The following is a 251,507-nucleotide window of genomic DNA, read 5'->3' on the forward strand; positions in this document are numbered from 1 at the left end:
TGTCAGCTTTTCATGGCTTTACCTTACTTATAAAAATAGTTGGAGGCCAGCATAATGGGTAAACTTGTACCTGTGATGCTGGCATTGCATACAGATGGTAGTGCGAGTCCCAGCTGCTCCATTTCCAAGCCAGCCTTCTGATAATGAGCTCAGGAAAGCAGTGGAAGATAGCACAAGTACTTGGGCTCCTGCCATTTAGGTGGGGAGATGTGGAAGAAGCTCCAGGCTTCTGACTATGTTGCAGCCGTTTGGGGAATGAACCAGTGGATGAGAAATCTCTGTTTTACTCTCCCTGTCTCTTTGTAATTCTGCTTTTCAGATATAAATTTATTTATTTATTTATTGCAGGAATTAATGGTTATTTAAATTCATTGGTTTCTGTTTTTTGTAGAGGCATTGTTTGCTTAATTTATAAAATTTATAATTTTTTAGCTTTTTGTCAGTTCTCATGTTAATACAATATTAATAGAGAAAGAACAGATTTAATAGTTTTTAGATACAACTCCAAGGATATACTTCCTTCCTCTCCTCTTTCCCTGCAACCTTCCTGTTACTATTCACTTTGAATGATCAAAACTGGAAGCATGGAATAGTGACATTTACATATTTTTATTTCCAAAATCATTAATACTAGGGTTTTCATTGCAGAACGATTTCAGTTTTGAGAAATAAATATTGAAATGCTTTCTTTTTAAAAATATTGATTTGCAGAAGAGAAGCTGGCTGTTCGCAATATGTATTTTTAGTTAACATCAGTGCCTAAAATTACTGTTACTGTTAAAATTTACAGAACATTTTGCTCTGACAGAACTGATTTTGGCATAAAAAATGTTGACAGGATCTCATGTATTTTTGACCACAGGATACTCTTCGCCTGTTTCCGGCCTTGGTTCACCATCAGCACAGACCTTTCTATGTTCCGGCCATCCCTTTGTCTCCTGTTATGTGCTTTTAAACACATCTTTACTTTGATAGTGATTTTATGTATAGTCTATTTATGAGGACATAAAAGGTAAGCTCACTGAGAAGCACTCAAAGACTCACAGAAATTATGCCCTGTTTTCAAAGTAAAAAAATTACAAAATGAAAGGCAAAAGCCAAGTAGCAAAATAATTTGTATAAAGAAGTAAAAACAAACAAAAAAAACCCCATAATCGGTTACCTAATTTTCTTGGTCTAATGATAGGAAATATGCTAGTTCTTAGAAAAAATGTTTTCTGGATTATTTATTTATTAATTTGTTTATTTATTTATTATGAAGTAATAGTTACCCAGGATTTAAAATCAGAAATGCAAATTTAAATTTTTATAAAATTTCCTTTAGATATTTATTTTTGTTAGAAAGAGACATTTACAAAGAAGAAGAGACATAAGAGCTTTTATCCAATGGTTTATTCCCCAGATCAGCTGAGCTGATCTGAAGCCAGGAGCCACGAGCTCTTCTGGGTGCAGAGTTTCAAGGATTTGGGACATCTTCTGCTGTGTTCCCAGGCCACAGGCAGAGAGCTGGTTGGGAAGTGGAGCAACTGGACATGAAACAGCACCCTATATAGGATGCAGATATCCCAAACAGCACCTTAACTGCTATGCCAAACTCTTGTCCCTGTAATGAACTCTTAATCCATTCCCCTGGTTATTATCAACCTACTGTTAATTGCATAGCCCAGGTACTTCAGTTACAGGTAGATCAGTGCAAATACCCGGTCTCCTTAGAATTTTTAGTTCCTTCCCACTGCAAATTCATTGTTGTTGTTTTTGTTGGAAAGGCAAATCAGATTTTACAGAGGAGAGATTTTTCCATCCATTGGTTCTCTCTCCAAATGACTGCAATGGAAGGGAAGTGGGGCTGCTGAGATTAGAATTGTTGTCCATATGGGATCCTAGCGCAAGAATAGTGAGAACTTTAGCCACTAGGCTTCTGCACCATGCCCAATATTTATTTTTTGTGTTTAACAGGATAGACGGAGAAAGATGTTCCAGTCACTGGTTCACTCCCCAAATGGCTGCAACAGCCGTTCAGCTGAGCTGGGACCAGGATCCAGTAGCCTCTTCCGGGTCTCTCATGTGAGTGCAGGGGCTGAAAGATTTGGGCCATCTTCCACTGCTTTCCCATAGGCAGGGAACTGGAGCAGAACTGGAACAGCTGGGACATGAACTTGTACCTATAACTGATGCCATTGTGGCAGGTGAAGGATTAGCATCTTTATGGCAGTGTGACAGCCACCAACATCATATTTTTTTTTTAAAGATTTATTCATTTTTTATTACAGTCAGATATACACAGAGGAGGAGAGACAGAGAGGAAGATCTTCCATCCGATGTTTCACTCCCCAAGTGAGCCGCAACGGGCCGATGCTGTGCCGATCCGATGTCAGGAACCTGGAACCTCTTCCGGGTCTCCCACGCGGGTGCAGGGTCCCAATGCATTGGGCTGTCCTCGACTGCTTTCCCAGGCCACAAGCAGGAAGCTGGATGGGAAGTGGAGCTGCTGGGATTAGAACCGGTGCCCATATGGGATCCCGGGGCTTTCAAGGCGAGGACTTTAGCCGCTAGGCCACACCGCCGGGCCCCACCAACATCATATTTTAAAACCTTGTTTTTAAATTGTGGGATATATTTCCTTTCCTTGAATCTAAAATGAGCATAATTACTACTTCTAATAGAGTACTTTAGAAGTAATACTTGATTTATTAAATTAATCTTAAAATCAGTGTTCCAGAGCAGACATTTAGCCTAACTGCTCAGATTCCCTTTCATCCCTTAGAGGTGTGTCCAGGTTTGAGTTCTTAGTCTGAACTTAATTTCAGTTTTTTGCTAAAAAGCACCCTGGAAACTAGCAGATGACAACTGAAGTACCGAGTCTCTGCCACTTATGTGATAGAGCTGGACTGAGCTCCAGGCTTTCACGGGCTGTAGGGTAGGGCCTGGGCCTAGGGCAATCAGTCAGCAAGATGGAAGTGTGCTCTTGTTCTCGCTCATTCTCCCTCTCCCCTCTGTCCCTTTCTCCCTCGCTGCCCTCCCCAATTCTCATCTGGCCCTCCTCTCTCTGCCTGTCAGATAAATGAATTTAAATCCTTTGTACCTACTCACTGTAACACTCACTCTTGAAGTTTTAAAATGCAGTGTGAGGGGCCCGGCGGCGTGGCCTAGCAGCTAAAGTCCTCACCTTGAAAGCCCCGGGATCCCATATGGGTGCTAGTTCTAATCCCAGCAGCTCCACTTCCCATCCAGCTCCCTGCTTGTGGCCTGGGAAAGCAGTCAAGGACGGCCCAAAGCTTTGCGACACTGCACCTGCGTGGGAGACCCGGAAGAGGTTCCTGGTTCCCGGCTTCGGATGGGCGCACATCGGCCCATTGCGGCTCACTTGGGGAGTGAAACATCGGATGGAAGATCTTCCTCTCTGTCTCTCCTCCTCTCTTTATATCCGGCTTTTCAATAATAATAAAATCTTTAAAAAAAATGCAATGTGAGAAGGGCACAATGTTATTATGTGTAAGCATTACAGTCAACAGCCAACATCAACTACCAGTTTGGGAACACAATCAAATTAACATATTGAAAAGTATTTGTATGTTAGTTGTTTTTCTACTCAGTTTTCAACATAAATGAAGTTTTCAAGTCTTCTCAGGTATCTATACCATTTGTACTCTCTATCCCCAGTCTCCTAAGACCCGCAAGTAACACGGAACTAGCTAAGACGAGTCGGTCTATAAAACTATGAAATGTAGTACAATGGTGTTTGTTCTAACCAATAACTTTTGCTATGGTTTGTTTTGCCCCAATAGGTAACGGGCATAGTCATCTGATAGCCTCTCTGGGTAAGCTGCCAGATCTTCTCAGGTTGTGTCTTCAGGTACTGCCTTAGAATTTCAGACCTTTCTGCCCTGTTTCATCGAGCTTCTTTTGCGTCTTTATTCCTTGTGATATTCTCTTCCTGTATCCTAGTGCTATTATTGCCTAACTGATTCCAGCTTTCAGTCTCTTTTCCAGTCTGTCCTGCACTCATCTAAAGGAATGTTTCCATGTTTTCTTAAAACATAATTTTTCTTTTCAGTCCAATATTTCTGCCAGTTCTTAGGACAAATAGTTATAATTTCATCTCCCAGTGCAACCTGGGTCTAATCTTCAACTCTTGCCTGGAGACATTATACTTAGAGCAGTCTTGACATTATTGGCATATATTTCCAGAATACAAAATTCCAGAATTGAACGGACAATTTAAAAATATTTGAAAAATCTGCTTAAAAATAGCAAGTAGAATAAAAAAAGAAAAATATGCTTTATTCAAGTTTATTTTTGTATACATAGTTTGACATTGTGCCTTTTGTAAGTAATTTCAAGGCGGTGTGCTATTTTTTAGGTATATAGAGATTCATCAAATGTTAGTCTTCACCTTGCAGAGTTCCTAGAAACCAGATGTGCTATACTGGTGCCAGCTATGTCATTTATAGATTATTCTGTCATAAGGCAGCAAGCCACTTCATATGCCCAAATCATTTCCTTTTTGGAAAAGATGCACTGTGTCAGCATGGTTACTCTGTGTGGTAATTGATAATGTCTGTGCCACATGGCTGCTGTCTACTCATGTCCGACACAGCCATTCTACCACCTATGATTACCATATGTTACAGCACTCCAGGTTAATGGAATCGTTTCCATCTTCCCTTCTCACAAATGTCACTGTGGCTCAGTTCCATGAGTTCAGCTAAGAACAAAGTATCCTGTACTGTTTAAGCATAGAAAACACATCTATGAAAAATTTTCAGTTAGTTTCATATTTTAATCCTAACCCTATTTTTTTAAAGTTTTTTTTTTTAACAAATGTTCCAGAGTGAGGAATGCTAACTAGAATATGATAAGACCAGTATCATTCTGAATTCTTGTGCATATTTGTTGTAGGTGAATATATAAAGGTAATTAGAATTGGACGATGGTAAAGATAATTTTTTCACTTTAAAACACTTGTTTTTCTTAAGAAAAACTAGTAGCAAAATGTTGAAGTGATTTTTTAAAAAGATTTTATTTACTTTTATTGGAAAGTCAGATCTACAGAGAGGAGAGACAGAGAGGAAGTTCTTCCATCTGATGAGTCACTCCCCAAGCGGCTGCAATGGCTGGAACTGAGCCTACCTGAAGCCAGGAACCAGGAACTTCTTCTGGGTCTCCCATACGGATACAGGGTCCCAAGGCTTTGGGCCATCCTTGACTGCTTTCCCAGGCCACAAGCAGGGAGCTGGATGGGAAGTGGAGCAGCTGGGACATGAACTGGTGCCCATATGGGATCCCGGCATATACAAGGCAAGGATCTTAGCCACTAGCACTGGGCCCTGAATCGCTTTTTTTTGTTTGTTTTTTAATAGTTGACTTTAGAAGAACCATTCATGAGAGAAGGAAGATCCCACATGTTAGCCATTTATAGTACCATCATTAAATCACTATCAACCCCTGTTTTCTTTCTCTTTCATGAGAATGTCATAAAAAATCATTTTAGTCCCTCAAAAACTATGCTGGATAACAATAAAGTAATATTTTTGTTAGCAAGTGGAGGTGATTTTAAAATTATTGTTCTGGGGCCTAACATGATAGCCTAGTGGCTAAATCCTTACCTTGCATCCATGGGATACCATACGGGTACCAGTTCGTATGCCAGCCCCATTGTTCTAGGTGTAGTGGGTATAGAAGAAGAAAAGTTCCTATTTAAAGCAATTTTTACAACTGTCAGTTATTGTCTTGCTCCCTACTAGTTAAATTGACAATACAACCTAATATTTTTAAAAATGTTATTATTTGAGAGTAGAGAGGGACAGTCCCTACTCCATTCTTCAGGTTTACTTGCCATTGCATCAGCCAATTGTGACTCCCGTGTGAGTGGCAAGATGTCAGCTCACTGCTGCCTCCTAGTTCTGCATTAGTAGAGAGCTTCACTCAGGAGCTAGAGCCAGGAATTGAACCCAGGTACTGCAGTGTTGGATGTGGCATCCTAGTCAGCAGCTTAACTGCCTTCCCCTCAAATTAATATTTTATTTGTTTTTTTAAGATTTACTTATTTTTATTACAAAGTCAGATATACAGAGAGGAGGAAAGACAGAGAGGAAGATCTTCCATCCGATGATTCACTCCCCAAGTGACCGCAACAGCCAGTGCTGTGCCGATCTGGAGCCAGGAGCCAGGAACTTCCTCCAGGTCTCCCACGCAGGAGCAGGATCCCAAGGCTTTGGGCAGTCCTCAACTGCTTTATGAGGCCACAAGCAGGGAGCTGAATGGGAAGTGGAGCTGCTGGGATTAGAACCGGCGCCCATATGGGATCCTGGTGCGTTCAAGGCGAGGACTTTAGCCGCTAGGCCACTGCGCCAGGCCTCTCAAAAATTAGTATTTTAGAAGTTATGATTGAGCCTGGTGCAATGGCTCAGCAGCAAAATCCTTGCTTTGCAAGCGGCAGGATCCCATATAATGCCAGTTCGTGTCCTAGCTGCTCCATTTCCCATCCAGCTCCCTGCTTGTGGCCTGGGAAAGCAGTCAAGGACAGCTCAAAGCCTTGGGACCCATGTGGGAGACCCGGAAGAAGCTCCTGGCTTCAGATCAGTTCAGCTCTGGCCATTGTGGCCATTTGGGGAATGAACCAGTGGATGGAAGATCTTTCTGTCTCTCCTCTGTAAAGCTACCTTTCCAATAAATTAAAAAAATAAATATTTAAAAAGCTATAAGTATTTTTTCCTCTCATTAAATTTTTAATATATGAACGAGAAACATATTTTTAAGTTTATTTATTTGAAATTCAGAACAATAGTATGGGAGGGAGAAGAGATCAGTGTTTCACCTGCTGCCTCACTCTGCAAATGACTGCCTCAGCCGGGGGACAGGCCACACTGTGGGCAGGATCCCGAAACCCCATGGCAGTCTCCTACATGGGTGGCCAGGCACTTGCTGATGGGCATCTGGCTTATTTCTAGGTTTGAGCTGTTAAGAATTAAAGTTCCCAAGCATCTGGTGTTATGGCTTCACTGGCAAATCCTCCACCTGCCAGCACTAGCATCCCACATGGGTGCTGATTTATGTCCCAGCTGCTCCACTTTTGATCCAGCTCCCGCCAATGCACCTGGGAAGCACCAGAGGACAGCTCAAGTCCATGGGCCCTTGCTACCCACATGGGAGACCCACATGAAGCTCCTGACTCTTGATTTTAGTCTAGCCTGGCCCTGATCTGATTTTCAAATAATTTAAAAAAGAAAAAGAAACAAAGAAAGAGGAAAAAAAGGAAAGAAGGAAACAAGGAAAAGAAAGTTTAACTTGCTGTACCATAGCTAGTTCCAGAAAAAACTTTGAGAAAAAAAAAATCTCAAAAACACTACTTTTGATATACATGATTTTCTTAGCTTAAAAATTTAAAATAACTAGTAACAGAAGGGATCAGGGAATTTTAGGAGGAAAAGAACTGAGAAGGAAAACAAAGTAATGGAAAATAAAACCCCTTTTGCCCCCCAAAAATAAAGACTTCTGAAAATGGCAAAATCCTTTCACACAGTTGCTCTGCAATCCCAGTGCTGCCAGCAGCCACCTTCTAGCAAAGCTACCTTGTCAAAATGGATGCAAAAGGATTAATATCGATTTTCATGAAGAAATATCTTTACTAGTATAAGCAAACACACCTCCCATTTATAGTAAAATAGAGGTGTGGGCTTTCTCTTTTACTCTTAGAAGTAATGTTTCCCCAACATATATCACTTCCCTTTGATATGTGAGTTGAGTCATAAATTAATGTGACAAATAAATGTCATCTAAAGGGAGGCACCCACATTACAGAGTAGGAAGGTGTAGCTTGATATGAATTGTTACAGTTGACAGCTCTGTGTGCTTGAACTAAATGTCAGCATGTCAAACTCTGAGATAGTAATAGTTGGAATGTTAAACTGTGGACATTCAAGTTTGTAGCCTAAGAAGTTTTGTCAGTCTTTTCTACACATTCTGAAATGGAAATGAACAGGTGAATTAAAAACAAAGACAAATGAGTTTAAAGGCTTTTTTTGGCATCTCATAGAGATGTTACTTTATACTGGTGATGTTTTCAACAAAACACCTATAAATACATTTAACATGTTGGGAAACAGACTTATTAGGTCTTTCTATTTACCTCTGAGGGAAAGTTATAGGGAACATTTCTCATTATATACTTTGTATCATGTATTATTTAATCTCAAGCCAGGACAGGGCATGAAACTATCTTACAGGATGCCATAATGTACATTAGTGAGGTCAACCCATTTAATCTTAAAATAACATTGTCAGTTCAGGGATTTAGCATACAGTATTGTATGAAAACACTGGCAGGGAGACTTCCTCTTCTGCCAGTAATAATTGGTAATGGTATTTCAGACCTTAAATCCTACTAAAACATAGACACAATAAATGGAGAACTTGGGGTGGATAGTTTATAAGAACATGTTTTTCAAAGTAGAGAAAGAATCACTAGGTGCTTGCTGAATTATATGTTGCCATGGACATGGCAGGATGCAATAATGGCGCTATCAGTTATACAGCTGTATAAAAACACAGTCTCTCTCTCCCATCCCCCTTAGGCATGAAAATAATAGGTTTGTGTGTAGTTTGGTAAGAAAATTAGAATCATTTAGTTGTTTCAGTTTCAATCTAAGAATACAGAGAGGGTTGGGGAGTGGGGAAGAATAGCAAACAAACTGGAAAAAATATACATTATGTAATAAAGTATAAAATACATTCCATAGAAATTAGATGGGTATCTTGATATGCTGGAAAACTAATGAGTGAAATCCACCAAAATGGATGAGTCCAGTGAAAACACTTGTATTAAGTACGTATATTGTTTGTATGTTTTGTGTGACCTTGAGCCCAGTTATCAGGTCTTTACATTTCAGTTTCCTCACCCATATAATAAAATCAGTAATGGTTATGTCCTCCATCTCAAGGGCTATGGTAAGAATTAAAAGTATGAAAACAGCTTGTGAACTACAAAATCCTACACAAATAAAGTGTCATATAGACTGAAATTTTCCAAGACTGGAGAGTTAAAGGAAAAATCTAAAAGAGCCTAATAATTTGGGTTTTAATTCCATCACATGTCTTGAAGTCTCAAGATGTGGAAGTAAAAGAGTGTTTTGTTTTTAAAAATAAAAACATTTATTTTATTTGAAAGGCCCAGTTGCAGAGAAGGAAACAGGCTGGGCTGGACTGAAGTAAGAACTTCTTCCTGGGACCATCCTCTGTTACTTTTCCAGGATCGTCAGTTGGGACCTGGATGGGAAGTGAAAGAGTCAGGACTTGAACCAGCACGCACGTGGGATTCAAGCTAGCTTCACTGGGCACAGTAAAACATTACCTTAATTTTGTTTATTTGAGAAAGGAGGATAACATTTCTTTACAAATTCTATTGAGAACGTACCCAAAGGAACCTACAGGTGCAGGGCGTCTGAGGCTTCCTCCCTGGAACGACTCCTTCAATGAGTCTCACCAACAGAAGAGAGGACATACGGAAACTGAGGTGAATGCAGTCCGAGTGGGAACCAGCAGCTGGAGTTGGAGATGCCTCAGTCCATTCTTAACCACGTGAGGCCCAAGTATCCATCCAGGAAACCTGTTCGGGAGTCGGACACCAGGCGAGTCCGGTTGTCCTTTCGACTCTGCGGACTTGACGGGAGGGACCCTGGAATTCTTCATTAGAACACGGTTGCTATGGCGACAGTCTCCAGGCAGCGTGGGCTGAGCTCTGGGTAGGGATAGAGGGTGGGCCGCCGCTGGACCCTGCGCGCGCGCCCGCCACCAACTTTCCCTCCAGACCCGCGAGGGGCGGCGCGCTCCGCCCCCGCCCCCGGGCCGCGCACGTCGGCGTTCGGCGGCGCGCACGCCTGCGGGAGCCCTCTCCAGGCAACCTAGTGCTGATCGCTCGTGCCGGTGCGGCCGTTAACCGCCCTAGCGGGAGCCCGAGCCGCCGAAGCAGCCCCCCCTCCCCTGACCGGGCTTCCCCCCACCCCCTTCCCGCTCGGCGCTGGGGCATGAGCAGCGATGGCTGGCTGTATCCCTGAGGAGAAAACTTACCGGCGCTTCCTGGAGCTATTCCTGGGCGAGTTTCGCGGACCGTGCGGCGGTGGCGAGCCGGAGCCGGAACCCGAACCCGAGTCGGAGCCCGAGCCTGAACTGGTCGCTGCCGAGGCGGCCGAAGCTTCGGTCGAGGAACAAGGAGAAGAGGCTGCCACGGTAGCCGCGACGGAGGATGGGGAACCGGAGCCAGACCCGGAGCCCCAGGAGGAGGTAGTGGAGGAAGAGGCGGTGGCGGCCGCCGAGGGAGACGAAGAGGAGGAGGAGGAGGAGGTGGCCGCAGCCCCGGGGCACTCGGCCGTGCGGCCGCCGCCGCAGCCCCAGCTGCCGCCGCTGCCCCCGCTCCCGCGGCAGCTGTCCGAGCGCATCACCCGCGAGGAGGTGGAGGGCGAGAGCCTGGACCTGTGCCTGCAGCAGCTCTACAAATAGTTAAGTAGCGGGGCTCGGCTGGGGGTGGGCCCGCTGTCCTCGACGCGCCGGCCTCGGACGAGGCTCCCTCTGTCCCCCACCCCCACTCGGAGCTGCTCCTCACCCCCGCAGCCGCTCGCCTGCCGCCGCCGAAAGCATCCCGGCGCTCGGGCTCGGCCGGTGGGCTGCGGGCTGCCCACGCCCGCCTCGGCCCCCGCGCCGCCTGCCGCCTAGGAACGGCTCCCGGGCCCTTCTCTCTCTCACACATACACACACCCTTTCTGCTTCGGAAGGTCCTTGGTCCTGAGTTCCCTCCTCGCCTCTTCTCCTGGAGGTTTCCTCCCACCCTAGGTCGGTCTGTTTGCGGGCTAGGCTCCTTGTTGTTTGGCGGCCGAGGGACGCGACTCGAGTCTGGGCTGAGCCACCAGGTGCCTCCTGCGTAAGCGCCGCTCGGGCACAGAAATCCCGGCCCCGCGGCAGCAGCAGGAGTCGGTATTCCGTTAGGCGCTCGGTGTGGAAAGTAAAGAGCTCTGTGCATGCTCAAAACACGGGAACCCAGTCAGAGTCAGTCTCTCTCTCTCTCTCTCTCTCTCTCTCTCTCTCTCTCTCACACACACACACACACACACACACTCGTTACCGACGGCGGTGGGAAGAGATTGATGGAGAGGGGAAAGATTAAGCAAAAAGTCACAATTCAGCCCTCGAGTGAAAGAGCCGTAATACACCAAAGTGGGAAAAAAGCTAGTTTGATAAAATTGCAATCAGGTGCAGTATTTTCAGTCCATTAAGTTACAAGGTGTGTGTGTGTGGGGGGAAGCAGATGGCTTAGCTACACAGATGAGAGTCTAAAATAGAAAGGTCAAGGCTTTGCCTTTCATCCCAGTTCTGGTGTTTATACACTTGAAATAGAGGCGTTTTACGATCGGCCTTTCTTTCCAAACGGAATTGTGCTGAACCAGTTATCAGTAGAGGGGAATACTGACAAGGCTCTTCAAAACAGCAGCAGATCCGGGAGTCTTTTGCCATATAACTCATACTTTAAAGAAAGGTGTTAACTCTGCCCATCCTAAAAGTTTACTGCTGCAAAATTTCACCTCAATTAAGTTCAAACTCACTTCTTGGATTTTCTCAAAAGCCTCGGTGAGAGAAGGGCCTGCGTCGTCTTCATCCATCGCAACAGACACTCGATCAAACTGCTTTCCTGTCCAAACAGTAGCTTATCAATAAGGAAAAAGCATTTAACAAGTCACCTGTAGAAATCTGGGTTGATGTTTCACTTTATCAGCAATCTAAAATTTAATTTTAAAATACTGTTCAGTGACCAAAGTAATAATGATTTTTCGGGGAGGGGTGGGATGTAAAAAAAAAAAAATAGCGTGTAATACCACTATCCCGAGATAAAACAGCATTAACATTTTAGAGCATTTCTTTCTAGTCTTTGTAAATTATCTTGAAAGATGCTATTTTTTAACACTGTTTAAGGTTACTGAAAGCTCTATGCTTAAAGTGTTTACCCAAGTGAGGGAATTTACTTCAGCATTAAGACTGATTCTATTTTGGCAACAAATTTTTACCTTTGTAAGTGCAGTTGCAAAATGAAACAATGTAACCATTAGGGAATGGCCCCCCACAAAAAAAAATCATCAGTATAACCCCGAACATATGTCATTCAGGAAGTTTTTCACTTTTAATGAAATCTATATTAAAATTATATGTTTTCACATGGATGGGAGGCAAAATCAATTTTAATACATACAGAAATTAGAAAAAAAGATTCAGTTACTAAAATGGCCACCTAATTGAGAAATTTGAACTTGAAACAAAACTAGCAAAATTATGGTTGAAAACTATAGTTTTACCTTAATTGGAATTCATCATTTAGGCTATTTTGTGCAGAAACTATTAATATCTTTTTTATTGTGGTATGAAGTAGCTGGCTTATTTATGTAACCTATCTTTATGGTCTTTGTTTTGTTTTTGTTTAAAATTTATTTTATTGGAAAGATTTACAAAGAGAAGGAAATACAGAGAGAAAAATTTTGTCTGCTGGTTCACTCCCCAAGTGGCTGCAGTGGCCACAGCTGAGCCAGTCTGTAGCCAGGAGCTGAGACCTTCCTTAGGATCACCAACTTGGTTGCAGGGTCCCAAGACTTTGGGAGTCCTTGATTGCTTTCCCAGGCCACAAGCAGAGAGCTGGATGGGAAAAGGAGCAGCTGGGACATAAACTGGCTCCTGAATAGGATCCCAGTGCATGCAGGGTGAGGATTTAGCCGCTAGGCTATTGTGCGGGGCCCTGTCTTTATGGTCTTAACACAAAAATCACTACTGTGTTTAGTTTCCATTTTATGTATTAAGGAAAAGCATAGGATTTAGATGTAAGAATTAATACTGGAAGATTCTAGGGATAGATTTTTCCGTCAAGCACTTCGTTTTATATATGAGAAAACTATGAATCCAGATTCAGAAGTGATGACTATGTACAAATAATCCCAGCACTTTCCAGTGTACTTGTTAAACCTCAAAACTCTCTACATACTTGAAATACTGATTTCTCCAATTTCCTAGGAAATAATTTTAAGTAATTCTGATCACAAATATGTTGCAGTTGCTTATATGGGGAAAGTGAAAAAAATTTATCCAAAAAATACTCTTGATAATTCTTTTTTATTTTTATTTTTTAACATTTATTTTATTATTTTATGATACAGTTTCGTAGGCTCTGGGATTTCCATTTCCCCTCCACAAACCTCTTCATCTCCTCTGAGTTCCCCTGTATTATTACAGTAGTATAGTCCTTCATAAACAAAAGTCTATCATTCTGTTATTTAAGTGTATCCTGACATTGTAGGTAGGACAGTAGTAGAGTCCAGTACCTATTTTGAAGATGTATTTATCAGTTTTATTGGGAGTCCATCTTTGATTATTTTCTTAATAAAAAGAAATATATACTGTAAGTGGAGGAAGTAACATGGGGCAAAAGAAAACAAATGCCATTCAGTGTTAAGCATACTTTTTTAGGTTTTTCTCCTTCCTCTCAGGTTGCCGTTTCTTTGTGACCTTTTTAAACATATATATTTATTTGAAAGGCAGAGCAGTAGAGGGAAAGGGATAAACAAAGACAGAGATGCTCCATCCACTGCTTTGCCCTACCCCCTGACAAATGGCCTCAATACTCAGGACTGGGCATGGCTGAATTTTTTTTTAAAGATTTATTATTTTTATTGGAAAGGCGGATATATAGAGAGGAGGAGAGACAGAGAGGAAGACCTTCCATCTGATGTTTCACTCCCCAGTGAGTGCAACGGCCGGTGCTTCGCCGATCCGAAGCCAGGAACCAGGAACCTCCTCTAGGTCTCCCACAAGGGTGCAGGAACCCAAGGCATTGGGCCGTCCTCAACTGCTTTCCCAGGCCACATGCAGGGAGCTGGATGGGAAGCAGGGCTGCTGGGATTAGAACCGGCGCCCATATGGGATCCTAGCGCGTTCAGGGCGAGGACTTTAGCCGCTAGGCCATGCTGCCTGGCCCGTGGCTGAATTTTGAAGCCAGACATTCTGTCCTATTATCCTGTATGTATGGAAAGGCTGCGGTGACTTGGCTGTTACCAGCTGCCTTCCGGGCACATTAGCAGGAAGCTGGATTGGAAGTAAAGCAGCTGTAATTCAAACCAGCACCTTGGTAAGGGATGTAGTCATCACCACAGGGACTAACCCCTGTCCTGTAACACTGGCCCACTCTGTGAAATTTTATATTCTGCGCATCCCCACATTTTGGTGTTCTGTCCTGGACATCCTTCTTGGATCTGGTTGACTTATTTGTTGCTAGTCAGTATCAATCTCTCATGTAACTTTGGGTTATTGTACTTATGGTAATCGTTTCTAACTTTTACCTCCATCCTTGCTCTGTTAAAGGAGCAGCTTTACGTGGATGTCTAAAAACCTCCTCAGATTAAACTGTCCAAATTGAATTCTACCCTCCTCTTACCCATGCTCCTGATACTGATTTTTAGTAAGCTCTTCTTGACTTCTCCTTTTACCCTTTACATTCAGTCAACAGGTTTTATAATACTGCCTTGTAAATATCTCATAAATGTGTTATCCTTCATTCTCAGTGTCATTATTATCTCTTACCAGTCTTAGCCTTCCACAAAGATATTCAGTATATTTTCCCCAGTGTAGCCAAAATGATTTCCTCTAGAAAATTGTCTAATTATCACCCTACTTAATTACCTTTATCTTTCACTTGACAGGTTTGGATTGAGTGTCTGGCTCCTGATTTGGGCTCCAACTGGGTCCTGGCCTATGTGGGTGTCATTCAGGTGTTTGAGAAGGGAACCAACAGATGAGAACGTGTTGTCGTCTCTCAAATAAGTAAATGAAGGAAAGACATTTAGGGCAAGTGTTGGCAAGTTGGAAAGAAAAAGGGGGAGGGGAAGAGTTACAAAGGCACTGGGGTCAGTGTGTTACAAAGGCACTGGGGTCAGTGCTGCAGTGCACCATTTTGAGTCACTGTGGCATTAGCATCCCATGCAGTACTTGTGTTCTGGCTGCTCTACTTTTGATCCACATCCCTGCTAATGCACCTGGAAAGCAGCAGAAGATAGCTGAAGTACTTAGGCTGTTACCAGCCATGGGAGATTAAGATGAAGTTCCCAGCTTCAGTTTAACAGCTCAGCACTGTTCATTGCAGCCATTTGGGACGTGAAACATGAGATAACAAATCTCTTTCAAAATCCTGCCTTTCCAATAAATAATTTAAAAATTTTTAAAGATTTATTTATTTTTGTTGCAAAGTCAGATATACAGAGAGAAGGAGAGAGAGGAAGATCTTTCGTCCATTGATTCATTCTCCAAGTGACTGCAATGGCCAGTGCTGTGTTGAATCGAAGCCAGGAGCAAGGAACTTTCTCTGGGTCACGTGGGTGCAGGATCCCAAGGCTTTGGACCATCCTTGACTGCTTTCCCAGGGCACAAGCAGGGAGGTGGATGGGAAGCAGGACTGCCGGGAATAGAACTGGTGCCCATATGGGATTCCAGCATGTGCCAGGCGAGGACTTTAGCCTCTAGGCCACTGTGGCAGGCCCAATAATTAAATCTTAAAAAAAAAAAAAAAGAATAAGAAAGCAAGTGTACAGAATCCATGAGAGTGAAAAAATCATGATAAATTCTGGAAGCTAAGTCATAAGCACTGTGATTGCAGCATAATAATTGACAAAGGTGAAACCAGTAATGCAGTTAGGGGTAGGATTAGGTAGGGTTGCTCTGAGGGCCTTATCAAGCCTGTTGAATTTTTTTAAGGTTTATTTTTATTGAAAAGGTAAATTTAGAGAGAGATGGAGAGACAGAGGATCTTCTGTCTTCTGATTCACTTCCCAAATGGCCACAGTAGCCAGAGTTGCAGTGATCTGAAGCTAGATGCCAGGAACTAGGAGCCTATTCTGGGTCTCCTACTTGGGTGCAGGTCCCAAGGCCTTGGGCCATCCTCCACTGCTTTCCCAAGCCACAGGGAGGGAGTTGGCTGGAAATTGGAGCAACTGGGACTAGAATTGGCACCCATATGGTATGCTGGTACTTGAATGTGGAGGATTAGCTTGCTGAGCCACAGCATTATCCTCCAGCCCTGTTGAATTGTACTGTAACCACAATCTGAAGACACTGCAGCATGATCTATTTAACAATTTTAAAAGAGCATTCTGATGACAATATGGAAAAATGTTTGAAGGTGAAGAACTATGGAAGTAGAAATACCAGTTGAAGTGCACCGTTTAAAGCTAATGTTAGCTTGGAAAAGGTTGGTAGAAATGGAAATAAACAGAGCAGGTGTTGTACAGCAGATAGCAGGATGGCTTGAGATGCCTGCATCCTTCTCTGTTCTCTGAAAGAAAGGAGGAGAGAAAGAAGATATTATTGCATCTTCCTCACTCCAAGCTTGGCTTTATTATAAGTTTGTTTATGTGTGTATGTTTTTTAACATTTTCAACTAGCTATAGAAGTGTTTGTGACTCTTGTTACTAATTAACATTCCACAACTTTCTAAATAAATATTTTTCATGAATTTTTTCAAAGATTTATTTATTTTTATAGGAAAAGTGGATGTACAGAGAGGAGAGATAGAGAGGAAGATCTTGCGTCCGATGATTAACCCCCCCAAGCGGCCGCAACAGCTGGAGCAGAGCCAATCTGGAGCCAGGAGCCAGGAGCCAGGAACCTCCCCAGGGTCTCCCACAAGGGTGCAGGGTCCCAAGGCTTTGGGCCGTCCTCAACTGCTTTCCCAGGCCACAAGCAGGGAGCTGGATGGGAAGTGGAGCCACCGGGATTAGAACCAGCGCCCATATGGGATCCCGGCATGTGCAAGGCGAGGACCTTACCACTACGCCATCATGCTGGGCCCACATTTTTCATGAATTTAAAAGAATAAGTATATTTACTATGCCTTGTTAAAAATTTTTTTTTTTTAAAGATTTATTCATTTTATTACAGCCAGATATACACAGAGGAGGAGAGACAGAGAGGAAGATCTTCCGTCCGATGATTCACTCCCCAAGTGAGCCGCAACGGGCCGATGCGCGCCGATCCGATGCCGGGAACCTGGAACCTCTTCCAGGTCTCCCACGCGGGTGCAGTGTCCCAAAGCATTGGGCCGTCCTCAACTGCTTTCCCAGGCCACAAGCAGGGAGCTGGATGGGAAGTGGAGCTGCCGGGATTAGAACCGGCGCCCATATGGGATCCCGGGGCTTTCAAGGCGAGGACTTTAGCCGCTAGACCACGCCGCCGGGCCCGCCTTGTTAAAAATTAAAAATATTCTTATGCAAAATCTTTGAGAATAATGTGAACAGTATGTAGAAAGTAATGTGCTATTTAAAATATTGAATTTTCTTGATTCCTGTTGATATTTTATCTAAGACTTTACATTATGATGCATAGCGCTTAGTTTGCCAACAAACAGCATAACACTAATCTACTAGTTAGAAATATTAAAGATTTTGTTCCATGGAGACTTAAAACATTGCTTTAGGAACATTATACTCACAGTTTTTCTACTTTGTGAATCTAGATACAAGACTAAAATGGATATTAATAATACTGTTTTTTGAGATTCATGTTGTATTACAGCTAACATTCAATTTTGCCTTAAAAAGCAATGAAAAATACAATGCCCTTAAGTTGATACCACATCATATATTTTTTAAATGTTTTGAGGTATGTGAGGCAGATATATGGTGTGTGCTTCTTAGGCTAAAACTCTAGAGGGCAAGAATTATATTGTTAACATGTTGTTTATTGGATCTTATATGTTACATAAATATGAGGAATGGCAGTCATTAATCCAGCTGCCACTGATTTTACAATAAGAATAACCTCTGATTTTTTGGATTTCATTTCGAGCAACTGAAAATGTTTCCTTCCATTCTTCCTTCCTTCGTTCCTTCATTTCTATGAAGGTTGGTTTACTTACTTGAAAGGCAGAGTGACAAAGGTCAGGGAGGTTAAAGAGTTCTGAAGGTTCGCTCCCCAAAAGTTCGCAGTGACTGGGGCTGGGTTTGGCTGAACCCAGCAGCCAGAAGCTCTGGGTTGTCTCCCATGTGTGGATGGCAGGACCCAACCATTTGACCATCTGCAACTTTGGTGCCTCGATGGGGCGTGATGGCTCTAAAGAGCACTCCAGTATGGGATGCCAGCTTTGCAAATAGCAGCTGACCACTGAATGTTTCTTAGTTCAGATATTCTTGCTTTAAAGGAGTTATAGCTGCATCTGTTACTTGAAAAGTGACTTGCTAGTCATAATCTATGTGTGTACCATCAAAGAAATACAAATGATTTCAACTTTTCAAGATTGGAAAGATAATCATGTATCTAGAAGCAATTATCAGTGTTTTAAAAACAAAATAAATAAATAAAGTAAATATTAAAAGAAAAACTTGTAAGGTGGCTGGGAACTCGCATTTACTTTTAACATATTGGTTACTCATTACTATGTCAATTAATTCCATAATGATGTAAATTTTTGCTGATGGTATGTTGGAGCTTTCAATTGACTGGGATGATACTCTGCTGGCTCTGTCTTCAGACCAGAGAGGGTATACCTAAGAAGCCGTTGAACTTGACTGGACAATAAGATGCTGGACTCTATGTTTGGTATACGCTTGCAATGGGGGAATCTCAACTGAACTTGAGCTGTGGTTATGCAACAAGGTGGAGGAATCCACCATGGTGGGAGGGTTTGGGGAGGGGTGGGGAGAACCCAAGTACCTATGTAACTGTGTCACATAATACAATGTAATTAATGAAGTAAAAATAATAAATAATTAAAAAAAAACTTGTTCTCAGAGCTAGATATTCACGTTAGAAATTAAAATTTGGGGCCTGGTGTGGTAGCGGTAGCTAAAGTCCTCACCTTACATGCACCAGAATCTCATGTGGGAGTCCGTTCATGTCCTGACTGCTCCACTTCCCATCTAGCTCTCTGCTTGTGGCCTGGGAAAGCAGTTGAGGACAGCCCAAAGCCTGGGGATCCTGCACCCACATGGGAGACCCAGAGAGGGCTCCTGGCTTCTGATTGACTCAGCTCCAGCCATTGTAGCCACTTGGGGAGTGAAACAGCAGATGAAAGATCTTTTTTTTTTTTAAGATTTATTTTATTTTTATTGCAAAGTCAAATATACAGAGAGGAGGAGAGACAGAGAGGAAGATCTTCCATCCGATGATTCACTCCCCAAGTGACCATAACGGCCAGTGCTGCACCAATCCAAAGCCAGGAGCCAGGAACTTTCTCCAGGTCTTCCACGCAGGTCCAGGGTCCCCAGGCTTTGGGCCATCCTCAACTGCTTTCCCAGGCTACAAGGAGGGAGCTGGATGGGAAGTGGAGCTGTAGAGATTAGAACCAGCGTCCATTTGGGATCCTGGCGCGTTCAAGGCAAGGACTTTAGCTGTTAGGCCATCACACTGAGCCCAGATCTTTCTGTCTCTCCTCCTCTCTGTAAATTTGCCTTTCTAATAGAATAAAAAAAATCTTTTTTTGTAAAAAAGAATGTTAAAAAATAAATTAAAAATTAATTATTAAAAATAAATTAAAATATGTAATTTTGTTCAAATATAATTCTAAGTAAAATTATCCTCAACTATCAAGCCAGGTTTAATGCAGGTCTGTGAAAATATATTGAAGATTAAAATGTCCTGAAGATCAAATACAAAAGAAAAGCATTTCTTTATAAAAATATTGTATAATAGCTAAACATTAAAAAACCTTTACAACCTTAATGTTGTAAAGTTATTCAGGCCAATTAAACAGCACAATGGAAAAGTCTATTAAATATTATTTTAAGTGAGTAGCATTTTTTATATTCTTACTCAGGTTAGAATTATCAAACAAAGTTGAATTTCTTTTCATTTCCTCAAGGACTATAGAAGATTTTAATTAAGCTTTTTGTAACTTTTCTAAGTGGTGGTGAGGTAAAGATGACCTGATGTGTGGTCTGCTAATCTTTTTTTTCTTTTTATTTAAAGATTTTATTATCATTGGAAAGCCGGATATACATAGAGGAGGAGAGACAGGGAGGAAGATCTTCCATCCAATGTTTCACTCCCCAAGTGAGCCGCAACGGCCAGTGCTATGCCAATCTGAAGCCGGGAACCAGGAACCTCTTCCGGGTCTCCCACATGGGTGCAGGGTCCCAAAGCTTTGGGCCGTCCTCAACTGCTTTCCCAGGCCACAAGCAGGGAGCTGGATGGGAAGTGGAGCTGCCGGGATTAGAACCGGTGCCCATATGGGATCCCGAGGCTTTCAAGGCGAGGACTTTAGCTGCTAGGCCACGCCGCCGGGCCGGTCTGCTAATCTTTAAGGTAAATACATATACCATGAAAGCATTACTAAATTCCTTTGGCAGTCATGACCAGCTATGCTCTGCTCAGAATAGCGAATCATTTGTACCTTTTAATGTATAATTAATAGTAAATCATAAAGATTACAAACAACATTTTTTTACTGGCATTAATGAAATTTATTTTCATTAATTTCATTAATTTATTTTCATTAATATTTTCATGAATGAATTTTGTTTTCCACCTCATTACAGAAAGGATTTTGAGTAGCACATTAATTTGCTACAATGAAGATATTACTTGTCTATCAAAAATATTGATGCCTTGCCATGTGCCTAGGACTACAAAATGCTGCTCACAGAGATGTAAACATATTACTTTCCTCAGGATGTATGTGATTTTAGAAGATATGTCAGACGCCTTAATGAGCAAGTACAGTATAGTGAAAGTCTGATGAAAGTTATTAACTTTGGTACCTTATATTGCTGTCATTCTCTAACGTTCAAATGAGGAAATTCATTCTTGAAGACATTAAGTAACTTGTCCAAGATCACACATGTGCCTGAGCCTGAAGCTTGTCTGGCTGCCTTATGTGCTAAGAGGAGTTCAGGCGCCCTGAAGCAGGTGATGTGGAGCTGCTGAAGTGGAAGTGCCTGCAGAGACTATTAGATTCTGGAGTGGGTTGCTTAAATTGATTTTAGAAGACTAAAATAGGATTTAGCTAAGAGAAAGAGAGAATTCAAAGCATCCCAAAAGGGAGATTACCGTATGCGAAGTCATGAAGATGAGACAGTATAGCCCTTTTGGGACTTGTCTGGTAAACTTGCATTTCTCTTACAGAAGGATAAACTGCAAGGGAGCTGGGAGAAATGACCCAAGAGTCATTCACGCATTCATTATTCAGTTAATACTGGGCATTGTGGACCTTGTCTTTACTGCATTTCTGGGAAAGTACTGGAATTTTTAAGACTGGAAGTCATACAAATGCCACATAATCAGGAAAAATAAAAGCTTTATGCTCTTAATTCTGCTCTTTAATTTGTTTTATTTTAGAAGAGTGGCTTCTAAATTTTGAAATGTGTTTTCTGTTTTTTGAGCATTTCTGTCCCCATGTTACCTAATGCCAGGCAGTGGGGAGTTCAGAAATGAAGACTCCCTGGAGTGTTTCCATTTCATCTATGTTTAGATCCTATTTAATTCCTTAAGATTTGTGAAAGAGTATATTTCTTTGTATCAACCTCAGTATCCACTGTGTGACCTTATAATTTCATAGAATAAATGTACTAACACAGATCCTTTCAAGAACATATCTGAAAAAAACAGAAGCACACTAATTTGCTGGGTAGATATACAGGACAAATCAAGAGTTTGACAAAATTTCGGGATGCGGGTGGTGAGCATTTGTTCTAGTGGTTAAAATGCCATTTTGTGCTTCCACATCCAATGTCAGTGTCTGGTGTGACTCTCTGCTCCTCTGCTTTTAATCCAACTTCAAATTAATGTGCACCCTGAGGGGGGCAGAGAATGGTGGCTCTAGTCCTGTAGTGTTTGCCACCTACACATGAGGGAGACTGGGACTAGATTCCCAGCACCTGCTGTAGTGTGGCCCAGCCCTGGGGCAGGCTTTTGTGTGCTCTGAGGACAAAAAAAAATTCTTTTATCTATACACCTTTGTGCATGTCTTATAATAAATTATTATCTTTCTTAAAACAGAATTCATGTTTGATCCATATCACTATGCCTCATACAAATAAGGAAGTAAGTTCATACATATTTAATGAACTAAAGTATCTCATGTATATTGTGAACTGAACTATTAGAGCAATATTTGATATTGGATAGGAATTGCCTTTATTAGAATAATCAGTGTTTTGTTAAAAATGCAAATTTGCTAGATTCCTGCCTGTATCTGTCTATTGAATCAGAATTCCATGAGTTCTGATAATCCAGTTTAAATAAAAACTCTAGGTAGGATTGGGCATTTAGTGTAGTCATTTAGATGCCTTGTCCTGCTCCTGGGTAGCCAGGGCTGATACTCAGCTCCAGACTCTAGCTTCCTATTAATGCAAACCCTGGGTGGCAGAAGTCAGTAACACAGGTAACTGAGTCCCTGCCATTCACATGGGAAACCTGGACTGAAATTGCATTTCTGACTTCAGATTGCCCAGTGATCCTCCACTGTTTTTCAAGCCTATTAGCAGGAAGCTGGATCAGAAGGGGAGCAACCAGGCTTGAGCCATAGTTCCTATGTGGATTGCTAACATTGCAGGTAGCAACTAAACTTCCTGTGCTATCATCACTGGCCTTGAATGTATGATTTTTTTTTTAAACATTTTAACTTTCCTATACTTATCACAAGTATGAAACTTACCTAAAGCCTGCTTCAACACTAGATACTTTCAACACTAGATATATTAGATTTGAAAGTCTAATGTGCAAAAATGAAAAATTGAATGTATGGGTTTATCTTTTTTTCCTTTCAAAGATTTATTTATTTGAAAGGCTGTATTAAAGAGAGAGAACTTTTATCTGTTGTTTTATTCCCCAAATTGCTACAACAGCCAGACCTGGGTGGGATGAAACCAGGAACCAGGAACTGTGTCCAGGCTTGGACCACCTTCTGCTTTCTCAGGTGCATTAGCAGACAGCTGGGTTGGAATGTTGGATGCTGGTATTTGATGTGGCAGCTTAACTTCTTGTGCCCCAACACTGGCCCCTTGATTAATGGTTTTTATTTGTTCTGTGAATTGTTTTTATTCTTTTTTGACTTTTATAATTTTATGTTTATTACTGAATTGAAGGACATCTTAATCATTGATATTAGCCTCTTTTAATGGTGCAGATGCCTTCTCCCAGTCTGTAAGTTTTCTTTTAAAAACTTTACTATGGGCCCGGTGGCGTGGCCTAGCGGCTAAAGTCCTCGCCTTGAACGCCCCGGGATCCCATATGGGCACCGGTTCTAATCCCGGCAGCTCCACTTCCCATCCAGCTCCCTGCTTGTGGCCTGGGAAGGCAGTCGAGGACAGCCCAATGCATTGGGACCCTGCACCCGCGTGGGAGACCTGGAAGAGGTTCCTGGTTCCCGGCTTCGGATCGGCGCGCACCGACCCGTTGCGGCTCACTTGGGGAGTGAATCATCGGAGGGAAGATCTTCCTCTCTGTCTCTCCTCTCTGTATATCTGCTTTGTAATAAAATGACTAAATCTTTAAAAAAAAAAAAAAAACTTTACTATGGGGCCCAGCACGATAGCCTAGCAGATGAAGTCCTCCCCTTGAATGCCCTGGGATCCCATATGGGCGCCAGTTCTAATCCCTACAGCTCCACTTCCCATCCAGCTCCCTGCTTGTGGCCTGGGAAAGCAGTTGAGGATGGCCCAAAGCCTGAGGACCCTACACCTGCGTGGGAGACCTGGAAGAGGATCTGAGCTCCTGGCTTTGGATTGGTGCAGCACCGGCCATTATGGTCACTTGGGGAATGAATCATTGGACGGAAGATCTTCCTCTCTGTCTCTCCTCTCTGTATATCTGACTTTGCAATAAAAATAAAATAAATCGTTAAAAATATAAACTTTTTGGGCTTGGCGGTGTGGCCTAGTGGCTAAGGTCCTTGCCTTGATCCCGTATGGCTGCTGGTTCTAATCCCGGCAGCTCCACTTCCTCTCTGTCTCTCCTCCTCTCAGTATATCTGACTTTGTAATAAAAATAAAATAAATCTTTAAAAAATATATATATAAACCATTCTATGGAATCCTTTTTTTTTTTTTAAAGATTTTTTATTATTATTGGAAAGCCGGATATACAGAGAGGAGGAGAGACAGAGAGGAAGATCTTCCGTCCGATGATTCACTCCCCAAGTGAGCCACAACAGGGCGGTGCTGTGCCGATCTGAAGCCAGGAACCAGGAACCTCTTTCAGGTCTCCCACGCGGGTGCAGGGTCCCAAAGCTTTGGGCCGTCTTCAACTGCTTTCCCAGGCCACAAGCAGGGAGCTGGATGGGAAGTGGAGCTGCCAGGATTAGAACCGGCGCCCATATGGGATCCCGGGGCTTTCCAGGTGAGGACTTTAGCTGCTAGGCCACACCGCCGGGGGAATCCTTTTTTTTTTTTTAAGATTTTTTTTTATTACTTTTTTAAATTGGAAAGTCAGATATACAGATAGGAGGAGAGACAGAGAGGAAGATCTTCCATCCGCTGAATCACTCTCAAAGTAGCCACAATGGCTGGAGCTGAGCCCATCTGAAGCCAGGAGCTCAGAGCCTCTTTCAGGTCTCCCATGTGGATTCAGGGTCCCCAGACTTTGGGCCATCCTCGACTGCTTTTCCCAGGCCACGAGCAGAGAGCTGGATGGGAAGCAGGGCCAATGGGATGCAAACCTGCACCCATATGGGATGCTGGCGTATGCAAGGTAAAGACTTAATTAAGCCAGTAGGCCACCACGCTGGGCCCTGGAATCTTTTACTACCAGGAAGTTTACATTTTATACTTGTTTATCTTGGATAATGTTTTTCTTTGTGGCTTCTGGGGTTTCTGTCATTATGAAAGGATTTTACTGGTTTTCCCCACGTATTGTCTTCTTTTTTTCTCTAAATGTTTATATCTTTTTATGTTTCTTCTTTGGGAATTATATTTTACATTGGATACTAATAACATTTAGCTGCTTAAATTGTTCTGCTAATCATTATACTGATAATTAAATAGCTCTCGTTAAAAAGCTTGAGAATGGGACTCTGATTTTTTTCATGCCACTTGATTGAAAGCTGGGACTCTGACGGCAAATATCATACAGCTACTGCATTAATATAAGATTTATTTTTTTTTTCATTTTAATATTTACATAGTTGAGAGGGATGCACATTCTCATTTGAGCCTCTGATTGGGGGGAGGGTCAGGCACAGAAGAAGATGGGTGGGACAAATGCTCTAGTTTTTTTTCTCCTGTATTGACCCAGGAAGAAAGGGAGGGGAACATGCCTTTCTGTCAAATTACATAAGTACCCAGAGTTCGGGCATGGTCATTTGATGACACCTTAGAAACCCTAATGTGGGGAACAGTGTTGTGAGGGCGTTATTGAAGTGGGTTTTGATAGTTCTGAGTTGTCGGTTTTGTTGCTCCAGGGTCTGTTGGTTGACAGAGTTCATCTTAGTGCATCCTCAGACCCAGGAACATGTTTCAGAGCTTGACCAAGAGAGTTGTCCTACCTATTCTGCTTTCTATCCTCTGAAGAGGCAGTTGAAGTCCCGTGCTGGCTTAGATGAGCTGGTTGTTATGTCCCCTGTGTGTGTCTGGATAATGCTGTCCATTACACAGGCATCAGCAACCGAAGAGACCCAGTCCCAACACAAGCACTTGAAGATAGGACCACATATCCTGTGACTTTTTTCCCCCTCTGAGGTCAGGGTCTGAGTCCAGCAGTCTAGTTGTGGAGTCCCTTCCAGAAACCTTGCCTAGGGTGACCTCATATTTGACTTTTGTGTGCACCAGCCAGTGCAGGGTCAGGTGTGGTCTGTCACCTGCACCAGCCAGTGCATAATATCAGTGGATGGAGCTGCCTGTCCCTATCCCAATATCTCATGCAAACTGGTGGGTCCTATGGCCTAACCCAGACATTCTGCCACAGGCCCCTTCCTCATGTACGCCAGTGGAATTTGTGGCCTAGTTGTGGTGAATCCCCAGTAACAGCCAGCTGTAACTGCGTCCAGCTCTGGTTTTTGTGTGTGCCAGCCTCTGCTGCAGCCTAGACAAGCCCAGCCACATCCTGCCTGGCTCTTGTGCACTCCCATGGGTTCTGTGTCTTAGCTCAGCCTGCTCTGTCCCCAGACCCAGCCCTCATGTATGCTGACAGGTGCCACTGCCTTGTCCAGGCTGGCCTGCCCCAGCTCTGGTCTCATGCTCAGCAGTGGCAGATAGAACCTAGCAGGGGAGTGCCCACTGTTCCCCTGCCAGGCATACTCCCAGTCCTGGATCTTGCACCTGCCAGGGGTACCTGCTTAATATGACCTGCACTCAGTCCTAGCACTTGCCAGCTGGTGCCACCTGGGACAATTCTACCTGGAACAATCTGCACTCAGACCCAGCTCTCACGCTCACCTGTGGAAACAGTGGTCTAGCTGGGGAGTCCCAAAGGCTCTCCTACCATGCCTGCCCCAAGCCCCAGATCTCATGCATGCCAGTGTGTACTGTGGCCCAGTCTGAGATGACCCGTCCCTAGTCCAACTCATGCCAACAGGTGCAGAAGCCCAGCTCAGCCTGGCCCACTCTCTGCCCCAGCTCTTATGTGAACTGTTGGTGTGCAGTCCAACCCAGCTTAGCCTGCACCCCTTCCTGGCTCTCATTCATGCCGGTGTATGCCGTGGACTGACCCTGCTTGGCCCATCCCATACCTGACCCACATGTATGCCAACAGGTGCTGCAGCCCAGCCTGGTCTGACCTGCTCTCAGCTTTGGCTGTCGTGCTCACTCTCAGGAGCCATAACCTAGCAGCAAAGTTCTTCAAGTTCTTCCCAGCCCATTCATAGCAACGTATCACATGTGCCATCAGGTGCTGCTGCCTAGATTGACATGGCTGGTCCCCAGTCCTGGCACTAACCAGCAGGTACTATGACCTAGCCTGATGGCCTGTACCCATTCTAACTTTAACCAGTGGGTGTTACAGCCTAGCCTGACCTGTCCTACATCTTTCCTGGCCCTCACACTCACCAGTAGGAGTGTAGCCTAGCTGGTGAGTCCTCAAAATTTCCCTACCAGGCCTGCTTCTAGTCCTGGATCTTGTGTGTATCAGCTGGCACCTCCATCCAGCCTGGCATTACCTGCCCACAGTGCCAGTTCTTGATGGTAGGTGTTGCAACCTAGCCCAGCCAGGCATGGTCCACACACTGTACTGGCTCTTGTGTGTGCCAGCAGGTGCTGCATCCTAGCTCAGGCCAGCCTGTCCCCTGACCTGGCTACACAAATGCTGAGGAGTATTGCAGCCTTGCCTAGCCTAGCCTACCCCCAGCCCCAGCTCTTCTGCTCCCCAGTGGAAGCTATGGCCTAATAGGGGAGTTCCCCAAGTTGCCCTACCAGGCCCAGGATCTCATGTATGCTGGCATGTGCTGGAACCCTGCGTAGCATGGTCTGCCCTCAGTCCTGGCCCAGCCCAGCTCCTGCATGTGTCAGGTGAGTCCCTGTCAGGTGAGATCTGTGGTCTGGCCTGGCTCAGCCTGTCACCACTCACAGCTCTGAGAAAATGGCAGTAGCTACAGTCCCACAGAGGCGAGCCCACAATTTTGCTACAGAATCTGCCCCCCAAATTTGGTTTTCTCATGTTCTGGAGGTGCTGCAACCCAGCTTTATGTGTCCCATCCCCTGATTTGACATTCATGGGTAGCTGCTGTAGCCTAGCCCAGCCAGGCATACTCTCAGCCCCAGCTTTTGTGTACCCTAGTGGGTAATAATATTCAGCCCAGCCCAGGTCTCCCACATGGGCAGGTGCCTTGGCCTGACCCAGGCATGTCCTCCAGTTTCCCCCTGTAAATCACTCTGTCTAGCTCCCTTACCTATCTGCAAGTGTAGTGGCCCGGTCTGTGGAAGACCTCAGAAGTCCCTTTTCTCCTGTCAAACATTCCCTCAGATGCTCCCACTCCAACATCTGGATCCCACTCCAGATCCCATTCCCTGAACAATCTGCATACCCCTCTCTACTGCCTAGGTGCTGGGGTGGTGTGTCCCGGCCTGTCATTCCCTGAATTCCCCACATACCTTTCCAAAAATAATAAATAATTAATAAATAAACAAGCAACTATGCTGGCACACAGGAATAGTTAATACAAATTTGACATTAATCAGGCCCAGAATACCTGCCAGCTAGTAGTTGCTTTTCTCCCAGCTGTATAACACTTGCTTAGGTACAAGGCAACCTAAGCAGTTGCCTACGGTTGCGGAGGTGCTTGTGTCTTAAAGTGTCTACGTTCAAGTTGTGGTTCCACTTCTGATCTTGGTCTCCTGTAATGTGCACGCTGGGTTGCAGCACATGGTAGCCCAAATGAGTGTGTCCCTGCCAACCGTCTGGTTTTAGTTCCTGGGCTAAGCCAGGCCTAGCTGAGACCATTCCAGGATTTTAGGGAATGAACTAGAGGATGGAAGATCTCTCCATGTCTCTCCATCTTTTTTTACCTTCAGAATAAATTTTAAAGAGTAATTAAATGAAAATTTAAAAATATAAATTTAGTGTATCTAAATATGCCTTTTGGATTGGGAAAAAAGGTTGAAAGAGGAATGATGAAGGATGAGAAACCTAATGACAGCATTCATGATAAATGGAATTTTACTGTTGATAAATGTAGTAGAAATCAGCTGTGTGATTTGCCTGGTAATACTTGACTATTGCAGTTTTCTAAACCTTTCTAAGGAAGTTTGATCAGGGTACACCTGGCTTGAGTTTAGGTTTGGGTACTATGTTTGAGGAAATATGTCTACATGACAGAGGTATCATCAGTTTTTTGGTCATGTGGGAAAAGAGACTTCATTTGAGTGATAAAGCAGCTCTTCCATCCAAAAGAACAAAGAATTGCCCATGATTAGAGCTTTTTTTTAAGAATTAAGGGGGGTGGACAGCTCTGTGGTGGGTAAAGCCACTGCCTATGTCCCATGCAGGCACCAGTCCAAACCCCGGCTGCTCCATTTCTGATCCAACACGCTGCTGATGCGCTCGGGAAAGCAGCAGAAGATGGCCCAACTACTTGGGCCCCTGCACCCACGTGAAAGATTTACAAGAAACTCCTGGCTCCTGATTTTGCATTGACCCCACTCTGGCTGTTTTAGCCATTTGGGGAGTAATCCAGCTGATAGAATATCTCTGTCTCTCTCCCCACCTCTCAGTAATTCTTTCAAATACATAGATTTTTAAAAAAGATTTATTTATTTTTATTGCAAAGCCAGATGTACAGAGAGGAGAAGAGGCAGAGAGGAAAATCTTCTGTCCGATGATTCACTCCCCAAGTGAGCACAACGGCCGGTGCTGTGCCAATCCGAAGCCGGGAACCAGGAACCTCTTCCGGGTCTCCCACACGGGTGCAGGGTCTCAAAGCTTTGGGCCATCCTTGACTGCTGCTTTCCCAGGTCACAAGCAGGGAGCTGGATGGAAAGTGGAGCTGCCGGGATTAGAACTGGCGCCCATATGGGATCCCAGCACGTTCCAGGGGAGGACTTTAGCTGCGAGGCCACGCCACCCGGGTCCATAGATTTTTTTAATTAAGGAATTAGCAAGCTACTTTGAGAAACAGCAGTTTGTGTGGGTGGTGTTTGATCAGGATTAGTTTACTACTTGGTTGAGGATGTTATAGAGAGGATTCAAGTGGTAAGGTCTGAAGTATATTGTATCTTTTGCTATGCTTATTGGCTATTTGTGTATCTTTGGAGAAATGTATAAAATCATTTGCCTGTTTAAAAAATGTTTTAATTCATTTTCTTTTTTAATAATTATTTTTTAAAGATCTGTTTATTTGTATTGCAAAGTCAGATATACAGAAAGGAGGAGAGACAGGAAGCTCTTCCATCCGATGATTCACTCGCCAAGTGACCTCAACGGCTGGTGCTGTGCTGATCTGAAACCAGGAGCCAGCAACTTCCTCCAGGTCTCCCAGCCGGGTGTAGGGTCCCAAGGCTTTGTCCTCGACTGCTTTCCCAGGCCACAGGAGGGAGCTGGATGGGAAGCAGAGCCACTGGAACACGAATCGGCTCCCATATGGGATCCTGGCACATTCAAAGCGAGAACTTTAACCGCTAAGCCACCGTGCCAGGCCCTAATTAAATTTCTTTATTTGAATGGCAGGGGACAGAGGGAGTGGAGTTTCTCTGCTGTGCTGTTTTACTTTTTGAATGTCCTTGTCAGCCAGGGCTGAACCGAGTGAAAGCCAGGAGCTTGGAACTGAATCCAAGTCTCCTCTGTGGGTAACAAGGACCCATTTACTTGGGCCATCATCTGCTATATCATAGGGAAAGAATAAACAAGAAGCTGGAATTGGGAGTAGACGAGGTCCAAGTTCCCTAATACAGGATGTGGGATGTTATGTCAGATTCCTTCCTTAGCTGGTCTCGGCCGTAGAGGGAAGAGGACGAAGAGAACGTCGTTGTTCGGGAAGCATCGCAACAAGATGCACACGCTGTGCCACTGCTGCAGCTCCAAGGCCTACCACCTGCTGAAGTCCACCCGCGGCAAGTGCGGCTACCCTGCCAAGCACAAGAGGAAGTATAACTGGAATGCCAAGGCTAATACCATGGGCACCGGCCAGATGAGGCACCTCAAAATCGTGTACCGCAGGTCCGGACATGGATTCTGTGAAGCTACAACTCCTAAACCCAAGAGGGCTGATGTTGTCGCATCCAGTTCATCTTAAGAATTTCAACAATTAGGCAATAAATATTTTGGTTTTAAAAAAATACCTTCCTTACTCTGCATATTTTGAATTGTATTATTTGCCTTTTATTATCGAGTTGTAAGAGCTTTTTATATGTTTTCTCACGTTTTGAAGCCTTTGCTTCTTTTTTTAAGGATTTATTTTTTTTTTATTGGAAAGTCACATTTTAGAGAGAGAAGGAGATAAAGATCTTCCATCTGCTGTTTCACTGGCCAAGTGGCCACAACAGCTGGAGCTGAACCAATCCAAAGCCAGGAGCCAGGAGCTTCCTCTGGATCTCCCACACAGATTCAGGGTCCCAAGGCTTTGGGCTGTCCTTGACTGCTTTCCCAGGCCACAAGCAGGGAGCTGGATGGGAAATGAAGCAGCCAGGACCAGTGCTTACATGGGATCCTGGCACATGTAAGGCGAGAATTTAGCCACTAGGCTACTGTGCCAGGTCCCACACTTTTTTGATGGTGTCATTTGCAACACAGACATTTTAAATTTTGCTATGGCTGTAGTCCTATTAATACACATTTCTTCTTTTGACAATTGTTTTTAGTGTTGTCTAACTCAAGGTAGTAAAGACTCACTTCTGTGTTTTATCTAAGAGCTTTGTAGCTGTTTAATCTAGGATTAAAAGATCCTAGATCCTATGATTCATTTTGAGGTAATTTGGGGGGCAGGGATATGTCTAGTTTCATTCATTTGCAAATTATATCCAGTTTTGCTAGTACCTTACATTGACAGGATTGTTCTACCTTGGGCCCGGTGCGGTAGCCTAGTGGCTGAAGCCCTCGCCTTGTATGAGCAGGGATCCCATATAGGCGCCAGTTTGTGTCCTGGTGGCTCCACTTCCCATCCAGCTGCCTGGTTGTAGCCTGGGAAAGCAGTCGAGGGTGGCCCAAAGTCTTGGGATCCTGCACCCACGTGGGAGACCTGGAGGAAGCCCTTGGCTCCTGGCTTCGGATTGGCGCAGCTCCAGCCATTGCAGTCATTTGGGAAGTGAATCATTGGACAGAAGATCTTCCTCTCTGTTTCTCTTCCTTTGTGTATATCTGACTTTGTAATAAAAAAAGGTAAATAAATCTAAAAAAAAAAAAAAGGAAGAATGGGATTAAGGTAAGAGAGCAGTACATACTTTTGTAACCTATTATGCAACTTTATTATTTTCTGTATTTCTTGCTTGTCTCTTTTAGACATTTTACAGTTAAATAATTATGTACTAATCATGTGTTACAAACCAGTTTCATTTAACACGTGATAGACACATTTTGCTTTGCTATACAGATTTGCATACTGTTTTTGTTGTTGCCTGATGTTGCATACATAATTTCAAAAATCAGCCCCTTATTTTAAATATTTAAGATTCAGTAAGCAATATTAATTCATAATATTTGTGCATAAATTCTTAGCCTTCAGTTGGATAATTTTCTAAGATGAATTCCTAAACAATTTCTTCCATGTTTATATTGCTAGGCAATCAGAGACCAGTTATATTATTTAGATTTTGAGACTTTGGGGGACCAGTTTAATTAACAATGGCAGTTAACATTGACTTTTGGCTGTGGGATAGGCAATGTGCCAAGTAGTTTGTGTACATAATTATATTTAATTATCGCACAAAATCTGTTAGAGAAAGGATTCCGGTTTCAGCACTGTCTGGTGACGTGTCCAGAGTCATGTAACTGGTAAATGGCAGAGATGGTATATGAGATGCCAGTGACGGAATGACAGCTTAACCAGCTATGCTCAACATCTTCCCTTTAGTAAAGTGATAATTATCTTTTTACTTTAGTTAATAACAAAGTTAAACTATACCTGATATCTGTAATGGATATTTGACATTATGTATGTTACAGTATCATTTGTTGGTAAGTGTAGAATTCTGTCATTACAAAGCTTCAGTATCTGCTCTGATCATACCAATAAGCAGAATGTTTTTTAAAAAAAGTTTAAGAGGCAAAGAAAGGGCCTGGCGGCGTGGCCTAGCAGCTTAAGTCCTCGCCTTGCAAATGGGGGAATCAGGAGTAATCCTAACAACCTCTTAACAGGAGGTCATGCGTATAGAGCAGGGAGGGTCCCCAGAGTGGAGCAGGCGGACAGAAGGCTTTTATCCCAAACCTGAAGACTCCTAGATCCTCACCGAGGACTATCAGTATGAGCACCGAGGACTACATCCCTACTGCCAAGGAGACCACGGGGAGATGGAGTGCCTTCGAAGACCAAGAACTCTCCAATTGGATCTACCACAAGGGATGGAAGAAGCCCAAATCCTGCCTTGCAGGATCCAAGGTCATCGGAACAACAACCAGGATCCCTGTGCGGTTCGCAGAAACAGAACAGTAAACTTCCTTCAGGACTAGGGAGAGGAGCTTTGTCTGGTCCTTGTCTGCTTCCAATTTTGGGTCCCCACCCCCTCTCGTAATAACCATCAGGAGCGTTCCAGAAACCCCTCAAAACAAACAAACAAACAAAACTAGAATAGATAGAGAACAACAAGGAAAGCTTAGAAACAGACAGGAAACGGTCAGCGGGGATGCACTTACAACTCACTGGGTGGAACACAAAGATTAGTTACTCCTCACTGGGGTATGGAAGATTTCTCTGCACACCCCTCCTAAACATGCTCACCTAAACTGTTGACATATATCCTGTTAGAATTATAGAGTTAGACCACCTGAAAAACAGCCAGGTTCAGCGAAAACATGCTTCAATGCTATAAACTGCTAAATACTAAAATTAAAATAGGCATGAGACAGCTGAATAGCAATCTAAGCCATTTTAAGGTGTATAGAACACGGTTGAATATAAACCAAAATTGAAATGTCTATGAAGAAGTCACAGATTGTGGTTGAGAACCTGCATTTTCCTATTAACATATTGGTTAATCAATACCATGTCAATTAATGCCACAATGTTGTAAATGGTTGGAAATATTATGTTGGGGCTTTTAATTGATTGGGATGATACTCTGCCTGCTCTACCTTCAGACCAGAGATGGTGTCACCAAGAAACCATTGAACTTACCAAGACAATAAGATGCTGGACTTTATGCTTGGTAAATACCTCCAATGAAAGAATGTCAACTGAATTTGAACTATGGAAATGCAACAAGGTGGAGCAATCCGCTGTGGGGGGAGGGTGTGGAGAGGGGTGGGGGGGAATCCCAGTGCATAAAAAATGTATCACATAATGCAATGTAATTAATTAAAAATGAAATGCAATAAAAATATGTTTAAAAAAAAAATAAGTCCTCGCCTTCAACACCCTGGGATCCCATATGGGCACCGGTTCTAATCCCAGCAGCTCCACTTCCCATCCAGCTCGCTGCTTGTGGCCTGGGAAAGCAGTCGAGGACGGCCCAAAGCTTTGGGACCCTGCACCCGTGTGGGAGACCCGGAAGAGGTTCCTGGTTCCTGGCATCGGACTGGCGCGCACCGGCCGTTGCGGCTCACTTGGGGAGTGAAACATCGGATGGAAGATCTTCCTCTCTGTCTCTCCTCCTCTCTGTATATCTGACTTTGTAATAAAATAAATAAATCTTTAAAAAAAAAAAAAAGAGGCAAAGAAAAAGGAAGAGTTCCCATCTGTTGGTTGACTCCCCAAATAACCTAATGGCTAGGGCTGGTCTGAGACTTGGAGGGAGCCAGGAGCAGGCACCTGGGAGTGACACTCCAGGTCTTCTGCCTGGGTCATTGGACGCAGGTGCCAGCCCCACTTCTTTCTATGATCTGAATAGGCAGGAAGCTGGATGCAGAAGCTAGACCTCAGAATCAAACCCAGGAACTCCAATATGCGATGCAGGGATCTTAACTATTAAGGTGTAAATACCTGCTCTAATAAATAAACTGACTATATCATATTTTAAAAATAATGTTTTCATTCTCATTATATAGTGTCTTAAATCATCACAGAAGCACCATCTTTTTGGTTCGTAAAAAAAGTGATATTTTTCAACATTATTATTGAGTTTAGGGTTTTAGCTGATCCAAAGCCAGGGGCCAGGAGCTTCTTCTGGGTCTCCCACTTAGTACAGGGTACCAAGGCTTTGAAGCCATCCTCCACTGCATTCCCAGGCAACAAACAGGGAGCTGGATGGGAAGTGGAGCATCTGGGACACGAACCGACACCCAAATGGGTGCTTCTATTCTTGGTGCTTGCAAGGCAGATGAACCAGTTGAGTCATTGTGCTAGGCCCATTTCTTCTTTCTTTCTTCCTTTTTTAAAAAAATGTGCTCTATGTTGATAAAGCAGATGTGAAGATAATTACTAGTAGTGGCTTTTCTTCTACAGAAGCAACTAAAATGTATTTGTTTAATATATATCACAAGAACTCAAAGAATTAATTTTAAAGAACAAATAAAAATAACACCCCAGCTAATGCAACAAGCAGTACAGAACTATATCAAGGAATGGGCAGGCATTCTAAGAAAAAAACTAAGACAGGGCCCGGTGGCATGGCCTAGCAGCTAAAGTCCTCGGCTTGAACGCCCCGGGATCTCATATAGGTACCGGTTCTAATCCCGGCAGCTCCACTTCCCATCCAGCTCCCTGCTTGTGGCCTGGGAAAGCAGTCGAGGACGGCCCAGTGCATTAGGACCCTGCACCCGCGTGGGAGACCCTGAAGAGGTTCCAGGTTCCTGCCTTCGTATCGGCGCAGCACCGGCCGTTGGGCTCACTTGGGGAGTGAATCATCAGATGGAAGATCTTTCTCCTTCTCTCCTCCTCTCTGTATATCTGCCTTTCCAATAAAATAAATAAATCTTTAAAAAAAAAAAACTAGACAATGACACAAGGAGAGGCTTCTGATAAGTGGGGTTTTCAGAGCTCAGCAGCATGTATGCTCAAAGGGCTGCTGGATGTTGGTAGAAGGCTCTAGATGTAGTGTGGGATGGTCCTGATGTCATAGGAGCCAGACCACCTTGGGTGCTTTGTGCAGCACAGTTTAGACCAGGCTGAAAAGCGTAGGCTCTGTGCTATGAGAAAGACATACACAGGTAGGGGCTTGGCAGTGTGGCCTAGTGGCTAAGGTCCTCGCCTTGATCCCATATGGCCGCTGGTTCTGATCCCGGCAGCTCCACTTCCTCTCTATCTCTCCTCCTCTCAGTATATCTGACTTTGTAATAAAAATAAAATAAATCTTTAAAAAAAAAATTAATGGCCTTTAAAAAAAAAAAAAGACATACACAGGTAGAAGTATGTTAATGGGGGAGATGTAGAGGGAACCTTTTCCATTGAAAGAGAGCAGTCTTTCCTCCGTGTGTGAGAGAGAGAGGAACCTCTTGTCACATGCTGGGGGAAGGGAGAGGATAAGAGCAGAATACGTGGTCCATATGGGTTCCGGGCCTGGCGCCGTGGCCTAGCATCTAAAATCCTTGCCTTGAACGCACTGGGATCCCATATGGGCACTGGTTCTAATCCCAGTGGCCCGAAGATCTTCCTCTCTGTCTCTCCTCCTCTCTGTATATCTGAATTTGCAATAAAATAAATAAGTCTTTTACAAAAAGAAGTACATGGGTTCCTGCAACCCATTATTTTAGGAATGTGTGCTGCCTGAGGCTCAGGCCTTGTCAACTACAGACCTTGTTAATACAGTATTATTTCCTGCAGCTTTCAAGCCCAGACACCTGCTGCTGGTCCATCTCTATCCTCCTCTGGCTGCCAGTGACCCTCCCTGCTGACCTCCGAAACTGGGTGCTCATGTTGGGTGGTTGTAGAGAGCGAGAAACTTCACTGTAAGTGTATTAAGAGAATAACACTGGAGAAGTGCAGGGAGAGTTTACACCTCAGGTCTTCTGCTGCTCCAGGAATGTTCCCTACCTTTTTGAAAAAGTTTTCAGGTTCAGGGAAGGCAGAAATTCCTTCGTTGCTAGACAACATGCAGGTGATTACTCCTGTAGCCTCTTGCCTGTGAGGTGGCACCCACACTGGGCGTAGTGCCTCTACCAGCATGACTATCGTGCTGGTAGCCGCTGGATGGCAATTTTGAGGGCCATTTGAACAGGACTTGGCAACAAAACAGGAACTCAACTACACATGATATTCTTAATGACTCAAGCGATCCTTTTAATTTATATGTGAATGCATGAGTGAAACGATAAATTGTACATTCCCAAAGGAAGAATTTTTATATATTTTTGTCAGGTTAAGTGCAACTGACTTTAAAAATGAGAATTGACAGGACTTACTATATATCAAATAACATATTTTACTTTATTAAACTCCTTTAATAACCCTCTGAACATAAAAGACATTGTAGTTTTGCAGATAAGCAAGCAGGCATGTTGAATTGTAATAATTAGTTTAAGGTTGCAGAGCTTGTGACAACACAATTGAGATTCGTGTTCTGCCTTCAAGTACATGTTACAATGTATTATTTTGCTGAGAAAATTAGTATGAATAGAAATTTCAACTATGTGGAAAAGGATTATAAATGGAAAAAGTTGTTGATACTATAGTGATCAAGTTGAAAGAGTAATATTGTATCGCTTTTCCACCTATCACAAGTCAAAAAATGTGATGGGGAAAAGGTTAATGTGTGAGTTTTCAGCTTTCTGTTCTTCCTCTGAGTGATAATGCTAGTTCTACTTTGGCTAATTCAGTTTCTTTCCATTCTTTTCCCTCCAAGAAGAGCTCAGCATTTGTCAGACTAGGTGTTTGGAGATTTTAATATAAAAGTAAGAATCAGGGATAAGGTAGAAGGAATATTAACGTGGAACTGATACTGTGGTATGGTGTGTTAAGTCATTGAAGTGTAGCTTTGAGCTCTATTCTGCTTCAGCTAAGCTTCATGCTCATGCACCTGAGGAGATGGCAGAAGGTGGCCTCACTGTCTGGGTGCTGCCACCCAGGTGGGAGACCCAGATGGGAGTTCTAACTGCTGACTTTCGTCACTGGCACAGCCCTGGAAGTTGTGGCTGTTTGGGGAATGAAGCAGCAGATGGAATCAATCAGCCTGCATGTCCATTTCCCCCTTACCTTTTATATAAATAATTTTTTGAAGGGAAGAAACATGAACGTCGTCACTGCAGAATAATCTAATCTACTGCCTTGCCAGGCACAATACAAGGGGTTGGATTTGAAGTGGAACAACTGGGATTTCACCAGGGCTCACATGATGGCCTCATCCATTGAGTCATAATGCTAGCCCCCATTTGTTACTTTGTGTATGAGAGACATTAAGATTAGCCGGAAGGTTCAGGCATCATAGCTTCCTCATTCAGTCCTCACCCTGTGCTTTGCCCTACCCCCCAATCCCTGGACTTTCATTGGTGTTCTTTGCCTGGTTTCATTAGTGGTTTAAAATAGTAACTGTGTACTTCCATCATTCCTTTTTCATCTAATAGTTAAGCTATTGTATGAAGAATTTTCACCCATTCGTTGTTTTTCCAATGAAGTATTTTCTATCATAGTTATTCTTTTTTATTACAGATTTTAACATAACTGAATAGTAATCAGAAAATGTGAGTTGTATGACATAGATTTTTTAAAAAATCTGTTGAATCATGCTTTATAAAAACCTAATGTATTCATTTTGGAAAGAAATTCATGTACTTTTCAATAGTGTATTCTGTTGTTGGGTATGGGTTATAAATATGGCCATAAAATAAGATTAATTTCATTTAATGATTTAAAAATTTCCTTAATGGGTTTTGATCTGACCTATAAATCAATGAAAAAGAGTAGTTCATTTTGCCATTATGTGGTAGTTCATTCATTTATTCATGGAATTAATATTTTCTTTAAAGTTCCATTATTGAGGTTGGTGTTGTGGTACAGCTTGTTAAGTTTCTGCTTGCGACATGACATCTCGTATCAGATTGCTGATTGGAATCCTAACTCTTCCACTTCCCATGTAGCTTTATACCTGGGAATGTGATGAAGAATGGCTCGAGAGATCCATTGGGAAATCCATGTAGAGTGTCTGGTTCATGACCTTGATCTGGCCCAGACCTGGCTGTGGCAGCCCTTTGGGGAAGGAACCTGAAGATAGAAAGTCTTTTTCTTTCTTGCTGTGCCTTTCAAATGAATAAGAAAAATTTTTAAGATTTGTTTGTTTTTGTTGGAAAGTAGGATATACAGAGAAGAAGAGGGACTCAGAGGAAAGATCTTCATTTGTTGTTTCACTCCCCAGGTTGCCACAACGATCAGAACTGAGCTGACTAAAGCCAGGAGTTAGAAATTTCATCCAGATGTCACATGTTGGTGCAGGGTTCCAAGGCTTTGGGCCATCCTAGACTGCTTTCCCAGGCCACAAGCAGGGAGCTGGTTGAGAAATAGAGCAGCCAGGACATGAACAGACGTCCACATGGGATCCCAATGCATGCAAGGCAAGGATTTTGCCACTAGACCATTCCAGTGGGCCTGAATACTGAATAAGTAATTCCTTTTTGTGTGTGTGTGTAAGATTTATTTATTTTCATTGCAAAGTCAGATATATATAGAGGGAGAGAGACAGAGAGAAAAATCTTCCATCTGATGATTCACTGCCCAGGTGACCACAATGGCTAGTGCTGTGCTGATCCGAAGCCAGGAGCTCTTCCGGGTCTCCCGTGTGGGTGCAAGATCCCAAGGCTTTGGGCCGTCCTCAACTGCTCTCCCAGACCACAAGCAGGGAGCTGGATGGGAAGTAGAGCTGCCGGGATTAGAACTGGCTCCCATATGGGATCCTGGCACATTCAAGGTGAGGACTTTAGCCACTAGGCCACCGCACTGGGCCCATTAATAAGTAACTGTTAAATAAAGCTCTGTATTAAATATACACAGTTTAGTATTACATCTTTCTGGTGAATTAAATCTTGTTATATCCTCATTGTATAAAAGTTTATCTTATTTGATAGTATTTCTAACCAGTTCCTTTTGGTTAATTTTGTTTGGAACAACTTTACCTATCCTTTCATTTTCGATATATATACTTACATTTTAGTTATATCTTTTGAGAATATTATATGTATGTGTGTGGGGGAATAGATACATATATATGAAAGTAAAACAATATGTCTGTATATCTAGACTGACAGTCATTTTCTTGGAGATTTATTTTTATTTGAAAGGCAGATTTACAGAAAGGAGGAGAGACAGAATAATCTTCCATCTGCTGGTTCATTTCCCAAATGTCCACAATGCCTGGAGCTGAGCCAATCAAAAGCCAAGAGTCAGGAGGTTCTTCCAGGTCTTTCACATGGGTGCAGGGTCTCAAGGATATGAGCCATCCTTTACTGCTTTCCCATGTTATTAGTAGAGAGCAGGATGAGAAGTAGAACAGCAGGGACATGAACCAGTGCCCATAGGAATGACAGCTTTTATAGGCAGAGGATTAACCTGTTGATCCACCACACCAGCCCCAAGGCTGACAGTCTTTTAAAGTGTAGTTCTTAGTCCAATTAGATTTAGTGTTGAAGCTGATAAGGCAAGTATGTCTACAACTTTAGCCTTTAGCCTTTTTTTTTTTAACCTTTATAAGGTTTTTTTTTTTTTGCCACTTTTTGTTTGTTGTCATTCTTGTATAAAATCTTTTATTTATTTATTTATATTGAAAAGGCAGCTATATAGAGAGAAGAAGATTTGGAGAGAAATATCTTCCATGTGCTGATTCACTCCCCAAGTGGCCGCAACGGCCAGAGCTGAGCTGATCTCAAGCCAGGAGTCAGGAGATTCTTCTGGGTCTCCCACATGGGTGCGGGTCCCAAGGCTTTGGGCTGTCCTGACTGCTTTCCCAGGCCACAAGCAGGGAGCTAGAAGGGACGTGCATCAGCCATTCCATATGGGATGCCATCATCATATATGGTTTCTTTACCTACTGCGCCACAGTGCTGCACCCCAGCCCCCCAAAAACATTTCTATGATGGCCGTTTATAAGATTGTATCATTTTAGACTCTTCTGAAAACCTCACACCTTGAAATTTTTCTTACTATCACAGGAAAATTACACAAATTGTGAAGAAAAGCCCAATATAAGTTGACGTAATGAGATTTCTATATTATAGAAGGATCCCAAAATGTGTTTTAATCATTTCCCTTTTGATATATTCAGATTATTCCTTATACCAATGAAAGCAGCTATAGAAGACTGTACTGTAATGAGCTAATTCTGTAATTCTTGCCAAGATGGGAAGGGTTGTTCATTGTGAACAAATTCTCCTGCCAACAGCTAAGTTGGAACATTGTGTTTGTAAGAGGATTAGAACAGTTTGGTTTAAAGGTTAAATGGAAGAATAGATTATATTGATAAGACTAAGGAAATATTAACCTTTTAAAGAAATATGGATTAATTCACAAATGAAATACTTATTTATTATTTTTAAAAAAGATTTATTGGGCCCGGCGGCGTGGCCTAGCGGGTAAAGTCCTCGCCTTGAAAGCCCCGGGATCCCATATGGGCGCCGGTTCTAATCCCGGCAGCTCCACTTCCTATCCAGCTCCCTGCTTGTGGCCTGGGAAAGCAGTTGAGGACGGCCCAATGCATTGGGACACTGCACCCGCTTGGGAGACCCGGAAGAGGTTCCAGGTCCCGGCATCGGATCGGTGCGTACCGGCCCGTTGCGGCTCACTTGGGGAGTGAAACATCGGATGGAAGATCTTCCTCTCTGTCTCTCCTCCTCTCTGTATATCCGGCTTTCCAATAATAATAATAAAAAAAAATCTTTATAAAAAAAAAGATTTATTTATTTTTATTACAAAGTCAGATATACAGAGAGGAGGAGAGACAGAGAGGAAGATCTTCCATCCAATGATTCACTCCCCAAATAACCGCAATGACCAGTGCTGTGCCAATCTGAAGCCAGGAGCCAGGAGCTTTTTCTGGTTCTCCCACACGGGTGCAGGGTCCCAAGGCTTTGGGCCCTCCTCGACTGCCTTCCCAGACCACAAGCAGGGAGCTGGATGGGAAGTGGAGCTGCCGGGATTAGAACTGGCGCCCATATGGGATGCTGGCGCATTCAAGGCGAGGACTTTAGCTGCTAGGCCACCGCGCTGGTCCCCACAATTGAAATATTTAATATACTGAAGATTATAGAAATTAAAATTTCTGCCTCGATTTTCATTTAGAAGAAATTCTAGTTTTTTCTTGCCATTTTGACAACTGGATGGATGTATTGGAGGCAACCTAGCTCTGTGTAATACGTAACAGATTGGAACACAGAGCAAGAGTAGGCTGCACAGTGTCATGGAATCCAGTCCAGTGGTATTCACGATATCTAAGGAATTTTGGAATGCAGTGTGATGGAAGACAGAGGCTGAAGTGTGGATATAAGCATGGATAAAAAACAATTTTCTATCTAATATAAAATGTGCTGGGTATAGGACTAGAGTGTTGGATAATAATCAAATGTTAAAGTTTAAATTGCATGCCGTAGAGGGACACAGAAAAGAACCATGAATATTGGTTAGTGAACCAGCAAAGATGTCATTAGAAATATGGCTTTTAAGTTGATTCTGAAGAAGAAAGTAGTGTTTTAATAAAAGAAAGATGATAGGAATAGCAGTGCAGAGATCTCATTTAAAAGTTTATTTATGTTGGGCCCGGCGGCGTGGCCTAGCAGCTAAAGTCCTCACCCTGAACGCCCCGGGATCCCATATGGGCGCCGGTTCTAATCCCGGCAGCTCCACTTCCCATCCAGTTCCCTGCTTGTGGTCTGGGAGAGCAGTTGAGGACGGCCCAAGGCCTTGGGTTCCTGCACCCGCGTGGGAGACCTGGAAGAGGTTCCAGGTTCCTGGCTTCGTATCGGCGCAGCACCAGCCATTGCGCTCACTTGGGGAGTGAATCATCGGATGGAAGATCTTCCTCTCTGTCTCTCCTCCTCTATGTATATCTGCCTTTCCAATAACAATAAGTAAATCTTTAAAAAAAAAGTTTATGTTATTTGAGAGACATAGCAACAAATAGAGAGTTGTATTCGCTGGTTCACTCTGCAGATGTTTGCAGTGGGTGGGACTTGACTAAGCATCTTGAGCTCAGTCTAGGTCTCCCAAGCAGGTGACAGAGACCTAACTACTTGATGCTTCTCTGCCTGCATTAACAGAAAGTTAGAATCAGGAATTGGACCTTGAATCCTGGCACTCTGATTGATAATCACTGTCAAATGCCCACTCCTGAATGCCCACTCATTTTGAGGGCCTGGTAAATGTAAAAGTATAAGTGACTAACACAGAAGTTTTCTGGAAGGGTAAAGAAGGATAAAAGGTTAAAGCCTGGGGATGCTAAATACTTGTTCTGTAATAATTTCATGTGCATATTTGAAACCTATAAACAACAGCGAAGTAAGAAACCCTAAATTTTTAAAAGTAAGTTACAGGGCCAGTACTGTGATGTAGTGAGTCAAGCCTGCTTACTGGCATTCCATATGGGTGGCAGTTTGAGTGCTCACCACTCCACTCCTGGTCCAGCTGTCTGTTAGTGTGCTTGGAAAAGCAGTGGAAAATGGTCAAGGTGTTTAAGTCCTTGCCAGGTACATGGAAGACCCGGAAGAAACTCCTGGCTCCTGCCTGGTCCTGCCCAGATGTTGCTGCCATTTGAGGAGAAAACCAATGGTGGAAGATGTCTCTCTCCCTGACTCTGCCTTTCAAATAAATAAATAAATGCAAACAAACAAAAGATCATGTTATAATAAAGATGCATTTGTCTGAAAGGCACAGTTTCTGAGGGGAAAAGAGAGAAAGATTTTCCATCCTCTGGGTCACTCCCAAATGGCTGTAATAGCCAGAGATGACCAGGCTGAAGACAATGGCTTCGTCCAGTTCTCCCAAGTATTAGGGGCCCAAGTACTACTATGTTAAAATACATAAAACGCCACATTGTTAGATTATAATGTTGAACTTCCATGTGTAATTCTGTTATCCCAAACTAAATGGTAAAATATAGGGGCAATGTTGTGGCTCAGAAGTTAAACTGCCCCTGAGGTGTCTACTCTGTTTTGGAGTGCCAAGGATTAAGTCAATGGCCAGAGCTGAGTAAATTCGAAGCCAGGAACCAAGAGCTTTTTCTGGGTCTCCCATGTGGTGCAGGGTCCCAAGTTTGGGCCATCCTCTGCTGCCTTCCCAGGCCACAAGCAGGGAGTTAGAGAAGGGAAGTGTAGCAGCCAGGGCATGAACCAGTGCACATATGGGATGCAGGTGGATACAAGGCTAGGATTTAGCTACCAGGCTATCATGCTAGGCCCGTTTGAACAATATTTTACTATTTCATTTTAAGAATCTTGCGCATGTGTTAACATTTTGGGGCTTTAACACTTCTAGACCTTTTTAGATTTTTCTGTTTTTTATCTCTGTACATGTAAAATATCCAATGCTGATTACTTCATCATACATTCATTGAGAATCTAGAAAAATTCTTGCATTCTAGTAAGGGAAACATTCTATAAATATATTGTGCTGCTTTTCACATTATTTAACTTAGAATTTCCAAGCATTCTGAAACTTTTATAATAAAGTGGATTTTTGTTTATCTCCCAGAAAATCCTTGGGTTTCTTAAGAAAAATTATCTAGTTTTTAATTTAAATTTTTTTATAATTTATTAATTTAAAATACAGGGCCACCGAGAGGGAAGGAAATCCAGAGAGGAAGATCTTGCTTCTCGTGGCTCACCTCACAAATGGCTGTGTCAGCTTAGGGTGCTAGGCTGAGCCAGGTCGAAACCAGAACTAAGAACTAAGAACTCCATCCTTGTCTCCCATGTGAGTAAGAAGCAGGGGCCCAACCACTGGGCCACTTTTTGCTGTCTACCCAGGCCCAAGCTGGGTAAATCTGTTAGCAAACTGGATCAGAAAAGGAGCAATCAGGAGTTCAGCTAGCATTTTGATATGGGATGCTGGGTCCCAAGCAGCAACTGTGCAGCTATGCCACAATGCAAGCCTCTAGCAGGATCTCCTCTGAATCTCCCATGATGATTCAGGGTCCCAAGGCTTTGGGCCAATCTCTGCTGCCTTCCCAGGCCACAGGCAGGGAGCTGGATGGGAAGTGGAGCAACTGGGACATGAACTGTCCATATGGGATGCTGTCATATGCAAGACAAGAACTTTAGCCATGAGGCTACCACGCTGGGGTCCAAAATAGTCTTTTTAATCCACACTGTATGTGCTGCTATATTTTAGTCACCTGGGAGCCACAGTTATCTGTTCAATTGTGGTTCTATGAGAGTGCTTGTGGGTTACTTAACAATGGCCCCAAAGTGCAAGAGTAAGGATGCCCACATTGCAGATATGCCAAAGCAAAGCTAAATGTTTCCTTTAAGTGAAAAGCTGAAACCTCTTGATTGAGTAGGAAAAAAAATCATATGCTTAGGTTCATAAATTTATTGTATTATCATTTGAGAGAGCACATTCACATAACTTTCATTATGTGTTGTGATCATTCTTTCATTTGTTTAAATTCTTATCTGATTTATAAATTAAATATTATCATAAATACATATGCATAAATGGGAAAAAACAATATAATTAAGGTTAGATTTGCTGTCTGTGGTTTCACATATTTAGTTGGGGTCATGGTGCACTGAAGGTTATGTATCCCCTTGTGAATGAGTGGTAACTGTTATAGTACTGCTTCATGGAACTCCTGGGAGGATTTAGGAAGACAGTAATGGAGGCCTGGCACAATGGCTCAGTTGGCTAATCCTTCCCTGCAAATGCTGAGATCCCATTGGTTCAGTCCTACTGCTCCATTTCCCATCCAACTCTACTCGACTACTTTCCCAGACCACAAGCAGGGAGCTGCTGGGATTAGAACTAGCGCCCATATGGGATCCCGGCGCATTCAGGGCGAGGACTTTAGCCACTAGGCCACGCCTCAGGCCCTAAAAAATATTTTTAAAGAAGAAAACAATAGATGTGATAGTCTAAGTCAAATTCAGGACTCACTAATATTCAATAAGATTTTTTTTCAAATTACTTAGAATCCAATTATGGAAGACACTGTAAAAGTCCTCAAGGAGCTTGCTTAATAGAGGATAAATAGGAAACATGTACATAAGTGACTTTAAAACATTGACAGGGGCCCGGCACGGTAGCCTACCAGCTCCTCACCTTGCATATGCCGGGATCCCATATGGCGCCAGTTTTAATTCTGGTGGCCCTGCTTCCCATCCAGCTCCCTGCCTGTGGCCTGGAAAAGCAGTTGAGGATGGCCCAAAGCCTTGGAACCCTGCACCCACATGGGAGACCCGGAAGAAGCTCCTGGCTCCTGGCTTCGGATTGGCACAGCACTGGCCGTTGCAGTCACTTTGGGGAGTGAATCATTGGATGGAACATCTTCCTCTCTGTCTCTGCTCCTCTCTGTATATCTGCCTTTCCAATAAAAATAAATAAGTCTTAAAAAAACACTGACAGACTATATGACTAAGTTAAGATGAATCGTGATTGAGTACATATCAGTTATTGTTATCTCATTGTAAAGTCCAAATTGTGTTAGAAGCTCAACAGAATTATTATCTGTGTACTGTTGTCTCATGTTGTAAACAAACACATTTTTAAAAATAAATGTATTCAAACTGTATTGTGAGTAAAGGACATTTGTGGGGTGAGTCATAATTAAGGGTTAGTAGCAATAATCTTGCTAATTTTAGATGAGTAGATTACCATGCTTTATGAACAACAGATATGAAGATGAGGGTAGGCTTTGTGACATGATGGCTTCAGTTCTACTGCTTGGGATGCGTGCATCTTACATTGGAGTGCCTGGGATCAAATCCTGCCACTGCTTCTGAGCTAGCTTCCTTCTAATGTGTTACACTGGGAGGCAGTAAATGATGACCCAAGTGATTGAGTTAAAAAAATCTAATATAAGCCCACAGTACTGTGACTGTAGTGTGATTATAGTTAATGTGTTGCATATTTAAAAAATAGATAAACATAAAGATTTCAGATACCTCCAGCTAGACTTTGAATGTTTTTTGCTTTTATTTTTTTGCAAGATTTATTTATTTAGGATAATTACAAAGGGAGAGGGAGAGATCATGCATCTACTGGTAACTGTGGCCAGGTTTGCAGACCCAAGACAAGGGCCAAGAGTTTTGGCCCAGTCTCCCATGTAGGCATCAGAGGCCTACACATTTGGGTTCTCCTCCACTACACTCCCAGATCACTAATCAAGAGCTAAATCAGAAGTGGAGCAGCTGGGACATGAACCAGCACCCATGTAGGATGCTGGTGTTGCAGTTAGCAGCTTTACTTGCCACACCACAATGCTAGTCCTGGTAAGCTTTCCATTTTATAATTAAATGGAAAGCAAAAGGTAATTCACTCAAAACAAAAATGTTTCATCTCAACATGAAGATTTTTACACTTAAAAAATCTTAAAAAAAAAGGTTTATCTGCTTGATAGGCAGATTACAGAAAGAGAAAGAGTTGTTTTCCATTTATTGTTTCACTCTCCAAATGGCCACAAAGCCAGGGCTGGGCCAGGCCATAGCCAAGTGTTTTAGCTGAGTCTCCCTATGGGTGGCAGGGGCCCAGACACTTGGGCCATTTTGTACTCGTTTTGCACACCAGTAGCAGAGAGCTAGATTGGAAGTGGAGCATCTGGGACTGGAACTGGCACCTTTTGGAATACTGACATCACAGGTGGTAGCTTTACTACAACACTGGCCTCTTATTAACGCCATTCTGTAATTAAAGTCAAGAAGGGTATGAGAATTGTATGAAAACTCTCCTTCCCAAATTTCTCCCCTACGTATAGTCTGAAATGACACCATTCAACAGTTATACATCATTTAGTATGGTCTAATTTTTAGCTTTTCTAATAGCTAACTGAAAATGTGTCAAGTTAATGAGATTTTGAAAGAAAATCAAGGAAGAACTAAGACCATTTTAAAACATAAGTTGTTGATGAAGATAAAGCTTTAAGTGGGAGTTGAGGTGACAGCTTCAGGGAAGGAATCTGGCAGGAAGATGAAACAGCTCAGATGGAGATGGGGATTACCAAAAAGAAAAAGAAAAATGAAGGATGGGCAAGAAATAGCACAGAAAGGTAGAAAGCGAGGGTCTTCCCCAAACTCCCCCCAAGAAAGAGGACACTGAAGCTTATTACTGAACAACATAAATGAGTATCTGGGCAGGAGAAATTATTATAAAATATGAAGAGCAGTTGTGGATTGTTTGCAGTTATTAAGTATGATTTTTTTTCCTTTGGAAAGTCCTGAATGTGTTTCTCTCTGTCTCTCCAAAGAAAGAGTGAATAGGAACCTGTTTCTGATTCTGTTATATTTAGCTATGTTGTGTTTAAAACAGCCTCTAAATTGTTCCTGTATTGTTCGATGTTAGGAAGAATGTCAAAGTTGGAACCAGTTTCTGTTGCCCTTCTGTTCTGGTTTTACACTAGGATTGAAAGTTTCCTAAAAATAGAATATGTTCACATTCCTAAAGGTGTAGCCCATTGGCATTTGCAGACTTGTTCTTTGATTAAGATAATTCATGCTTTAAACACTGGTGGTTGTGAAGAGAAAATGATAATTTTGATTTAGGAAATTTTTTTTCTGGAATAAAATGTGCCTCTTTTCCTGTGGGAAAATTCTGAATACAGCAAAGGTAAGTTTAATGCTTCGCTTGATCATTCAAGTCATGATAGTCAGGACTACCACACTGACAGTCCTTGCTGTTGAATATATTTTAATTGATTTTGTTGTTGTTCAGGGTCTGTGACAACTGAAGACTGCCAAAGTCACTTGTCCTGCTCTTTCCTCCTTGTCCCCAAATAGTAAAGCAGTGCAATGTCATTGAAAAGAGAGCTGACTTTAGATTGTTGCTGTATTTCTCAGTTGACCTGGACAGATCCTTCCAAGCCTGGGAATAATATCTATTTACACCAATGAGGAGTATTAGGATACAGAGCAGAAAATACATTGCATCTAAATGCTTTATATATATTTTAAAAAATATAAAATAAGCCCTTAGTCTACTACAGAGGAATTATATCCAGTTTAGGATAAGCTGATAGGGGATATTCCTATCATGCAAGCACGTCTGATAAATTTTCTTTTTTTTTTTTTTTTTAAGATTTATTTATTTTATTACAAAGTCAGATATACAGAGAGGAGAGACAGAGAGGAAGATCTTCCGTCCAATGATTCACTCCCCAAGTGAGCCGCAACGGCCGATGCGCGCCGATCCGATGCCGGGAACCAGGAACCTCTTCCGGGTCTCCCACGTGGGTGCAGGGTCCCAAAGCTTTGGGCCGTCCTCAACTGCTTTCCCAGGCCACAAGCAGGGAGCTGGATGGGAAGTGGGCTGCCGGGATTAGAACCGGTACCCATATGGGATCCCGGGGCGTTCAATGCGAGGACTTTAGCCGCTAGGCCACACCGCTGGGCCCCACGTCTGATAAATTTTCAAAGGAGTGGAATGAATGGGCAAGAGAGGAATTGTGAAAGCAGTGGGAAAACAGTCGTGTGGATGCTTGCAGGAAAGGGACTTACTTGAAATTCTAGGCAGAGGAGTGGTGTCTCTCAAAGATTTGGGTGAAAGGGTGAAGATCTCATTTAAGGATTGAATATGCTTTAGCAAAATGTTAAAAAATTTTGTTAATTCTTTGAAGTTTGGAAATAAAATCACTGATTACTATCTAGATGATTTGCTTAGTGATTTGGGTGTTTTTGTTTTGGTTTGTTTTTGGCCATTGATTTTTGTGTGTTCTTCAGCTACTATAAAATATCTGTAAAACTAAGTACTACGAGGGCCCGGTGGTGTGGCCTAGCGGCTAAAAGTCCTCGCCTTGAAAGCCCCGGGATCCCATATGGGCGCCGGTTCTAATCCCGGCAGCTCCACTTCCCATCCAGCTCTCTGCTTGTGGCCTGGGAAAGCAGTTGAGGACGGCCCAATGCATTGGGACACTGCACCCGCGTGGGAGACCTGGAAGAGGTTCCAGGTTCCCAGCTTCGGATCGGCGCGCATCGGCCCATTGCGGCTCACTTAATCATCGGACGGAAGATCTTCCTCTCTGTCTCTCCTCCTCTCTGTATATCTGGCTGTAATAAAATGAATAAATCATTAAAAAAAAAAACTAAGTACTAAGATTAGAGTGGGTGTTTGTAAGTTAAGCTGATACTTGTGATGACAGTGAAGTCCTAACTGTTCATCCATTCTAGCTTGCTCCATGCTGATGTGTCCCGAAAGCAGTGGACCATGGCCCAGGTACTCACCCCTGTTGGTCATCAGGAGACTGATGGAGTTCTGGGTCTTGGTTTGGCTCTTGGAGCCAACTCATGAGTGAATCAGCAAATGAAAGCGCTCGCGCTCTCTCTCTCTCTCTTTCTCTCTCTCTCTCTCTCTCTCACACACACACACACACACACACACACACACACACCAGCAGCAACACATACACTTTCATCAAATCAAATCTTCAAGTACTTCAGTTGCTGCCATTCACATCAAAAACCCTGATGTGCTTCACTTTGCTGGTGTCAGCAGGATGGGAGTTTTTCTCTGTCCAACTCCCTCTCACTTTCCTGTACCTTCCTCCTCCTCCCATTACTCTGCCTTTCAAATTAAGTAAATCTCTTTTTTAAAAAAAGATTTGTTTATTTGACTTGAAAGAGAGGAAGAGACCAAGAGTTCTTCTGTCCTGTCCTCTGGTTTATTCCCCAAATGACCATGCCATCACAACTGGGCTGGTCTGAAGCTGGGATCCAGGACTTATTCCAGGTCTCCCACATGGATGCACGGGCCAAATGCCTTGGCTAACTTCCCCTGTTTCCTAGGCTATTAGCAGGGAGCCACATCAGAAGTGGAGCAGCCAGATCTAGAACTGGTGCCCATGTGGGATATTGGCACCACAGGTAGAGCATTAGGATGCTATGCCACAAAACCAGTCCTCCAAGTAAATCTTCTATCCACAGGTTCACTCCCCAAGTGGTGCAGCAGCCAGGGCTGAGCCAGTCTGAAGCCAGGAGCCAGGAGCTTCTTCCAGGTCTCCCATGTGGGTGCAGGGTCCCAAGGCTTTGGGACCTGGACTGCTTTTCCAGGCTACAGGTAGGGAGATGGATGGGGGTTAGAGCTCCCGGGATTAGAACCGGCGCCCATATGGGATTCTGGTGCATGCAAGGTGAGGACTTTAGCTACTAGGCTGTCACTGGGCCCAGTAAATCTTTTTAAGGATTATGTTAGATAAGACAAAGAATGAGATTTATGTTTAAGTATAAATTGTGTTTATTTAAATATTTATTTATTTAAAAAATTGTTTATTATCATTTTTATTGGAAAGTCAGATATACAGAGAGGAAGATCTTCTGTCCATTGATTCACTCCCAAGTGGCAACAATGGCCGGAGCTGAGCCAGTTCAAAGCCAGGATCCAGGAACTTATTTCCGTCTCCCACATGGATGTAGGGTTCCAAGGCTTTATGCCACCCTCGACTGCTTTCCCAGGCTATAAGCAGGGAGCTAGATGGGAAATGGGGCCACCAGGATCAGAACCTGCTCCCATATGATATCCCAGTGCGTGCAAGATGAGGACTTTAGCCAGTAGGCTACCATATCGGGGCCCAGATTTATTTATTTTAAAGACAGAACTAAAGATAGGGAGAAACATAGATATCTTTCATCTCCTGGTTCACTCCCTAAATGGCAACAGCTGCTGCCAGAGTTGTGCTGGTTTGAACCGAGGAGCTCTTCAGATCTTCCACATGACTGCAGAAGCCCAAGCTGCTTTTCCAGGAACACTAACAGGGAGCTGGATCATAAGTAAAGTGGCCTGTTCTCAGAGACCCAAATGGGATGTCAGCCTCCATTGGCAATGGCTTTTATATGCTTTGCCAGAGCCCCAGCCCCGAGATTCAGGTTTTGTCGAAGTTAGTAGACTGTTCTCTAATGTAAAATGTATAGGATATTATATATGCTGTTCAAATGTCAATTACAGTTGGGGAATTGTTTGAAAGGTAAATACAAAGAAGATCATCAAAGACAGAAAATGTAACAATTTTCAGTCAAATCTATTTGTAGATCATTTCAAGCATAGTAGCCTTAATTTGAATGAGCTATTGAACCAGCACTTTTTGAGACCACGCACATGGGCAGAGTTCCTGTTTGAGAAATTGCTAATCAATTGCTCCATGCTACAGAATAACCCTTTTGTTAGAATCTCTTGTATGCAAGAATTCTTCAGTAAATCAGACTTTTCTCCAGTCTGTTAGTAGTTATTTTATTGAAATCAAAGCAGTCATTTGAAAAGGGTAAATATTCAGTTAGAAAATATTCTTTTTCTTAATGAATTTAGATTGCTTTAGCTTCTGGTGTTGTTTTATATAAATGCTAGTGTTTGTTTCTTTGTATATTGTATTATCTTGGGTAACTGTGCAGACGAGTTAATTTAAAATATCTAAAATATTTCAATTCAGAAAGAGTTGATAATGAGAAAGCTTTGTATTGACAATGCTATTTCTTCAGGAGCGAACACAATGAAAAGGCAGTATTTTTCATTCTTTGCTTTATATAGTTTATATTATGTTTTTATAATTAAGATGCAAATATAGAAATTATAGTTTAGTCTTAATGATCCTTGACACTTTTATCAAGTTTATTCAGAGAAAATGAAAACTGCTATAGATTCTTTAGAAATTTAACTGGACAGATCCAGCTGTTTCATTTATAAATAGCTACAGACATCTACAGCAATAAAGGGTTTACCAGGGTTGTTATGGCAACCAAAACTCAGCAGAACCTCAATAATAAGCTATGTTGAAGGAAGAGAGTATGTTACTTGTACATTTAATCCCATTATACAATAAAATGTCTTACTGTCCATAATTTAGATTGCAAGAAAGAAATTAGTTACAACTTATCAGAGTAACTTTCCTTAATGTACAAAGATTCTTTTACTACATTATTTTCTGTTTTCTTTTTTTAAAAAGATTTATTTATTTTTATTACAAAGTCAGATATACAGAGAGGAGGAGAGACAGGAAGATCTTCCATCTGCTGATTCACTCCCCAAGTGGCTGCTACGTCCGGTGCTGACTGGTCTAATGCCAGGAGCCCAGAGCTGCTTCTGGGTCTCCCACGTGAGTGCAGGGTCCCAAGTCTTTGAGCCGTCCTCGACTGCTTTTCCAAGACCTCAAGCAGGGAGCCGGATGGGAAGCGGGGCTGCTGGGGTTAGAACTGGTGCCCATCTGGGATCCCGGTGCGTGCAAGGTGAGGACTTTAACTACTAGGTTACCATGCTGGGCCCTGTATTCCACATATACATATATACATACATATATATGTATATGTATATGTATATTTAAGTAGGTTTTCTTACAGTAGTAATGGATTATGCCAATCCATTTAAGTGTCATTTTGGGGGCTGCTGTGTGTTATAGCAGTTTAAGCTGCTGCGTGCTTGGGATGCATGCCCACAACCCATATTGAAGGGCCTGGGTTTCAGTCCTACCTCAACTTTTGACCCAACTTTGTTGTACTTGGGTCCCTGCCACTCGTGTGGTGTACCTGGATTGGTTTGATTTTGCCAAGCCCTGAAAGGGAACCAGCAGCAGCTGGAGGATCCCTCTTTTTCTCCCTCCCTCTCTTTCCTTTCCTTCCTTCCGTCTCTCTCCTTCTTTCCTCTCCCTCTTTCTCTGTCACTCTGCGTTTCCCCCCTGCCTTTCAATAAATAAAAATACATATTCTTTTAAAATATCCTTTGTAATGAGTGACATGCTTGTTTAAATCTGCTGGCTAGTGTTCAAGGCACCATTTTTAAAGGTTTTTTTTGTTTGTTTGTTTTTCTGAAAGGCAGGGTTACAGAGAAAGGAGAGACAGAGTGGTTGCAGTGGCCAGAGCTGGGCCAGACTGGAGCCAGAAGCTTCTTGTAGGTCTCCCATGTGAGTGCAGGGCCAAAGTATTTGGGCCATCTTCCATTGCTTTCCCAGGTCAGTGGTCGGAAACTGGATTGGAAGTGGAGCAGCCAGGGCTTAGCAAGTATTATGCCCATATGAGATACTAGCACTGCAGGGGGAAGCTTAACTTGCTATGCACATTTTTTAGTCCATGGAAAAATCTGCAGGGGCTTGAAGGCTGTGACCCTATATTGTCACTTTATCCATCTGAAACTTGCCAGTTATAATCTTTTAAGTATCAAATAAATATCTAATAGATATCTTTAGATATTGTTACATAGTAGGTCTAGGAGTGGGATACTATAATGTAGATTTTTAAATTTCATTTAAAAACTAACACAAAATTAAAAAGAATTTTGTAATCAATAGTAAACTTTTAAAAAATTTATTTTTTATGATGTTTATGTAGTTGATCAGGGTGGGAAGGATCGAGTGTTAGGGGAAAGTGGGTGTGATAACTGTTTCCAAATTTTCTTTCTTCTTCCAGTTTCTGGGGGAAAGGAGGAGATAAGGTGGGGAACCATACCCAATCTCCACCCCAGTACTCAGGGATGGAGAATGACCACAGGGTCCCAATGTGGCTCACACTCCAAGGGTTCTGCCCAGTAGTTCTGAAATGCTGATCCAAGGATGAGGAAACTCTTCCAATGTGCATTGGCTGACATAGTCCACCTTACAGTCTCCATTCACCCAGATTTTTACTGTTATCATTTGGCTGTGGTAGTTGTACGTTTTGTTCTGTTCTCCTTCCTCTGCTGTGGTACCAGATGTCTGCTGCAGGCCCCAATGGATTACCTTATCCTGCAAATGCATCAGGACCTGCTGTCCACTGCTCCATCTTTTCCACTGAGGAGAACCAGTTCTCATAACTGGACCCAAGGGCCCCGGCCAGGCAAACTGAGCCCCACCAGACCCCCCGCCCCCAGGGCTCGCGGACATGACACCCATTGTGAACAGGCGGGCCCAAGGACCAGAGCCAGGTGACCTGGGCATCACTGGACCCTTGCCCCTGGGGCTCACAAACCTAGCACCCACTGCGCAGGCAGACCCAAGGACCCGGGCCAGAGACCCTGGCCCTGCCAGAACCATTGCCCCTGGGTCTCATGGACCTGGCACACCACCAGAATTATTTCAAAAATAATTTTGAAGTCAATAATAATTTTTTAAAAATATTTTATTATTATTATTGGAAAGCCGGATATACAGAGAGGAGGAGAGACAGAGAGGAAGATCTTCCATCCGATGATTCACTCCCCAAGTGAGCTGCAACGGGCCGGCGCGTGCCGATCCGATGCCAGGAACCTCTTCCGGGTCTCCCACGTGGGTGCAGGGTCCCAAATCATTGGGCCGTCCTCGACTGCTTTCCCAGGCCACAAGCAGGGAGCTGGATAGGAAGTGGAGCTGCCAGGATTAGAACCGGCGCCCATAGGGGATCCCGGGGCGTTCAAGGCGAGGACTTTAGCCGCTAGGCCACGCTGCCGGGCCCAATAATATATTTTTTAAAATGAAATAGTATACCATAATATTGCATCTTAATTATAGCTTCATAAAAAGATTAGTTTTTACCCTTCTCTTCTCTGTCTTCTCTAAGTCTTGGAGGCAACTTTTTAAAAAGATTTTTTTATTTTTATTGGAAAGTCAGATATATAGAGAGGAGGAAAGACAGAGAGAGAAATAGCTTCTGTCCAATGATTCACTCCCCAAGTGACCGCAATGGCTGGTGCTGCGCCGATCCAAAGCCAGGTCTCCCACGCGGGAGCAGGGTCCCAAGGCTTTGGGCCGTCCTCGACTGCTTTCCCAGGCCACAAGCAGGGAGCTGGATGGGAAGTGGGGCTGCTGGGATTAGAACTGGCACCCACAGGGGATTCCAACGCATTCAAGGTGAGGACTTTACCCGCTAGGCCATGGCGCCGGGCTCCAAGGCAACTATTTTTAATGCTTTAAATTGTTTCTGTTTGGATATATCTTTATTTCCAAAAAAATATTTCTAACTTTTTCGATTATAAACTGTTCCCTACTCTGGAAGATTTAACAGTTTCATTCAGCTCCTGCTATCACTTGGTCTCTCCCAACATATTCCTAATATAATCACACCATTATTGGCTACGGTAATGTCTGTATTATTTGAATTATGTGAATATTTTTTCACAGCTGAGCCACTATATACTGTGATTACATTTTATTATACAGCTGTTTTTCTTGTAGCTAATAATAACTTACTTTCCAACTGCTTAGTGTTCTGTGGATTTATTATTTCTTTTCTAAACTGCAATGAGACTATAAAACATATTCTCAGTATAGTTAAAAATATTAATCCTTAGGATTTGGTTTCTTTTCTCTATCACAGCTTCTGGCCTGGAACCTTGTGACCACCCGTTCCTGTCTGGACTTCACATTCACTAATTCTTCTGTCACGTGGCCTTTCTGAAGCTCTCCCATCATTGTCTGAGCTGCTTTATTAGAACTTAAGTTTTTCAGTTCTTGTATGTTTCTCTTTTTTTGGTTTCTGCCTTCCTTTAGAAAAGAGATTTAAAAAGTTTAATGTTACAGACATATAAGAACGTATGTATTTATAGGTACTGTGTGATGGTTCATTACATGTATGTACTGTGTAATACCCAACAAAGGTAAATGTGTTTTTTCTTTGAAGCACTGAACATTTCATTATAGTAAAAGAATCTAAAAGCTATTTTCTAGTTTTTTTTAAAGATTTATTATTTTATTACAAAGTCAGATATACAGAGAGGAGGAGAGACAGATAGGAGGATCTTCCATCCAATGATTCACTCCCCAAGTGAGCTGCAATGGCCGGTGTGCGCCAATCCGATGCAGGGAACCTGGAACCTCTTCCGGGTCTCCCACGCGGGTGCAGGGTCCCAAATCTTTGGGCCGTCCTCGACTGCTTTCCCAAGCCACAAGCAGGGAGCTGGATGGGAAGTGGAGCTGCCGGGATTAGAACCGGCGCCCATATGGGATCCCGGGGCTTTCAAGGCGAGGACTTTAGCCGCTAGGCCACGCTGCCGGGCCCAAGGTTTTTTAAAATAAGTATTTTAATTTACTTTTATTTGAAAAGCAGATTTACAGACAGATCTCCCAAACGTTGGTTTGCTCCCCAATTGGTGACAAGATCAGAACTGAGCTGGTTTGAAGCTAGGACCCTGGAGCTTCTTCCAGGTCTCATACTTGGGTGCAGTGGTCCAAGGACCTGGGTCTTTTTTTTTTTTTCTTTTTTTTTGCTGCTTTCCTAGGTCGTAACCAGGGAGCTGGATGAGGAGTGAAGTAGCCAGGATAAGAACTGGAGTCTCTATGAGATTCTGGTGTTGCAGACTGAGACTTAACCTACCGTGCCAAAGCACCAGCCTCCTTTCCTTTTCAAAAATAGAGAAATATACAGTATATTAGCTATACTTGTCTGATTTTGCGATAGGACCAGATTTTCCTATTTCTGTTTAACTATACTTATCAATCAGTATTTCCCTAGGATTCCCTCTCCACTTTCCTCCTCAGTTTTTTTTTTTTTGAAGATTTATTTTTTATTGCAAAGTCAGATACACACAGAGAAGGAGAGATAGAGAGGAAGATCCTCCGTCCGCTGATTCACTCCTCACGTGATCTCATTGGCCAGAGCTGAGCTGATCTGAAGCCAGGAGCCCAGAGCCTCTTCCAGGTCTCCCACGTGGATACAGGGTCCCAAGGCTTTGGACCATCCTCAGTTGCTTTCCCAGGCCACAAGCAGGGAGCTGGATGGGAAGTGGAGCAACCAGGACATAAACTGGCCAGCTATATGGGATGCCGCACTTGGAGGTGAGGATCAACCTTTTGGCCCAATGCACTGGCCCCCACTATTATAATTTTAAATTCTGTGAGATCACCTAGCTTTTCAACTCTACAATTAAGTGAGATCATGTAATGTTTGTCTTGTTCTCAGCTTGTTTCATTTAACACAGTACCTCCAGTTTTATTCATGTTGCAAACAAAGAGATTTCATTATTTTTATGGCCAAACAGTATTCCATTGCATATATGTAACATATTTTCTATTTTTCCCATTTCTTTTATTATTTTTTTTTTATTTTTAAAGTTCATTTGTGAAGTGAGGAGATCACAGGTTCACATGGGGCATGTTCAGTGGTGGAGAGGAGGACGTATTTCTGCCATCACATTCAGTGTCCAAGGGAAGAGAGTGCTCACCCCCCTGTTACTGGTCTTGATGGTTTAGGGAAGGGGGTTTTCTTCTTGATACCACCCCAGATCCCTAGTGAGGAGAAGCATACCGTGGGGGAGGGGTTATGGACCAACAGATAGGCAGGTGGAATTTACAAAGAGCAGGGGGAGTGTGGCTTCCAGTGTATAACCCTAAGCCGACTACCTACTTATCCGTTTCAGAGATTTCCAGCTCTTACTCAAAGGCTTGCTGAAGGGTACAGGTTGATCGCCTCATCTGTTGTCACTTGGTAATGATTAGGGGGGCTTTCCTATCCCAGGTTTGGAACTCTGTCTCATTTAATGGATCCCTCTCAAAAGTCAGAGAACTGGGCCCGGCAGCGTGGCCTAGCAGCTAAAGTCCTCGCCTTGAAAGCCCCGGGATCCCATATGGGCGCTGGTTCTAATCCCGGCAGCTCCACTTCCCATCCAGCTCCCTGCTTGTGGCCTGGGAAAGCAGCCCAATGCATTGGGATCCTGCTCCCGCGTGGGAGACCCGGAAGAGGTTCCAGGTTCCCTGCTTCGGATCGGCGCTCCGGCCCATTGCAGCTCACTTGGGGAGTGAATCATCAGACGGAAGATCTTCCTCTCTGTCTCTCCTCCTCTGTGTATATCCTGTAATAAAATGAATAAATCTTAAAAAAAAAGTCAGAGAACTTCCATTTAGTGCCAATGATTATGTCCCCTCATCTTCATTACTTTCTTAGATGTTGTTGGCTTCTCTACACAGGAATCAGCAGCATAGGTAGTCTAACCAGGCAGTCTGTCCATTGAGGCCAGACAACACACTCCTAGGTTCTGGTCCCTGAGATCAGAGATCCTGACATGTCTGAGGCCCTGAGATGAAAGGACATGCTGCTTGCCAATGCCAGAAGCCTCTGGTGGGTCTTGCCCTGGTATGGGGTGCCATAGCCTGGCCCAGAGAGACCCACTGGCTCCTGAGCTCTCAGTCCGGCCTGCCCCCAAGCCCCAGCTGACGTGTGCACACTGGTTGGTGCTGTGGCCTGGAATGAGGAGGCCCATGGCACTGACTCTCTTGGTCCCCCTACCTGGCCCATCCCCAGCCCCAGTTCTTATGTCCACTGGTGGGTGCAGCAGACTGGCCCGGGGAGGTTTTCTAGGCTCTCTGCCTGACCCACACTCCTTTCTCTTTGTCCTCTTTGTCTTTCTTCCTTCTTTCCTTCCTTTTTTTTTTTTTTTTTTTTTGGAGATTTACTTGAAAGGCCAAGTTACAGAAATATCTTCTACTTGTTGCTTTTCTTCCTAAATAGTTGTAACAACCAGCTCTGGGCTGTTCTGAAGTCAGGAGCTGGGAGCTTCTTTTGGCTTTCCCCTGTGTGTTCAGGGACCCAAGAATGTGGGCCATCCTCCTGTGTGAGTTCAGTGACCCAACTACTTTAACTGTATTCCCATGCACATGAGCCAGGAGCTGGGTTGAAAGTGAGGCACCTAGGGCTCGAACTAGTGCCTGTAGGGGATGCTAGTGTTGGAGGTTGCAATTTTACCTGCTGTGCCGCAGTGTTGGTCCCATATGTATCACATTTTTTTTTCTCTGTTCATTGGTGGTTGAACACTTAAGTTGCTTGGGTATTGTGAATAGTGCTGTAATAAATGTGGGAGTACAGATGTCTCCTTGATGGATGGATTTCATTTCCCTTGAATATATACCAAGGAATGGAATTGCTGGATCAAATGGTGGATCTATTTTTAGTTTTTTGAGGAGCTTCCATTCTGTTCTCCTGCACTAATTTACATTCCCATCATGAGTTGTTTGAGTTCTTTGTATGATCTGAATATTAACCCCTTGTCATATATATAGCTTGAAAATATCTCCCCCCTCCCAGCTACAGGAAACTGCCTAGGTTGCCTTGAGTCTAGGCAAGTGTTACATCGCTGGGAGAAAAGTAGCCAAAGCTGGTGGGCATTCTAGGCCTGCTTAATGCCAAATCTGTGTTAACTATACCAGTGTGCCAGCCTAGTTGCCTAATCAGTTCTGTTTTTCTGTTTTTCAAGATATGTCAGGAAAGCTGGGTTCACTGGCCTGGGACATGACACACTGGCTCTCAAGCGGGGGCGCTATTGATTGCCTGGGGTAGGGAGTCTGGGAAAGTTTGGGGGTAGGAACAGTTGAGGGCACATTTGACAGGCAAGGAATGACTTATGGGGCTTCCGTGGACCTGGCCACTGCACTTACAGGTAGGCAAGGTACTGAGATGGACTGGTTTAGAGGCAGGGAAACCCAGAGGGTATGTCTGGGTCAGGCCAAGGTAGCACCCACGTGGGAGACCTGAGTTGGGCTAAATAGCATTGCCCCTACCTGCTGGCACACTCAAAAGCTGGGACTAGAGGGCATGACCGACTGGGCTAGGCCACAGTACATGCCCTTGAGTATCAGAGCAGGGGGTTAGCCATGTAACATTGGGCCACAGCACCCACTGGAATGCATGAAAACTGAGTCTGGGGGCAGATTCTGTATGGGACTGTGGGCTTGCCTTCATGGACTGCAGTACCGCCAGGTTGTGTAGAGAGCTAGGGATGGTGACGGACCAAGCCAGGCTAGACCATGGAACTCATCTGTCAGGAACCCACGTGACATTTGCAGGAGCCAGGCCTGAGAGCAGTCAGGGCTGGGCCAGGCTTTAACACCCACTTGCACATGCAGAGGCCAGATCTGAGGGCAGACCATGCCCAGCAGGACCTTAGCACCCTCCAGCACCTGTGATATCCTAGGCCTGGTAGAGAAACTTGGGAAATCCCCCTGTTAGGCCTCAGCTGTCTCTGGGGAGCACAGTAGATGAGGCTGGGGGGAAGACTAGGTCAGGCAAGGCTACAGTACTACTCGGCATCTGTATGGGCAGGACTGGGGGCAGGCTGGGCTGGGCCAGGCCGTAGCAACTGGTGGCAGGCATAAGAACCAGGATAGAATATGGACTGCACCTGCCTGGTCTAAGCTGCAACACCTGCCAGTGAGAGCTGAAACTGGATGGGTCATGCCAAGTTGAATTGAAGTACCCACCAGCACATGAAAGATCCAAAACTGGGAGCAAGCCTGGTAGGAGAACTCTATAGACACATTGGCTAGGTTGCAGCTCCCACTGGTGAGTGTGAGAGCCGGGGCTATGGGTGGACTGGGCAGGGCTAGGTTGAAGCATCCATTAGTGCTGATAAGAGCTACAGTGGGTGTGAGACACACTGGGCTAGGCTGTGGCACCTACAGGTTCATGAGAGCTGTATCTGGGAGTGTGCCAGGCTGGGCTATGCTGTAGCACCCACTGGTGAGAGCCTGGTTGGGGAACTTAAAAGGACTCCCTTTCTGGGCAACTACTTCCATGAGAGATGGGATTGGGAGCAGGCCAGGCTGGGTGAGCTAGGCTGCCATACCTGCTGTCATGAACCAGAATTGGTGTGGACTAACCAAGCTGGACCACACACCCATTGTCAAGTGCCAGGGCTGAGTGCAAGTTGTGTCAGGCTGGCCTACAGTACCCCCTGGCATGCACAAGATCTGGAGCTGGCAGTGGGCTTGGTGGGGAAATTATGGGTGTAATTCTGCTAGGCTGCAGCATCTACTGGTGAGCACAAGAGCCAGGGCTGGTGGTAGACTGAGCTGAGTAAGGTGGCAGCACCCATCAGCATGCATGTGGACTGGGTCTGAAAACAAGGGCTGAATTAAGCCACAGTTCCCATAGATGTTCAAGAGAGCTGGATGGGATGTGAGACTGACTAGGCTAGACTACAGCACATGCTAGCACAGGTGAAAACTGTTGCTGGGGATCACCCCCACTAGGCTGCAGCCCCCTACTGGTGTGCTTGAAGACTGGGCCTGTGATGGGCTGGACTGGACTAGGCTGAAGCACCCATCAGTTGGCTTGAGATGTGGGGTTGGGGGTGGAACTGACAAGGTAAGTGCACCCACCAGTATGTGCACTGGCTGGTGCAGATGATGGACTGAACCTAATGCTGTACTGGCTGATGCACTCAAGAGTCAAGTCTGAGGTTACCTCAAGAAAGGTTTCCTGGGAGACTCCCAAACTAGGACAGTGAGCTCAAACTCTGGCCTCAGGAAAAAGCTCTTGATGTGTGGTCTGAACTTGGAGTGCATGTGCTGATGCCTGTGCAGTGAACAGCTTGCCCAGATGCACACAGGGGACATGATGGGTAATGGGCTCAGAGAGGACACTGAGTGCCCTGTTGGAGGATGGAAAGCAGAACAGGCTGGATCACTCTCCTGGCCAACTATTGCAATATGTTCCTGGCCTGTGGATGCACTAAGGTGGACTTGGTCTGCCAGTAGATCTTAGATTTTCTCACCCCTGGTGCAACTAAGCCAATGACATCTCAGAACTATCAGAACCAGCCTCAGAACACTCTTCCCCACATTGGGTTCTCCAAGGCATCATCAGACTACCATCCCCATCCCCAGGTGCTGATGTAGTTTGACAGCAAGGAGTGAGCCAGCCCCTCCTGTTCGCTCCCTGCAGACACAGGAGAAAAAGAAGGAACATTTGTCCTACCCACCTTCTTCCATACCTGACCCTCCCCACACTGGTCAGAGGCCCACAGGGGTGTACATTCCTCTCAACTATATAAACAATGTTTTAATTTAATTTAATTTTAAAAAGAAAATATTTCTCCCATTCTGTAGAGTGATGTTTGTTCTGATTGTTTCCTTTGTTGTACAAAAACTATGTGGATGGAATCCCACTTACCTGTTTTTACTTCTGTTTCCTGTGTTTTTGGGGTCTGATACAGAAAAGCTTGACCATTACAGTGTTATGAAATGCTTTCCAAGGTTTCCTTCTGATAATCTCATAATTTCAGGTCTCAAATTTAGGTCTTGAATTCATTTTGAGTTGATTTTGTACACAGTGAAATAAGGGTTTAGTTTTATTCTATGAATATGTTTTATTTAGTTTTATTATGTTTAATTTAGTTTTATTCTATGAATATTCAATATATTCTATTGAATATGACTATTCAATTTTCTCAACATCATTTATGAAAAACTTTATTTAGTTAATGTATTTTAATAGCAGTTACAGGAACAGCATAGGAAAAAACAAAGTACAAAAACAAAAACAAAGTACGTTGATATAGGACAACTCAGAAAAGTATAGTGAAAGGATGGAATCTACTGTGTGATAAAAATGCTACAATCACCATTTAGTTGCAGTCAATAAGAAATTTACTTGAATTCACAGAATACAAATGCTGGCATTGTCCACGATGTTTTAGCAGTTTACTTACTTTGTTATAAAATTGAACTGCTGAAACTTGTTCACTGAAACATTTGGATTTGCATTAATGCTTTATATCCCCACGTTTCTAATAACACTGACACACAAATGAGAATGGGAAAACTACCAGTACCTGATTTCTGTCCCCTGTTTTCCACTTGCAATCATATACTTCCGACCCTATGAGACAAAAACAGTAATAATAATATTCAGAATAACAGGGAAAAGAGAAAAAATATTTTTTTGAGAATGAAATGTTTCCCATCATAGTGGGTTCTTAGCATATTTTCCACGTATGCAGCACACTGGCTGGTTGTCTTTAGGACAAATTATGACATGTTTGGCACGAATGGCCCACAAGTTTTTGTCTTCCAAAAGGCCACCCAGATGCTAACTTGCCTCATGCAAAGCTCTAATAGCTGTGCTCTGAAAGCACAGATTTGTTCTGTAGTCCTGAGCAGTTTGTCTCACTGGATGCTGGCAGGGCACTATACAAATAATAAAGCTCAGTGAACTTAGGGTAAGTTCTTTGCACCTGCCTGTGACGATGATATTTCATCATCCTTCCAGTAGAGGGCGCACTCTCATTAGCAGCTTCTGTTGCCAGGTACTATCAGGGTGTATTAAACTAGTGGATTTCGGTTGGTATGCTTTGGTTTTGTGGAGTCATGGTATAAAGAATATCTATTTCCTTTCTTTGGCTGGAACTCGGTGAGCAAAACGAGGTGTTGGCATTAGTAGTGGACTGCAAACACCCAGTGTATGTGTATTTTTCTTTCTTTTTCCTTTCCTTTTCCTCTCCTCTGCTTCTTTCCTTCTCTTTCTTATTGTTTTACTTATTTGAAAGGCAAAGCTACAGAGAGAGAGAAGGAAATTTCAGAGAGATCTATGCCCAAATGGCTGCAATGGCTAAGACTGTTCCAGGCTGAAGCCAGGACCATGAACCGGTGCTATATGAAATCCTGGGGCATGCAAAGTGAAGACTTTAGCCACTAGGCTACCGCACTGGACCCTAATAGAAATTTTTTAAATAACTGATTTAACCTTAGTATCGGTCAGTTTCTTCTCTTTCCTCATGGTTCATTCTTTATAAGATATATATCTGACAATTTGTGCATTTCTCTAGGTTTTCAAACTCATAATAACCTTTGACAGTCTTTTCTCTCTCCCTCCCTCCTTCCTTGTCCTTGTAAAATGTCCTACTTTTAGGCAAACAAAGGGCAGTATAGAGAGCTCTCTGCATTGTCTGTAGCTCAACAATTGTTTTCATTTTGGAAGAGGTATTTCAGGGGTTTTTGTGTGTGTGTGTGTGTTGTGTGGGTTTTTAAAATTAATTATTTTGCATTATGTGACAGTTTCATAGGCTCTGGGAATTCCCCCACCCCTCCCCCTCCCCTCCCCCCTGGTGGATTCCTCCACCTTGATGCAGTATTACAGTTCAAATTCAATCAAGATTCTTTCCTTGCAAACATATACCAAGCATAGACCAGCTACTTATTGTCCAGATGGGTTGAACAGTTTCTTGGGGAGACCATATCTGGTCCGAAGTTAGAGCTGGTAGAATATCATCACAGTCAATTAACAGTCCCAATATAACATCAACAGCAATTTGCAATATTATGGAATTGACATGGTTTTGAGTAACCAGTATGTTAAAAAAATAAATAAAAAATAAAATATAAAAAAAGCAAGTCCTAACCAAAACCTATGATTAGCTCATTGACATTTCAATTTTAGTTTATATACAGGACCGGCTGCTATATACCTTAAAATGGCTATAAGGTACCATTCAGCTGTCTCGTGTCTATTTCATTTTAGTATTTAGTCATTTGTTGTGTTGAAGTATAATTTTGCTGATCTTGGCAGATTTTAGGATAATCTAGACTGGCTTGTAACTCTAACAAGACATTTGTCGACATTTAAGGTGCAGAACATTTTTTGTTTTGTTTTTGATTTTTGCAGGAATTGAGTGCTGGTAGTGTGGAGAACAGTTGATCAGAGAGGAGACCCCTCAGACAAGCTGCAACTCATATGAATTAGGAAGAACTCCCGAAATTAAGTGAGCTTTAGCAGCTGACCCAATTTTTCCATTTGCTTGTTTATTTTCTTTATTGTTATTTTTATTTCAACTTTTCAGTTACAAATATTTCTTCCAACTTCAAAGAAAATCTAAATCTGCTTTTGGCATTTAATGTTGGTGTTTCTTGCTAAGATTTAAGAACTCCCAAGAAGAATCAGAAACTGGTCCTCAGTTAAAAAATAATTACCCCAAAGGACTTAATACACATGATAGTAGGCATCAGTAGTGTTTTTTAATTACATGATTTTTTTCACACAGTTGTACATTAAATATTGAGCAAACACTTGTCAGTCACAGTAAGGATTGGGAAGCTGACTTCTAATAAAGAATTATGTGATTCACTAACAAAACAAGGCTCAGGCATAATTAAGATTAAATACAATATGTTGGTTCCAGATCCTGTGTAATGGCTCAGTGGCTAAATCCTTGCCTTGCATGCTCTTGGATCCCATATGGGCATTGGTTCATATCCCTGCTACTCCACTTCCCATCCAGCTCCCTGTTTGTGGCTTAGGAAAGCAGCACAAGATGGCCCAAAGCCTTGGGGCCCTGCACCCATGTGGGAGACCTAGCTTTGAATCAGCTCAGCTCTGGCCATCATGGTCAATTGAGGAGTGAACCAGTGGATGGAAGATTTTTCTGTCTCTCCTTCTTTCTGTAAATCTGCCTTTCCAGTAAAAATAAATAAATCCTAAACAACATGACAACAACAACAAATCAATCTCTCATATATATGTTCCCAGGTGTTAAAGGGGTTGCTCATCAATATGAGCATTATCCTATGGGCCTGGCGTGATAGGCTAGTGGCGAAAGTCTTCACCTTGCATGCCCTAGGATCTCGTATGGGCATCAGTCTGTGTCCCAGATGCTCCACTTCCAATTCAGCTCTCTGCTTGTGGCCTGGGAAAGCAGTAGAGGATGGGCCAAAGCCTGGGGACCCTGCATCCATGTGGGAAACCCGGAAGAATTTCCTGGCTCCTGACTTCAGATTGGCCACTTGGTGAGTGAATCACTAAACATGCAAGATCTTTCTGTATCATCTCTCTATATATCACCATTTCTAATTAAAACAACAACAACAAAAAAAAGGAGGGGTGGGGAGATGTCATTGTGGCACAGTGAGTTAAGCTGCTACTTGCAATGCCAACGTTCTCAGAGGGCTGGTTTGTGTCCTGGCTGCTCTGCTTCTTAGCAGGCTTCCTGCCAGAACTCCTGGGAATATAGTAGATGGCCCAAATGCTTAGCCTCTGCCCCACCATTAAAGAGGTGGGAGTCCCTGATTCCTTGCAGTGTGGCAGCCACTGGGGGAGTGAACCAGCAGATGGAAGTCAACTATCTATTTCCTTCTCTATCTCTGGCCTTTCAAAATCTCTCTCTTTTTGATAAAGATTTATTTATTTTTGTTGGAAAGGCAAATTTACAGAGATACGGAGATAGAGAAAGATCTCCTGTGGCCAGAGCTGAGCCGACTGAAGCCAGGAGCCAGGAGTATCTTCTGGGTCTCCCACGCAGGTGCGGGGTCCCAAGGCTTTGAGCCGTCCTTGACTGCTTTCCCAGGCCACATGCAGGGAGCTGGATGGGAAGCAGAGCTACCGAAATTAAAACCAGCGCCTATGTGGGATCCCAACATGTGCAAGGCAAGGACTTTAGCCACTAGGCTTCCATGCCAAGCCCTCTCTTTTTTTTTTTTTTTTTTTTTAAGGCATTACTTGGGTACCTGCCTAAAGGTCTATCTTTGAGTTTTCAGGCTCCTGTCCAGCTTCCTGCTAATAACATACTTTGAGAGGCCTTGAAGCAAGCAGTACTTGGATCTTTTGCCATCTGCAGTGGAATTCTGGGCTCCTGATTCAGCCCCAGCTAATATAGGCATTTTGGAAGTGAACCAGAGGATGTAAGATTGACCTCTCTGTAACTATGCCTTTGAAATAAAATAAACAAGTTGTACTCTGTTTCCAAAACAACAGAAGCTAACCAAATATTAAAATGCATTCTTAATTTATTTTTAATATATTTTTTATTAATTATTAATTATTTTGCATTATGTGACAGTTTCATAGGCTCTGGGGTTCCCCCCCACCTCTCCCCATGCCCCTCCCCCACAGTGGACCCCCCCACCCCGTTGCAGCTTTACAGTTCAAATTCAATCAAGATTCTTCCCTTGCAAACAGATGCTAAGCACATAGTCCGGCTGCTCATTGTCCAGATGGAATGTATAGCTTCTTGGGTAGACTATTTAGCTGCGATCGACCCCAAGTGATTTTAATATTTCTCTAGATATGAATCACTACCAGTCTCGCCACTCCCATTTTGATGAGGTCGTTGTAGAGTTCACTGGTTGACACTGTCCATCATAGAGTCTTCATTCGCCCGGTTTTCGCTGCCAACGTATATCTGAGATGGTTGATTGACCCATTCTGTCCTCTGTTTTTTCTTGGCTCATTCTTAATTTATAATGAATCTGTTAAATGCATTTGTAAAACAGATTTAAACCCTTTTAGATAATGTTCAAGACAGTTTCCTTTTAAAAAAGAAGTTTTTTTTTTTATTTCTTTAAAAGGAAGAAATATGCTGATTGACTCCTCAAATGCCCATAACAGCTGGGGGAGTTTTGCACATGGATACAGGAACTCAGTACTCAGGCCATCACCTAAGTGCCTCCTGGCTGTGTGTTAGCAGGTAGCTGGGATTAGCGGCAGAGCTGGAACTTGAACATAGATATCTAATCATGGGATGTTGGCATCCCAATAATTGAGGCAAATTCCCATCCCCAAAAGCGTGTCTGTAGATGGACCTTCCTGCTGTTCATCAATGAAAGTCTCTTATCTTTTCCTCTTATTTTCATTCTGTTCTTTGTGAAATGTTCTTACAGTTTCCCTTCTCAAGATTAATTTTTTATTTTTAACTTACATAAATTTTTATTTTTTTTAAGATTGTACTTATTTTTATTGCAAAGTCAGACATATAGAGAGGAGGAAAGACAGACAGGAAGATCTTCCATCCATTGATTCACTCCCCAAGTGACTGCAATGGCCAGTGCTGCACTAATCCAAAGCCAGGAGCCAGCAGCCTCCTCCAGGTCTCCCACGCGGGTGCAGGGTCCCAATGCATTGGGCTATCCTCAACTTTTTTCCCAGGCCACAAGCAGGGAGCTGGATGGGAAGTGGGGCTGCCAGGGCCCATACGGGATCCTGGAGCACTCAAGGTGAGGACTTGGCTGCTAGGCCACCATGCTGGACCCTTTTTAAGCACATTTTTAAAAGATTTATTTGTTTGAAAGGAAGAGAGGGAAAGAAACACCAAGAAAGGAGAGAAATATTCCGCTGGCTGGGATGCTACCCGCACGCCACAGTAGCAGGGTGCTCTCTTGCTTTCTCTTCGTCCCCCTCCCTCCCTCTTTCCATCCATCCATTGCTTGCTTCCGTCCTTCCTTCCTCTCTTTTTCTCTCTCTCCTCCTGCCCCTCTCTTCATCCTTCTCCTCTCTTTCCCTCTTCCTTTTTTCTTCTGTTTCTTCCTCTCTCCCTCCCTCACTTTTCTTTTTTTCCCCCCTCTCTCTCTCTTCCTCTTCCTCCCTCCCTTTCTCCGTGTCCCTATCTGTCTCTTTGCTCCCTCCTCATCAACTCTGACTTTCAAGTAAAAATAAAAATAAATCTGGAAAAAACTATACGGAAATACATATGGCCAATGGATGGCTAATTTAGGAAATTTTTGTTTATTAAAATGCAATGTGGCTTACCTGTTTTGCAATGTGGAATGGGACTAATATAGAAGTCGTAGATTGAAGATCTCTGATCTAGGTCCGCCCCCATAACTTTGTAAATGTAACTGAAGCTAATTCACTTAATCCATCTGTAAAACGGAAACAATCCTACCTTATTTTTGGCCCTACCTGCTATTCAGTTTGCATTCTCAGTAATTTGGAAAAAAATATTTTTAAGCAAAGTGTTAGCTGCTCCTTACAGGTTATTGTAAGGTTTAATTGGGCCCAGCATGGTGGCCTAGTGGTTCAAGTCCTCACTTTGAACGCGCTGGGATCCCATATGGGCACCGGTTCTAATCCCAGCAGCACCACTTCCCTTCCAGCTCCCTGCTTGTGGCCTGGGAAAGCAGTTGAGGACAGCCCAAAGCTTTGGGACCCTGCACTCCCGTGGGAGACCTGGAAGAAGTTCCTGGCTCCAGGCTACGGATCATCATATCATCGGCCGTTGCGCTCATTTGGGGAGTGAATCATCTGACGGAAGATCTTTCTCTCTGTCTCTGCTGCTCTCTGTATATCTGACTTTCCAATAAAAATAAAATCTTTAAAAAAAAGTAATACATTATATTAAAACAATAGTGCATAATAAATGTCCAACAATAATATCCAGTAAGGATAGATTTCTTTAATGCCTTGTTCCCCTAATTGTATTTATTCATTTATTTGAAAGATGTAATTATTTGAGAGAGGAAGGGACAAGAAGATCTGTATGTGGGTTCACTCCCCAAATGGCCACAATAGTTGGGGCCAGGCTGACATCAGGGGCCAGCAGCTTCATCTAGGTCTCCCTGTGGGTGTCTGGGTACTTTAGCCGTCTTCTGCTTTTACAGTCACATTACCAGGGAGCTGGAAACTATGCCCTCACCCTGTTTAAATAAACACTTAAACCTTATTCATTCTGTGTAAGTCTTCACATGTCACTAATGAAAAATCATTGTTGAAGCAAATTAGTTGTTAAAAATGCTATAAAGAAAATCCCCAGATTCAGATTTGCCTAAATACCTGCTGTGGTTTTTCCATTTCCATGATTTTTATACTTACTATATCCACTGCACAGGATTTGATAAGAACTAACCGAAATAATATATATGAAGACCCTTTGTAACCGAACATGCCATATGTATGTGAAATTACTATATACTGCTAGTAAGCTAGTTAACAGGTATTTCTTCATTAACTGTAAAAATTGTTTGAATTCATTGGAAATCAGAAGATAAACCTAATATGTTGAGTTTTTTTCTGATGAGGCCTAGAGTTCACTATTACAGTTGCTGTTGTTTGTTATCCATTTGTTTATGTTTGCTTTCTTACCTAGAGCATTCCAGCACTTTTTAAAATATAGCTTGGATTCTTCTGTTTCTTCCATTCCATTTACTGTGTGATAGTTTTTCCTAAGTCAGTGCCCAGATGTGTGGCTGTGTGTAAAGTTATAACTCAGTGTTGTAACCATAAGCCATCTTATGTCTCTGCAGTCACACTTGCTCAGTCTGATGCCACTGGTCTTGGTTTAACCTGAGCAGCGTAAGAATAATTTTTATGGTGAATTCAAAAGAGAAGCCATAACAGAAAAGCAGACTGATTCTGAGTCTGGCTGTAATGTCTGCTGTTATCTATTTCTTCTTCTCATTATGAAGCACATAGTTTATATTGTGCTTTTCTGTATTAGAAGTGTTTAGGTTTTTTTTCTCTCCCCCCACCCCTTTTTTTGGTGGATCCTCTCCAAGCTTTACAAAGTTAAACTTTGTTTGTTTGTTTGCCTTTGGTTGTCTATGACTAATAACAAACTAAATTATTGTGCCCTCAGTTTGAGGGTGTGTATGTGCTAAAGATACGTTTATTTGAAAATCAGAGCAACAGAGAAAAGGAGAGACAGAGTACTCTTTTGTCCACTTGTTTCTTCTTTCAATTAGCTTCAAAAGCCAGGGAAGTCTGTGCCAGGCAAAGCTAGTAGCCCACAACTCCATCCTGGTCTTCCATTGTGGGTGGCAGGGGCCCCAGTGCTTGTGTTGTTGTGTGCTGCCTTCCCAGCCACATAGGTGGCAAGCTGGATGCAAAGCAGAGCAGTCATGACCTGAACTGGTGCTGCAGCCTTGGACGGGGGCATTGCTTAGTGCCAGCTTAGCCATGCCTCAGGGAAGCACCCACTCCCACCCGCCTCCAGTTGGAGCTTTGCTTTACCGCTATGAATGAAAACATTTTCATAGGTATTTTCCATAGAATTCCTGAAAATAGTTTCCAGATCTTACTCAGTATCAAAAGCTGGACTGAAGAGCCTCATTTAGAGCCTGCTTTGTGCTTAGTTGCTGTACTTCACTCACTCCCTGGCCAGCAATCCTGTTTCTTTTCTGTTTTTCCTCCTCCTAGTTTATTTTCTGAATTTAACAGTAGGGAATCCATTTGCCTGCGCTCACAGCAGGTAGTAAGTACTAGGGAGTCACTGGGCTGGTTTCTTTGGATGGCTGAAAGAATCAGAGGGTAATTAAGTTTTTCTAAAGCTGCCAGCTGTATTGGAGGTTTGGTATAAATTTAAGGCTTATTTAAAAATAGTTCCTCAGAAATCAAACTATTTAACCAGTAGAATCCCTAAGGGCTTATTCCTTCGTTTGGTGGCGAGATTACTTAAACTACTGGAATGTGTGTGAAGAGGAAACCCTTTTTTCATAGAAGGCTGGATCTGATGTTCTATGTTCTCATTCTGGCATATTATTTTTACTTGGGAACCATTTAACTTCCAAAAATTTCCTGAAATAATTAACAAACAGGATACACCCTGAAATTGTTCTTATTCACTTGAACGTTAGTACGTTTTCTAGTCTGGATGGTTTCTAATTTCATATTGCTTCCTTGCTAAAACTTCCACCCCGTTAGCATTAGAGGTCAGTGTTGTGATGTAACAGGCCACTTGCTCTATTTTTAACTTAATTACTTCTTTAAAAACTCTACCTGTAATCAGAGTCACATTCTAGGTACTGCAATATAGGGCTTGAGCTTGTAAGTTTGGGGAGATATAATATAGCCGATAACACACAGTAATACTAATGCTAATTCAGCATTTGTGTTTATCATAATTTGGTGAGTGTAGCTAAAAGATTTATTCACCTTATTGTATATAAATTTTATTTAAATCTATAAACAAATATTGAATACTAGTTAACAGTATGCATATTGAAGTATTAGAAACATAACAGTAAGTGTAGGGTGGTTAATATGCATGAAAATTAAGATATATTCCTGGGTTAATCAATGGATAAATGGGTAGTAAAATATTAATGGCAGAATCTAAATGATGAGAATATGAATTTCAATGTACAATTGTTAAATTGTGCATTTGACATATTTATAATAAAGTACTAGTAAAGGGGGAGAAGCACCTGCTAGCATCAACAGTAATTCCTGATTTACTCCAGAAAGCAGCAGAGTGAACAGTAACAGCTGCAGCTTCAGTCCGTTGCTTATTGTTTCTAGCAACGAACGAGTATGAAACATTACAAGGCTGATGTTTTTCTTGACTTTTTTGTTTTATTTACATCATGGGGAATGATCTTAATTTCAACTCATTTAAAATCCATTAGGGTCAGAACTTTTATCTCTTCTAATTTACTGAGATTCTATCATGTGGGAATCAGATTTTGGGGAAGTCCCTTTGCAAGAATTTCTATATAACACGTACAGTAAAAGTAGGAAAGGGGCAGGTGTTGGTGTGCAGTGGGTTAACCACTGCCTGGAATCCCAGCATACCATATGAGCCTGCCATTGCCATCACTTGGGGAGTGAAGCAATGGATGGAAGATGGAGTCTCTCACTCCTTCCCTCCCTCTTTCTCTAACTCTGCTTTTCAAATAAATAAAATCTAAAAAGAATAAATAAAGTAAGAAAATACATCACAAGTTTTACTCCTAGGTAATTTATTTAAATTTTGGGATATGCAGTTGGTTTTTGCACATATGTTGCAGATGTGAAAGAAGGAATTTACAGTCTGCTTCAGACACTTTCCCTGGCATTAGCCTCCTTTAGACTCACTGACATGCATTAGAGGGCAGAATGGAAAATGGAAGATAATTATGCATACTCTAAAATCTTGGTTGATTTGACATTAACTTTCAGCTTAACTCGGTTGTTACAAATTTATACTCAAGCAGGGCCTATATATTTCATCCAAAATGTATGCAATGATGAAGATTTCAAGTTTTTTTTTTTTAATTATCTTAAAAATTCTGTATTTATTTGAAAGGCAGAGTTACATAGGGAGGTGGAGAGACAGAGCTCTTCCATCCACTGGTTTACTTCCCCAGTGGCCACAGTGTGACAGTAGCCATATGTGACACCAGTGTGGCAGGCAGCAACTAACCTGCCGTGCCACAATGCCAGTCCTGAGATTGCAGGTTGACAGAGAAGAATGTGAGAACCAGATGACCACTGCAAGATCATGGCACAAATTAAATAGTGTTGAGTCACAGTTGGGAATTACTGATTCTTCACATAACAGTTTTCCTTCTGAAATAACTTCTTTCCATAATTTATTGTGCCTCATAGTTGACTCATTTGATTCAGTTCCCTGAACATGTATCCCTTCAAGAAAATACCATTTTATTTTGCTATACTCAATATTTTATCTTGCTATACTCAATAATCAAGGTATGTTGATGCGTATGTCTCTATATGATAGGAGTAACTAATTATCATTGTCTCTGGGAAAAAGCAGTGAAATCCCTAGACTAAAAAATAATAATAGTAAGGGCATAAGGGTTCATTACAGCTTTTTTTTTTTAAATAGTAAAATGACAGTATTCATATATCTGAGAAATCACCAGAAAATAAACTGGGGAAAGAAACACATAATAACACCATTTTCAACAGGGAGGAAATATTTGTAAAATATCTACACAAAATTGTGCCAGGGCTAGCAAATGCAACAGAGGCCAGGTAAGATGAGGATGTGACGAGACTGAATACCTACAGCTGCGTTGCTCAGGGAACACTGTTACCAGAAAACCTAGGTGGGTTCTGTCCTCAACCTCATTAGAAAAAGCTGAGAATTGGCTGCAGACAGAGAAGTCTTATTTGTGAAGTGAAAGAGGAGGGAAGAGAAAAGCACCTCCCAGGAGAGAGCCAGGAGGTGGCTTGCTGCTTGAAAAGAGACGCCAGTTTTGAAGACCCTTCCTTGTCTGGGTGGGAACCTGCAGGTAAGGTTCCCCACTGGTGGTCTCTTAACCAATTAGGAAATCGCTGGGCGATTCTTGTGCCACCCACTTGAAGGTGTGGCCAAGATTTCAACAGGATTGGATGGTCTCAAAAGCTATAAAAGTGTACACAGTGAATAAATATACTGAAAAATGAAGTGAAAAATGTGGGAAAATTGGGGGAAAACGAGTGAAGTGAAATGAAAATTAATGCAAAAGCGAATCAATATTAATTATGAAGCAAGCATGGATAAAGATGAATAATTGTCAATAAAAAATAAAGCTTAAGAAAATATGTAGATATGTTTCAAAGAATTAATTCAGGAGCTTTGCACAATAGCTTAATGGTTAATCCTCGCGTTGCATCTGCCGGGGTCTCATATGGATGCCAGCTGCTCCACTTCCCATCCAGCTCTCTTCTTGTGGCCTAGTAAAGCAGTAGAGGATGGCCCAAAGTTTTTGGACCCTGCACCCACATGGGAGACCCGGAAGAAGCTCCTGGCTCCTGATCAGCTCAACTCAGGCCATCACAGCCAATTAGGGAGTGAACCAGCAGATGGAAGATCTTTGTCTCTTCTCCTCTCTATAAAAAATAAAAAATAAAATAAAAATTAATAAATAATAAAAATTTTTAAAATACTTAAAAAATCATTCAGAAAACAATGCGAGTTGACTGTATGGAGGACACATCTAAGAGAAAATATGAAACAGAAAAATTTTACATAGAGAATTTACATGCCTGATAATGCTTTTGTACTGCAAGCATTAAAAAAATTGCCCTAGAGACACAGAATAAACATCGGGGGCTGGGAAAGATTTGTATAAACCTCAGAACACTCAGAACGGTTCCATTGCAGGAGACAGTAGAGCAAAGTCCATGAAGTCCTCAAGGACAGAAGCTCTACCCAAGAATTTTCTAACCAGCCAAACAATCCTTCAGATAAAAAAGGTGACAGATGTTTTGCATATGTAGGAACTCAGAAAATGAATTTCTCTGATGCTTTCTCAGAAATTACTAAGAAGTAGCTAACCAACTGTATTAGTCAGCTTTTCATTGCTGAAACAGTGCCTGTGGATGGCCTCTTATAGACAAGTCTTTAGATGGATCTAGTCATAGAATGGGTGGTGGGTGTGCATGGGAGAGAAGAGATCACAGTTCAACATAGGGAACCAAAGAGAGCTGAGTGCGACCAGGCCCAGGCTTTTATCATTCTGGTTATGGAGGAAAGGGGATAAGAAAAATAGTAGTCACTGCCAAGTTCTTCTTTCTATGATCTTGTGGCAGTAGTGGTAGTTTGATCTATGATAAATTTTTAGCATCTGGATTGCTATATACAGAAAAGTTAAGATTCTGTTTATTTTTTATTTAATGTCAACCTGGTCAGTGTGGGCAAATGCTTGCTAGATTATACTGGCAGCACTAGTAGGGAGTCAGATTTCTGTTGTTGTGAATGTCTAACCAAGAATGGCAGGAGCTATTCATTTAGTAGGAAGCATTATTTAGATTTAGAAAAACTAATGAGAATCTGGCATGTGTGGGCATTACAATTAGTTGACTCCAGGTGGCATTCCTAGAGGTTGCTATAGAAAGAAAATTGCCTAAAGGGGAACAAAATCCAGCCCTGACTTTAACTCCATTTAGTTCACTAAGAATAAGAATATTAAGGCCCGGCGGCGTGGCCTAGCAGCTAAAGTCCTTGCCTTGAAAGCCCCAGGATCCCATATGGGCGCCGGTTCTAATCCCGGCAGCTCCACTTCCCATCCAGCTCCCTGCTTGTGGCCTGAGAAAGCAGTTGAGGACGGCCCAATGCATTGGGACCCTGCACCCGCGTGGGAGACCCGGAAGAGGTTCCAGGTTCCTGGCTTCAGATCGGCCGGTGCGCGCCTTTGGGGCTCAGTTGGGGAGTGAATCATTGGACGGAAGATCTTCCTCTCTGTCTCTTCTCCTCTGTGTGTATCTGGCTGTAATAAAATGAATAAATCTTTAAAAAAAGAAAAAAGAAAAAGAATATTAAGTCAGGTGGAGAATTTACATTCCTTGTTTTTGGTTTAATGTGTCTATTCTAAATTTAGAATACATGTGATTATGGAGTGAAGATCAGAGATTGCGCATTTAAGGGCTGTCGTGCTAGCCAGGGCACACCGAGTAGGCTGCAGCGTCATTGTACGTGGGCTGCCGAGATGAGGCTGTTGCAGACATGTCCCCCTCTAAGTTAGTCCACGGGAACGTCCCCCCTTCAGCCATTTTTGTTACCTTAGCAGGACTGTGTGAGATGGCTGAGGCACAGCTGTGGGTGCTGTGCAGCCGCCCACACGGCCCGCGTCAGGAAGGATGTTCTTTTAAACCTCTAATTTATCTAATAATGTATTTAGTGATTTGTGTAGGTTTGGCATTGTGATGAAAGTGCTTCCTAGCTTGGTTTATAACAAGAATTAAGTCTGTATCCTTAAAATATGTATTGTCTTAACATGCATGTGGCAGATACCAGCAAATCAAGTTTCAAAAAGATCTGAGTAAAATATTATCCTGTCCATCCAGCAGAACATATCTTCTCATGGTATTTGAAAATGAATGAAAATTAAATGTTTTCATGCTATAATAATCCATCTATGGTGGTTTCTGTTTTATAACAAGTTGCTAATATATAATGCTGAAATAGAGCCAGCTTTCATATTCTGTTCCAGTCTAGCTGCTTTCCTTTTCTCTAATGGAGAATATGAATCGATTGAACTGGTGTCAGCCTAGAGTGGAGATGGAATAATAACCTGTAAATAAATATTTCAGAGAGGTAGGAAATACTTCCATTGAACATATAAAGCTTTAGTAACCAGTTAGTATGGGTGAGAGCATTGTAATGCATCAGGATTAAGCCAGTGCCATCCCGTATCTGCTTCATCACTTCTAATTGTGCTTCTTGCTAATGTGACTGTGAAGGTAGCAGATAATGGTATTTGGGTTTCTTGTCTTCTATGTGCGAGACCAGGTTGGAATTCCTGGCCCCTAACTTCTGTCTGGCTCAGGGCTGGTCATTTTGACCACTTGGGGAGTGTACCAGAAAATGGAACACCTCTTCCTCTCTGTCTTCCTCACTATAACTCTTTCAAATAAATAAATAGTTGGACATTAAAAAAGGTTGTCATCTGAGATGTCTATATTTTATCTCTTAATGCCTGTGCAAGCGCCAGATGCTCTGGCAGCAGCAGCTGCTTGGGTTTCTGCCACTCAGAGAGACCTGGAGGGAGTCTGGCTCTTACCAGGCCCAACATCTAGGGAATAAACCAGCAGATAGAAGCTCTCCTCTCTTCCAAATGAAATAATGAATGATATATGCTCAGTACTGAGCCATTAAAAATTTTAATTTATGTTCACTTTATTTGAAAGGCTAGAGGAAAAATACTCCATTTGGTGATTAATCTTCAGATCCTACAACAGTCAGAGCTGGTCCAGGCTGAAGCCACCAGCTCCAGATCTGGGCCTCCCAGGTACTTAAAAGATCACATGCTGCCTTCAAGGATGCATAGTAGTAGGATGTTCAGTAGAAAACAGATCAGGAACTTGACCCCAGACACTCCAGTATGGGATGCATGCATTCCAAGTGGTGTCGACAATCACTAACCCACACTCCTGTTGCCCGATCCACAATTTGCAATGACTTGGCTAGTTCTCATAATTTCATGTTTGTTGCCTTCTTAAATACTGCTCTCAGATGTTAAAACAAAGAAATAATTTATAAAAATGTTGGCAGCAGCTGACTATTGAAGCTCATTGATGCAATGATATATTTTTATTTATTTTTTTTTTTTGAAAGAGACAAAGACCAGCAGAAAGAGATCTTCCATGTGCAGATTCACCCCCAAATGCCCACAGAAGCCTGGTTCCAGGAGCCTGGAACTCAAGCTGGGTCACCCACACAGAGTGGCAAGGATTTGACCACTTGAGCCATCACTTCCCAAGACACACATTTGCAAAAAAAAAAAAAACAAACAAACAGAGAGCCAGGACTCAAGCCCAGGTACTGTAACATGAATTCAGGCATCTTGATGGGATCTTAGCCCCCAGCCACCTCTGTGTTTTTGTAATTCAAAATCTTCCACTAAGCATGTTTTAAGCTATGACTGTATTTGAAGTAGAATTGAGAAAGCAAGACTGACCTACCCAGATACATATTTAGAGAATAAAGATGATGCTAGGCAGCATAAGCAATGTCAGAACATTCCTAAATTTGAATTTGGAGGGGGGTCTGAAGAAAGTTTAGTTGTTGGCTCAAAGTGAGACCCTGTGCCATGTTTTTAGAGCTCAGTTTATAAAGTTTATAAAGAGCCTGGATATCTGCCTTGTAATACTAACCAAGCCATTAAACACAGAAATTCAAGTATCCATTAATGTGCTCATTAATATAAATAGCTTTAATGGAGATCTTTTACATGTATGATTAAATTTGAAAATTAAAAGTAAGATCTGTAATGATTTTCAACATATATAGACACATAACAAATATTATACACACACACATATATATAGACACACAGAAATTACATGACTCAGACATGAAAAATTTTTTTTTAAAGATTTATTTATTTTATTACAAAGTCAGATATACAGAGAGGAGGAGAGACAGGAAGATCTTCTGTCCGATGATTCACTCCCAAAGTGAGCCGCAACGGGCCGGTGTGCACCGATCTGAAGCCAGGAACCAGGAACCTCTTCCGGGTCTCCCACGTGGGTGCAGGGTCCCAAAGCATTAGGCCGTCCTCAACTGCTTTCCCAGGCCACAAGCAGGGAGCTGGATGGGAAGTGGAGCGCCGGGATTAGAACCGGCGCCCATGTGGGATCCTGGGGCGTTCAAGGCAAGGACTTTAGCCGCTAGGCCACGCCGCCGGGCCCTCAGACATGAAAGTTTGATTTTTATCTATGAATACACAAAATTTCTACTTTGATGCCTAAATCAAACAAGAAAGTAAATAACTGGTACGTATGAAAACACATCGTCTATAAAACAGCATTACTCTTAGATTACAGTTGAGGGTCCTAATAAGATTAGTTTAACTTTATTTTTATTTATTTATTTTTTTATTAGTCTAATTTTAAAAGAGTTTGTTCCTCCAAATGACACACAGTACAAAGGTTAAAAAGATTTCTTCTGAGATCCGACACAATAGCCTAGTGGCATCTGCTGGGATCCCATATGGGTGCCAGTTCTAATCCTGGAGGCCCTGCTTCCTGTACAGCTCTCTGCCTGTGGCCTTGGAAAGCAGTAGAGGACGGCCCAAAGCTTTGGGATCCTGCACCCCCATGGATGACCTGGAAGAAGCTCCTGGCTCCTGGCTGTGGATCGGCTCAGCACCAGCTATTGTGGCTAGTTGGGGAATGAACCAGCAGATGGAAGATCTTTCTCTCTGAATCTCCTTCTCTCTGTATATTACCTTTCCAATAAAAAAATAAAATCTTAAGAAAAATCTGATCATACTATATTTCAAATATTTTCAACACTAATACACTTTTTAAAGGTTTATTTTTATTGGAAAGGTAGATATACAGACAGGAGGAGAGACAGAGAGGAAGATCTTCCATCCAATGGTTCACTCCCCAAGTGACCATAACGGGTGGAGCTGAGCCAGTCTGAAGCTAGGAGCCAGCTGCTTCTTTCAGGTCTCCCATGTGGGTGAAAGGTCCCAAGACTCTGGGCCGTCCTCTACTATTTTCCCAGGCCACAGACAAGGAGCTGGAAGGGAAGCAGGGCCTCTGGGATTAGAACCAGCACCCATATGGGATCCCGGCACATTCGAAGTGAGGGCTTTAGCTGCTAGGCCATCCTGCTGGGCCCCAACAAATACATTTGTAAACCTCATTCTCCAAACTGCTGTAAGTGTTAGCCCTCTTCTCGTGTCTGCTGTACTTAGAACATCTGCCAAACTTTAAACTTTAAGACTTTCTCTATCAGTGTCTTCAGTCATTTTAAGAAATTATGAAAGAAAGCCGTTTGCTCTGCTATTATCTTGTTAGTCACTGCTAGTAATTCTCTTCAAATAGCAAGCATTAATGATCAGCTTTTATTTGAGGAGTATCAAATATTCTCTGATGTGACTGTGCTTTAAAATATATTTGCAATTCTGATTTTTCAAGAATAATCACTTTCAGTTCAGAGTCAAAACCACAAGAAGTTATTCATATGAAGTGTTACAGCTTCCTGACATGCAGGAATAGCTGATGTGGGTGAAGTGTCTAGTTTGATGTCTTATATCTAGTTATTAGTCAGCTAATCCTCCTCCCTACTTAACTGAAAATATTTTCATTCTGTCTGACAAAAAGTAAAAAAATTATATTAACTGTGGCTAAAAATATAGCATAGATGACATGTTAATGAGACTAATGTTTCTTCCTTAATTCTCTCAGTTTTATATACTTACCTTTGGTGAACCTGTTAAATAATTACAGAAAAGACATCTTTTGGAACTCTTGGGAACAAGATTACACTAAAGATTTCCAGAATGTTTTTTAAAGAGATTGAGAGAAAGAGAATCTTCAATCTGCTGGTTCACTCCCCAAATGGCCACAGAAGCCATAGCGGGGCTCTCTGAGGCCAGGAACCTGGAGCTTCTTCAGGATCTGCCACGTGGGTGGAGCACCCAAATACTTGGGTCAGTTTCTGCAGGTTTCCCAGGCACATTAACGGGGAGCTTTTTGGAAATGGTGCAGCCAGGGCTCACATGGTGCCCATATGGGATGCTGGCCTCACAGGTATCTTCACTCACTAGACTACCAATTCTGGCCCCTCCAGATTGTTTTTAAATGTAAATTTAAAAGCAAAAAAAAAAAAAAGGCAGTTAAATGTTCTAATTCTATGGCTAAAAGTCCACTTAAGTAAAGTATTTGGATTTCCCACAGGGGTAGTAGAGACCCAAATATGTGGGCCATCATCTGCTGCCTTCTAGCATGCATATTACCAGGAAGCTAGAGTAAGGAGCAGAGCCAGACTCCAGTTCAGGTACTCTAACACAGGATGCAGGTGTCCCAAGCAGGTATCATCACCATTATTATTATTTTGCAGATTTATGTTTATTTGACAGACAAGGTTAGAGAGGAGAGCGCAGAATCTCCCATCTGCTGGTTCACTCCCCAGGTGGCTGCAGCGCTGAAGCTGAGCTGTATGAAGTCAGGAGCCAGGAGCTTCCTCAGGATCTCTCACATGGATGCAGGGTCCCAGGCTTTGAGTCATCCACTGCTGCTTTCCTAGGGAGCTGAATGGGAAGTGGAGCAGCTAGAAGTAGAACTTGTGTCTATCTGAGATGCTGACACCAGGACGTTCAAGCTTACTTTGCCACAGTGCTGGTCCTGCCAAGCAGCCCTCTTAATTGCTGCACCAGATGCCTACCCCAAATATTAACCATGTAGATACTGGAGAGGCAGGTCCCCCTACTGATGGACACAGGCTTAGGGTTGTGTTCATGAAGGCCCCACACTTGATCAGTGGAAGAGGGAGGGGTCCTATTAAGGGCTCCTGTTCAAATTTCCCTTTCATAGTTTAACTCCTTCTGTAGTCAGCCCCAAGAAATAAGAAAGATGGTGACAGTTAAGGCTGGTGGAGATGTAGGAACAGACTTGCTGTTCTGCATGTCTTCAGATGATAGTCTCGCAGGTGAGATGCAAAAAAATATTGTACTTCCTAGGTCGATTAAGAAATATCAGTGGGGGCTGGTGTGGTAGCCTAGCAGCTAAAGTCTTCACCTTGCACGCGCTGGCATTCCATATGGGTACCATTTCTAATCCCAGTGGCCCCACTTCCCATCCAGCTTATGGCCTGGGAAATTAATCAAGGATGGCCCAAAACCTTAGGAACCTGCGCCTGCATGGGAGACTCGGAAGAGGCCCTGGCTCCTGGCTTCAGATCAGTGCAGCTCCAGTTGTTGTCACCCTTGGGAAGTGAATCAGCAGACGGAAGATCTTCCTCTCTGTCTCTTCTTTAAATATATCTGACTTTCCAATAAAAATAAGTCTTTAAAAAAAAGCCAGTGGAGGAGGTGGGTGGGCCCTGAATGCTCTGTCCTGGGGGTTCTCCCAAGCACTGGCCTTCCCAAGTCTCCCCCTGACCCCCACCATCTGTTCCTGCCATATTTGGGGGGCTGGTCTAGCAGGGCTTGCTTGGGTGAGTGCAGCTTCTGGACCCTCACCTGCACAGTGGTCTTCCAGCCCCAAGCCTGTAGCACACAGTGAGGACTGGGATCCTGACCTGAGAATGGAGGCGAGGTGGCCGAGGCTGCATGTTTACTGCTCTGCATTGCTTCCCATTGGGGTTCCTTTCCCTTTCATACACAGGATTGCTCTCAAAGTTACCTGCTTAAAGTATACAGTATTCATAGTTGTTAACTCTCAGAAAATAACCTATTTTAGGATATCTTCATCAATGCAGAGAGAAACCTCCTACCCATTAGCCATCACTCCTATTCTCACTCTACTGCCCAGTCCTTTATTACTCTGTTTACATCGACTCACCTGTTTTGGACTTTTCTTACACAGTAAGTGAAATCCTGCCATAGGTGGTCTTTTGTGCTCAACTTCTGCTACTTAGCATGAAGATCTCAAGGCTTTTCCGTGTGTGTCTTATAAAAGTGCTTATAAGTCCAAATAATATTCTATTGTATGACTATAGTTGTTTTATTTGTTTCATGAACAGATGGACACTTGGTTGATTCTATTTCTTTGGCTTTATGAATAACACTGCTCTGCACATTCATGCATTCAAATTTTTAGATGGATGTTTGTGTTTCTTCTGCATAGATAGGCCATATGGTAACTTTGTACTTGAAATTATAAGAACTTGCCAAAGCAGCTGCACATTTTACATTTTAAGTAATAATATATGAGAATTCTATCATTACTAACAGTTATTACTTATCCTTTTTAAAAAAGATATACATGGGCCCGGCGGCGTGGCCTAGTGGCTAAAGTCCTCGCCTTGAGCACGCCGGGATCCCACATGGGCGCCGGTTCTAATCCCGGCAGCTCCACTTCCCATCCAGCTCCCTGCTTGTGGCCTGGGAAAGCAGTAGAGGACGGCCCAATGCATTGGGACCCTGCACCCGCGTGGGAGACCCAGAAGAGGTTCCTGGTTCCCAGCATCGGATTGGCGCGTATCGGCCCGTTGCAGCTCACTTGGAGATTGAATCATCGGACGGAAGATCTTCCTCTCTGTCTCTCCTCCTCTCTGTATATCCGACTTTCCAATAAAAAAAAAAAAAAAAAGAGAGATATACATGTTTTTATTAGAAAGGCAAAGTGACAAAGGAGGGGGAATCTCTTCCATCTACTAGTTCACTCCCCAAATACTTGGTAGCCAGAAATTTGCCGGAGGAGCCAGGAGCCAGGAACTTCATCTGGGTCTCCCATGTGGGCGGTCAAAACCCAAGTACCTGGACCATCATCTGCTTCATAGGCTCCCCAGCAGGAGGCTGTATTCCAAGTGGAGATGCAAGTACTGTCACTGGCACATGAGCATGAGATGGTTTGGTTGGCTGTACAATGTCCAACTCATGTCTTTTTAAAAAGTTGTCAACCTATTTGTGTTGGAAAGGCAACGAAACAGAGATATATTTACTTATTGGATGCCCTTAACAGCTGTAGCCGGGCCAGTCCTAAATCTGTGAGCCCAGAACCCAGTCTGGTTTCCCAAGTGGATATCAGGGGCCAGGCGTTGAAGGCATTGAAGCCACTGCCTGCTGCCTCCCAGGGTGCACATAAGCAGGAAGTTCGAGTTGGAAGTAGATTTGGGAACTTGAACTCAGGCACTCTGATATGGGATGCTTTTGACTCAACTGGTGTCCAACACATCCTCACGTTGTGCCCAGCACCTGCACCATTACTTTTTTTTTTTTTTAAGATTTTATTATTATTGGAAAGCCGGATATACAGAGAGGAAGATCTTCCATTCAATGATTCACTCCCCAGGTGAGCCGCAATGGGCCGGTGTGTGCCGATCCGATGCTGGGAACCAGGAACCTCTTCCAGGTCTCCCACGCGGGTGCAGTGTCCCAATGCATTGGGCCTACCTCAACTGCTTTCCCAGGCCACAAGCAGGGAGCTGGATGGGAAGTGGAGCTGCCGGGATTAGAACCGGCGCCCATATGGGATCCCGGGGCTTTCAAGGCGAGGACTTTAGCTGCTAGGCCATGCCGCCGGGCCATTACTTTTTATTATTGCTATCCTAGTTATCTGTGGAATGTTTGTCGTAGTGGTTTGGATTAGCATTTCCCTAGTGAGTAATGATGTAAAAAGGGAAATTCTTTAAAAGGGTTTTTCTATACAGTCACAAACTTTTGACACTGCATGTGTAAAGGGTTTTTGTGCCAACCAGTTCTCCAAAATCATCAACTAAGGGAGTCTTACAGTTTGACTCTGTTTTGACATTGTCCACAGATTAAAGGCTCAGTCCTACAAAACGCTGCCACTTCGGACGCCAGTCACAAGTGTGGGCTCCTAGGTTTCAGACCTAGGTTATAGATCAGCAGTTTCCACAGCTCCCTCATTAAGCTAATTTGTTAAAATGGCTCACAAAATGGAGACCGATTATGTATATTGATTTCTTTTCTTTTTTTTTTTTTTAAAGATTTTATTATTATTGGAAAGCCAGATATACAGAGAGGAGGAGAGACAGAGAGGAAGATCTTCTGTCCAATGATTCACTCCCCAAGTGAGCTGCAACGGGCCAGTGCGCGCCAATCCGATGCTGGGACCAGGAACCTCTTCTGGGTCTCCCACGCGGGTGCAGGGTCCCAATGCTTTGGGTTGTCCTCAACTGCCCTCCCAGGCCACAAGCAGGGAGCTGGATGGGAAGTGGAGCTGCCGGGATTAGAACCGGCGCCCATGTGGGATCCCGGCGTGCTCAAGGAGAGGACTTTAGCTGCTAGGCCACGCCGCTGAGCCCTATATTGATTTCTTAAAGGATGTTGTAAAATATACAAATGATCAGCCAGATGAAGAAACAACACCTGGTCCCAGAGAAGGGCACCAAACACCAGTGGTTTTGTCCCGATGGAATATGGGTACACCACCCTTCAGGCATGTGGTTATACTTACCATGATGGCGCCTCCTCAAACCCTGTCCTTTTGGGAATTCTGTGGAGGCTTTGCCATGTACCTCATTGCTCAGGTTCTAGTCTCCCATTGCTTGCTGGAGGATGAGTGGAGCTGAAGGATGAAGGCTTCTGGTCCTGGCTTGGTCTTTCTGGTGAGCATCTCTTTCCCTGTGGCTACAAGAACCTCTCCTTAGAACAAGATACTCCTTGTCACCCAGGAAATCCCAAGATAGTTTCGAATTTTGTGAGAAAAACTAGATTCAAAGACCAAATATTAACACAAAAAGTGTTTCTGGCATCTCTAACCCTCAGGCTATCACAAGGGTTTTAGGAACTCTGTGCTGGGAATCAGGCAGAAGCCAAATATCTACAGATATTGAGCATCTACCCATGTGTTCCTTTCCCACTTGTATATCTTGTTTGGAAAAAAAAAATGCGTATTCACGTCTATGGGGTTGTCTTTTTATTTTTTTTAAGATTTATTTATTTTATTGGAAAGGCAGATACACAGAGAGGAGGAGAGACAGAGAGGAAGATCTTCTATCCGATGATTCATTCCCCAGGTGACCATAACAGCCGCCGATCCGAAGCCAGGAGCCAGGAACCTCCTCCAGGTCTCCCTCATGGGTGCAGGGTCCCAAGGCTCTGGGCTGTCTTTGACTGCTTTCCCAGGCCACAAGCAGGGAGCTGGATGGAAGTGGAGCTGCCGGGATTAGAATCTGCGCCCATGGGCCCAGCGGCGTGGCCTAGCAGCTAAAGTCCTCACCTTGAACATGCCGGGATCCCACATGGGCGCTGGTTCTAATCCCGGCAGTTCCACTTCCCATCCAGCTCCCTGCTTGTGGCCTGGGAGGGCAGTTGAGGATGGCCCAAAGCTTTGGGACCCTGCACCCGCGTGGGAGACCCAGAAGAGGTTCCTGGTTCCCGGCATCGGATCGGCACAGCACTGGCCGTTGTGCTCAGTTGGGGAGTGAATCATCGGATGGAAGATCTTCCTCTCTGTCTCTCCTCTCTGTATATCTGACTTTGTAATAAAATAATAAAATCTTTAAAAAGTATATCTATTAAAAAAATTCTGTTGCAGTTTAGCTTTTTTTTTTGGCATGTGCTTGCTTAACTCAAGGTCATGAGGATTTACTTCTATATTTTTAAGCGTTTTACAGTTCAAGGTGTAACAATTAGGGCTGTAATGTATTTTGAGTTAATTTTTGTAGATAGTAGAAAGAAGTGGTATCAACTGAATTCTTTAACATGTGGATATCCACCTGTCTCAGCATAATTTGTTGAAACAATTGTTCCTCACAGTGAATTGTCTGGCATCCACACTGTGATTTTCATTTCATTAAATTCAGTGTTCATCGTTTCACATATCACTTCTCAGCAGTGTTGACCACTCCCTCCCTTAAATACTCTTGGTTCTCCATTTACTTACCTTGCAGTTTTTCAGCCTTTGTATGTTCCTTATCTAAGTCTTTGTTTTCAGTTATTGTTGCTGTGTTAAGATGTTACTATAAAATTTGTGCGGCAGCCTGAAAATTCAAAATGCCATCAGTTTTGTTAGGGCCTGTAATTCTGCTTGCGTCTCAGGGTGAGCAGAAAAACAAGTGTTCTGTTAGGGACACATATGAAGAACCAGAATATTAGAAAGCTATCTACTGTCACTTTAAAACTTGACCTACTGCAAAACTGGCTTCTGTAAGTTATGCTTGCTTGCTGCAGCTCCTCCCTGCCAGGCAGGATGTAACTCTTACCCATAGGATAGTTTAACATAATTAACGGTGTTATTGTTTCTCCTAATGGTGCCTGGCATTTGGGTTGTAGGTAGTTGACCTTCTCCTTATCCTCAGATTAGCACTCAGCTATAGTTTCTCCAGCAGCCCAGACCAAAGCATAAGTCTTTTGCAACCCAGGGAAGAAAGAGTGCTCAAGCTTGAGAAGACAAGAGTAACTGCCGGTTCTCCCTTTGTCACACTGCACCAATGCTAGCTTAATTGATCGGATCATTTTCATGCCAGCGTTAAGTTTAAAAGCCCTCAACTCTGGCCTGTCGGGGCTGCTCCCTTCTTCATTGGCAGTGGGATGGGGCCGGCCAGTGAATAAAGACTGCTGAGCTTCTAAGAGTCTGTGCCTGACTCGGCTTTGGGGTAGAATCAGTCTGCTCACAACAATTTGGTGCACTAAACAATCACTGTTCTCCGTTTCCTTGGGTCAGGAATTCAGATTGGCAAAGCAGGATCAGCTTATATTTGTTCCATGATGTTTGAGGCCTTAACTGGAAGATTCAGGTTGGAGATTGGTATCTTCTGAAGGCTTGTGAATTTCCACATCAAGCAGCTGATGCTGGTAATTGGCTGGGGGACAGGGCTTAGTTCACACCCACCTGAGTCTGTTCATGTGATTGCTGCTCGCTGACCAGCAGGATGGCTGTGGCCCAAGGACAATCATCTAGAGAGAAAGGGAAAAAGGAAGAGGAAGCCAGGGGAAAGGCTGATGGTCTTTTATGATCAAACTTTTATGGTCAAAGAGCATCACCTTTAATACTTTTTTTTTTTCCAAAGTAATTACAACATCTCACCCAGATTTAAGGGAAGGGAAAGATTTTACCTCTTCCTGTGGACTAGCAAGTTCTGAATAACATGGGAGACCAGAAATATTGCTGTGGCCTATTTAAGAAAAATAATGTTTTCTTTTTCTTGCCAAACAATTCACACATCTTTCCCTAAAAGCTTATGTTTGAGTTTCAAAAGCTCATTGAGGGGCTGATGTGGAATAGTGAGTTAAGGTACTGACCACAATGTCAGCATCCCATAATCAGTGTACTGGTTGGAGTCCTGGTTGCTCAGCTTTCAACCCTGCTAAGGTGCCTGGGAAAGCAGTGGGAGATGGAACAATTTTTAGTCCCTACCACCTATATGGGTGAGTGAGGTGGGATTCCTGGCTCCTGACTTCTCCCTTGCCCAGCATCAGCTGTTGAGATCATTCAGGGAGTGAGCCAGTGGATGGAAAATCTCTCTCCCCATCTCTCTGCCATTCAAATACAAAAAATTTAAAGTCTCATTGGTGCCTGTATGGTTGTACAGCAAGCTAGTCCTCCATATGTGGTGCTGGGATCCCATATGGGCAACTGTTATAGTCCCAGCTGCTCTACTTCCCATGAAGCTCCCTGCTGATGACCTAGGAAGGCAGCAGAGGTTGGCCCAAGTCCTTGGGCCCTGTGCCTGTGGGAGACTTAGAAGAGACTCATGGCTCCCAGTTTTGGACTGATCCAGTTCTGGCTCCTGCAGGCATTTGGGAAGTGAACCAGAGGATGAAAAATGTCTGTCTATCCCTGCTATCCCTCTCGCTCTCTGGAACTCAAGAAAAATAAATAAATCTAAAAAAAAAAAAAAAAAAACATATTGGATCCAGTCCAGGTAAACCAAGATTCTCCTTGTATATGATTTCTTGATAATAGCTCCCTTAACTGTAGCTTTGCTTGATCTGAAAACTCGAAAAGGGAAATTACGTAACCCTCCTTCCTCTCATCAGCCAACAGTAGTGAGGCATAACCTCCTCATTCCAAGATGGAGAAACAAGAAGGCACACAGAAGTCACCGATCCAGAGCAGTCTTCTTTATTCTTCTATGAGGTCCTGTTCCCAGAGTTTTAAATACATCCACAAGTAGATGTTCAGATCAAAACTCAGGATGCAACCTTAATTCTGATCAACCTCCCCTCTACATCCAGCCAGGAACAAGTTCTGTATTGATTTTCCCCAAAATATAACAGTTTCTTAGTGGTCATCCTTCAGTCTTATTCCCTCCTAATTTGACACAGCAGTCGGTGCAGTATTTTCATTCATGTCTTTGTACTCCCTTGCTCACAGTCTTAAGTTCCTTACATGAATAGCTGGACTTTGCCTTTTCCTCTGACCTTTCATTTACCACTTTCCCCACTGTTCTCTGCCCAAAATATTCTTTCTTAACCTCCCACTCCCATATCAACAGAGCTCTTCTCATTTTTCTAGGCTATGCCTAGGCATTCCTGATCAACATATCTAAACGGTGTGCCCTCTGTTTTTCTCTGTCATTGTATCCTGCTAATTTCCCTTATAAAACTTACCCCACTTTTAGATTATACCCCATTTTATTGGTTGTCATCTTTCTCCAGACCCACTTTGTAAAACCCCACCACATCAGATGCCAGATCTGTTACTCAACCTGTTATCTACTACCTTAAAGTGTGCTATCAAATATTAGACAAGATATTGTTTACAGGTATTTGAAATGTTATAACACATAATTATGAGGAATATCAATGCATTACTTCCTAATTATTGCTGAAAATAGCCTTTTGTTTCTCTCTTCCAGTAATTGCCCTTCCTTTTTGGCTGCTGCTTTAGCCCGAGCCACATCAGACCAAGTCCTTCAGAGTGATCTTTCTGCACATTACATCCCAAAGGAAACGGATGGCTCTGAAGGCACCGTGGGTGAGTACTTTCTACTTGAGTGTTTGGTAAGTTTAAAAATCCTAACATTTTCTCATACCTAGTGATCCATGGAAAATATCTGCAAAATGCTAAATCCAATTGTATGTACATTTAGTTGATTATATAGTGGCAATAAGGAGAAAAATATGCAGAAAGTCTTTTTAGATCAGTAAAAAGAGGGAAGAGAAAAAAAATACAAGTGTGTTTTGCAAAAGGTCAACTAGGATGTGGTAGGTAATTGGAGCAGCGGGAGCTTGTCGTAAATAATGCCTGAATAAATGGAACAAATAAAGCGAGGAATGTGAAGTCAGTAAACAAATATGGGTGGGTGAGAGTAGCAAGAATTTGAGCAAAACCTATTTAAAAATTGTGTATTACTTTTAAGAATCCAAGTAAAAATGTCAGATATTAAAAAACTCAAGAGATCAGCTATAATAAAACTCATCATTATGTTAAAACTTAAAGCTCTTGGATTCAAATAGAGCTCTTTATCATGGAAATGTAAGATCTGATCTAATTGTATGCATCACTGTACATTATTTTTTACAGGAGAATTATGAGATTCAGTTTCTAGATGAAGACATATACATTAATGCACTAGGCTCATGCATATTTGACATGATCTAAAAAAAGATTTTTATAAAAATTAGTGAATTAATGAAAAAATTTTAAGGAATATTAATGCTAGTTCTGTTTTAAGCATTTGCCTTTCAACACAGTACCCGGGAGGAAAGCATGTATTATTGATCAGAGTAGCAAGATTCCAGAGGATGTGCGACAGAGAGAAAAGTAAGCATTCCTGTTCTTCTTTCCCTCCCAGTTGTTTCTGACAGAAAACTGGCAAGGAATTATTCTGTTTGGTTTTAGTGAATATTATTGATTCATTTGGAGCTGAGTTGTTCCAGAATCAAGATGAATAGAATTCCTGCACTGGGCTTTCCTTGCGCACTGATGCATGTAGTAAATACCCTGTGATGAAAAAATGAGATTAAATTTTGCTTCTCGGCAGCCAGGGTGACGGCTGACTCAGCTCCAGCTCCTTACAATGACATTAACAACTGATGAGTAATTTACAGCTGTGAGGGGGTGGACTGCTACTTTGTATAATTTCACTTTTCTGTAGTCCTTTTTAAATTTATTTTTCCATTTCAAGCATCAGTGTATATATTGAAACCCCACACCACTCCTTGCAGAAGGGGGAATACCTAAGTGTGGTCCAACTGAAGTGCCCTACATACCCACTTTGGAAGAATTTTTGGAACCCCATAATAAATGAAATAAAGGGTGGGGGTTGTGGTTTGGTGGGTATCATCAATCATTCTTATTTGACATTTTTCTGCAGTATGAAGTGGTGCTCCATGATGCTGTATGACTCAGACTTACCTAGCTGAGCCATCTGCATATCCTTGATCTGGTTAGCCCAGATCACTCCATGTGAGGATAATCTTGAGAGCATTGAAATGAGCACACTGAATAGGCCCGTTGTGCCACGCCCAGAGGCACTGAAGTCCTTACTGAGCGACCTTTTGTCCCTGTTCTTGTTCCTTTCTATAAACGACAATTTAAAAAAATCCTTAACCTAATGTTCTTCTCATGTTAATGTCATTCGTGATAGAATGTTTGCTAAGTGACCTTGAATATCTGACTTAGTACTAATTTAGTTTGGTGGATATAACTCTTCCAAGCAATATAAAATCAAATTTGAAAAATCCCAGTGAAAATTCAAAACAAAAATGGGAAATGATTACTAATACAAAGGAAATTTTTTAAATTAAGGAAAGTATCTATAAATAAATTCAAAAACCAGAAATTGACATGACCTATCTAAGGGAAGAGAGATCGAGAGAACTGTCACAAGCAGAAGGAAACTGAACAGATGATTCTATAGGCGGATATTTTCAAATGGTCCAAGATAATTATAATACTGTTTTAAAAGTGCTTTCATTGTGCAAAGAAAAATATACATAGCCTAACACACCAAAATTGCCCAAGAGCAAACAAAAGGAAATGAGATACCTGACTTAGTAATCAGTATAAAAAAGAATGTTAATTAAAATATTAGTATATTGAGTGTAACAGTTAAGTCAGTGAAGATTTTATTGAGGGTCTACCATGTTTACTGTTGTTAGGTAAACAGCAGAGCACAGTAAAAATATTGAGACATCTATTAGTGTAATTTATATATTAATAGGTCAAGTAAATAGGATAATCTCTAAGATAACAAAAGAAGCATTCAACAAATTTTATTGACATTCCTAATCTTAAAAAGTATTATTAATACACTAGGACTAGATGACTATGTCATGCACAGAGTAGGACAAAATGTGGTTTAAACCAAAATCAACTTTTTCTTAACTTATACTCGGGAGTATTTTTGGTTATAGTGACTGTAAACGCAACTGACTTGAGCGAAACATGTCCCTGGCCACCCTGCAGTATTAGGGCTGCAAAGATAGCTGCAGGGTTTCAGGGGCAGTTAGCAGACCCTGGCACTGTCCTCCTCAGAGCTGTACGCTCTCTTTCTTTTCTTTCTTCAATATTTATTTTACTATTATTGTTATTTTATTAGAAAGAGTTACAGAGAGGCGGAGAGACAGAGAAGACTTTTCTGTCCGATGATTCACTCCCCAAGTGGGCGCAACAGCCGCAGCCGTGCTGATCCAAAGCCAGGAGCCCGGAGCCTCTTCCAAGTCTCCCACACGGTGCAAGATCCCAAGGCTCTGGGCTGTCCTCGACTGCTTTCCCAGCCACAGGCAGGGAGCTGGATGGGAAGTAGGGCTGCCAGGATTAGAACTGGCACCCATATGGGATCCCAGCCTGTACAAAGTGAGGACTTCAGCCACTAAGCTACTGTGCCAGGTCCCCCCACCCCCTTCTAAAATTATTTTTATTGAAAAGTCAGATATACACAAAAGAGAGACAGAGAAGATCTTCCATCCAGTGATTCACTCTCCAAGTGGCTGCAATGGCCAGAGCTGAGCTGACACCAGAAGCCTCCTCCAGGTCTCTCACATGGGTGCAGGGTCCCAAGGATTTGGGCCATCCTCGACTGCTTTCCCAGTCATAAGCAGGGAGCTGGATGGGCCACTGGGATACGAACCTGTGCCCATATGGGATCCTGGCGCTAGCAAGGAGAGGACTTAAGCCACTAGGCTACTGTGTCAGGCCCTCTAATTTTATTTTCATGCCCATAGGATGCCAAGATGACTACTGGGAGTGTCAGGTCTTCATTCGTCCAAATTCAAATAGAGCAGGAACAGAAGAGTAGCATATGTGAGCTGACTGAGTCTATCCAGCCCAACGTAGTTTCCCATTCCTGATCCACTCACCGTGACCACAAGGATGCAATTCTGTAGTCAGGTTTGAGTCTTGTTTTAAATTCCAACATGAGCATAGACTGAGAGTACAGCAGGAAATGTTACTGGAGGAAAGTGATGTTTGCTAGATGGAGAATGGCACATTGCAATCAAGTTCCGATAAAAGTAGCAAAGAAAATAGCCAAGAATGAAGTGATTAAGAAATATGAATGACCTTTGTTAAAATTCTGTTGAGCAACAATAAAACTTGTTCCTGGATAGGATTCATTATGAAAAAACACCAACTTTTTGTGAACTAATATGTGAATTCAGTGCAATCCCAAACAGAATGTGAATAAGTCTTCCTGGCCAAAGTTGGAAAAATAATTTAAAAGTTCATCTGGAAAAATAAACATGTCCCATTACCCAAGTTGCATTTTGTTTTAATTAAGAATAAGCTATAGGAAAACTAGTCTCCTGATATTGAAACTTTATTGAAACATAAAGTTTCAATATCAGGAGACTTCTACTTTACCATTGTAGAAGAGAGATGAGTGAAGCAGAATAAATAACCACTATGTAAATAATTTAATATTTTTCTGGTTATTTTATTTATATAACAGTTTCCATTCATTTATTCAACAAACATCTAGAGAGTCCCTGCTGTGTGCTGGGAATTGTATTCTGGCTGATCAAGGACAGTGAAGACACAGCTTCTATTGGTAGGAGGGTTGGAGACAGGAGATCATCTGGATTTCAGAGCTCCATATCCCTGGACCTAAGTGGGTTTACACAGAACACAGCACATAACCAATTAGTGAGATCTGTTACAAAATATGATTAAAAGTTCTAATAGATCAATCCTTGGAATGGGAAATATGGGGGAGGGAACCCCTGAGGAATATGGACAGATTGAGAGGTTAACTAATTTGAGGAAAGAACAAGCTTTGTTTAACACTTTAATCTGTCCCAGTTCAGGGGACTGGTGAAAATGTTTACTGTAATATCCAATAGGGCAGCCACCAGCCAAATAGAGAGATTAAGCCTCTGAAGTTGAATGAATATGACAAAAAAACCTGAATTTTAAATATAAATTTTAGCTAATTTAAATAGTTGTGTTTGGTCTTACTGGACAGGTTACCTATATAATAGTAGTATACAACCAAAGAATTAAAACACTAATGTATATTGTGTTATATGGGAATCTAGAAACTACCAAAGTAACTGATCCATCTCTCGGAGCAACAGAATTACCCTGGTTGTTGCACACCTGGGTCCGATGAGGCCCACACTGCTGTGGGGACCAGGTGGGTGAGTGCTGGCTGAGTTTGGAAGCTGGTGCTTTAGAACACTGGGGTTGCTCAGAATCAGCTGGTGGCCGCTCTGCAGGCCTGTCTCCCACATGTGCACATCTCCTCAGGCTCCTCTGCTCCTGCTCTGCTTGTTCCTTTCTCTTTTGGTGTTCCTTGATTTTTCAGTTGCGCACACACACACACAAATGTTAAAGGGAACAGAGCCACCAAGCAGGATTTGCCACCCACCACCTGTTATGTTAAAGAGGAAAAGAGGGGTCAAAAATTTGACATTGGTTTTCTGTTTATAGTCATTTTGAAAAAACATTCTGATTTTAAAAATCAGGTAAATATAGTAGCCACAGATTAAGGTGAAGGCAGGTGGTTTAGGAAAATAGCCTTGTGAGGCCATCAAGCTCTATCTGATTCAGTTAGAAAAAATTCCTTGGGGAATTTTTTTTTCACCTGAGATAAAAGAAGAACCACTAAAATTCTGGGCTGAGGAAAAAAATATTCCAATAGATGCAACTTGAGTGGAGGGTTAAATGATACTAAGTACATCCCGTCAGTACCTTCGGCAGTGCTGTGGCAGGTTAGCCCGTGTGTCAGGGTGCAGTGGGCATCCACCCGGCCACCCTGACGGAAGGGAGGCAGCACACACACCAAGTTCCTGCTGCTGCTCGGCTGCTGTCTCCTTTTCCTATTCAGTCACATACAGAATTTAAGAACCTTTTTCCTTAGAGAAGCATACAACCTTTAAGTCACTTAACCTATTGACTAAAGTGCCTAAAACTTCAAGTAGGAAAAATGTGGTTTTGTTCCAAATGATAACTTGCAGGAAGGAAAAAAAGCAAGGAATATGATATGAAGAAGGCAGTGAGGCAGACAAAGGGTAAAGGTACTTGACAAACAAGATGCATTTCTCTTACTCCTGTAGTTTGTAAGCTGTGTTCTCTTTGGCCTTTCGCATTTCTATTAACTAGAGTCACTTCATATTTCAGACATTTTTTCGTGCTTAGCAGGAGGCGTGGCTCTCAGTGATGACCACAGAGAGCTGCGGTGAGGACACTTCCTGCTGGAAGAGGCGCGAGGTGCACTATCAGGGTGACTTTCCACCAGACAGGCTGTCATTTTCTTTCTTCAGAAGCGCAGAAGGGTGAATTTCTTCTGTTGAGGAGGAGCTTGACTCAGGTGACCTACTTCTGTCTTCCCCAAGCAGGCAAAGGGAAGCAGTTTTACCAGGCTCCTCACTGGGGGGTTTCTGTGTTTCCTTCACAGAGATTGAGACAGTGAAATTGGCCCGTTCTGTCTTCAGCAAACTGCACGAGATTTGCTGCAGCTGGGTGAAAGACTTCCCCCTGCGCAGGAGACCCCAGCTGTACTATGAGACCTCAATCCATGCCATCAAAAACATGCGCAGGAAAATGGAGGACAAACACGTCTGCATTCCTGACTTTAATATGCTCTTCAACCTAGAGGTAAAGGGCACTGGTGGAGCGGGTGAGATTAGGGCGCACAGCCCTTCACGGGCCTGACCACAGAGGACGGCAGGCCAGGGCGGACTGAATTCCTCGTGGCACACAGGTGTCCGCAGTCAACAATGGAGAGGAACAGGTTATCTTATTTTGAATAGGTTCCCGAGTTTCAAAATTGGGAAATTAAAATCTCTCCTTAATTTTTTTCTCCTAGATACCCTATTCCCCTTCATGAAGGCAAGGGAAGTTACCAGTTTCTTGGGTAACCTTCCAGGGCTGTTCTATAAACGTATAAGCAAAAAAGAAAACTAGCCTAGCTTAGTAATTGTTTCGTTTTTTTTTTTAAGGGAACTATTTCTACAGTATAATCAAATGGTTAAGTTCCCATATTACAATATGGCTGAAGGAAAAACAAAACACAAAAGAATAAATTAAAGGCTGAGACATTTTCTGATTTCATGTGGTTTTCTTTTCAAAATTTTGGTCTCTGAAACAGCAAAGTAGCTGAAACTATTTCATGAATCTCTGTAACTGACAAATTAGATTCATATGAACCTTGGCAGCTTAATGACCATTTTCTTGTTATTTTTTTCCTTTCTTGCTATTAAATGTATTGCGTTAATACAAAGAGATAGGTTGTTTTCCTTCTCCTGTCATTTGCCTCTTTTCTTCATTTTAGTCTGCAAATTAAAATATAATAATTTACACCGAGCACAGTTATTTCATTTAGCAGTGAGAGGGGAGCGGGCAGCGGCAGCTCTGGTTTCAGAGTCCTGCTCCTGCGCGTGTGCAGAGGTAACCAGCGCCAGTGCCACATCACTTGTTTCAAGGGCTGCACCAGTCTGTCGGCGTTACTGTCGTCAGCTCGGTTTTTATGTTCCCGACTGATTTCAAAACCATCCTTAAGGCCTAAATCAGGAAAAGGAGCAGCTCGGTGTAGAGCAGTGGCTTTAACTGCAGTCTGGCCGTGCACATTCAGGATTACAAATCCTCACGTATCCTTTGGGTAATTTCACTTTTACTTTGATATGAGGAAACGAAAGTGCAATCAGTCTTATTATACATGTTTTGACATAAATGTTTACAGTAAAAACAATGGAGAAATGGGTAGTTAGCCTGGCAGTATAGATGCCTGCATTCCACGAGGATTCTCTGCCCGGGCACCTGTGAATGCAGCTCTGGGAGGCCATGGTGATTGCTCAAGCCACAGGACTCCTGCCACCCACACAGGAAATGCAGACTGCGTTTCCAACACACCATCACGTCTGCAGTGGGACTGAACTCCAGATGGGCGGCTTCTCTGTGTCTCTCAAATTAAATAAATAAATAAAAGTGGAAATGACCTAAATAAACTAAATGATAACTGATGTCCTCCTAAGATGTTGTATCTTAAGCCATTTACAATGTCTTCAAATACTACTTAGTGTTAAAGAAAAATGCTAATTGTATGACACAAAGAAAATTATACATGACAATTCTAATTTTCGTTAAATCTCTATGTATAACACTGGCTATCTACAGATAGTAGGATTATAAATGTTATTTATTCCTTCTTTACCCTTCTTTATCCAAATAAGTAAAACCAGTAAATAATTCTTGTTTTCCTTAAAAGAAGCTATATTAATTTTGAAAAAGAAATTTGCTCTGTTCCCGTTTCTTCTGATGCTGTATAGTTGCTTGAGTACTTCCTTAATACAAGTAGAAATTCTACATATCAGGATTATTTCTAATTCTGTTTAATCAACTGCCAGTGGCATTATGGATGATACTGCTCAACTGAAAAATAAATAGTTATAATATCCATATAATACAGATTTCATAATGTTTTTTGGTATTTTTGTACTCTTTAAAAAGAATTGTATTTTTTTAAAAAAGGTCAATTTAATTTTATTAGGAAGGTAGATTTACAGAGAGGAGAGACAAAGATCTCCCATCTGCTAATTCTTTCCCCAAATGGCCACAGTAGCCAGAGCTGAGCTGAGCTGATCCGAAGCCAGGAACCAGGAGCCTCTTCCAGGTCTCACAATGGGTGCAGGCCCAAGGGTTTGGGCTAACGGAGTCCCTTGTCCAGCGAGTGAAGCTCCGACACAGGTGCTTGCTCTCATGAGGATTTATTGAAGGACAAACTAATTACACAACATAACAAAACAAGAAATCCAAGTATAATACAGAAGGGCAGTAACTACAGCATATTTACAGGCTTCCTCTTCTACTACTACTACTACTCTACCACTACTCCTCTTTGTTCTTCTTCTTTGTTCTCTCTCAAACTTAGGTTAAAACCCTATCAACAGCCAATTGCAACAGGGCTGCTTGGCCACGCATCAAACACACCAATCACAACTCTGATCATGTGCACACCATGCAGACTGCATGAGACCTTGAACCAATCCTCTGCAACTTCCTAAAACTTGTTTACTGCCTTTGTGCCGTGAGAAGACAATGACAAGCGCCATCCTGGGGCAAAGTCCCGCTCTCCACATTGGGCCATCTTGTACTGCTTTCTCAAGCCACAAGCAGGGAGCTGAAAGGGAAGTGGAGTAGCAGGGATATGAACCAGTGCCCATAGGCGAGGACTTTAGCCACTAGGTTACCACGCTGCCCCCCACAAATAACGTCTTTTTTTTTTAAAAAAAGATTTATTCATTTTATTACAAAGTCAGATATACAGAGAGGAAGATCTTCCATCCATTGATTCACTCCCCAAGTGAGCTGCAACGGGCCGATGCACGCCAATCCCAAGCCGGGAACCTGGAACCTCTTCCAGGTCTCCCATGCGGGTGCAGTGTCCCAATGCATTGGGCCGTCCTCAACTGCTTTCCCAGGCCACAAGCAGGGAGCTGGATGGGAAGTGGAGCTGCCGGGATTAGAACCGGCGCCCATATGGGATCCCGGGGCTTTTAAGGCGAGGACTTCAGCCGCTAGGCCACGCCGCCGGGCCCCACAAATAACGTCTTAAAAGCACAAATATACATTTAGTCCACAAGAGATAGTGTCTTCTCTCTAACAGATGAGAAAATTGCTTTTCTTAAAATCCGTGATAGGCTGAGCACTGCCCTGACTTGTAAAACTGAAGGAAAAAGCAGTGACACTACTTGCAAATGAAATAGATCCCTGCCGTGAGCTGCCTGAAGGAACTCAGGGTCCAGGCAGATAGAGGTGGGACAGATGTTAGACAAAAGCTCTTACAAGATTTAGAAGCAAACCACCAAAGTGGTTGAAATGTAAATTATCAATAGTTGTCCTTGTCAAGACAAACACGGTGTTGGAAGACCCTGCCTTGGCAGTTGCCTTTACTGGAAAGTGTGATGGCCAAGAGGTGGGCCGTCAGAGCATCGGGAGCCTGATGTGGTTCAAATCTGATTAACTGGGGATGTAGTGAGAATTCTTTGTGATCATGAAGGACTTAAAAAGGAGGCTTTTATAGTTTGGAATTGTGTATGATTTCATATCTCCTATGTATTCTCAACACTGTGAGCATAATTGGCCTCGTGCTGGAGGGCCAATTATTTCCTGTTGTTCTTGGGTTCTAATTTGACTATTAAAATAACTTCATTTTGAAAAATAGCACTCAATTCAGAGAAGTTTTCACTTAATTCTTTCTCATACCTTCTCATTCCTCTCCCTCCTCTCAATGTGTAACAGCAATTTTGAAGCAAACATGTATGGGTGGTTTCCATGCTAGAAGCAACAACTTTCCCAAAGAGGGCACTTCAGCCTGCCGTGTGCCAGTGTGAACACAGGTGCACTAATGTTGCAGGTATTTAAGCAGTTGATCAGTCATGTCAGATGAAGGAAAGAGTGAGCCTTCTTGCCTGGATGACAGATGCAGTGAGGGTTAAGGATGGGCAACATGGATTCACTCATCTGAATCAATCAGCACCGACACCTGACTGTGCTGTGTTTCTATTGACAGGACCAGGAAGAACAAGCTTACTTTGCAGTGTTTGACGGCCATGGGGGAGTGGATGCTGCCATTTACGCCTCCATTCACCTCCACGTCAACTTAGTGCGCCAGGAGATGTTCCCCCACGACCCTGCAGAGGCCCTGTGCCGGGCTTTCCGGGTCACTGATGAGCGGTTTGTACAGAAAGCAGCCAGGGAGGTATGCCACTTTCTCATCAATTCTAGCTGTGAAGGCACTGGCCACACCTAACTAAGCATTAACTGTTGTTCTGAACAGACATTTTTTAAACTGTTTTTTTTTTTTAATATCCATAGTATTCTATTCTTTTCCTATTTAAGGAATTAAGTCCAGTGAGGGTACAATGATGTACTATAAAGAAATACTGCAAATGTAATTTTCCAGATTCATTTCTATAATCATTGCTGGATTTGGCAGGTGAATATTTTCTTTGTTTGATTCACCATTGCCTGTCAGATTCACACCAGGACCATCTCTGAGCAGACTGCTTAAGATCTGGATATGGTGAATAAACAATGAGCTAAAAAAGAAGCAGAAACTGGGATGATTTCCATACATTTGTTTCCAAATGGGTAGGCAGGGTTTCACTGTGTATCTCTTGAGGGAAATCTTACTTGGAGAAGATGAATTCTTAGATGATTCTCAATTTCTTCTAACAGGAAGGAAAGTCAACTCATGTCTTACATTACTAATATACCTAAGGTTTTTACTCTGAATGGATGATAAGTCTCTATATGAAGAGCTGCAAGTAAAAAAAAAAGTTATCATTCTTGCCATTAGTACATAATTAACTGCAGTACTTTGCTGAATTTTTAACTGAAGGCCAATAGAAAGAAAATAATTCATTTTAAAAAACAATTACAGAGTTATGTGCACATAGAAAATAAGACTAGCCTTGACTTAAATATGAACTGTTTTTAAAATGGACTTGGAGAGAATGGGGTAATCATTTAAGTCAATTCTTTGATCTTGGATATACAGCAGTAGTGAAGTTTAGAATTAATACAACAGTAATTCAAAACTATTTGACATTAAGCAAGAGAAATCTCTGTTTTCTTCCTCCCCCAAGTCTGGATTAATATGCAGGTTCCACAACAGTCAGGTCCACAGTCAGCGGTGGGCTGGAAAATAAACAGCCTGCCCGCCTGCCGTCTCGTGCCGCCAGCATGCTGCGGCCTCACAGTAGACAGGCTCTGTACTCACCAGCTTGCAACAGAGAATCACCGTGTCGTCTTCTATCCTCTGTTCTGTTCCTTTCCTTGTGTCCTCATGCGGCCTTTTTACTGACCGTGTTTGTCACTGACCCTGGAGTTGCTTAGTTCTGCCAGTAGTTGTCCTGCATAATTCAGGCTTGTCTCCGCAGTCACTTCTTGTGCTTCCCTGTGCTGCTAACAGCTAGGAAGAAAGGAGCGATCCTGTGGGGGAGGAGCCCTGCCCCCCTGTTCTCTCCAAGGCATATGCACTCAAGTGTCTTTTATCATGGGTTCCAGGGGGTTTTTGAACATTCTGTGTGGGAAGACATTTTATTGTTGGGTGAGGATTTATAACAAACTTTCCCTATATAAGGAGAATGAGAAGTTGTTGTTCTCCTTGGATACAAGGGACTCTTCACAACCCCTGGAGCATTGGTTCTAATTTAGGCCAGGTCCTTAGTAACTGAAAATCATGCTCACCTGGTGGTGACTCATGTCAAAGGGAGATGTCATAGTATAGTGGGATCTAGAGCTGTGAGTACAGGGGTAGCTACTGCAGTGAAATTCTGGACTATTAGTTCTTGATAACGTTTTCCAAAGGGAAGGACCCCTACATGCTATTTTTAAAGGTATAAGCCAGCTCATGGTCTCTAAAGGAGTATGTGCTGTAGCTTAGCTCTTCCTGACATTCAGAGATGGGGTGCGGTCATTGAGTATCAGTCAGACTTCTTACATTACTTTGCACATCTAAGACTGTCCTGTGGTACATAAAGGTCAGTAACAGAAAAAGAGACCAGAATATGGAAAGTTTTCTCCAAGAATTGGCATAGTACATTTAACATTCAAATGGAGGAGGAGTTTCAGTTCTGTTTTCTGTATTAATCAGTTACCTTCCCTGAGCAAGTCAAACAGCCGGCCATTGCTTTCGTATCTGTACTTTAAATGAATAATCCCCGCCTTTCATATTCCAGAATGGGTGGCTTTGTTTGTGTGTATATATACACAAATACCCAAATGCAGTAATTGCTGTGTATCTGTAAAACTGCATTATTAATGATTAGCTCCCATCTGAAAAGTTTATATTAAAAGCAAATTATTTCTCAATGAAAATTTGGTGTGTGATTATTTTCACTGACTCTGGTTTTAAACTATTTTCAGAGCTTAAGATGTGGGACCACAGGAGTGGTGACTTTTATCAGAGGTAACATGCTGCACGTGGCCTGGGTGGGTGATTCCCAGGTTATGCTTGTGAGGAAGGGCCAAGCTGTTGAACTAATGAAGCCTCATAAACCAGACAGAGAGGTAAGTATAGTCTATTCTATGCCTTAAAGGAAGTTTTCAAAGTTTATTAATTAGGGTTCACTTAATTATTATAATTATCACGATTATCTCAGCAGCCATACCCACCTTCCAAAGAAACCTTTTTAGATTATATCTGTTATTTACTGTCAAAGAAGAATAATCAACCTGAATCCAGTTATTATTTTTATTGCATTGCTGTTTAGGATGAAAAGCAGCGAATTGAGGCCCTTGGAGGTTGTGTAGTCTGGTTTGGTGCCTGGAGGGTGAATGGAAGTTTATCCGTCTCCAGAGCTATTGGTAGGAAAAAGTTTTTCTTTAACCAAACTTCTCCTAACTCACTGTTTTCTATTAACTGTTGCAACTTAACCTGAGATAATTTATATTAATACCCTAATTTTGTGGTTGATAGCAACTGGATAATGCCACTTTTTAATTATTTAACTACACCAGTCCATTTATATAGTTAAATACAATTATTCAAATAGAGCCAGTTGGGGTTGGTGCCATGGCACAGCAAGTACAGTCACTGTCTGCGGCACCAGCATCCTATATGGGTGCTTTACTTCCGAGCCAGCTACTGGGCTGGGAAAGCAGGAAAGACAGGCACAAGCACTTGGGTGCCTGCACCACATGGGAGATCCAGAAGGAACTCCTGGCTTCAGACAGGCCAGTCTGGTCACGGCGACCATTTGGGTGAATGAACTAGTGAGTGGAAACTGTCTACTTGTCTACCCAAATAAATAAGTTTGTTTGTTTTTTTTAAGTGGAGCCATATCAAGAAATTCAGAATTTACTAGCTTCTATTTTTATTTATCTAGTTAAATTGGAAAGGCAGATTTAGAGAGGAGAGACACACAGAAAGACCTTCTACAACAGCCAGAGCTGAGCTAATCTGAAGCCATGAACCAGGAGCTTCTTCTGGTCTCCCACATGGCTTTGAGCCAACCTCCTCTGCTTTCCCAGGCTATAAGCAGGGAGCTGGATGGGAAGTGGAGCACCCAGTCCCTGAAACAGTGCCCACATGGGATCCTGGCACTTGCAGGCTAGGATTAGCCAGACCGTGCCAGCCCTTTCTTCATCTATTTTTTAAAGATTTATTTACTTATTTATTTATTACAAAGTCAGATATACACAGAGGAGGAGAGACAGAGAGGAAGATCTTCCATCCGATGATTCACTCCCCAAGTGAGCCGCAACGGCCAGTGCTGCGCCGATCTGAAGCTGGGTACCAGGAACCTCTTCCAGGTTTCCCACGCGGGTGCAGGGTCCCAGTGCTTTGGGCCGTCCTCGACTGCTTTCCCAGGCCACAAGCAGGGAGCTGGATGGGAAGTGGAGCTGCTGGGACCAGAACCGGCGCCCATATGGGATCCCGGGGCGTTCAAGGAGAGGACTTTAGCTGCTAGGCCATGCCGCCGGGCCCCTATTTATCTATTTTTAATGAAAGCCATTATTCTACATCTTTTTAAAGGATTTATTTATCTGAAAGACAGTTATAGAAAGGCAGGAGAGACAAATGAAACAGAGTTCTTCCATCTGCTGGTTCACTCCCCAAGTGGCCAAGACTGGGCCAGGCCAAAGCCAGCAGGTTCCTCTGCGTCTCCCACGTGGGGAGCAGGGCTCACGGCCTTGAGCATCTTCTGCTTTTCAGATACCTTAGCAGGAAGCTGGATTGGAAGTAGAACAGAGAGGGACTTGAAGCAGCAGCCATATGGGATGCTGGCCATAAATATAGCGGTTTAACATGCTGTGCCACAGAACCAGCCCCTGCTGATCTGGTGGAAATTAAAATGCTTCTCATTTCATTTCATTTTGGATCATGTTTAGCTTAAATCCATATTTGCCAGAAACTAGAAGGCTCTCTCTGTATTTTACCCATATTTACTTTTCTCATATCTGTTTCAAATGAATTCTGAAATGAGATTTCAGTGAACCAGGACTTCAAGTTTTTTAAAAAGGGGAGAATCGGCAAAACTGAATGGACAAAACACAAGAGTGTAAGTTCAAAGAATTGAGCTGGTTTTAACCTTTGCTTCATTTTGGGCTCAGGGGTTATTATTTGACTGCACAGCTTGTTTTATTACTAGATTTTTAAACAGGAACTGTATGGGCAATTTGCATCAATATTGCAATTCTTAACTCTTACAATACTACAGATTTTAATCCTTAAAGAAATGAATTTGACACAGATTTAAGATAAATAGTTCACATCTAACCCTCAAATTTAGTCTATTATTGTAAAAAAAAATTCCTGAACATTAAGAAAATCTGGTAGAATTGTCTTTCACACTCTATGGGAAAGTGCTGGCAAGCTGTGAAGTGACCCGGATACGAGCGGCAGAAGGCTGAAAGAGAGGCAGAGCTGAGAGTCTACAAATACCTTGTAAAAATCAGGAGTTGCCCTTAGCAGAGGGAGTTCTTAGGAGCTCTGGGAGAGAGCCAGAAAGGGAGGTGTTTCTCATTTTGGAAATACATCCCGCACAGAATTATTTTTGACAACTCTAACCAAAGACTTCCTCCTCTTCATCTTCATCTTTGTCCGAGGATGCAGAGATAGATATCTTTGAACCAACTTACTAGCAGACACTTGTCTTTTTATTTTTCCCCTAAAAATCTAACACAAGTAGAAATCAAAGCAAGGAGGAATACCCTAGAGGAACAAGTGACATTCTAAGGGAGACTTCACAGAATGAAATCCGAGATCCAATGGAGGACAGGGCCATGGAGTTTGACAGGACACACTGCATGTTTCCGGGGTTACCCTGAGTGCAGGAAGCTTATAGCAGAGGGTGGGAGTGGCAGATGATGAGTATTGGTTCCCTATTGTGGAGGGCTTGAAATGTGAGGCTGAGTTCTCTGAGCTGTCAGAGGAGCTGCGGAGAGCTCAAGGACTAGGGGCATGCGCAGTGCCAGGGAGGAAGGTGGACCAGGACAGAGCAAGCCTGGAGCGGCCATTGTGCTACTGACAGCTAGAGAGGCGAGGACAGCTGAAAAGAGATCTGCAGGTAGCTATAAAGGGCTGAGACAAAAATGACAGGTTGTAGGGAAGAGAAAAACCAACCTCTAGGTTTCTGACTTGCAAATGCAAAGATGACAAAGCATTTGTAATAAAGATACATTTGGGAAATAATTGAGTTTAGTTTGGACATATTTCATATGTGTGGGATGTCTTAGAAGGGAATTTCTGTGTAGCTGGCAGCCTGTCCCACAGTTGAAAGCTCTAGGCTGGAGAAACAGTTAGGGGACTCATCCCACTTTCCCAGTGATAGCAAATTGTGAAGTGATATATTCATGAAGTAGCTCAAATTATAGGGACGGGCAGTACTGGCCAGAATACTGAGCCACACAGTGACGCCCATTCTCTGGGCTTGTGTCTAGGCTCTGCCACTGTGATCTTTATACTTTATAATATATTCTGTGATATTTGGGAGTAACTGTACGTGACTCAGGAATTTTTTAGTAATAAATGTATAACACATGCACTGAACCTTGAACCATGCCTGGCGCTGTCTTGGTTAGTGCTAGAATAGTGAAGGAGCCAGTGAGAATGAAGAAGTGATGATAGGTGGGGGGTACTCTAGGTAATGACGAAAAAGGTTTCTAGGAGCCACCAGTGTCAAGTACTACAGAGTTTAAATGAACAGTGAATTTTTAAAAAGCAAGATTCAGAATTTTAACAGGGTAAAATTAGTAACATTTAATATACATGTTTTAGATCAATAGGTGGAAAAACCTAGTCAGGTTAGAAATCAGCTCAGGAGAATAGGTAGTGACAAAAATTTAGTTTCTTGAGCTGATGGCAAAAGAGAGGAAAGAAATGATAGCTTGAAGAAAAAGCTGATTTAGGACAAAGTAGATTTATTATTTTCTAAGAAGATTTTTAAAAATATATTTTTTATTTGAAAGGCAAAGTTAAAGGAGAAAGGGAGAGGACTTCCTTAATGGAAACAGCAGGAAGTGTGGTGTCCTGCCAGGAACATCTTCTGGCTCTCCCGGACGGGCACAGGGCCCAAGCACTCGCGCCATCCAGGACCTGAACCAGAGTCCATGCGGGCCACCAGTGTCGTGGGCAGAGGTTCAGTTCACTAGCCAGGGTGCCCAATTTATGATTTCTTTTTCAGATGATGTTTTTAGATTTGAGCATGCCAGTCCTTATAGATGGAGAATTACCCTGTCATGCCACCGCGCTGACCCCCTACTGTGGACTTTTTAAAGATTCATTTATCCTGGGCCCAGCATGGTAGCCTAGCAGCTAAAGTCCTCACCTTGCATGCACTGGGATCCCATATGGGCTCCAGTTTATTCCAGTGGTCCCACTTCCCTTCCAGCTCCCTGCTTGTGGCCTGGAGGATGGCCCAAATGGCCTTGAGACCCTGCACCCACATGGGAGCCCCAGAGGAAGCTCCTGGCTTCTGGCTTTGGATCAGCTCACCTCTGGCTGTTGCAGCCACTTGGGGAATGAATCAGTGGGTGGTTGATCTTCCTCTCTCTCTCCTCTTCTCTGTAAATCAGACTTTCCAATAAAAAAAACAAATCTTTTTTAAAAAATTCATTTATCCTAAAGAAAAAGAAATAGAGAAACTGGTAACCACAGCTGGCCCTGGTCCAGGCTGAAGCCAGGAGGCCAGAGCTCTATCTGGACCTCCTACATGAGCGGGGCCATCTGTCACTGCTTTCCCAGGTGCACTAGCAGTGAGCTGGGTCAGGAGGGGCAGCTGGGACTGGAACTGGCATGCTCTGATGTGGGATTCAGCATGGCAAGCGGCAGCTTAGCTCACCATGCCACATGTCAGCCTCTCCAGGAACTTTCAGAAGGACTCTTGCAGTGACTTCAGCAGGGACAAGAAATCAGTCAATTTTCCTTAAGAAACAGTACTTAAAAAAATAAAAATACAAAAATAAGGCTTTATTTATATCATTACTTGTCCCTGTGTAATTCAACTGGAGCAAAAAATAAAAATGATTTTGAGCCTTAGTTTCCAGGCTTTGTGGATGTAGAAGGATCATTGACATGAAATATTCTTGCATTTCTGACTTATGAACAGCAGATAAAACTGCCTATTCTGTTTCCAGACCTGTATCATGGCATCAGTAACTACAGAATTCTTCATACGAGCACTCAACATTTCAGAAACAATTATCCTATGTCTCCAGTATAAAGAGAGGGTTACAAAAAAAATGTAATTGTTCATGATTGAGTTCCAAATATTAAATATAATTAAGTATGTCAAAAAAATCTCTAGTGAAAAAGAATTTTTGCTTTTATAATCATTTGGAATGTTTGCTGTAGTAGTTGTACATTATTTTGTATATTTGGCAAATTGGTCTGTGTTTTTTTTTCCCTGAATGAAATAGTTATTACAAAACCAAAAAAAAAAAAAAAAAAGAAACAGTACTTAAAGAGCTTTAGAAAAGAGAAACTTTGCTAGTGGTTCTCCCCATGAGCCCTTCAGATCCAAAGCTGACAGCGCCATGACGTGCTTGCCAGCATATGGAAAGAGGAGATTGCAAGCAATAGGATGCTGCCACTTCTGCCGTGAAATGGGTATTCATGCCCTCCTACCAAACCTGCGGGTGGAATGCCATGAACTTGAGACTCAAGAGCAGAGCAGATGAAAAGCCAGACTTCTGGCAGCAGCATTTTCTCTGTGCGAATCTCTGAATGTTCCATTCTAGACAAACAGTTGCGGTGCTCTTTTAAGCGAAGCACTCAAACAAGATTTGTTGGAACAGTATGACTCAGATCACATCTATTTTTAGAGATGGAATTCAGAAAATAATGGTAATATGGTCAAGTAAAGTATGGAATGGGGAAATTTAGTAAAACAAATTGGTGGAGGATATTGAATCCCATGACTGGGAGTTTTAATTAGCTCTAAAGGGAGGCATCATAGTATGTAAGTGAAGTTAAAAGAAAATCAAACCAGGTTTGAAGGGGACTGTTTTGACTACTATAGGAAATATGAATGGAGAAGATCCTAAATACAAGTAAGATGAGAACAAATATTTATGACTTTTTTTTAACCACATAATGAATCCAGGTTGCCCACATTAGCTTTATTAGCTATCCAGAGGCTTGCGCTTGGGCTTTCTGAGTCTATTTGTAGATTCCAAAGGGATATGATACGTAGAAGAGCCCCTGCAGCAGACGCAAGAAACCATAAATGCATGGCCAGAAGGTCCCACTTTAGTGCAGTGGAAAGGACAGTTTTTTATGGGAACTGTATAGACAGCAAGTGCAGTCTGATTCCAGTGCTGGCACTTTTAACCAGTAAGCCATGTGCCCCTAGTTTACAAATGATAAGCTTCTCTTCAACAATGAGAACATTGCTCTAGAAATTATTGTCCAGTACTGTCTGTGTAAAGAACTGAAAATGACTATCCCTCAGAGTCACTAGTACCTTGTGACTCTCCAGACAGCTAAAGGAAAACAGTAGCATAAACATAAGGATCGGGAGGTGCTCTGGCCCTGGACCAGATGTGCTATAGATGAGGAGTTGTCCCGGCCCGCTGGTGATAGTACCTGGCTTAGATCTGCTATCTCTCCCGGAGGCGCACCACGCTGCACAGCACAGGGCCACCGAATGCTGCCTCAAGTCACTGCTCATGCTGTGTCCTCCAGGGGCCTTGCCTGCTTAGTGATAAGTTACTCTTCATGGCACAGTGCAGTTCTGTAAATGAATGGAGAGGGACAGAAAAGCCCGCCCAGGAGGGGTTTCTTGCAGCTGTAATAGTAGGGGTATGAACAAACAATAAAGATAGAAGAGGAGGGTATTCTGAGATAAGAAAAAGTAAGAGTGTCTCTGAACACAAAAGAAAAAAATGGATATACATTGTGTGTTCTCCAGAAGTCACAAGTAAAGCAGCCTGAAAGAGGCAGAAAGCCAAATGAGCCAGGAACCAGAAGAGCTCACTCTGGTTCCCTTGTTTGAGGCCTTGGATTAGCCATATAACTTTTCTTGGCTTGAGGGAGTCTGACTTGATTTCTGTTTTTTAAAGTGACTGGAAGAGAAGGATCTTCCATGTGTGGGCTCACTCTCCAGTGCTTGTAAGAGCCAGGGATGGGTCAGACTGAGGTCCGAAGCCAGGATCTCCTACATATGTAGCAGGGACACAAGTACTTGAACCACCATGTGCAGCTTCCCAAGTGCCTTAACAAGAGCTTGGGAGGAGCCAGGGACTGGAGCTGGCACTCCAATAATGGGATGTGGGGTGACTTAATCTGTGCCACAGTGCCCACCGTAGACTTAAAAATTCTTATAACTGTACTGATTTTTTTTAACTTTTTTTTTTTTTAATTTATTTTATTTTTATTACAAAGTCAGATATATTGAGAGGAGGAGAGATAGAGAGGAAGTGGAGCCGCCGGGATTAGAACCAGGGGCCATATGGGATCAAGGCGGGGACCTTAGCCACTAGGCCACCCGCCAAGCCCAACTGTACTGATTTTTAAACAAGGATAATGTTGTTTAAGGAAGAGGATGATCAGAACTTTTTCTTGGTGTGGACTGGTTCTCAATCTCAAATCCAGCTACAAGTAAAAACAGTTCTGCTACATGAACAACTTTCCAGAATTCAACTTTCCAGTACAGTTGATTGAGATCTGACAGTGTTGTTTCCATGTCCGGCTAAATCTGAGTCATGGCCTGAGGTACAAGAATGAGAACCTAAGCTTGAAAAGGCACTGAGTCCAGCAGTGGGAACCAAATCCAGTGACTGGCAGTCAAATTGGAAGAAGGGAATACACAGCATCCGATTTATACATTCTAGTATTTTATTTCTAAAATAATTCTTGAACTAGCTTATTGTTGAATGTGAGATGGATGGCCACAAGAGCCAGGGTAGGAGCCGCACCTGGGCTCCCAGTTGAGTGGCAGGGATTCAGGCAGCCTTCCAGGCACATTAGCAGGGAGCTGGATACGAAGTGGAGCAGCTGGGACACGAACTGACATTTATACGGGATGCTGGCCTTGCAAGTGCCAGTTTAAGCCACTGCATTAAAATGCCAGCCTCCTCCAAAGTGATTTAACAATTCCCAATAAAACTGTTAGCAGTTGTGGCACTGGATTTAGGATAAACCAAAGTATGACCTCTGATGTACCTACTTTATAATTCCCACAGGAGATGCTGAACATAAGCCATATATATGCGGAGATGCCGATTCTGCCTCTACTGTTTTAGATGGGACCGAAGACTACCTCATTCTGGCCTGTGATGGCTTCTATGACACCGTGAACCCCGATGAGGCAGTGAAAGTTGTGTCTGACCACTTGAAGGAGAATAATGGAGACAGCAGCATGGTTGCCCACAAGTTAGTGGCATCAGCTCGTGATGCTGGGTCTAGTGATAACATCACTGTTATTGTGGTATTCCTGAGGGACATGAACAAAGCTGTGAATGTTAGTGAGGAATCAGATTGGACAGAGAACTCTTTTCAAGGAGGGCAAGAAGATGGTGGGGATGATAAGGAGCATCATGGAGAGTGCAGACGCCCCTGGCCGCAGCACCAGTGCTCAGCACCAGCAGATCTAGGCTGTGACGGGCGTGTGGATTCCTTCACTGATAGAACTAGCCTGAGCCCAGGGTCCCCAATCAACGTGCTGGAAGACCCAGGATACCTAGATCTCACACAAATAGAAACAAGCAAGCCTTGCAGTGGCCCGTGTTTGCCACCAGTTGAGATGTTTGGTTCTGGTGCACCAAAGAAAGCCAGTGTTAATCAGGAGCTAATGGTGGAGAAAAAGCCAATGCATTCATCATTGTCTGAACGGAGTGGTGCTGGAGTGCTTCCCGCTTCTGTTCGTTCGGGCTCAACAGGGCAGCAGATAAACAGAATGGAGAGCTTCTCTCCTGTCTGTTCTGGGTTGGAAAATGAACAATTCAAATTCCCAGGAAAAAGAGTTTCTAGGTTGTATCACTCACACCACCACTACTCAAAGAGGCAGCACGGCTCTGGCTTTATCACCAAGTTCTATTCCTTTCTGTCTGCCAGAGGGCCCTCCCGTGAGACGGGCACTAGCCTGTCCTCACTTATTCCAAGAGGGAAGAGAAACAAGATGTTAAAAAGTTCTCTACCATGGAGGCTAACCAGCTGGAAAGGGTACAGTGACAACAGGATGAGGAAGGTTGCAAAGAATAATGATATTCCAAACCCAGATCTCCCCTGGAGCCATAAAATGTAACTTTTCTTTAAAGTAGGCAGGCTAGCACCCCCTCTAGAAACCCCACCATGAAAATAGAAACAAAGTAGACATTTCTACAACATACCTGCTTCATTAGGAATCCATGGGCGGCTCCATTCCCAAGTGTAAATAGATCTCTAGGAAACTAAAAGGTACAGTATTTTCCATCTAACAAAAAGTATTGGCGGTTTCACTTAGCAAAATTACACAGCTGGTGTGTGTTGTGCATCCGCACCTGTGTACAGCCCCTCCTCTGCCCCTTCACGTCACTAGTGGAAGCTTGGAAGTTCTTTCCATTGGGAGAGATGAGGCGGGAATCTCAAATGCAGTGGAATCTGGTCTGATGTGCCTAATACATATTCACAGAAAACCTAATGCAGAATTCAGCTTAGTTGGGAAATGTCCCACAAAAGCCTGGGAACCCCAAAGAAAACATTTCCCCATTTTGAATAGGTAGAAGACTAAAAGCCATGTGAATTTCAATTGATAACAAAGTAAAAAGCTACTAGAAACATGTCATGTTCTCAGACTTACAGGATAGTATGTATCAAAAAATTTATTGGTATTTTTCCTGTAACATCAAAATCTTAACTATGAACATTTTTTCTGAATTAATATTTCCTAGGGTTGTAGTTACATGGGAGTTTCATAATCAGTTATGGTGCTTTTGGTGGAATTTTTTTAATTTATCATCCCAGAGACCGTGGTCAGCTGGTTTTGATCTGGTACTAACAAGTGTTTCACTGTACCTTCATCTCAGGAATAAGCCTGGTTGAATGGAGATGATGTCAGGTACAATTATACTCAAAGCAAACAGCCATTTAAAAAGAAAACACAATAGCAAAGTTCCCAGACAGCAAAGACATAAACTATAGTACTAAAAAGTGGTTTTGGGGGGATGAATATCATAGTTTAGCTTTTCTAAAGTGATTGCCCCTAAGGGAATGCAGCAGTGGGTCTGAGGAAAGCCAGAGTAGTGTCCTACAGCAAGCCCGCAGGCTCCATGCCAAGGGACAGCAGCGCCGGGCGTGCCCCCTGGCCTGCTGTGGCAGCCTCGGGCTGCCCACACCTCAGGGCTGCACTTAGGTCTAGTTCATATTTTTAAATCATCTTCTTTTTGCAACTTCTGCATTTTCAGGCCAAATGCTTACCTTAACAAAGGCAGAAACAAAAACCAAAAGCACCACCAATGCTTAGATTCCTTGATTCAGTGGAACGGCCCTGGGTTCCCAGCCTCCTTAGGAGCTCCGGGAGAACCTCCTGGCATGAGGCCCGGCCATGGCAGCAGGCAGGAGGAGCCCTGCTGGCATCATCAGTTTGGACTGTTGGAATTCACTGAGTGTTCCTCCTGAAGGATGTCCACTGCCTAATCATGTTTTTGCAATAATAAGGATTTTCTATTTCCCAGATGCATAATGAAAGACTAAAAGTTAATGGTAGCATACTTTGGGTGCCAGTATAGCTATAGAAAATAAATTTCTAAAAACTGTCTCACTTTAGCAATAATTATTATTCTGCAGATTTTATTAAAATTTGAAAGTAGAGATTTTCAGTATTTGTTTTCCTTTGATTTTGAAGTTGTGTTGAGACACATGGTTGAAAAGCAGTAAACATAGCTCCAACCTTAATCCTAGGATCTTTTCACCATTTGATGCTTTGCCCCCATACATGGACCTCACTCTTCTGTCATTTTCTGAAGCCTAGATCTTGTTAACAACCCCAGCAGGTGCAGTGCCAGTTTCAAATCAAGTTATCTAAGAAAACAAGAAAACAAGATGCAGCAGAATATTGGTATACATTCTAGTCCAGAAAGCAAAAATATTACTTAGCTAAGTAAAAATATTTTTAAAATTTTATGTAATCATCTATTGGCAGTGTTTTTGGTCAGAATAAAGCAAATGAAAGAAGTTACAAGTGATAGGCTTTTTCACTAGGGGAAAAAAAATGTATGAAACTGGGACAGACCGACCCATCTTTAATTGAGGGTCTGGATTTGTAGGTCTGACTACATGGCAGTGTTAACTCCATTTCTCATTATCATTAGCTCTCTAGGAAACAAAGTAGTCCTGGTGTGGTCAAGTTATAAACCAATATTGTTAAAAAAAAATAGCAAATGTTCATTTGTTCACAACATGCACATTTATAGAATAGTTAGGTACCATTTGTAAGGTAAGTCCTTTAAAATTCTACAATACATATTAAAGTAGTGGTTACTGGTTGATATAGATAAAAAAGCAGTGCTTTGTGAAACGCAGTGTTATACCTTCATGCCACTGGTGATAGGAAGTAGTTCCCTTCCATTCAAATCCTGTGCCCTTATCTGCTGCTTGCTGATGTAAGCAATAAGTACCCTCTACCTAACGGTATCTACACATTTCTGTAACTTGTATTTAATGATGGTGTATCTGGTGATTACAAATATTAGACAGATAAAAGCATATAGTATATATTACCTGTTAATGACGAGGTATAGTCTGTGAATTATGTGTTTTGTACTTTTATTCATTGTGTAATTTAGTGGTGGTGAAAGTTCTACACACTCAAACCTTCAAAGAGTGGCAGTATCCCTTTCTCGATTTAACATGATCTGCATTAATTTGTCTGCCTGCTAAACAAGTTTGTTAGAATAGGAAATAGTAAAACAAATATAAACAAGAAAGTATAGTACTGACTAGGGAAACAGACTTCAAGTCACCAAGGGAAGTCACTGCAAACTCCTTGTACATTCATTGTAAGTTTCAAAGGGAGTCAAGTCCCTAGTTAAAGGTTTCCTTTGTTCACTTTCGAGATGTGTACTTCTAAGGGACGTCTGAAGGTAGGCAACATTACAGCACCGAACACTGGGGCTCCTCATCCTGCTTTGTCCTATACTGAAGAGGATGATGGGTACACACAGATATGTACATACCTTTTCTTTACCTAGAAGTGCCATCCACTGTCCTTGAATTAACACAATTAAATTACTGTTACATTTAACTAGGAGGCTCCTTGAAAAGTGACTCCATTTTCATGGACAGCTATCAACAATGCCAGTGTCAACACTCATGTACCAACACTGCATTTTCATGACAACCATACGCCATTGTTGAACAGTGTGCCAGTAACAAGTGTGGCATCCAGTGGGTAGGCTGAAAATGATGCATAAGGTAGTTCAGCATTTAGATAAAACTGCTGTCGTTCAAGTACTTCACTGAAGGCTTGCTGAGCTCTTTGTGAGAAAATGAGCTAATTTATTTTTTAAAATCTACGTTCACTCAGTGAGCATGATCACTTCAGCAGGGCCATAAAAGGGACACTATACTTGTGTTTACGACCTAACTTGGTAGTTTTTCTTTGGATCATAAATTAGTTCAAGAAAAGACCTTTTTCACCTCTGAAAATGAAGTTAATGACATAAAATACCTGCTTTTATGTTTTGACCTGTGATTAGTTTAGATTTCTTTTTCAAACGTGACACTGCCAGCACTATAGTAATTTCCATATAAATGGGACTGCGTTGAGACAATAATTGCCACTTCCTACCAGCATTTTTACCTTCTAAGTTGAAAGCTATTTATTGTGCTAATTTACAAAACATGAAATACGACCACCTGCAGACTGACACAGCAGTTGTACGTGAAGACGAGAAACACTGCAGTGAACTCTGAGGTGTGAGGTCAGCCAGAGGAACGCCACTGTAAACTCTCACTCTAGGTGCTGCTCGCTGAGCCGGGCTGTGCTCTCTTGTTTGGGACATTTCTCTGCAAAGAATTCTCTCTGGAGTGAAGCGGATGAAGTGAATCATTTCTGACCAAGTAAATTTATCAATTTATGAACCTGCTTTTCAGCTCACCTTTGCGTTCAGTTGTAATCATGAGTGATCCTTCATATTTTATTTATAAAAACTGTTCATTCAGGTAAAGAGTATGTTGAAATTTTGCCAGTATCTTAATAAAACCCAGCAATTTAAAACTAATAGTCATATTTCTTTTTATTTCAAGGAAAGATAAGTTGGGCAGATCCCCTAGGAACTGGAAAAATATAATTCTGATATGGTCATTTTCTTAACCTCTTAGGTAGAGGAGCTTTTAAAAAAGAAAAGTTGCCAAGACCCTCTACTGTGACTGTTGTTTCCTTCTGGAAGACCAGAAGAGATACTGCGCCTCCTACAGTCTCTTCCCGTTAGTGCAACTAGGGGAAGGGAAGATGCAGGGATTAGTCCTTAAAACCACTCACTGGACACCTGCTGGGCCTCCGTAGCAACTCCACAATTCTCCAACTACTACTTCCCTATATTCTGGATGATACACTGTCTAGAGCATTAGTGGGGGTGCGGTAGGAGATGTGCATTTAAGCTGAGGGGGTGGGCCCAGTGCGATGGCTCAATGGCTAAACCCTCCTCACCTTGCAAGCACCAGCATCCCATATGGGTACTGGTTCATGCCCCCAGCTGCTCCGCTTCCCATTTAGCGTCCTGCCTACCGCCTAGTAAGGCAGTGGAGGATGGCCCAAAACCTTGGGACACTGCACCCATGTGGGAGACCTGGAAGAAGCTCCTGGCACTGGATCTGCTCAGCTTTGGCTGTTGCAGCCACTTGGGGAGTGAACCAGCAGATGGAAGATCTTTCTGTCCCTCTTCTCCATACATCTGGTCTGCCTTTCCAAGAAAATAAAGCCTTAAAAAAAAAAAAGCTGGACTGGTTAGATCACCAAGCTGTGTGAGGCAGAAGGACGCGCAGAGTCCTGAGCAGCTTGCCCCAGATGCACACAACCCACAGATCACACGCCCTTCGGGCCTCACACTGGGCAGAACTCTGGAGCGCTGGAATACAAAGTGTGCCAACAGAGAAAGGCATTTTCAAAATAGAGCAAAGTACTGAGTAGCTGATGGGATCATTAGCTCTAAAACCTCCCTGGCAGAATTTTAAAACTTTTTGGAACTAGAGACAGAAAATCTAAAAATACCACCATGTTAAATGAGGAGACAGGAACTTCATCCTGGTCTCCCAAACTGGTGGCAGGGGACCAAGTACTTGGAGTCATCTTCTAGTGCCTTCCCAGGGCACTAGCATTAGCAGGGCACACTGGATTGGAAGACAGCTGAGACCTAAACTGGCACTTCAGTTTGAGGCTGCAGGCAACAGCTTAACTAGCTGTGCCATGACGCCTGCCCCAGAATATTACTGAAACTAGGTTATGGGTATTTTGTGCCACAATTCACTGATACCTTGTGTAAATATGTACATTTCCATAGTAAAAATTATTAGAAAATATGAAAAATTGATTTAAATGAATGACAGCAATGAAAATATCTGAGTTTTTTTATCTTCCAAGTATCAATAATCTTATAAACTTTCTAAGAAATTTTGAAGAAAAACAGAAAATAGCTCATTTTCTGAACTGCATTTTAAAATTAGTCTTTTCTTATGGAAAGCAATTTACCAAAACACAAATAGGTCATAACATAGAAATGAAAATGTAAAGTGAGTTGAACTAGAATTGGAAAAATCACATCAACCAATGAACAAATTCCACAAGCAAAAAAAATTCAGGCCCAGATTTGTAGAATATTCCAGATATTCAAGAGAAAAACACTCTTCCATCACTTCCCAGATGTTTGCAAAGTAGCAAACAGCAGGGAATATGTTTGAATTTCTTTTCTAAGATCAACATTACATTGATGATACAGCTGGATCAGGATATGAAATAAAAAGGAAAAGAAAAACTTGTTCTATAAAAAGATATACAAATATTTTAAACAAATACTGGTAGGCTGTGAAAACAGGAGATCAGTAACAGAAGATGCAAACAGGATTTGCAAAGATGGCTAACATTTCAAAATTAATCATGAAAATAATTTTTAGGGGAGAAAATACAAAAAATCAGAGATCAATGTTATAAAGCTTTTTAATAAAATTCAGCTTCTCGTAAAAATGATTAGCAGGATAATAGCAAATAGCAATTTCCTTATTATAATTAAAATAGACGACAATGAATCTGTAATCACCAGCATTACTAACATGTAAAATAAAGTTTTTCCCTGGAAGTGAACCTGGATCCACTTCCTCCTCACACTTTTGTGTCTTAAAACTTTGTGCTGGACATGAAATTGGGAAAAATACACAAAGTCATATGCATAGTCATTAACTTTTAAGCAACAGAACCGTCATGTATAACTAATGACCCTGTCATTTACAGAAATAATCCAACACAATGGAAAACCAAACAAACTGACGAGAGAATGAAGCAAGATTTCTGGGTTGAAGATCAATATAAACAACCAAGTTACTTTACACTAGTAAGAAAGAGATATTGACCATGATTAAAACACAAACTATGGACAAGGAAATGAATATCAGTACGAAATGAGTTGGAAAAACTTTATACCATACTTTAAAATATCCTTCAGTTCTATATTTTAAAAAGCAAATGTCCTAACAGGAAATAAAGCCAATACAAAGAAGTCTGAGAATCCAGTAAATATTTGGCAAATTGTATATAGTCACGTTTTTAATAGAACATTCTATATCTTTAAGAGAGCCAGATTAAGCACAAATAGGTTTCATTTTTTGAACCACAGAAAGCTGAGGTTGAAGAGCAAGCAACTGGCCAAACCTGAAAGGCGTTCAGGTCCCTTGGAGGAGAGGAGACCTGGGCAGTGGCCTTGCCGGGGCAGCTGCACGTGGCTTTATACCAGCACAGCGGTGTCAGTGGTGACTGGGGAAGGTGGCTTGGACAGCAATAGTGGGGAACCCTGGAGAGTGGTGAAGCCTGCACTTGCGCACAGGTCACTGTGGCAGAAGCAGCAGAGAGGCTGGCAGTCCTGTGGGAAGCTTTGGGAGCTTCAGCCATTTTTCCTCAATCACCTCCATAGAACAGCTGTCACACATACATCCAATGAGGCCCTCTGGGAACTGGGGGAAGTCACTGCAGCTTAAGGCTGGCAACTGGGAAGAAAATCCCGGGGAGGAAGTACCACTGGGTCTACAGCAGCTGGGAAGGGGCAAGTGAATGAAGCAGGTGATTCCACCAGCATCCCAAGCACACAGAGACCTCTGCAGCACAGCACGAAGCCAATGCAAAACTCGGTCAGGTGACACCGTGTTCCGGCAGTCCCCCTTCCAATAAGAAACAGAGGTCTCTAAGAGCATGAAACCACCGAGCTTAATCCTAACAAACCTTGAACCACGCACAGCCCCTAATTAGAATCACTCAGCTGTTACAGTAGGGTCGAAGCAGCAGACGTGCCCATTTTCAGGCATAAAGATTATTAAACAAAGAGAATATCTAAACGTTCTTCTCAAGATGGATCACTTTTAACATAATAGAGGTATAGAGGAGGGAATAATAAAAATCACACAACAATGTCCCTCATGAATATGCAAAATTCCTGAGCAAAATGTTAGCACATCAAACACCACCACACATTTACAAAACGACTGTAATGAAAACCCGAGCATCCGCTTCCCCAGTGCGAGTTCCTGGGTTCCAGCCTTGGCTGCACTGCGGGCTCCACCTTGCGGCTGCCACTGGAGGCAGCAGCTAATGGCTGAAGGACTGGGGTTCCTTCCACCCAGCTAGGACATCCAGACTGAATTCCAGCTCCCATCTTTGGCCTGGACAAGTTCCAGATGTTGTAGGCCAGAAATTTGAAAATTAAAAACCACTAACTAGAATTCTGGTATGTTGCTGGTGAGAATGCAAAATGGCAGTGCCACTTGCCACAACTTTGGTGGTACGTACCTCATAAAGTGAAGCATATGCTTACCACAGGATTCAGGGCAGTGTGTCTGACACCAACCATCTGGAGTCAGGTGAAAGTAGGCAGCTTTCGGTGAAGTCTTCCACAAGAATGCCCATTTCTCAGACACCAGCTATACGTTCACGGATTGCTAGCTGGCTACAAATTTGGGGGCTAGCCACTTAGCTCAGAGCCCAGGAAAAAGCAGTCTGGTTAGAACTATAGTTCTATGAAACAAGGAAAGAAATGCAAACCAGCTGATGCTGCGATACACTGTGAGGGCTGAGAGGGTCGCGCACAGCAAGGGCTCTCACACTTAGGACACTGACTTAGGCTTATTGGGACTGCATTTCATGGCCATGGCTAGGTCATCGGCATGGAGGCTGACAGCCGGCAGTGGGCACCAGCTCACTCTCCGGTGTCAAACGCAGCATAAATGAACACTCGTGTCACTTGGATACTAGAGGCTACTTCTCTGTAACAGAGACACAGATCAGCCAGTAAGTTGCTCCATACCCAAACAGTAAGTGCCCAGCAAAATAAAAGTTTAGGGTTGGGCCTGGCGGCGTGGCCTAGTGGCTAAAGTCCTCGCCTTCAACGCGCCGGGATCCCATATGAGCGCCAGTTCTAATCCCGGCAGCTCCATTTCCCATCCAGCTCCCTGCTTGTGGCCTGGGAAAGCAGTCGAGGACGGCCCAAAGCTTTGGGACCCTGTGCCCATGTGGGAGACCCGGAAGAGGTTCCTGGTTCCTGGCTTCGGCTTAGCGCAGCACTGGCCGTTGCGCTCACTTGGGGAGTGAATCATCGGAGGGAAGATCTTCCTCTCTGTCTCTCCTCTTCTGTGTATATCCGGCTTTCCAATAATAATAAATCTTTTAAAAAAAAAAAGACCATTTGGATTACTTTCAGTTTATAGACCTTATAAACATTTGTGTTGTATGTTGGAGTGTAACCCTGAACTTTGGCACAGGGTTACACTCACATGGGCACAGGGTCCCAAAGCTTTGGGCCGTCCTCGACTGCTTTCCCAGGCCACAAGCAGGGAGCTGGATGGGAAATGGAGCTGCCGGGATTAGAACTGGCGCTCATATGGGATCCCGGCGCGTTGAAGGCGAGGACTTTAGCCACTAGGCCACGCTGCCGGGCCCCGATCCAAATGGTCTTTAATGAGTAAATGAATCAACCACAGTGCATCCATATGATGGAATACTACACAGCGAAAAACACAACAAAACAAAAAGCCACTCTACCTATCATGGATGAAACAAAACTACATTCTATGCACAAGGCTATGTAGTATGGATTCCATTCATGATTCTCAGTAACAGGGGAAAATAAAGTGGTAACCAGGATCTGGGGGGCATTGAGGCACAAGGGAACTCTCGGGGCGATGAAAATGTCCTGTGTAGTATGGTGTTAATAGACACGTGACATTTGTCAAAATCCACAGAACTACACACCAGAAAGACTGCATTTTAATATATGTAAATTTAAAAATCAAGCAGGATGTGTGGGGGAGGACAGAATACAGACTTAACAGATGAATCTGGATTATGTGATTACAAACAAATTACATAATCGCAATAGACATGAAAGAAGGGAACCAATGTAATTTTGAATATAAAGACCTAAATCACTTCAAGATAGTGTCTCCACAGGAGAACAAAAAATAAGACAAAGATACTATTATACATGGTAAATTTCTCAAAGGAGACAGGTCAGCCATTCTAAGATCCTTGCTTTTTATATTCAGGTTAAATAAATACAGTATTGCAATTAATGAAAGCCAGGTTTCTGTTATTAGAAAAAGCATTAGAGTTGGGCCCAGCACATTGGCTCAATTGGCTAATTCTGCCTTGTGCACGCTAGGATCCCACATGGGCACTGGTTCCCATCTCGGCTGCTCCACTTCCCTGCTTGTGGCCTGGGAAAGCAGTCGAGGACAGCCCAAAGCTTTGGGAATCTGCACCCGCACAGGAGAGACCAGGAAGAAGCTCCTGGCTCCATATAGACTTAGCTCTGGCCATTACAACTATGTGAGGGGGGTGACGATCCAGTGGATGGAAGATTTTTTTCTGTCTCTTTCTGTAAATCTGCCTTTCCAATAAAAATAAATCTTGAAAAGTATTAAAGAAGGTTAGAATGGCCTATGGACTTGGCTAGGCTGGTGGTACAGATAACAATAGATTCTTTAGTGTTTTCTCTTGAAAAAAATATTTATACATGCACAAAATCAGAAAAACATAGAGATACAAGTATTCACATGAGCACGTTTACAATTGCTTCCTTGTCTACGCACTGAAGAGCAGTGAGAAGCCTAGCACCAGCATTTTTGATTATAATACAACTCTCTTAAGAAAAGGAGCCATGGGCCTGGTGGTGTGGCCTAGTGGCGAAAGTCCTCGCTGGGATCCCATATGGGCACTGGTTCTAATCCCAGAAGTTCCACTTCCCATCCAGCTCCCTGCTTGTGGCCTGGGAAAGCAGTCGAGGACGACCCAAAGATTTGGGACCCTGTACCCACGTGGGAGACCCGGAAGAGGTTCCTGGCTCCTGGCTTCGGCTTGGCGCAGCACTGGCTGCTGCGCTCACTTGGGGAGTGAATCATCAGATGGAAGATCTTCCTCTCTGTCTCTCCTCCTCTCTGGATATCTGACTTTGTAATAAAAATAAATCTTAAAAAAAAAAAGAGAGAAAGAAAAGGAGCCACATCGAGGGGTGGGAGATTGGGGGGAATCCCAAATAAAAATAAAAGGAGTCATGGTTCTTCAGAAGTGCCTGACTCTCTGTTTGGGTAGGGAAAACAAAAGGTAAGCCTGGAGCACCTTTGCTGTCTGAAGGCAAAGTGTAAGTAAACCAGCCATCAAGAATGGGATTTATCAAAAGGCCAAAGGAACAAACTTGCAAATTTCTAATGACTACAGTCACCTCAGATCAGATGCAAGGCTTCAGGTAAATCTGTTAACATACATTGACATAAATAAGTAGGAAAATAAAAATAAAGGAGGAACAACTTTTCCTTACATGATAAAAGGAATCTGTGTAAGAAATCAGGGAACTAAAAAACTATGATGAAGTCATTGCAGTGTGGGTGGGCACTGTGGTGCAATGGGTTCAGCAGCCGCCTGAGACACGGGCGTTCCATGACACAGCAGCAGTGCAGTCATGGCTCTCCCGCGTCAGGGCTGGCGTTCCTGCACGTGCGCGAGAAAGACAGCTGAGCACGGCCCAAGTGCGTGGGCTTCTGCCTCATGCCTGGGAAATCCAGATGGGGTTCTGGGCTCCTGGCTTTGGCTTGGCCCTGGGGAGTGAACCAGTGGATAACCTATGAAAAATCTTTTTAAAAAGATTTATTCATCTGAGAGGCAGAGTGACAGAGATCCCCCATCTGCTGGTTCATTCCTCAAATGCCAGTAAAAGCCAGGGCTGCATCAGGCGAAAACTCCATCCAGGTCTTTCCCGGGGTGGATGGCAGTGATGCAAGCACATGTGCCACCATCTGCCACCTCGACAAGTGCATTAGCAGGAAGCTGGATTGAAAATGGAGCAGAGTGGACTCAAACTAGCTCTCTGATATGGATGCTGGCAACTCTGGTATCAAGTGGTGGTCAGATACTATATAATACCTGGGGCCAGGCCTAAGGAAAACTGAGAAATCTTCTGGGAATGAACTTGACAAAAATGAAATACTGAAGCAAGATATTAATATAAAGACTAACAGGAACCATGTCCTTCAGCAGAAGAAAAATGGTCGAAAAGAAAACGTGAGGACTCAAAGAACACCTGTCTCGGTGCCCTTGCTTCTTCCGTCCCTCCCTGCATTTCACGAGTCTGGCCATGGCAGGCGCTATGGGAAAGCTGAGTGTCCTTGGCGCCGCCGGGCGACTGGGCAGGCTTGATATAAAAGATGCCCAGACACCAGAAGAGGAATTCATTTTCCTCATACTTGGCTGCTCAAAGTCAGCAAGTCCAAATTAAAAGCCATCATCTCTAAAGCAATCTTTGGATCTCTAAGGCTTATTACAATTCCAAGATGACTGGGATAAAAGCTTCGTGGAGGCGTCATCCCTCGCCACACAACAAAAAGACTCAAATGTGTGATACTGCCACGCTGTCCAACAGCACAGTCGCAAGACTGGAACAAGAGGTTTCTGGTCCCATTGTTAATAAATTGCAGAGACATATTTTCTCAAGTTCATTTTTATTAACAAAAAGGGCAAACTATTTTGAACAAAATAAACTACGAGTCACAGCATTCAGCATGACGTCAGAGATGGAAAAGTAAACACTACTCGTGAAGTAAAATATGAGAAGCAGGATGGCTCTCACAGGCATTCAGCTATTCATGCTCTCCCAAGAGCCTCTCGGTCACATTTTCAGTGTAATTTTCACCATCTTACAGCAGCTCAAACACAAATGCAGGGGCACAATGGCAATGTTTGGCAATTATTTCCAACCAGTTATGAGCACAGAGGAAAACTTCGTATCACAGTTTCACTGTGCACAATATATGAATCTAAATGCAATGACACCCAAGTCAACAATCAACTAATGAAAATAAAGAGGGATTTAAAATATTTGTTGTACTGCACTTAAACAAGAGGCAGAAATAAATGAAATCAGTGATTTCAAATGATCTTACATGACTCCACATGACCAGGGATATGACCAATCCATATTAAGTTATTTAAAATTACATTTGCAAAAGTCAAACCAGAGAAACGTGAAAGTGTGCTTGCACTTGAACGAGCAAGAAAAATAAATTAAAATTTTACTCTGTCAACATATTCCCAAGAGTAAACTGAGGCTAGTGTTACTTCAGCTATTCACAGAAAGTGTCTACAGGTATCGAGTCACAAGTAATGTTTCTACTTACTACCCTACATGTACTAATGAAACCATCAACCATAATTAAAACCCGTTAAATACGTTTACAGACAACTGAGCATCCAGCTAAAGCCAGCAGTGAGGCGGGAGGTCGAGCCCGTGCCTGGCCTCAAGTCCACAGCTGGCACAGCCGACAGACTGCTTTGTGTGAGGGTCCTCACCTGCTAACTCAACTGGGGGCGACTGTGCTGTCAGTACAGGGCGCCGTGTCACCTTCTCCCGGGGAACTACTGTGTCACACTAGCAGGGAGCTACTGTAACGGCTGCCGCGTTACTTTGGGTAGAGATGACAAACCATGAGACCAGCTCTGACTGTCTCACTGAGGACAGACTGCAACACAAAGTCAGCATGGCTTGGGGTCAAGCTAGTGAGCAAGGAAGTTCTCTTGATTTAACAATTACCTTCCACTGTTTTCATCAGTATTGAAGCTGAGCACTTCAGGATCTATTTGTTCACCATCAGGAAAACTGGAATGTGTACCTACGAGAAAATGAAAAGATTAAAAACAAAACAAAAAAAAGCTTACATTTAAAAGCAGGTAACAGAACAGAGGAGCGTGGGCTTCCCTAAGCATGTCCCCTAAGTGACACAGACAGGCTGGGCTGGGAACAGATCTCTGCCACTGTGGATGTGTGATGGGAGTCAGGCGTCAGCCAACACCAAGGGAACACAAAGGAAAAAACACAAGCTATGTAACAGACACCCACAGGGTCAAGGGGAAGGGCTGCCTGGCTCTGCCTGCTTGGGAACACTGCCTGCAGCCTGCAATGTGCTGTACAACACACAGCACTCAACATCACATGCTCAAACTCCAGACGATTCCTTCAGAGGCAGAGGAAACGACAGGTGCACTGACACTCACAAATCAGCAAGTGCTTACCTCTCCCCTGAAAAAGATACCAATGCCAGGAAAATACGTAAATGAGAAAGCTGACAGCATCCGTCAGTCCAGAGTTCCTGGACAGGACTGCTCAAACTGACACCTGGTGTCTCTGCGCAACATGCAGTGAAGCCTGGCTGGCCTCACAGCATGCCCTTCACTGTTTAATCTGCATTTTAGAAGGCAGAATGGTGATGGCACCTTCACAGAACACAAGGCTGCCCAGAAAAACCGAAGTTTATGAAATCTTAATAAAAGAAGGTGAAAACAATACAAAAATACAGGCTACAATTTCATTTAGGTAAAAGGAATACAAACAAAAATCGAACAAAACAAGATAAAATACCGGGCCCAGCGGCGTGGCCTAGCGGCTAAAGTCCTCGCCTTGAAAGCCCCGGGATCCCATATGGGCACCGGTTCTAATCCCGGCAGCTCCACTTCCCATCCAGCTCCCTGCTTGTGGCCTGGGAAAGCAGTCGAGGATGGCCCAATGCATTGGGACACTGCGCCCGCCTGGGAGACCCGGAAGAGGTTCGAGGTTCCTGGTTCCTGGCATCGGATTGGTGCGCACCGGCCCGTTGCGGCTCACTTGGGGAGTGAATCATCGGACGGAGGATCTTCCTCTCTGTCTCTCCTCCTCTCTGTATATCTGACTTTGTAATAAAAATAAAAATCTAAAAAAAAAAAAAAAAAAAAACATAAAATACCAATGGTGAGTTTCTCTTGATGAGTCGAGTCTTTCCCTAACACACACTTTTCAGATGCGGAAGGAGAGAAAAAAAAAAACTGATTCCATGACCTGCATGGACTTCTAAGAAAACAGATTATTTTTGTAAAAATATCTGAAAACCAAACATGTGTGAAACCTCTCCAGGCATGGTGAGAATTTTTATAACGGGTTAGACAGAAAAGACCTGGGTACCATGGACAGCCTCCCCTCCCGCCCCAGGCCACACAAAGCAGAGTGCGCCCCGACGTCTCGAGCCAGCACGCAGCACTGCAAGGTGTCTCGCCGAGCTGCACACCATCTCCCAGCTCTGATGAGGGCTGTCACACTGACAGCAACTGACATTGGGGCTGAAGCTGCAGCGAAGCAGCTCAAGCAGCAGCAGCAGCGGAAGCAGCAGCAGCAGCAGCAGCGGAGACAGCGCTAAGGAAACCGTGAGAGGTGACATCGCGTGTCGTACCTTCATCTGGGGGCTGGGCCATGAAAGAGTCCTTGAATCCACCCAGGCTGGTGTGCTCTTCCTGCTCCTCATTCTCAGTGTCACATTCAATGTCACTATCACTGCTCATTCCTGGCGGGAGAGAAGGGGAGAATGTGCTTCAGTGAGAAACCAGCATAAACAACAGGAAGAGGACGCCTCACCTGTGCTAACCTGAGAGGCCTACTGCACTGGACACGGAATGCCAACATTTCACACACCAAGCACCAAATAAAGCTGCAAGCAGCCACGCAAACTCCACTTCAGTTCTTTAGAGCAGTGGTTTCATTCTTGTTTCAAATTTAAAAAAAATTTTCCTTTCCATAGTACCATGAAAGTTTTAAGCTAAACCTCAGTTGATTTTTTTTCTTCCTCTCAAATCTGTTTTTTTTTTTTTCCCCAGTCTTAGGAATGACCAGGAATTCCTGAATCCTAATTCACTGTAGTCAGGCCACATAATAAACATAAATATCCAGTATGTATGTATGTATGTATACATGAAAAATTAAAGCAATCTGGGGACCAGCATGGAGCTCAGTGAGTCAGGCCACCACCTGTGATGCCAGCATCCCATATGAGCACCAGTTTGAGTCCTGGCTGATCCAAGCCAGCTCCCTGTGAATATGTCTGGGATGGCAGCAGAGGAGGGCTCAAGTACTTGGGATTCTGAGCTTTGGTCTAGCCAAGTCCAGCAGCTGGGGCTATTAGGGGAATGAAACTCCAAATGGAGGCTCACTCTCCCTCTTTTTTTTTTTAAGATTTATTTATTATTTTTATTACAAAGTCAAATATACAAAGAGGAAGAGAGACAGAGAGGAAGATCCTCTGTCCGATAATTCACCTCAAGTGAGTGCAATGGCCAGTGTGCTGCCAACCCGAAGTCAGGAGCCAAAGCCAGGAACCTCCTCCAGGTCTCCCATGCGGGTGCAGGGTCCCAAGGCTTTGGCCGTCCTTGACTGCTTTCCCAGGCCACAAGTAGGGAGCTGGATGGGAAGTGGAGCTGCCGGGATTAGAACCGGCGCCCATAAGGGATCCTGGTGCGTTCAAGGTGAGGACTTTAGCTGCTAGGCCACCGCAACGGACCTGTCTCACCCTTTTTTTAAAAAAGATTTGAGGCCGGCACGTTGGCTGCAGCGGTTGGAGCTGAGCCTGTCTGAAGCCAGGAGCTTCTTCCGGGTCTCCCATATGAGTGCAGGGTTCATCCTTCACTACTTTCCCAGGCCACAAGCATGGAGATGGATGAGAAGTGGAGCAGCCGGGGCACAAACCAGTGCCTATTTGGGATCCCAACACCTTGCCCAAATGCATAAAAAAAAGTGTTTCTATTTGAAAGGTAGAGAGACCCAGAGAGGGTATCTTGTCCAACGGTGCCCGCTCCAAATGCCGCCAACAGCCAGGGCAGGGCCTGGCTGAAGTTGGGGCAGAAGCACCGACCTGCCGTCTGCTCCTCTGAGCAGCACCTCTGACCTGCTGCCTGCTGCCTCCAGAGTGCTGGGCAGCGAGGTGAAATCCGGCACGGAGCTGGGCCTGCAATGCAGGCACTCAGGTGTGTGAACAGTTGCCCCCAAAAGTAAAAGTCATTTCATAAAAATTAAAATTCCAATAGTGGCCAAGGCAAGGTTTTTTTGTTTGTTTTTTACGGATTCTTTTTCTTTTGCTTTTTGCTTTTTTAATGGAATAATAAGGGTGGAAAACTAAGGATATTGATGGAAATAAAAGAAAACAAAGTGAAAATGGTTTTCAAAATATTAAGAAGGGGTTAAAAAAGAATAGTTCTAATTGTGTCAAACATTACATTCATGAAGATAGCAAAAATAAAAAAGGAAGTTTTTTCAGAATTAATGAAATCAATTCTGAACTGAATAAGCATGGAAACAGAACATGAACCTTCGTGGGATGCTGTGATGGCAGTGCTCGCAGGGCACTCGCAGGACTGAAGGCTTGGCACATCAGAAAACATGGGTTAGCAGGCTATGCCAGCTGTGATAGCAGCATCTTCCACGGGTGCCGGTTAAAGTCCTGGCTGCTCGGCTTCCAGTCCAGCTCCCTGCCAATGTGCCTGGGAAGGCAATGGAAGATGGCCCAAGTGCTTGGGCCTGGTCATTTGGAGAGCTGGATGGAGCTGCAGCCTGCTGCCCTCCGCCTGGACAGTCCTGCCATGGTGGCCGTTGGGGAAGTGAACCAGCAGATACATCTGTCTTTTTCTCTCTCCCTTACTCTACCTTTTAAACAAATAAATCTTTAAAAAGAAAACTTGGTCTCCAGTCAACCAGTGAGTGACCTACGCTTCCACTTGAAGAAGCTAGAAGAAGGAAATTGAATTCCAAAGTCAGTAAAAAGAAATAAACAAAATCAGTGGGGAAAAAAATTGGGAAAACTTTAATGAAACAAAAGGCTGTCCTTTGAAACAACCAATGAAATTGGAAAGCCTTTAGCAGACTCACTATAAGAAAGCTAACAGAATTACCAGCTTCAGGAACACTAAAAAGATAACAAAAATAAACAACTTTGCTATGAAATCAAGAACACACATGAAATGGATAAATTCTTTGATACACATGAACTATCAAAACTCAATAGCCCGGGACAAGAGAAACATGAACAGGTATTGCAGCCATTAAAGAAGCAAACCCTGAAGCAGGCACTGTGCTGTAGTGGGTGAACTGCTACCTGTACCCCTACAGTCTACCTTCAAGGATTAAGTCCTGACTGCTGGGCTTCCAATCCAGCTTCCTGACAATGCACTTGGGAGCAGATGATGGGTCAAGTACTTAGGTTCTTGCTACAAGGACAGTCCTAGCCTCTTGGCTTGGTCCTGGCCCAGCCCTGGCTATGATTTTAAGAAGGAACTAGAAGACAGAAGCTCTCTGTCTCTTTCTCTCTTTGAAATAATCCTTATAGAAATACATAGCTTTTTATTTCTTTTCTGTCTCTCATCCTCTCTGTACATCTGACTTTGCAATAAAATAAATCTTTTTTTAAAAAGTTCCAAAAAATAAAACCACAGACCCAAATTATTTCATTAATTAAATTTTACAACATAATTTCATTGGCTATATTAGCTGGTGAATTCTTCCTCTTCTGTTTCCAAGAAAGGTTTAGGTAATACAGGTCGTCTCTTCAATATTTACAAGACATAGGATGGGTACATGGGAATTTCTGAAATCTTTTTCTATTTTAGCAAAGGAAAAATATAAGCAAAATCCTTTCCTGTGCTAAAGTAACTTTCAGACTTAAACAGCTACTTCTGCGATGCACCACCTCCCCCTTGTGGCCACTCACTGTTCCTGCACACACACAACATGGAACTAACTTCTGGTACAATTCACCCCAGCTGCCTGGCCAGCTCGCCCCGCCAGGATTTATTTATTTGAGAGGAAAAGGGACAGAAGGAGCAACAGGAAGAGTGATCGATCTGTCCTCCACTCAGTGGTTCACTCCCAAAATGGCTTCAACAGTCAGGCTGAAATGGAGCTAGTAACTCCATTTGGGGCTCCCTTGGGGTGGCAGGAGGACCAAGAACTTGAGCAGTCTTCTTCTGCCTTTCCAAGTGCATTAGCAGAAAGCTGGGTTGCAAGAAAATTTGTCAGGAACCCAAATCACCTGGGATTCCAGGCCAGAGCTCCACTTGCTGGGCCGCAGTGTGGGCCTAGGCACAAACTGGATCTTTTCACATTAGTGCATCCAAATTCCTGACAGATATTAATCTTCAAAATCCAAAAACAATAAATCGTAATTCTTGAAATCTAGGTGATTTTGTAGGTACATCTTCCGGACTCTATTTAGCACATTTCCTTTATGAATTAATTTATTTTAAAGAATTTATTCATTTTACTTGAAAGTGATAATTACAAGGGCCCCGCGCGGCGGCCTAGTGGCTAAAGTCCTCGCCTTGAACGCTCCAGGATCCCATATGGGCACCGGTTCTAATCCCGGCAGCTCCATTTCCCATCCAGCTCCCTGCTTGTGGCCTCGGAAAGCAGTCGAGGACGGCCCAAGTCCTTGGGATCCTGCACCCGATTGGGAGACCTGGAGGAAGTTCCTGGCTTCTGGCTCTTGGTTCCTGGCTCTGGATCGGCACACACCAGCCGTTGCAGTCACCTGGGGAGTGAATCATCAGATAGAAGATCTTCCTCTCTGCCTCTCCTCCTCTCTGTATATCTGGCTTTGTAATAAAAATAAATCTTTTAAAAAAAAGTGAAAATTACAGAGAAGGAGACAGAGATCTTCAATCTATTGGTTCATTCCCCAGATGGCCACCATGGTCACAGCTGGGCTGGTCTGAAGCTGGGAGCTTCCTCTGGGCCTCCCATGTAGGTGCAAGGGCTCAAGGACTTGGGCCAGCCTCCACTGCCCTCCTGGGTCATCACAGGGAGCTGGATCAGCAGTGGAGCGACCAGGACACAAATCATTGCATGAGATGCTGATGCCACAGACTAAGGACTGGCTCCCAGTGAACTCGTTTTTCAAAAAGATTTGTTTACTTGAGAGAGAGAGACAAAAAAAACACTAGGGCTCCTCCCAAAAGCATCCTAATCCTATTACATTATAACGGACCAACAATCACAGCTCTCTAGACCCTGGATTCCTCCTAGAGTGGCCACTGGCGAGACTTTAACAGGTGTATGAAGGCTTTTCCTGGGCACAGGCATGGCGAGTAACACTGACGTGACAAAGAGATCTATGCTACCCTATCTGGCACTGACTTTTGTGCAGTGTAAGAAACGGGGCCTCATAGATGGAATTCCATAGTCTACCAACTAGGCTGGGAAAAAGCCAAGCTTTCCAACATTACATTGTTAAACAGGAATCTCAGTACAGGGTTATGGCAATGGTTCCAGTGAGTAAGGAAAAGCACTGTTTATGATAGGCACGTATATGGAAAGAGTTATATTTTATTGATGTTTAAGCGTAATTTAAAACACCACTTCAGTAGTCATTTCTCAGCCAGAAGCAACACCGCTAAACATGTTGATGTCTTCAAGTTTCTGCAGAATCTTCTCTTCAAGAGAGGCAGCCAAGACACTATGGGGATGACCACGTCTCCTCTCACAGTGCCTGGGTTCCAGCCTCAGCTCCACTCACAGCTGGCACTAACGAGCACCCCAGGAAGCCACAGGGCATGGCCCAGGTACTGCCCAGGTACTGCCCTCCCCGCCGAGCAGGCAGGAGACCTGACCGAGTCACGGGCTCCTGGGCCAGCCCTGGCTGCTGCAGATGTTTGGGGAGGGAGCCAGTGCATGGGGGATCTCTGTCTCTCTACGTTTCAAATAAACAAAGATCTTAAATGTCAGGAGACATGTCTGGTTGGACCATCTGAGAGAGGCTGCAGGTGGTGGTGGTGGTTACCATGGCACCAAGGAGGTAACAGCTGAGGTTCCTCTGCAAATGCTGAGCGCAGCTGTCCTGCAGTGAGGAATTACACAGTCCCAAACATAAATGGCACCGAAATACAAAAACTCCAAACCAGATACTATTGCTGTTTCACCAAAATAGAGTATGAAAAAAATGAGCTTATAATTATAGCATATGGTAGACAATCTGAGCCATATTTTGTAACCAGAATGTATTAACAAATAGAAAATCATGAATCCCCACAGGATTTCTATAAAGATCACCAATCACAACAGAATCCTTTCTTAATGTTTTAACAATCAATACATTACTTTAAAATTCTTTTGTACTCCATGTCCTATATGGAAATAATGATGCCAACTCTCTGAACCCTGACATGCAAACTGGTGTTAACTGAAAAAACTAAAGCCGTCCCCGCCACGGCCTCCTAGTGCAGCAGAGGTGCGCGCTGGCAGCCGTGCCACAACTCATCAATCCTTGCAGTTGAAATGAGTGCAGCGGAAGGAGGGAGAAGAGGAAAAACATAGACCCCCATGCCAACTCTCACTAACACAGCTGGCATTCTTCCCTGCTTAGCACATGAAGGACACAAAAAGGACAATACACAGAGCTTGTTTCAAGTACCTTCTGTCATTCAAATTATGCAATGTCTTCTGTACTTTCAGGTATGTGACAATGAACTTGATACAATGTGGACAACAGACCAGAAGGTAACACAGTAAGTTGGCAGAGCCAAGAGCTCCACTGTAGATTTTAAACATGACTGAAGGTGAGCACCTGGGATGCTGGTTAAGATGCTGGATGGATACATGGCATGTCACAGTGCCCGGGGTTCAGGTCCCCCTTCTGTTCCTGACTGCAGCTTGCGGCTCATGTGCACTCCGGGAAGCGAGAGGTGATGGCTCAATATCACATCCCCGCCACCAATGTGGGAAACCCAGAATGAATTCCTGCTTCCAGCTCAGCTTGGCCCAGACCAAGCTGTTGCAGACATCTGGAGAGCGACTCAATGGATGGAAGACAACTCTCTCCATTTATCCATGTCTTTCTCTTACTACCTCTCAATTAAAAACAAAACAAAACCAAAAAAAAAAAAAAAAACAAACACAACCATGACAACAGGACTAGTGTTGTGCCACAGTGGCTAGGCTGCTGCTTGGGCCACTCACACCTCATCCTGGAGTGCTGCTTTGAATACTTGCTGTTCTGCCTCTGACCCAACTCGTTGACACCACATTTGGGAAATGGGTGTGTTAGTCCAGGCATCCGCAGGGGGGGACCTGGTTGGAGCTCCCAGCTCCGGTTTTGACCTGGACCAGCCCTGGCTGTTTAATTTTAATTCAGTAGACCAATGACGCTACACGATTGGTCACACAACAATCTTGAATTAAATTAATGGAACACTGATTCCTCTGCTGAACCCAGTATACAACTAGAGTTCTTCTGGTCACCAGTTAAGACTTATCTCTAAGGACAGGAAGAGATCTTCCTTACACCGTTTCACTCCCTAAATGGCCTAGAATTCTAGACTGGGCTAGAATATAGTCAATAGGCAGCTTTTTCCAGGTCTCCCACATGAATGCACTGCCTTACACTTGTGCCATCCTCCATTGCTTTCCCAGGCATATTAGCAAGGAGCTAGACTGGAAGTGGAGTAGCTGGGGCTTGAATCGTTACTCATAGAATGCCGTCTTTTTCTCAGGCAGTAGATTAACACACAAAACCATGGCACCAGCTCCCACTGTGGCTATTTAGGCTGTTTGAGAAGGGAATCAGCAGATGGAAGATAGATTATTACCACTCTTGGTCACTCTGCCTTTCAAAAAAGAAGTAAGTTTGAAAGAAACCAACAACTAACAAATGGAAAACTCCTATAAGAAGAGCAGAACAATTTGCTCACATTAATCAAGACTGATTTTTTTTTTTTAAAGATTTATTCATTTTATTACAGCCAGATATACAGAGAGGAGGAGAGACAGAGAGGAAGATCTTCCATCCGATGATTCACTCCCCAAGTGAGCCGCAACGGGCCGGTACGCGCCAATCCGATGCCGGGACCAGGAACCTCTTCTGGGTCTCCCACGCGGGTGCAGTGTCCCAATGCATTGGGCCGTCCTCGACTGCTTTCCCAGGCCACAAGCAGGGAGCTGGATGGGAAGTGGAGCAGCCGGGATTAGAACCGGCGCCCATATGGGATCCCGGGGCTTTCAAGGTGAGGACTTTAGCCGCTAGGCCACGCCGCCAGGCCCAATCAAGACTGATTTTAAAGACAAAGACTTAAGTGTTTTGGGGAATATCTTCCCTATAAACTGAATATACCTAATTCATCTCGCATATCTAACAAAAATTCAACAGCTGGCACATTTTTCTCTATGTGGCTTATTATTACTGATTGAACATTTTATCTGTAGGTCTTTTCTCCCTCTAAATGCTTTTCTGGGTCAGTGCCATGGCATAGAAGGCTAAGCCTCAGTCTATGCCACCAGCATCTCACATGGGTGTCAGTTTGTGTCCCGGGTGCAACACACCTGATCTAGCTCCCTGCTTATGGTCTGGGAAAGCAGCAAGACATGATTCTAGCCTTTAGGCTCCTGTACTCATGTGGGAGACCTGAAGAAGCTCCTGGCTTCAGAAAAGCTCAACTCTGCAGAAGGAATCAGCAGATGGAAGATTCTTTCTCTCCCTCTGCCCTTCTCTCTGTAACTCTACTGTTCAAATAAAAAAGCAAATTTGATGTAATGGAGACCAGAGTACCAGGATTCAAAGAAAACCAACAGAATGCATCTCTACTACTAAATAAAAGCAGATTCCCAATGAAACTTCTAAATACACCTAGATGACAAAATATTAAACTTTCTGCCATCGCCTATACCAACAGTGTCATGACCCACACGAAGAGCAGACTACACCTGATAGACTGTTTTACTACAAAACACAGGGGACAAGATGGGGGAAGAGAAGAGGATCGGGGAAGAGAGGGAGGAAGCCCAATGCCTACAAAATAGTAAAATGGAAAATAAGAATAAAAACAAAAAGTATCATTTTACGTAGTAAATAAGCCATTCTGCCTTTCATTGGGTCTAATGTCCTAGAAAATAAAACTCAGCAGCACACACTGAATGTCCTGTTCAATTAAGTATGTCGGATTGCAAACTGCAAATATCAGTGACACTTTAAAACTGAGATTCCCTGCCACTGCCACATCAGAAAAAACAAAAAACCCAGCATGCTTCCTGCCTTGCATCTGAGCACGCCTCGACCCCTGCTCACCGTCCTCCGGGGCAGCGGTGGCGCCTTCAGGGAGCACGGGCTGCAGCTCCTCAGTTTCAGAGCTGGCTTCCAAATCTGGCACCTGCAGGCCTTCCAAACAGCCTCCTTTGGCATTAGCCCTAAAGGAATAAAAATACAAATTGATACTTTCATAGAACCAGTAAGTGACACGGAAAACTATTTGCGTCTTATCCTGAACATGAATATCAAATCAAATAGGGTATATGCACTGGTGATTAACACTAGATTTCAAAATTTTGCTATTTTTATTATTTTTAAATTTGTACTAATTTTCTTTTTATTTGAAAGGCAGACACACAAATGAAGAGATGTCTCCCAGCCACTAGCCTGCTCCCCTGATGCACGCAACAGCAGGTGTGAGGCTGGACCAGGAGCCTGCACTTCAGTCAAGGTCTCCCAAGTGCGTGCGGAGATTCAGGCACTGGAGCCATCACGTGCTGCTGCCCAGGGTGTGCGCTGGCAGGAAGCCAGACCGCAAGCAGAGAAGAACCAGCAGTCCAATATTAGATGTAGCTGCTGTAAGTGGCACCTTAACCCACTGTGCCAAAGTGCAGAGCCCAAGATGCATGGATAAAACAAGACATTTATTTCTACAGACTCGTTTGTCATTTCTTTGAAATTTGTAGCTACCACGGACACAGGAGAGACACAGGATAGAGCTTTCGCATCAGCTGGGTCACTCCCCAGCGGGCCTCACTGTCCAGGGCTGAACCGGGCCAAGCCAGCAGGGCAGAGGTCCAAACACTTGGGCCATCTTCCAGTGCTTTTCAAGGTCATGAGGAGGGAACTGGATAGAAAGAAGGTGATGCAGCCCATGTGGGATCCTGGCATCACAAGCAGCAACTTTATCCGCTATGCCACAACACCAGCCCCACATTTTTTGTATTTAAAATGCTGCATAACCATATTGCTTAAATATACATAAAACCTGGGCCTGGTGCAATAGTGTAATGGTTAAATTCCTCACCTTGAACGCACCAGGATCCCATATGGTCGCCGGTTCTAATCCCAGCAGCCACGCTTCCCATCCAGCTCCCTGCTTGTGGCCTGGGAAAGCAGTCAAGGACAGCCCAAAGCCTTGGGACCCTGCACCCATGTGGGAGACCTGAAGGAAGCTCCTGGCTTCGGACTGGCTCAGCTCCGGCTGTTGCAGCCACTTGGGGAGTGAACCATTGGACGGAAGCTCTTCCTCTCTCTCTCCTCCTCTCTGTATATCTGCCTTTCCAATAAAAATAAATAAAATCTTTAAAAATAATGAAAAAAGAAAAAATACAGAAAACTTGAGACACAGCATACATAAAAAATTAAGGAACAAAAGAAAAATTTTAAAAAGGAATCAAAAAAATAGCCAAAAAAAAAAAAAAAAAAAAAAAAGAACAGCAGGGAACGTGTGTGGGCTAGGACTTGGAAAACTAGCCAGATGGGAGATAAGATGGGTGAATTCTCACTGTCCCTCCCCCACTTCACTTTCACTCAGCATTAATATTTAAACTTTTTGCTTACAAGGTTTTAAATCAAGCAGAGAGAAAGAGAGGAAAAAAAACCAAAACAATACCACCACCACATGAACAAGACTATATATACCCATTGAACCAGGCTGAAATTCACTGTAAACTGAGGATTATAGCTAACACTTGCAGATATTTGTATGGAACTTTATGTACTAGAAAAATATTAAAAATTTAAAAATCTATGTCCACATATATTTAATCTGTATGGCTGAAGGCTGATACAAATACATGTATAATAAATAATGTGTAAAAGCTGGCAGCAGTTTAACTTCAAAAAAGTGTTTATATATCAAGCTAATGAGAAATACAAGATCATCTTCAGGGATTTTAACAACTTCATACTGCTCAAAGTTGCGTGAAGCCAAAAATTAAACTAGCAGTTGCCCTTTTAAATTTGGTAACGATCTAGGTCTTCAAAGCTACATAAAATCAAGTTTAAGGAACGCTCGTATTTTTCTCAACTGAAAATGCTTTTCAAAGGCTCCAAGGCAGAACTACTCAGTAGCCATAAAACAGATTAGCACAGACACTTGTTTGTCACAGTGCTAACGTGCTACCTAGGACACCCATACAAGAGTGGCTGTGTTCAAGCTCAGCTCGGCTTTCAGTTCCAGCTGCCTGCCAATAGAGGTTCGATGGCTCCAGGATTGGAGTCCTGGGCACCTGCATGGCAGACTCCAGCTGAGTCCCAGGTCTCCGGCTTCAGCCCTAGCTACTGCAGGCATGTGGGGAGCGAGCCTATGGATAGAACGTCTCCCCAAATGCTTGCAGCACAAAGTACAAACCAGGGTAAAGATCCAAGCCAGGAACTCAGTTTCCATGTCTCCCATGTGAGTGGCACCAAGAAGGGTCCTGGGTCGTCTCCTTCGGCCAGCAACAGCAGGAAGCTGGAACTGGAAGAGGATCAAGACTTCTCCCAAACACCCCAGGGCAGGACGCAGGCGTCTCAAGTAGTGCCTGCCCTGCCGTCCTCTACGCCCTCCCTTTGTTCTTGCACTACTCATCCAACTAAAAAAACCCAACAGCAGCAACAAAAGAAACACCTATGATATATTAAAGTGACATCTTCATGCAATTAATCAACCTTCTGCCTACTAAACAATAAAGCAGAGATCAATTTTGTTTATTAGTATGGAGAAAAAGTTTCAAACAAAGCTGTCAGTTCTTAGCTCATTACATAAACGAAAGACATTAATTTACCCCAAAGAAGCCATTTTCCTCCTCTTCTCTACCATAGGCAGGCCATTGAACACGGCAACCACGACAGCACGGGAATCCAGGGCTTTGCACTGCCGTTCTTCTGCCTTGGGCAGAATGTCGCTGATAACGCCATGCGTCAAGGCGCGGGGAGAACTGTGCCTGCTCCCAGACTGCGAGCTGCCCGGGGAGCCTGCAAGGGAGAGCAGGATGGTCACAAAGCAGGCAACCACACACAGAGTCCTCTAAGTGAGATCAGGAAATGTCAGGTTACATCCATTCTAAACTCAATCAGAACTCACAGTAGTTACTTCAAAACCAACTTGAAAATGAACAGTTTTGATGCCAGGTATTGAAAATTAGAGTTAAAATACTCAGACTAATGGGCTCACTCATTTCTTATGGTTCTGTTATATTGTGAGACCAAAAGTCCTTCAAACTAAACTTTTGTATTTGTGGTGCCTTTCAGTGTCTAAAGCTGCACAATGTCACATAAATCTCCAGTGAAAAAAATCTACCAACCGAACCTACATCCCGAAGTCTCCCTAGTGTACCTTCAGAGAGAGCCTGGCCGTCTCCCTTTGAACGGCAGTTTTCCCCAGCATCCACTGCTCTCCGAAGCGACAGACTGCCTGCAATACTGGACCGAGCTAGCTTAGGTGAATTACTCTTCTTACTTGCGGCTGCAAAGACATTGAAAAATACTCCTGAATATGACCAAATGGCAGGAAACTCAGCCAGAGAAAGGGTTACTCCCACCACGCACAGAAGCTGACTTGTCTACTGTGTCAGAAATAAACAGGAACGTTCTATGGGCACCACTGGCTTTAAGACAAATGTATTCTTCTTTTGTTGCTAGTGGAACACAAAATCATGTATAAATGCCATAACAAAAAAATCACACCAACGTTAGTGCAATTAAACTATAAAAAATTAATAACTTCCGGGGGGGTGTTGCTGAGCCCTGAGGTCCCCTCCACGCATCCTGCATCAGGGTGCCCTGCTGTGAGGCTCAGCTCCAGCTGGACTCAGGATCAGGTGGGTAATGACCAAGCCTAAAGGGATTACTTTCTTCTTTTTTCTTTTTAAGATCTTACTTTATTTGAAAGTTACAGAGAGAAGGAGAGAGAGAGAGAGAGAGAAGGAGAGAGAGAGAGAGAGAGAGAAAACTTCTATCTGTTGGTTCATTCCCCAAATGGTCAGAATGGACCATTTGGGATGGAAGCTGAGCTTCCTTTGGGACTCCCATGTGGGTGCAGGGCTCACAGACTTTGGCCCCTGAAAGCATCTTCCACTGTTTCCCCAGGCCAAAAGCACGAAGCTGGATCCAAAATGGAGCAGCTGGAACTTGAGACGCAGGCACTCCAGGCTGAGGCTTAGCCAACTAGGCCATGACACCAGCCCCTCAGATGATTACTTTCATACTATCCACAGAGGATACGAGGATTGAGTTCACTGTCCTTGGCTCCAGCCTGGCCCAGGCCCAGCTGAGGTAGGCATCTAGAGAGTGACTGCAGACAGCCCTCTTGCCTCTGAAATAGATACATAAACATATACACATGTGTACCCACCCATACAGCAAACACTTGGAAACTGTAAAGCATTACTGTATTAAAGAGAAATCAATTAGATTTCTTTTCTGTGTGTATGGAATTAGACAAATAGAAATTACAATTATAGTCCCTCAAATGAAAAGTATTTGTGGTCAAAGTAGTAATAATAAGAAAATATAAACCCTTAAAATTTATGAATTAGGGTTTGGTGCTATGGTACAGTTAACTAAGCTTCCACCAACAGTGCTGGTATCCCACATGGTACCAGTACAAGTCCCAGATATTCCACTTCTGATCCAGCTCCCTACTTACGGCTTGGGAAAGAAGTGGATGGTCCAAGGTCTTGGGCTCCTGTGTTGGGGGACCTGGACCCAAGGTGTGATGACTGCGCCAAGAAGAAACGGGACACAGAGGATGCAGAGGCAAGTGACCCGATGCACACTCTGTCCAACTATTCTAGGCACTTACATACTAAAACTTTTGCAGGGCAGGCAGGCAAGTTATGCATCAGTTAAACAATAGCACATAAGCCCCTCTAAAGACAGGTCACAAGGAATCTGGGCAACGATCACCACGCTTTAGGCAACAGTATAGCAAACTGAAGTTGCAGGAACCGACACCAGTATTCAGACGCGCTTAGCCACAGACACTCAAAGAGGAGGGCAAGAATGTGAGGCAACTAATGTCCCGTCACGCTTGGCCAGGGAGGTGGCTGTGGTCCCAGCAGGAAGCCTGCTTCCTGGCAGCACTCTGAGTCTGCTGAGAATATATGAGACTTGGGCTCCTCGGGCATCCGGTGGTTCGATTTAGTGGGCATTTATCCCCACACACAACAAGCAATGAAATGCGTGAAAGCACTCCACAATTAGAAGTCTCAGATATTTAATTTTAAGACCTACTGAATGCAAATTTATATCAATAAATTTAACACCTAATAAAACAAACCAATTTCTTATAAAACTAATTATGGAAACTGATATAAGTAATAGGAGGAACAAGAGACCAATAAACAGCAATTAAAAAGCCTGGTAAACTTCTATCCCTTAATGAGCTACTAAATGGTTCTATAATTGAGTTTCATTATACTAAAAGCCTGATAAAATCTAACAAAGTAAAAAAACAAAGCAGATAACATGTTAAAACAATTAAACAGCACAGAAAAGGACAAAAAGCTTCTGAACTTAGCCTTTTTAAAAAAAATTTAATTTATGTTTATTGGAAAGTTTGATTTACAGAGAGAAGAGACAAAGATCTTCTGACTACTGGTTCACTACCCAAGTGGCTGAAACGGTCGGAGCTTAGCTGATCCGAAGCCAGGGGCCAGGAGCTTCTTTCAGGTCTCCCACATGGGTACAGGGTCCCAAGGCTTTGGGCCGTCCTCGACTGCTTTCCCAGGCCACAAGCAGGGAGCTGGATGGGAAGTGGGGCCGCGGACATATGAACCAGCACCCAAATGGATCCCAGTGTGTGCCAGGCAGAAATGTAGCCACTAGGCTATTGTGCCAGGCCCCAAATTTATTCTTTTCGACTGGCACGAATTTAGAACTCAAATGGGTAAGGACAGTGCAATAAAACTACACTGATTTCAGTTGTTGGCCATATGTCAGGGATACCAAGTAAAATTAACAAATTGAATACAGTAGCAAATTTTAAGATAATCATAGACCAAAACTAAGTAGGATTTATTCAGCGGTTCAATAATGAACAGCATAGGGCCCAGTGCAGTAGCCTAGCAGCTAAAGTTCTTAGCCTGAACACACTGGGATCCCATATGGGCACTGATTTGTATCCCGGTGACCCCGTGTCCCATCCAGCTCCCTGCTTGTGGCCTGGGAAAGCAGTGAAGGACGGCCCAAAGCCTTGGGATTTTGCACCTGCATGGCAGACCCAGAAGAAGCTCCTGGCTTCTGGCTGTGGATCAGTTCAGCTCCGGCTGTTCAGGCCGCTTGGGGAGTGAATCAACGGACAGAAGATCCTCTCTCTCTCTTTCCTCCTCTCTATATATTTAACTTTCCAATAAAAAGATAAAACTAATCTTTAAATAAAAGAAGAAAAGCATAACAAAAAACCACATAGTTCGCCATGTCAAAAAGGCATTTTATCTAATTCTATGCAACTTTGGGCTCAGTGTAAAAAAAACACCATTTGAGGCTTGGTGATTAAGAGGCTTGCATCCCAAACTGAGGTCCCTGCTTTGATTCCCACTCCTGCTCCTGACTCCAGCTCTTGCTAACACACACTCCGGAAGGTGGAATGGGAACTGTGGCATAGCACGTTAAGCTAACACTTTGTTCACATCCCATACCAGTTCAAGTCCACTTCCAATTCAGCTTTCTAATTCTGCAGCTGAGACTTAAACGGTGAATGATGGCGCAAGTGTATGAATCACTGCCACCCACACGGGAGGCTCAGACGGAGTTCTTGGCTCCTGGATGTGGCCTGGCTCTGCTGTGGGTATTGCAGCATTCTGGGAAGTGAACCAGCAGATGGGAAATCTGTCTCTCCTACTCTCCAATTTTGCCTTTCAAATAATTTTTTTTTTAGATTTTGTTTATTTTTATTGCAAAGTCAGATATACAGAGAGGAAGAGAGACAGAGAGGAAGATCTTCCATCCATTGATTCACTCCCCAAGCGGCCACAACGGCCGATGCTGCGCCGATCCCAAGCCAGGAGCCAGGAGCTTCTTCCGGGTCTCCCATGCAGGTGCAGTGTCCCAAGGCTTTGGGCCATCCTCTCCTGCTTTCCCATGCCACAAGCAGGGAGCTGGATGGGAAGTGGAGCTGCCGGGATTAGAATTGGTGCCCACATGGGATCCTGGTTTGTTCAAGGCGAGGACTTAAACTGCTAGGCTACTGCGCTGAGCCCTCAAATAACCTTTTTAAAAAAGGAAACCTGCTGCTCTAGCTCTAAGTTCTCTTGTCAATTTAACTAAAAAATGGCAAACAAGTTTGTCAGAATATTACTAACTATAAAATTATAGCAGCTGAGAAAAAATGTGGGTATGATAAAGAACACAACAAATGCCGAGCTAAACAATAACAAACAGCAGTTTGTATGTGCTGCACGCACCGCGCACTGGTGGCTGTTGACTGTGTGGGCCGAAGTGGCGGGCTTCCTCAAGAAGACTACTGTAGCATACAGATTACAAATGAAAAGTATGGTCAAAATTAAATCATATGTTAAAAAATTGCAAGATCAGCTTCAGGGTAGCCAAATAGAAGGGCTGATTCTTAGGACTTAAAATGAACTAAGTCTCTGGGCCCGGTGCCGTAGCTTAGTGGTTAAAGCCCTCTCCTTTCATGCAGTGGGATACCATATGGGCACTGGTTCCTCCACTTCCCATCCAGCTCCCTGCTTGTGGCCTGGGAAAGCAGTCAAGGATGGCCCAAAGCTTGGGACCTTGCAGCTGCGTGGGAGACCCGGAAGAAGCTCCTGGCTTCAGATGGCTCAGCTCCAGCAGTTGTGCCCACTTGGAGAGTGAAAAAGCAGATGGAAGATCTTTCTCTCTTTCTCTTCTCCTCTCTATATATATATCTGACTTTGCAATAAAAATAATTTTTTAAAAAAATGAACTAAGTCTGGCTAGAAAAATGATGCAGTGGAAACCACAGAAGCCATTACTGGAAGAACCTCCAGCTAACCACTGAAAATGGTCAATATAACCATTATGTCATTTTGATAGGTTGCTAGGAAACAAATGTGATAAAATGTCATGTTAGTTTTTCAAAAATTGTATATTGGCAATTTCATTTGGTTCAGTTTCTAGGAATGAGTTTGAAAACCAGAGTTGGGTCAGTCTAAATCTAGGTGCCTGGAGCTTCTTCCAATTCTCCCATGTGGATGCTGGGCCCAAGGAGCTGGTCCATCCTCTGTTGCTTTCCCAGGCATCAGCACAGAGCTAGACAAGAAGTGGAGCAGCTGGGACATGAACCAGCACCCATATGGAATATTGTCGCCCCAAGTGGATTAGCCTGCTATGCCACTGTGCCAGCCCCTTTTTGTCAGAACTTGTAGTTAAGTGCTGTGCATCTATAAGTTCTGTCTCCATTGAGACTCCCTCCATACATGAACCTATTCAGTCTAGGGTTTTAAACAACATCTGATTCTTTGATTCCCAACCATTTATTTCTAGCTCTGATCTCTGAGCTTTACAGAGCCTATGACATCTCACTAGAGTATCTAACAATCATCCCAAATTGAAATAAGAATTCCAGCCTTCTGATGTGGGTGGTGGGGTACGGCTGGTTAAGTTGGCACTTAGGATACGTGCATCTCATACTGAGAAGCTTGGTTCAAACTCCAGCTACTCTGCTTCTAATCCAGCTTCCTGCTAAAGCACACCCTGGGAGGCAACCGATGATGGCGCAGGCACCTGGGATCTCCTTAATACCACACACACTGGGAGAGTAAAGTCCTAGATGGACTCTCTCTCAACTGTTCCGCAAGCATTAAAAGCAAGAATCTCCAGAAAAAACAAAAAACTTACAAAAATTAGGTAGAAATTCTAACACTAAAAATTCCTGACTTCCACCTATTATCTCCTCTCAAACCACACTAACTACTTATTTCATTTCCTGCTCAGTAAATGACACCATCAGTCACCAAGGTCTTACGACAAAACTTAAATACCATCAGTCAGTTTTCTCTTTCCCTAAAACTACCTGGGCTGGTCTACAGCTTCCACTGTGTGTAATGAACTAATTTCTCTCTTGTGTACTAAAATGGAACTGGTTTGGTACCAACCTTGGCAGAATTAAGAAAGACAAGCCTCTGTCAAGAAAAATGACTGGCCCAAGAGCAAGGCCATCTACCTACTGCTTCAACTCCAGGACACTGTACCACACTCACACAGGCCACTGTGAGGCACTAGGATTAGTCTCACAACTCCAGTTCTCAACTCTTCTCAGATGCTTCTCCACACAAAACAGTCATTTTTGCAAAGAGCAAATTGGGTAATAAACATCCCTGTGATGTTTATTCTCTGTGGTCTTTTTCCCTAAATAAGACTTAAATTGAAGCCTCTTACTGAGATCTCACAAGGTCTCTCAATCCTCTATGGGGGTTAAAAAAAAAAAAGGCAACAAGCATTTATACTCTTTACTTGCTGGAATGGAGATGTCTAAATGCAGTTATCCTGAAAATAACTTGTCTTCAAGTTTCCTGTTACATGTAAAAAAAATGACACTAACACAAACTTGTTCACTTACAGTTTTGTACATAACAGCTAGCCACTGATGACTTCGCCAACAGCTCCATTCCCAAGCCTTGCAATCGGCTTGAGGTTTCAGGCCCACATGCAGCCAGAGCTGCCTGGTCCGCGCAAAAAAGGTTTGTCTGCACATCTCCAGAAGCAGCAGCATTTTTTATTTCTGAAAGTGTGTTCTTTACATCAGTTTTCATACACCGAACTTCAGCCATTTGCGTTTTGAGTCTTTTCAGCATCTTTAAATCAGAGGGCACTCGCCACATTGCTTGCTGCTGCTTCCTTTGATCTTTATCTTTTCGAGAATATGATGCTTAAGAAAGAAAAGAGACAAACCATTACTGATATAAATGTTAATATTCATGAAAGTATTTTATACAAAGGATATTACAAATATAGTGTGAACAGTAAGCTGACATAGAAGGCATCAGCGTGACCTCCACTAGTGGGGCAGGTGTTTCATCCAGTACTAAATGCCCACGGGACACACACCCCTACGGCAGTGCTTGCATTTGAGTGCTGGCTTCCAGTTCCGATTTTTTGCCTGAAAGGCATCACGGGAACGGCTCAAGCAGTCAGGTGCCTGCCATGCGTGTGGGAGACTCTGGCTAAGTTCCCAGCTCTTTCTGTGTGCATACCTGCCTCCATCTCTCTCCCTTTCAAAGAAATTTATGACAGGTTCATTAATGAGAACAAAGACAGACACGAGTGTCCTCATTTTATTTTATGGTTTAGTTCTGAACTATCTTCTAGGCCTTTCGTAGCTCATCAGTGCATCCACCTCAGAAAAGTTAAAATTCAATATCACTACTCTCTTCTACTGACTTTCTCCCCAACTCATTTATTACCATTAGCGTTTTAATTGCCTGGATTTGAAACACAGTCATGTCATTTATAGCTTTTCAATAAGATAAGCCAATTTACATAACTACCTGCAAACTGAAAACTGGTTTCATTAGGCCTTTACAAACAACATGGGCTAACATTTAACACAAACATAGTTGAACAGCCTATCAATCTGAGCATCAAATTTTCAAGAATTATACCTTCCAAAAACATCTCTAAATATAACACTTCTGTATTAAAGCAAAATTTGCTATAGAAACAGAGCAGGTTATAACACTTACATGAAATATTCAAATGAAAATTGAAGCACTCCTTTAAGAGCCACGGGGGAAAAGGAAGGGATCACACTGCTACTACTGTACCTGCAGGCTGTAAGAGTGAGGCAGGTGGACGAGGCTGTAAGCCCCAAAGATTTTCCATGCTGCTCCGGTCCTTAAGGTCCAACAAATGTATTAAAATTAGGGGATCAATATCTAATAAACTATTGGTAGCAGCAGAGCATAAATGTGCTCTTCGTGACATTCTGCTACTGGCACCCATGTAGCCATGGCTACCACCTGCAAAAGAAATAGAAATGTGAAAGTGGATGGTATGCATTTGCATACATTTTAAGCATACTATTCGAGTGACTGCTTCCACAAGCAATCTGTCTCTTTAACAGTTCATGTTCATGAAGAGAGCACAAAGAACCAGTCTGACAGAGAGGTGTGCGGCCACCCAGGAACTGAGCAGCAGTCTCAATGGTACAGACTGCTTGGGGCTAACCAGCAGTGACATCCTTGAAGTTTACACATATCAAGTGTGTACAATGCACCCAATCTGGGGGATGAGAAGTGAAGGTGAGAAAAGGTGTAGACCCCTCATTATCCACTGATCTTAGATGAACGGTCACAAATTCCCCCAGCTGACAGTTTCCAAACCGCAAGACACTACAAGAGCAATCTCTTCCAGATCTCTGGACCAAAATATGCTTAGGTCATTATAGCTTAGCAGATGTTTTTGTAGTTTGATTAAATATTGGCATATAACTTACAGGTTTTTAGCTTATTTGTTAATAAATGCAGTACAATATTACACATTTCTACTGGACTAAGCTTCAGTTAGGAAAGCATCTGATTTTTCTCTAGTACCTAGATAAATACATCACAAATATGACATATAGATAATTCAGGATTTAAATTGGCCTTCTTTAATAAAGCTATTTAAATACATTTTAAAGCAATGAAAGTTTTAAAAAAAGATACAAGGCACAAAATCTTAACTTCATAATAAAAAATATAAAATATCACGTTCTGACTATACATGAGTATTTCAAAATGTTCTAATAGGAAATAACTTACGAGAAACATACATGACTCAGAAGCTTTAGGCCAATTCATAATTTACATATTTTTATACATTCATGTCCTCATCTTCCTCTAAAACCTCTTCTAGGAATTTTAATCTCATTGCCAAATCTGTGTCTCCTACCATCTCTGTACCCACAGCAACTCCTATTAAATAGATGACTATCCTACCCTCACAGAGAGAGAGAGAGACTGATTTACTAATTTAAAAGACAGAGCAACAGATGATATGTTGGAGCTTCTAATTGATTGAGGTGACGCTCTGCTGGCTCTGCCCTCAAACCTGAGAGGGCCTCCCTAAGAGGCCGTTGAACTTGAGTGGACAAGTGGGATGCTGGACTCTGTATGGTGTGAGCTTTTAATTAGGGAATCTCAACGGAACTTGAGCTGTGGTTATGCATCAAGGTGAAGGAACTCACATGGGGGAGGGGTTTGGGGTGAAGGGGGGAGAATCCCAGTACCTATGAAATTGTGTCATGTAATACAATGTAATTAATGAATAAATGAGTAGAAAAAAAAATTAATCAGGGGTGCTGGCCCAATTGAATGGGCATCAGGCCTGGTGCAATCCTTTCTGAGGCTAGGAATTCGGAGAAAAAATGGTTCAAAAAGTTGGCATTAAAGATGCTTGTAACTGCAGTAAAAAAAAAAAAAAAAAAAAAAAAAAAAGACAGAGCAACAGAAAAAAGGCAGATACAGAGGGAGGCATTATCTATCCACTGGCTCATTCCTCAGATGACCACAACAGCTGGAGCCAGGCTAGTTGAAACCAGAAAACCGAAATTTTGACAGGGTTTCCCATGTGGATGAAGGGGCACAAGCACTCAGACCACCTTCCACAGCTTTCTCAGGTGCATTTGGAGGGAGCTGAATGGGAAGTGGAGCAGCCTGTCCTCAAACGGAGGATCATATGGGACAAAGGCATTGCAGGCAGCAGTTTCATCCACTGCGCCACAATACTCACCCAAAGAAGTTTCAAAAGTTAGATTTGAAGCTCCATCCCATGTAAGTGAATGGGATCCAGGATAGTTTCCCAGGAAGCTTCCCAAAATAGACTTACTGCTTATTATTTTCACAGTATATGAATATATCCTATTTATTTCTCTATTCTGATGAGAACGAATTTGAGTTCTACTATTTGGCTATGCAACAAGGTGGAGGAATCCACCATGGGGAAAGGGTTTGGGGAGGGTTGGGGGGAATCCCAGTACCTATAAAACTGTGTCACATAATGCAATCCAATTAATAAACAAAATAAATAAATAAACAAAATAAAAATTACAACATAAAAAAAAATAAATAAAGGTATGGGCCCAGCAGCGCTGTGGCCTAGCAGTTAAAGTTCTTGCCTTGAATGCGCCAGGATCCCATATGGGCACTGGTTCTAATCCCGGCAGTTCTACTTCCCATCCAGCTCCCTGCTTGTGGCCTGGGAAAGCAGTCGAGGATGGCTCAAGGCTTTGGGATCCTGCACCCGCATGGGAGACCTGGAAGAGGTTCCTGGTTCCTGGCTTCGGATTGGCACAGCACCGGCTGTTACAGTCACTTGGGGAGTGAATCAATGGATGGAAGATCTTTCTCTCTGTCCCTCCTCCTCTCTGTATATCTGACTTTGTAATAATAAATAAATCTTAAAAAAAAAAATCTGTCTCACAGGACTTAACAAAGTGCTTCACATAGTTCCTAGTAAATGAACACATTCTGTCAATGTTAGCTACTATTGCAATTTTAAATAGAAATAGTAATACATGTAAAATTCACAGTGTAACAAGCAGCACTGAGCAGTTGAACTACTCAGAGTGCGGCCACCACCTATGGAAACACAACATGGCCAGAGAAGAGGGGACAGCCTGAGGGGCGCACCTTCTGTACCTGGAGGTCTTGCAGCAGCTGCATCTTCCAGGAGCTCCCCCTCTTCCAGCTCCATGTTGCTATATTCAACATCATTTTCTCCAGACCTAAGAATATGTAAATCTCATCATTCTCACAGAGTAAAATACATCGACATTGTCACCCTCAACACATTTTATGACACTAGTACATAACTTTCTCCTTCGAAGACAGGATCCCTTTTCTTCTTTTCTCTTTAGTTTTATTTTTGCTTTAAGTTTCATTTTCATTTTGTTTTAAATGAAAAACAAAGGAAAAGAAATGAGAGGGACACACAGAGAAATCTTTATGTGGCTCACACAAAGCCCCAAATGCTTGTCATCATCTGTTGCCTCCCAGGACGCACTGTAGCAGGGAGCTGGATCACAAATGAGCGGGCACTTGAACCAGGCATTGCACTTAGGGATGTGGTCACACCAACTGGCATTATACCTGTTGCACCATGTGTCTGCACCTCCCTTTTTAAAATTCATTTATTTACTTTCACGTATTTGAAAAGCACAGCAAGATATGGAGACAGAGCCAAGAGCAGTAACCTCGCAGCTAAAGTCCTCTCCTGCTATGCGCCAGGATCCCATATGGGTGCCGGTTCTAATCCTGGTGGCCCCGCTTCCCATCCAGCTCCCTGCTTCTGGCCTGGGAAAACAGTTGAGGACGGCCCAAAGCCTCGGGACCTGCACCCGTGTGGGAGACCCAGAAGAACTCCTGGCTCCTGGCTTTGGATTGGTTCAGCTCCAGCTGTTGCGACCACTTGGGGAGTGAATCAACAGATGGAAAATCTTCCCTTCTGTCTCTCCTCCTCTCTTTATATCTGACTTTTCAATAAAAATAAGTTAAGTCCTTAAAAATCTTAAAAAAAAAAAAAAAAAAAGAATGAAGGAGACAGAGAAAGAGGGAGGGATCTTCCATTCACTATTTTATGACCCAAATGCCCACAATAAGTACGGCTGGACAAGACCAAAGCCAGGAGCCACTGATACAGACAAGACTCTCAGGGGGATCACAGAGACCCACATATTTGTGCCATCATTTGCTATCTTTAAGAGTGACCAGGGCTCGGCAGCGTGGCCTAGTGGCTAAGGTCCTCGCCTTGATCCCATATGGCCGCTGGTTCTAATCCCGGCAGCTCCACTTCCTCTGTCTCTCCTCCTCTCAGTATATCTGACTTTGTAATAAAAATAAAATAAATCTTTATTAAAAAAAAAAAAAAAAGAGTGACCAATATGAGTTGGAATGCAAGCACAGGCAGGACTTGAACCCAGGCATTAGGACATGGCTTGTGAGCCATTGTTTTGGCATGAACAGTTTCATAATGGAACAGCACAAATCAGTGCTAATTTGGATATTTAAAGAAACTGTTAGAGCTAGAACAGTGGCTCAGTTTGCAGCACCATCATCCCATATGGGTGCTGATTCGAGTTTTGGCTGTCTATACCCAAGTGAGACCCAGATGACTGCTTAGAAAGCTCTTATTCTACAGAGCTCAAGTGCTGGGGTCCGTGTGATGGGTGTGGAAGAGAGGAAGGTGTGAAGAGAATTGTTCCATTGCAGGCAGGGCCACAAGGAATTTCCCGTTGCATAGCAGGGCCCAGCGGATGTCTCTACATCCACCTGAATGCAGCTCCACCTCCCTTTCCATGGACACCGGACAACCCCACTGAGATTTCTATAATGTATTTAGGCATTGTTTGCCTCTGTGGAGTTAATGTTTACTACCAATGTGAGCTTGGAACTTGATGTTGCTGATACCGTTTTAGCAAAAGGGCCTTTTATTGCTGCCCGCATTGACCATATGCTAATCAAGGGTGCTAAGTCCCCAGGTGTAGTGGGAATCTATTCTTTCCCTCTTTCTTTGATCTTTAGGTCCTTCCTTCCTTAACTGATTCAAGACTAAGTTGTAGAATGAGGACTGTAGTAGGAATGTGTTACTGATTGATATGCACCATTTATTGAGAACTTCCTAACCATGGCACCAGGATGGATAACATCCTGCTTTAAGGTGAAACAAATGGCAGAATTACCCTTGGAAACACCCACCTGACCATGACGTAAAAAAGTCAGCCAGATTTTGACTGCTTCTGCATAAATAAAGCGGACAGCTTTCTCGCATTGTCTACGATGATCATGGAATTGTAGTGGTCTGTCTATTCTCTTTATGCCTCATCCACACACTCTTCTTGAGTTCTGAACTCAGCTGGAGCTGGACTCTGGCACTCAAGTCCAAGCCGCGCCCTGTTCCGTGGACAGCTTGCTTAGAATGCACCCGGGAGGCGGTGTATTCCCACTCATGTGGGAAACCCATATAGAATTCCTGGATCCTGGCTTCTATCTCTCCTAGCCGAGCTGCTGTGGGTATGTGGGGTGTGAACCAGCAGATGGAAGACATTTCTCTTCCTCTACATTCAACAACAAAAAATCTTTAAAAACTTAATAAAGGCCTGGTGCAATAGCATACTGGTTAAAGTCCTTGCCTTGAATGTGCCAGGATTCCATACGGGCACCAGTTCTAATCCCGGCAGCCCCACTTCCCATCCAGCTCCCTGCTTGTGGCCTGGGAAAGCAGGAGAGGACGGCCCAAAGCCTTGGGACCCTGCACCCACGTGGGAGACCTGGTAAAAGGTCCTGGCTCCTGGCACTGGATTGGCACAACACCAGACGTTGCAGTCACTTGGAGAGTGAATCATCGGACGGAGGATCTTCCTCTCTGTCTCTCCTCCTCTCTGTATATCTGCTTTTCCAATAAAAATAAATAAATCTTTTTAAAAAAACTTAATAAAAATTTAGAGAACAAAAATTTTTGGCTCAGGCCCAGAGGGAAGAAACTATCTAGTGATTTAGCCTTTCCTTCAAGTTGCTCTGTTGATAGACAATGTTCCACATCTAGAACAAAGCCACCGATATCCCCACTTTGAAGCAGGAAGTGAACATGCTTCTAATAATTAGCACTTGACTGCCCTGCACTGGCAGTTCTGCAGGACACTCACATAGTTTCTTCATCAATATCATTCTCTTCGGTGTTACTTGTTGCTGTGGAGCTGGCCGAGGAGCTGCTGCCGTCAAGGTGATTCACTTCATCTTCTCCAACAAGATCCAGATCCAGATCTCCATCTGAAAGCTCATGCTAAACAACAGCAAACAGGATTTCTATTCCAAATGTTTCCACCCAGCCAATTATTCCACACAGGCCATGAACCAGGAAGCAAAGAATAACAGAGGCAACAGAATTCTATCCCCTATTCCCACTGGGCTGCTGAGTCTTGGGGCAAAAAAAAAAAAAAAAAGTCACACAAACACTGACTGGTTCCACTTCTAACTAATGGCTAGCACTTCAATGTGACTAGAAAAGCTTCACATATCCCACATCAGCTTCCAGAAAGGTTCCTCACAAACCAGTATTTCAAATGATCACTCTTGAAGGCCCACTTTTTGACATCCTTAAGGTCATTAAAGAACCATATCACTTACACACACAGCAAAAAGCGATTATTAAGCATAACTTGCCCAACTTTTGGCTGCCATACAGGGCACCTTTGCTTTCACTCTGTCAAAGGTGAGCCACTTCACTGGAACGCCTATTATCATCATAATTATCAATGTGCTTTGTTTCATCTTCAATCTCTCTTCCCACAGGTACTTTCATTTAACCACAAAACTAACCCCCCCCACACCTTAAGAATAACCATCAAAAAAACAAAGCAAAACAAAACAAAACAAAACAAAAACCCCACACTTAGCTCTGCCACCCTGTTTTATTTAATAACAACCACCATGGGGTGGGGGGGGGGGAAGAGTTGTGGTACAGTGGGTTAAGACACAATGGTGATCCCCATAGCTGGGTGCTGGCCGAGTCCCAGTTCTTTAGATCAAGCTCCCTGATAATGTGCATGGGAACACACAGGAAGATGGCCTAAGTCCTTGGGCTCTGGCCACCCAGTGAGAAACCAAAATGGAGCTTGGGGCTCTTTCTCTGACCTTGTCACCTAGCTGTTGGGGCTATCTGTGCAACAGATCAGTGCACGGAAGATTTCTGTCATTCCTTCAAGTAAAATTTTCACAAAAAAAGAAAGAAAAAAAGAAATTTCAGTACATTGTTTCTCCTAAAATTACATGTTAGAAGTCATGAACCTGAGGCTGGTGCAATGCCTCAATGAGCTAATCCTACGCCTGAAGATGCTAGGATCCCATATGGGCACTGGTGCACATCTCAGCTGCTCTGCATCCCTCCCAGCTCTGCTTGTGGCCTGGGAGAGCAGTGGAGCATGGCTCAAGCACCTGGGACCCTGCATCCACGTGGGAGACCCAGAAGAAGCTCTTGGCGTCAGATTGGCTCAGCTCCCACCATTGTGGCCAATTGGGGAGTGAGTCAGTGGAAGGAAGATCTTCCTCTCTGTCTTTCCTTCTCTCTGTAAATCTGCCTTTCCTTAAAAATTAACAAATCTTAAAAAAAAAAAAAAAGAAATTGTGATCCTATTTTGTCTCTTATTAAACAAACAAACAAACAAAAATCAAATTCACACTGGCCTAATTATTACATGATAATCTTCATTGTGAATCTTCTCATCCTCTTCATCCTCTTTGGCCTCTCTTATACAAACTGCAGTGGAGCCACCTTCGAGAAGCATCTCAGAGCATGAGCCAGACTTCTTAGCTCGAGCTTCAGGAGTGTCATCATTTTGGGGGCTAAGATGATTATCTGGTGGTGACAAATCTCTTGATTTCTGAGTTCGAGACAGTTCAATGGTAAGTCTCTTTTAAAACAAGAATAGTACACATGTAAGTCACAATATACCATTTCTCCTACCTTCTTCTACCTAATGTTTGAGAACAATCTAATAAAACAAATTGTGCTATTTATTCTGATCCTTCTTTCATATCCAGTCCAAGCTACAGATACAATTAGAAACTGTGATGAGCAAGTTTTAAAAATCACACTTGGGCCCGGCGGCGTGGCCTAGCGGCTAAAGTCCTCGCCTTGAACGCTCTGGGATCCCATATGGGCGCCGGTTCTGATCCCGGAAGCTCCACTTCCCATCCAGCTCCCTGCTTGTGGCCTGGGAAAGCAGTCCAGGACGGCCCAAAGCTTTGGGACCCTGTACCCGCGTGGGAGACCCGGAGGAGGTTCCTGGTTCCTGGCTTCGGACTGGCGCGCACCGGCTGTTGCGGCTCACTTAGGGAGTGAATCAATGGATGGAAGATCTTCCTCTCTGTCTCTCCTCCTCTCTGTATATCTGACTTTGTAATAAAATGAATAAATCTTTAACAAAAACAAATAAATAAATAAATAAAAAATAAAAATCACACTTCAAAGGAAAATCAAAGTATGTTTTCACTCATATTTCTCTTGCAGGAGAGTTATTTGAATCACTGAAACAAAAAAGAAATGACGTCAGACTACAGTGCTGCTGTGTAATACAACTTTATGTGAGGAGAAAAACATTACATATCTGCACTGTACAATAATAAAAGCTCGTAAAATGTAGCCACTGCACTTAGGGAACATCCGCACACTTTAGTTGACTGCAGACACCCGTAGCCAGGATTTACTCTCCTGGACAGTGTAGAACTAGAGGCTCTTATGGGGTAAGGATGAGGAAAGGATGAGTGGATTTCATTCTATAAAACTACACACAGTGCTACATATTTCAAGTCTAATCAAAATACAACACTCCCCAAAAAAGTCAGAAATTTGTTCTTTCCTTACCTCTTTAAGATTGTTTATCTGTTGTATGTAACTTGTTTGCGCACTTTCCAATTGAGTAATATACCAATGTTGGTCCCGGCATTTTTGAAAAAAAGTTGGTGAACGTACCTGAAATCTTAAAAGAACAGCTCTACATAAACAAATAGTCCCACCAACAAAATACTACCAACTCACCTTGAATACACAGCTATAAATTCTACAGAGCATTAAAAGAATCACTGTCATGGCACAGAAAATTAAGTCACTGCTTGTGAATCCAAGTACTGGTTCAAGCCCTGGTTCCTCAGATTTGGATCCAGCTTTCCACTAACACATTTGGGAAGACAGAGACCCAGATGGAACTCCTAGCTCCGGGCCAGGCTGGGCTATTGCAGCCATTGGGGGAATGAATTACCAGACGGCATATCTCATGTCCTCTCTGATTCCCTCTGTGGCAGGCTGCAAACAAATAAACAAGCTAATAATAAAAAAAACAAACAAAAAACAGTGGCTGAAGTCCTTTGTCTTGCATGTACAGGAATCCCATATAAGTACTGGTTCATATTCTGACTGCCCACTTCCCTTTCAGCTCCCTGCTTGTGGCCCAGGAAAGCAGCTGAGAACTGCCCAAAGCTTTGGTGGGACCCTGCACCCATGAGGGAGACTCAGAGGAAGCTTCTGGCTCCTGGCTTCAGATTGGCTCAACTCTGACCGTTGCAGATACTTGCGGAGTGAACCTGCAGATGGAAGATCTTCTAGCTGTCTCTCCTCCTCTGTTAGTTTGCGTTTCCAATAAAAATAAATAATAAATGAAACAAATCTTAGGACAAACAAACAACAACAACAAAAAAACCCAGCTCTTTTGTAGGATGGCAAATATGTAATTCTGTAATTTTCTCTATTGCTAAAGCATGAATTAGCAACAAATTATTCCTCTTGAGTAATCAAAAGACAGAAACAAAAATCCTGAAAAGTAGGTATTTGGCCTACCGGTTAAGAGTTCTGCTTGCAACACATACCTCCTACATGAAAGGGTCTAGTCCGAGCTCTGGGCCTGCCTCTAGCTTCCTGTTGATGTGCATTCTGGGAAGCATCAAGCAACACTTTAAGAACTTAAGAACCTGATATTTACAGGGGGAGATTCTGACTGAGTTTCTTTTTTTTTTTTTTTTAATTTATTCATTTTATTACAGCCAGATATACACAGAGGAGGAGAGACAGAGAGGAAGATCTTCCGTCCGATGTTTCACTCCCCAAGTGAGCCGCAACGGGCCGGTGCGCGCCAATCCGAAGCCAGGAACCAGGAACCTCTTCCAGGTCTCCCATGTGGGTGCAGGGTCCCAAAGCTTTGGGCCGTCCTCGACTGCTTTCCCAGGCCACAAGCAGGGAGCTGGATGGGAAGCGGAGCTGCTGGGATCAGAACCGGCGCCCATATGGGATCCCGGGGCTTTCAAGGCGAGGACTTTAGCCGCTAGGCCACGCCGCCGGGCCCCTGACTGCGTTTCTTGCTACTAGATTTCGGCTGCCCAGCCTCAGCTCTGGTGGACACTTGGGAAGTGCAAAGGAAGTGGAAGCTCTCTCTTTCTCCCTTCCAAACAAATAGAACCAAGTAAGGTAAAATCCCGAACAGAAAAGTGACAACATGAATATTTCCGAGGTTAAGCACTGTATTTCACTAAATTCTATGCTTCCGCCTCTTTATTTTCCCAAAAAAGCTTTAAATAACATTTTAACAGTAAGGGTTTAAATGAGAACAAATCATTTACCCAGCATATGTAGAAACAAGAAGCTTGAAATGAGTACCAATTAGAAATATATTAGACAACTTCTCCCCCAAAACAGAAAAAAACTTCAAGAATTGTTTTGGTAACAAATGTCAACCTAAAACTTCTCAGCTCAGAAAACATTTGAATTTCTTGGTTTTATTGCTTCTCGGCCTTTTTGCCACGATCAAGAGTTGAATTTCCTTGTTAAAGACTCTAGTCCAGGGCCCAGCGGCATGGCCTAGCGGCTAACGTCCTCGCCTTGAACATACCAGGATCCCATGTGGGCGCCGGTTCTAATCCTGGCAGCTCCACTTCCCAGCCAGCTCCCTACTTCTGGCCTGGGAAAGCATTTGAGGACGGCCCGAAGCCTTGGGACACTGCACCCACATGAGAGACCTGCAGAAGTTCCTGGATCATGGCTTTGGATCAGCATAGCACCACCCATTGCTTGGGGAGTGAATCAATGGATGGAAGATCTTCCTCTCTGTCTCTCCTCCTCTCTGTATATCTGACTTTCCAATGAAAATAAAATAAACTTTAAAAAAAAGACTCTAGGTCTCATTTTAATCATCAAGTAATTACATCATACAACCCCTGATTTGTAAAGCTAGTCCACTATCGAGTAAGGCTGCTGTTTCACAGCCAGTGTTTATGTTCTGTTCTTTCTGGTAGATAACAGGATTCTTTCATTAGTCTTTAACTCTACTTTTAATGGAGTATTATCTAGAAAGAACTGAGTCACACAAAAATCAAGCTTGTAAAGCTTCTCACACAAATGTCATACATAAACCAAAAAAAGAAAAAATTTAAATCCTTCACTATTCAAATGGTGAAATTACACAATAGATAAGCGAGACATTATTACATATACTAGAAGAGTAAGATGGGTAATCTTTATCTGAAATGCCTATGATTAAAAATTTTAGATTATATCAATTTTGGAACATTTGGATATATATACAGAGATATTTGGAAGCAGGACTTAGGTCACAGCATAAAATTTATTTCTTTCATATGTACTTTATATGCACATCAAGAAGGTGAGGTAAAACATTTTTGGTGGGCTTGAGATATATTAGGTCAGGCATGGAACATTCTACTTGTCATATTTTGGAGCATTCTGTATTCAATTTTATAACCGATGATGCTCAACTTTTGGTGGATTTCATTTTTAATGGAAATACTATCAAATGTCGAACAATTTCTGATTTTTACTATTCACTGACTGACAGGACTACTAAAATGTAACAGTTAAGAAAATGGTGGGGGTATAGCCAATGTGGAGTTCAATATTCATTTTTATTCAATGAATAGACTGAAATAAAGATCTGTGGAATTATTCCCTCATAACAAAGGCCCAGTATGAAATATTTCTAATTACCTTAATATCACTGTATCATTTTGTCGATTCAGGTACCCTTCATTTGCAAGTAAATCCAAACGAAAAAATCTATTATAGCCCCAGCATTCTCCAACTTCAAAATCAGATGCAAATTCTCTAATGATATTTTTGGTAGGATCATTGCAGGACTGGTGAACCATCTCCACACGATATTCATATCTAAATTGAGAAACAGAACATGAATATAATTAGTAAAGTAAAAATAAGATAGGCTCATCTAAACATTAAGTCATCAAGTAGTTACCTGAGCAGAAAGGCATCAGCACATACCGACATTTCTTTCAAAAAGATTTTATCTCTTACAAAACTAGCAGTAATGTGAATGCCAAAGCAAGACCAACATCACACCTTATGCTTATTGTTAAAATGTTTACCAATATACCAGGTATAAAGCATTTTGTATAAGCAAGTACTTTAAGGCTACTCCAGTCTGCCTTACAAATGCTGCATATTTTCTGCTTTTTAAAAAAATGTATTTATTTTCATTGGAAAAGTAGATTTACAAAGAGGAGACAAAGAGAAATATCTTCCATCTACTGGTTCACTCTCCAAATAGCTGCAACGGCCAGAGCTGAGCTGATCCGAAGTCAGGAGTCAGGGGCCCCTTTGGGGTCTCCAACACAGATGCAGGATTCTGAGGTCTGGGGCCATCGTCCACTGCTTCCCTAGAACACAGACAGGGAGCTGGAATGGAAGTGGAGCAGTTGGGAAAGGAACAAGCATCCATTAGGGCTGCTATCACTTGTGGGTGGACAATTATCCAACTGAGCCAGCATGCCAGCATGTATATTTTCCATACATTTCATTACTTAAATTTTTCTGATACATGACTATTCTGTCATTTCTAATAACCTTTGCATTTAACCACCTTGCAATTTTAACTGTTTTAAAATACTCTTTTTGAAATCAAACTATAACAAACTAACTTATAATGTACGCAGATTTTTAAGGCTAAATAAACCTTCTAATGGCAAATAGGTGCATACTGGGAAAATCAATATATTCCAATTTTAATCTTATGATATAGAACACTTTAAAAAATTATTTACTGCTGGCACAGTGGATTAGCAAGCGAAATCTCCACTTGTAATGTGGTTCGAGTATGCTCCACTTCCAAACCAGCTCCCTGCTGATGGCCTGGGAAAGTAGTAAAGGATGGTACAAGGCTTTGGGCCCTTGAACTCATGTAGGAGACACTGAAGAAGCTCCTGGCTCTCACCTTTGGATCAGTCCAGCTCTGGTCACTGCAGCTATTTAGTGAGGGTACCTCTGTGTCTCCCTCTCTTAGCATCTCTGTAACTCTGATTTTAAGTAAAATAAATAAATCTTTTCAAAAAATAATTTACTTATTTATTTTCACCTTATTTAAAAGGTAGAAACACAGAGAAAGACAAAGACTAATCTTTTTCTGTTGGCTTATTGATCAACTGCCTGCTGAAGCCGCAAACTCAATCCAGGGCTCTGATGTACATGTCAGGGCCCTAAATATTTCAGTTATCACCTGTTGACTCCCAGGATGTACATTAGCAGGAAGCTGAACTCAGAATCAGGACTCAAACCCAGGCATGACAATATGGGTTGAACGAAATAATTCCTTTTCTATTAAGTTAAATATTAAAGACAAACAGACACACACACACACACACACACACACACACACACGCACGAAAGATAATCTAGGAACTGTTGTGCATCTAAAGACACCAGGGTGGGCCTGGTGATGCAGTGGGTTAGGCCATCACTGTGGATACCTGCAACTCCTATCAGACTGCCTGGGATCAAGTCCCAAACACTGCGCTTCTTTTTTTTAAAGATTTATTTATTTTTATTGGAAAGACAGATATACAGACAGGAGGAGAGACAGAAAGAGAGATCTTCTGTCCATTGATTCACTTCCCAAGAGAACTGCAACATCCGTTGCTGTGCCAATCCAAAGCCAGGAGCCAGGAACTTCCTCCAGGTCTCCCACACAGGTCTCCCACACAGGTCTCGTCCCGGCAGCTCCACTTACCCATCTAGCTCCCTGCCTGTGGCCTGGGAAAGCAGTCCAAGACAGCCCAAAGCCTTGGGACCCTGCAATCACGTGGGAGACCCGGAAAGAAGTTCCTGGCTCCTGGCTTCAGATCAGAGCAGCACCAGCCGCTGTGCTCACTTGGATGGCAGATCTTCCTCTCTGTCTCTCCTCCTCTCTGTATATCTGACTTTACAATAAAATAAATAAATCTTTTTAAAAATTTCTGTTGAGGGCCCAGCGATGTGGCCTAGCGGCCTAAGTCCTCGCCTTGAACGCCCTGGGATCCCATATGGGCGCCGGTTCTAATCCCGGCAGCTCCACTTCCCATCCAGCTCCCTGCTTGTGGCCTGGGAAAGCAGTCCAGGACGGCCCAAAGCATTGGGACCCGGCACCCGCGTGGGAGACCTGGAAGAGGTTCCTGGTTCCCGGCATCGGATTGGCGTGCACGGGCCCGTTGCGGCTCACTTGGGGAGTGAATCAATGGATGGAAGATCTTCCTCTCTGTCTCTCCTCCTCTCTGCATATCTGACTTTGTAATAAAAATAAATCATTTAAAAAAAAAATTTCTGTTGAACACTAATCTTTAGAAATCTGATTCCAATTTCAGCAGTGGTGGGGAGGCAGCGGTTATTCATATTTCATATACTTGTAGCAAAATAAATTCCCCATACTGGTTGGTTTAACACTTTCATCAAATTCAGAAAGTTTACCATTTCTTCAAATACTTCTTCTCAGAGATTTCAATTATCTCGCTCATATATTAAGCTGCTTGAAATTATTCCACCATTTTGGAATTGTTACGTGTCATTCTGAATAATTTCTACCACTTTGCCTTTAAGTTCATTATTTTTTCTTTGCAATACCTAATTTCTCATTCATCTTATCCAGTTCAATTTATATTAGTTTATTTTTAATATCTTGTATCTTTGGTTTCTCTAAATTTTCAAGCCAAAAGAACATGTTAAAACAATTATCATGGGACCGGCAACATGGTCTAGCAGCTAAAGTCCTTGCCTTGAACGCGCCAGGATCCCATATGGGCACCAGTTTTAACCCTGGCGGCCCTGCTTCCCATCCTGCTTGTGGCCTGGGAAAGCAACTGAGGATGGCCTTGGGACCCTGCACCCACGTGGGAGACCCGGAAGAGCTCCTGGCTCGGCTCAGCTCCAGCTGTTGTGGTCACTTGGGGAGTGAACCACTAGACAGGAGATTTTCTTCTCTCTCTTCTCTCTGTATATCTGAGTTTCCGATAAAAATAAAATAAATCTTTTTTTTCAAAAAGTACTTAATGAAATAATAAGGGGAAAGTTCCCTAATCTAGAGAAAGAATTGGGAAACAACATTTAGGAGGGGCACAGCACTCCCAACAGGCTTGACCAAAAGCAATCTTCACTACACATGATAATCAAGTGCTCTTCAATTGAACATAAGAAAAAGACCCTTAAATGTGCACGTGAAAAAAATTCAATTGACATATAAAGGAACGAAAACTGAACTCACAGGAGACTTTCACAGGAAAGTCTATAGGTCAGAGAATGGAATGACATATTCCATATTCTAAAAGGAAAAAGTTGTTGGCCAAGGATAACGTACCCAGCAAAGCTTTCCTTTGTCTTTGAAAATGAAATGAAATTCTTCCACAGTAAAGTTAAAAGAATATGCCTCTTCCAAACCTGCCCTACAAAAGATATTTAAAGTTGTTCTCTTGACAGAGAAGAGGAACAGCGCACACCAAAACCAAAGACAAATGTGAAGAACATTCCAGAAAAATGACAACAGAAGACTAAATCAATGAACAACCCATTGATAAAATGACAGAACCAAATTATCACCCATTCATATTAAACCTGAATGTAAATAAATGGCTTAAACTCATCAATCAAACATCACAGATTAGTAGACTGGATTAAAATAACAAAACTCATCTATTTGTTGCCTACAGGAGACATATCTCACCAACAAAATTCAGGGGGAATTATATCTCATGGGTTTTGATTTTTTTTTTTTTTAGTTTCATCTCTTCAAAACACTTTGTTTCCCATTAAATTCTTCACTGACTCAGATCATACAGTAGCATCATTTTCTTCAAGAAGGTTCTTTAAAAAAAAAAAAGAAGGTTCTTGATTTTCTTTTTCATTTCTTCAGCAATACATTAGCCATTCAGTAGCATGTTACTTAACTTCACGGTGTTTTTTAACTTCTTCTTTCCTTAGTATTGTTGATTTTGTTTTGTGACTTTTCATTTAGGGGATGTATAGCAACTGTGTAATGGAGACTATCATATCTAGCAGCATGTTATTTAACTTCATGGCATTGTAAATTTCTACTTTTCTTCCTGTTGTTGATTTTGTATTGTGGCTTTTCATTTATGGGGATGTATAGTAACTGTGTAATGGAGACTATCATATCCAGATGTGAGGACACAATGCAGTATGCATCTCTACTTCCATATCAAAGATGGACTCCCAATGAGTCTCTTAACTATATCTTGACAACAGGATGCTGGACTCTTTGCCATTATCCATGCCTGCAAAGATGGACATATGACTATTTATGAAAAACCACACTATAGTAAAAATATAAGGGAACTCAGTGAGGGAGGAGACTTGGGTAAGGGGCAAGGGAAATCCAAGCACGTATGGAACTGTAACAACATCATCATCATAAAAAAATTTTTCCCAACAACATAATATTCAAAACCAATGAAGCCAGATTTTATACATATATTTCAACCAAAGCAACTTATTGCAAGAAATTGGATGTAAAATATATTAGAATGCAACGGTTTTCTTTTGAACCAGACATAACACAGATCTCAAAAATGTAAACCAAGTTTCCTCAACAAATACTTTATTTTAGAAAAGCAGAATAACAAAAAAATAGGCAATACACTTTGATTTTTGAAGAGAACCAATTGCTTTCTAATTCAGAAAATAAGATACAGCTCATATACAAAAAATCCTTTTGGGGTTTCCAGTAAAGGGTCCTGAGACCAGTTTTAAAATCTGCAAGTCTATATCATCATGTTTCACCAAGGATTCCTTACCATATCTAGACAGACATAAAATACAGTAATGAACAAATTAATCAACAAAAATTGCCACTAGAAATGTAAAGTAAAAGCATTTCAAGCTTGTTGTTCAATTATATATGTCACTTACTTTGAAGTTTCAGGCAATCCAGCTGAGAGTTCCAGAAACACAGACAAGTAGTAACCACGCACAACTCCATTTCCATCCTAAAATAAAAAAAAAAGAACGCAATTAAAACTGATTCAAATGCAAAAAGTGAGGCATAATGAAACAAAATAAAGAGTAACACTTCATATCTGCACCAGAAATACTTCTTTGGCATTTCTCTAGCTAACAAATTATAGCTCCCTAGCTATAGGAAATAACAAAGATCCTTTGAACAGGCTCTGCACATCATGCTCTCAAAGTACAAGCAGGAACAAAGCCCACCCCTTTGGGAAAAAACAAGAAACAGCTTTTGTTCAGTTATAAGCTGTTAGGCCTAGCACCCTAGACCTAGAGTTGTTAAACTCCCCCTTTTTGAACAGGCAGGTAGTTGGATACACAAACTGCTGTCCCAGAAGATTTCAGTGACATGCTCCAAGCACAGGCTGGTTCTCTGGGTTAATCAAACTAGACAGATAAAAAACATTTGCCATTTCTTGAATGAGGTCAGACAATGAAAAAGGGGTCAAACCAGGCCAAACAGGGTTGGAATTTCTGGCCCAGCACTCGATCATGGAAGCCCTGGCTGCTGTTACTCCCTGACCCTATGCCTTCCATACTCACACTGCTTCTTTTTGTGCCATGTCTTTGATGCCCTTCTTCATTTACAATCAGAAGTCATATCCTGATTAGACAGTTTTATTGGGCCTTCTGTATGGTTGCGTAGGGTAGAAATTTAGATGCAAAGAGTATCAGTATCAAAGGTCTTACTATTGTTCAATAATGTGATTGGGAGGGTCCTCCTGCTGGAGGATCTGCCCTTTACAGAGGGGGCTATTAGATGTATGATAAGGTCCCGGAAATTTTAGAAATTTTATACCCAGGACGACCTGCACTCAACAAAATTGAAAAGTGCTGGGGGAGGGAAAATGGATGGCCTATACCCTTATTCATAAAAAATCCAGTCTGAGTGGGGCCAATACCAAGGCTCAATTGTCTAATTCCCCCCTTGCAAAGGCAGGATCGCATATGGACACTGGTTCATATCCCAGCTGCTCCACTTCCCATCCAGCTCCCTGCTTGTGGCCTGGGAAAGCAGTAGAGGACGGCCCAAAGCTTTGGGACCCTGAACCCACATGGGAGACCCAGAAGAAGCTCCCGGCTTCTGACTTGAAATTGGTGAAGCTCCAGCCATTGTGGCCAGTTGGGGAATGAATCAGCAGATGGAAATCTGCCTTTGTTTTTTCTTCTCTATAAATCTGCCTTTCCAATAAAAAAAGAAAGTACTCCAGTCTGACTGCAGACTGGGCTCTCAGTTTTCTCTTGAGATGCCAACCTGAAACAATCAGATGAACATATCTTCATTGAATTGCTTCAATACTTAAAAAAAAAAGTCCAACTTCAGGTCTGGGGAAGGAAATATATAAAGTAATCCTAGACCCACTTAGCACCATTTAGCACATAAGACACTAACTACTAACATTGTCACATAGGCTAATATCTTAACAAATGCTTCAGGCACCAACATGAAAAGACAAAGTATGTATAAATCTATTACTCCTCCTGTCATGAAAAACCAGATAGGATGGGAAATTATTGCAGCAGTTCAGTCCCATATACCTATGGAAGTGCCAGGTCAGGTCAGAGTTTCAAGTACTCTACTTCCAATCCAGCTTCCTGCAAGTGCAATTTAAGGAATACAAACAGCTAAGCATCACACTGACATGCATCTGAGAATACAATCGGTTGATTAATCTTTTTGATGGTTTTCACTGTATTTTTCAAGAGTTTTAAATGAATTTTAAACATTTCTTCTAAAATAATTATGACACAAAATTTACTAATACAGCAAAGGAAACAATGCTATGTCAAGGTTCCTATTTAGCTGGATTTTTCATAGATTTACCAATAAACCTCATAGAAAACATACAATTGCCATTAGCTCACTTCCTTACTTCATTAGAAAGTGAACTAATGTTCTATGAAACCCTCAAACACAGGCCTTGGTTTAAAAATGTATCAGAAACACACAAGGCTTACTGGGTAAACTTTTAGCCTCCAGCAGAGTCCTGACACTTGAAGAGGTGGACTGTAAACAGGATCTGCTCTCTGCCGTAGAGTGCTAAAGAGAAGGAAAACCAACAAATGCCAACGTGAAGACCATTCAGAAACAGTAACTGGCAAAAACAAAAAGCAACTTCATCCTTTATGGTGTATATTTGAAATCCTATCATATACTTAATGCTCTTCAAGTAAGATTTCACTGCGTAAGCTTGTATACATTTTAATTCTGAAATAAACTGTAAAGATACTAAAATATTCAAAATTGTTTTGCATTTTGATTAAAAAAAACACAAAATTGTGCCTTTTAAGGGAAAATTAGTACTAAGTATCATAAACTTAAGCACTGCATCAACAAAGTCTATTACATTAAAAAGATAATAAAAAGCATAATATAAGATTTTCTTTCTCTGTAGTATAATTATCTTATTCTAATTAAGGATTTGTGTATATAAAAGAGTTCTAGAAAAAGAGAGAGATCTTTCATCTGCTGGTTCACTCCCCAGATGCGTACAGGCGCTCCAAGCCTTGAGCCATTCTCTGCTGCTTTTCCAGGGCATTAGCAGAGAGCTGGATCAGAAATGCAACAACCAGCACTCAAACTAGCATTCATAAGTAATGCCAGCACCCAGGGCTGAGGCACTGTGTGTTACAACATGGTGCTGGTCCCTTATTGTTCTTTTCAATGTTTCAACAAGGAAACCAACAAAATGTCTGCTATATCTTAAAATATGTAAGGAAATCCTTACATGAGAGATACAAAATTATAGTAATTGTGGTCACAGAGGGACTGATTCAATGGATAGAAACTCACTCTTTCTTAAAATAAATAAATTAAAAAAAAAAAAAAGAAAGAAAATACAAGTTGTTCCAAAATCAGAAATGTTCTGAGCATCAACTTAACTTGACAAATAGATGATCTCACACATTTATTAAATATATCACATAAAAATACCTTTGGACGTGTAAGATATGTTAGGCGAGCGTGATGACCACTACACTACGGAAACAACACCACAAGGACGTGTAAGATATGTAGGAAACAGCATGAATCTAATGTTTGGACTTAGGTCCCATCCCTAAAACATTAAATATTTCCAAAAATTACAAAATACAAAATTGTAAATAATTCTAGTTTCAAACAATTAACATATACTTACTTCCCTGTATGGCGCAGACAACCTCTACAGCTTAGCAGTAAACCTTCTTTACTAACTAGACTAAGTGACACAATACATCAAATCTCTATTCTGCTGAGAAATGATACTCCTCTAGCTCTTTATTATGAGTATACAAACTATAAAGAGCTGCCAAAAGCTCTTACCTGAAATTCTCTAAAACAAAAGTAGCTGAATCATAAGATGGCACCAATTCACTAAAAAGCAAAAAGGGAAAAATATGTCATTAAAATTACATTAACTTTAAAATTTCAGTTTAAAAATATTTTTACATCATATCCTGAAAACACTATTAAGCAAGCACTCAAAAAATAGTTTAAAGTTTTGCTTGACAACAAATCAGATGAATTCATATATCCATCAAAAGTGTACAATTAAAATGAAGACCCCACAAGTATTTTATAAAATACATGCGACTAATACAATAAGCACTCATGGAAACAGGAAAACATAAGAAATCGATGCTTGGATCAGGAATTTGAATCATGAAACAAACATAAACAGGTTTAAATATTAAAAGCAGTGGGGCTGGCCCAATGGCTCAATGCTCATCTTACAGGTGCCAGGATCTCAAATGGGCACTGGTTCCTGTCCCGGTTTTCCACTTCCCATCCAGCTCCCTCCTCATATGGGAAAGCACTAGAGGATGGCTCAAAGCCTTGGGACCCAGAATCCATGTGGGAGACCTGGAACAAGGTCCTGCCTCCTGGCTTTGGATTGGCTCAGCTCTGACCAGTATGGTCACCTGGAGAGCGAACCAGCATATGGAAGATCTTTCTTTCTGCAAAACTAACTTTCCAATAAAAAATAAATCTTTTTTGAAAACAAACAAAAAAAGTAACAAAACTAAAGTATGCCATAACTCATCCACAAAACTCCTTCTTCAGAACAAATTATGGGAAACATTAACAAACCTTGAGCACCGAGAGACTACTTTTGAGAAAACAAACCTATACAGCTGTGACACATTACAGTACAATCAAGGGAAAATTAGCACATAAACACTTACACGCAAGGCAAGATAAAATCCCACAATTTTTAAATTTCATTCAATTACTTCCAAACGAGCTAATATGAGATGGGCTAAGGGATAACCCATTATTCTATTTTCAGATGGTTTCAATATCACAAATGTCACTAATATATCATTTATGAAAAAACTTATCAGTATTGTAATATGTAACAAAAATCTGACATACACAAATAATCATTAATCTAGCAAAGCAATTACCCACAAGCCCTTTTAGCACATATTCACACATATTTTCTAAAGTTTAATTGATCAAATTTCTGGGTTTACCAAAAACAAAAAAATAAATAACTACATCTGTAATGTTACATCGTGGTAATACCTGAAAAAAGTAGTGGTTTGCCATATGAAAACACAAAATCTATTGCAAAATAATTATGCTTAATCTTATAAAAAATATAACTAACTAAAAAGTTCTTATCTAAAATGATATACTTTATTCTAATTAACAATACAGCCACCATTCAAACTGATCATGGCAAGAATCTGCATCCATTCTTTACAAGTTGTTATCTTTTTCAGAAGACTCACATTCCTCATCCTCAGGTACTCTGGCCTGGTTTCAATCCTTCTCTTGCTTCAGGTAACGTAAATCACATAAGATCTGGTGTAAGGTGTCCCTACAGTGTGCTCTCCTAGCATTCAATACACACACATCCCAACTAGCAAGATCAAGGCAATTAATGCCGAATAATACACCTCATCAGAACTCCAGAGAATCTTCTCAGTATTGTCTTCAAATTTGGCCAAGTAGTGACATATTTTTGGCTATAATTTTCTGCAATTTCTAACTGTATAGGTGTCATACCTGGTAAAATCTGGTGGAACAGGAGTGGTAACAAATGATGCCATGGGCTTTCGATGAACTTGCTGAAACATCATGAGGATCTCTGAGCTCTTGGATATTAACTCGCTCTTACTACAAGACCGCAACTGTATGAGGAAAAAGCATCATCTGAATAAATAAAATTGTTATTCTCTGGCACCCCAAAATCCTTCATAAAAAAACAAATTGGAAATAATTTTCATTTCCTAAAAAAAATGAGATAAAATTATTAAAAGTGGATTTAAGAATTAAGAACCTACAGGAAATCTAACAATAAAGTCACTGAATAAATAAACTTGATTTGGGGCCTATTCTACTCCTGGCTAGTCCACTTCTGATTCACTTCCTGGAAATGTGCCTGGGAAAGCAGCATGGAAGACTTTGACCAAGCCCCTTGATTTTGGACTGACCTAACTCTAGCTATTGCAGCCATCTGAGGATTCAAATATTGGATGTAAGATTTTCCCTGTTACTCTCTGTCTCCCCTGTTACTTCTGCCATCCAAATAAGTAAACACCAAACTATATTCTACTATTCTCATATATTGGAATCAAATTTTAAGCTTTCTGGAGCTGGTGCTGTGGCTCTGCGAGTAACCTCACTGCCTGAAGCACTGCATTGCATATGGGCACTGATTCAAGTCCTGACTACTCTACTTCTAACCCGCTACCAGATAATGGCCTGGGAAAGCAGTAAAGGATGGCCCAAAGCCTTGGGCTCCTATATCCATGCGTGAGACCCAGAAGTCGTCCTGGCTCCTGGCTTTAAACAGGCCCATCTCCAGCCACTGTAGCCATGTGGGGAATGAACCAGCAGATGGAAGATCTCTAACTCTGTGTCTCATTCTCTGTAATTTTGCCTTTCAAATAAATAAGCAAATCTTTACGTGAGCACTTTAATACTGGTACAGTAAAGCTCTTATGTATACAGATGAACAAATCATATAAAGCCATTAAAAGTATTTCTTAGATTGCATTTTTTTAAAGATTTATTTACTTTTGTTGGAAAGGCAGATACAAAGAGAGGAGGAGAAAGATCTTCCATCCTTTGACTCACTCCCCAAGCCACTACATATATTATTATATATTGTACATATATAATACACATATTATCCTATATAAAAACAGAAAACACTGTTTTTATAAGTTATCCCAATGGCAAAACAAGAGAAGTTTGGTCTAACAGCCATGATAGTTAAGACTACTGACTGGCCCAGCACTGTGCAAACCTTCACTGCTGCTTGCAAGGCTCACAACCCGTATGGGCAGCTGCTTCATCTCTGATCTAGCTCCCTACTAACGTGCCTAGGAAAGCAATGAAGGACAGCCCAAATACTTGGTCTCATGCACCCATATGGGAGACATGGGTAGCAATGAGACGCATCCCACTTCAAAGATATCATGTAACAAAACATACATCCATCTAAGAATCATTGTGATGCACAATATTTCATTTAAACAAATGTATTATTTAGAAGTAGAATTTCAGACAGAAACAGGCAAAGGCAGTTTTTCCATGCAATGGTTCACTTCCCAAATGGCCCCAATGGCTGGGTCTAGGCCAGTTTCAAACCAGGAGCCAGGAACTCCATGTAGGTCTCCCACATGGGTGCAGGCCTAAGCATCTGAGCCATCTTCTCTTGTTTTTCCAGAAACACCTTCCAATGGAGGTTGCAAAAATCCAGATGCCTGGGTCATCATTCATTAGCCTCCAGAGTTCTGGGTTCAGAAACGCAGCCAGGACTGGAACTCAGGGTTTCCACCACAGGATCTGGGAATCCCAAGTAGCGTTAACGCTTCAGTGAACACTCAGCTCCACACAGATGGTTCAGAAAAAAATTCTGAAGTTTTTCAAAAATACTTTCTTCAGTTAGTTGCAGACACTAGCTTACGAATTATCTCTAGATCACTATGACTATGATTTTTTTTTAAATAAAGATTTATTCATTTTATTACAGCCAGATATACACAGAGGAGGAGAGACAGAGAGGAAGATCTTCCATCCGATGATTCACTCCTCAAATGACCACAACGGGCCGGTGCTGCGCCGATTATCCAAAGCCAGGAGCCAGGAACTTCCTCCAGTCTCCCATGCAGGTGCAGGGTCCCAAGGCCTTGGGTCGTCCTCTCCTGCTTTCCCAGGCCACAAGCAGGGAGCTGGATGGGATACGGGGCCTCTAGGATTAGAACTGGCGCCCATATGGGATTCTGGCGCATTCAAGGCGAGGACTTTAGCTACTAGATTACAGCACCGGGCCCAGAAGTATAAAATTTTAAAAAATCATAGTCATAGGGGGCCCGGCGCCGTGGCCTAGCGGCTAAAGTCCTCGCCTTGAATGCCCCGGGATCCCATATGGGCATTGGTTCTAATCCCGGCAGCTCCACTTCCCATCCAGCTCCCTGCTTGTGGCCTGGGAAAGCAGTCGAGGATGGCCCAAAGCCTTGGGACCCTGCACCTGCGTGGGAGACCTAGAGGAAGTTCCTGGCTCCTGGCTTAGGATTGGTGTAACACCAGTCATTGTAGTCACTTGGGGAGTGAATCATCGGATGGAAGATCTTCCTCTTTGTCTCTCCTCCTGTATGTATTATATCTCCTCCTCTGACTTTGCAATAAAAATAAATAAATCTTTAAAAAAATTTAGTTCTATCTGCAGCTTTCAGAATCTAAGTTTTGTTAGAACACAAAAATTATGATTATTTTTATAATTTTAATTTACTTATTTCCAGGAGCAAAAGATAGAGACTAGAAAGGAGGAAGGGTGACATCCAACCCACTGTTACAAACCCAGCCACTTTGATATGAAGGAAAGGGGTCTTAACTGCTGGCCTAAATGCTGGTCCCTATCATCTTTGCAAGGTAGGTTGTTTCTTGTTTATCATGTAACAGACTTTCTGACACATGGTAATGATTTTATGCTAAATTTTTTCATCATTCTCTAGAACTACCTTTTATGCAGATCAGCACAGGAATTTTTAAAAGCTCAACACTTAATCCATTTACATTTATTTTAATTATTGTCAGTGTCATCCAACGATGACAATACTAACAAAGAAACTAAAGAAAACAAGGCTGTACAAACAGAAAACAAATAGTAAGATGACAGACTGAAAAATCATAACATCAACAAGCTTAGCAAACTAATCTATAAATTACAAGCTGAAAGTCAAAGTCTGAGTTGGGATTTAAAAAAATAGCGAAATATATAGCACCATATCAACACTGACTTGAAATGTCTAGACCCAAACATACCAAAAATAAAAGAAGAGCAGCATCATGGCACAGCAAGTGAAAGCACTGCCTGCAAAGCCAGTACTCCACTTGGGTGCTGGACACAGTCCAGCTGCTCTGCTTACACTCCACCTCTCCACCCTGGAAAAGGCAAGATGGACCCAAAGGGAACATCACCCACAGGGGAAAGTCGGATGACAGCCTGGCCCAGCCTGGCTGTTACGTCATCTGGAAAGTAAACCAAAGGATATAAGATCCCTCTGTGTCTCTTTAATTTTGACTTCAAATAAATAAATAAACCTTTTAAAAAAATTAAGCGACAATAAGATACGGCATAATAATGCTAAAAGAAAGCTGAGGGGCCAGTACTTCAGCACAGTGGGTTAAACACAACTCCACGATCACAAGCAGGAGTGCTGCTCTGAGTCCTGGTTGTTCTGCGTCCGATCCAGCTTCCTACTATCTCACCTGAGGAACAGAAGGAGCTTGGGCCTGAGCAGGACAAAGTTCCTGGCTCTGGGCTCAGTCTAGCCCAGATCTGGTTGTTAAAACCACTTGAGGACTGAACCAGAGCATACACATTTTCCCCTCCACCATATCCCTGCCCCCACAACCCAGGCCAATTTTCCCTGTATTTCTTTCAAATAAATAAACAAATCTTGGAAAACAAAAGCTAATGTAGCCAGCCCCATGGTGCAGCATGCCAATCTTCTGATGCGGCACCAGCATCCCATAAGGGCACCAGTGGCTCCACTGCCAATCCAGCTTCCTGCTAGTGGCCTGGAAAGGAAGCAGAGGAGGGCCCAACTTCTTAGACCCCTGCATCTACATGGGAGACCTGGAAGAGGCTCCAGGCTCCTGACTTCATATCAGCCCAGCTCTGGCCATTGAGACCATTTGGTAAGTGACCAGCAGAGGGAAGATCTCTGCTTTTCAAACAAAGTAAACATTAAAACAAACAAACAAAACTATGTGGGTCTGATTTCAAAGCAGATTGAAAAGCAAGTATTATTAGCAGAAATACAAAGAGTCACTTCTTATTGATGATGAGGGACAATGGAGCTTAACAATGCAAGATGTTGGTGTCTTAATACAATACCTTTTAAACAAATGAATCAACTAACAGGTTGTCAAAAGAGAGAAATCAATAATAAGGATTTCAAAATCTTCCTTATAAAATTGGTTGAAAAGCACAGGTTGTGTATTCCATATTCAAAATGCCTTGGATTAGAAACATTTTAAAAGGTTTAGGATATGTGAATATGAATAATGAGCTATCTTGGGTAATGAACACAACATTATTTATGCTTGATTTACACCTTATGCACATTCATGGTATTTTTGGTATGCTTGTGTTTTGACTTAACTGTGTCACATACAGTCAGTTGTGAAAATTTCCACTTGTCATATTAGGATTCAAAAAATTTCAGATTTTGGAGCATTTTGGATTTCAGAATTTTTGACTAGGGGTGCTTACAGTGTACAGAAACCTGAAAAGATAGGGTAAACTTAAATAGCATCAATCAACTTCATCACTGAAACATAAAACATTCCACATAATAACAGCAGAACGTATTTCATATGGAATTTTAACCAGTATATCATATTCCTGGAATAACCAAAGGAAAAATTTCAATCAGTCCTTAAAAATCAATGAAAGAGAAAAAAATAAAAATATATCTAGTATCTATATCTTTAAAATCAAGAAAGTGACTAAACTCTACCAAGATTGACGGGGGGGTGGGGGTGGGGGAGAGGCAGAAGCAATACCCAAATTAGCATTATCAGAACATAAGTAATAGCATCACAGATTTCAAGAATAATGTTTCAAGAATATTAAGGAATATACCCTTAATATAACACTGATTAGCATAAATGAATATTCTATGCATTGATTAGCATACAATGCAGCAGTTCAGACGAAATGTAGTAATTTGAAGATACAAATGGTCAAAGCTCACTTATGAGGAAACGACATAAATTCAGTAGCCTATATTTATTAGAGAAATTTAATTTGTAGTTAAAACTACTGCACAAGCAAAACAAAGCACCACTGGTGAATTTAAATACTTAAGGAAAAATCACCAATGTCACTCAATTTATTCTAGAAAACTGAAGGGAAAATACTTTAGTATATAATCTTTGAGGCTAGAATAACTTTGATATCAAAGCCAAAATGAAGGGTATTTCCAGGGGAAAGGAGAGAACCACAGCTAAATATTCTCATACACAGATATTAAAATACCAAACAAAAATCAAATTTATTGAATCCAGTAATATAACGAAAAGGCAATAAATACATAAATATAAGCTGGAAATTTGAGTCCTGAAGTACAGATTTGGTTTGTTTTTGGTAATATAATTCACCATATTAAGAACTAAAATAGGGGGTCAGCATTGTGGTGTAGCAGTTTGAGTCCTGACTCCTTTACATTTTTTTTTATAAAAATTTTGTTTATTTATTGGAAAGTCAGAGATACAGAGAGGAGGAGAGACAAAGAGGAACATATTTTACCTGTTCATTCACTCCCCAAGTGGCCGAAACAGCAGGGGCTGAGCTGATCCAAAGTCAGGAGCCTCTTACGGGTCTCCCACACAGCTGCAGGGTCCCAAGGCTTTGGGCCAACCTCAACTGCTTTCCCAGGCCACAAGCAGGGAGTCGGATGGGATACGGGGCCTCCAGGATTAGGACTGGCGCCCATATGGGATCCCGGAACAGGCAAGGAGAGGACTTAAGCTGACAGGCGACCACGCCGGGCCCAAGTACTTCACTTTCTTTTTTTTTTTCCTATTCATTTATTCATTAATTACAGTGTATTACATGACACAATTTCATAGGTACTGGGATTCCCCCCCCTTCACCCCAAACCCCTCCCCCATGGTCAGTCCCCCCACCTTGATGCATAACCACAGCCCAAGTTCCACCGAGACTCCCTAATTAAAAGCTCACACCATACAGAGTCCAGCATCCCACTTGTCCAGTCAAGTTCAACGGCCTCTTAGGGAGGCCCTCTCAGGTTTGAGGGCAGAGCCAGCAGAGAGTCACCTCGATCAATTAGATCAGCAACAATCCAGGTACGATGAGACTGGTGCAGAGTCCACTGATTGACATAGTCCGTCTTAGAGTTTCCCCTTGTCCAGTTTTTCGCTGCAAACATATAGCTGAGGTGGTTGATTGATCTACTCCATCTTCTATCTTTTCTTGGTTAATGTTTTGATTCCTCCATTTTGTTCAGGGGAATCCCCAAAGAAACTTCGAGGTGTTCCCAGTCCAGGCTCCTAAATACACGACTAGTAAGCACAGTGCCCGCCACAGTCCATCACTCCGATCAGCTGGTGGTTGTAATCCCTGGGTTGGTTCTATTCTGAGCCCCGACCTCCATTGGATCCGATGAGTATTGCAGCTCTTCCCGGCTCTGCCCATCACACACTCGTCCCTCATCTAAATCAGTGGGAGGTGTGCTGGTTGGGTGCTGCATTCCCTATTGGCACAGGCCATTTCACCATGGCATTTGGTGTTTTGTACTGTTGTTATCGCAACCAAACCTGGCCAGGCCCCCTCATGTACTTCACTTTCAACCCAGTTCCCTGTTAATGTGCTGGGAAAGCAGATGAAGATGGCCCAAGTCCTTTGGTCCTAGCACCCACACGCACCAGGCCCACAATTGTAGAATCTTAGCCATTTGGTGTTCACTAGATTCCAAACACCAAAAACAATGCCTGTTATCTGACACTTAATAGATCCTCAATAAATAAAAATGCTAAATTTTAACATGAGAATCACTGTATTCAGGTGACTAATAACAATAGTCAACCTCAAAGCCACCCAGGAAGAGATTTTAACCTTCTATAGATTTACAGATTTCTATCAGTTATTCCCAATAAATACAATTCTATTCTTGCAAAAATCAATCTTACTTAATTCTCAAATATGAAAACTTGAAAAGAAACAGTTAATTCTTATTTCATAAAACTACTCAATAGCAAAGAAAATCACAGATCTCATTGATCTCATTGAGATATTCTGGTTGGGGGAAAAATACTTTTAAAACATCTTGACAAATATATATTATTTCATTAAATTTAATATTTCATTACCTGGTGTTCTACTTCCTGAAGTAAGGATTCTAACAGTTCTGTTTCTTGAGTTAAAGATGTCTTCTGACCTGTTTAAAAGTAACAAAACATTAACACACATGCTCATTACAGACTTAACTTTCACTGACCATTGTCTTTCTTTCTTTTTTTTTTTTTGAAAGAGTTGCAGAGACAGAATCTTTTGTTTGCTGGTTTACTCCTCAACGGCCACAAGGGTAAGACCTGGGTCAGCAAAGCCAGGAGTCAGAAAATGCATCTGTGTCTCCCACACGAGTACAGAGGATCAAACACTTGGGTCATCTTTTGCTGCTCTCCCAAGTTCATTAGGAGGAAGATGGGACCGAAATGAAAGCACTATGACTCAAATCTGCATCCATAGATGGGCCCGGCGGCGTGGCCTAGCGGCTAAAGTCCTCGCCTTGAAAGCCCCGGGATCCCATATGGGCGCCGGTTCTAATCCCGGCAGCTCCACTTCCCATCCAGCTCCCTGCTTGTGGCCTGGGAAAGCAGTTGAGGACGGCCCAACGCATTGGGACACTGCACCCGTGTGGGAGACCTAGAGGAGGTTCCTGGTTCCCGGCATCGGATTGGCGCGCACTGACCCGTTGTGGCTCACTTGGGGAGTGAAACATCGGATGGAAGATCTTCCTCTGTCTCTCCTCCTCTCTGTATATCTGACTTTGTAATAAAAATAAAATCTTAAAAAAAAAAAAATCTGCATCCATAGGGGTTGTCGGTACTGCGGACAGCAGCTTAACCCACGGCACCACAGTGCCAGCCCCTCCAACAAACATATTCAATAATAAAAACTCCTCACTACAGCGATCCAACGATTTCCCTAAAGATTAAAGAGGTTGAATCTAACAAAACAGTACTTCTGAAGAGTTTCAGAACCAACAAATTAGATTTAGACAAAACCATCAAATAAATCTAAGAAACGCATTGTATATCCCACACGTCAAGTGAAACAATTACCTTTCTAGACCCTCATTTTCCCTTTGGAAGAAAAAATAACACACTGTGCTGGTGCTGTTCATAAAGTCGTCACCTGAAGTGCCAGTGTTTCATGAGTCCCAGATGCTTCACTTCAGCTCTAGCCCCCTGCTAATGATCTGGGAAAGCTGCAGACGACAGCCCAAGGCCTTGGTCCCTGTACCCAAGAGTCCCAGAGGAAGCTCCTTGCTCCCAGCTTCAGACAAGCCCAGCCAGAACACTGGAGACATCTGGGGAGTGAACCGGCAGATGGAAGATCTCTCTTTAATTCTGCCTTTCAAATAAATAAGTAAATCTTCTTTAAAAGTAACATGCAATCCATTCAGTTATTCTAAAATAACTTGTCCTCCAAATTTTTTTACTTTAAAAAGGTATGTAGTTAATGGACCAAATATTTATTTTAAATGTCAGCAAAAAATACCTTTATGCATAGAAAAATCTATTCAAACAAACAAGCAAACAAGCCCAGAGACAAATGGCTTTAAAAATCTGGAAATAGAAAGGAATAAAGAAATCATGATCAAAAAGATTAATACAGAAAAGGAGGAAAGAAATCTTGCATATTTTTAAACAACAACAAAAAATCAGGCATTCTTGCTAAATATGATTGCTTTTCCCAAATCACATTCTGAATAAATATGTATTCCATGAGGTTAGAAGTTAAATTAATTTGTAGTATTTGTTAAAGATATAACAGGTATAACTTTTATTTTTGAAATAAAAAAGTTCTTGATTCCAAAAGTTCTTGATTCAACCTGCTATCTAGAACCACCCCAGTAATTTCTACCATCATTACATCCCACATCTAATGATCAGATATCGCCCTATTGCCACACTATCACACTTGATTAAACTTCAATATTAGTGCCAGAAATTACAATATAAATAAAAGATAAAGTTCCTCATAATACTAAATAAGGTGATGGTAACAATTCAAGAAATACAGTAGTCCTGAAAATATTTCATTTAAATACAAAAGCTATCTTTAGGATGGGTGCTTGGTTACAGCAGTTAGTATACTAGTTAAAATGCACACAAACCGAATCGGGGTGCCTAGATTTGAGTCCCAGCTACTCTTCCCATTCCAGCTTTCTGCTAACGAACACACTGAGAGACAGCAAGTTACAGCTCAAGTACTTGGGAGAGATTTAGGATGAGATGCCGGCTTTGGTCTGGATGCCAGGTATTAACAAACAGACTGAAAAATGGAAATATTTCCATTTGTATATATCTCTCTGCCTTCTAAATAAAGAATACATATGCTGGGCCCAGCACAATGACTCACTGGCTAAATTCTCACTATGCATGCGCGAGAATCCCATATGGGCACTATTTCACGTTCCAATTGCTCCACTTCCCATTCAGCTCCATGCTTGTGGCCCAGCAAAGCAGTAGAGGACTACCGAAAGCCTTGGGACCCTGCACACACGTAGAAGACCCAGAAGAAGCTCCTGGTTCCTGGCTCTAGATCAGCTCAGCTCTATCTGTTGTGGCCACTTGGGCAGTGAACCAGTGGATGGAAGTTCTCTTTGTATCTCCTTTTCTCTGTAAACCTGCCTTTCCAAAAATAAAATAAATCTTAAAAAGATAAGTCTTGAATATTACAAAAGAAATGAAGAATTACACATAGGTCGGGACCGGTGTCATGGCCTAGTGGCTAAAGTTCTTGCCTTGAACGCCCCGGGATCCCATATGGGCGCCAGTTCTAATCCCTACAGTTCCACTTCCCATCCAGCTCCCTGCTTGTGGCCTGGGAAAGCAGGAGAGGATGGCCCAAGGCTTTGGGACCCTGCACCCACGTGGGAGACCTGGAAGAGGTTCCTGGCTTCGGATCGGCGCAGCACCTACCCGTTGTGGCCACTTGGGGAGTGAATCACCGGACGGAAGATCTTCCTCTCTGTCTCTCCTCCTCTCTGTATATCTGACTTTGTAATAAAAATAAATCTTGGGCTCGGCAGCATGGCCTAGTGGCTAAGGTCCTCGCCTTGATCCCATATGGCCGCTGGTTCTAATCCCGGCAGCTCCACTTCCTCTCTATCTCTCCTCCTCTCAGTATATCTGACTTTGTAACAAAAATAAAATAAATCTTTAAAAAAATAAATAAATAAAAATAAATCTTTCAAAAAAAAAAAGAATTACACATAGGTCAAAGAAAAATAGTTAAAAGCAATCTCTATCCAGCTCCCTGCTTGTGGCCTGGGAAAGCAGTCCAGGACGGCCCAAAGCTTTGGGACCCTGCACCCGTGTGGGAGACCCTGAAGAGGTTCCAGGCTCCCGGCTTCGGATCGGCGCGCACTGGCCCATTGTGGCTCACTTGAGGAGTGAAACATCGGATGGAAGATCTTCCTCTCTGTCTCTCCTCCTCTCTGTATATCTGACTTCGTAATAAAATAAATAAAATCTTAAAAAAAAAAAAAAGTCAGGGTTACAGAGAGAGAGAGGCAGATACAGAGAGACATTTTTTATCCAAATGGGTCCACTCGCCAAATAGCCACAATGGCTGTGACTGGGCTAGTCTGAAGCTAGAAGCCCAGAAATTCTGTTGGGTCTCTCATGAGGGTGCAGGGGTCCAAGGACTTGGGCCAGCTTCTGCTATCTTAGTTGCATAAGTAGGGAGCTGGATCAGAAACAGAGCAGCAGACTCCTGCCAGCACCCATACGGATTCTGGCTCAACAGGCAGTGGCTTCATTGACTAAGCCACAGTGCTGACCACCTGATATTCTCAAGTATGAAGTATTAAGTTTTGCATCTTCAATGAAAATGTAATGAAAGAAATGGAACATTAGTAGTAGGGATTCTGATTAAACTGAATAAAAAACTGCTGCTTCAATGCGCTTCAATCACATGACCAGATCCTAACATGGAGTAGTCTAAAATCTCAAAATTTCCGGTGTCTGTAACATCTCATCAAACTTTACTCCAATATCAAACACCAAGGGAGATTCAAAGCACATGAGCCCCTCAGCACTCACCCATCAGTGTGATAAGCTTGTTCTTCAGCTGTGTGTCTAACCGAGCAATCATCATCTCAACCGAATTCCTAATTTCCCGAACACGTTCATCTTTTGCATTTCTTACAGCTTCCACATTTCTTTCCTAGAAGACAAAAGGCAAAAAAAAAAAAAGAAAAAATAACAATAAATTGAATTTGAAAAACAAAGAAAATAACATGATTTTTTTATATAAGTATGCCATAAATGATTCAAATTTTGATTCCTAAAGGAATTCCCAAAACATAACATCTGTTCTTAAGTTAGAAATGGTCTGTAGGGGCTGGCACGATGGCTGAATTGGTAAATACTTCCCTTGCAAGTGCCAGGATCCCATATGGGCACCACTTCTGTCCCAGCCACTCCACTTTCCCATCCAGCTCCCTGCTTGTGGCCTGGGAAAGCAGTCAAGTACGGCCCAAAGCTTTGGGACCCTGCACCCGTGAGGGAGACCCAGGAAAGTTCCTGCTGCAAACTAACTCAGCTCTGGCCACAACCACTTGTGGAGAGTGAACCAGCTTTCTCTCTGTCTCCTTCTCTTTGTAAATCTGCCTTTGCAATAAAAGTCTTAAAAGAAAAAAAGCAATTTTTTTAAAGAGCTGTAAACTGTTTTATAATTGTCATCCTGGCAACTTCAGACAGAATATATTCCAAAAGTATTTTAGCATATAATTAGTTGAAGCCTATCAGATTTTCCCATGGAAATAACATTCTAAACAATAAATAGTTAACCCTAGACAACTGACTCATACAGCTCCTGAAGAATACTTATAAATACCATGGCTGCAACTCTGAAGAGATCTAACTCAGGAAATCAAAAATAATGCATTGCTTGGTAGCAGAAATTCTACCAAAAGTTGGTGTACAAAGAATAGTGACTCTATAAAAGTCAATATTGACTCTGTTAGAAGTCAAATATTAAATTTACCAAAGGGATTCCATAAACTCATTGACACTCCAGCTTCAACCAGGTCACTACAGACCACGACTTTGGATGCATGTTGCTCAGCTAGTCTGAAATTGATGAGACTAACTACTGATGATCAATCCTGTCAAACATTCAAATCTCGAATTTCTAGATTTTAAAATCTAATCAACTTGGGCCCAGCATGGTAGCCTAACGGCTAAAGTCCTCACCTTGAACGTGCCAGGATCCCATATGGGCAACCGGTTCTAATCCCGGCGGCCCAGCTTCCCATCCAGCTCCCTGCTTGTGGCCTGGGAAAGCAGTCGAGGATGGCCCAAAGCCTTGGGATCCTGCACCCATGTGGGAGACCTAGAGGAAGTTCCTGGCTCCTGGCTTTGGATAATCGGCGCAGCACCGGCCCGTTGTGGTCATTTGAGGAGTGAATCATCGGATGGAAGATCTTCCTCTCTGTCTCTCCTCCTCTCTGTATATCTGACTTTGCAATAAAAATAAATAAATCTTTAAAAAAAATCTAATCAACTTATATGTTAAAAATGTACATATGTTATAGAATATAAAACGGATAATTATCTTGTAACACTAGTCTTACCACTTCTTGAACTAAGCTGATCAGTTCCATGAGCCGTCGACGAAGTTTGGCTACCTCTTCATTCACTTTGGTGACATGCTGCTCATAAATTTCTGCCAAAGGTTTAAAGGTATGGCCACCATGCTATTTAAATTAATAACAACAGTTATAGAACATTTTCATATCTCTTAGCTACATCTATCTTGCTTTTCAACACAAGAAGCACTAACAAAATGCTAACTATTTTCAAATAAATTTTTGCTTAAATTCTCTTGGCCCATGCCAAAACTTCTTTAAAATTTCTTCCTAATGATACTCATTAGGAGAAAAACACAAAATTCTCAAATCACAGCACAAACCATTTCGTAACCTTATTAGCTGACTATTCATCCTTAAACAACACTAGCTTTCTTTCATGTCCTCAAACTTCTTTCCACCAGAATGCTGCAAAAGTTATTCTGTTTTATTTAAAAGTAATTATCCTTCATGTTCTTTCACACAGGCTTTCTATTCATTCTTTGTAGCTTAGCTCAGTATTACAGAGTCAGCTTCCACAGTTATGCAGCTCTTATTCCTAAAATTTATCACATCAGGGCGTGATGGCTCAACTATCTAATCTTTCTTTTGTAAGCACCAGGATCCAACATGGGTGCTGGTTAATTCAGCCTGGCTACACCATTTACCATCCAACTCCCTGATTGTGGTCTGGGAAAGCAGCAGAGTATGACTCAAACCCTTGGGACCCTGCACTGGTGTGGGAGACAAGAAGCTCCTGGCTTTTGATCAGCTCAGCTTCGGCTGTTGTGACCACTTGACAAGTGATCCAGTGGATGGAAGATTTTTCTCTCTCTTTAATTAACAAGAACAACAAACCCACTTCCAATCCACAAAAAGTTACTGTTGAGAAATGAACTTTGCAAATTCAGTGCATTGAGCTCAAAGATTCATTTCTCGTTCTATAAACCAAGACACTTGGCTATCCAATTTTAGTATTGTAATTTGAAATTCTGAATGGATAAATAGAGTAAGTTCTTATTATAAGAAAATTATTATAGTAGATAATTATTAGAATAGTCTTTTCTATCCAAAGCTCCCCATAATGATGTCCAAGATAAAACAAGACGTTCCCTTAAAAAATGGAAAAGAATGTGTCAACTGCCTCTTCCAAGAGCTAACCGATTTAAGGCTTTAACTGTAAGAACTTAAATCTTTCTGGTCAATATGAGTCATTTTCAATTGTTCTCCTCATTAATGATCTACTAAGTCTACTCAGAACCTATTTATGTCAATTCCAGCCATCAGTATAAGTAAATAATTTTTACAACAGCACATAACTGACAAATAAAATGAATTCTTCAATGGATAGAAGATTTTTCTCTTTGTCTCTCTTCTTCTCTGTATATCTGACTTTCAAAATAAATCTTAAAAAAAAAATTCTCAGAATACTAACTTAAATGCTTTAGATGTGTTAAAGGTAGACTGGCTTGAAAAAAAGCAACTAAAAAATAGAAAAAAAATCCCAAGAAAGATTTACACTCAAATATTGCTTCAAAAGTGTCTACCTTCTTGTTCTATTTCCAAAAAAGACCAAAACTAGAAATTATGGCAGTGTATCAGATCAAAAGACCTTTAGCCAAATCAAAGACCTTGACCTTACAACACAAAGTCTGCAAGTGAATATGCATTTAATAAGTTAAAATACTTATATAAGAGGTTTATATTATACATCAAACAATCACATCAAAGAGGTTCTTTTGGATTAAGATACAATACCTTTTAAAAGGCATCTACAAGGCAGATGTATATCTATCATCATTCTCAAAAAGTAAACTGATACTATTTTCTACCCAAACCAAATATGTATTCAATGCCTTCTAACTAAAAGTATATATTAACTAAAAACAATATACTGAATTTTGTTCTGCTCACCATTCCTCCCCAAAGTGCACACTGATGGCAGATACATTTCTTACAAGTCCAGCAAAATACACTAAGTTTCTCATGGTGATTTTCACACCTACACATTATGAAAACAAGACAGTTATACATTAAAATTGAAACAATTACTGCAACAAACTTCTAAGCTTGGGAAAACAGATCAGATAGCTGTAAGTGAAGATGTCTAAGAAACAGAATCTAGAAGGTTTTCCATGCCTATGAATTAATCTAAATAAATTCATGTGGACAAAACTTTCTAAAGTACTAGTTTCATTAATGTATACCTTACAAACCATACAAAATATAGATTTAGATATAAAATGCAAATACTAGTATAACACAATCTTAGTTTCATTACAAATACATTTTATCATACCATTAATTAAACAAGTGCTTCATCACAGGCTGATTATGTGCAGATACCTGCTGAGCATCGGTGCACACACAAATGAAAACAGTAACCAATGCACAAGAGAATACCAGATCTTCAAGGCAAATGAACAACTCAAGCTTAAGTTTTCTCCTAAGCTGGGTATCAACATGCAAGTCATTAAGTTGGACTCTAGTCTACAGAATTCAGTGCCTCACCCCCAGTCCAAAAAAAAACACAAAACAGAAAAAATACCCCCAAGAGGAAGCTACACCTAGTAATGTGACACTATATAGGAGATGGGGCCTATTTAGAAAAGGTTACAGGGTTTCATAGGGTGGAGCCTAATCTAACAGTGTAAGTGCTCTTGAGAGAGGAAAAGGCATCAAGATTGTACGTGCACACAGCAAAAGCTATGTGAACACCAAAAAAAACGCAGCCATCCTGGACTGCAACACCCATTGGTTCCAGTGGAAGTCGGGGCTGAAAACAAAATCAATCCAGCAATTGCTACCACCAGCTGATCGGGGCGATGGACTGTGCGGGCCCTATACTAGCTAGTACATACAAGAATCTGGTCTGGGAATACCTCAAAGTTTCTTTTGGGGATCTGCCCAATGGAAATGGTGGACTCAGAACCCTAACCAAGAAAAGACGGAAGACAGAACAGGTCAATCCACCACCTCAGTTATATATTGGCAGTGAAATACTGGACAAATGGAGACTCTATGATGGACTATGTCAATCAGTGGATTCTTCAACAACTTCATCGTAAAAACCACTTGAGCAAGGATCTCAGACCATGCTCCACATCCAGGACCTGGGGTGGGTGGGAAACTGGGTGGGGCTTCTCCCTCAATATTCCCTTTACCTCAGATATATGAAGGAAACAATAGGGAAATAATAGTCTTGCCCACTTCCCTATAGCCCTTGTACCTTTTTACCCTAATTAACTATGTAAGGATTGTCAAAAACAAACAAACAAACAAACAAACATATGGGGACTGAACCAGCAGATGGAAGATCTTTGTGTAAATCTGTCTTTCCAAAATAAATAGATAAATTAAATTAAAAAAAAAAACACATTTCTTTTAGTATATGTGTTGCCAAAGCAAGCATTAAAGCTTTTTTTTTTTAAATTCAGCTTTCTCTTGTCTACAGAGCAGATACACTTGCATCTTTTAGAAAGTGCTTCAAGGCCAGGTGCTTGGAGCAGTGATAAAGTGGCCTGGCCACTTGGGACATCTGCATCCCATCACAGCGCTGGTATGATTCCTGACTCCTTCCCTCTCAATCCAGCTTCCTGTTAACGTGAATTATAGCCCAAGAATGTTAAGTTCCTGCTACCTATGGAGGAGACTAAGATGGCAGACAAGGCTCCTGGCTTTTACCCGCCCAGCCCTGGCTGGTGTAAACATTTGGGGAATCAACCTGTAGGTCAAAGTTCCCTTTGTCTATTTTCATTAGGCAAACAAATAAAAATGTTTCTAAAAGAAATTTAGACAAAGCATCTATATAGATCTATATTGTAGATTTCTGACTCCTAAGCATTCTTAACCTCCAATAACAAATTACTAACGGAGCAGTATATTAGATTATTTCTGAAAGTCCATTTAGCAAGATTTCCAAATCACCAAATTTATAACATATTTTTTTTTTTTTAAAGATTTTATTGTTATTGGAAAGCCGGATATACAGAGAGGAGGAGAGACAGAGAGGAAGATCTTCCATCCACTGGTTCACTCCCCAACTGAGCCACAACGGCCGGTGCGCGCCGATCCGAAGCTGGGAGCCAGGAACCTCTTCCGGGTCTCCCACGCGGGTGCAGGGTCCCAAAGCCTTGGGCCGTCCTCAACTGCTTTCCCAGGCCACAAGCAGGGAGCTGGATGGGAAGTGGAGCAGTAGGGATTAGAACCGGCGCCCATATGGGATCCCGGGGCTTTCAAGGTGAGGACTTTAGCCGCTAAGCCACGCCGCCGGGCCCTATAACATGGTTTTTACAATGTAGAAAATTCATCAGAAAAATTCTTAGCCAATAGATATCTTCAGCAAACCAAAAAGGACCAACAGGCACATTTGCACAATGTTGCAGTTCCAGCCATTCCTTTTATGATAGCATCTAATAAAAGCCCAACAATGGGACAACACTACAGCGTGATGGGTAAAGCTGCCACAGCACCAGTATCCCATACGGGTGTCAGTACAAGTACTGGCTACTTCACTTCTCATCAAGCTCCCTGTGAAAGTGCCTGGGAGGGCCCGGCGCAAGAATGTAGTGATTAAAGTTCTCGCCTTGCACGCCCAGAATCCCATATGGTTGCCGGTTCTAATCCTGGCGGCCCTGCTTCCCATCCAGCTCCCTGCTTGTGGCCTGGGAAAGCAGTCGAGGATGGCCCAAAGCCTTGGGACCTGCACCCACGTGGGAGACCCAGAAGAGCTCCTGGCTCCTGGCTTTGGATTGGCTCAGCTTCAGCCATTGTGGTCACTTGGGGAGTGAACCATCTGATGGAAGATCTTCCTCTCTGTCTCTCCTTCTCTTGGTATATCCGCCTTTCAATAAAAATAAATAAATCTTGGAAAAAAAAAAAAGAAAAAAGAAAGTGCCTGGGAAAACAGTGGAGGATGACCCATGTGCTTGGGTCCCTGTACCCACAAGAGAAAGCCAGAAAAAGAATCTGGCTTTGGACCAGCCTCGCTGCTGCCACTGTGGCCATCTGGGGAGTAAGCCAGAGGATGAAGATTTCTCTCTGTCTCTCCGTCTCACTGTCCATAGCTCTTTCAAATAAATAAATCTTTAGAAATAAATCAAAGCTCAACAACAGGGAAAGGGCTTTTCCAAGCCAATAATTCCCTCTACATTGGCAATCAATAAATTTCACCTAAGAAATGTGCTACTGTTGGGGGCCAGTAAGGCAAATCCACGGCCTGTAACATGAGCATCCCACATGGCTATCAGTGCAAGACCCGGCTGCCCCACTTCTAATATAGCTATCTCTACTCCTCTCTATAAAGCTGTCTTTCCAATGAAAATGAAAATGAAATGAAATGAAATAAAATAAAATAAAATAAAATCTTTGAAAAAAGCTCCGGGCCTGGCTCCGTGGCCTTGAACGTGCCAGGATCCCATATGGGTGCTGGTTCTCATCCCGGTAGCTCCACTTCCCATCCAGCTCCCTGCTTGTGGCCTGGGAAAGCAGTCAAGGACGGCCCAAACCCTTGGGACTCTGCACCCGCGTGGGAGACCCGGAGGAAGTTCCTGGCTCCTAGCTTTAGACAGCTGGAGCACCAGCCTTGTGGTCACTTGGGGAGTGAATCATCGGATGGAAGAGCTTCCTCTCTGTCTCTCCTCCTCTCCGAATATCTGACTTTGCAATAAAAATAAATAAATCTTAAAAAAAAAAAAAACTCTGTTCCTTGACAATCCCCCTAGATAATGGAACACTGTATTATCATTGTGTCCCCATTGAACAGTTAAGCAGAAAGGATTATCTCATTTTCCCTTGCATCCTCACAGTCTAGCAGAGGATTTTTGTGTCTCCTGAGGATGTATACACAAAATAAATGGCAAGCATTATGCTAGTAAGATCATATTACTCACTTAGAAATAAAAAGGAAATGCTATTAAAATTCATGGTAAATTCTGTTAAATACTGATTTAAAAAAGAAAAACAGGCCCTACTTGTCCTTTTCGTTCTCTTCGTGTTTGGTAAGACTGCAGAGCTGAAGGGTGTCAAGCTGCTGAGTGACTTCTTCTGCCCAACGACAATTGACTAGTTCTCGCAGCTGGAGTGGAGCACTGAGGAGAAAATCCACAAACGTTCTAACTTAAGATTATTCACTAAGACCAAAACACTTCTAAAAACAGACCTCACAATCATATTCATACTACAACACTGTTAAAAGTGAACAAAATAATTACTGACAACTCAGATTACAGACTGAACCCTCAATTCATTCATCTGAAGCTGAACTGTCCAAAAGCTGTACTGTCATAAGCTATATCTGAATATACAAATAAAAATGAGGGGACTGGTTCTGCAGCATGAGTTAAGCCACCACCAGAAACCAGCAGCCCACATCTCGGCAGCAGTCTAAGTCCCAGCTGTGCTGTTTCCTATCCGTCTCTGCTAACGCTCCTTAGAAGGCAGCAGACAATGACCCAAGTGCTCGCACCCCTACCACTTATGTGGGAAATCCGGATGCAGTTCTTGGTTCCTTGCTCAGCCCTGGTTGTTACAGTCACCTGAGGGGTGAACTGGCAGACAGAACATCTTTATCACAGACTCAAAAATAATTTTTAAATGCTTAAAAAGGTAAAATTAAATAAGTTAAATCTTATCACAGTTATATCAGACACGTTTCAAATACTCAACAGCCACAGATATAGCTACTGGCTACCATAATAGCTGAGCAACAGAACATTTTCGTCATTACAGAAAGTTCTATTTGATAGTGCTGATAAAAACATAGGCCAACCTAAACAGAGTAAATAACAAAATAGCGTGTAAGGTGGCACCATGACATCAATATTTGAAAATAACCAAAGGTGGAAACTATCTAAATGTCTCTCAGTGTGAGCATAAATAAACCAAGGCATACAAATACATGCAAACATTCTTGAAATGACTATACGTAAACACAATCTCAAGTATATTTACCATACTTTACATTTGAAAAGCAAACTACATTTAAAAGGTACATCATTTGTATTTTATGGAAAAGCAAACATGTATATCAGTATATTACAGAAAATGCATAGAACAGATACAAACTTGATGACTTGTTCAAGAAAACTTATTTTATGAAAAAGCAAGAGTATTAGAAGAGATTTTACTTCATGTTTAATCTTGCAGAATGGTCTTGTTAACCATAACCTCTAAAAACTTTTTTCAATTATAAAAGCAAGGGTAAGAAGTTACACAATAATTTTCAAGACAGGTAGTGGCATAACCATATCAATACAATCATTTTCCATCACTCTAAATTAAGACAGTCCGCACCTTTTTTTACACAAGCTGCTTAGTTCTGATTCAACTACTGTCACAAAGAAGAGGGAGGGGGCACTTGCCTGAGAACCCTAGGTGCCCTCTGACCCCACTACTCTGCTAGCTACCAAAGTCACAATCTTGGCAAATGACTCACCGGCAATGAGGACATTGAGCTCTCTGCTCTGTCAGCCAGCGCTAAGGAAGCAAAAGAATTCAATTTTCATTGTAAGCATAAAAGTACTTTCATCTATACATCAAAAACTTAAAAATCAGATTTAATGAGCTCAACTCTCCAGTGCCTAAATTAATTTTAGAGACACAGAAATCACAGGTAATCTAATGATGCACTCTCATTATCATCAAAATGGGAACAAACTTCAAAGGGAGAGAACTCATCCCAAAAACAGTTATCAAGCTTCTCATAGGAAAAAAAGCAATTCTAGGACTGTGTGGCTCGCACCAGGAAAGTTTAATTTTCACAAGACAATAATGACACTGTCACTCCACCCTCAAGATTAAATCATGATGATTTACTTCTTAGCAACCTACCATAAAATCCCTGAAAAAGTAGGCCACCACAAAATTTGTTCATTTATATACTCACCTATTTGAGAGGAAAAGAAATAGTGAAAAATGTTACACCTACTGGTTCACTCTCTAAACCTCCCAACAGCTCAGCAGTGCTAAAGCCAAACATGGGTGGCATATCTGCTGCCTCCTGCAGCGTACATGAGCAGGAAGATGAAAGTGGATTCCAGCGTGTGCAAGGTGAGAATTTAGCCACTGAGCCATCCTGCCAAGCCCTTGTTTCTTAACACACTAAGTCACTTTGTTCTCAAGAGTCTCTGCCCCTTCTGATCTGAGTGCCTAAGATTTTCTTCCCCCTTAGATTCATATCCTTACTCCCACATTAAACTTACATCTCTAATCAAATGTATCTCTTCAGAGAGACCTTACCAGACTGTCCAAAGCAGCTACTAAATTGCTCATTTCCTCTCAAAGTTCTCACTCAACAGCCTATTCAGTTTTGTTCTCCTTCATCGCACTAAAATATTTCTAACATTCACTTAATTTTTGGTTGCAACTCAACAGGTAAGTCAAATCTTTGCACAAGCAGCTTGTATCTGCTGAATGGAAAAGCAGATGAATGGTGCATTCAAGAACCAAGACAGTTCTAGAAAGGTTAGAAACAAATCCATATGGCTGAAAACACAAGGCTAATGTTCCTGGACCTTGTAAGGCACATCTTGTCATCTGGATTCTGTAGCTGAGGAAACAAGACTCAAGTAACTGGAGCCCTGCCACCCCATGGGGAACCAGAAGTGGATTCCTATTTCCCACCTTTGGCTTGGCCTGGTTCTGGCCACTGCAAGCATTAATGGAATGAACCAGAAAATGGGAGTTTTTGTTTTCATTCATGTAAAAGGTGTGCAGTTTGTTATTAGTAAACAGAACACACTCACCTACCTCCCAAAAATATGCCAGATTGAGAATAAAAATAATGTTCAACATGCTGAAAGGACAACCAGGCAAGACACTGAGAAGTCAATGCTGAGGGAAGACACTAAGGAACCACACACAGAAACAACAGCGCAAGTTTCCAAAGTAAATCTTACTTCCCAAGTAGAAAAGCTATCCTACAAACCTCAGGGTAAATTTCAATAAATGTATCTATGCGGCTGGCCTTGTGGTATAGCAGGTAGAGCCACTCCTTGGAATGCCTGCATCCTGTATCAGAGTACCTCACTTGAGCCCTGATCCAGTTTCCTGCTAATGCATAGAGAGAGGCCACATACGAGGACCCAAATGCTTGGGGCCCTGCCACCCACATGGGAGACCCGAATGAAGTTCAGCCTCCTGACTTTGAACTAGCTGTTGTGGAAATTTCATCAGTGATCCAGCGGATAGATGATCTCTATCTCTACCTCTACCTATCTCTCAATCTCTCTCTCTTCTTCACCTTTCTCCCCACAATGTCCACATCACCCTGCTTTTCAAGTACATGAAAATAAATACTGAAATAAGAATGTACTTGAGAGATAAGAGGAAAAAGACTGAACAATGAGTGGCTGCCCCTCTTCCCATCCAGATCCCTGCTTGTGGCCCAGAAATGTAGCAGAGGATGGCTTAAAGCCTTGGGACCCTGCACCCACATGGGAGACCGAGAGAGCTCCTGGTTCCTGGCTTAAGATAAGCTGAGCTTCGGCTGTTGTGGCCACGTGAGGGGTGACCGGAGGACAAAAGATTTTTCTCTGTCTGTCTTTCTCTCTGTAAATCTGCCTTTCCAATAAGCATAATTCTTAAAAAAAAAATCTAGATTCTAGGAGATGGCACCATGGTAAAGTAAGCTAAGCTTCCACCTTAGGTGCTGACATACCATATGGAAACCACTTCAAGTCCTATTTGAGTCCTGCCTGCTCCACTTCCAGTCCATCTCCCTGCTTATGTCCTGGGAAAGCAGCGCAGGAGGGCCCAAGTCCTTGGAACCCTGTACCCATTTGGGAGACCCAGAAGAAGCTCCTGGCTTCAGGTCAGATCAGTTCTAGCTATTCTGGTCATTTAGGGATTGAATCAATGGATGAAAAATCTCTGTCTCTCCTTCCCTCTGTAACTCCACCTAATAAAAATAAATCCTGGGCCCAGTACGATAACCTGGTGGCTGGGGTCCTCGCCTTGCATGTGCCAGGATCCCATATGGGCGCTGGTTCCAATCCTATTAGCCCTGCTTCCCATCCAGTTTCCCGCTTGTGATCTGGGAAGTCAATCGAGGACAGTCCAAAGTCTTGTGTTCCTGTACCCGCACAGGAGACCCAGATGACCCAGATCAGCTCAGCTCCAGCCGTTGCAGCCGCTTGGGGAATGAATCGACGGATGGAGGATCTTCCTCTTTGTCTCTCCTCCTCTCTGTATATCACACTATGCAGTAAAAATAACTAAATCTTCAAAAATAAATAAATAAATAAATCTTTAAAAAAAATCTAAACTCTAGCACCTACCTCATCAACTACAACTAAGGCAGTCAATTTCTGTATCAGTTTATAAAATGAAGATAAATGCTACCTATTAGCTGCTTTTTTGATGTTTTATTTATCTGAAGGACAGTTAGGGATGGAGACAGCAAGAGAGGAAGTTCTTCCAACCACTGGCTGACTCCAGTAATGCAGGGGCTGAACCAGGCTGAAACCAGGAACTCCTTCCACATCTTCCATGAGGGTGCAGAGACCCAGGCACTTGGGTCATCTGTGGCTATCCCAGCCAGATGTACTTTTTTAAAGATTTATTTTTATTAGAAAGACAAATTTACAAAGAGAAGGAGAGACAGAGAAAGATCCTCCATCCATTAATTCATTCCCCAAGTGACCTCAATGACTGGAACTGAGCCATGGCTTCCAAATCCAAGACCAGGAGTCAGGAGCTTCTTTCAGGTCTCCCCATGTGGGTATAGGGTCCCAAGGCTTTGGGCCATAGTCTATGCTTTCCCAGGCCACAAGCAGAGAGCTAGATGGAAAGCAGAGCAGCTGGGACACAAATCGGTGCCCATATGGGACTCTGGTGGTTGCAAGGCGAGGACTTAGCCATTGAGCCATTGTGTCAGTTCCCCACCAGGCACATTAGCAGGGAGGAAATGGCACAGCCAGGATTTGAACCAGCATCCATATGGCACGCCTAACCACTACATCACAGTACCAGCCCATATTAGTAGCTATTTTTTTTCCTAAAGAATTATTTCTTTTTATTGGAAAGGCAGATTTACAGAGAAGGAAAAACAAAGAGAAACATCTTCCGGCCACTGGTTCACTTCCCAAATATCCACAATAGAGAGCTGAGCCGATCCGAAGCCAGGAGGCAGGGGCCTCTTTCTGGTCTCCCACAAGGGTGCAGTGTCCCAAGGTTTTTTAGGTCATCCTCTACTGCTTTCCCAGGCCGCAAGTAGGGAGCAGGAAGAGAAATGGACCAACTAGGACAGAAACCAGTGCCCATATGGGATCCCAGTGCATGCAAGGCAAAGATTTAAGCACTAGGCTATCTTACCAGACCCTAGCTACCATTTTAACAACCAGAACAATGTAACATTTTATAAGTAGATGGTACTTAATATCAGAATTTTTATAACCAAACTCATTTAACATTATTTCCACCCAAAGAGACAGATCTTGTTGTTTGAATGCCAAAGTGTAACAAAGATTCAGCCTCAGGGCTGGTGTTGTGGCTTGCAAGCTAAGCTACCCTCTGCCACATTGGCATTCCTTATGGTTACTATTAATGTCCTGGCTTTTCCACTTTCCATCCAGCTTCCTGCTAATGTACCAGGGAAAGTAGTGGAAGATGGTTCAAGTGATTGGGCCCCTATCACCCATGTAAGAGACCCAGATGAAGCTACTTCTTCCTGGAGCCCCAGTGGCCCTTTAGCAAGTTCATCAGCAATGAAAGAGCTCTCTCCCTTCCCGTAACGCGTTTTGTTTTGTTTTGTTTTCAAGATTTACTTAGTTTTTATTTGAAAATCAAAGAGAGAACAAAGAGAAAGAGGGAGAGATGTCCCTCTATTGGTTCACTCCATAAACGGCTGCCATGGTCTGAAGCCAGGGGCTTTTTCTGGTCTCCCACGTGGATGCAGGCACCTAAGGACTTGGGCCATCATTTACTGCTTTCCCAGACACATTAGCAGGGAATTAGATCATTAGTGGAGCAGCCAGGACTCAAAGTGGATCCTATATGAGATGCCATTGCCACAGTCTAAGGTTTAACGTACTATGCTATGGCACCAGCCACAAACCCTGCCTTTCAAATAAATAAATGTCAAAAACACTAAGAAACAACATAAACAATTAATCCTTACAGTATATCCTATATACTTTAAATGCACGTTAAAAAACAAAACCACAACTTACCCTTATGCAGCTGAAGCAACAAAGCTTAGAGCAATGAGGACACAGGCGTGCATCTCGTAATTTCTCCATACAAATGAAACATCGGAAAACCTCAGCAATGCTCTGAAAATAAAGGACACAAATTCTACCAACTTAGGTTACTAAACCAAGAGTAAGAAGCAACCCTATCAGGACCTGGAGTAAAGGCTCTGGATATCCCAGAACAACTCTAGGAAAATGCACCTCTTTTTTTCTAAGTTTCACGACAAGTGTACTCTAAGGAAAAGATATGAAATACAAACACAGACTTAATGCACAAAATTTTTGCTGAAATAATTATATTAGGGATATTAATTATAAAAGAATCCAACTACAACCCAAATATGAATTAAACTATGACAGTTAACTATAACAGTCTCTAGAAATATTTACTAAGTTAATGTTATGATGTGTGGTAAGACAAAAAAAAGGGCACAAATTAACTTCTTACTTTTTCTGAAATTTCCCCCAAACAGGATACACTACTTTTACAATGAAGGGAAAAAACGTTTTCAACCAATATTTATCCTAATGCCAAGTGGCAATGCACCCTCACCCAGAGAGAAACAAATTCAAAATTCAAGAATCTGAACTTTTGTACCAACGCTATGGCCAACGGCATAATTCATATGACATTCTGCTCTACTGAAAATGTTGGTGGCCAACTCTACCACTTCATAGGGAGAAAAATGTTCAACAGAAGGAACGGTACTATCTGTAAGCCTCAACGGAGTCCATCGAGACAATTATAAAAGGAAAATATAGTGATGAACAGCTTTTGTATAGGTTTTACATTAACATTTAGTTGTATTCCATTCCAGAATTAAGCCTTTTTTTTAAACATTAACAATTTTTCAGCTTAAGAACTAGGGAGACACCTGAGTCTAATCGTGACTCTGCAGGATAGAAGCAACGGGTGAGATGCGAGACCGGAAGACCATTAGGCTTATGAGTTCTAAGTGGAGTGCTCATTCACTCGGGTAACCCTTACTAAAAAAAAAAAGGGGGGGGGATGTTAGGTTTTGAAAGGCTCAAAACTTGACGATTATACAAGTACACTCAACAATCTTTTTATTTCGTTCCTAGCCCGTAGATAAATCTCAAAGATCTAAAAATCACAGCTTACAAGAATCCGACGTCAAGAGACTTTGTTTTGAAAACTACAGTTACATGGGAAAGCACAGGTGCATCCTCATGCAACCCAGGAAGGAACGAAGCCCTGCAGAAACACACCGCTCAGAAGGAACGAGGACCCTAAGGAGGCTGTGCGGATCCCGGGAGCCCGCAGGTGGAGGCGAGCGGCAGGGCACGCCCATTTGCTGAAACTGCAGTTCTGCCCTGCACAGGCTGTAGTCTGCAAATACCCAGTGGCCGTGAGCGCGGGTGCCAAGACATCCCTGCAAACGGAAAGATACGCAACACCTGACTGCGGAACAGTGCGAATTTCCTGCACCCAAGGGATGCAGCTTGAGTACCGCGTCCTTCGCCGGGCCATCCGTCTGCACAGAAGCGGAAGGAGGACGAGGGAGGGCAGGGCGACCCGAAAGAAAAACGCTCCTCGCTCGGCGGGGAGAGACGAGCCACCACCCTCCACAACCCCCTCACCTCCACGCTCTGTTCATCCATTGCCTCCGGCTCTCGACCGGGCCCTCGGAGACCCGCGGAGTCCGTGGTCTGACCTACTGGGCGCCGGCCGGGGGTCGCCAGTTCAAATGGCCGAGAAGAAGCCGGCAGCCCGAGTCAGAGGGCCCCGCCAGCCGCCCCACCTGCGCGCCCCATCGCTTCAGGGTCGGTGCCAGCTACCCCCCTTTCGCCATTTTGATCTGCGAGTCCGCCGCGGGGCGCAGAGGGAGGGCAAGCAGTCTCCACAGCTTCTCCCTCCGGGCTCAGCGGCCCGCCGGCGACCGCGAGGAGCCTGGGCCCACGTGACGCGAGGGCGCGCGTGTGAAACAGCCGCCTGAGGCCGGCGGCGCCGGTGTGAGGCCGGGCAGGCGCTGGAGACGGCCCTCAAACGCCAACGGTAACCAGGGCGGCGGGAGGCGCGGCGCGCATGCGCGGGGAGCGCGGCCGGCGCCTGGTTCCCGCGGTGCGGGGAGCGCCCACGAGACTTGGCTGCGGCGGGAGCGCGAGCTTCCCGGGCGGCGGGGATCCCGGCGCTTGCGCTCCACCCTGCTCCGCTTAAACTTTGCCCGCCAAAAAGTGGAGCCCCCTGGCGTGTTCCTGCAACACACTGGCTTAGAAGCCACGCTCCTCGGGATCTAGGCTGGGGGCCCAGGGAAAATCGCGTTTTGAACCACGGTTCGCGGCCATTCTGCAGCAGGTGTTCCTCAGTGGTACGCATTTTCAGAAGCCCTGGTGCAGAGGAAGAGTGGTTAATGGTTCGTTCTTTGGGAAGAAGCCCAGGCTCTGAGGTATTTGGGACTTCTGCTTATCTCTCTGGAGCCAAGGAAGCTGGGAAGCTGAGTTTCCCCTCCTAGAGGGAAATGTTTCCCACTTGCTTAGTGCGCCACAGGGCAAAGATGTCATACCTCCCCTTCCCCCCGTGAACGCACACCTCACCCTTCCTTTTCTGCCGCTTTCGTGGGGTTATCACAAAGGTATTAACTCTATTAAGGTTCCCTATAATTGGGATCAGTTTCCAGCGAAAAGAACTTGTAGATTGCAGTAACTGAAGGTGTGAGAGACAAAGGCTGTTTATCGAATTCTTGGCTGTAGTTCCGATGTATTGCAAACAACTATTAGACTTAAAACCATCCTAGATTATACGTGTAGAAAATTAATAATATAGAAAAACATTTAATACCAGGCATTTGAAACAGTTTTTTTTTAATATGAGCCATATTTAAGATATAATTTAAGAAGCTAAATCTAGAGCTGAAAATACGTGTAACGATTGTTTGTGGGAGAGAGGCATTGTGGAGCAGCGGGTGGAGCCGCGGCTTGGAATGCCTGGATCTCTGCGGCCAGCTTCCTGCTGGTGCGCATCCTGGAAGGGAATAGATGACAGCTGAAACTGGGGTCCCCGTCAACTGCACGCGGGGTGGCCTCTGGGTTTCAGCGTGGCCCAGCCTTGGCTGTTGCATTCAGCCTGTGAATCACAAGAAGGAAGACCTTACCCACTTTGTTTTTCTACTTTTCAAATAAAACTTGGAAGCAAAAAAATTAAAACATTAAATAACACCATAAGTACGATCTGGGAATCACATGGAAATGACAGTTCCACAAGTCTCTAAGTTAAAATGGCATCAGTTATAATTTAAACTAGTTAACAGTTAATTTTACATTTAGTTTATATTATTCCAATTTAAAAAATCATTTTGGGGGTCCCAGCGCGGCAGCCTAGTGGCTAAAGTTCTCGCCTTGCACGCGCCAGGATCCCATATGGGTGCCAGTTCTAATCTCGGCAGCCCTGCTTTCCATCCAGCTTTGTGGCCGGGGAAAGCAGTGGAGGATGACCTAAAGCCTTGGGACCCTGCACCCATATGGAAGACCTGGAAAAAGCTCCTGGCTCCTGGCTTGATATCGGCTCAGCTCTGGCCATCGTGGTCACTTGGGGAGTGAATCATTGAACAGAAGATCTTCCTCTCTGTCTCTCCTCCTCTGTCTCAGACATTCCAACAAAATACATAAATCTTTTTTAAAAATAATTTGTGGGGACCACAGAAAAAGACTTGTGAACCAAAGTAGAGGAAAGGAGTATCATTATGTTCATACAATTGTATCCACAAACTATTTTGAATCTGTTTTAAAAAAAAGTAATAATTTTGGGCCCGGCGGTGTGACCTAGCGGCTAAAGTCCTCACCTTGAAAGCCCCGGGATCCCATATGGGCGCCAGTTCTGGTCCCAGCAGCTCCACTTCCCATCCAGCTCCCTGCTTGTGGCCTGGGAAAGCAGTCGAGGACGGCCCAATGCATTGGGACCCTGCACCCGCGTGGGAGACCTAGAGGAAGAGGTTCCAGGTTCCTGGCATCAGACCGGCGCGCACCGACCCGTTGCGGCTCACTTGGGGAGTGAATCATCGGACGGAAGATCTTCCTCTCTGTCTCTCCTCCTCTCTGTATATCTGGCTGTAATAAAATGAATAAGCCTTTAAAAAAAAAAGTAATAATTTCAAAATTCACAAAAAAATGGAGCTGACGCTGGCATAGCAGGTAAAGCTTCCACATATGGTTCTGGCATCCCATATACCCACTAGTTCAAAACCTGGCTGCTCCAATTCTCATCCAGCTCCCTGCTTTGCATCTGAAAAAGCAGTAAATTGGGCCTCATGCAATAGCCTAGTGGCTAAATCGTCACCTTGCAGAAATAGGGATCATATACGGCAACGGTTCATGTCCTGGTGGTCCCACTTCCCATCTAGTCCCTGCTTGTCTCCTGGGAAAAATCAAGGACAGCCCAAAGCTTTGCAGCCCTTCAGCCATGTAAGGACCCAGAAGAGGCTCCTGGCTTCAAGATCAGCTCAGCTGTGGCCATTACAGCTATTTGGGGAGTGAACCAACAGAGGGAAGTTCTTTCTGTTTCTCCTCTCTGTAAAATCTGTCTTTATAATAAAAATAAACTAAATCTTTAAAAAAAGCAGTGGAAGATGACCCAAGTGCTTGAACCACTGCTTCCTCAGAGACAAGGAAAAACCAGAGGATGCAAGATCTTTCTCTCTCCTCTCCATATCTGCCTTTCCAATGGTGGAAGGTCCCGGGGCTTTGAGCCATCCTCCACACTTTCCCAGGTGCAAAGCAGGGAGCTGGGTCAGAAGTGGAGCAGCTGAAACACAAACTAGTACACATCTAGGATGCCAGAGCCACCTTGCCAGCCCTAGAACCAAAGATGTTTTTTTTAAAGATTTATTTATTTTTATTGGAAAGGCAGATGTACAGAGAGGAGGAGAGACAGAGAGGAAGATCTTCTGTCTGATGGTTCACTCCCCACTTGACCACAATGGCCAGTGCTGCGCCGATCCAAAGCTAGGAGCCAGGAACTTCTTTCCGGGTCTCCCATGCTGGCGAAGGGTGCCAAGGCTTTGGGCCGTTCGTTCTTCACTGCTTTCCCAGGCCACAAGCAGGGAGCTGGATGGGAAGTGGAGCTGCCGGGATTAGAACCGGTGTCCATATGGGATCCCAGGTGTGTTCAAGGCAAGGACCTTAACCACTATGCTATTGTGCCAGGTCCTAGAACCAAAAATGTTTAAGGGGCTATGTTAAGAAGACATTTAGAAGACAGCTGTAAAGGAAATACAAGGAAAAAAACAGTATAATTTTTTCTTTTTTGACTAAAAGCAGAACGCTGCAGGCTAATAACATTTGTTCAAATGATCATCATCTTCCAGAGCTATGCCATGACGCGAACTTCACTAATAACTCAGGCCAGCTTTGTACCACAATGGGTCAACCCACGACTTGTAACCTCAGGATCCCATATCGGAGCTGGGCTTCTGCTGCAGCTTCCTGCCAGTGCCCTTGGGAAGGCAATGGAGGATGGTAACTGGGCTCCTGCCACCATGTGGGAGACCTGGATAGTTTCTGCCCTGGCTGACATGGCTGTTGCAACTATTCTGGGAATTAACCAGCAGATGTAAGAGCTCCCTATCTCGGTCTGCTCTACCCCTAACCTCTCCCAGCTCTGCTTTTCAAATATATAAATCTTTTTCTAGAAAAACAAATAGCAGTGGCCTGGCGTGGTGGCCTAGTGGCTAAAGTCCTTGCCTTGAATGCACCGGGATCTCATACGGGTGCCAGTTCATGTCCTGGCTATTCTACTTCCCATCCAGCTCCCTGCTTGTGGCCTGGGAAAGCAGTCAAGGACAGCCCAAAGCCTTGGGACCCTACAACCACACTGTGAGACCTGGAGGAAGCTCCTGGCTCCTGGCTTCAGGTTGGCTCAGCTCCGGTTGTTGTAGCCACTTGGAGAGTGAATCAACGGATGGAAAATCTTCCTGTCTCTTTTCTCTGTATATCTTACTTTCCAATAAAAATACATAAATGTTTAAAAAATTAAGTATAATTCCAAAATTAAATCCTGACTATAGAACTGTAATACCTTTTCGGTTTCTCCCCTTCAGTGTAAGTTCAGCATTTCCCAGAACATACAATAACAACTTATAGGCAACTTGATCTATTATATAAGTTAATCAAGATTTACCTTCCTATTCACCTAATATTAGTCAAACATATATGTGTGTTGCTGTTCATTTTTATCAGGATTTGTCCCCTTTGTTAGGCAGTTACTTACTTCATTGCCAATAGTGTAATGGTTTTAATAGTTATTAAAAATTAAAAGGGAGACAAATATACACACACATAAAAACTGACAAGGAGCAGAAAAGTGCTCCTCTGACTGCATTTGTAGCCTTTCATAAAGAAAGAATAATTATAATAATGTAGGCTAAAGGAGAACAAAGGTAATACTGCAATACCTTTGAGGGACAGTCGAAAATAGCGTTTAAAGCTAGCTCATACTGCTGAGTATTAGTGAGCAGAACAGGGAAAAATAAGCACAAGTAAAGCCATCACAGAAAAGCCAGTTTATTACTTTAGGGTTTGTGGGAGACCACGAGTCACATTTTGGCATTCATAGCAAAAATGTGACCACATATGCAATCCACATTTTCAACATGAAATGATATACCAGTGTATGCTAGCGGGGACTTCGAAACAATCATGGAAAATGTGTATTATGAAAAAACTGTGCATGGATGTCAACTTTAATATCAAAATAAATTTAACTCTTAATTCCATTTCCCATGGATATTTTGAGATATATGTCTAACACAAACATCTTGTCTATCCTTTAATTTCGATTGCATGCTCATTCACATTTTGAATAACTGAAATGTACATAAACTTTTCTTTTTATGATAGGTCAGGACATTATACTGACTATGCAAAAAGAAAACAGATGCAAAATAGTGTTGAGTGGTACCCTTCCCTGAAATTGTAAGACTACACATGTGTGTGTATATATCTAAAATCCTTTATTCACATCCCATCTTTTGAGCTATACTTCATTCTGTATTTGTCCCTCTTATTTTATCCTGTTTGAAAACCATCATTAACCAAACACTTAAGCCAACCCTCCTTTTTCACCAGGCTCGACCTCTGGAAGCCAAGTGTTAACAAGATATTTTCCTAAATTTCTTTGGAATTGATCTCTTTTCCATTTAAGTTCACTGTTGCAATTCCGTGTCTTCATGGGTCCAGCATGTGAGACTTGAATTGCTCTGTTGCAGCTTTCTCCTCTTCAGTTAGTGCTGACAGCTATAAAACAAATGACAAACCCTTAAGGCTTCATAATACCAGTAAATATTCCATAAGCTTATACTGTTTTATGCAAAAAAATTTTAAAAGGTAAGGGGGAAAAATGCATATTTGACTATCCATATCTAAGGGGCAAAAATGTCTGAGCTTCCAAAGAACTTGCACTTATATTGAACAAGATCAAGAGATCAAACTATATAAGGACTTTAATTGGAACAGCAGACAGTATCCTAAAAGTATGTCTGAAGATACATGTAAACAAAAAATGGTCTTGAAATTTGCTCAAAGACTTTGCAAGCTGGGCTAAATTTTAAACAAAATGCTTTTGGTGCAAACAAACATTTTAAGGTACATAAAACTTATCATCATTACACAGTAACTTCAGAAGACAGATTTCAAGGCTGACTAACTCCACAGCATTAACAACGCTCTGATTATCCCTGAGAATGACTTAACCCTCAAACAAACAAAACGGCTCTAACAATGCTAGGTATACATCTACACAAAATGTTCAGAAGGGAAAAAAAAAAAGCATCTTTCTCTTCCCAAGGTTCTCTCCAATCCAGTTCTTTACTTATGTCCTGGGAAAACAGCAGAGGATTGTTCCAGTCTTCAGGCCCCTACACCCAGATGGGAGACCTGGAAGAAGCTGGTGGCTTCAGATTGGCTCAGCTCCAGCTGTTGCAGCCATTTGCGGAATGAACCAGCAGATGGAAAATTTTCTCTCTCTCTTTCTCTCAATCTCTCCTCTCTGTAAATCTTCCTTTCAAATAAAATAAATCTTAAAAGAAAAACAATAAAAGCACTGCAGTAGGCAGGAAAGGTATGTGGATGCTAAGAAAACAGCCACCCAACTGTATTGACCAAAAGCAGGAAAAAGTAAAAGCAAAAAGAAGGAAAACTAAGGCAGTTATAAGGGACTTCACACAACACCAACAGGCAGGCTGAAACAAAGGCTTCTATGGGGAAATAACAGGAGGTACAACCCAAAAAGCACTCTAGCAACGAATCTGCCTAACTATATAGGTCATCTCTAGAGAGACTGCCAAATCTGGAGCATACCACACCTACAGAATCAGGAGCTCCTGGGCAGTGCTGTCCAATAAAACTTTCCATCATGCTGGAAATATTCTATAGCTGCACTTATCCAAGCAGTAGATGATAACTCAATTTTCAATTGTGTTACAGTAAATTTAGATACTGTTTTCCATGACACAGTTTTGCAGGCATAGGAGTACATCCCTCTCCTTTCTCCCTTATTCGCCCCCCACCAGCATTTGTCCCCAAGTTGTCATGATAAGATAGTCCCTCAGTACAAGTTTCAAGCTTAACTTGGCAATATTTAAATATATCATTAAGGTAGAAAACTTGGGATCCTAATGTAAAGGTCTATTTATAAAGGAAATGTGTAGTACCTTTACTTTCCAGTTCCTAATTTCCCTTGTACAGGGGCTATTTGGACAGCTGAAGTCGAAAACAATTGCAGGAACTAGCATTGTGCTAAAGTGAGTTAGGTTGCCGATTGGTAAGATTTGATATGGGCAACATGTATTAGAATGCCAATTCAAGTCCAAGCTACACTACTTTCAACCCAGCATTCTGCTAACGTGCTGGGACGACAACAGAAGATGGCCCCAGTGCTTTGGCACCTGCCACCCATGTGGGAGACAATGATGAAGTTCTTGATTCTTGGCTTCAGCCTAGCCCAATTCTGTGTACTGAGGCAATTTAGGGAGTTGAAAATGAAGATATGCCCCACTCTCCCTTTCTCTGTTGCCCTGCATTTATAGAAACAAATAAGCAAATAACAAAAAGTTCCATATTCAATGATTCTAATATGAAGCTGGTTTCACTGAAAAGTAACATTTGCCCAACATGTTCACACGGATAAAATGAAAACCAACTATACTTTATAGAATTCAAATAATTAGAGACTTTCTTCTACTCCCAAAAAAGGAAAGCATGTTATTCTGGCAAGACTTCTTTGGTCTCAATGAATGCATATGAATGTAATCATTAGGCAAATTTTTTTTCAGTATCTGTTTGATAAATCCTGAAAAAGAATTTTTCCATGAATTAAGGCTGTTTAGTTGGCCCAAAGATTGTAGAAATTTTCCACTTTAACACAAATGTTTTGGACCCATCATTAAGTTACCACACATTCTTTAAATGTCTTTACTTTTCTAGTATGTCATATGATGTTTTGGGATTTGTCTTCAACTTTTTTCTTTTGGAGTAAATTTAGTCCTTTCCCCCCCTCCTGTTTGTGGTCACCTTTATAAGTAACACCAGCTGGGCCAGAATGTTGGCTCAACTGGCTAATCTTCTAACTCCAAGTGCCAAGATCCCATATCGGTGCAGTTTTTGTTCCAGCTGCTCCACTTCCCGTCCAGCTCCTGGCTTATAGCCTTGGAAAGCAGTGCAGTATAGCCTTGGGACCCAACACCTGCATGGGAGGCAGAGATGCTCCTGGCTCCTAGCTTCAGGTTGACCCAGCTCCAGGCATTGTGGTCATTTGGGGAGTAAACCAGCAGATGGAAAATCTTGTTCTTTGTCTCTATATATCTGCCTTTCCAATTAAAAAAATAAAATAAAAAAGTAACATCAACTAAGAGGAGAAAACAAATGTGAAACTCAACTGTAGGCAACTACCTAGGCTGCCTTATACCTAGGAAGTGTTACACTGCTGAGAGAAAAGCAGCCAATAGCGGGCAGGTCTTCTGGCCTGGTTAATGCAAAATTTGTGTTAACTGTATCAGCAGGTCACCATAGCTGCCTATTCTATTGCTTTTTTTTTTTAAAGATTTATTTATTTTTATTACAAAGTCAGATATACAGAGAGGAGGAGAGACAGAGAGGAAGATCCTCCATCCGATGATTCACTCCCCAAGCAGCCACAATGGCTGGAACTGAGCCAATCCAAAGCCATGAGCCAGGAGTCAAAGCCAGGAGCCACTCCAGGTCTCCCACGGGGGTGCAGGGTCCCAAGGCTTTGGGCCGTCCTCCACTGCTTTCCCAGGCCACAAGCAGGGAGCTGGATGGGAAGCGGAGCCACCAGGATTAGAACCGGCAGTCATGTGGGATCCTGGCACGTGCAAGGCGAGGACTTTAACCACTATGCTATTGCACTGGGCCCCTGTTTTATTTATTAAAGATTTATTCATTTATTTATTGCAGATGTCAAATATACAGAGACAGAGAGGAAGATCTTTCATCCACTGATTTACTCTTTAAGTGACCACAATGGCTGATGCTGCGCCAATCTGAAGCCAGGAAGCGGGAACCTCTTGCGGGTCTCCCATGTGGGCAAGGTCCCAAGGCTTTGGGCCATCCTTGACTGCCCTCCCAGGCCACAAGAAGGGAGCTAGATGGGAAGACAATCTGCGCATATGCCCATATGCCCATATGGATTCTGGCACGTTCAAATCAAGGACCTTAACTGCTAGGCCACTGCACTGGGTCCAGTATTTTACTTCTTAAATCTTTTTTTTTTTTTTTTTTTTTTTTGATTGGCAAGTCAGATTTACAGAGAGGAGAGACATAGAGAAAGATCTTCTGTAGGTTGGTTCAGTACACAAGTGGTACTGAACTGAAGCAGCCAAACTGAGCCGATTCAAAGCCAGGAGCCTGGAGCCTCTTCCAAGTCTCCAATGTGGATGCAGGATCCCATGATTTTGGGCTGTCCTCAACTGCTATCCAGGCCACAAGCAGGGAGCTGGATGGGAAGTGGAGCAGCCAACACATGAATGGGTGCCCATATAGGATCCTGGCGCTTCCAAAACAATGAGTTTAGCAACCAGGCTTTCACACCAGGCCCAGGAAGATCTCTCTTTTTCTGTTTTTCACTCCCTCTCTCTGTAATTCGGCCTTTCAAGTAAATTAAATAAACCATAAAAAAGAAGAAAATCTCATTTCTATCAATCATTCAGACTTAGTGCTCTATTTCCAAATATCAGTTACTGTAGGTTTACCTTTCAAAGTAGCACATCTAAAACTAAACAAATCCAAGCTATCACCTGAAAGCATTACCTCCAGGTCTGTTTGCTTTTGCAGTTGTTGTATCGCGATCATAGTCTTATTCACTGCAGCACAAATGCGGTTTTTGGTCTCTTTCTGCTCAGCGGCAAGTGGTTTAAAGCGCGCAAACAAAGCTTGATATCGAGACTTCATTGCTGACATTTCCTTTAAGAGTGTTACTGGATTTTTCTATAACAGATAAAGGTTAATATATATGAAATCATGGCAAGGAAAACTTAAGCTTTTTTAAAATTAAAATACATACAACATATGGTTCATTTACTTGGACTCTACTGAGTACTGAATTGTGAAACTGTGTGACAGAGGACAAGACATGGCAAAAAAGAAAATAAGATCTCGATTCTATTGTCAAAGATTTTGTAGCCTGGGAATAGGACTATACCACAAAAATAATGAGCAGTATTAAACAGAAACTGAGGACATATTTCAGATGCACAGCTCACAAGTATACATTATTTGTACAATTCAATTTTAAATACTATTCTGAAGAAAATTACAGTTTTAACTTGTTCTTTATGAAGAATACAACTTCAAACCACTTAAAAAATTCCCATACATATTATCAAAGGGATAAAATCTATCTAAAATTTCCACTTACTTACATACTTAGAAAGCACACAATGCAGATCAAATAACTATATTTTCACCCTATACTTTTTTTCAAATTCATTTTCTAATATAAATAGCTCCTATTCCATCAAAGACATTTCAACTAGACCCTTTCTGCGACGTAGCATTATAATTTTTTAAATTACCTCATGGTTCCTTACTATTCCAAATTTTCTCCACTCCCTCCAATTTCTATGTGTTCATTCTTGGCACAGGACATACTTGATCAACTGCTTTGCCAGGAATACACAAACCATCCAAGAAGGAACTAAATTTTTAGCTATTCACCCCCAAATGAAAACATATATAAGCATTCTCATCTTTACTCAGTATTTAACAATACCACTATTGTTTCTTCCCTGTATCTTCTGTAACTTTAAATTTTCTAGAGTTTCAACAATATTTTTTAAATTTCCCTTTGTATAGACTTGAAAATTACCCAGGGAGCTGGCATTTGGCCTAGCATTGAGACTTCAAGATCTCCTTTACAGTGCCCAGGTGAGTCCTGGATCCCACTCCCAAATCGGCCTCCTGCCAATGTGTACCTGGTAGGCACACTGTAGCCAGCAATAGTTGGTTCCCTGCCACTCACACGGGATAAATGAACTGAGTTCCTGGATCCCAACTCCTCTCTGTGGCCTGGCCTAGCTTTACTGCTATGAGTTCTGTTTCACTGCCTCTCAAAATTAAAAACAAATTTTAAACATATATATACACGCACACAGATATACACATATATATAGTGAAAGGTAATATTCCTTTGGGGAAGGAGGAGGAGATGTGGAATCAACCCCTTACCTTTTTTTGTGTGTATGTGTGCAACTATAAAACTAATTTCATTTTAAAAATTTTATTTACTTGAGATCCAGAAAAGCAGGGAAAGACGGAAATTCTCCACCTTCTGCTCCTTTCCCCAAGGGCTTGCCACACAGCCAGACAAAAACCAATGAGCCCAGAGCTCCACTTATGTCTCCAAGCACGCAGACTAACATCTATTGAAACCGTTTAATTATATGGAATTATTTGAAAAACTGAAGTATGATATTTCTACTCTGCTGTCAGCAATAAGAGAAATATTAATGATTTAATTGGTAAATTAATATTTACAGATGGTGTCTGCAGATTGTTTCCTGTTATCCTAATATGCATGTATATTCTAGCTATGCTGTTACATGTATAAACACAATAATTCTAATCAACTTAAATTTAGACTCATTACATAATTCTACATAAAAATCGCTGTTTACATCACACAATTCAAATTTTTAATAGTATAAATCATTTTCCTCCGAGAATATCATGACTGATAGAAATTCTCCCCTACAACTTGCTGAAGAGCCACTCGTCTATAGGTGGATCTGTCCTGGAATTCCAGAGGCTTCCACGGGGAGCTAGACCTCTGAACTCAATGATTCTTTTTTATAAAGGTTAAAGGGGAAAAAAGTAGCCATACCTTTCACAATCTCTCTAGTAAACAGCACCTAAGCTTCCAATACAACATTCTGAGATCCAATTAATTTAATACTTAATATTATAATTTCTATGATTGCTCTCATTTACTACTGTTAGAAATACTACCGGAAAACGTTTCTGTAAGATTCCAGGCAAAGAGGCTTGATATTGTGCATTACCTCGCCCGCAGACTCAGGATGATTAGCCTTGATTTCATATTCCAGCCTGTGCTGAATGTAATTCAGGTCGGAGTCAGCTTTCTGGAACTGAAGAGCAGCACAGATCATCATTTTGCACACCAAACACATGACACTTGATTCTCTTTTTTTCTTAACATTTTTCAGGGTGTTAATAACGTGATACAGGCTTGTTTTGATCATGTAGAAATAAAAAGGTATAGGGACTGGCACTGGAAAAGCTCACCACCCACGTGGGAGACCCGGTTGAAGCTCCTGGTGTCCAGCTTCAGCCTGGCCCAGCCCTGGCCATTTCAGGCACTGCAGGAGTGAACAAGGCAGATGACAGTTTTCCCTTTCTATTTCTCACCCTCTGTAACCCAGATGTCTCACCTCTGACAAGAGGCCTTCCCCACGTTAGATGACTCTTTCAAGTATTTGTCCTAACATTTTTCCAATGTGCCAATTATGTTTACCTGTGTATTTAATCAGATACATGAAGTGATGTATCAATCCAGGCTTCACAGATAAGTTTATATCTTTAGCCTCTAGTACTAGTCCTGACCCAATAACACATCATGAAATAAGACATAAGGTAGTAGTATCAAATCACTAGATTCACTAATCTTTTTAACCTCTCCCCTACTTTCTCCAGTATTTGAGACAGGAAGTCCACCTTCCTATGGTGGTCACTCCAAGAAATATACTGTGGCATAGCAAGTAAAGCTACCACTTGTGACACTGCCACCCAATGTCTTGATATGAGGGACTGTCACTGTGGCATTCCAGGTAAAGCCGCTGCCTGAAGTGCTGACGTGCCATCCCATATGGGCACAGGTTCAAATCTGGCTAGTCCATTACTGATCCAGTTCACTAATGATGCATCTGGGAAGGCAGCAGAGGATAGTCCAAGCCCTTAGTTCCTACCCCCCTGTGAGACCTGGAAGAAGCTCCTGGTTCCTGGCTTTGGCCTGGCACAGCTGTAACTTACAGTCATCTGAGGAGTGAACTAGTAGATAAAAATTCTCCCATTCTCTCCCTGTAAACATTACCTTTCAAATAAAAAATATTGAAACATAATGTCTCCTTGCATAAACATGTATCTATGTGTGTACTACACACACACACAGTACTTTAATCTACAGTTATGCAAACATGAGAAGACACATTTGTAAAGCTACAATTCTCACACAGACTCACAGTTATTTTTCATTCATTAAAACACTTATACTTTCATATCAAATTTTCTTTTTCCTCTTGATTTAACAGGCAATATTACAGAGAGAGGGGGAGAAAGAAGGAGTAAGTCTTCCATCCACTTGTTCACTTCCCAAATGATCACAACAGACAGTACCAGACCGCACTGAAGACAGGAGCTTCATCTGTGTCTCCCACCTGGGTGCAGGACAGGGGTCAAAGCACTTGGATCATCATCTCATGTTTCCCAGGCCATTGACAGGAAACTAGATAGGAAATAGGACAGCTGTGACATGATCCTGTGTCCATATGAGATGCCAACATTACAAGCAGAGCCTTAACCTTCTGTGCCACAAGACCAACCACTAATACCATGTTCTACAAATTGATGGGTTTTAAAATTCTTATTTGTAAATTATTTTCAATCAAGAGAAATACAGAGTCTAGATAGGAAGATAATACCTAACGGAATAGTACCACTTTACTTTCTCACAAAACTAACCTTTCAACCTTTCTCTTAGTTTATTGAAAACACAGAATTCTACCTGCAGCTCTAACAGTTCATTAGTAAATGATAAGAAACGTCAGTTAGATGCCAAAGAAAAGGAAAGCAGCTACCCTGAGGCCAGGATATGACTCAAATTTAATATATAAAATGTACAAATATACTCGTGAAAACTCATGGAAATGGAACCAAAAGACAATGTCCATTTTTCTTGAATATTCTGAAGCTCCTTCACATATATAAAATCTGGGATATATACTTATATTTCATTATATTTAATTTTGTTTAAAAGTAGATTCATTTGGGCTCGGCAGCGTGGCCTAGTGGCTAAGGTCCTCGCCTTGATCCCATATGGCTGCTGGTTCTAATCCCGGCGGCTCCACTTCCTCTCTGTCTCTCCTCCTCTCAGTATGTCTGACTTTATAATGGAAATAAAATAAATCTTTAAAAAAAAAAAAAAAAGTAGATTCATTTGAAAAGCAGAAGTACACAGGCTGAGAAATTGAGAGAAAGTAGCAAATCTTCCATCCACTGGTTCATGCCAAGAATGGCTTCCACCGCCAGGGATGGACCAACTTGAAGCCAAGAGCCTAGAGAATTCTACAAAGATCTCCCACATGAGGACAGAAGCCATCTTCCACTGCTTTACCAGCCACATTAGCAGGGCACTGGATACAAAGTCGAGCAGCAAAGACTCTAACTGGCACCCATAAGGGATGCTGGGAACTGCAGGCAGTGCCTTAGTCCACTCTGCCACATTGTTTGCCAGTGCTCCATTTTCTTCTAATTTTGAAAAGAAAATATTTATTTATTTATTTATTTATTTATTTAAAGATTTATTTTTATTGGAAAGGCAGAGATGCAGAGAGGAGGAGAGACAAGAGGAAGCTCTTCCGTCCAATGGTTCACTCCTCAAGTGGCTGCAACTGCCGGAGCTGATCCAAAGCCAGCAGCCAGGAGCTTCTTCTGGGTCTTCGACGTGGGTGGGTGCAAGGTCTTAAGGCTTTGGCCCATCCTTGACTACTTTCCCAGGACACAAACCGGGACCTGGATGGGAAGCGGGGAGGCTGGGATTAGAACCAGTGCCCATATGGGATCCTGGTGAATTTAAGCAAGGACTTTAGCCGCTATGCTATAGCATCAGGCCATACCACTGCTCCATTTTTGATCGAGCTTCACACAAATATACATGGCAAGCCCAAAGATGTAACTTCCTGACACCCAAGAAGGAGTGTAGACTGTAGCTCCTCTCTTTCTCTGCTGTTCTATCAAATAAATGAATCTTTAAAAAAAAAAAAAAAGAGCATAGTGGCTAAATCCTCACATTAAATGACCCAGAATCCCACTGGGCATGAGTTTGTGTTCCAGCTGCACCATTTCCCATCCAGTTCTCTGCTTGTGGCCTGGGAAAGAAGTTGAGGATAGCCCAAGGCCTTGGGAACCTGCACCCATGTGGGAGAACCAGAAGAAGCTCCTGGCTTCGGATCAGCTCCGCTTCAATGAACTCCAACGGCCACTTGGGGAGTGAACCAGCGGATGTAAGATTTCCTCTGTCTCTCCATCTCTCTGTAAATCTGACTTTCCAATACAAATAAATAAATCTTAAAAAAACAAAAAAGGCAAAGTACTAACAAACAGAAGGAAGTACTTTAAAAATTCATCAAAGCGGGGCCCGGCGTGATGGCCTAGCGGCCTAAGTCCTCACCTTGAACGCCCCGGGATCCCATATGGGCGCCGGTTCTGGTCCTGGCAGCTCCACTTCCCATCTAGCCCCCTGCCTGCGGCCTGGGAAAGCAGTTGAGGACGGCCCAAGGATTTGGGACCCTGCACCCGCGTGGGAGACCCGGAAGAGGTTCCTGGTTCCTGGCTTTGGATCGGCGCAGAACCAGCCGTTGGGGTTACTTGGGGAGTGAATCATCGGATGGAAGATCTTCCTCTCTGTCTCTCCTCCTCTCTGTATATCTGACTTTGTAATAAAAATAGATAAATCTTTAAAAAAAATTCACCAAAACATGGGCTGGCATAATGGCTAAATCCTCACCTTGCAAACAGCGGGATCCCATATGGGTGCCAGTTCACATCCTGGCTGCTCCTCTTCCCATCCAGCTTCCTGCCTGTGGCCTGCAAAAACAGCAGAGGAATAGTGGAGGATGGCCAAAGCCTTAGGACCCTGTACCCACGTGGAAGACCCAGAAGAAGCTCTTGGTTTCTGCTTTGGATTGGCTCAGCTTCAGCTACTATGGCCACTTGGTTGAGCACAGATAAAAAGATCTTTCTCTCTGTCTGTCCTTCTCTTTGTAAGTCTATCTTTTCAATAAAAACAAATAAATCTTTCTGTAAAGTTTATACAGGGGCCAGCACTGTGATGTAATAGATTAAACAGCAGCCTGCTGTGCCAACATACTTATAGGCACCATTAGGTTCACATTATTCCAATTTTATTCCAGAAGGGCTGGTCCCCTTTATTCCACTGCTAATGTGCCTGTGAAAATAGAGCTCCCCAACATTGGCTTGGCCCCACCCTGGCCACTATGAGAGAAAGAAATAGGGGATGGAAGACTACTCTCTACATTTCAAATAAATAAATCCTTATTTTTCTGGGGGTTTTTAAAAGCTTTTTTAATGTGTGCTCGTTTTTTTAAACAGATTTATTTATTTTTATTGGAAAGTCAGACATACAGAGAGGAAAATCTTCCGTCCGATGGTTCATTCCCCAAGTGGCCGCAAAAACTGGAGCTTAGCCAATCCGAAGACAGGAGCCAGAAACTTCTTGCATGTTTCACACATGGATACAGGGTCCCAAAGCCTTGGGCCATCCTGACTGCTTTCCCAGGCCACACACAGAGACCTGGATGGGAAGTATAGTAGTTGGACATGAACCAGTGCCTATATGGAGTCCCGGTACATACAAGGTAGAATTTAGCCACTAGGTTATCATGCCAGGCCCGTACATCTCTTTTTTTCTTGAAGATTTATTTATTTTTTTTATTGCAAAGTCAGATATACAGAGAGGAGGAGAGACAGAGAGGAAGATCTTCCGTCCGATGATTCACTCCCCAAGTGAGCGCAATGACCAGTGCTGCGCCGATCCAAAGCCAGGATCCAGGAACTTCCTCTGGGTCTCCCACGCAGGTGCAGGGTCCCAAATCCTAGGGCCATCCTTGACTGCTTTCCCAGACCACAAGCAGGGAGCTGGATGGGAAGTAGAGAGGCCAGGATTAGAACTGGCGCCCATATGGGATCCTGGGGCGTTCAAGGCAAGGACTTTAGCCGCTAGGCCATGACACCAGACCCCATTCTTTAAGATTTCTTTATTTTTATTGGAAGGTTAGATATACAGAGAGGAGGAGAAGAAAATTTTCTACCTGGTGGTTCACTCCCCAAGTGGATGCAATGGACAAGGCTAAGCAGATCCAAAGCCAGGAGATTCTTCTGGGTCTCCCACATGGATGCAGGGTCCCAAGGCCTTTGGTCATCCTTCACTGATTTCCCAGGCCACAAGCAGGGAGCTGGAAGGAAGTGGAGCAGCCGACTGTGCACACATAGGATCCTAGCACATGCAAGGCGAGGACTTTAGCCACTAGGCTATTGCTCCAGGCCTGGACCATAAATCTTTTCTTAAAGAATTCACAAAATATGGTACTAAAATATAAATTTGTTTAAAGATTTATTTTTTATTGGGAAGTCAGATAAAAACAGAGAAGAAGATCTTCCGCCCGATGATTCATTCCCCAAGTGGCTGCAACAGCCCGAGCTGTTCCAGTCCAAAGCCAGGAGTAGGGAGCTTCTTCCAGGTCTCCCACGAGGATGCAGGGTCCCAAGGCTTTGTGCCATCCTCAACTGTTTTCCCAGGCCACCAGCAGGGAGCTGGATGGGAAGTGGAGTGGTTAGGATACGAACCGGCACCAATATGGGAGAGGACTTTAGCCACTAGGCTACCACACCTGGTGCTAAAATATATTTTTCGGGCTGGTGTAATGGCATAGCAAGTGAATACTCTGCCTGGGATGCTGGCATCTCAAAAGAGTACCAGTTCTAGACCCAGCTATTCCAGTTCTGATCCAGCTTCCAGCTAAAGGCCTGAGATGGCAGTGGAAGATGGCCTAAGTCCTTGAGAACCTGTACCCATGTGGGAAACAGCTCCTGGACCCCAGCTTTACTGGGCCATCAATGGCAGCTGAGGTCATTTGTTGAGTGAATCAGCAGGTGGAAGCTATCTCTCGGTTCTGTCTCTTTTCTCAGTAAAATCTGCCTTTAAAATAAAAATAAGTAAATGAACCTTTTTATATACAGGTATGTTTCTTTCAATACACAAATACTTTTAATCCATGTCTAGTTTTTTCATAGCATATGTTTATCATGGACTTTTTGAAGATCACTTATATACGTGGATTTTTTGGCACCAAAAATGCTAATCTTTTAATTCCATATCCTTATCAAGTTTTGAAGTACTTTCATGCAAGATGAATGAATCTATGCAAGAACCCAATAACAGAAGGCTATGAACTGAATAGATCAATTTGCAGAGAATTCTAAGGAGAAAAATTAGAGATTAGTTGTTGCCAAGGAGTTTGGGAAGAGGTTGCCTGAAAAGAAACCCCAAGGAACAACTGCAGGTAATGTTCTTCATCCTAATTATTGTGGTATGTACATGACTGTACACATTTAACAAAACACATCAAATTATACACTTAATGTTAGAGAGTATCTCCAGAAAATTCACTGAAGAGGCGCAGCACCGGCCGTTGCGGCTCACTTGGAGAGTGAATCATCGGACGGAAGATCTTCCTCTCTGTCTCTCCTCCTCTCTGTATATCTGACTTTGTAATAAAATAAATAAATCTTAAAAAAAATTCAGTGAAGAAAAAACAAGTGACAGATTCACACTTTATTATCTGTGATAATAACAAAAAATGTACTTTATATCAAGTGTTTGTAAGTTTCAAATTCAAGTGTTTTCTACACAATATACAATATTAACACCAATTAAGAATTGGGGCAAGGGTCTGGCACAGTAGCCCAGAGGCTAAAGTCCTGGACTTGCACACGCCAGCATCCCACATGGGCGCCAGTTCGTGTCCTGCTGCCCTGCTGCTCATCCAGCTCCCTGCTTGTGGCCTGGGAAAGCAGTCAAGGACGGCCCAAAGCCTTGGGACTCTGCACCTGCGTGGGAGACCTGGAGGAGATTCATGGCTCCTGGCTTCAGATCGGTTTAGCACTGTTCATTGTGGTCACTTGTAGAATGAATCTTCCTCCCTGTCTCTCCTCTCTGTATATCTGACTTTCCAGTAAAAATACATAAATATCTTTAAAAAAGACTTGGGGCAAGTTCTCACAGGAAACAAAGAGATTATTTTCATCACTTATGAATTCATGATAAAACCAAAGACTAATCAAAACACATCCAATTCTATTACAGAAAAAAGCATTACTAAACAAGCCATAACAACTTGAAACATAAAAAGTACTTTCTCAATGTTTGATAATATAACATGGTATTTTTAGAGACTTTAAAAGTTTTTCTTAAAAATTATGACTTTCTTAAAATACACTTTGTGAGAAAAGTATATAGTGATTTCAGCAACAAAGACTTCTGGTGAATTATTCACAAATACTGAAAGATGAAGAAAAGCAAGCATCGCAGTGCAGGTGTGCTTGCTGCTCTCAGATGCTTTGACAATACTATTGCACTGCTAGCTGTAAAGTACAGTAGTGCAATAAAGTCAGAGCATTTGTTAGCAGTAGGAAGCAGGGGATAATCTTCTTTTATCAGTTGAAGCTTCAGAGAAAAAAAATCAAACAGAGGCTTCTATTTTGGATAGAAGACACTCAGAACCTACAAACATTTATGACAAAACATCCAGCTCCCATGCTTGTGCAGGGTCCACAGGATACGACTTAAATAACAGAGATTTTTCTGATGAGTATAAGCAACATACAAACAGAAACACTCACAGACTCATAGACATAGTCGTAATTACTATGGGTATTAACAATACCTTAGGATGAGTATTAATAAAAGAAGCTCTAATTACTTCTAAGACAAAGTTGTTTAAAAAAAATTCCTATTTTTTGATGTGATGTTCTTGATTAACTCCCTCTCAAAGTGATTGATTAAATGCCATATAAGTCGTTTAAATAAAAGCATCAAAGATAACAAATGGAAAATAAAACCCTAAGGTTCTTAACCTCTATATACCTAACTTATCATTCTAGAATTATAAACACAATACCAAAAATCTAGAAGTTTTATAGGGGCCTGTGCTGTAGCACAGCACCTGACGCTGACACTACAAAGCTGGCATCCTACATAGGCCCCAATTCAAGTCCAAGCTACTCCATTTCCAATCTGCCTCCCTGCTAATACACCAGGGAAAGCAGTGGAGGATGGCCCAGGTGCTTAACACCTGCACCACACGGAAGAACTAGAAGCTTTTTGCTCCTGCTGTAGCCATTTGGGAAGGGAACCACTAGATGAAAGCTCTCTATCTCTTCCTCTCACTCTCTGTATCAGGATATTGTAAACAGGAAAACATCAGCCCAACTTAACTAAATACTTTGGAAAGGAATTTTAAATTTTCAGGTAACACCTAAAATGTCTTCTTAAAAAATTAAATGTTGCATTTACTTGATTACTCCCAAAGTAGCCACAAAATGGCTAGAACTGCTGTGATCCAAAGCCAGGAGCCACCTACTGGTCTCCCATGCTTGTGCAGGGTCCCAAGGCCTTGGACCATCCTCAACTGCTTTCCCAGGCCACAAGCAGGGAGCTGGATGGGAAGTGGAGCAGTCAGGATTAGAATTGGCACCTATATGGGATTTCCCATAAATGCAAGGCAAGGATTTAGCCACTAGGCCATCACACTGGGCCCTCAATCTAACTTTTTAATTCAGGACTTTACTCAAAGAAGGATTTGCCACGAAACCAGTATTAAATATTTAACAGGTACATAGAGAATGCATATGGAAGATCTTTCTCCCCTCTCTGTAAATCTGACTTTCTATTAGCAAAATAAATAAATCTTAAAAAGTTCAGGCCCGGCGCAATAGCGTAGTGGTTAAAGTCCTCACCTTGCACATGGCAAGATCCCATATGAGTGTCAGTTCTAATCCCGGCAGCCCCACTTCACATCCAGCTCCCTGCTTGTGGCCTGGGAAAGCAGTCCACAAGGTCCAAACACTTCCAAAGCAGTCCACAAGCCTTGGGACCCTGCACCTCTATGGGAGACCCAGAAGAGCTCCTGACTCCTGGCTTTGGGCTGGCTCAGCTCCGGCCGTTGCAGCCACTTGGGGAGTGAACCATTGAACAAAAGAGCTTCCTCTCTGTTTTTCCTCCTCTTTGTATATCCGCCTTTCCAATAAAAATAAATAAATCTTAAAAAAAAAAAAGTTGTAGGGCCCTGCGCCCTGCGTGGCGGCCTAGCAGCTAAAGTCCTCATCTTGAACACACCAGGATCCCACATGGGCACCGGTTCTAATCCCGGAAGCTGCACTTTCCATCCAGCTCCCTGCTTGTGGCCTGGGAAAGCAGTTGAGGATGGCCCATAAGCCTTGGAATCCTGTACCTGTGTGGGAGACCTGGAAGAAGTTCCTGGCTCCGGATCAGTGCAGCACCAGCCATTGCGGCCACTTGGGAAATGAATAGATAGAAGATCTTCCTCTCTGTCTCTCCCCCTCTCTGACTTTGCAATAAAAATAAACATTTGTTTAAAAAATAATAATAAAGATCTGAGAAACATTTTAAATGATTATAAAAAAAGTAACAACTTGAAAGAAAAAAAGGTTACTACTAACTTTCAAGTAATGTAAGAAAGAATAAACTATTTTTCCCTCTTCATAAAGAATTTTTAAATGATTAAAACTGTCGCTGTCCTGCAGCAATGGACTTGGTGCACGGAGCAGATAATAACACACATGGACTACTGACTGATGATCAATAGCCAAAATTTATTAGGGGCAACAGACTTTATATGCTGAGGGTCATACAGGATTAGGGTAGAGATACTTAGTTCATCAACAGAACCATCAACTGTTTCTATGCCTTAGTTTGGAAGTCCTTTTGCCTTGTATATTACTTCCCACTCAACTGTTCTTATACAAATGATATCTCATCAGGTATACAAAAGGTAGCCATACAGTTGTCCTCATGCAAAGGATATCCAATCAGTCACACACAAGACATCCATTCAGTTATTTATCATACAAATACTGTCCCATCAACTGTAATCCTGTGCTCGCTGACCTACGGTCACAATGTCCTACAAAAACAACTTAAAAACTTGAAAGCCTTGTTTCATAAGTGTCTAAAGTCTGTTTTTTTCTGAAATGTTTACTTAATTGTGTCTGCCTATAAACAGAATGTGTTCAGTTTAAGCAAGTCTTGTAAAAATAGTGACCAGAAAGTTTGAAACTAAGCAGCCAATTTGAGGGGGGCAGGAATCTGTTTACAGCAGCATTAGCGTCTCTAAGTTTCTAACATTCAAGCAAAAACATCTCTGTCTGGAAGGAGAAACTCAGAATGGGAGGAGCAAGTTTATGTCCACTGATAGAATCAAATTGTAATATTTAATACCACTTTTTGGCTTGTTGTTTAAAAAAAAATAGCAATTAAGATACCAAACTTTTAAGTCAATGTTCATTAATTTGGCAACATAGTGCCAATTCTCTGCTGCATATTTTTCCCCAGCACCTGCCTTCATTCCCAAACCTCTCCACAAAGAAAATATCAACGGAATGTTAAGAGCAATTTGAAAGCCTTCTAATCAACTTTGTATGAGAGGCACTTCCACTTATTAAAACCTCAAAGGAAAAGACGATGTATCAAGGCATCACAAGTTATTTCCATGGCAAACTTAGAAACTTAAGAGGTGGCTTGGAGGCATTAGGAATCTCTAACCCCTAATCAGGGGCTTGGAGGGAGAAGAAAGAAGTCTACTTTTGTTTAAGTTGGTGATTTTTTTTTTCCTTCTTCAACAAACAGAAAAGCCAGGCAATCAATGATGGGTGCTTCTTCCAAATCCCACGTTCTTAAAGCCAGCCCGATCTGAAGCAATTGCTAACATAAAGAGGAACAGGGCTGAACAAGGGAGTGATGATGAAAAAAGCGCGGGCGATCAAGGGGGTAGCCCAGGGCCCGGAGGGAGGCAAGAAAGAGGATGCTGAGAGGAAAAAAGCTCGGTCCCAAAGAGAAACCCTGGGGTGACGCCCTCCTGCAGACCTCCTTGGTAGTCCACATCCACAGTCAGTGAGCCGTGGTTACCCAGGAGGGGGTGCCTTTCTGCGCCCCATCCCGCACACAACGGCTCTAGGGGCTTCCTTGGGCGTGACCTCCACACAGTCCAGCACCCGTTCTCAGACTTTCTCATCCCGCCCTAAAATAAAAACCGCTGTGTCCCTGCCCCCCCTCAGATTACTCCCCACCCCACTCACCGCCCAGCGCCCTTTCTGCGAGTGTGAACGACCCCTTCCCTCCCCTCCTTGGGGGCCTTTGGGGACCATGACAACCACCTCTTTTTCGAGGAAACACAGATAACGCTGCCCGCACCCGGGGCAGCTCCGCTGAAGGACAGAAAAGTAAGGACAAGAAACAAGCCCTTCCAGCATCTCCCGCCATTTCCTCCGCGTTGCCCGGATGCAGCCCTCCTCTGATTCTACCCCCCCACCCACGGCGGTTGGGAGACCAGGCGGTGGCGGCTCCCTTCGGTGCAGCAGGAGGAGGGAACTCGAGCCTAGTCCCGCTTCCGCTACCCAGAGTTTCCGGCTCCTCCACCTCGCGTCCCACCTTCGAGGTCCCGGGTGGAGGGAAAAAAAACGGATTTCTCCGGAGAACTCCCTCACCAGGCACTCACCATCAGTTCCAGCTTTTCGACCTCCGCCTCCATGTTGAATAGTTGACATTCCTCAGACGGCGGCGGCGCTTCAGCAGCAAACCCTCCTAGCACTGAGGGTCTCGATTGGACAGCTGTCACTCAACATCTCGCACTCATTGGCTCCTCCGTCTCCCCGGCGCCCGCCCATTGGCGACGGAGTAACGCCCCCTCGGCATGAAACGCATTTTCCTGTTGGGCAAAAAGACACAAAACGCCGCGGGAGGATTGGCCGCCGTGCACTTTTTTTTTTTTTGCCATTGGCTGCCCGCCCCTCCGATATCGACTTTTCCGTTTTACCGTCGTGGCTCGGCTGCGGAAGAGCTTACGGTTAGTGTCCTCGGAGGGAGAGCCGACCAGTTCCACCGGAGCTTCCTCCGTCACACCTTCTTTTCCGCTCGGCCTTCCCCTCCCCGTCTCGCCCGCCTTTTGGACGTTCGTACCAGAAGCGCCTCAGCTCTGACTGGTCGGAGCGTCCCGTGTCTCCCGCCAATCGCAAGCCCGGCCCCGGCCCTCCGCGACCGGCAGCGCCAATCCTGGGGAGACCGGCTCTGCCATTGGTCCCTCCGTGACAAGGCTTTAATTTTGAATCTTTCTCAGGGCTTGAGACCGGCCGAGGGCCCGGACTGCGGCTCGTCCCCGGGCTCTTAGACTAGTAAGTGCTGGGGCGATTCGTTGTTATTTGCGTTTACCGGGCCGGCTTCTCGTGTTCTTAGGGCGTTAAAGGAGGTGAGGACTTGAATCCGGACTCCGAGGAGAGGCGGAGGCGGTGGTTCTGGATGGGCGGTTCGGGGCTGGGGAAGAAATGCTCGGCTTGGCTGCATCCCAGCCCTACTGCTTTTTAACATCCCACAACCTATGTTCTGGAGCAGAGCTTCTCACTTCCTTTTGCACTTTAAAAAAAAAAAAAAAAAAAAAAAAAAAAAAAAAACAGCCTTGCTGCCCAAAAGGAATCTATAGACTAAAGGTGTCGCTATCACCTGATCTCTTGTTACGAATGCAACTTCTCTGGCTCCTCCCAGTAATGTCTTATCCGTTATACTAAGGAGAACCCCTCCACCCCCAGCGGTGATTCTTAGGTTAAAAATTAATAACACACTGTTATTGACTGCATGTAGTACTGTGTTCCTTCATGTAATCTTTTAAAAAGAAAAAGCTTTATTTATTTTTATTGGAAATTCAGATTTACAAAGAGACAGAAAGATCTTCTATCCGCTGGTTAACTCCCCAGATGGCCACAATGGCCAGAGCCGATCCAAGCTTCTTCCAGGTCTCCCACGTGGGTGCAGGGTCTGAAGGCTTTGGCCTTTCTCTACTGTTTTCCCAGGCTATATACAGGGAGCTGGATGGAAAGTGGGACCGCCGGGACTTCAACCGGCACCCATATGAGATCCTAGGGCTTACAACGGGAGGATTTAGCCATAAAGCTGCTGCGTTGATTCCTCCTTCATATAGTCTTAAGAGCCTTTGCCATTCTGAGGGTCGATTTTTAAAGTGTGCCTAGTTTATGATGCGCCTTTATACTGTGGTACAAGGGACTCTGTAGACACTTGTCATCTCTTGTGATAGACAAGGCAGGAACTCAGGCACAAGAAATAAAACTGAATGTAAGTCGATGGGGCTCTGAGTGTGTTTCAGAAGAGTCAGTTGGCCCGATGGTAGAAACTGCTTGACGGAAGACCTCCATACGAATGTTTTTTAGGAGAAAGATAATGAAGTAAACTGTTCTTCCCTTCCGTTATTGCCACACCTTGGTAGTGCCCCTGTTCAAAGTGTGTTCACATCAGGGTGTGGTTTTAACAGAAGCAGCCTGCCAAACATGCACATGCACACACACACACACACACACACAAATTTTAATTTCTACTCTGTTATTTATTTATTTATTTAAAGATTTATTTTATTTTTATTACAAAGTCAGATATACTGAGAGGAGGAGAGACAGAAAGGAAGTGGAGCTGCCGGGACTAGAACCAGCGGCCATATGGGATCAAGGCGAGGACCTTAGCCACTAGGCCACGCTGCCGAGCCCTACTCTGTTATTTATTGAATGTTCTATTGGAAAGTAGTTGGGGCCTATCCTTTAATCATATAAAGATATGATATGATTTGACAAACTAAAACGTTGACCAGGAGATATCTCAGAATTAATTTTATCAATGCATATTCCTTAACTAAAAAAGAAAACTTTTGCTGGCTAACTCTTAGAGAATGATTTTTTTCATTCATTTACTGAATGAAACATTATTTAGTGGCTGCTGGATTCTAGCTGCTGAAGAAACAAAAGTGAATAAAACATATTCTGTTCTTAGTCAGAAAGTTTCAGGTCAGAAGGATGACACACATGAAGACAACCATCATAAGGGGCACTGCAAGTTAAGCTGCCACCTATGACACTAATATCCCATATGACCATGCGTTCAAGTCCCAACTACTCCACTTCCAAGTCAACCCTACTAACGCAGCCAGGAAAGCAGCAGATGATTTGAGTATTGGGGGCTGTGCCTCTGTTATGGGAGACCCAGATAGCATCCCAGGCTCCTGGCTTTGGTCTGGACCAGCCCAGGCGCTTGGGGAAATTGGAAATGAACCAGTGGTTGGAAGAATCTTTTTCTCTGGCACTCTGCCTTTCCAAAAGTTGAAAGAGGGCCCAGCGGCGTGGTCTAGTGGCTAAAATCCTCGCCTTGAATGTGCCAGGATCCCTTATGGACACCGGTTCTAATCCCGGTAGATCCACTTCCCATCCAGCTCCCTGCTGTGGCCTGGGAAAACAGTCGAGGACAGCCCAAGGCCTTGGGACTCTGCACCAGTGTGGGAGACCTGGAAGAAGTTCCTGGCTCCTGGCTTCAGATCGGCATGGCTCCTGGCTTCAGATCTGCATAGCATCGGCCCGTTGCGCTCACTTGGGGAGTGAATCATCAGATGGAAGATCTTCCTCTCTGTCTCTCCTCTCTGTATATCTGACTTTCCAATAAAAATAAATAAATCTTCAAAAAAAAAAAGTTGAAAGAATCTTTTGATGTGCTGGCATAGCATGTTGAACCACCTGCAACACTAACATCCTCTGTGGAAGAATCTCCCTCTCTCTGACTCTGACTTTGTTTTTTAAGATTTATTTATTAAATATTGATTTATTTTCCTTGAGAGCTTGTTTTAAGTATAGTTTTATTAACAGCAGTAGCTGAGGCGCCCAGGGCCACCCCTGTAACACCACCTCAGTCTTTTTTGTTTGTTTGTTTGTTTTAAAGATTTATTTTATTTTCATTACAAAGTCAGATATACTGAGAGGAGGAGAGATAGAGAGGAAGTGGAGCTGCCGGGATTAGAACCAGCGGCCACATGGGATCGAGGCAAGGACCTCAGCCACTAGGCCACGCTGCCAAGCCCAGCACCACCTCAGTCTTGCACCTGCCCATCTTCTGCAGCGGGATTGTAGAAGTCATTGAGAGATCCTGGTGTTTGATATACTGAAAGGTTTATAGCACTGTAGATAATATCTGCTGCTTAGTACATTGAAGTGCAAATTACTCATCTCTAGAAGTGATAAGGCTGCAGAGGGCCTTGTAGCAGTGTGTGAAAAGGCATGCTGAGTGCTCAGTGCAATAGCTGGATTGGCTAATCTTCCTTCTGCACATGATATGGGCGCTGGTTTGAGTCTCGCTGCTCCACTTCCCATCCAGCTCCATGCTTGTGGCATGAGAAAGCGATGGAGGATGGTAGGTTCAGAGCCTTGGGCTCATGTATCCATGTGAGAGACCCAGAAGAAGCTCTTGGCTCCTGGCTTTGCATCGGCTTTGGGGCCACTTAAGGAGTGAACCAGTGGAGAGATGATCTCTGGCTCTCATCTCTATAGATCTGCCTTTCCAATAACAATAAATAAGTCTAGAGAGAAAGAGAGAGAAAGGCATGCTGAGGGATCTGGGTTTTATTTGCTGGATAAGGAAACCTTCCAATACTCTTTTTTTCTTTTTATTATAAAGTCAGATATATATAGAGAGAGGAGGAGAGACAGAGAGGAAGATCTTTCGTCTACTGGTTCACTCCCTAAGTGGCCACAATGGCCAGAGCTGCGCTGATCTGAGCCAGGAGCCTCTTCCGGGTCTCCCACTCGGGTGCAGGATCCCAAGGCTTTGGGCCGTCCTCAACTGCTTTCCCAGGCCACAAGCAGGGAGCTGGATGGGAAGTGGAGCTGCTGGGATTAGAACCGGCGCCCATAAGGGATCCCAGCACTTTCAAGGCGAGGACTTTAGCCACTGGGCTACCGTGCTGGGCCCCTTCCAATACTTTTCCATAATAATTTTTGAAGTCTTTTCAAAGAAATCTAATAAAAAGAAAGGAAGGGTATTTTTCAATAAAATTTTGAAAAACGTCTTGAGGAATCACCAAAGAATGAACGTCTAACTACAGTGTTATCAATTGGAATCCCACGAAACCTAGGAAAAGGAATTGAGATGTTTTATTATTTCTTGGAAAGAGGAAAAGTATAACTGTCAAAAGTTCACAGAGGGAATAGCTTTGTGGAATACTGGGTAAAGCTGCTGCTTGTGAGGTCAGCATCCCATATCTGCTCCAATTTGTATACCGGCTGCCCCAATTATGATCCAACTCCCTGCTACTATGCCTGAGAAAAGCAGCAGAAGATAAAGTACCTGGGCCTCTGCCACCCATATGGGGAGACCCTGATGAAGCTCCCGGCTACTTGCTTCTGCCTGGCCCAGCACTGGCAGTTTGGGCCATCCACGCAGTGAAATATTGGATGGAACATTTCTGTTTCTCCCTGTCTGTCTATAACTCTGATTTTCAAATATATAAGTCTTTAAAAGTTTACAGAACAGCTCATTCAGTTGGTCAGTTAATCAAATAACAGGACAGGGTACCTAATGTTTTTAATACGGTGATGACAATAGAATAAATTTTAGTTTATTGAGTCCTGTGATATTCTGATCTATTTGATGTGGAAATTTGTTTTCCTTTTTGGAAGAGTTGATTCTTTTTGAATGGAACACCAATATAAGAAGTATTTCACACTGCTTTTCTACCCTGACAGACTTGATGCTCAAGGAGACTTTGAAAAGTTCATGGAAAACGCATTTTAAAGGGCCCGGTGGCTAAATCCTCACCTGGCAAGTACCAGGATCTCATATATGTGCCAGTTCATGTTTCAGCTTCTCCACTTGCCTTCCAGTTCCCTGCTTGTGGCCTGGGAAAGCGGTTGAGAAAAGCCTTAGACCCCTGCATCCACATGGGAGACCCGGAGTAGCTCCTGGCTTCAAATCAGCTGAGCTCCGGCCATTGCAGCCACGTGGAGAGTGAATCAGCAGACATAGTATCTTTCTGACTCTCCCTCTTTCCGTAAATCCTATCTGCCATTCAAATAAAAATAAATAAATCTTTTTTTTTTAAAGATTTTTTTTTTTAAAGATTTATTCATTTTATTACAGCCAGATATATACAGAGGAGAGACAGAGAGGAAGATCTTCCGTCCGATGATTCACTCCCCAAGTGAGCCGCAACGGGCCGATGCGCGCCGATCCGAAGCCGGGAACCTGGAACCTCTTCCAGGTCTCCCACGCGGGTGCAGTGTCCCAATGCATTGGGCCGTCCTCAACTGCTTTCCCAGGCCACAAGCAGGGAGCTGGATGGGAAGTGGAGCTGCCGGGATTAGAACTGGTGCCCATATGGGATCCCGGGGCTTTCAAGGCGAGGACTTTAGCCGCTAGGCCACGCCGCCGGGCCCTTAAAGATTTATTTTTATTACAAAGTCAGATATACAGAGAGGAGGAGAGACAGAGAGGAAGATCTTCTCTCCGATGATTCACTCCCCAAGTGAGCCGCAACCGGCCGGTGCGCGCCAATCCGAAGCCAGGAACCAGGAACCAGGAACCTCTTCCAGGTCTCCCACGCGGGTGTAGGGTCCCAATGCATCGGGCCGTCCTCGACTGCTTTCCCAGGCCACAAGCAGGGAGCTAGATGGGAAGTGGAGCTGCTGGGATTAGAACCGGCACCCATATGGGATCCCGGGGTGTTCAAGGCGAGGACTTTAGCTGCTAGGCCATGCCGCCAGGCCCTAAATCTTAAAAAAAAAAAAAACAAAAAAAGGAGGTCCCATCGCAACAGCGTAGCGGTTAAGGTCCATGCCTTGAACGCGCCGGTTCTAATTCCAAAAGCTCCACTTCCCATCCAGCTCCCTGCCTGTTGCCCTGGGAAAGCAGTACAGATGGCCCAAGACTTTGGGACCCTGCACCCATGTGGGAGACCCAGAGAAGATTCCTGGCTTCAGATCAGCATAGCACCGACCGTTGCGGCGACTTGGAGAGTGAGTCATTGAACAAAAGATCTTTCTCTCAGTCTCTCCTCCTCTCTGTATATCTGATTTTGTAATAAAAATACATAAATCTTTAAAGAAAAAAAAAGAACCGGCGCCCATATGGGATCCCGGGTGTGCAAGGCGAATACCTTAACCACTAAGCTATCGCGCAGGGCCCTGATGTTTACATTGTTGATCAGGATGGGAAGGATTGAGGTTTAGAGAAAAGTGTGTGATCATTGTTTCTAAATTTTCTTTCTTCTTCCTGTACCTAGGGGAAGGGAGTAGATAAGGAAGAAACCATACCCAACCTCCCAACCACCCCAGTTGGGTACAGGGGTGAGGAATAGGTACCACATATCAACCAAGGGTCCTAATGTGGTGCACACTCCAAGGGTTCTGCCCAAGTGGTTTCAGTAGTTCTGAAATGCTGTTGATCTCCCCCTCCAATGTCCATTAGCTGATACAGTCGACCTTGGAGTCTCCATTCGCTCAGATTTTTGCTGTTTTTGTTTGGTTGGGGTAGTTGTCTAATTTGCTCTGTTCTTCCTCTGCTATGGTACCAGATGTCCTCTGCAGGCTCCAATGGGCTGCCATAATCTCCATGTGCATCAGGACCTGCCATCAACTGCTCTGTCTTTTCCACTGAGGATGAGTTTTCACAGGAGGGCGCCGCTGGACCCCTGCCCCCTGGGCTCATGGACCCAGCACCTGCTGCACATGCAGACCCACAGATTTGGGCCAGGCAACCTGGGCCCTGAAAAAGCGGGTTTTTATAGAGAGGAGAGATAGGAGAGAGGAGGTCTTTATCTGCTGGTATCTGTGGGCACCATAGTAAGTAAAATGATTAAGGACTTGGCCATTTTGAGGGGAGGAGCCCCCAGGGGGCAGTAACTTCAGGTCCTTTTTCTTGGGCTAACTAACTTCTCTGGAGAGGAATCTCATTTGTGTCCATCAGGTGAGATGCCAGGGTAGTGGCTTGAAGCACCCAATCTATTAGCTTGCATTCTGGATGCTGAGCTAAGGAAAGGGACTGAAAGCCTCACATTTCCCTTCAGAGCATCCTTCATCATCTGAATGGTGGCACACATAGGACCAGCCTGTATCTGCTACCCAAGGATTCAGTGTGTCTAGGATTCAGTTTCTCCAGAGATTAAGCCTGTCTCCTAGAGAGGACATGAAAGCAATTCAGCTGCCTGGCTGCAAGAGCTGCAGGACAGAATCCCAAGGATGAGCCAACCTCCAAATATTTCAGCCAGTCCCATTGTAGCACTAACCCATCTTCGAAGGCATGAGGCGCCTTCAGGCTCCTAACCTTGCAGAGTCTGGGAGTTGGCTTGCTTGCTTCCTCTTGGCTTGCCTACCCCGACAGTTAAATCTTGGCTTTCTTATGTTCTGCCAAGTCAGTTACTGACCCTCAACTGCTTTTCAGTTTCCATAATTTAGTTGGCATCTATCATCTACTACAACTTCCACTCCCATCTTTTGCCCTATAGGTTTATGCCTTTTTTATTCCTTTACTGCTTTTTTTACGATGTTTTAAAAAGGAGTGGTGCACAAGGGTGCTAATAAATGTTTAATAAATGTGCATGCATACATTTATTACAAGTTTGTTGATATAGTGATAATAACAAATCATGATCAATGATGATAAAATATTCAGTTCTCTGTGCATTCCACAAAACCAGTTGAGTCTCACAGAATGCTATGGTTGGGGTGCATACACTATGGTTGTGATTTCCGAACAAATGTAGTTCTGATATGAATGTGAATCAATATTTTTGTTTTTCTGAAATAAGACAAATGAAACATAAAAATTTACGTTGGTAACATGAGGAACTTCTTTAGTGAATCTCAGAATAGTTTTCAAAGGCTGAAGTAATATTTTTCTTAATTTCTGCGAGTCTAGGCACAGTATGACTGTAGACAAGACAATTTATTATTAAAATTTATTTATTTGAAAAGCAGAGTTTACAGAGGAGGTGGGGAAGGGAAGAGAGAGAGTGAATGATCTTCCTTCTGCTGGGTCCTTCTCCAAATGGCCACAGTGGCCAGAACTAAGCCAATCCATAGATAAGAGCCAGGAGCCTCTTCTGCTGCTTTCCCAGGGGCATTACCAAGAAACTTTATCAGAAGTGGAGTGGCCAGTCCTGAAACCAGTGCTCATATGGGATGCTGGCATTGCAGGCAGTGACTATACCACAATGCCAGCCCAAAATAGTTTTAAGTTAAAGATGCATTATTAGTAATTTCTTCATCACATCTTTAAGAGGTATCTTCTTTTCCTTCTCTCCCTCCTCCTCTTCCTCTTCCTTTTCCACTGCTTCTTTTTCTTTTTAAATTGCTATGGCCAGGTGTTGTGGAGCAACACACTTGCTGCTACTAGGGATCCTGCAGTTTGGGTCTCAGCAGCTCCACTTCTACTAAGTAGCTCTACCTACTAATGCATCCTGGGAGGCAATAGATGATGGCCCTAACAATTAGCCTACTGCCACCTGCTGACTTCAGACTGGTCCAGCCCTGGCTAATGCAGACATCCAGAGAGTGAACCAGAGGAAGAAAAGTCTCTATCTGTTCTTGTCCCAAATGCCGTAAGATCTGGAACTCTGCTAGGCCTGGACCAGACTGAAACTTGGAACTGGAAACTCAATCCTGTACTCTTGTGTGGATGGCTGGCAGGAGCCCAGTTTTTTGTTTTGTCTTGTTTTAATTAAAAACGCAGATTACATTTACAGAGAGGAGAGATAAAGATCTTCTAACTACTGGTTCACTCCCCACATGCTACAACATCCAGAGCTGAGACGATCCAAAGACAGGCCCAGCTTCTGGGTCTCCCATGCAGAGCACAGTTACTTTCAAGGGATCACCAGTGGCCTCCCAAGGTCTGCATTATCAGGAAACTGGCGTTAGGTGTCAAAACTTGGTAGTGAATGTAGGTACTCCGGTATGGGACGAGGATGTCTTAACCAGTGTCCTAATCTGTAGGCCAAATGCCCACTCCTAGCACCATCTTAATAGGAATAAGGACCACTGCAGTAGGCTTTTGCAGTGGGAAGACAAAAAATGGGCTCCATTCCTCTCCAGATCCTCTGTGTGTGGGTGCAGTTAAGTGAATATTTATAGCCAAGGTACAGAGTGGTGAATGAAAAGCCATAGAGTCCAGGGGAATTCTGGCAAAACAGATCCAACAGGATTTGTTGCTGAAGATGGGTCAGAGTGTTCAGACATCACCTGGGAGGTAGTGGAGGCTAGGTACCAAAGTTTGGAATAAACTTAACAGAGCTCTTGGCTAAAGCTGATTTTTTTTTTTAAGATTTATTTTTATTGGGAAATCAGATATACAGAGATGAGGAGAGACAGGGAGGAGGATCCTTCGTCCTATGATTCATTCCCCATATGACCGCAACAGCTGGAGCTGTGCCAATTCGAAGCCAGGAGCCTGGAGCCTCTTCCAGGTCTCCCACGTGGGTGCAGGGTCCCAAGGCTTTGAGCCATCTTCGACTGCTTTCCCAGGCCACATGCAGGGAGCTGGAAGTGAAGCAGAGCTGCTGGGGACCAGAACTGGCACCTATATGAGATCCCAGAGCATGAAGGTGAGGACTTTAGCTGCTCCAGGTGCAAGCTAAAGCTGAATTTTATGAGTGCACAGATGCTCATGGAAAAGCTTCAGGAACCTGACGAAGATGTGGCCCAGTAGAGAATCTTTGCAGAACCATTTCACCAAGTTTAATCAGTGGGCCCAGCTGCAGCTTGTTGTATTTTGAGAGGCAGAGAGGCCGAGAAGCTGTATTCTCCCAATGCCCACCGAGCCAGGTCTGGGGTTGACTGAAGCAGAAGCAGGGAGCGGAATCTGCAGCAGAGGAATCAGGATCCAGCCAGGCACTCAGATATGGGATGTGGATGTCTCAGGTAAAAACTCAGAGTCTTCACTGCTCTGTTTGTATAGTTTCAGTATGGGTAAATAAGGAAAATGGAAGAGAGAAGGCTGGCTCTCTGGGTCAGTTGGGTCCCTAACAAAACGACATTAAATAGGAAAGAAGGGTCCAGAGTGATAGCCTAGTGGCTAAAGTCCTTGCCTCACACACACCAGGATCCCATATGAGTGCCGGTTCTAATCCCGGCAGCCCCATGTTCTATCCAGCTCCCTGCTTGTGGCCTGGGAAAGCAGTCCAGGACAGCCCAAAGCCCTGGGACCCTGTACCCGCGTGGGAGATCCGGAAGAGGATTCAGGCTCCTGGCTTCAGATCAGCTCAGCTCCGGCTGATGAGATCACGTGAGGAGTGAATCAGTGGACAGAGGATCTTCCTCTCTGTCTCTCCTCCTCTTTGTATATCTGACTGTCCAATAAAAATAAATCTTAAAAAAATAAGAAAAGGGGCCCGGCGGCGTGGCCTAGCAGCTAAAGTCCTCGCCTTGAAAGCCCCAGGATCCCATATGGGCGCCGGTTCTAATCCCGGCAGCTCCACTTCCCATCCAGCTCCCTGCTTGTGGCCTGGGAAAGCAGTTGAGGACGGCCCAAAGCTTTGGGACACTGCACTCGTGTGGGAGACCCGGAAGAGGTTCCTGGTTCCCAGCTTTGGATCGCCGCATACCGGCCCGTTGCGGCTCACTTGGGGAGTGAATCATCGGACGGAAGATCTTCCTCTCTGTCTCTCCTCCTCTGTGTATATCTGGCTGTAATAAAATGAATAAATCTTTAAAAAAAAAAATAAGGAAAGAGAAAGAAAAAAGATAACCAGGGACAGATGGAAGACAAGGAAGGAAAGGTTGCCATGGCAATATTTGATTCTTGGGAACCCAATAATGGACTCTGGTCTTTTTTTTTTTTTTTTTAATTTGTTTTTCTCCTAAATATTTTTAATCCCTAGCAGGTTTTTTTTGTGTTACTTTAAACATAGTAATGAACCTATCCTTTAGACATTTCTTGTATCTAATAATCCCTTCCTTCATTGTTTCAGCAGGAACAAAAATAATATAATAAACATGAAGTCAGCTATTTGTTAGTTTGTCTGCCAGATCTCGAAGAACAACTCAGAAAAGCCCTCTGTTAACTTTGCACAGGAGAAGGACTCTGACAAGATGCTACCTAGAAGTTTCACTTGTGCATGGGCTGTTGCTGCAGGCACCACCAGCACCCTTTGCCAGCAGGGGTGCCCTTTGCAAGCCCAGGGCTAACTCTTGGAACCCAACCACTTGATTTTTTTACAGCCTGCAGCAAGGTGTGGGGAGGTTCCTCCGCCAGTGGGTTCTGAGAGCTGAGTGAGTGCAGAGCTGCATACCAAGTGCGGGAAGGTCACAGCAGGAGCAGAAGTGGAATGAATACGGATTTTAACGGCTGATTTGTTCCTATTCAAATGTAAGTTTGCATGGAAAATAGGGCCAGGTCTGAGACCATTTTCAGTCCTGCTGCCAAAGAACAAATCTTTGTTTTTCTGGGAGCAACAGCAAAAACTGGCACCGTCCTCCTGGAGCCTCAGAGCAAACTAGCTCTGAATCCAGAGTCAGGCATAAACACACTAGAAAATGTTTTTAAGAGCTTTGGGGATGGGGCGGGCATGCATTTCAGTGTGTTATATAGCCTCCTGGACGCTAGCATCTGGAGTCCCTCCTGCCCGGCTAGCGATCCTGTTCCTGCTATTGCACACCCTGGGGGGTCAGCTCAAATCTGTGGGTCTCTGCCAAGCCTGAGGGAGGCCCAGATGGGGTTTCAGGCACCTGACTTCGCGCCAGCCCATCCCTAAGTACTGAGGGCATATGGCGAGTAAAGCAGCAAATGGGAGATGTCTATTTGTCTGTCTCTGTCTCTCTTTCTCTCTCTCCCTTTTAAATAGATACAAATTCTAAATGCTTAAAAACAAATGTTTTTAAGCTCACAGCTGAAGATTTGGGATGATGGTTATTTTACTATGTATTATAAATTCTGTTGCACCAGAGTATAGCAGATACGATGCCGTCTTCGAAGACATGAAGATCTGGACTTTTCGTTTTATGCACTATATTGGACAGGTCAGATAATCTCTCTAGCCCTCAGTTTATTGTTGTGTAAAATGGATGTAAGAGGGCCCAGCACGATAGTGTAGTAGTGGTTCAGGTCCTCTCCTTGAACGCCCGGGATCCCATATGGGCACCGGTTCTAATCCCAGCAGCCCTGCTTCCCATCCAGCTCCCTGCTTGTGGCCTGGGAAAGCAGTTGAGGACAGCCCAAGACTTTGGGACCCTGCACCCATGTGGGAGACCTGGAGGATGTTCCAGGCTTCAGATTGGCTCAGCTCCGGCTATTGCAGTCACTTGGGGAGTGAACCATCCGATGGAAAGTCTTCCTCTCTGTCTCTCCTCTCTGTATATCCACCTTTCCAATAAATAAATCGTTAAAAAAATGGATGTAAGAATCCTCCTTGTTGGATACCTTGCACGGTGGTAGAGAACATTGGAGAAAATGTAAGAGAAGCTGCCTAACAGTACAGGGGCTTTCAATAAGTGGCGGATGCTTTCTCCTTGCAATTCCTACCAATCCCAGCTGTTGTGAAGGATGCTCAGTAACTGCTACTGGTAAAGAAATTTACATTCTGCAGCTGGTGTTCTGTAGCACATTAACACTGAAATGCCTGTATCCCATATAGATGCTGATTTGGGTCCTAACTACTCCACTTCCTATTAAGCTCTCTGCTAGGGGCTTAGGAAAAGCAACAGAAGATGGCCCAAGAGCCTGGGTCCCTGCACTCGTGAAAATACCTGAACAAAGCTCCTGCCTCCAGGCTCCTGTCCAGCCCAGCTTGGGTAGTTACTGCCATCTGAGGGGTGAACCAGTGCATGGAAGATCTCTCTCTCTCTGTTTCTCCCTCTCTATGTAATTCTGCCTTCCAAAATAAATAAATATTTTTAAAAAGAAAAAATAGATATGCATAATCCTTTTAATAATAACCCAGTTATAGTCATTTTTTTAAATTGTAAAAATATTTTAATTGGCACAAAGTAATGTAAATAATTATAGAACATCTGGCATTTCAACACATGTACACATGTGAATTGCCATTTTCTGCCATAAAGGAAAATTTGACCTAATGAAGAAAAGCATAACAAGGAAAATGAACTTGGGCAAAGCCAAACTCTTTCCCGAGATAGTTTAAATCGGGGTTTGATTTTTCTCCATTTCAAGGGACCTCAAAGGCGGTGGTTACAAAAATGTGTTCACTCTAAGATAATTCACTTATATAAATACTTCAGATTTGTACATTTCTATGTTTGCATTATTCTTTAAAAACATTTTTTTTGATGTTGTTTACATCATTGAGAAAGATGTATACCCATGTGGATCACTGATTAGGAAGGGGAGGGCAAAGGCATGGGAGAACGTGAGTAGACAATTGCTTCCAAAATTTTTTTTAAAGAACTATTTATTTTACTGGACAGTCAGATTTACAGAGAAGGACAGACAGAAAGATCCGCAAGAGCTGGAGCTGAGCTAATCCAAAGCCAGGAGCCTCCTCCAGGTCTCCCACGTGGGTGCAGGGTCCCAAGGCTTTGGGCCGTCCTCAACTGCTTTCCCAGGCCACAAGCAGGGAGCTGGATGGGAAGTGAAGCTGCCGGGATTAGAACCGGCGCCCACATGGGATCCTGGCGTGTTCAAGGCGAAGACTTTAACCACTAGGCTATGGTGCGGGGCCTGAGTTTGTATTATTCTTAAGGAAAAAAAAAGTAAGAAAAATTTTTCTGCAGAAATCATGCCCAGGCTCAAACAACGAAGAAAGCTGAAAACCAAGAAATCCCTCAAGAAAAAAGAAGGTTCTCTCTTCCAGTTCAAACTGCCTCCTTCTCCACTGCCCTCCCCTGCAAGGTAAGGCATCCTGTTGCACAGGGAAAATACCAGATCTGATCTGTTTAGGATAGAAATACCAGATTTAGCAAATTGAAATATAGAGGGCTCAACTAAATTTGAACTTCAGATGAAGGATGAATAATTTTTTGTATTAATGTGTTATGCAACATTTGGAATCTATTAAAATTATTCATTCTTTAGCTAGACATCCTGCATTTTATGTAGCAACCATAGTTTCCAAGTCAAATGAAGTGAAAATCCCAAGACCTTGACCTTGAATTTAAATGCGAGCAACCATTTTCTACTTTCTCAATGAATTTAACTCTAGAAATTAATTTTAAAAAGGACATGAGACTAGAATTTAAATTTTAGTTTTGATAAAATTTGAACATGTATTCTCTGACTCACAACTTAAATGTGCTATTGAAAGAGACTCTTGAGTTCTAGAAATGCTGGAGTGCTGGTTTTTACAATAACTTGTACTTTATAGACTTTTTTGTTGTTGTTATAGAACCTTTCACAAAATACTTTCTGGGGTAGGCAATGATGTGGAAGATCATGATGCCAGTTAGGATGCTGGCATCCCATATCAGAGCAACAGTTCAGGCCCTGCCTACTCCACTTCCCACATAGCTCTCTGCTAGTGTGCCTGGGAAGCAAATTTACACAAAGAAGGAAAGACAGAGAAAGATCTTCCATCCACCGATTCACTCCCCAAAATGGCTGCAACAGCCAGAGCTAAGTCAATCTGAAGCCAGGAGTTTCTTCTGGGTCTCCCATGTGGGTTCAGGGTCCCAAGGCTTTGTGCCATCCTTCATGCTCTCCCCGGCCATCAGTAGGAAGTTAGATCAGAAGTGGAACAGCCAGTACATGAACTGGTACCCATATGGGATGCCAGCACTTACAGGTTGGAGATTAGTCAGTTAAGCCATTGCATCAGCCTCAGTTCCTGGCTTCTTTTTTTTTTTTTTTTAAAGATTTATTTATTTTTATTGCAAAGTCAGATATACAGAGAGAAGGAGAAACAGAGAGAAAGATCTTCCGTCCAATGATTCACTCCCCAAGTGACCACAACAGCCGGTACTACACCTGTTCCAGGAGCTCTTCCAGGTCTCCCACGCGGATACAGGGTCCCAAGGCTTTGGGCTGTCCTCAACTGCTTTCCCAGGCCACAAGCAGGGAGCAGGATGGGAAGAGGAGCTGCCGGGATTAGAACCAACGACCATATGGGATCCCGGGCGTCCAAGGCAAGGACTTTAGCCGCTAGTCCATAGTGCTGGGCCCTAGTTTCTGGCTTCTTATTTCTAAGTTTTGGCCTGGTCCAGCCTTGGATATTGCAGGCATCTTGGTATAAATCTAGAAATTGTATATTTCTCTCTTATCTTCTCCCTTCCTTTCTTTTCCTCCCCATCCCTAGTTGCTATAGTTTTAAATAAGAAAACATAAAAAAAAAAAAAAAGGAACTTTCCAATCTCTTGGCTTGGACCACTAGAACACTTTTTGTATCTTGTAGAATGAGTGTTGCCCAATTATAGAATGGAAAATAAACCCAATTAAAATCATTAAACACAGTTTTTGTGATTTTGTCTATGGATGCAATCCATTCATTTTATTTACTTTTATTTACATTATTACATTATTTACATTTTATCCATGTTTGTACGTGTGTATGTGTTTCTTCCTTCATAAAACTATAGGATATAATTTAAGTTATCCCAGAAGGTATTTTTTGGTTTTTGTCTTTTTTTGTTTTTATCGTTACGATTAAATTGTTTATTTAAAAGGTAGCAAATATTAGAGACAGAGAGAGAGAGAGATTTTCCATTCACTAGTTCACTGCTTAGGTGGCTGCAAGGAGCCAGTACCTTCATCTGCGTCGTGGGTGCCCAGGAGCATTACCAGGGAGCTAGATTAGAAGTGGAATAGCCAGGACACTAACTTGCACCCACATGGGATACTGACATTGCACCATGCAATAGGGCAGGATTTTTAACTCTGTTTTTTGTTTCTAAATCCCTCATGCCTGCAATATGGTTAGGAACTTTTTAAAAGGTTTATTTATGGGCCCAGTGCAATAGCCTAGCAGCTAAAGTCCTCACTTTGCACACCACGATCGCATATGGGTAGTGGTTCTAATCCTGGCAGCCCTGCTTCCCAGCCAGCTCCCTGCTTGTGGCCTGAGAAAGCAGTCGAGGACGGCCCAAAACTTTGAGACTCTGCACCCTTGCGGCAGACCTGGAAGAAGCTCCTGGCTCCTAGCTTAGTCAGCACAGCTCCAGCCTTTGTGGCCACTTGGGGAGTGAGTCAATGGACGGAAGATCTTTCTCTCTGTATATCTGACTTTCCAATTAAAATAATTATTTAAAAAAGGTTAATCCATTCATTTATTTGAAAAAGAGAGGGAGAAACAGAAACAGTAATTTTCTGTCCTCTGATTCACTCCCGATATGCCTGCAAAAGCAAGGAGTGAGGAACTCCATATGGTCTCCGACATGAATAGCAGAAACCCAAGTACTTGGGCCATCATCTGCTACCTCCCATGTGCATTAGAAACTCAGGGCTGACACCGTGTCATAATGGGTAAAGCTGCTGCCTGCAGTGCCAGGATCCCATATGGGCACCACTTTGAGTCCCAGCTGTCCGGCTTCGGCCCAGCTCCAGCCAGTTGGAGACTACACCAGTGGATGGAAGAAATCTCTGTGTATTTCACCCTCTTTTTCAAATAAGTAATAAATATTAAAAAAAAAAAAAAAAAGGAAGTAGAAGGAGCGAGAGGGGGAAGGGAAGGAAGGGAGAAGAGCAGGAAGTGCGGAGTAGCTGGAACTCTGATAAGGAATGTGGGTGCCCCATACCCTGGCTTAACCCTCTGTGACACAGTAGCCATGTAATCATAGGTACTCGATATCTGTTCTATAAATGAAAGCTTGAATTCTCACATCTAATGAAGATTTTGCCTTAGGGATCCTCTTCTACAGAGTCAAACTCTGAACTCTCTTGCTTAATGGAGCTGTTAGTCTGACTTAGGCTTTTTTTTTTAATTTATTTTGTTTAATTTTGCTTTTCCTGCAGAACGGTTATTTCTTCAACAGATATCCCCCATAGCAGAAACTGGCTAACATCCTCGTGGAACTTCAAATTTCCCAAAGATGTAATAAAACTTTGGACAAATAGAGTGTGGTCTCTGTACAGCTGGTGCCAGAACTGCGTAACCCCGGTATGGGTTTTCACATGACTGTTCTCAGCTGTGTGGCTTTTCTATGCATTTGATGTTTGATGTTTGTATCTGTACGTTCATACATTCATGTCAGATCAACACTCTAGCTAAGTGCCAATAAGATGAATTGAAGGGGTCATGTCTGTCTTTGCTTGCATAAAACACACATTAAGCCACTTTCTGGTTCCTTTTTTTTCTTGTGTCTGTCATATTGCTCATATTTATTTGTGAATTTCAGAGTTTAGAAGTATTGAAAGATATCATCTTTCCATCCCGAATCTGCCACCGAGAACTTCACAGTCTGAAACAGCAGTTTCGCGCTTTGGAAAATGAATTGTGCAAGCTTCAGGAAGTGCTGAAGGTTAGTATAGTCACAAAACAATACAGAATCAGGTAAGAAGTTGCAGTAGAGAAAATGCTCTGGTCCTAAGATCTGTGCACTCCTTCAACATCAGGTACATGAGCTTTTCTCTCTTTGTTAGGAGTAACCAAGGCTAGAAGGAAGTGGCTGTGGGGTGGAGGGTGGAAGTGAGATGAACACGTGTGATGACCCAAGGGGACAGTTGACCTCGGTTTTTCCTTGATGTAGGTCAGTTTTTTCCAGATTGATCATTGGTATCAAATAGCTCAGTTAATCGTATGTCAGTCAGAAAGGAAAAAAACAAAACAAATTTGAAGGGCCCACTTCTGATCTTGTCATGGATAAGAGAGGAGGTCATCAAGTGATATGCACAAGGGTAGTCTCAGGAGAAACCTGAAACTTCCGAAGATGGGGAAGCTTTTTTTTTTTAAGATACCCTTATTTTTATTAGAAAGTCAGATTTACAAAGAGAAGGAGAGAAAGAGATAAAGATATTCCATGCACTAGTTCACTCCCCAAGTGGCTCCAGCCCCAGTGGCCGCTTGGAGCTGAGCCGATCTGAAGCCAAAAGCCTGGAGCCTCTTCCAGGTCTCCCATGCGGGCACAGGGTCCCAAGGCTTTGGGCCATCTTCAACTGCTTTCCCAGTCCACAAGCAGGGAGCTGGATGGGAAATGGGACCTCTGGGATTAGAACCAGCGCCAATATGGGATCCTGGTGCATTCAAGGCCACCAAAATTTGGTTAAATAAAATGGAAGGTTTTTCTCTCCCACATGAAGATCTGGGAAGAAAGCACTCTAGAACTGTCATAGGGATTTCATAGATCCAAGATAGTTGTTGAGCTCAGATCATGGATTCATTATACACAGTAGAAAGAAGGGAGCAAAGTGCTTCCATTCCCTTTAAAAGGATTTTCCTACAGTCACACATAAGACTTGTATCTCATTTGGCCAAAACATAGCTGTAGAATAATACATAGTCGCAAGGAAACTTGGGGAGTATAGTTCTTCATCTGAATTACAGCATGTCAAACTAAAACTCAGGTTCCTATTACTAACAAGGACAACAATAATGTGTATTGGTAGACATATATGATAATCTGTCACATATACAAAACATATATTGGAAGACAACCACACACATAAATTCAAGATAAACTTCCATGGGTGGGGTTGGTGTTGTGGCAGTGAGTTAACTCCCTGCTTGTAACAGATGTTCCTCGAGTCCCAGCTGCTCAGCTTCCAGTTCAGCTTCCTGCTGTCTGCCTAGGAAGGCAGTGATGATTGCCCAAGTTCTTGGGCCCCTGCTCATCACAGGGATGATCAGGACGGAACTGCTAGTTCCTGGTTTCAGCCTGGCCAAGACCAAGCTGTTGTAGCCATTCTGGAAGTGAACCAGTGGAAGGATGATACTCATTCTCTCTCTCTTTCTCTGTCTCTCTCCTTGATATTTCTTTCTAATGAATTAATTAATTTTTAAAAAGCAGTCACTAACATTTTAGGTTATCAGACTGATGAAACAAAAACAAAAAACCAGGGCAAGTGTAATGTCTCACTGGATAATACTCCACTTCCAAGTGCCAGGATCCCATATAGGGATTATTATCTGGTTGCTCTGCTTCCCATCCAGCTCCCTGCTTGTGGCCTGGGAAAGCAATCAAGGACCCTGTACCTGCGTGGGAGACCAAGAAGAAGCTCTTAGCTCCTGGCTTCAAAATGGCTTAACTCTCGCCATTGTGGCTATTTAAGGAGTAAATCAGTTGCTGGAAGATCTCTTTCTCTCTTTGTCTCTGTAAATCTGCCTCTCCAATTAAAACAAATAAATCTTAAAAGGAAAAAGAAAGCAAGCAAACAGGACTCAGAGGGTGCTTTCAGCATAAAACAAAACAGAACAAAAAACCAAAACAGTTTGGAGAAATTCATATTCTCCTACATTGTTGTGAAGAGAATAAATTAATAAAAATCTCTTAGTTATGTTAGGTAATATCTGTCAAAATCTTAATATTTATATTCATTATACCCTCTAAGAAGGGTAGATGAGAAAACAGAAAATCATCTCTATACACAGGAAATTGCTCATATGGTTTGCCTTGGTGATAATCTGAGACTGGGGTAAGAAGGGACTTGCATAATCACAGTATATCATTTTGTATCTTCTGAATTGTGTGCACTGTGCCTTAACAAATATAAAAATAACAAGAGCAAGCATTTGACATAGCAGTGAAGATGGTGATTAAGACTTCTGCATCTTACATCACAGCATGTGACTCCAGCTTCCTGCTAATGTGGACTGTGGGAAGCAGTCGTGATGTCTTAATGAGGAGCTGTATCCCTGCCACCCCTGGAAAGATGGAAGACCCGGTTGACCCTGCCCAGTCTTAGTTTTTGCAGGCACTTGACTGAACCAGAGGATGAATCAGTCTCTTCCTCTCCCACTGAAATAAATACATTTAAAAGAAAATAACAATGAAATTAATTCCTAAAACAGAAAATTAACTGTCCAGTTGATATTTTGGTTCTAGAAATAAATTCATTGTTATTTTGAATTTCTGTATTGGTGTAGCTTTCTTTCAGCATTTTGCTGCCTGTGACTTTACAGTGGTTCAACTAGACTTTAACATATTTGAAAAGTATAGAATCATTTTGCACTTGTGCGTATAATAAATTTGTAAACCTTCCCTTTACTCCCTCATCTCTGACATACAAACTCTTGCTGGCTTTTTGTTTTTTTAAGATTTTAAAAATTTATTTGAAAGGCAGAATTACCAAGAAACAAATGGGGAGAGACAGAAAGTGAGTAAAAGAGAGCGATTGTCCACGTGCTCATTCATTTCCCAAATGACCACAGGAGCCAGGGCTAGGCCACAGCAAAGCCAGGATCCCAGAACTCCTTCCAGGTTTCCACATGAGTAGCAGGTCTCCAAGCACTTGGGCCATCCTCTGCTGTTTTCCAAGGCCTTAACAGAGAGCTGTGTCAGATGTACAGCAGCCAGGACTCAATCAGGCATTCATAATGGATGCCAACATTGTAGGTAGTGGGTTAACCCACTATGCCACAAGCCAGCCCACAAATTGTATCTTTCATGAATTTTCTACTATTTCAGTGTTTTTAAAATTTAACCCCAAATCACGCATCCAAATGTGTTGAAGAGGATGATAAGACTAAAGAATGAAACTTATTGTATTCTCTAAAAACATTTTTAAAAGGCTATATCAGTTAATTTTTTAAAAAGATTTATGTGTTTTTGTTGGAAAGTCAGATTTACAGAGAGGAAGAAAGATGGGAGAGGATCTTTCGTCCACTGATTCACTCCCAAAGTGGCTGCAACGGCTGGAGCGGAGTCAGTTCAAAACCAGGGGATTCTTCCAGGTCTCCCACGCAGTTACAAGGTCCAAAGGCTTTGGGCTGTCCTGGACTGCTTTCCCAGGCCACAAGCAGGAAGCTGGACTGGCATCCATATGGAATCCCAGTGTGCTCAAGGCAAGGACTTTAGCCACTAGATTACTGTGCAGGACCCTCAATCGTTTCTCTACACAAGTGACAGAAGCACAATGGAACTGATTGGTGTATGCCTATTTAACCAGTAAGTCTGGAGAACAACTGGATCCAAAGGTGCAAATGATATTGTCAGGTCCTGGCTCTGCCCTGTTGTCTTGGTCCTTTATTCATTTGTGTCAGCTCTGCCCTTCTGGTAGCCACGTGGCTGCTGGCAGTCTTGGATTATTATTCTCATAGTGGAAAAGCCTCAGCAGGGAGCAGTTTGTCCTGGATTTTGTGCCTAGTCCTTCACTAAGGGTCCCAAGCCAACATATGGGCTGAGGGAGGGCAGAGATGTTCTCCATACGTGGACTCTGCATTTCCCAAGCCCCAAGTCACCTAGCTCTTGGTTATGCACTGCTACTGAGAGACACTGCTTATAGACTCTGTGTTCTTTCTGTTAGGTAATTTCTGCAACAGTGGTTATAATTGCCTTACTAATCCCCGTGCCTGCTTAAATACAAGACTACATGTAAAATCTAGACATGCTTTTTGCATATTTATTCCTAAAATTGTTCCCCTGCTAAGCCTCAGTTCATCCCAGAAGTCAAGGCTAGATATCTCAAAGCCTCTAACTGTTCATGTTAATGGCACATTTCATCACTCTTATGGAGATGTGTTTTTCTTTTGAGTATATTTAGGCCTGTGTAAAGTCTCACCAGAATGAGTTCCCTGATATAACAATGGACAGGGCTTGAAAATACACTCTGCACCTGGCACATAAACTCACACAAAACAAATGCATATATATAAATAAGGTGGTTTCACAAATTAGTGGGAAATGAAATAAAAAAGATAATTGGAATTTTCCATAAACATTTTGAAGTTCCCGTGCATAGCAATGATTGAATAAAATGTAGAAAGTTGTGATCACTACATGAGGAAATATGATGAAACATGCGGTATACTGAGGGAACATTCAATATATGGGGGGGATCTAATGTTGATAACACTCAAAACAAAGATTCAAATTAACCTGTTATTCATTTGTGCAATGTATCGTTTTCTTCCAGACCATCTCAAGAAATTGTTCATGTTCAAGCTGTAGTCAAACGTGTCCCACACATGGTAAACTCATAAAAGTGCCTGTGCCTGCTCCACCCACCGCTGGAGAATGCCAAGCTCTACTTTCTACCACACTCCCACAGCCAGCCAGTCTTCTTCCACTGCCACCACCACCGCCCCCTCCGCCCCCACCACCGCCCCCTCCCCCTCCTCCCCTCCCGCCCCCTTCAGCACCCCTTGTACCTTTGGTGTTCAGAAAATCTGATCGCACTAAAGCACTTCAGGTAGGAAACAATCTAGTATTGGTGTGTTTTGTTTGCTCAGTGGGTACTTACATAGGAATCAAGCCAATTAGTCTTTCAGGGATGGATCAAGGACTTGACCAGGAAACATTGCATTGTGTTCTGATGCCATAGCTTGATTGTGTTAAAACGTCAGTACTGAATGGAATTAGATATTGGGTTTACACTTGATCTTAGCCAAAAGGCCGAGAAGTGATGAGATATTGGGTTTAGAAATAATGAAAATGATTCCCCTCCTCTGCATCGCTCTGCCTTTCAAACCATTAAAATAAATATATAAGTAAATATGTAAATATATGAAAAGATAAATTTTAAAGGTGGGAGGCATTAGGTGTTCAGTAAGGCGCAGGTTCACATCCCAACTGAAGCTTCCAACTAATACACAGTTTGGTAGGCAGCCTAGGATGGCTCAGGTATTTGGGTCCCTGCTGCCCATGTAGGAAATCCATAGTGAGTTTCAGGTTCCTGGCTTTGCTTGGCCTAGCCATGGCTGTTGCTGGCACTTAGGGACGAAACCAGCAGAAGGAAGAGCTCTGTGTTTCTGTCTTTCTGTTTCTCTTTCTCTGTTTTTTAAGTAAGTTTTTTTTTAATTGGAGAGGCAGATTTACAGAAAGAAAGAGAGACAGAGAGAAAGATGTTCCATCTGCTGGTTCATTCCTTAAGTGGCCACAACAGCCAGAGTTGAACTGATTCCAAGCCAAGAGCCCAGAGCCTCTTCTAGGTCTCCCACATGGGTGCAGGGTCCCAAGGCTTTGGGCTGTCCTCAACTGCTTTTCCAGGCCACAGGCAGGGAGCCAGATGGGAAGCAGGTCAGCTGGGAGTAGAATCGGTGACCATATGGGATCCCGGAGCATTCAAGGAGAGGATTTTAACCGCTATGCTATCGCACCGGGCCCCTGACATTTTTTTAAAGCCTTACAGTCTGATAAGTATTTTTTAGTGGGCTTCATATCCATGGGTACTGAAACAAGATCATTCTTGATTTTGTTAAGTTTCTAGCATAAATTAGAGTTAAAGCTTAACTCTGAGTCTTTAAAAACTAGACTTATATTTTTATTTCACCAGATATGAAATTTTAACACCACAATTTTAATTCTCACCTCTCCATGCATTTTAAGGCCGGGCCTTTGCAAAAAGATAGACCCATGCAGATCACAGTTAAAGATCTACTCAATGTGAAATTAAAGAAGACACCAAGCGTCAGTGAAAGGACAAAGGCAAGTTGTCATTGACTAAATATGTATTCTTTCTGCTTTGAATTTTATTACAATCTGTGTTCTTTTTATTTGAATTCCCTTCATGGAAAATAAGCCAGCATTGTGGCATAGTGAGTTAAACCACTGCTTGCATAGCAGCTTCCCACATCAGAATGCTAGTTTGCGTCCTGGCTGCTCTGCCTTTGATAGTTTCTTGCTAACATACTTGAGAAGACAGTGATGGTGACCCAAGTACTTAGACCCCTGCCACCCACGTGGGAGACTAAGATGGAGTTCCTGGCTTCTGGCTTCAACCTGGCCTACTCTTGGCTGTTGTGGCCATATGGGGAGTGAAGCAGTAAATGGGGATACTCTTTCTGTCTCCTTCTCTCTGTCAACTCAGAATTTCAAATAAAAAAAATACATCTGTCTTTTTTTAAAGGATTTATTTATTTTTATTGGAAAGGCAAATTTATAGAAAAAAGGGGAGACTGAGAGAAAGATCTTCCATCTACTGGTTCACTCCCCAAGTGATCGCAAAGGCTGGAGCTGAGCTGATCTGAAGCCAAAAGCCAGGATCCTGCGCCATGTTTCCCATGTGGGTGCAGGGTCCCAAGCATTTGGATTGGGACATGAACTGGCACCCATATGGGATCACGGCACTTGCAAGGGGAAGATTAGCTAATTGAGGCATCACACCAGGCCCAAAGAAATATATCTTTAAGGAAAAACAAAACAAAACATAACAAAACAAACAAACAAAAAAACAAGCTTATTTCTATGTGTAGAAGTCATACCAAATTCAGCACTGATATTTGATTTTAGTAAAACTTTATCTCCTCAGTTAAAATAGGCATATCCCAAAATGATTCAGTTAGTGTTTTCTACCAACAGTTAGTCTGAAGAGGTATACTTTGAAACTCTGGAAGAAAAATTGATTAAAGAAGAGGATCTATCTTATGCTTGTTTGGCATTAGTTTTTTACTGTTTCAACGTGTTCATATTTTAAGCTTGTATTTTAAAATGTGTTTTTAATCATCTCTCATTCATGATTAAAGCTTGAACCATCACCAAAGTCACGGAACCCGCCAGTTACTGTCTCAGACCTGCAGCGCGTTACCCTGAAACCTAACTCCAAAGTGTTATCGTCTCGAGTTACTAATGTCTTAATGTAAGCAAGTACATGGTGATATGTTTGATTGTTACTTACATAATGTTTTGGCTCACTCTAACTTTAAAAAATCCTTGTTGAAAAAAAAAAATCCTTGTTGAAAAAGTAAAATTGAAACCTACAGAAAATCTTAAAAGAAAAACTGAAAACCGTCTCTGTCATCCTACCAGTGGAGATAGCCACTATTGCATCTATACTTTTTCTGGCATATATACTTATGTCTCCATTCCAAGAAGGCAATTGTTATAATAAAGACATAATGTATTTGGGAAGAAAAAGAAATGCTTTCAAGAATTTTTAAAATGGCCTGATTTCAAAAATAAAATGTGAAAATGAGTATATCTTGGATCCCAGGAAACAGGGATGTTTGTGTGTGTGCATGCAACAGTCTATTATATGCACATAGTTTATTCCACTTCGTATGTTATAATTTCCTCCCATATTAAAAATTAGCTTAAAGCATTGCTTTATTTCTTTAATATGTGCAGTTAAGTATATGAAAATTTCATAAATAAGACTGCCTTGAGAAACTTTTTTTCTAGGATGGATTCTTTTTTTTTTTTAAAGATTTATTTATTTTGATTGCAAAGTCAGATATACAGAGAGGAGGAGAGACAGAGAGGAAGATCTTCCGTCTGATGATTCACTCCCCAAGTGAGCCGCAACGGCCGGTGCGCACCGATCAGATGCCAGGAACCTGGAATCTCTTCCAGGTCTCCCATGCGGGTGCAGGGTCCCAAAGCATTGGGCTGTCCTCGACTGCTTTCCCAGGCCACAAGCAGGGAGCTAGATGGGAAGTGAAGCTGCCGGGATTAGAACCGGCGCCCATATGGGATCCCGGGGCGTTCAAAGCGAGGACTTTAGCCGCTAGGCCACGCCGCCGGGCCCAGGATGTATTCTTATGCATGTTATTTTTGAGTCAAGAAGTATCACTCATGAGAATGGTTCTATCATCTTATGCTCCCATTAGCACTTACTTTCAGGAAGTTATCAATGAAAATGACTGCTTTGCTTCAGGAATAAACTGCTTAAAATGGTAAATTCTAATTTTGATATCATTATTTTATCAGAACTCCTAGTAAGAGCCATCTGGATCTGCGGAAACTGCTTAGAAAAGTCAATGTAGACAGGTAACATATACCCTTGTGTTATGTTTTTCTAAGTCCACTTGAAAGGTTGGCATGAAACACAACCCTTAATGTTTCCATCACCTTTGCAGGAGCCCAGGTGGAACCCCTCTTACCAATAAAGAAAACATGGATACAGGAACTGGACTGACTCCAGTAGTGACCCGGGCTTTGAAGAAAAAGTTTCAGGTAAACATTTTTAGGGGGAAAAAATGGAAAATCACTTATTTAGACTTCTTAATGTTTAAATAATTCCTTATGTTTATAAAGCACTCTCATATTTAAGCTTCATAAGATTCCATCATATAGTTATGATTATCATCTCTGCACCCTATCCACAAAAATCTAATTTATTAATTTCTTTAGTATTTAGTAAGTTCTTCCTGTATACCAGGCATTGAGGTAGAGTGCTAGGAATATGTATAATAGTAAGCAAAAGCAAGACATATATCTACTGTCTTGGAACTTTCATTCTAGTGGACAAAATAAACACTAATCAGATAATCCCATATTTGCATGGTTTTATACTGCTATAAGTGCTGTGAAGGAAAGGAAGTAAGGAATCTTGGAGGAGAGCTTAATCTAGTCTGGATGACTCAGAAAGATTCCCTTAAGAAGTAAATGATGCCCAAGGTGAGAATTGCAGGATGAAAGGATGAATAGATGTAATTATGAGCCCACCAAGAATGTCAGGAACTCTCGGCAAGAATAACTCATGCAAGAGACCTGTGGTAGGAGGCTCTTGGTTTATCCAAAGGACTCTTAAGTCACCTATGTGGCTGTAACAGAGAGAGCCTGACAGTGGTGACAGATGGAGACAGAAATGTCGATGGAGTGAGCCCAAGCAGGCTTGATAGGAAAATATCTTGGCAGTTTTCTTCTTTGTCTTCTCCATGTATAACTCACACACCGAAATCCAGTAGATGAGCTGGCTCAGGTGTGTTTCTTCCAAACATGTTTGCCTTAGTCATCTATTTGATCACCCCTACCATCAGATCTGTGAGGAGTAGCCGTTTTCCTCCACCCTGCTGGAGTGTTGGGGCACAGAGCTTGTGGCCTCTTTGGCTTCAAACTCTGTTTTCCTTCTTCCTCTGGCAGCAGAAACATACCATGAACTGACACTTTTCCATCCTTTTATTTGTTCCTTAAGAATCAGTACCTTTTGAGGGACAGCTTGGTTTCCCTCTTGCCAGTCAATGTGGTCCTTCTGGGCACTGTCTGGCTCTCTTTGGAAGCACCTGTAGGAGTTTGCCTCCAAGCACATTCCTTAATGATACCACAGTTGTGAAAAGCAGGGGCAAAGGAAACAAGTTGTCACTAAACGGACTTAGCTCCTTCCTTTCTCTGTACTGTTCTGAAGTGTGTGTTATCCCTGCCCTATCCTGTAACTTGTTCTGTGATATGGAACCTGTGGAAACAGGTAAAAATATAATAAATAATAAACCCATGGATTTCACTGTAACAAACATTACAGACAAAACTACACCAAATGAATATTGTATTCCACAAAACCTACTTATTGGGAGGCTATCCTGCAAAAATTGTTAGACATAGAATGATTGTGCCCTCCCTGCTCTCGGGCTCCTTTTTCCCTCTAACTCTGAAGCAACTATGTCAGTTACGTTTTACATCAGGCATCAGGTAAAGAAATCTGACGATAGTGGCTTAATCAAATAGAGGCTTATTCTTGCCTAAATATTCCTTTGGGAAATAGGAAGTCCACAATGAATACAGCAGCCTTATATCACGATTGCTCTTTATCCTCATCGTGTGGGTTATCAGCCTCATGGTTCAGAATGGTCACACTTTTTGAAGACTCAAGTGCACATTCTAGCAAGAGGAGAAAGACAAAAAAAAAAAAAAGATCCATTAGAAGCTCTGTCAAAAAATGGGATTATGTCAGAGATTCTGGGAAAAAAATGGTTTTTAAAAACTGGATGTAACACTACCCTCTAAAAAATTTGCTTTGTGTGAATGAAGAAGGAGAGGTGTGTTGACAACAAGAACATACTTCACATTCTAACTGGAATTTTTAATTTGTTTTGTTTTCCCATAGCTAGCTCACCCTAAAAGCCCAACTCAAACTCTACAGCTTTCTCCAAGCAGCTTTGATGAACAAACTGAGGTCAACTCAACCTGACTCCATGTGATAATCCATAAGACTCTAAAGAGATTACCCAAATCCTTTTTCTTGTGGTAGGGTATATATAAATACACTCATATCATTCCATGGGAAGAGTTTGAATATGTGTTCAACATACATACACTCTGATATCAAGTTTGTATTTGAATAGTTTCTAGTTTTGCATTATCAGTGAGAGAACCAGTGGGGGAAATGCTCTCTTAAAAGCAATTTTTTTTTCATTATTTTTTAATAATCTTACTTAGTTGATTAGGGAACAAAGTGTCAAGGGCTACAGGGTGAAAGTGGGTAATACCATTGTTTCCACATCAATATCATTTTACCCTGTATCTGGGGTCAGGGAAAAAAACAAAGGGAAAAGCCCCACCCAGCCTCCCACCCATCCCAGATCCCCAACAGGAGGCGCGCTCTGAGGGTCCTGCTCATGCGGTTTTGATAGTTCATCAGTTCTGGATTGCTGCCAATCTCTTAGTTCCAATCGCAATGAATCCTATTCAGAATCTACTGGCTGACAGTCTCTTCATGGTTGGGGTTCTGAGATCAGCAGTTCAGTTGGAGGGATCTCCAAAGAAACTTCATCTGAGATGATCCCAGGCCTGGTTCTTGTGCGAGTTTGCTAGTACAGAGTCCGACACCATCCGTCACACCAATCAGCTTATGCTCATGCTGGTCGTTGGGATTGCTGGGTCCGTTCTGTTTCCAGCCCTGTCTTCCTCGTGAACCAACGGGTGTTGTAGTCCAGTTTGATCCTGACCACTTCATACTCGGTCCTCACGCAAACCTGTTGGAGCTGCAGCCTGGTTGGGGCGACTCCCCATAACCCCCACCAGTTCTGCCCCCTACCTTGGTTCCCATGCTTGCCAGTACACACTGCAGGCTTGTCAAGTCTGTCCCACATCCTGTTTAGCTCTCGCACGTGTCGATGGGCATTGAGGCCCAGCTCAACCCAACCAACCCTACTATACAGCCCACACACCTACTGGCAGGTGCCCTCTGTACAGCCACCCCTGCCCCTGTCCTGGTGTTCGTGCTGTCCAGTGAGAGTGGTAGCCCCGAAGGAGGTGCCCACTATTTCCCTTCTAGGCCACACTCACTCCCAGATTATGCACTCTCCAGGTAGTTCTGGCATTTGACTTGACAGAATTAGCTCCAAGTGCCAGCCTCTGCCAGCTAGTACTGCAGCTAGCCCAACCAACCCTCACCCACTCTAGTTTTTGCTTGCACCAGTTGGAACAGTCAGCCCACCGTGGCCCTTCCCTTATCTAGCCCACATGAGGCCCACAGGTGTAACAGCCCTGCCTATTCTGATCTGCCCCCATCCCGACTCACGCTTTCCAATGGAAGTAGTTGTCCAGCAGGGAAGCCCACATTCCCCTGTCAGCTTTGCCTCCTCCCCCTGATTATCACATGTGCTGTTTGGGCGCTGCAACCACATCTGGTACGGCTCATCTCACCTTGGCATTCCTTATTGTGTACTAGTATGAGTCGCAACAGAACCTGGCTCAACCCACACTCTGTTCTGGTGCTCAGACTCACCTGCGGGTGATGTGAACAGGTTCAGCCTGGTCTGCCCCCAATCCATGCCATGTGTATACCAGTGGGATAATTTCCATAGCCTGCTCTGGGTTGTTTCCTATTGTGCTTCTTGCGCTTACCTGCAGGGACTGTGTCCTGCCAGAGGAGTTGCCCAGGCTCCTCCATCAGAAACTCTCCCAGTGCCAGGTTTCGCGCATACCAGTGGGTCCATGAGCCAGCCCTGTTCAGTTCACCTCCTGTCCTAGCAGGAACAGTGGTGTTTCCTGACTGTTCTTCAACCCAATCTGGTTCTTATTGTTGGATGTTTCAACCCAGCCTTGGCTCTTCCATACCCCCATACAGCTTACACATGGTTCAGTAAGGGCTGAGACCTAGCCTAGTCTGTCATACATTTCCCCTGGTCCTGCAGAGCACCAGATGGTGTTGGGGTCTGGCCCGGCTTGGTGTTAAAAGCAATTTTTATCTTGGAATGACACGACTGAGGCTAGAGGGGCTGTTCAAATTAGGTAGATAACTTTAGTTCATGTTGTATGGGTGCAGTCATGACTTTAATATCCTGGTTCCTATTTATCCTGGATATTCTAGGGTAACTGAAAAAAAATAAATATTTTAGTCTGTAAGGCTTATGCATTCATTTCTACACACTTGGAAAGATCCTCTGTGTTTTATTTATATAGTTGCTTTATAAACAATTAAAAGGTAAGACCACCTACCGTCCAAAAGGATTTGATGCAAAAGGCCCAATGTCACCTTCAAAATTAGAATGCGTTGGAAGTTGATGCCAAGGGTTTGATTGCCTGTTGCTTGCTAAGGGTGTAGCCTGTGTCATCAAGACAAGTTGGGTTTTATGCCTTTGGGTTAAGATTTACTACATCCATCCTTGGAGAAAAGAAAACAAAAGAAACGACTAGTTCAAAGTTCTAATTCTTAATTTGCAGATGTAAAATGTTCAGGTTGCCAAAAAAGATAACCACGATATCCAGTCTTGCTCACACAGAGGTTCTTTGTGTAGGCTGCTCAGCAGTGTTGCAGCTTTCTAGGAGAGGCCAGACTCACAGAAGGGTGTTGCTTTGGAAGAAAGCAACATTAATCACACATGCAACTTCCCTAATCTGTTTCCTTCTAGAAAACCACACCCTAAGCTCAGTAATACTAGCCTATCAATCAACATAAAGCAATTGTGTTTGACTTTATAGGGTGTACAATAATGATCTCCTATTTTGGTGTCAGTTTTCAATAAGATTTTGATTATGAATCAAAACAATTACAGATTGTTACTAGCACCTTAGGTAAGTAGTTACATCCAGCTACTGAAGTTGAAGTTACTCCTCACTTTTATATCTGCTGTCTACATTCATGTAGCTAAAGAAAAACATCAAGAAGCCGTGGACATGAGTCTTATATTCTGCACGATGCAGTGCCAAGGATTGTCTGAAGTCCATAGCAGATTCACCGTGGGACCTCTCGTTCTCTTTCCTCACCAGTCCATGTATTCAGTCATCACAGTGATGCATACCTTGCTGGATTCCTTCCAGCCAGCGTAGGATTGCCAGATGTAGTAAATCAGAATACAAAACAGTTAAGTGTGAACTTAAGAGAATCAACAAATATAAGTATAAATATGTCCGTGAAACAATAATAAAAAACTTAATGTATGTCCCACATATTACATGGGACATATTTAAATAATTAATTATTCTTTACATTTAACTGGGCCTTATCCATCAGTCTAGCAGTGGGCAATAACACTGGCCTCCACCGGGCTCCACATCACGTATATTCAAAATATCCTGGAGGAAGGAGAAAGTCACTGTAGTGAATGTGACTGCAAGTCCAGGGAACGGTAGGAAACAAAGGCATTCAGATCTTTACTGAACTTTCTGACAGGAACCAGCTACATTAATGACACACTTGAAATATTCTCAAGTTTGCATTTTGCCTAGAATTCTCCATGAAGATGCCAAATAGAAAGCCATGAGGCTTTTTTTTTTTCAGAAAGCCGTGAGGCTAGAAAGCACACCTGGGGACAGTGTTTAGCACTTCTGAGGCAGTCCTGTCTTTAAAACACCTGGTTATGTTTACAACACACTGGTGGATGGAAAATTAATAGCCAAGTGGACAAATATCTGTTTCTAGTAAAGCTGGTTCTTTTTTGAAACCTGCAAGCTACACTTATGTGCAATTAAAGGAAATGGTCAGTGAAAATAAAGCAACTGAGAAAAACAGTAATATTTATGATACATGTATAATGTTCACAATATTAATAAACCATCATGCACTGTAAAAATGTAACTCAAATGGTTTACCATTCTTGCGGAATAGGGGTTTGTAAGAAAAATGCTGTAGAATGCATGTAGATAAACATTTCCAAAGCTGCTACTGCCCGTATGCCAGTATTAAAATGTGTTCTCTTCTGTATCTTTTTCTAATTTTTATGAGAGATTTGTGTTGTAAACATTTGAGTACCCTGTGAATGCTGTGGCTTCATTCCACTCTTGCGCATTATGTCCCCAATGTTTATTTGGGGTGTGAATGACAACCAGAGAATGTAGGCAACCAAGGTGCATCTGATTATATTTTAAAATAAAGACTTAATGTTTGCATTTTCCTTTTAATATGTAATTCAAATTATAACACAGGGCTGGTATTGTGGCACAGCAAGTTAAGCCATTGCCTGCAATGCAAGCATCACATGTGGGTGCCAGTTCATGTCCCAGCTGCTCCACTTCCCATCCAACTCCCTGCTGATGACCTGGAAAATCAGCAGGAGATGGCCCAAGTACTTGGCCCCTTCCCTACTAACCATGTGGGAGACACAGATGAAGTTCCTGACTGCTAGCTTTGGGCGAATGAAACAGTTGATAGAAGATTTCTGTCTCTCCATCTTTCTCAGTAACTCTTTCAAAGAAATAAACCCTAAAAAAAAAAAGCCAAAAAAACTATAACACACCTAAAAAATGTGTAAAGCATAAACATTAAGAAGTTATAAAGTTATAAAGTAAACATTTGTATAACTACCGAGAAACAAAGGCCAAAGCATCCTCAGTAACTTTGCCAATGTCCCTCCCCTTTCACAAGCCTATCCTAAGGAAAACAGTGACCTTAGTGTTTCAATAAATGTTTCTTTGCTTTTATTCCCTAAGCATACACCCCTAAGTGCTATGGTTTACTTCGCTTTTAAAAGTTTTTTTTTTCATTTTATTAGACCTCCCATCTTTTGGTTCCCTCTGCAAATGCCTGCAGTGGCTGAGACAGGCCAAATGCAGGAAACCAAGATACAGGAATTCAATCTGGGTCTCCCACATGGTCGTAAGGACCCAAGTACTATTGCCTCCCAGGGTAAAGATAGAAGCAGAGACGAGATCTGAATCAGACATTCCAGTATGAGTTGCAAACATCCAAAGAAGTCTTAATTTCTGTGACAAAATCCTGTCCTCATGTTGCTTGTTTTTGTACTCTATAAACAAAGCTATGCTTCTATTTATTTGCTTCTAGTTTATTTCAATAAGTATTTCTTTTTAAAAATTACTCTTTTTAAAATTATAAGATTCCTTTATTTCACAACATATATCATGTTTTAATAGTATAATTCTTACTACTTTTTCTTTTTTTAATGTTTTTTTAGTTTTGAATTTTATAGTACAATTTCATAGAGTCTGGGATTTCCCTACTCCCTAAATTTCCACCCCCCAACTGAGTTTTCCATATAATTACAATAGTGTAGTCCTATGTGCAGTCATATGTCTATCAGTCTATTATTTAAGTGTGCCCCAATGTTGCTGGTAAAGACAATGTCAGCCAGTCCAGCATCCTATTGTCTGGATATGTCCAAAGTTTCATTGGGAGTCCATTTTTTATTTGGAAGTAGGGATGAATACTGCATTGTATCTTCACATCTGCATATGATAGTCTCTCTTATGCCATCACTGTACATTCCCTTAAATGAGAAGCTACAAAACAAAGTCAACAACAGGTATGGAGTTAAAACAAAAAATTTATAGCACCATGGAGTCAAAAAATGTGCCACTGAATAACCAATGCATGGGTGAAGAAAACACAAAGGCCTCTTGGATTAAATTATGTCACTGTGGGATTCATGAGCTAGCAATGAATTCAACAAGAGAAAAGAAGTGATATGGAAGAAATGAAAATAGAAAAAAAAATCAAAACACATGGGATGCAGCAAAAACAGTATGGAAAGGGTTATTAATTTTACAATTTGCATAAAGACTGTCTTATATCAGAGAGAACATATATTTGTCCTTTGGGGATTGACTTAGTTCACTGAGCATAATGGTCTCTAGTTAGGGCCTACTAGTTGCAAATGGTAGGATATCATTTTTTTCAATGGCTGAATAATATTCCATGGAGCAGATGTATCAACGTTTCTTTATACAATTACTCTTTCCATGTACTCTGTAGTGGGTATAAATGCTTTTGGTGTGTGAAAATAGTTAATGATTCATTCTGTTGTACAAGAGTCACTCTAGTGTATATGAGAGATCTTTAATAGTTCTTGGAAAGTGTGCACTTTAAATTTCATTTC

General features: G+C 42.7%; 5 protein-coding genes and 1 long non-coding RNA gene across 10 annotated transcripts; 3 read left to right on the forward strand and 3 right to left on the reverse strand.

The window, feature by feature from the left end:
* Positions 1-9,344: 9,344 nt before the first annotated feature.
* LOC131482388 (uncharacterized) lies at positions 9,345-10,268 on the reverse strand. Its single transcript, XR_009246945.1, has 2 exons — positions 10,066-10,268; positions 9,345-9,604 (listed from the first exon to the last, which is right to left on the reverse strand). It is a non-coding gene; the product is annotated as an uncharacterized LOC131482388 (long non-coding RNA).
* On the forward strand, positions 9,742-111,406 carry PPM1E (protein phosphatase, Mg2+/Mn2+ dependent 1E). Its single transcript, XM_004590975.2, has 7 exons — positions 9,742-10,493; positions 89,345-89,463; positions 95,330-95,529; positions 99,443-99,631; positions 101,803-101,946; positions 102,150-102,243; positions 110,065-111,406. Exons 1-7 carry the CDS (start codon positions 10,033-10,035, stop codon positions 111,123-111,125), a joined length of 2,268 nt encoding a protein of 755 aa, XP_004591032.2. The 5' UTR covers positions 9,742-10,032; the 3' UTR covers positions 111,126-111,406.
* On the forward strand, positions 30,332-30,664 carry LOC118759532 (large ribosomal subunit protein eL37-like). The gene has a single exon (XM_036495967.2). It carries the CDS (start codon positions 30,332-30,334, stop codon positions 30,662-30,664), a length of 333 nt encoding a protein of 110 aa, XP_036351860.2.
* Positions 111,407-112,631: 1,225 nt separating the features above from the next.
* TRIM37 (tripartite motif containing 37) lies at positions 112,632-194,182 on the reverse strand. Its single transcript, XM_004590973.3, has 25 exons — positions 193,759-194,182; positions 192,136-192,237; positions 187,401-187,441; positions 185,938-186,054; positions 181,880-181,967; positions 179,972-180,094; positions 178,437-178,560; positions 174,471-174,538; positions 167,127-167,251; positions 165,435-165,485; positions 164,090-164,171; positions 162,035-162,111; positions 156,839-157,018; positions 153,713-153,827; positions 152,544-152,759; positions 150,996-151,132; positions 147,994-148,079; positions 145,138-145,332; positions 143,934-144,242; positions 137,727-137,855; positions 137,176-137,365; positions 134,444-134,562; positions 125,801-125,911; positions 124,135-124,213; positions 112,632-112,879 (listed from the first exon to the last, which is right to left on the reverse strand). Exons 1-25 carry the CDS (start codon positions 193,777-193,779, stop codon positions 112,876-112,878), a joined length of 2,889 nt encoding a protein of 962 aa, XP_004591030.2. The 5' UTR covers positions 193,780-194,182; the 3' UTR covers positions 112,632-112,875.
* Positions 194,183-199,098: 4,916 nt separating this feature from the next.
* Positions 199,099-217,662, reverse strand: SKA2 (spindle and kinetochore associated complex subunit 2). Of its 3 annotated transcripts, XM_012928674.2 has the most exons (5): positions 217,548-217,662; positions 217,230-217,439; positions 205,683-205,769; positions 203,434-203,610; positions 199,099-199,404 (listed from the first exon to the last, which is right to left on the reverse strand). In XM_012928674.2, the coding sequence occupies exons 2-5, from the start codon at positions 217,260-217,262 to the stop codon at positions 199,336-199,338; spliced, it is 366 nt and encodes a 121-aa protein (XP_012784128.2). In that variant the 5' UTR covers positions 217,263-217,439; positions 217,548-217,662; the 3' UTR covers positions 199,099-199,335. The 3 variants fall into 3 exon arrangements, with proteins under 3 accessions (XP_012784128.2, XP_058532071.1, XP_058532070.1); XM_058676088.1 differs by lacking the exons at positions 217,230-217,439; positions 217,548-217,662 and adding an exon at positions 216,811-216,969 and having other exon boundaries at positions 203,421-203,610; XM_058676087.1 differs by lacking the exons at positions 217,230-217,439; positions 217,548-217,662 and adding an exon at positions 216,811-216,894.
* Positions 217,663-217,773: 111 nt separating this feature from the next.
* PRR11 (proline rich 11) lies at positions 217,774-245,514 on the forward strand. 3 transcript variants are annotated; one of them, XM_058676085.1, is made up of 12 exons: positions 217,774-217,902; positions 228,763-228,910; positions 229,487-229,560; positions 231,271-231,388; positions 234,440-234,584; positions 234,823-234,945; positions 239,495-239,770; positions 240,907-241,005; positions 242,043-242,155; positions 243,226-243,285; positions 243,375-243,471; positions 245,339-245,514. In XM_058676085.1, the coding sequence occupies exons 4-12, from the start codon at positions 231,276-231,278 to the stop codon at positions 245,420-245,422; spliced, it is 1,110 nt and encodes a 369-aa protein (XP_058532068.1). In that variant the 5' UTR covers positions 217,774-217,902; positions 228,763-228,910; positions 229,487-229,560; positions 231,271-231,275; the 3' UTR covers positions 245,423-245,514. The 3 variants fall into 3 exon arrangements, with proteins under 3 accessions (XP_058532068.1, XP_058532067.1, XP_004591253.2); XM_058676084.1 differs by lacking the exon at positions 229,487-229,560; XM_004591196.2 differs by lacking the exons at positions 228,763-228,910; positions 229,487-229,560 and having other exon boundaries at positions 217,799-217,902.
* The last annotated feature ends 5,993 nt before the right edge of the window (positions 245,515-251,507 follow it).

The sequence above is a fragment of the Ochotona princeps genome, chromosome 17 (genome assembly GCF_030435755.1).
Source record: "Ochotona princeps isolate mOchPri1 chromosome 17, mOchPri1.hap1, whole genome shotgun sequence".
Lineage (NCBI taxonomy): Eukaryota > Metazoa > Chordata > Mammalia > Lagomorpha > Ochotonidae > Ochotona > Ochotona princeps.

What these genes read in the sequence shown, in the direction of transcription:
- TRIM37 (XM_004590973.3), bottom strand. Translation starts at nt 193,779, where the DNA reads ATGGATGAACAGAGCGTGGAG. An exon ending in GCTCAATGTCCTCATTGCCG is followed by an intron (nt 186,055 to 187,400) that starts GTGAGTCATTTG and finishes TTTTCTCCTCAG; the next exon opens with TGCTCCACTCCAGCTGCGAG. An exon ending in TTCACAATGAAGATTATCAT is followed by an intron (nt 151,133 to 152,543) that starts GTAATAATTAGG and finishes GCTGTTGTTTAG; the next exon opens with CATGAGCTTTCAGATGGAGA.
- SKA2 (XM_058676087.1), bottom strand. Translation starts at nt 216,879, where the DNA reads ATGGTCCCCAAAGGCCCCCAAGGAGGGGAGGGAAGGGGTCGTTCACAC. An exon ending in ATCCTGAGTCTGCGGGCGAG is followed by an intron (nt 203,611 to 205,682) that starts GTAATGCACAAT and finishes TATCTGTTATAG; the next exon opens with AAAAATCCAGTAACACTCTT. An exon ending in AAAAGCAAACAGACCTGGAG is followed by an intron (nt 199,405 to 203,433) that starts GTAATGCTTTCA and finishes TTTGTTTTATAG; the next exon opens with CTGTCAGCACTAACTGAAGA.
- PPM1E (XM_004590975.2), top strand. Translation starts at nt 10,033, where the DNA reads ATGGCTGGCTGTATCCCTGAGGAGAAAACTTACCGGCGCTTCCTGGAG. An exon ending in TGGCTCTGAAGGCACCGTGG is followed by an intron (nt 89,464 to 95,329) that starts GTGAGTACTTTC and finishes TTTCCTTCACAG; the next exon opens with AGATTGAGACAGTGAAATTG. An exon ending in ATATGCTCTTCAACCTAGAG is followed by an intron (nt 95,530 to 99,442) that starts GTAAAGGGCACT and finishes TTCTATTGACAG; the next exon opens with GACCAGGAAGAACAAGCTTA.
- LOC118759532 (XM_036495967.2), top strand. Translation starts at nt 30,332, where the DNA reads ATGTTATGTCAGATTCCTTCCTTAGCTGGTCTCGGCCGTAGAGGGAAG.
- PRR11 (XM_058676085.1), top strand. Translation starts at nt 231,276, where the DNA reads ATGCCCAGGCTCAAACAACGAAGAAAGCTGAAAACCAAGAAATCCCTC. An exon ending in GCCAGAACTGCGTAACCCCG is followed by an intron (nt 234,585 to 234,822) that starts GTATGGGTTTTC and finishes TGTGAATTTCAG; the next exon opens with AGTTTAGAAGTATTGAAAGA. An exon ending in AGCTTCAGGAAGTGCTGAAG is followed by an intron (nt 234,946 to 239,494) that starts GTTAGTATAGTC and finishes GTTTTCTTCCAG; the next exon opens with ACCATCTCAAGAAATTGTTC.